The sequence below is a fragment of the Leucoraja erinacea genome, chromosome 22, assembly GCF_028641065.1.
Source record: "Leucoraja erinacea ecotype New England chromosome 22, Leri_hhj_1, whole genome shotgun sequence".
Lineage (NCBI taxonomy): Eukaryota > Metazoa > Chordata > Chondrichthyes > Rajiformes > Rajidae > Leucoraja > Leucoraja erinaceus.
The window spans coordinates 28,936,153-29,218,614 of NC_073398.1; the positions used below are offsets into that span (position 1 = coordinate 28,936,153).

At 41.3% G+C, this 282,462-nt stretch overlaps 8 protein-coding genes across 25 annotated transcripts; 2 read left to right on the forward strand and 6 right to left on the reverse strand.

Moving 5' to 3' along the window:
- Nucleotides 1-868: 868 nt before the first annotated feature.
- Nucleotides 869-72,013, reverse strand: nrf1 (nuclear respiratory factor 1). 13 transcript variants are annotated; one of them, XM_055653360.1, is made up of 14 exons: nt 71,817-72,007; nt 55,085-55,335; nt 51,411-51,525; nt 51,042-51,128; nt 49,549-49,675; nt 48,046-48,186; nt 39,157-39,315; nt 36,339-36,524; nt 33,222-33,359; nt 31,154-31,311; nt 25,729-25,853; nt 15,813-15,935; nt 11,444-11,558; nt 5,018-5,157 (listed from the first exon to the last, which is right to left on the reverse strand). In XM_055653360.1, exons 2-13 carry the CDS (start codon nt 55,308-55,310, stop codon nt 11,485-11,487), a joined length of 1,659 nt encoding a protein of 552 aa, XP_055509335.1. In that variant the 5' UTR covers nt 55,311-55,335; nt 71,817-72,007; the 3' UTR covers nt 5,018-5,157; nt 11,444-11,484. The 13 variants fall into 13 exon arrangements, with proteins under 13 accessions (XP_055509329.1, XP_055509332.1, XP_055509330.1 ...); XM_055653354.1 differs by lacking the exon at nt 11,444-11,558 and having other exon boundaries at nt 869-5,157; nt 71,817-72,013; XM_055653357.1 differs by lacking the exon at nt 11,444-11,558 and having other exon boundaries at nt 869-5,157; nt 31,154-31,302; nt 33,258-33,359; nt 71,817-71,989.
- A 3,913-nt stretch (nt 72,014-75,926) lies between these two features.
- On the reverse strand, nt 75,927-96,063 carry LOC129707909 (carboxypeptidase A1-like). Its single transcript, XM_055653368.1, has 12 exons — nt 95,901-96,063; nt 93,832-93,902; nt 88,931-89,012; nt 86,640-86,774; nt 85,571-85,669; nt 84,766-84,867; nt 83,725-83,823; nt 83,207-83,317; nt 79,668-79,758; nt 78,438-78,637; nt 76,802-76,886; nt 75,927-76,280 (listed from the first exon to the last, which is right to left on the reverse strand). The coding sequence occupies exons 2-12, from the start codon at nt 93,897-93,899 to the stop codon at nt 76,093-76,095; spliced, it is 1,260 nt and encodes a 419-aa protein (XP_055509343.1). The 5' UTR covers nt 93,900-93,902; nt 95,901-96,063; the 3' UTR covers nt 75,927-76,092.
- A 10,776-nt stretch (nt 96,064-106,839) lies between these two features.
- Nucleotides 106,840-108,611, reverse strand: LOC129707910 (galactoside alpha-(1,2)-fucosyltransferase 2-like). Its single transcript, XM_055653369.1, has one exon. It carries the CDS (start codon nt 108,318-108,320, stop codon nt 107,199-107,201), a length of 1,122 nt encoding a protein of 373 aa, XP_055509344.1. The 5' UTR covers nt 108,321-108,611; the 3' UTR covers nt 106,840-107,198.
- An 8,094-nt stretch (nt 108,612-116,705) lies between these two features.
- Nucleotides 116,706-135,363, forward strand: LOC129707911 (carboxypeptidase A1-like). Its single transcript, XM_055653370.1, has 11 exons — nt 116,706-116,859; nt 118,078-118,159; nt 120,976-121,110; nt 121,243-121,341; nt 124,113-124,214; nt 124,891-124,992; nt 125,955-126,065; nt 128,663-128,753; nt 132,533-132,732; nt 133,683-133,767; nt 135,057-135,363. The coding sequence occupies exons 1-11, from the start codon at nt 116,795-116,797 to the stop codon at nt 135,242-135,244; spliced, it is 1,260 nt and encodes a 419-aa protein (XP_055509345.1). The 5' UTR covers nt 116,706-116,794; the 3' UTR covers nt 135,245-135,363.
- Nucleotides 135,364-139,339: 3,976 nt separating this feature from the next.
- On the reverse strand, nt 139,340-161,883 carry cep41 (centrosomal protein 41). Of its 4 annotated transcripts, none has more exons than XM_055653373.1 (11): nt 161,729-161,882; nt 158,149-158,212; nt 155,245-155,292; nt 153,932-153,993; nt 153,241-153,307; nt 151,806-151,941; nt 150,853-151,019; nt 149,969-150,036; nt 147,401-147,515; nt 145,932-146,147; nt 139,340-141,697 (listed from the first exon to the last, which is right to left on the reverse strand). In XM_055653373.1, the coding sequence occupies exons 1-11, from the start codon at nt 161,840-161,842 to the stop codon at nt 141,570-141,572; spliced, it is 1,185 nt and encodes a 394-aa protein (XP_055509348.1). In that variant the 5' UTR covers nt 161,843-161,882; the 3' UTR covers nt 139,340-141,569. The 4 variants fall into 4 exon arrangements, with proteins under 4 accessions (XP_055509348.1, XP_055509347.1, XP_055509346.1 ...); XM_055653372.1 differs by having other exon boundaries at nt 151,806-151,965; XM_055653371.1 differs by having other exon boundaries at nt 151,806-151,980.
- Nucleotides 161,884-166,232: 4,349 nt separating this feature from the next.
- On the forward strand, nt 166,233-188,851 carry mest (mesoderm specific transcript). 3 transcript variants are annotated; one of them, XM_055653375.1, is made up of 12 exons: nt 166,233-166,369; nt 167,076-167,230; nt 169,349-169,428; nt 170,742-170,819; nt 171,042-171,178; nt 173,383-173,441; nt 173,538-173,578; nt 174,549-174,619; nt 175,446-175,547; nt 180,358-180,434; nt 183,821-183,884; nt 186,965-188,851. In XM_055653375.1, exons 2-12 carry the CDS (start codon nt 167,077-167,079, stop codon nt 187,080-187,082), a joined length of 981 nt encoding a protein of 326 aa, XP_055509350.1. In that variant the 5' UTR covers nt 166,233-166,369; nt 167,076; the 3' UTR covers nt 187,083-188,851. The 3 variants fall into 3 exon arrangements, with proteins under 3 accessions (XP_055509350.1, XP_055509353.1, XP_055509351.1); XM_055653378.1 differs by lacking the exon at nt 173,538-173,578; XM_055653376.1 differs by lacking the exon at nt 173,538-173,578 and having other exon boundaries at nt 180,358-180,403.
- A 3,871-nt stretch (nt 188,852-192,722) lies between these two features.
- copg2 (COPI coat complex subunit gamma 2) lies at nt 192,723-232,495 on the reverse strand. The gene is made up of 24 exons (XM_055653379.1): nt 231,890-232,495; nt 230,529-230,581; nt 229,127-229,207; nt 227,349-227,420; nt 225,426-225,505; nt 224,803-224,878; nt 222,762-222,854; nt 221,452-221,538; nt 219,799-219,956; nt 216,314-216,447; nt 214,310-214,377; nt 212,609-212,797; nt 210,470-210,565; nt 209,673-209,916; nt 207,784-207,859; nt 206,887-206,990; nt 206,404-206,529; nt 203,375-203,440; nt 202,086-202,225; nt 200,109-200,280; nt 199,205-199,302; nt 196,835-196,970; nt 195,282-195,380; nt 192,723-193,834 (listed from the first exon to the last, which is right to left on the reverse strand). The coding sequence occupies exons 1-24, from the start codon at nt 231,921-231,923 to the stop codon at nt 193,704-193,706; spliced, it is 2,613 nt and encodes an 870-aa protein (XP_055509354.1). The 5' UTR covers nt 231,924-232,495; the 3' UTR covers nt 192,723-193,703.
- Nucleotides 232,496-241,899: 9,404 nt separating this feature from the next.
- ucn3l (urocortin 3, like) lies at nt 241,900-242,337 on the reverse strand. The gene has a single exon (XM_055653602.1). It carries the CDS (start codon nt 242,335-242,337, stop codon nt 241,900-241,902), a length of 438 nt encoding a protein of 145 aa, XP_055509577.1.
- Between the last annotated feature and the right edge of the window lie 40,125 nt (nt 242,338-282,462).

Below are 282,462 nucleotides of genomic sequence, written 5' to 3' on the forward strand. Positions count from 1 at the left end.
AAACTCAAAAATTCAGCGTCTATTTTATCTGAGAGGTACTATTGAGCAGAGATGAGGATGTTAGCACTCTAGAAGACACAACAGCAGTGTACATTTACCTTTTACCATCAGTTTTGATGCATTGTGGATGAGGTGCAGAGCAAAGCTGTTGTGTTTTTTTTCCAGAGAAGGCGGAATTTCATTAAAATGAACTATCATCCAATTACTATAGAAATGGAAGTCTTCCTTTACTGATCCAAAATGGAAAAGAACACTTGTCTAACATTAATCTCTTGCATGTTTTTTACTTTATATGTACTTATTGATATTTTAAGTTAGACACTCAAGAAGTGCCAAATCAGTAAATCATAAACTATGGGGATTTGTGTTAAGTCTGACCAGTATAAATACATGAAATAACAATCATAACAGTATTATATAGGGAGAATGGGGAGGGAGGAATTGCAGACTAATGAGGCAAAAATTCATACTGATTCAGTACATTTAGTAAATGAATGAGGGGACACAGCAACGTGTAGTCCCGTTAAATAATTAAATGAAAGCTGAGCAAAGTTTAAAATCTATACATCTCACACCCAGATAAAGTTAGGGTTTGAACAATGTTGGAAGAGAAAGAGTTGGAGATGAGAGCAGCATGGGATGAGATAGAGTTGCAAGCATAATCTTGATGAAATTGGGATGATACCATTTAGAGGAGGAAATGTAATTGGAAGGTTTACAAATGGGGGGAACAAACACAGATGATAGAGGAAACAAGGAAGAGAGACGGCACTTGTGGGGGTTGAGTTACCCTGCTGAACATAGGCCATTTTGTCTGATCCCCAATGAAGTTATTTGTCCTGGCTTAATGGATCAGCAGCTCTCGACAAAGACTGGATATCTACTTTATTCACTCTACGTTTCTTGGCCAATGCCGCTACAGCAAAGAGCACTGTGTGACTGCAATAAACGAGGCAAAGGCCATCAACCTCCAACTTACCAGGATTATTAACATCTTTATTACACACTATGAACTTGCTAAGTCCATAAAAAAGCTGTCGGTGTTTAGTTGGCAAATCACATTTCCCAAACAAACAAAAAAAAAAAAACATGGCAAACAAAATCAAATGCAAATTACTTCATTCAAATACATTTTCAAGAGTATCCAAGGGGAATAAATATGGTAGCAAACAAACCATAGTAGTTCTATGACCTGCAGTCACTTTCAGCAATTAAAAGAATGTTTTCTTTATCATATATACAGTATTTGTATCTACATGAAGATCCAATCTTTGCAATGTCACCTTGTAATAATGTGGCCACCTTCTGCAGTATCCATTGGTACACTTTACTATTTGAATAAAATATCAGTGAACAAATAGGAATTTTAAAATTTATAGGAGTCCTTTTCAATCTATTCCAGCTTGTTGAATAGGGTTGCTTTTCACAATTACTGGAACACATTTATGTGGCTACAAACTTATGCCCTAAGCCCCTTCTCCTAATAATCCCACTCACTAACCAGAACCCAAAGTCAACAAGCTTTTGTATGGATTTTAACCAGCGCTGTTATGGTCTCAATACACCTAATGATAGAGCTTTATCGATTCTTCATGAAGGGGAATGGGAAATTAAGTACAATGTTATGCTGAATAATATTTTAATAAAGTGTGATGAAAATTGTGGAAAACCATCACATGTTCTACATCCAAAATCCAGCTATCTCACTGCAGATTTTCTATCCTCCCAAATAATGAACCGGAGAAGGGTTCTCAACACGAAGGTGAAGAAGCTTGGTTGTGGCACATGTCGATCATTTCAATGAGTGACAAAGTAATGTAGTGCACAAAAAGCAAATTGGCACCTTATCTTAAGTGCAATTTATTTTTCCTGACAGAACACTGGGCAAGCATCAAGTAACCCCAGTGACAACATGGCAGTGCAGTTTCCCAGTCTTGTTCCAAGACCAAGAAAAGTTAATGACAAGGAATACCAAAGTAGCTTAAATAACATCCAGCTCCACAGTATTTTGACTTTATTAAGCTCTCTTCACTTACCCATAACTACAGAGGAGAATTAATCACTGTGTCACAATACCTTGCATGCATCACTAGGTATGGACAACAGCATCTACACCATGCAACAAGATCATTGATATCTTTGCTTCTGAAATATCAGGATGAGTGAGAGTAATTCCATCACTTGCCCCAGTCACTAATACAACACATTGTCTTTCATTTGTCCAGGTCTTTTGGACAATGCCAAATAAAGTCCATATTTAACTCTTAGCTTCACTTCTAATTTTACTTATTTGAGTTCGTCGATTCATTTAGAAAATAAATTCCACAACTGAAAGTTTTTTTCTCTCCAGAAAAACACCAGGAACAAGTTGCAGACCACAATACCAGGGCTTTGAATAGCCATCTTACCATTCATGCAGTTTGACAAATGTGCTTCAATGGAAATCTAAAATATGTATCACGTTCATTTATATGAATTTGTGGGTTAACATAAAGGGATGGAACAATTGTGTCCTGCATATTAATTTGCATGGAAACCAACCAGAGTTTCCTAAATGTTACAAGTGAGAGTATTCTGTTAACCCAAGGCTCCATTATTGATCAGCTGCCTACTTTCTCTTCCTTGGTCTATTTACTAATGTTAAAGGCACTATACAAGTGCAAGTTGTAGTTGTATCCTTACTGTTATTCATTGGGTGGTTTTAATTCAATTCACAGCAAATATTCTCAACTTCCTTCTTGACTGCTCATTTTGTGAACATGGCAGGAGAGGGTGGACGAGAATCTGTCCCTCTCTCCTGACCTAGAGTCTTAGTCCTTGGCAGTGTTGAAAACCTGCAAATTGGTACCTTTGTGTCCAATGTTTACTGCAACACATTTCTTTATAGATATTAGCCCTGGTGGAACTTGGGCTTTACATCTGTTACTTGGGGAACTGGCGGGAAATGAATGAAGTTCATGGAAAATTATAATCAATAAAAGTAATCAGTGTCTGAAAAAGGAGCCTGTACATTCCCTCCAGTTGCCTGATCCGCAGAGCTCTCCGAACAGTTTGTGTTGTGCTCAAGAACCCTGCATCAAAATTAAACAATTCCTCCACTTTGATGACCTCGAAAAGATCATCCACACATTTATCTCCTCCCGCCTAGATTACTGCAACTCTCTTTACACTGGCATCAGCCAACCTTCCCTGTCCCGCCTGCAACTGGTCCAAAACGCCGCAGCGAGACTCCTGACAGGCACCCGAAAAAGGGACCACATCACCCCGATCCTGGCCTCTCTCCACTGGCTCCCTGTGCGGTTCAGTATACATTTCAAGTCCCTCCTCTGTCTATAAAGCCCTCAATGGGCTTGCCCCCTCCTACATTAAGAGTCTCCTCACCCACCACTCCACCTCCAGGTCCCTCGGATCGGCCGACTTGGGGCTGCTGAATATCCCGCGGTCTGGGCATCAGCTTAGGGGTGACCGCGCCTTTGCGGTTGCAGCTCCTAGACTGTGGAACAGCATCCCCCTTCCCATCAGAACTGCCCCCTCCATCGACTCCTTTAAGTCAAGGCTAAAATCTAATCTATACTCCCAAGCCTTTCCTGATGTCCACTGAGCGAGGGTTATATGTATATATATATATGTAGTTTGTTTGTTTATACTATTCTTATAACAAATGTAAAGCACTTTGGCCAACGAGAGTTGTTTTTTTAAATGTGCTATATAAATAAATGTGACTTGACTTGCATCTGCAATTCCTTGGTCTAGTTTGCTTTGACCCTTTGCATGGACCCTGTCTGACTTCACATTTCTCAAACTCCTACCAGTTTTTTGGCCCCTCTCCTTTCCCCAAAGGTTCTGGATGGTGTTTTCAACCCTCTGGCCAAAGAAGTGGCCTTCCTGGACTCAAAACCTGAAGACGTTCGTGTGGGAATCCAGAGCAGAGTGTGATCGAAAGATGAACTCAACCTCATACTACTTATGTCTTAGATCCCCTGCAACTTTTAAAGGACATCCATTTTCCCAAGATAGAAATATCAAATACTAGAGGGCACCACTTTAAGGTGAGAAGAGCAAAGTTTAAAGGAGAGTGCAGGGCAAGTTTTTACACAAATGGTGTTTGCCGGGGGTGGTGGTGGAGCCAGATAGGATACCTTCATTTAAAAGACTTTGGGATAGGCACATGGATATGGAGAGAATGGATATGGATTATGTGCAGGCAGATATTGTTGGGCTTGGCATCACATTCGGCTCAGACATTGTGGGCTTAAGGGTTTGTTCCTGTGCTGTACTGCTCTATGTATGTATATATGTATCTAACATACATTAAATATACAGGTTTATACACACAAACAGGGGTCACTGGGGAGTGATAGGAAGGGAGAATGGTGATTAACCCACTCCCATGCTGTGGAGTTGAACACAGCGGAGACAAGGGATGTATAACTTTCTGCTTTAATTGAATATTTAAAACAAGTGAAAGAGCAATAAAGTAAAAATCTGCACACCAACCAGAGATTAGTAGGTAAAAGGATCGTTGTTCTGGTTTCTGCGCCAACTTTTATTAAAATGGAAAATGCTGAGATCCGCCCCTAGTTCCACACACCCATGTCATTCCAAACCTCTGGAACCACAATTATAAAGTTCCCCAATCAAGATCACTAATAAACAAGACAACTTTGCCATCTTCAGTCAAAGACACAAACACTTTGTGCATAAATACAGAGAAACGCATACAAATAGGTCTGATTTTCCATTTTCCTTCCTTTGGCCCACCCACCCCATATAAAACAGTAAATACAAGAGCTTGAAATCTCTTTGAAGATAATATTAGAGATGAGAGGTCCTTCCGTTACCTTTTCTCTCTCAAACACTAAAGCCACATGTCATGGCCTACTTTTACTTTTATGGCCAACTGTTGACACACAAGACACCCGATTGCTGGACTCCAAAGCTGGACGTAAGTACATGAAAAGTTGTTTTGCCACTGGTTAAGTCCTCACTGTTCCAGCGTCACCACCTCCACTGCTTGACCGTCCATTGTTACCCCAGATGACTGAATTTCTGTCATTCGAGTGGTGACAGGGGCCATTGCAACCTGCACAGGCCTGTTGCCCTGGGCCAAGCTGGTCACAACAGTCTGGTACATGCTCACTGGAATTTGCACCAGGCCTGAAAATAAACGAAAGGGAAAGATCAAGTTAACAATGTAGACAAGAGTCCTTACACCAACATCACCACCATTTCCCTCTGAAGAAGCAATTCAATTTGTCGATATCTCCAAACAGGTTGTTAACTCCAATTATGGTCCAATAGGACATTTGAAAGCCACCTGAAATATTACCTTCGCTCATTTTATTCTTCCCTTTCTTTAAAAAAAAAACCCATTTCTTTCTCATTTTAAAGATGTTGATCATGAAATGTTATTTAGAACACTGAAGAGTCAAGGGTGCATCTCGGCAGCTATAGGAGTACAAGAGTGGCACATTGGTGCAATGGGACAGTTGCTGCAATACAGCGCGTGCAGCGCTGGAGACCCGAGTTCGATCCCGACTACGGGTGCTGTCTGTACGGAGTTCGTACGTTCTCCCCGTGACCTGCATGGGTTTTCTCTGAAATTTTCAGTTTCCTCCCACACTCCAAAGACATTCAGGTTTGTACGTTAATTGGTTTGGTAAATGTCAAAATTGCCCTAGTGCGTGTAGGATAGTGTTAATGTGTGGAGATTGCTGGTCAGCATGGACCCGGTGGGCCGAATGGCCTATTTTCACGCAGTATCTCTAAAACTAAAAGCAGACAGAAAAAAACACACACTCATAGTCATGGACATATACATGCTATCCTATATAATTAATGGTTTCATCTGAGAGAAAGTACTTTCCAATTTCCAAGGTAATAAAGTCAGACTAAAGAAAATCCCAAATCTTTTTATACCAACATTAAAAACAAGATAGTAACCATGGAGAAGATAAAAATCACTCAAGGATAAAGGAGGGAATTTGTGCTTAGAGTCAAGGGTTAAAGGTGATAGATTAAATAAGTACTTTGCATCTGTTTTCAAGGAGCAAGACTCAAGGGGGGTAGTGAGATCAGTGTGGAGAATACTACTAGGCAAGGGCAGTTTGAGAGTGAGGAGGAGGTGTTGCGGTTCTTGAATAGCATTAAGGTGGATAAATCCCCAAGACCTGATGGAAACTATCCCAGGTTATTGAGAGAGGCAATAGAGGAGATTGCTGGAGCCATCACGAAGATCTTTGCATCTTCTTGAGCCACAGGCGAGGACCCGGTGGACTGGAGTGTAGCTATTGTTGCTCCTTTAACAGACACAGTGAGAATCCAGGGAATTATAGGCTGGTGAACCTCACATCAATGAAAGGGAAGCTACTGGAGAGGATTCTTCAGTAGCTTCCGTTTTACTTTCGTTTGGAAGAGAATGGGTTAATTAGGGACAGTCAATATGGATTTTGTACACAGTAATGGATATCGTCCACAGGGATTTTAGTATGCCATTTGATAAATTCCCAATGGTAGGCTGATCCAGAAGATTAAGGTGCATGGGATTCAGTGATTTGGTCATGTGGATTCAAAACTGGCTTGCTGATAGGACAGAAGGTTGTGGTGAAAGGACAATATTGAGGATGGAGTCTGTGACCAGCGGAATTCCGCAGTGAACTGTGTTGGGAACTCTGCTGTTAATGATATATATTAATGACTTGGACATAAATGTAGACTGGTTGGTTAGTAAGTCTACAGGTGACACCAATGCTGGGGTCACGGATTGTGAGGAAGGCAATCACAGTATATACAGTGAGAGAGATGGCGGAGAAATAGCAGATTAAGTTTAATCCGAGCAAGTACGAGGTTGCCCACTTTGGGAGGTTGAATGCAATGGGAAAATATACAATTAATGGCCCTTAGCACCATTGATGTACAGAGGGATCTTGAGGTCCATGTCCATAACTCCCTGAAAGTAGCAAAACAAGTAGACAGAGTGGCAAGGAAAGCATATAATATGTTTGCCTTGGCCAGGGCATTGTGTATAAGGAAGTCATGATGCAGCTTTATAGGACTTTGGTTAGGGTGCATTTGGAGTAACACGTCAATTCTGGTTACCCCATTATAAGAAGGACATGAATGTTTTGGAATGGATGCAGAGGAGGTTTACCAGAATGATGCTTTGATTAGTTATTAGCAATAGGAGTTATTAGCAATAGGAAGAGGTTGGACAGATTTGGATTGTTTTCTCTGGAATGCCGAAATTTGTGGAGAGACCCGATAAAAAATTATGAGCAGCAAGGTAGGGTAGACAGTCTGAATCGTTTTCCCAGGATGTAAAAATCAAATATTTAATCAAAGTTCAAGATGAGAAGAGCAAACTTTAAATGGGATGTGTGGAATATGTTTTCTTTACAGAGGGCAGTGAACGGCTGAAATATGGGCGGTAGTTGAGGCAGATACAATAGTGTAATTTAAAAGACTTTGAATAGACATATAGATATGCAGGGAATGGAGAGACACACAGATTATGTGCAGTCAGATGAAAGTTGGTCTTCAAGTCAAGTCAAGTTTATTCGTCACATACACATACGAGATGTGCAGTGAAATGAAAAGTGGCAAAAATGAAAAGTGGCATCATGTTCGGCACAGACAATGTGAACTAAAGGGCCTGTTCTAATATTCTGGATTAGTTCCTCAATTCCGATACAAAAATGATATTTCTCGGACATTCACATTCAAACTCCCTTCAGACAAGAAGTTACGGTGATAGATTAAAATATAGCAATCTACACTTTAATCATCATTCCTAACCATGTAGTTCCTGCATAACCTTGCCGTAACCTCCGCATGGAATGTTCCTCAGCCTTCATTTCCAATTCAAGTCCTCTGCTTTCTAGAGCTAATAACTTGTTCATCCTCTCCTCTAAAATTAGTAGCTGAACACTCAGCCAACTTGGTTCTTTATTCTAGAACATCTCCTCTCTATCTTGTAGGTTTGGTTCCTGCCTTATCTCCAATTACTCTAGTTTTGCTTGATGTCCATTTCCCTTCTGTGAAGCAGCCTTTAAAATGCTCTGAAGTATGTGCTGTTGTTCAATCACTATCTGACAAAACTCAAGGTATCTGAAAGTATGTTTCCTGGGAACATCCCCCCATTATGAATAAGTAGGTAGGAGGAATGTAATGGAATCAGATGCTTGCAAGATAACCCACACATACTTACCTGGGCTGGATGCAGAGGGCCTCTCTCACTGACTCCTGTGGCACAGTGAAGAGGGGCTGTGCCCAAAACACACCCAACATCTTCCAACAACCAGGAGAGCTGGGCCTCACCAGCTATAAAAATTGTCACGCATTTTAACAATTCCTAAATGTCACTAACATTCAGAGACTTTTAAAAACTATCAACGTTGAATTAAATAATTAAAGAAAATAATTTAAATGTTTTAAAATACTAAAGTGACTAAAACACAATATTCAACCAAAGCAAAATCAATTCCCATTCAAGTTGGTCGTGGTTCACATGTAGCTTCTAGTGGACGTAGATGTGATTTGCTGCTCTCAAAGAAGCAAAGATTATCCTCTGTTACCTATTTTCTAATAAGAATTAGCATTTCTGTTGCCAGAGGAACAGAGGAAATTTTCTCCCAGCATAAGAATAGTTGGGTAGCAGTCAAGAAGAGTTTGCTGTACTGATAATTTACTAAGTGGTCAGTTCTAAACAAATCAAATTTGTCATTCTTGATTCAGGAAAGGATGGAGGTAAAAAAATCTGTCTCTGATGACAATCCAATTGGAACCCTGAACATGGATAGTATTCATAGGTTCAACTGAGCTATCGAAGAGGTCAGGCAACCAGCTGTTACTCACTGTGATTGCTCAGTCATGAATAATCGACAATTGATGACACAGGGCTGCATAACTGAATGCCAGTAAACATGTGAAGTCTTCAGGAGTAATGTGTACTGTAATGTATACAGGTGGCACTGTAAACTAATATACTTGTTTGGCACTAGGTAAGTGTTTTAGTTTTAGAGGTACAGTGTGGAAACAGGCCGTTCAGTCCACATCAACCAGCAATCACCCGTAGACTAGTTCTAACCTATACACTAGGGCCAATTTACAGAAGCCAATTAAACTACAAACCTGCATGTCTTTGAAATGAGGACGAATAACTGGAGCACCCGGAGGAAACCAATGCGTTCACAGAGAGAACATAAAAACTCCATACAAACAGCAACCGTAATCAGGATCGTACCTGGGTCTCCAGCACTGTAAGGCAGCAACTCTACTGCTGCGCTCACGGCAAGAATCTTTCTCCTCTCATCCAAATGGCTAATGGGGCGGACCGGTGGCGCAGCGGTAGCGTTGCTTCCTTACAGCACTTGCAGGTTCGATCCCGACTACGGGTGCTGTCTGTAAGGAGTTTGTACGTTCTCTCCGTGAGCCGCGTGGGTTTTCTCCGAGATCTTCAGTTTCCTCCGACATTCCAAGGACGTTCAGGTATGTAGGTTAATTGACTTAATGTGTGTTGGATAGTGTTAGTGTGCAGGGATCACTCGGTGCGGACACGGTGTGCCGAAGGGCCTGTTTCCGTGCCGCATCTCTAAGCTAAACTATTTACTGGACGGTGAGTGGCACCAGCATATCTGGAGATTGGGAAAGGTTCAGCATAGATGTAAATTGCAACATTTTGTATTGTGAATTATCTTGGCCGCGCAATTGGGTGATTTTTCTTTTGGAAATCGTAGTCTGCCAAAATCTCTTCTATTTAAATATCTGTCCTTGTGTAATAAGGTTAGATGTTGAGCTACGTCTGCATGGTTTTACCATGCCAAGTTATTTTTAATTCATTTTGAAAGATTTGGAGGACCTAGCCATGTGAATGATTTAGCAGAGTTAATCCTACGGGTTATATAATTGATGATTAATTTGTAAACAGACGGAGCTTTTATTATGTTTTTCAGTACTTCTGTCTATACGTCTAGAAGCAACCACTAATTAAGCTAATCTTTACAATTTCACCTTGACATGAGATGACAAGCTTTCAAAGTGTATTAAAAAAAAATCTCTTATCCACAATCGCCCTTACCCATCCCGACGCTCATACACAACCAAATCACAACATTCAAAAGAAATGAAGTGGACATAATTAGTAGCTATTAATAGACAAACACTCACTGGGGAATAGGGAGCATGATTACTCCTGGTTCTCCTAATTGTACAGTCTGGCCCTACCTTCGCATGTGGTTACTGGAAAAAGGTAATAATGGATTTACCTGTGTTTTACTGAGGACAAGTCTGGACACCAAATCAAGTAATATGTCGGGGTACATGGTGATTCACGAGGGATAAGAGACAACCACCACGAAAGGCTGGAAAGGGGAGAACTGCTCACCTAGGAGGAGAGGTTTAGAGTTGCCCTGATAGAGGTTTCTCAAGACAATAAGGGATATAATGATAGAGGGCAAGCATTCCCTTTGACAAGTAGATCGCCAATTAGCAATCATGGATACAAGATCACTATCCCAACATCTTATGAGAAGTGAACTAGGAATGTTTTCAAGTCGGAATTATCAGATCTGAAGCATTCTATCTGTATGGGTGCTGGATGCTGATTCTATAAATACTTTTAAGGTTTAAGGTTCCACTATACTTTAAGAACCTTTAAAATGAAAGTAGCGGAGGGTGAATGATTACAAGAGCATTATTTCCAGACATGCCCTGTCTAACTCTAATTTTACTAAAATGCTGGGTGTCAGTAAAAACAAGTTAGATCGTAACCATGAACATTTTTACCACTTAAGAATAAAATTCTAGACATGACAATTTGGCCCAAGCAGTTCTACGCTCCACATCAGCTACCACCCATCCCTCTAGTCTGAAACTATTAGCCTATCCTTTTATTCCCTAAATGATTATTCAACTTCCCCTTGAATGTGTCAACATTAATTACTTCAGCTACCCTTTACATTTCATCATGTGCATTGTAAAGCAAATTCTATGGAATTCCTTTTGGACTTAAAAGTTACTATCATGTAGTTATGCCCCTATGTTTTGGAGTCCCCAGATGTGAAGAGCACAGCACTTAGGCCAACTTTATAAGGAACAAGGAAATATGCCAGACTGTGAATAGGACAGAGCCACTAGCTTGTCATAAGCTCCACACTTAAGCTCATTACTCCACTCCTAGACTGACTTGGATTCAGTACTTTTATTAAACCCAATCACCCAATAACATTGCTCAGCAACAAAGCTTCTACTTGATTCTTATAAAGAAAAGGGTTGAGGCTAATGTGATGGGAGAGGGGATGGCATTGCAGAAATCATATAAAAAACAGAAAGTGGAGAATTTTTCTTCACTCCATGCCGTGAATTTCACCTGGGTGCGGCTCTGAAACAGCACAGAGAACTAAAACAGACTTAATTGCCAGCTGATGATGAATACTGAAAAACATACTTCTGGCAGCCAAAGTGGGCCTTTGATAAGCATGTGCGTTATCAGGTACTTGCTTGTATATCTGATTTGTCAATTTGACTACTGTAGTTGAAATGCTGGAGTACCACATAAATATCTGTGAACATAAAGAAGGGAGTAAAATAAAATACTTAGTAATATAATCCGATCTGTCATAAACTGTAGATTATCTGAAACTGCAGCCGCCTGCTTCCTAATTTGCTCACCCATGCCTGCTGACCTACATGGACTCCCAATCTAGCAATCCCACAATCTTAACATTTGAATCCTTGTATTCAAATCCATCAATATCCACTTACATTGGCCTCTTTGCTCTTCCAATTCTTGAACCTTGCCTATACCCAGTTTTGTAATTACGCCAATCACTGGCTGTATCTTCACCTGCCGAAATCCTAACTCTGGATGTTCCTCCTTAAACTGCTTGCAAACCTTAAGACAATCCTCAAAACCTACCTTTGCACAAGACACCACTCTAACTGGCTTGCTGCTAAATGTTGTCCAATTACATTTTTGTGAAGTGATTTAGGACATTACAATGTGTTGAAAGATTGTACAAATGCAAACTGCTTATTGCAACAGGTAGCAGAAACACCGCTAGCTCTCTTTGTATTTAAGAACTTGGGGATAACGCTTGAGGCAAAATTAGCATTGAGGCACTTGTCTTGACCATTCAGCTAATTAATAATTAAACCACCCATGCTTTCAGAGAAACTTAAGTTGCACAGAAAGGGAATGTCCTGCTATGATAGAGGACATTTAACAGTGAAGGGATGAGTCAGCAAGGTATCAAGAATAGCCTGTTGGGGGTCTATTCTAGTCATAAGCGGCTTAATTATTTCCTCTCAATATCCTTTCTAGAGTTGAACTAGTGTTTAATGTAGATTTAAAATATCTCGCCTTTCGCACTCTATCCCTTTGAAATAAGGCCCATGATCTCGTACACTTTATTAGCTTGTTTTTTGTTTAGTTTAGTGACTGTCTTTCAATTCCAGACCCGAGGTTACCTTTAGATTAGCCTAAATACAATATTTTTGGTGCAAAAACAAAGCTTTCCACAGGTTAGCAAACCACAAAAATGGAAAAATATCACTTGAGGCCAGTCAGAAGATAATGTTTACTGAAACCTAACGTTACACCTACATCTAACTGTCCAGAATATTTCACATTCAGGTTTACATGCAGGTACGTTTCTCACAGAGTTGCAACCAAGAGTTCATCAACTCAAGGTGCGGACTGTGCTGCGGAGTAGACAACTGAAGATAGTTAGAGAACTTCCAACCATAACCCACTAATACTCATTATTTGGTGGAAAAACATCTGAGAAAACACTGCACTAATTGTATTAGTATATAAGCAGACTAAATTTGGGGTGAAAGACAGGTCGAGGAATTCTGTTCTATTAAATGGAAAGAAAGGAGTGGATATAAACGAGCAAAAGAATTATTGAACGAGGTGTACAAAGTGTTGAAATGCAGAAGCTGAACATGACTGGAAATAAATATGAATGGAAGCACAGGAAATCTGGATTTTTTGCCAAACGGATGACAAGTGACTGAAAGAGTAGTGTGGGGAAACAGCAGTTTTCCTTTACAGGGCATCAGTACTTGTCCTGAGGAAACGTGGCTCAAGGAAAATTATTGATAAATTACTTACTTTCCCTTCTAATCCAGTGGTCTGGAATCCCCATTCACATCAACAGGTCTCTGATCCTACCTCAGATTTAAACTGAATTAAGTTTGGAGAGGTGATTCCCCAGTAAGACAGTGGTTCACTGCTGGATACCTCATAGTGGCACCATCTCTAACTCGGCAAGTCTCAGACCTCAGTGTTCAGCAGCACGTGATTGAAATTTCAAGGCTGAAAGTTAGCAGTTCTAGCCAGCAAGTTTTGCCTCATTATAGGGAAATTTGAAGTTATCTACTTTAGTAGGAGTAAAAGGAGAGCAGAATTATTTTAAAATAACGAGAGAACAGGAAATTTGACGTACACAGTAACCTGAATGCCCTGGACACAAATCACAAGCTAACATGCAGATACAATGAGTAAAAATGTAAATGTGATATTAGTCATTATTACAAATGGATTGAGTATAAGAGCAAGGAAATCACAGAAAAATTAATAGCACCTTGGCAAGACCATACATGAAGTATATCTTTACGTTTGTGGGAGTGCAATAAAGATTTGTTAAGACTGATTTATTGGGATGAGGGATTATTCTATGACAAGCGATTGAGTAGACAAGTCCCACATTCCTTTACACCCGAAAGATCGAAGGGCCTAATATGATTATGTCTCATGTTTTTGGAATGTGGTATTTTGGGAACATTCAGAATGTTATTTATCCAGAGTTTCAGATGGGCTGTATTTGTGAATCTCTGAAGAGTCCACTAGAACACTGCAGAGGGCAGTTAAGAGTCAACTGCATTGGGCCGGACCAGGACGAGACTGGTTAGGGTGGAAGGCTTCCTTTCTAATGTACATTAGGTTTGTTCTTTTAAAGCATCTTAATGGTTACATTTAGTTCAAAACTTGCAATATTCAAAATATCTAATTTAAATTGCTATAATGCCATAAAACACTCATTCTTTCTAGATTTTGACGTACGTCTTTAGAAATCCAATACCATGCTTTAAATAAATATAGAGCTACCCAAACTAGCAAAATAAAGCTTATGTTTAATGGAACTGAAAATGCTTTCTGGTTAAATGAAAATCATTAAGTTTGTCAAATTATACCAACATTTCATTCCCCATCAATATACTCTGCTGCAAAGGATAATATTATCAGGATTGGCTCATTCAGAGTTTGTGATGTCCCTGCTATGAGGGAAACAGGCTGCAACTAGCCTATCAGCTGTTGCTGCTCCAAAGCTCATTATCCTATATTTTAAACTATGGCTGACAGTAGCTAGCCTGCAAAAGATTACCAGGCAACACAATCTGGAGATGAGTTGATTATAATAATTACTCCTCTGCTAATCATTTTTTAAAGCAGTTAAATCTGTCTCTCTTGATCACCTGTCTCCATTTGGAATTATTTTCAGATGTGCAGATGGATTTAAAAAAATCTGTCTTAATGCAATTGGCACATTTTTATTTTCAATTACTCTGCTATACAATCAGCCTTCATTCCTGTCATTTTAATTTAACAGTTCCATTACAGACATCACCGGACATGCTGTATTAAATTGATTGCAGTTTCAAAAGTTTAATTGTTGCTGCTCCTGTCCTTGATTTCCCTCACATTTTTCATGACGGTCTGAATATTCATCCTAACACTATCCATAATTAAACAAATGGAATAAATACTGTATCTGGTTGTTAATAAATAGCACAAACCATTATTACTACAGTGAAAAATTCTTTAACCATATATGGGATATTTCTGAAAAGTCCGGGGAGCTCTTGAAGTGACACTAATTTTTTATTGTTAAACATAGAAACATAGAAAACAGGTGCTGGAGGAGGCCATTCGGCCCTTCGAGCCAGCACCACCATTCATTGTGATCATGGCTGATCGTCCCATATCAATAACCCGTGCCTGCCTTCTCCCCATATCCCTTGACTCCACTCCTAGAGCTCTATCTAAGTCTAACTTAAATCCATCCAGTGGTTTGGCCTCCACTGCCCTCTGTGGCAGGGAATTCCATAAATTCACAACTCTCTGGGTGAAAAAGTTGTTCTGGGGAAAATAACTCTCACCTCTAGATTTTTTGCCAACACTTTAAATCTGATTCCTCTGGTTATTGAGTCTACTGACAGTGGAAACGGTTTTTCATTATTAAAAACAATTCATGCTTTTATCTGCCTGCATTAAATCTTCTCTTAACTGTACCCACTTTCTGAGAAACTCCATCTTCTCAATTCTCCTTATGTAAGAAAGTGTTTCCTTAAATTTCCCCAGAATCCTCTTTGCATGCTTCCTGTAATGTTGTGCCCACGAGTGGAAACCAACACTTCCACTAATCAGAAATGTATTAGTTTTAGCACTATTTCCTTGCTTTTGTATTCTTATGCCTCCAGAACATCAAAGTACCCTGGATGCACCTTTTTTTTTTAACATCCTACCGTGTTTAAAAACTTAGAGGCAAGAATGCAACCATTAGGTCAAGCTCATATAATTTGTTTGTATGGTGCTGGTTAATGGATATATTAATCTCAGACATGTTTCTTTCACAGGACAGGTCATACCCTGTTTAGAGAAATCGCACTAACATTCAGTATCTTCCCTTCCCTTTGTGGGCGCTTCACTAGATCATGCACCTCTAACTTTGGTGATACCATCCAAACATGGCACCTCTTATATTCAGCATTTTCAAAATGAACTAAATATCACAAGTTTGAATCTTTACCAATACTGATTTCTCGATCCAGTTTGTTGAACTCAAGGGCTTTCTGTTGCTTGCTGCCCATGGAACTGCGGCAGACAGCGGTCAACTGGGAAGCGGCAACCTTTACAGGAACGTACAAGGCCACTGTGAATTGCAAAATGAGAGGGGAATATGATGGAAACGGCACTGACACATGCAAAATGAGGCCAGCACCACTAGCAGAAGCACCCTGACTTTATCTCTTGCTGCGCCCCTAGCTACCAAAGCCCTAACCTCTGGAGTTTCCTCTCTAAACTTTTCTGCACAAATGATATTACCCTTTAATTTAAGCTATCAGCCATCCTAATTATGTCCTATGTGAATCATACTTTGCTTGATAACACCGTAACAGTATAATGCTTTGCCATGTTTTACTAATTTAAAGAGCCTATATAAATGCAAGTTGTTGATGCCTTCCAGATAGATCATCACTCTAGCTTCCTTGCAAAACCTACGTACCTCAAGGACATTCTACAATGGGTCAGGTATTACCAGTTTATGCTTTGCCACCATGACCAGGTATACTTTCTTCAGAAAGCTTGCTTTTTAAACAACGGGCAATTCTTTGCAGACATACCACCCAAACAGCCATGTGATATGTGCTAGCCCACAGAATGAATACACCAATTACTCAGTGTGGAAGCAGGCCAAATCAAGAATACATTCCAACAGGGAACTTGACAAGTGGGACTGTCAGGTTATCCATCAGGGTCAAGAAGCTTTGTTAAATTGGCTTCTTATATGAGGAAGACCAGGCTTATGGTAACACTGTTACCGTCATACTGGCTTGACACTAGGTAATTCAGCAAAAAATAGGAATCAAACCCCAAACCGTTTTGGCTCGATTCTACACTGGATAAACTCACAGCCACTTGTAAGATTTTTGGAATATGCTTTAAAAAAAAACCTCTCAAGAGTAAAATTTATTTAATTCCACAGCAACTGAGCTCAGGAAAAAAAACAAAAAACGGGAGGCCAGAGTAGGGCCTCTACAGTGTGGGACAAAGAGGTGATCTGTTCTGCAGCTCTGCTGCTGGTGATTACAGGCTGCAGATTAATGTGGTCATGTGAGATACTTAGAACAAGGCAAGCTGTCAGGAGCTGCTGCGGTCAGCGTGAGCTATCGATGCAAAGCTGAATAAAGATCGGAGGTATAGAATGGGCAGATTCATCTATTTTCGATATCTTTAACCTGCCAAAGAGCAGTTCATATGTTCCACAGTCATTTATCTCTTCCTCATTCAATTTTTAAGAATTTTAATTGACATTTGATGTGCCCAGGTTGTTCTACTCATCTCAATGTTCCCTATTCTTTTTCACTTGACCAATGCACTGCACTGTACACTTTAATCTGAACCTTCCCAGTGACAACTCTAGCACAGACACACAAGCACACTGTAAGTGCTTATCTGTGCCTAAGTGACAAATATGGCGTCTAATATTATTTTCCCCATAGTTCTGGCCTAGGAGCAATTTAACCATACACTCTACTTAAACACTTCAACTATCCTTCCACATGAAAAGGCCAGTCAAAGCTTCAACAAAGTCCGTGCTGGAATTGACATTAGATCTATGCTTACTCGTCTGCAAAACAGGGAAATGTAGCAACTGGGGGAAAAAAAAACACCAATATGATCTGGGTCTTAGTCTAAATAACAACAGCGAAAATTGTAAGTATAAACCTGTGTCAAATGGGTCCATTATTGTGTCAAATCAAGAGATGTATAATAGAGGATGTACAATTGCTTAAACATATGGAATAAATGGGATAGGATGTTGATTTGCTGTTCGAAACGCTGTACTAGATTGAAGTTTGTGAATTTCAACCCTAAAGAAAAAATGGTCCTGTATCAGTAGTATATATAAAAAATTACCTGCAGAGATGGGAGTATACAAGAAAGTAATACATGCAATTCATGCATAGCCAAGCTTGGAACATATACACATACTCATGTCATGCAAAGCAAGGTGATTTTTAAGAGAAGTAAAATCAAATACAACTGTGTGAATTCAGAGTAAATTGAATCAAAGAAGGTTTATGACACAGGAAGTGGCCATTTGGCCCATGCATATTAAAAAGGAGCTAAGCCTCACTTTCCTGCGCATGATCCAGAATCCTTGTAGGTCACACCTCTTCCAAGTACATATCAACGTGCCTTTCAAATGCAATCAGGTGCTTCTACCAGATCCTTATCACTTTCCAAGTGACAATGATTAAAGCTTCTATTGATGACTTTCAATCTACATCTCCAGTCAGCCTGACCTCTCTTCTAAGGAAAAGAGGTCCATCTTATTTTACTGTAACCAGGCCATTCATAATATAACTCACTGACCGACAGTTATCTGGACGACACCTCTTCCCACCCTGCCTCTTGCAAAGACGCTATCCCCATCTCTCAATTTCTCCCGTCTCCTCCGCATGTGCTCCCAAGATGAGACTTTCCATTCTAGGACATCCAAGATGTCCTCTTTCTTTAGTAAACATAGCTTCCATCCTGCTGTCATAGATGGATCGTTCACCGATGTCTCTTCCATGTCCCATAGTTCTGCTCCCGCTTCCCCTCCATCCAGAGGGAATGAGGGCAGCATTCCAAAGAAAACAATCCTGCATCCTGATAGCCACAATTTTCCGAGTTCCGACAACATCCTCCCAAAGCTCCACAGTCCACAGCACCCTACCCAGGACTCTTACTTTAAATAGTTCATTAAATCCTCTCTCAACCATCTGTGCTCTGGGGAAAACAGCATCAGCTTAACCAATATTTTGATATAATTAATACTTGGTTCCTTGTGCCTAGACCATCCGTATCTTCTTGCAGTCAATGCTTTCCTCATCATTGCCAATTACTGGACGTTTTTTACAACACCTGCAATTTCTTTATCATACTCCCTACATTCAGATCAAAAATCAATCAGGATTATTATAAAAATGCAAGGGACTAAAGTGCTAAGCCCTCTGGAACTCCTTGGCAGAAACCATCCCGTCATAAAATCACATATCAATCATTATCTTCTGCTATCAGACACAAATACAGAAAGATGGATCCAGTGGATCCAATCCACATTCTCTTGGATTACATTAAAAAATTGAGAAATTATAAATGCCAGTAGATATCAGGCTCAATTCTTGATCTAATTGTGGACAGTTTTACTGGAACAGAGTTGGGTGTGGGATTCAGAGATTATATTATGATTAGTAAATAATAGAAGAAATCTCTTGAACTCTTTACCGATTGCAATTCTCCAAAATTGCTGAATAATAGAGATGAGAACTTTTCCCTCCAACAGCAAGTTATTATAATAATTTTGCTGTCTGATAGGGTGATCCTGGTACATTCAATGGTAACTTCATAAAAGTACTGAATAAAATCTTAACGAGGAGGATTTTGAAAATAGAGAAAGATGAGAGAAGAGTCATTCACCAGACATCACATACGAAGTGCTGGCACAGAGACAATGAGATAAATATCTACCAAATGTGTTGCAAGATTCCATGAATGCACTTTCTTCTAGCCTACACAATTCTGTTCTCTGTAGCTGAAATGAAGCTCATGACTTCCTTTTCTAGCTTAAGTCTTTCTTTCCTGAGGCCTGAAAACAGAGGAAACCCTTTTTGCCTCTCAGTATCCTTGTTTTCAAATAATGAAGTTTATTTTTAAAATCCAAACTCAAAAATCTGATGACATTTAGGTGCAAAAGAGAAACGTCACTCGTGGACTGCCCCGTCTTTCATTCAGTAAAAACATACAGCTGGTGCAACATTGTGAAATGCTGTGGCTTCCTGAATAATGCAGGGTGAATGCAGAGGATCTATATGTGGTTGTCACCAGGACTGGAAGATTTTAGTGCTAAGAAAATATTAGAAAAATTAAGATGTTCTTCTTTAGCTGAGTTATGTAAAAATCTCTTGGGTCCATACTAACAAGGATGCATTTTTGGCAGAGGAGCCAAAAACTAGAGGAGTCAGATTTAAAGGAATGGAGCGGAAGAAGATTGGAGGGAAGATGATGAATGCAGAGTTGGATGATCAGCCATGATCATATCGAATGGCCGAATGGCCTACTCCTGCACCTATTTTCTATGTTTCTATGTCTACGATGACGTTGTTTCTTCAGTCAGAAGACAGTATGTGTAACTTACTTTCTGTAATAGTAGAAGCAGAACACTTATCATATCTATAAAAAGTACTTGGATACGTCCTTGAAGAGCTCTTTCTTGTTTGGTAAGATAAATAACTCCTTGCAGCATGATTCCATAATGTTGGTCTCAAAGTTGCTGTTTACTGTTCTCGACCAAAAATCACCTCCGCTCATTCTTATATCATACGAATGATGCCTCACAAAGTCTTTACTTAACTCCTAAGAAGCCATGCCTTATGCTGAGAAACATTGTCATTCACATGATTTTTTTGTATAGTGGTACACACACTGTTAAACTGCTGAGAGGCTTCCTATCTTAAATAGCTATGCAAAACCATTTCTCCCTCTCATTTGTCATTTGTTTGTGTGTCAATGCTGCACGCTCATTGGCATTTTTTCCTTTCTTCCTAATGTGTTTTCAGTTTTGGTCTCACCGTATTTTAAGAGTCTCAGGCAAATAGTCATCGCACACCCATTTAACGGCGATGACATAATGTAGTCTGTATGCTGGCCCTAGAAAGCCTGTTGGACTGCAATGACCTTGAAAGATTGTTCTGGCAGAAGCAGCTAGTACTGAAATTGGAAGCTGCCCTCACCCCAATAGTATCAAATTCAATTGATTTTAAAACAAATATGAGGAAAATGAAAAAAAGGTGTGAAACTGGGAGCAAGGAATAGGCAATGGAGAAAACAGTTCATTCTGAATGCTTTCCAAGCGTAGAAAAATAATCAACCTTGCACAACATAGTAACATATAGAAATGGGGAGCCACCATTTTAGAACTGTAGAATCATAGCCCAGGCAATGGATTGAAACAAAGGTTTCAATGGATTACAAAGAAAGGTGGGCAGAGAAAAATTGAGAGTTGGATGCAAAGAGCATGGAGCCTTAAAGATGAGTGAAGTGGCAAAAACGTGGCAAGAGGGAATATAATGTGGGAAAATGTGAAAATACATGAACGCAGAATGTTGTTTAAACGGAGAGAGACTTCAGAATGCTGCAGTTTAGAAGGATCCTCATGCCTTATTGACAAAACAAAGGAAGTTTGCATGCAGGTACATCAATTAGTGAACAGAATGTTGACTTTCACTGCAAAGAAGATGGAGTATTACAAGATTTGAAACTTGGGAATGAAGGGCTTGTCTTCTGGGGACAGGTTGAGGACATAGAGATATGAAATATATAGGATTCTAAAGGGCCTTGACAAGATCAAAGCTCAGAGGCAACCAGAACAAGGGGGCACAATTTCAGAAGGCATTTAAGATTCAGATGGGAAGGATTTTTTTCTTCTTCCGAGGCCCAAGAATCTTCACAAAAAGTGACACATATATTTGTACATCTTGAGATATGGGAGGAAAACTAAGCATCCATGAAAAGCCAACATGGTTACAGGGAAACGGTGCAAACTCCACACGGTTAACAGGAGAGGTTAGGATCAAACCTAAGTCACCAGAACTGCCCGGAAGTATCATTACCTGCCGTGCTCTGTGCTATCACGGTGACAAGATCATTCTCGGGTAAATGCTTCGGGATTTATTATTCTCTGGCTTTGATCTACAGAGTGCTGGTGGCTATGGGAAGGGCTCAAAAGTGGAGATGAGACCAGGGTCAGATGACCCTTGATCTTACTCAATAACCAACGGGTTCAAGTACCCACATGGGATACCCTGCTCCTACTGCTCGTTTTAAACAAGACGTTAGCACCTGTGGAATCACACACCACCTGTAGTAACATGCACTGTCATGGAGCTATCATCACTATTGCTGCCTTCCTGCTGTGGTGTGATTCCACAGGCACTGACACCCTGTTGACATGGATTTCCATTGGTGATAGTATGTTTCCATGGTTGCTGGCTCCCTGCTGGTGTCTGCTTATTAGATTTTGACAAAGAATATGTTGTTCAACACAAACCTGTCTTTTCTTACCCCCTCAAATGCCCAATCTATTGTTCCAAGTATATAACTGCTTAGTGTACCACAGGGAGCAACTTGAGATTCATCAGCAGGCATACAAGCCAAAATCTGTTTCAACTTGAGACTACAACCGGTAATGAAAGCACATAATAATATTTTTAAATGTGAGATTCCCTTAATAACAACCATCGCCTCTTAAACCATCGTTGCAAATTCAAGGCAGATCAACAAGCGGAAAAAGAGAGAGAAGAGAGGGAGATGTCAAAATGGCCAGATTATATAGACACACACACACACACAGAAAGGATATTGAATTCACATCTTGAAAGATTCCAGAATTTAGCATTAAAAAGTCAATATATCCTGCATGTCATAGTTAGAAGGTACACAAAAATGCTGGAGAAACTCAGCGAGTGCAGCAGCATCTATGGAGCAAAGGAAATAGGCAACGTTTTGGGCCAAAACCTCATAGTTAGATTTCTTGAGCAGATTTATTTTTCAATAACGTGCACATTCTTCCAGCCATTGCCTGGAATCACAGAGTGCATTTGCTTCTCAGGGCTAGGCAAAACTGCCCGTGACAGCTGTTCTGCTTAGTCTGGTGACCGATAATGGATTGCATCAAAGCTCTTTAAAACCGCTCAGGAGAGACAACTATTTTTGGATGGAACAATTCTGAGGGAGGGGGAGGAAGATGAGGTTAAGAAAAATAACTCATTGTTTCCTCACTGATAGATACTATATTTCTTCAATTACGTTCAAGTAACTAAAAGCACATGACACCACACAATACTATTATCTGGAGGATGGGTAGGTGACTGCCTAATCTCAAAGCAACATAGATGTGAAAAAGGAGATTAAATTGTGTTGTTCATGCAGCTGCATAAAAGGAGAACAAGGGATGTTGTGAGAAGCTTGTAAAACATTTATAAAAGAATCACAGAGCTGAGTCGCACTGAAGTGGAAGTGACAAACCAGCATTTGCCCAGACGTTCTTACATGCCCTTAATAAAACATTAAATACAGTGACTGCTGATGATATGGTGGTGCTGGTACACACTACAGAACAGTTGCTGCGCTCAATTACATAATTTATACTGCATCTCGTAATGCAATTCCAAGTGGAAAAATTGACAAGAACTGTTTCTATATGACAAAATGCTGTATAATGGAAGGCAGCATTGCTTTGGAGGAACACATATACAAAAGTTCCCACTATTCTGTGCCATCTCCCTCTCGCAGGTGTAAAGATAAATATGATTAAGGCAGTCTCTTGGGAAATCTCCACTGCTAATTTGATGAGTTTGCAAGTCATTGCAACCAACTTTTAAGGCAAGTGTTCCAGATCCTAAATCAATGTACTTCCACAAGAGTCAAATAATGTAGCCCAGAATTTCAGCGATGTTGATATCCACAAAGATTAATCAAGCAGATTTATTTTAGATCCACTAATGAGAGAATGAAAGGTTACAGGGGTTTAACAAACTCATTCTTTCATCTCTGGGGTCCTCAAGTGCTGGCTAGATTAATGTATTGTTAAATTGGTTTGAACCAAACCAATTTTAAATGCATGCATGTTTAAGAAGGAACTGCAGATGCTGGAAAACCGAACAAGTCCACTCAGTTTGCAATAACCAACCTGATCTCCCGGTGGCTCAGGACTTCAACTCCCCCTCCCATTCTGAATCCGACCTTTCTGTCCTGGGCCTCCTCCATGGCCTGAGTGAGGACCACCATAAATTGGAGGAGCAGCACCTCATATTTCGCTTGGGCAGTTTGCACCCCAGCAGTATGAACATTGACTTCTCTAATTTCAGGTAGTCCTTACTTTCTCCTCCCTTTCTCAGCTCTCCCTCAGCCCTCTGGCTCCACCTCTTCCTTTCTTCCTCCAGCCCCCCCTCCCCCCCCCTCACATCAGTCTGAAGAAGGGTTTCTACCTGAAACACTGCCTATTTCCTTCGCTCCATAGATGCTGCCTCACCCACTGAGTTTCTTCAGCATTTTTGTCTACCTTTAAATGTATGCAAACTGGCATATCTTGGTACCTCTGCCTAAGCCAGAGGGTGCGGATAAAGTAAAAGACTCACATTGATATATTTCTGATATTTTCATTGAGGTAGATTTCTTGGACAATATTAGACCAGATCATGGAAGATAGTGGAAAATACTCTATTCCATAGTATTAATTCCATTAAGTACCACAATAAATCTTATACTAAAACAAGGTTTTGTACCTATCATAATAATTCCTAGAAGCCAACTCCTAGACTGAATTAGAAGCTTAAATGACTCAATAGTTCCAATCCTTCTTTCCTCTTCCAGCTCAAACTCATGGAGTCAAATTCTAGAAGCACTTATCTTTATTGAACCTAGTGCACTTCATTCATTAATTATGGCTGATTAAAGTGCCAGACACACTTGAACATATGTGTGTGTTGAAATGTTGAGGAGTTTTTATGAATTAAGTTTACATCACATTATGACGATATGGTCATAAAACTTTAATGACAGCTTGTTGTCATTAAATATTTATTCCGGTAATGCTTCAGACATCAGTTCAGGACCAATAGGTCCTGGATTGCCTGGAGAGTGGAAGTAACAGTCTCCAATGTTTGTGCAGTTAAATTTACAGCAGAAATAGATACCGCATTTTGATTTATTTAGACAACTGAAAATCCACTCAATTCAATCCAAATCTTTACGTTTGTTAATCTCCTGTGCCAGATGGATGAGCAATATATAATAAACTAAAATTCTTGATAAAAGAAGTCACTTAACAGGACCTAGAAAGCAAACATTGAACAACCTTTTGTTATGTCTAGGCAGAAGGACTGGAGAAACCAATTTTAGGAGAGATTTCAATACGCAGTTGACTAGCAATTACCATTTGTTTGGAATGGTGGTTAAGGCTTGGCCATAATGTTCATAGAAGAATAGATGTTGTACAGCAAACAGTTTGATATTGCTAATTTGAACGGGGGCACACTTTAGCCATGTAACCATGGAAGAAAATATAAATCCCATAGCGATTAATTTTAATCATTGGACAGGGCACCTCAAAAAGCCAAAAATAGATTTAAGATTTGGATTTAGCGTCTTTCACTCTACAGCCAATGAAGTACATCTGAAGCACAGTTGCAGTTACAATTATGTAGAGGAACATCCATATTGACCCCCAGCTGGAATCCACACTAGGAGCTTTTTGGCTTAAGTAGCTGAACTTCTTTAGTCAATTTTAGTTTCTAAGCTGCTCACAGTTATTCATTGCATTGGAGCATAACAGCAGTCACTATAATCTTAAAACAATTTATTGGATCTGAAGCACTTTCCAGTATCAGCAAGAAGCAATGGATTGAAATATTTTATTTCTACGTTATTCTTAGTCTGCAATCTTGGGTATAATGTCGTGCTCACCAAACTTGGCAGAAATAAAATTCTACAGATGCTGTAAAGAATTTTATTTAGAAATGTAAAAAATCAACTTGCATTTCTTTTGCACTCTGCAAAAGAACAAAGGCAAGAAAGGGAGGGAAAGCAGGCAAAAGCATTGCAAAGGAAATGGTCTTGATGAGGACATAAGACATGGAGATGTTAAGAGTTCAAGAAAATGAAGAATAAAATGCTGAAAGAGCAAATGATACTGTGAAGCAGAAGAGGTAAAGAACAAGACATATACTGGTGTTGGGAGACTGAATGTGGCCTGTGGAAATGTGGCTATATGAGAGAGGGAGGGACAAAATCCTATCTATTGATACTAAACATCAATGGTAGTAAGACTGGTGTAACTTCAAACCTAACCACAGTCTAAATTATACTTTTGCAATTAAAATAAAAGCAGTTCTTACCATTAGCATCTTGAACCCCAGTCAGCGCACCAACAGCTGCAGCGGTCTCTCCCGACAGCACAATCTGACCTCCGCCCTGAAGAGTGGCTTCTGCAAGCGTGGCGACAGCATGAGCAGCAGCCTCACTGCAACAGAGAAAGGAAAAACGTATTGGGCACAAGATGGGCTTCTTGATGCTGACAACCGACAGCACAAGTAAAACATACTTGCATAAATACAAATAAGCACATTTCCACATATAGAAGCACATAGCAAAGGCAGTGGTCAACTGCCCATTCATAAATGCTGTCTTGCTAAAAAAGGAATCGGATAGATACTTGATATGGTGGAGGGAGTAGCATAAAGGTGGTGGCTGTTTTCTAAGTTATTATTATATGCTGCACTCTCCATAGTGCAGTCCAGCTCACAAGTTGCTGCATAAAATTCTCTCATCTTCTTCAGTTAATTCACCAAATATTTTAAATCTGCCTGGCTAATAGTAACAGTTTGATGCCTTTTCATTTACCCAAATCTCTATCATTTGAGCACCTTCACTAAATTGCATCTTAAGCAAGGGAACTCCCCCACCCCCAATCCCAAGGAGGCATATCAAAATCAAGATGACATACATTTAAGTTGAGAATGGGAAAATTTGAAGGAAATTTACATGGTTAGGTTTTTTTTAAAACAGTGAATGGTAGTGCTCAGAACTCAGGGGAGGTGATGAAAGGAGATGTAGCAACATTTAAGAGGCATGTGGACAGGCACATGGACAGGCGATGAGAGATATGGACAATGAGAAGGCAGAGTGCAAGTAGTTTAAATTGGCACCATGTTGTAGGAAGGAACTGCAGATGCTGGTTTAAACCGTAGGTAGACACGAAATGTTAGAGTAACTCAGCGGGACAGCAGCATCTCTGATATAGAAGGAAACCCTTCTTCAGACGGAATGGGTGGTGTTCGGGTCAAGAAACCTCTTCAAACTGAGTCGGGGGAGAGGGAGATAGAGATAAGAAAGTGTAAGGTGTAAAAACAAGACAAAGGAGATGGAGTTCATGGAAAATGTAGAATAGATCATTGTTAGCTAGGAGAAGGTAACAACAAAGCAAACAGAGATAAAATGTTAATGAGGAGTCAGACTAGTCGGAGAACTGGGAAGGGAGGAGGGGTGGGGAATAAGGGAAGGCAAGGGTTGCAAAGTCAGAGAAGTCAATATTCAAAAGTGCATAATGCTTTGTACTTCCAAATGAAACTCCTCATGCTGGCTGGAAAATACCAGTCAGTGTTGCCCTCTACTGGAATTAATGCCTCCATGAAAAAGGATTTCTTAAAAAGAAAAAACAGACTGAAGATGTTATTGAGACCAACATTTCTTTCTAAGTTTTAGATAAGGTAAGAGGTTTTAATATACTTAGTCACTAACATCTGACATCATGTAAAACCTTGTACAAAATTATGTCACGGGAATCTTTTGACTATAGATTTTCCACCCCTAATCAGCTAAATAGAGGTGCATCCAAGATAATATTGTTAAATGTATTAGGTTTGATAGCAAGTGGTGATAGTGGATGTTCAAAAGTTAGTAGCAATGGATATATATTTGTCCCTCAACGAAGACTAACTGCATCTGATGTAGCTTACCTCAGGGGAACAAAAGTATTCAAATACAACTCCATTTAATAACTGTTGCATTCAGGTAACATTAACCTTTGTAGCACTCTTCCTCAATGACAAACCTTCCAGAGCAATAAAGTGATTTTTCTTTCAAACTGTTTAATGACACAATGCAGAAAGATTAACCTGCATGCTAAGTACAAAGATTATTGTGCAAAGCAAAGAAGTGTGGTTAATCGATCTATTCGAAGGCAGAGACATCATAGGATCGCTGTTACTTCATTCTTTTTAATATTGACCACCAAAATGTATCCAACATCCACGTTAAATTGCAAAATCCGTAGTATTTATCTCTGGGTTTTGATGCAGGGAAACTCAAAAAGCAGCCCCATTAAGAGTGCTTATCCAGAAGCAGCAGTTTCAACAAATGCTCTAAGCCACTTCTAATTATAGTCTGTCTGCAAACTAGAAATTACTTCTCTGCATTGTTTTAGGATCTCAGCATGGGGATGAGTCGGCCGTGATTAAAGTTAGGGACCATCAAGGTTGGAACACAAAATCAAGTAACTTTTTATATCCAAGGCTGGATTATCATTGTTTAAAAAAACATTATTAGTCCATCATCATAATTATTCCACTTTCGTTCCTATATCTGCACTTAGTCGACTGGTCACAGCCAACGCAAAATAAAGTACTGCAAATGGATATGGGTCAAACATGGCTAAATGACACTAAGTTAGACGGGAAATCTTGGCTAGCATAGACAAGTTAGACTTAAAAACCCGTTTCCGTGCTGTATGACTATAATTTTAGCGTTTAACCAGTCTCACAACTTTTTTAAACTTCCATGTTTCTGCAATATCAATAGCAAAGGGACTAGTTGTTCTGTCTAGAGTACTTTGTTCTTTTTCAGTGTCATTAAAAACCAAGACATCCCACTTACTATTTGACTTAGCTTCAATGCTCAGTCTAATTAAGTGTGTAGGTAGGAGCTGCAGATGCTGGTTTAAACTGAAGATAAACACAAAAAGCTGTAGTAACTCAGCGAGGCAGGCAGCATCATTGAATAGAAGGCATGGGTGACGTTTTGGGTCGAGACCCTTCTTCAGACTGTTTAAGAAGGAACTGCAGATGCTGGAAAATCGAAGGTACACACAAATGCTGGAGAAACTCAGCGGGTGCAGCAACATCTATGGAGCGAAGGAAATAGGCAACGTTTCGGCCCGAAACGTTGCCTATTTTCTTCGCTCCATAGATGCTGCTGCACCCACTGAGTTTCTCCAGCATTTTTGTGTACCCTTCTTCAGACTGTCTGAAGAAGGGTCTCGACCTGAAATGTCACTCATTCCTTTTCTCCAGAGATGCTGCCTGTCCCACTGATTTACTGCAGATACTCATGTCCATCTTCGAAGTCTTCTTAAGGTTTGCTTTATCTGATCAAAGTAGCATGGTTAAAATCCAGTCTATTTACCCACCCCATCCATTCTGCTTAACACATGCCTCAGTAGCCAGTTTCTGAAAACACATCCAGCTGGTGTTATTTTGGATAATGAGGTTTGAACAACACAACCGAAAAACATGCTATGGGCTCAACCACAAGCGACAATCTTGTCAGCAGTTTACACGTTTGAAAATCTCTATGCTTTATTGCTGAATTCCAAAATAGCATTTTGTTTTGTTCTGCTGGAAGATGACTGACTTTACTTGGATGACCAAGTTTAGTCAGGAGTAGCACAATCACTTTGGCATGGGAGCGCCTGTGATTCAATTCATCATTTGTTCATGGATAAGGAATCTAGTCAAACAACAGCAAGAAGTACAAATTAAGTAAATAATTTTCCCTTTTAAAATGCCCTGCATAGGCTTCAGCCAACAATGTAGGAAGTACAGCAGCCAAATTGCACACAGAAAGATCTCACAAGCAGCAACATGATAGTAACCAGAATTAGTTTCAGCAAGGCTGAATGAGCGATTAATGTTGGCCAGGATATCTCTACTCTTCACATTACACCAGAAAATCTTAATATATAATTAAGAGTAGGTGTCTCAGAGAGTACCTCTTTTGATATTTGTAACCTGCGTCTTGAAGGCCGAAGGTTAGGTTGTTAGCCAAGAAAGATAGACTTGGCTATCCCTCAGTACAGCCACATCAAGAACGACGTTGCTGTACTGAGGGATAGCCAAGTCTATCCCTCATTGCTGGCAGCTAATGGGAAGTGGCCGTAAAGTGGGAAGCGGCTTTAATAGGACAGCTCGGCTGGGGGGGAAGGGTTCCTTTCACAGTGTGTTGGGAGTCTGGCCCGAGTCAGCACGGGCAGGAGCGTTGAGAAGGAGGGGGTCGGGATCATGCCAGCAACTCACTCACTGCAGCCGGGCGTGGAGCCTCTGCATTGTGGCCAGGGAGGGAAGTAGCTCGGGTGGCTGCGAACGGCCGCTGGGAGCGGACAGCGGAACCGGCCACCACCTCAGCGCCTTCTGCTGGCTCGCTCACTTCTGGCAGTGCTCCCCGTCTGAACACATCTCTCCTGCTGATCACCGGCCTCACTCATGTCAGCCTCACTTGCTGCGCTGGGTGACACTGCATGGCATTCACTGCCTGGTCCGTGTCTTTCAAGAGCAAAGATCATAGAGTGGAGCGGGTCAGCGGGCGATGGATAACAGGACACCGGGCGGTGGAGCTTACTCCTGTGTCCGCGCGAGTAACCTCAATTGGTCCCTTGAACTAGTATTGTCATTCAATAAGGTCACAACTGATTCAACTTGTCCCAGTGTGCTCCCGTTTTTCCCACCATCTCTCCACCTGCCATCACCCTCCACCCACCACCCATTCAGTCATTCAGAATGGAGATCTGGAAGCTTTAGGCAAATTGAATTGTTACTTTCTTTATGTTTATTTATTTTATTTGTTTTTGAACGTGAGAAATTCTATGCCCTGCAAGCCCTTTTTCAAAATTTAGCAAAGCAAAATGGGGGTGCGTCTTTGACGCAGGTGCATCTTCATTGCCGGGAAATACGGTATGTTTCAGGCAATTAACTTACTAAGAAGGCACAAGGAAATTTAGATGCAGGAATTTTGAGGAAAGCACAAAGCTTCTCCAGCGCTTTGTATTTTTAATTATCTTATTAATTCTACCGTCATCATTTTAAGGGTAGGAGCCAATGTTTCCTCAGGGCCAAAAACTATCTTCAGGTCCCTACTTGGTTTCCTCCAACTGAGATCAATCAATTCAAGCATCAAACTTACATTTTCCTGACCTGGCTGCTATAAATAAACCTCTCAAGAAAGAGCTTGCGGCCAACAGACATAAGTTTGTTTCTCCGTTTGCTGCCACTCATCCCAAGCTATTATTCTCCCCGCCTGCCTTACCGCAAGCAGACCACTCCAGCCAAATTAAGTAATTACACTCCCAGTAACCTCAAGTGCTGCATCCATGCAATATAGTCAAGATTAGAAGTTCACCATTTGTGCCATAGTGCCAAATCTAGTTGGTTTCGAAGAGGGCTGAAGAGATCTTGAAAAGAATGTTCAGGTTTCAATCTACTCAGACTCTCCCTCCCCGAGTCACCATTCATTCCACACAACCCAAAATCAGCAGAATCCAGTGACTCGGTGGATGAATCTGGAATTGTGCCAAGGAGTTATTTACGTCCAAATTTTAAAAGGCAACGAGGCACATCAATTCAGTTGCAAGAATGAGAAATTATTTAAAAATCTAAAATGTAAAACTAAAGTACATTACTGCAAGAGTCTCAGATATTATCCAGCTTGCGACGGGAACTGAAGAGGAACAATTTGTAATGTCATCTTTGAGCACTACTGGCTGACACTCACCTGTTCAGCGCCATGGTAACAGTGGCCCCTTGCTGCATCTCGTGGGATGCAGCCACCGCAGCCTCTGCCAGAGAGGCCACAGCCTGTGTGGCTTCAGAAGCTTGCGTCGTCTGGATCGCCATTTCCCCACCTTGCAACGTGGTCCAATTCTGCTCAACCTGCACAAAGAAAGTGCAGAATATCGTAGAGGAGAACCAAGCAATAAAGGTACAGAACAGAACGCAAACAAAAAATATACATCTCTTCCTCCACATGGAGTTGTTTTGGATTATTTTGAAAACTATTATTCTGAGGTGGGGAAGGATGATGCATATGTGCAGCTTGTCGCCAAATGAGTACTGGTTAAGAATCAATACAGATTCGGAGAGCTCATCTTTAGAAGTACCTTAATGAGCAGCTTGAAACAGTGACAATATAAAAAATTGTCTCTTTTTAAGATCGGAAAGAAACACTTGAGCAAAAGTAAACGTTGCCCTATAGTCACCAAGCTTCGCCCAATTTCTATCGAACTCACAATGTTTAATATTATCAGAACATTATTCTGGTTGGCTAGACTGGATACGTAAATATGCAGGTTCTCAGAGTTGTTGGGCTGCAGGAAGTTAGAAATAAAGAAGGGCAAGCATCCAGACCAGAAGCTAGCTCAGGTCAGAGAGTAAAGGCAGCATGGATAAACAGGGCATAATTCAGGTAGCAATACAGGCAACATACATCTAATAAGAAAGAACTAGCATTAAAATTATTTTCAATCCTTACATATAATTTGCTATCCTATTTCTTGTAGCTCTGCTTCCCTTGCCCAATCGTTATGTATCATTCACTTTGTATCAGAAACACAAACAGCTATAATTCAAGAGCCAAGTTCGATAACTTCCTCTCCTGAACCAATGATGACTTGGAGCAGGTTTCTTTTCTCTGTTGAATTATTTTATCTTTCTCTGTTTGAATCATTCATAATCCAAACAGAAATGCTGTTGGCAGCCTCCTCAATTTACAGGCTTCACATAATATCTGCAGTCAACATTATTCTTCTTCTTGCATATCAAACTGCCTGACATGGATAAGAACATTCAAGGGATTTGAAGCTAAGGGCACACAGCATTTGTCAGGCTGTACATTAAAAAAAAGCCCTTTTGCGATTTATAGAGCGGACTGGAACAATGAGAGATACTATTGGCTACAAAAATTAAATTCCTTACTAACTTTGCAATAATGGACGAGGTGACTAAATATTTGCAACAAATATCCAAGTGACTCACAAAAAGCTGATTGGTCTCAATGAATTATTCCTGTGCCTTAACTTCAAGAGTTGATTAATCAGTATAGCTACAATAATCATCCAACACATGAAGGGAGAGAGAGGGATTGTGGAATATAGCTGCAAGAAGATATTAATGGCCTAGTCTGGGGTACAGGAAAAGATCAGCCAGAAATCAATTCCAAAATAATTAATCTGAGGTAACTAATTGAGGTATTTAATCTGGGAAAATTAAAACATTGCACGGAAATAGTTGGTTACTCAAAAATGATTGACGAACAGCGGCACCTTACAGTATATGGCCAAAATCTCAGAAGATTACAGCATAGATAGAAAAGGTAATTAAAAGGCAAAAGCAGTACTTAATATTACAGCTAAGACAGAATGCGAGATGAAAAACAGCTACAGTACTGCAAGCAAATTGTCATTACCATATTTTAGATAGGGTACACCCTGATTGCTCTTGTTGTATTTGTGCCTTGCTACATCGCTCATCTTATTCTTCAAAACCTTTTGAATAATTAATTCACCACCCATGTAGGCTGGATTGGCTTGTGTTCCTCAGTTAGTTCTATCATTGCTCCTAATTCGTATGCTCGGGATTATGAATGAAAAGCAAGATAGATTCAGGGGGTTGAGTAGTCTTCACATCTTTTGTTCTATTCTTACCTTTTTTGCCCCATGTCTTCCTATTCTAAAAAACTCTCAGGATATCTAAGTGGAAAGGATTATGGATGCCACCCAGTATGGTGTTGGGATTCTAGGAATGCGTGGTGCTCAATGGGAGGTTGGAAAGAGTATCTCACCCACCTTCCCGAAGAGCGCATGAGCAATTGCTGTCCTCACCTCTCCATCCTGTACAGTGGAATAATTCACCTGAGCAACAGTTACCGTTCCCGGGAGCTCAGATGCATCGGCCAGAGTCGCAACTGTTGCACCCGTGCCAACCTGCAAACAAGAAAGAAGAGCGATTTTATGTGCAGCAGGGCATCTGTATTCCCTATACATTTTTCTTCAAAAATTGGTCCTTCTTTAAAAATAAATTAATCAGTGCCTCACGTCCACTTAGTGAATGTGGTCTGGTGCAAAGCTGCAAAATCTGGGCCATTCTTACTTCCCATCTTTATTCAGAGCCGGGTAGGGGAATGAGACGAGGTCCCTTTTAAATCGACACATTGCTGTTGTTAGGAAGACAGCCAAATAGAGAGTCTGGGGTGTGGGGAAACAAAATTCATCTGTAGTTCCAGGATAAAAACCTACACCACCACCACAGGACAGGAGTGAATGATCAGGGAAAGTAAGGATCAGAACCATGTGTCACCCTCTGTAAAAGACAGACAGAAAGAAATAAGGGTTTCGACCCGAAACGTTGCCCATTTCCTTTGCTCCTCACCCGCTGAATTTCTCCAGTATTTTTGTCTATTTAATTGTCCATCAGACTATTAAACACAACTTCAAACAAACTCTGAACTATAACAGCCTATTGCACTTTATCTGTATATTTATGTGTGTGTATATATATATATATTCTGTGGTATATGGACACACTGATCTGATCTGTATTTATGCCTACAATATTCTGTTGTGCTGCAGCAAGCAAGAATTTCATTGTCCTATCTGGGAGACATGACAATAAACTCTCTTGACTTGACTTGAAACCAACGGCACAGTGAAATAGGTGAGGTATATCAACAAGGGGGCATGGTGTGAGGAGCAATGAGTTCTCAGATAGGTCAAAGGAGGTGGAAACATGGTGGGCGAAGACCTAGAGAGATTTAAATCACAGGCAAAAAATGGAAAAATGTGGCTTTTCTGGACTGGAAGCCAAAGTCAGCAAGCAGAGTTTTTGATGAACTCAAACGGGAAATTTGAGCCCAGGAGAACCATGATTGCATCTGGAGGTAACATACATTGAGGGTTTCAGCAGCAGATGAAATGCTGTAGGATTGAAGGTTGATGATATTAGAGGCATCTTATTAGTCAGTACCTTTGCAATGAAGAGCGAATGGGATCCAGTAGGATGTTGGAAATGTTAATAGTTTGACGAGCGTAGAGTGATAGTGAAAGAATATAAAGGTAGCTAATGAACAACAGGTTGAAGATTATAGGTTTGCTCTTTACTTTTTTTAATTGAGAAAAATTCGCCCCCCACCCCAAATAGGACATTACACTTGTGACAGATCAGAAAATGTTGATAAATTAAGATGAATAGTGATGAGGTACAGATGATTAACAGCAGCAAATCTGCAGATCATTATGTTTGTGGATAATGTCACTGAGGGCCAATATGCAGTTCAAAAACATGAAGGAGCCAAGATAAAGCCACAATCAACTGAAGCAGCTAAAGAACAGGAAAGGAAAAGATGCCCTTGCAGAGATTCTCTGGGAACAATAGTACTGGTAACAATGGGACCAATTGTTCCATATCCCAGACAGATAAAGCAGAACGAGCTTTCATCAACGGTTGGAGTCAAGTCAAGAAGGACAGAGCACCATTGTCACAGTCACAGAAGCAGTAATTTAGGATGGTGATGAGAATTGTTTCTATGTTGCAGCACAGGCCAAAGTATCATTAAAGTTTGAAAAAAAAAAGGAGTTGCAGAATAGATGGGCACAGATCAAGTCAAGTCAAGTCAAGTCAAGTTTATTTGTCACATACACATACGAGTTGTGCAGTGAAATGAAAGTGGCAATGCTCGCGGACTTTTGTGCAAAAGACAAACAACAAAACAACCAAACAAATTATAAACAGAATCATAACACACATATTCTGGTTTGAGGCCTTCAGAGCAACAAGGGAAAATGAAGATAAAAGTTAGCATATCCGGGTCAAGAGGAAGAGGGAAAAGCCAATAGCTTTGAAGGGGGCTGATCCTGAGGAAAGACAACAATTTATAAATACCAGGAAGGGGAGTTAGGGCATGAAGATTTTGTGAGACTTCGTTCCAAGTAGATAGTGAGAGCCGTAGACTTGATGAGTCAGGAGCCCGGGAACCACGCGCGCAGTGGGAGTGCCCCGGGGAGCCGCGCAGGCCCAATCCACCTGCTGACGACCGAAGACTGGAACGCACCCCGGTAGGCCCGACTCGTCCCACAGGCCTCGCAGGGGACTGAGGTGAAGCCAAGGCCGAAGGAGCCTCAGCGGTGGAGGCAACAGCGGGAGCAGGATCTCGGCGGCAACATGGGCCTCAGCAGCGGTGGTGCCTCACGGTCGACGAGGGAGAGCGGAAGATAATGGGGACCGCGTGGGGGGGATCGCTGTGTGGGACGGTGGGAGAACAAAGTCTGCGTTTGTTTGTTTGTTCATTTGTTCTGGTGAAGGCACTGTACACACGGCAGCCAGCCAACAGCCGCTTGTCTTTTTCCTTTTTGTTTTCACTTTTAATTTCAAGTTTTTGTGTACCTTGTGTGTTGTGATTGTCGGCAGACCAATTTCCCTCCGGGAATGAATAAAGTTTTATCGTATCATATTGCAGAAGACTTAATAGATTTAAGGAGTGGGATGTGCTTGACTAATCCACTGGAGATATTTGAGCCAGTAGAATAGATAAGGAGGAATAAGGTGGATGTGGTGTATTTGCATTCTCAGAAAGCTTTCTATAAGGTCCCACACAGGAGGTTGGCCAACAGGTTAGAGCAGTGAAGAATGAAAATGGCAGGGAAAAAAAATAAGAGTAGAAAATACTGGAACCACTCAGTAGATCAGGCACTATCTAGGGACAGAAAAACAAGGTTAACGTTTCAAATAAAATCCTGCAATTAACCCAAAATGTTAACCGTATTTCTCTTTGCACAATAAAATAGAAAATAAAAAAATCAACCATGATCTTGATGAATGGGGAAACAGGATTGAAGGTCAACTCCTGCATTAATTTCTCACATATAAGGTGCGATTCTGTGAGAAGCAACAGCAAACTCAAAACTCACCTGTATAAGGGAGACTGTCCCATCTGGGTTACTGATTGTCTGTACCACAGTCTGAGAAGGGACGAGATGGGCAATGTGTGTCTGTGGGTGAGTCTGCTGATCTTCAAAAGCATACAACAAATCCTCTCTCCCATGCTGTTTGTAACAGTTCTTAACTATCGTCCTCAGCGCCTGTGTCCAGGATACCTATGGTGACAAATTCAACCTTTACATACAATCATATAAAATATCAGATGCTATATTTGTTACATCACTTCCATCCGATCCTAAAAGGTATTTGATATCAGTTGAAAATAATCTTCCAGATGATTTATTTGTAGCATCAGTCACCTGGTAGTCATCAGGAGCAAGCTGATTATTATGAAATGAATTCTGCAATAATAAGGCCATTCTGATAGACTTGTCCATGCTGATAGTTATTTGTCCTTTAAGAGCTTTTAGTATTCTCCTTGTGGAAGCATAACCAAGTAATTGTCAATCCTCCAGTTTAAGACAATGGTGGACAGCATGATGGCGCAGCGGTTGAGTTGCTGCCTTACAGTACCAGAGACCCTTGTTCGATCCTAACAGAGTTCTCTCTGCGTGGGTTTTCTCCAGGAGCTCCGGTTACCTCCCACATTTCAAAGACATACAGGTTTGCAGGTTAACTGGCTTTGGTAAGAGTTGTAAATTGTCCCTAGTGTGTAGGATAGTGCTAGTGTACGGGGATCGCTGGTCGGCACGGACGGTGGGCCAAAGGGCCTGTCTCCACGCTGTATCTCTAAATTAAACTACAATTGCTTTGAATAAGGTGAATATTCCAAGGAAAATGCATAGCAAAATAGGATAGAGGAATTGGGTAGATTTGTGATACGCTTAGATGGAGCACAAATACCCATGCAAGTTACCTCGATATACATAGGATATTTGGTACTGAAACAGATTACCCAGCCCTAACAAGTTCATGACAGTATTTGTACTCCTCTTGTGCCCCCTCACATCTTTCCTTCACTGAACCTATCTACATAACCCTCTATTCCCACTTATATACTTGAACACCCACCCTTTAAATGCATCTTAAGTTCTTTGCCTCAATACTCTCAGCAGAAGAAAGTTCCGCATTCTCACCAGCCCTTGAGTAAAGAAGCTTCTGGCAAATCCTGACTGGATTATTTGATGATCTTTGCGTTGAATTTACTTAATTACAAGCTCCCCACAAGCGGTCTGCTGGTAACCTTTAAAGATCCTTAAAGAGTTTGAAGTTAGCAAAATAGTGACGTTTCCAATTATAAACAGCAGCTAATAAATCAGAGAAATATATTTAACTGAAGAGAGTGATTGGAATGTGAACCCTGTTACCACATGCAGTTGTTAAGGTGGGTAATATGGATAACATGTGAGAGTGTGAACACTAATATTTTGGAACCTTTCTTTGTCTAACAAGAAAACCTTTCTGAGTTTGTTAATAGCTATCTTAAATGTAATGACTTCTCAATGCAGTTTCTGCTCTGTCTGACAGAACTCAATTTTAACATAGACTGACAATTCAACATGGAAGCTTCCACATACTTTTGGCTACTACCACCCCCCAAACCCACCGGAGAAATCATGAGCTGGTTTCCAAGCATTTTCATTCACCCTTCTTCAGACTCTTGGCCGTCTTCAGTCTCATAGAAACATACAAAATAGGTGCAGGAGGGAGGCCATTCGGCCCTTTGAGCCAGCACCGCCATTAATTGTGATCATCCGCAAATCAGTAACCCATGCCTGCCTTCTCCCCGTACCCCTTGATTCCGCCAGTCCCAAGAGCTCTATGTAACTAATTCATCCAGTGATTTGGCCTCCACTGCCTTCTGTGGCAGAGAATTCCACAAATTCACAACTCTCTGGGTGAAAAGGTTTTTTTCTCATCTCAGTTTTAAATGGCCTCCCCTTTATTCTTAGACTGTGGCCCCTGGTTCTATACTCCCCCAACATTGGGAAAATGTTTCCTGCATCAAGCTTGTCCAGTCCTTTTATAATTCTACATGTTTCTCTAAGATCCCCTCTCATCCGTCTAAATTTCAGTGAATACAAACCCAGTCTTTCCAATCTTTCCTCGTATGCCAGTCCTGCCATCCCGGGGATTAACCTCGTGAACCTACACTGCACTCCCTCAATAGCAAATATGCCCTTCCTCAAATTAGAAGACCAAAAATGCACACAATACTCCAGATGTGGTCTCACCAAGGCCCTGTATAATTGCAGAAGGACATCTTTACTCCTATACTCAAATCCTCTCATTATGAAGGTCAACATGCCATTAGCTTTCTTCACTGCCTGCTGTAGCTGCATGTTTTCGTCTCAATCAGGAACATCACCAATCTATGTTCTCCAGAGATGCTGCCTGACCTTCTGAGTTGCCCCAGCACTTTGTGTCCTTTTGTGCAACATCTGCAGTTCCTTGTGCCTACGCAGTAACAGGGTCTACTGCCCACAATGCCTGTGCTGAACATGATGCTAACTGAAACTAATCTCCTATGACTGCACATGATCCACATCTCTCCATTCCATGCATATCCACGTGCCACCTAAAATCCTCTTAAATGCCTCTATTATATCTGCCGCCAGCATCACCCTGAAGAGAGCATTCCAGACACCCACCACTGTGAATAAATATCTTGCCCACACAATAAATCACAATAGAATGTAAAATTAACAGCCGGAAAGCAAATGATTGCAGTTATATATATTTCAGAGGTTTTTGCTATCTTGCAGTTTACTATTCAGCTTCATTTCAGAAACTTCCATTATTTAATATAACACGGTATTTAATATAACCCTCCAACAACCTCCTTACCCGCTGTTTCTGTTCCTCTGAACGAACATCACTGCGAACATTGGCCCATGGTATGTCATCGGGCCACCACAAAGGCCGGCAGCTCTCCTTCCCCCAGCCAGGTTTCCCACGGCCCGTTGAGTACTTCAGCATTTCTGGAATAAAAGCTCGGAGTTGCGCCTGGAAGAAGCAAGATGGGGAGATAGTAATCTGACCTAAAAGACACTCGAAAATAATTAGATTCCCAGGCTTACCGGGGAAATACATCACCCAAGTAGCTAATGCTTTGTTTAAAAAATGGAGATGCACAAGCATTGAATCATTCTACATTTCCTTGGCCGTCGTCTGCTTTGATCTGCCGTTTTCACACCTTGCCCTTCCATATCTCTAGTTTCCCTCTCCCCCACTCTCAGCTTGAAGAAACGTCTCGGCCCAAAACATCACCCATTCCTTCTCTCCAGATGCTGCCTGTCCCGCTGAGTTACTCCAGCATTTTGTGTCCACCTTTGGTGTAAACCAGCTTCTGCAAATCTTTTTGCTTTGCCCCGTACAATTCACACTTATTGCCAACTAAAAACAAATATACTGACTCCAGCTCATTAGATTATTCTCTGTTTCTGACCCCAGTTGGTGAAGGAGATGCAGTGAAGGTGGGGGTTGGGTTGGGTGGGAGGGGGTGGAAGGGCACCTATGCTTTATTTATTGAGCTGAATTATGTCAAAATCTTTAAGACTGGAGGTTGTGCAATATATGTCTGTTATCAAGCTTTATTAGTAACTTTATCGTTGTTTTTGTGAGATTCAATACCGATGCCAGTATGGGGAATTAAAAAGCTTCACGTTAGATATAAATAGCACCTCCTGTACACTATAAATTAGTTCACATTAATATGAATTCCATTTTCTCATCACAAAGTAGGGCTTGAAACGAATTGCATGTCATCTATTGATTGAAGTAGATTAATTACATTCATGGTGGATTAAAGCACCAATTGAATTAGAACTGGATCACCTGTGTCCAATCAGATAGATTAGTTGTTCAACCCGTAGAATGATTATATTTAGCCAGTCGAGTACTGACTAAGTAAAAGCAATTCAACTGGTCCAATTCCTTGCCCTCACTCCATAGCACAGTAAATTCCTCCCTTTCAGATACCTACCTGATCTGTTTTCAATAATGCAATTGAATGTGTATCCAATGTTACTCCACATTCTAACGACTCAATGTGTTAAAAACAAAATTCTCATATTACTTTGGTTCTTTTGCCAATCATCTTCATTCGATGTCTCCTTGATTCCTCTGCCAATAGGAACAGTTTCATTCTATGTCTATATCCTCCTTGGCTTTAAATTGTTCTTTCAAATCCCCTTGTAATCTCTCTGTTACGAACAAAACGAACCTCTCCAGTGTACCCATTCAACTAAAATCCCTCATCTGTGAAATTAGTATGGTTAATCTCCTCTGCACCCTCTCCAAAGCCTTTGCATTGTTTCTAACGTGAACACAATACTCCACAGTAACCACACTGGCATTGGATTGAAGATAGACACAAAAAGCTGGAGTAACTCAGTGGGACAGGCAGCATCTCTGGATAGAAGGAATGGGTGACGTTTTGGGTCAAGACCATTCTTCCTGGCATTGGATTGTCAAGTCCAAGAGGAATTTTTCACTCATACTATCCTTGGCCTATCCCCCCCCCCATTTCAATAACCCGTCAACATCTCATTGGGATCTATTGCTCTCCACATCAGTTAATTTCTCCTCAAATGTTGTGTCATTTGCAAATTTGAAAATATGGCCCCAAAGCATTGGTTCCAGTACTGACTAGCTACAGATGAGGTCCAATGTTGGTCCTTTGTTTAAGAAAGGAGATCGAGAAAACCTACAGGCCAGTGAGCCTCACATCAGTAATAAGAAAACTATTAGGGAGAATTCTTCGAGGTAGGATTTACTCCTATTCAGAGTTTTGACTTTAATGTCCATATAACCATATAACAATAAACAGCACGGAAAAAGGCCATCTCGGCCCTACAAGTCCGTGCCGAACAAAAAAATGTTCCCCTTAGTCCCACCTACCTGCACTCATACCATAACCCTCCATTCCCTTCTCATCCATATGCCCATCCAATTTATTTTTAAATGATACCAATGAACCTGCCTCCACCACTTCCACTGGAAGCTCATTCCACACCGCAACCACTCTCTGAGCAAAGAGATGTCCCTACTCTTTTCCCTACACTATAGCTGAAAAATCCCTATTTCAAAGAATTGATCAATTTTGTTGCTGCTTTGATCCCAATTCACACACACTAGATCTATTTTCATCATACTGAAATTGACCTTTCCCCAAATGATTATTTCTCCCATTGTCCCCAATATGTCAATCAGTTGAAGTGCATTGTTTAGTCAAGTAACACCAAGGCGCCTTTCATGTCACATTTGGTCCCCATCCTTCTCCTTTATTTTACATACATCTATCGAGATTCCCGTTATTTTTCCATTATCTGATGCAAACAGTCCCTGGCCCTCCAACGATAGTCTTATAACCGTCATCCCTTGTCCCAGGAAACATTCTGGGATTTTCTCAGGTGTTTTCACATCCTTCCAATAAGGCAGCCAAAATTGAACACTACTTTAGATGAAACAACACTTTTTTTCAATTATAAAGGTTCAGCAGGACTTATGCATTTATATTAGAAGCCTACATTGATAAAGCTCAGAACTGCCACTTTCAATGACATGTATCGAGTTCCTGTTGCTTCCGCACCACTTTCAGGACTATCATTTATTTTTTATACTGCTTCTCCTCATTCTTCCTACCAAAGAACATTACCTCACATTTCTTAGCATTAAACCCCATTTGTTATAGTTGCCCATTCCACCACTAGTTCACATCCTGCTACAATTTGTCACTCTCAATTTTGCGATTCACAATAACAGTTAAACTCTGATAATGTGGCGCCGTGGAAGTTTTGGTAACACCAAACTAGAATATTTTCCGAGTTGGAGTCACTGTGCATGACATTGTACAAGAATTCAAGGAAAGGACACAGACAAAACATTTCAATGACAACTACAGGCTGTAAATGCTGGCCGGGAACTAAAATTGGTGGCAAAGGAGAGTTTGTCGCTAATTTACAAAGTAGGCAGATCTGAAACATGATGGAGATATGTCATGTTTTAGACAGACGGAAGGGAAGAGGGAAGTTGCTCTATAGATTTCTGGAAAAACAAATCAAGACCTCTGAGAGGCTTATTTGATTTCACTAAATAGCAAAACAATAGTTAAGGCTCTGTCCCCTTTCTCGAGTTACTCACGAACTCTCCCGAGTTTTCTCCTTGATTCGAACTCGGGGAATGTTGGGTAATATCGGTAGCGAGCTCGTAGGAGCCTGTAGGAGCCCGTAGAGGGTCGTAATGCCAGCCGTGGGAACTCGGGGCATCAGATAAGTCGGCACGTTTTTTCAACATGTTGAAAAATGTCCACGAGTTTAAAAAAAAGCCCCGAGTACCTACGAATGGTTATTACTGTAATTCTCCAAGTTCGAATCAAGGTGAAAACTCGGGAGAGTTCATGAGTAACTCGGGAAAGTGGGACAGGGCTTTTATACTTTAACTTGAGTTTCCTGAGTTTTGAGTGTGCATGCACATACGCAGGAGAATAAACAAATTATTCCTCTGGAGTTGACAAAAGGACAATATGAGGCTCTGATTGGTTCCTATGTGGACTGTTGACATTCACTACTCTTCACAGGGACCATACAAAACACAGGAACTGAAGCAGGACATTTAATCTTCATCTTACTCCATTTTTCAATGTAGTCCCAGCCAATCAGTGACCCAATTCCACTTACTCTGACAGTTGTCCCAAATCACTTTTGTTTAAAAAAAAAATCCCACCTTTGAAATTAAGTCAATCTAGTATCAGTTGCCATTTACTGAAGAGATCCAAAATCCTATGTATGTAGAAATATTTTTCAACTTCATTCTTACCATTTAATTGTGATATTTCATACTAGACTCCCTAACCAGATCTACCTTATTAATTCCTCTGAATTTTTTTTATCAAATCACTTCTCAACTCAACGAATGTCAGGGAACATAAACCTGGCTCATCTGATTTTTCTTTGCAATTTAACTTGGTTTTATATAACAACAAAACTTCATCCATTTTGTAATGATGTTGTGTTCAATGTTGTTCGTGAGCAAAATGGATGCCTGATGGTTGCAGCAAAGACATGAGGCCGACAAGTGTGTTTTCATGCAGTATGACTCTATGAGGAGATATTCAGCATTAGTAGAAACTGATGGAAATGCGTGAACCAACCTGATCGCCTGGTTGCTGGACACTTTCATTCTCCTTTCCATTCCTACACAAACCTTTCTGTCCTTTGTCTCCTCCATTGTCAGAGTGAGGCTAAACGCAAATTGGAGGAACAGCATCTCATATTTCGCTTGGGCAGCTTACAGCCCAGTGGTATGAATATTGATTTCTCTAACTTCAGGTAGCCCCGGCATTCCCTCTCTCTTTATCCCTCCCACACCCAAGTCGCACCAGCTTCTCATTTTCATCCTACAAACAGCTTACAATGACCTATTTCCTTTATCAACATAAGTATAAGATTATAGCTTTTTCAACTTGCACCTGGAAATACTACTTTGAATTTTGATGGAGTAGCTTGGAATCAAAGATGTAACATTGGTCAGCTGTGCAGGTGACTTTAAATGAGCAGTGATGAATTAAGGGTACTGGAACGTTGCCAGCAGCATAACCCGCACACCAAGTAAAAAATAGAAGTAATTCAAAAGTCTAGAATGATCTACACAATAGCCCAGTATATAGTGATTATATCACTCCAGTTCTTTTGTTTAGTTACAATAAGACAATCTCAGCTAATGCCTGCAACACCAGACTTGGACATCCATGGGTGAGCAATGTTTGTGTTTTATTTGGCATGTGTTCAACAGTATTCAAAGTAGATGCCATACTTACTAATTGCACATGTCTTGATATTTCAAGACAGCACATTATATGTGAAGTATATGACAGAGGGAAAAAAATATTACATACGGAAAGACAGGTGAGAGTGGGATAAGGACAATTTGCCATGAATTTGAATCTGGTTAAGCAATTACGGGCATAAAATAGTCATTTCATTGGATTAATAAAACTCAATTTTTAACACAAGATTTTAGCTTCAGTTACCTGCTTCATGCATTTATTTTTTCCCCCAAAATTCAAACTTCCTCCCCTTATCTGCTCCTGGGATCGTTTGGCTACTTTCCAGATGGTTTTAATTACAGCATTGGGAGTGTACAGGGGCTACAGCAGCTTGATGCTCTTGTTAAGAGGGTCTTTTTCTAATCCACAGGGGACACAATCAGCCTCATACCTGGCTCAGCCCAAGTTTAATTAGCAGCTCACAGCACGGCAGTCTCACCTGGCTCATTCAGTAACAAGGAAAATAAAACACATATACTTGTGATGCTGGCATTCACTAAACACAAGCAACTCCTGAAATTAGGACCAACACGAGCGCATGTTACACCTGCTCACAAGTGCCACGCAATGGCAACCAGCAACAAGATTATCTCCCATGGGACCCTAGGTGCAATTAGTAAGCAAGACATTCATTTCTTCTGCGCTTATTTGCTCAGCTCAGCATGATTCACTTGAGGCAGCTGTATGTTGCCCAATGAAACTAGCATTGGTGACAACTTTGGATTCTTAAATAAGTCCCCACACAGTTGGCACTTTTTATTTACTTTGTGCAGGAAGAGTAAGAGCGATAATGGCAGCTGGGGAAATATTTTGATCCTTTTTTTTAAAGCACCTGAACAATACATTATTTTTCCTAATAATCTTAAAGGCACCTGGTCACATTAGGATGCAGCCTCGTGTTAATATCTAGCTAGTACCTCTCCACATGTGACCTGTGCTAGCAAGAGTTGGTAAATAATCCAATCAAGCCAGATTGTGCCTTCACTGGACACATGTATCAACACAAGAAAGTCTGAAGATGGGTGCACAGAAGAAGCAGAGTCCCTTGCCCAGAGTAGGGGAATCGAGGACCAGAGGACATAGGTTCAAGGTGAAGGTGAAAAGATTTAATAGGAATTTTTCATACAAAGGATGGTGGGCGTATGGGACACACTTCCAGAGGAGGTAGTTGATTGAGGCTGTTCCAATCGTTTAAGAAACAGTTAGATAAGTACATGGATAGGACAGGTTTGGAGGGATATGGACTAAGCGCAGGCAGGTGGGACTAGTGTAGCTGGGACATGGTTTTCCGGTGTGAGTATCACTATGACTAAGGGTCTCAACCCGAAACATCACCCATTCCTTCCATCCAGAGATGCTGCCTATCATACTGAGTTGCTCCAGCATTTTGTGTCTATCTTTGATGTAAACCAGCATCTGCAATTCCTTCCCACACATGTATTGAGAATGGATAACATCTTCCCTTTCTAATTCCGCACCAAAGAGTTATTCGGTAAATGTGAAAATATGAGATGATTAAAGAATGAAAAGACCAAAGCACCCTGTTTGTGTGATGTGATAGTTTGTGCCTTCACAATTATATAAACAATATGTGATGGCCTTTGAGGAAGAGATATTTCTTGAGATGTACAAATTGGCAGTTTTTGAGGAAGGGATTTTGAAAGAGGATTCTCAGGAGTATGGGTAAGAAAGATTAAACTTCCACAATTAATGAGCAAGAAATTCAAAGGAGCTCCAACATTACTACATACTCATGGAATAAGACCCCAAAGAATATTGAGGCATATACATGTAGGAATTTTGTAAACATATTGAGTGTTATTGAATCTCCAAATCAATTTTATTTGTTAATTATATATTAATTGAGCAACAGTATTGTTCAGGGTGGTCACTTATTTTCAGCATCTTGAAGACTGTGAAGCTAAATTACCTCCACCAACACTTTTCTCCTCACTTAGTGTGATTACTTGGCTTTAATATAAATGAACAATGTCTTCCATTTGACCAGTTTCTTGATTCATCAAAACGTTTCCAGCTGCAATATTTCTTTGAAAAATTTGAATTCCAGTAAAGCACTGCTAACTCTTGTTATGCACTATATTCTAAGTGCGTTATTAATTCCTCCTTCACAACATCATTCCTCACAACTATTACTGGGCTAGCTGATGTATTCCCACATTAATGTTGCACCACTTTGCAATTCATAAATCTAATCATAGAAATTTTAGTTTCTAATAGTCCCTTAAAATATCAGTCTGAAGAAAGGCCTCCTTCGTACACCCATCTCCCATCCCCGAGTCCCCGATTTCCCTATATCACCCCTCACCTTGCACCCACTTCCCTCCCTCTGGATTTACATTTCACTCCTTTCCTTACCCTTCTATCTCCTCTTTAACTTTAGTCTTTGTCACCTACTCCACTCATCCATCAAACTCTGCGCACCTGTACTCACCTATCACTTTCCAGCTTTGTCCTGCACAATCTCTCTTTTTCAGATTTCTAATACCTACACCAATCAGTCTGAAAAGGGGTCCTGATCTGAAACATGCCTGTCCATTCCCTCCCCAATGCTGCCTGACCCACGGAATTCTTCCAGCACTTTGTTTTGCTCAAGATTCCAGCCATCTGTAGTTTCTTGTGACTCTTCAAGTTCCCACAAACAGAAATGAACACAATCAGTTTTGTTTAATGGAATTAGTCCAGAGCAGAAGGTTGGCTAAACTGAGTAGTGTGGCAGATTCTGTAATAGCTACCATACTAATGGGACAAGCAGCATGGCATTGAAATGTAATTGAACTAAAATATTAACTGTTTCTCTTCACCCAAAGATGCTACCTAACCTGCTGAGCATTTCAGTCATTATCTGTTTTTGTTCTTTATATTATAATTCCTCCTTCACAGGAAAAGCCCTTCATTAATGCACTACCTCCTCACAGCCAAGCATCAGTATATATGATATATTTACATTCAGATGAGGCCTGAATCTACAAAACCATTTGACTGCATACGAGCCTAGTCTCCTACCATAAAAAAATATATACCTGGAATATTAAAAACTTGCAATGAAGTCTCATGAGATTGATTCCAGGAATGCAAGGACTGTTCTATAACATGGGGTTAAAAGGACAAGAGGACATAATCCCAAGTTTAGAAGAGTGGGGGATGATCCCATTGAAACATATACAGATTTTAGGGGTTGACAGGCAAGATACAGAGATGATAATTACCCTGGCTAGGATGTCTAGAACCAGGGAGGTCACAGTTGCAAGATATAAGTGCTGAGATTTGAAAACATTTATTCACCTGGAGGTTTTTGAATCTTAAGGAGGACAGTGAAGGTTCATTTGCTGAGTATTTTTTCATATAACGAATATCAAAGGACATAGAGCTGGTACAGAGGAGTGGTAGCGAGGCAAAAGATCAATGGATGGTGAATGGAGCTAAATTGCCTACTCTTTCTGCTGTTCTTTTCACTCCAAGAATTGAAATCGTGATGTAGGATACAGATTATGATCTAAACAATCTGTTACTGGGAAGTGATACAAAAATGGCGTTGAAAGTTCTGGATAAATACAATTGGATCACTATTTCACTGTGATTAGAGTGAACCTTGTATGTGAAACAAACTTAAAACCAAGGTCAAAAAGCCCTCCATCCATACTTGGCAACACTGAGTATAAAGACCAAGTGTTAAGCAGGGCCTGAGGCAGAATAGATGAGAAAACAAGCGATTATGAGTAATCAGGACATTTTGGAGGATGGAATATGCAATTGAGGGCAAGGATGACACAAAACTGTTGGTTTTCTGATGTAATTGGGACAATTGCGCTGAAGCTTTCAGTAGATTGTTCTGTTTCCTTCTTTCCATTATCCATATGCATCATCAGTGCAAAACAGGCTTGGCTCACCTGCGTCATTTTGTCTACAGAGACTGGGATTCCATCGATGGTGAGCGGTGGAAGGTCGGAATTAAGCTCCGAGGGTGGGGGAGCATGCTCTGCTAGTGCTGACTCCAGGTCTTCCAGGATCATACTTTTATACTTGCGTACCTAGGGAAAGGCAGAGGTTTTAGGTAAACAATCTGTAAACTGGCAACCAAAGGGAACTACTGCTAGGCAACAACATGCTCCAGGTGCTCGGTGGCACTGGATTGTGTTACCAAAACATGGGCGCATCTGCTTCTGTACTTCAGAGGGAATGCGGTGAGAGGAGACAGGTTGCGAACTGGAACAGGCAAACAGGAATTAGAAATTACCACCAGAGAACCAAACAGCCACGTCAATGTAGAGGGAAACATGTTCTAAATATCACCAAGGTGGCAGGTAATACGTCTTGCCCAAGAGCCAATATTACATGTTGTGAGTGGATTTTTCACGTGGATGTTCGATCATCACAAGTTATTTGCTGTTTATTGACTTGGCCACTCTCATTGTTTTAAATCATTGCACCCAGATCACAAGGGTCGTACAAAGGGAACAGAGATGATCCTGTGCGGATAGTCTAAGATTATTTCAGTGAACAGTTATCAGCAGATGTCATGGGGAAAGTCCCCAATTGGCCTCATTAGCTGCAATGTCCCCTCAAAAAGAAAAGGAAATAATGTTTTACAATGAAGGTCCCGCGATGGAAAATAAGCTGCAAAGAACAGTGCTGAATTGTACAGAACAGAATTGAGATATTACTGAATTTACATCGAGGGATATAAACTGATTGCACCTACTGTATGAACACCCAGAGTGAAGCCATGATTGCATTCAAATATACAGGGTGGTAAATACAGCTGACATTTACCAATGCAATAAAATTGAAGTGAAGGCTTAAAAAAAACCTTTTAGTAAAATAAGCAATGATTTCATGCTTTGTTATCGCCTGTACATGAACCTTAACCACACCCCAATTAATAGCAAAGCCAAGTCTTTTTTTCAAAAGCAGATGCTTGCCTCAATCCCCAGGGGAAATTTCCAAACAACTAAATTCACATCCACCTGTGCAATTGCCAGCACAGTCCTACCTTTCACCTACACGTCACGTAACCCTTTTCTATAATGCAATCATTCAGCATCAAATAAACCCTCTAATAGTCAGTCCAGCCATGCTTAATCCACCCCTCCCCCAACTCACTGTTACCTTTCACAACAATCCAGTGACCTGCTCGTGTGAATACGGGACGATTTTTCAGCTAAAAGTCGACTTTCTCTATTGGATTTATTTGGAGAAATACGTAAAAAGCTGTTCCTATTGCAGGCTAGAATTGTTTGTCGAGAAATCGGCTCTAAACATACCCATGAAGGTGAGCCTCCCCAATTATAATGGGGCCTTTGCACGTGAATTACAGCTAAACTTCCCACCTGCCAATGAAGTAGAAACAAAAGAAAACTAATATTGAAAACCAACGGTCATTCGTTGCTTACCACATTCTCCAGAGGAGCAGCTCCAAACACTTTAAAGACGGGGTTTGGTTTGGATGGGGAGATACAGAGCACAATCGCCTGCTGACCAACTCTGGTTGTGTATTCGTCCAAAGTAGCTCGTAGTTTTCTGTGAGGCAGAGAGAAAGAGAGAGAGAGAGAAAATAGAAACTCAGATGAGATGATGGAAGTTTGTATTTAAAGTAAAGAACTCAACACCAGCTTCACTTGGGATATTGACCATCTCCATGCTATAATCCTATCATCTAATAAAAATACTCGAGTGAAAGCTACAGATTCTGCCTTTCAATGTCCTAAACCCTAACATTTGGAGACACCCAAGGTCCTTAAATCCCTAATCCTAACATGCCCAGAGCACACAAATAGAAAGAGGGCTATATTTTTACTTGGCTTAATTCTTATGTCATCCAATGATCATAAAAAAAACATTTACTTAATGACTAAAATGTTTACAATGAACTTTCTATAGAAGAATTACAGATACATAATTTTTAGGAAGAGCTCTATCAGGAAAATAAGACTTTATTGGGTATGGATTCAAAGTCAATGTAATACATTTTTTTACTAGACCACTGTAAAGCATTCTCTAGAGAAATAATCCTTCTCAGTTAGTCAACATGTATATTGCAACGGCTTGGAGCTTATACCGCAGCTGTAGGTTTGACTGAAAAGAGTGGCTTTCAAACTGGGAAGTTTTCATTCAAGTCTCAAATACATCTCAAAATATTGAACTTGGGGGCAGGTGAAGTTAGAAGCTGAATTTATTCCCTATAAGCTCTGTACCTCTAAATCGTTCATAGAGCACAAGGTTCTCCAGTAGCAGTTAACAAACGTACTGCCCAGTTTGGTATGTAACCAGAGGTCATAAAAATCCCAGGTCTGATCCATAATCTGTGCTGAATAGACTGATCGCTGCTAGAGGTGTGGTGTGGCAAATATAATTGAGGCCATTGTCCCCAAACCTAGGATATGGGGAATAATCAAGGCTCCCGAATGATGCACCGCAGGTGGAAAACACACAAACAACAAGCTCAGAGAGCTGTGTGGAAAATAAAAGCTGAGCCCTCCAGAGGAAAGTCAAACATGATGGAAAGCTAGCATGTGCTGCGAGGTTTGCCTAGTGCACGTAAATACACAAAAAGAGATCTTGTGGCAAGTTAGAACTTCTCTGTAATGTATAAAATAAACTGAGTAGCACCAGGTCAAATTAATCAACGGACTGATCTACAGGTAAACCAGCTCCACTTCATCTGTCAGCTATGAAAATTGCAGTTTCTCAGATCAAATCTTTGCAAGAGGCCCAACAATCGGCTTAGTTTACTGCTTCATGTTCAGTCCCAAGTCACTCAACCAGAGAAGAACACTTTTCTATGTATGATTTCACTGTCTGATTTCACTCCCTGGCTTGAATATAGACGTAGTGTGAAACTTCCTCCACTCTAACAATGTGACTTAACCTCAGAAGATCAACTCACTCAGTTACAGACGTGGATTTGAAGCAGGGATCTTCCTGATGCACGGCCAGGCTCTGGGCAGTGTATTTACTAACTACACCATTGGGGCTGCTTTGAAAAAAAAGTGAAATTCTACATCAGCTTTATGTTTTGAAATTTAAATCTACATTTTAACCTAACCTATAACATTTATTCAACAGTTTCTATTCTCAGTGAACCCTCTCCCCCATTTTTCCCCACATACTTTCTAAGTCTTTTTCTTTTCAACTCAACCATTTACATGTGGGGCCAGTACTGATGTCCTAATCTGGTATGTCTATGAACAGGTAACTTATACATGGTGGCTGGTGCTCTGAGCTGGGGCTCCTGGGCCACAGAAGGGAGTCTCACCGTAGCAAGCGCGTCTGCTGCCTTTTGCGTATTGATGGGTTGGACTCAAAAGCATGGGGGCGCTTCCGTTTCTTGCCCGTTGCCACAGCAGCAGCTGCTGCCATTCCAACCGGACCTGAGAGCAAAGAGTGGAAAGGTCAGTAAGCCCCACAGCTTTCCCGACAATGAAAATCACCCGTGATGCCACTCATCACTGTGCCCGTCTTTGGGCAAAGGGTCAGTCAAGTATGTACCTGTTAGTTTGCACAGATCATAGAGCAGATCACTAAACCTGAAGTTAAAACACAAATTCATTTACAACTTGGATTCTCACTCTGCACAATTCTACCAAAAGCTTCACAAATTTTTTTTAAAAGGCAGAACGGCACTTAGCTTAATGTTCCAACTTAGTATTTCCCTCTGTGGCTGCTTTGGGTGGATTGATTGAGGTGGTGCCAGAAAATATATGAATTTAGGAAATCTTCAGTGTTTGACATGGTGGCAAAGGCATTTGTGTTGCAGTGATGATAATGGGGGAAATAAACTGAGGGGGTTTATTGAGCGGGAAGACGAGGGGACTGCCAGGGTAATCAGGAGTGGGATCCTTGGGAGCATATTCCTTTTGTTAAATAAGGCCACACCAATCAACTGTACTTCCTTCCATACAAGTGCCTGCGGCCTGCCTGCAACACAGTTTTGGAATGGAGACTAGTATAGAAGACTTCCTTGGTTTGTGTGACCCAACAGCTAAACAAATGCACTGTGTTTGGGATTGCCAAAGATGCAATTATATCAATCACTTAACAAGACACAGGTCGTATGAACATACAAAGAAGTAAGAGAACGTGAAACCATAGTTGTCCTAATATCTCAGTAGTTACTTCATTACAGAATAATAAAGATCGTGAAGTTCCAAGGAACAAGCTGCAGCCCACTGTGTTGTTGGCAGACATCAGTCTGAGTGATGCAGAATCCCACAGTTATCCTTATGCCCCTGTCCCACTTAGGAAACCTGAACGGAAACCTCTGGAGACTTTGCGCCCCACCCAAGGTTTCCATGCAGTTCCCGGAGATTTTTGTCAGTCTCCCTAATGGTGAAAAGTGGTTTCCGCTTCTTCTATGTTCCAGCGATTATTTCAAAAAATTCAAAACCGGCCAAACTAAAAATAGGTTGCCGTTTTTAAAATTGGTAATTTTTTAGTCGAAGCTGGTTGCGATGCTAGTTGAAGGTGATTGCCGGAGGTTGCAGGTGGTTGCCGCAGGTTGTAGGTAGTGAAAGGTAAGGCCTTCCACTACCTGCAACCTCCGGCAACCACCTTCAACTAGCATCACAACCAGCTTCGACTTAAAAATTACCGATTTTTAAAACGGCAAACTATTTTTAGTCGCAGCCGGTTTTGAATTTTTTGTTTCCGTTCAGGTTTCCTAAGTGGGACAGGGGCATAAGAACCTTTTGCATTTGGACAATTGGGGAGCAGATATTCACTGAAAAAGAGAAATTAAGATCGGATTCCTCCCCATTACTCACTCTCTCCCCGTTTTCTTGTATCCAGTAGCTCTGCTGTATGGCGTAGGTGAACATTAAATGGGCACAGGATAGGGCGGTAAAGTCTATCCACATTCACAAGGCAGATTTCTATATGACTGGGTATCCAGTTTGAGTTGGAACTTTTACAATGGGAAAAGGAATGACATTTAGGAGGAAAATTATGGAATACCGAATATATATATATATATCAAAGCATTTAAATAGTAGCAGTGATCACTTCCAGACCGGATTTGCACCTTCTTGTGACCAAGCTGGCTGACGCGAGACAGCGTCGAGGTAGCTGGCTTAATGTTTTGGTGGTTTCTTAGCACCATCTGCTGGCCCTGATATTCAATGCATTATACAAACTTATTTTTATGCCAGCACAATTCTGTTCCCCCGTCTTGAGACATGAACTCTTATCGGTTCCTTTCTAGTGCTTCATTCAAGTGGCCAGCTTGCATTTTGCGAAAACACAAAACATTTTCAGGCCAATGTGCATATTATTTTAGAGAAGCAGGGAATAGTTTGGTGTTGGTGTATTCTTGTTATGTGTACAGAGATATAACAGATAAACTTTGTCACCACTGCTTAAAAAAGCAGCAAGCTGCTTACACAAAGTGAGCTTCCACAAACTGCAACAACATTAATATTCAGATTACCGGTTTCAAGAATAGAATTGGGGTTAAATACCAGCCAGGACACGCCCGAGTCATCATCAGGTTACTTCAAAATAACCCCATGTAATCTTTTGAATTCTCACAGGCTATTCTTGGACTGTGCTATCAAGTGCATAGAGAGGTTAACCTACTGAACCATGCGATGGAAGGTAGCAGATCGTAGTTAAACTACAGTCCATCAAAAAAAAATCAGTGTCCGGAAGAGAAAACTAGTGAGTTGGGAAATGGGACAGGACAACGGGGAAGAATACAAAAAGGTAACAGGAAATTGTTTGTCATCCATATCCATGATTTGGTTGAGAATGTACAGGGCATGTAAGTTTATAGATAAAGGTGATATTGTATGCAGTGAAGGTTATCAAGAATTTCAGCTGGACCTTGATCAGTTGGTTAACTGGGCCAAGGAATGGCAAATGGAGTTTTAGAAAAGCTTTTGCACGGCTGGCCTTCATCAATCAGGGAATTGAGTAGAGAGGTTGGGATGCTATTTTGTAGTTGTGCAAGACTACTCTCAGGATATTGTGATTGGTTTTGTTTACCCTACAACAGGAAATATGCTATTAAACTTGAAGGAGTGTAAAAAGATTTGCAAGGGTGCTGCCAAGACTTGAAGGACTGAGTTATAGGGACAGGCTAGGACTTTAATAATTGCAGCACTGAAGACTGTTGGGTGATTTTATAGAGGTGTATAAAATTATGAAGGGGCAGAATGCTCACTGTCTTTTACCAAGAGTTGGGGAATCAAGAATTGCAAGACATTGGTTTAAGATGAGAGAGGAAGGATTTAATAGGAACCCAAGGGACCACATTTCCACACAGAGGGTGGTTCATAAATCGAATGAACTGCCAGAGGTAGTGGTTGAGGCAGGTACAATAACATGTAATGGGCATTTGGATAGCTACACTGACAGGAAACGTTAAGAGGGCTATGGGCCAAAGGTGAGCAAATGGAATTAGTTTAATGTGGATGAGTTGGCCTATTTCTAAGCTGTATGACTCTGAATGAAGAAAACACAAACATGTAGCACTCTGTGTTGGGCACCATAACCGAGGAAGGATTTAATTGAAAAGCACAGAATAGTGAAAGGCTTGGATAGAGTGGATGTGGAGAGGATGTTTCCACTAGTAGGAGAGTCTAGGACTAGAGGTCATAGCGTCAGAATTAAAGGATGTTCATTTAGGAAGATGAGGAGGATTTTCTTTAGTCAGTAGGTGGTGAATCAATGAAATTCTTTGCCACAGAAGGCTGTGGAGGCCATCAAAGGGTATTTTTATGGCAGAGATAGATAGATTCTTGATTAGTATGGGTGTCAGGGGATAGAGAAGAAGGCAGGAGAATGGGGTTACGAGGGAGAGATAGATCATCCATGATTGAATGGTGAAATAGACGATGGGCTGAATGGCCTAATTCTGCTATCACATATGACCTTATGAGTTTTCCACTCAGCAGTAGTAAACACCTACTCCCATTCACTCCAGAGTCTCACCTGCTGCAGCAAGATGGGCCGTAACCTCATCTGTGATGGTTGAGTTTAGGATGTCAGAATCGTCAAAGGAGGTCTCTTCAGGCGATGAGGGCGAGTCATCCTCCCCGCTAAGAATGATGTGATCTGTGTACGTGGCCACATGTACCTGCTGGACCTGCTGGGCAACCGCATGAGCCTCGATGGTTGTCATGTGTCCGTGATTTTGATTTGCTTCGTGTCCTTCCATCAAACAATGCTGCAAAAGGCTGGAACTGTGATTGATTCAAAGAGATGAATAGTAAGAATAGAAACACCTCATCGAAACGTAAAGATAATGTAACATTTTGTCTGTTATATCTCATATCCATTAGCAAATGCAGAATAGTCTCCTTGCTTGTAACACAGGAATATTTTGTGAGAATCTCAAAATAAATGATACAACTTTGCTAAAAGCAAAATCTCAACTAGAACAATGAGGTTGATCAGGTTTTTCATAGTCTGGACCAGAATAGTTTATTGCAACAAAATGGAGGAACTGCTGGAGGATTGAGTTAGTTGATTGGAGGGCAAATGCGCAGAAAAATTATCTTGTTACTTATCCATTCTCAGCAACTGAAATAGTCAATTAGTAATTAAAATCACCAGCACAAAATAGAAAGTATGAAGTTGCAACTCAGTGAGCCAAAGCAGCGAATAAGTGAGCCAACTGAGTGGTTTGCAAAAGTATTCATACCCCTTGAACTTTTCCACATTTTGTCACGTTACAACCACAAACATAAATGTGTTTTATTGGGATTTTATGTGATAGACCAACACAAAGTGGTGCATAATTGTGAAATGGAAGGAAAATGATACATGGTTTTCAAATTTTTTTACAAATAAAAAACTGAAAAGTGTGGCGTGCAAAAGTATTCAGCCCCCTTTACTCTGATACCCCTAAATAAAATCCAGTGCAACCAATTGCCTTCAGAAGTCACCTAATTAGTAAATAGAGTCCACTTGTGTGTAATCTAATCTCAGTATAAATACAGCTGTTCTGTGAAGGCCTCAGAGGTTTGTTAGTGAACATTAGTGAACAAACAGCATCATGAAGCCCAAGGAACACACCAGACAGGTCAGGGATAAAGTTGTGGAGAAGTTTAAAGAAGGGTTAGGTTATAAAAAAATATCCCAAGCTTTGAACATCTCACGGAGCACTGTTCAATCCATCATCCGAAAATGGAGAATATGGCACAACTGCAAACCTACCAAGACATGGCCGTCCACCTAAACTGACAGGCCGGGCAAGGAGAGCATTGATCAGAGAAGCAGCCAAGAGGCCCATGGTAACTCTTGAGGAGCTGCAGAGATCCACAGCTCAGGTGGGAGAATCTGTCCACAGGACAACTATTAGTCGTGCACTCCACAAATTAGGCCTTTATGGAAGAGTGGCAAGAAGAAAGCCATTGTTGAAAAAAAAAGCCATAAGAAGTCCCGTTTGCAGTTTGCCACAAGCCATGTGGGGGACACAGCAAACATGTGGAGGAAGGTGCTCTGGTCAGATGAGACCAAAATTGAAGTTTTTGGCCTAAATGCAAAACGCTATGTTGTGGCGGAAAACTAACACGGCACATCACCCTGAACACACCATCCCCACTGTGAAACATGGTGGTGGCAGCATCATGCTGTGGGGATGCTTTTCTTCAGCAGGGACATCTCCAGCCTCAACGACTACCGGCCAGTCGCACTCACACCAGTGGTGATGAAGTGTTTTGAAAAACTGGTCCGGGGTCATATCACATCACTTCTGCCCCGAAGCTTTGACCCCCACCAGTTTGCGTACAGAGCAAATAGATCCACAGAGGACGCTGTAGCCACAGCTCTCCATGCTGCTCTGTCTCACCTGGAGCAGCAGGGGAGCTACGTGCGGATGCTCTTTGTGGACTACAGCTCTGCTTTTAATACCATCCTTCCCCACAAACTGGTGGACAAACTGGGGGACTTGGGACTTCCACACTCCACCTGTACGTGGATAAATAGCTTCCTGTCGGGTCGCAGCCAGAGAGTCAGAGTGGGCCATCACACATCCACGGCCCTCAGCCTCAGTACCGGCTCTCCACAGGGCTGCGTACTGAGCCCCCTGCTCTACACCATCTACACACATGACTGCACCCCCGCCCACCACAGCAACACCATTGTCAAATTTGCGGATGACACTACGGTGGTGGGACTCATCTCCGGGGGGGACGAGTACGCCTACGGGGATGAGGTGGAGCAGCTGACAGTGTGGTGTGAAGAAAATAACCTGCTCCTCAACACCTTAAAGACAAAGGAAGTAATAATAGACTTCAGGAAGAACAAAACGGACATGGTACCATTGACTATCAGAGGGGAATGTGTAGAGAGGGTGGTGGATTTCCGCTTCCTGGGAATCCATATTGAGGAGGACCTGACGTGGAGCGTGAACACTACTGCGCTGCTGAAAAAGGTCCAGCAGAGACTGCACTTCCTGAGGGTGCTCAGGAAGAACAACATCACTCAGAGACTGCTGCTGTCCTTTTATCGGTGCTCCATTGAGAGCATACTAACATACTGTGTATGCGTGTGGTACACCAGCTGCACAGCGGCTCAGAGGAAAGCGCCCCAGAGGGCCATTGACAACACCCAGAGGATTGTCGGCTGCCCTCTCCTTACCTTGGAGGACTTACACAGTTCCCGCTGCACCAAAAAAACCCAGAATATCATAAAGGACATTTCCCACCCCGGACACTCCCTGTTTGAACTGTTGCCGTCAGGCAGACGGTACAGATCTACAAGGACAAGGACGAACAGACTAAAAAACAGTTTTTACCCCACTGCTATAAAAGCACTAAATGTAGCCGCCAAGGAACGCAGGGGCGATACAGACTAAGGGACTGTGGTAACTGTGAAATCGACAGAAGGATGGAGGGTTGGGTGTGTATGCGTGCTTTGTTCGTGATATTTATTTAGTTGTTTATCTTTAATATTTTACCTTGTATGTATCGTTAGCTTTTAGAAATGTTTGAATGCTGCACTGACTGGCTGACATTTTAAATTTCGTTGTACATGGTTCATGTTACAATGACAATAAAGAAACTATTCTATTCTATTCTCTATGCTTTTCTTCAGCAGGGACAGGGAAGCTAGTCAGAGTTGATGGGAAGATGGATGGAGCCAAATACAGGGCAATATTGGAAGAAAACCTGTTTGAGTCTGCAAAAGACTTGAGACTGAGGCGGAGGTTCACCTTCCAGCAGGACAACGACCCTAAACATACAGCCAGAGCTACAATGGAATGGTTTAGATCAAAGCACATTCATGTGTTAGAATGGCCCAGTCAAAGTCCAGACCTAAATCCAATTGAGAATCTCTGGCTAGACTTGAAAATTGCTGTTCACAGACGCTCTCCATCCAATCTGACTGAGCTTGTGCTATTTTGCAAAGAAGAATGGGCAAAAGTTTCAGTCTCTAGATGTGCAAAGCTGGTAGAGACATACCCCAAAAGACTTGCAGCTGTAATTGCATCGAAAGGCGGTTCTACAAAGTATTGACTCAGGGGGGCTGAATACATTTGCACGCCACACTTTTCAGTTTTTTATTTGTAAAAAAATTTGAAAACCATGTATCATTTTCCTTCCATTTCACAATTATGCACCACTTTGTGTTGGTCTATCACATAAAATTACGTTTGTGGTTGCAACGTGCCAAAATGTGGGCAATCCAAAATACCTTACAGTCGACTGTGTTTTATAACCTAACAGCAGATTAGGGTGAACAAGAAAATTAGTTGAATAAAATTATATTGTTACAGTGCCCTCCATAATGTTTGGGCCAAAGACCCATCATTTATTTATTTGCCTCTGTACTCCACAATTTGAGATTTGTAATAGAAAAAAAAGCACATGTGGTTAAAGTGCACATTGTCTGTTTTTAATAAAGGCCATTTTTATATATTTTGGTTTCACCATGTAGAAATTACAGCAGTGTTTATACATAGTCCCTCCATTTCAGGGCACCATAATGTTTGGGACACATGGCTTCACAGGCTCCTTCATGCAGGTATAAGAGAGCTCCGAGCACCTAGTCTTTCCATCGCCATTGCAAACTTTTAATGCAGTTTATCAACATGAGGACCAAAGTTTTGCCAACAAAAGTCAAAGAAGCCACTATGAAACTGAGAAACAAGAATACAACTGTTACAGCCAAATGATTCGGATTACCAAAATCAACTGTTTGGAACATCATTAAGAAGAAAGAGAGCACTGGTGAGCTTACTAATCAAACACCTGTCCATCAGATCAGAAACAATCTTCAGGAGTCAGGTGTGGATTTGTCAATGACCATTATCCGCAGAAGACTTCCATGAACAGAAATACAGAGGCTACACTGCAAGATGCAAGCCACTGGTTAGCTGCAAAATAGATGGCCAATTTGAGATTTGTAATAGAAAAAAATCACATGCAGTTAATGTGCACATTATCAGATTTTAATAAATATTTAAGAAGGAACAGCAGATGTTGGAAAATCGAAGGTAGACAAAAATGCTGGAGAAACTCAGCGAGTGAGGCAGCATCTATGGAGTGAAGGAAATAGGCAATGTTTCGGGTTGAGACCATTCAGACTGATGAGGTGGTGATGTGGGGGTGGGGGGGGGGGGGGGGGGGGGGGAAAAGGAAGAGGCAGAGACAGTGGGCTGAGGGAGAGCTGAGCAGGAGAGGAAAAAGCAGGGACTACCTGAAATTAGAGGTCAATGTTTATACCGCTGGGGTGCCAACTGCCCAAGCGAAATATGAGGTGCTGCTCCTCTAATTTACAGTGGTCCTTGCTCTGGCCATGGAGGCGGCCCAGGACAGAAAGGTCGGATTCGGAATGGGAGGGGGAGTTGAAGTGCTGAGCCACTGGGAGATGAGGTAGGTTAATGCGAACCAAGCGGAGGTGCAGGTGAGCCTCTGCCACTCCTGGAAAGACTGTTGGGTCCTTGAATGGAGTCAAGGGGGGAGGTAAAGCGACAAGTGTAGCATTTCCTGCGGTTACAAGGGAAAGTGCCAGGAGAGGGGGTGGTTTGGGTGGGAAGGGACAAATTGACCAGGGAGTTACGGAGGGATTGGTCTCTGCAGAAACAAGACAGGGGAGGAGATGGGAAGATGTGGCCAGTGATGGGATCCCGTTGGAGGTGGCGAAAATGTCGGAGGTTTATTTGTTGTATGTAACAGCTAGTGTGGTGGAAAGTGAGGACAAGGGGGTCTCTGCCATGTTACGAGTGGGGGGGGGGGGGGGGGGGGGATGGGGAGTGAGAGCAGCGTTACGGGGTATAGAAGAGACCCTGGTTAGAGCCTCATCTGTAGTAGAAGAGGCGGACCCCCGTTCCCTGAAGAATGAGGACATCTCCAATGCCCTGGTGTGGAACACCTCATCCTGGGTGCAGAATCAAATACACAGCGTAGACGGAGGAATTGGGAGTAGGGGATGGAGTCCTTACAGGAATCAGGGTGTGCAAAGAAGTGCAGTCCAGATAGCTATGGGAGTCTGTGGGTTTATAGTGGATGTCGGTCAGTAGTCTATCACCTGCGATGGAGATAGTGAGGTCTAGAAATGGTAGGGAAGTGTCGGAAATGGTCCAGGTACATTTGAGTGCCGAATGGAAGTTAGTGGTGAAATGGATGAAGTCAGTGAGTTGTCTGTGGGTGCAGAAGGTAGCACCAATGCAGTCGTCGATGTAGCGGAGGTAGTTTGGGGATAGGGCCCTGATACGCCTCGAACAAAGATTGTTCGACGTACCCTACAAAGAGGCAGGCATAGCTAGGGCCCATGCGCATGCCCATAGCTACACCTTGTATTTGGAGAAAATGGGAGGAGTCAAACGAAAAGTTATTAAGGGTAAGGACCAGCTCCGCTAAACAGAGGGCTTTAAGACCCTCCTGGTGGGGGATTAAGGTGTAGATTGACTGGATATCCATGGTGAAGATGAGGGAATGGGGGCCTGGAGTAGACGAAGAGCATGTGAGGTGTCTTGAACATAGGTAGGGAGGGATTTAACCATGAGGGATAGAATTGAGTCGAGGTATGTGGAAATAAGTTTGGTAGGACATGAACAGGCAGAAACAATCCAATCCAATCCCATGAAAGAACGCTTTGATGCGGAGGCGGCAGAAGAGCTCCGCATCGTGGCGGACGCGGAACTCATTGAGGTGGGAACAGAGGGGAACAAAGGTGAGGCAGAGGTGGCAGAAGTTCACCTGCACCTCCTCACCTATTGCATCCGCTGCTCTAGATGTCAGCTGCTCTGCATCGGTTAGACCAAGCATAGGCTTGGCGATCGCTTCGCCCAACACCTCCACTCGGTTCGCATTAACCTACCTGATCTCCCGTTAGCTCAGCACTTCAACTCCCCCTCCCATTCCGAATCTAACCTTTCTGTCCTGGGCCTCCTCCATGTCCAGAGTGAAGACCACCGGAAATTAGAGGAGCAGCACCTCATATTTCGCTTGGGCAGTTGGCACCACAGCGGTATGAACATTGACTTCTCTAATTTCAGGTAGTCGCTGCTTTCTCCTCCCCATCTTAGCTCTCCCTCAGCCCGCTGTCTCCGCCTCTTCTTTTCTTCTTTCCGCCCCCCCCCCCCCCCCCCCCCCCCACCCTCACATCAGTCTGAAGGGTCTCGACCCGAAACGTTGCCTATTTCCTTCGCTCCATAGATGCTGCCTCACCCGCTGAGTTTCTCCAGCATTTTTGTCTACCTTCGATTTTCCAGCATCTGCAGTTCCTTCTTAGACATTTATTAAAATCTGACAATGTCCACTTTAACTGCATGTGATTTTTTCTATTACAAATCTCAAATTGTGGAGTACCGATAAATAATAAATAAATGATGGGTCTTTGTCCCAAACATTATGGAGGGCACTGTATTGTTCAATCATTGGGGAATATAATAATGGTTCCAATTTTTTGTTTTTGAATGCTAAATTGGTGTAAGTAGTTACAAGGAATTGCAGATGCTGGTTTACCAAAGAAAGACACAAAATGCTGACTCAGTGAGTCAGGCAGCTTCTCTGGAGAACATGGATAGGTGATGTTTCTGGGTGTAGTCCTATATTCCCTTTGCACTCACAACTGTACAGCTAAATTCGGGTCTAATTCCATCTGCAAGTTTGCAGATAACAACACCGATGTGGGCCGAATCATGAAAAATTACAAGATGGAGTACAGGAAGGAGGATAGAGAACTTAGTGACATGGTATCGGGACAATAACCTCTCCTTTAATGTTAGCAAGACGAAGGAGCTAGTTATTGACATCAGGAAACATTGGGGGGTACATGCCCCCATCAGCATCAAAGGTATGGATTTAGAAAATGGTTGTGAATTTCAAGTTCCTCAGCATTAATATTACCAACTATCTGCCATGGACCAACCACATTGATGCAAAATACTGGAATAATTACAATGATGCAACAGCCAAGAAAGCACACCAACGCCTCTACTTCCTGAGGGGACTGAGGATATTTGGCACGTCCCCAGTGATACATACAAATTTCTACAGAAAAAGCAGCCACCACATAATCAAAGGGTTGTCCCACCCCGGTCATTCCTTTTTCCTCCCTGTTCTTGTACGACAGAAGGTACAGAAGCTTGAAAGCACGCACCATCAGACTCAGGAACAGGTTCTTCCCCTCCGCTATTGGGCTTTTGAATGGAATTCATTCCATAAGCTAGAGTAGTGAACAAGTCTCCTTCGCCTTATTCAGGAGACTGGACTTTGACCAAGGAACTGATGGGCTACAATGTTTATAATTATATACTGTGCTGTGTATCTTCCCCATTGCTCGGTCTATTGTACTTGAGTTTGACCTGATTGTATCTACGTATGGTAATATCTGATCCATTTGGATAGCATGCAAAACAAACCTTTTCACTGTACCTAAACTCAAGTTCTTGTCCAAGCCTGTCAGTCATTCAAATGAACAAGACCCCTGGCTAATATCCTTTCCCCTTAAATCAGGGATTTTGCAGCTCGGTGCATTGCCACAGTGAAACACAGTTGAACTCAATTAGCACAGACAAAGCATCAAAGTTGATACTTTTCCAATCTGCCCATTTTTTAAATTCTGATGGAAGTTTATTGACTGACACATCAACTCTGTTTCTCTCTCAAGAGGTTGCCAGAACTGTAGAGTATTTGCAGCATTATATGTTTTTTATTTATCTCCAATGATCTTAAGTGAAGTTGGTTGTTGATCAAGGATTGGACACCATTATTAATGATTATTTCAATCTTTATTGATAAAAGTACATTTGATTATCACTTGGATTCAGCAAGAAATACTTTGTGACAGAACAAATGAGCACAAATATTTATGAAATTGTTTATTATGATTGCGCCATTATAGGGGATGTTTTTTTTGTGTGTAGAAATTGGAATTGTAACCTAGCTAGTAAAATGGGCACAATTTGGCAGGTGTTCCTGCAGTAGAAACATCCAGTGATTTTTCCACTTGAAATTACAATAGAATAATCATCCCACGACACAACAGAAACCAGTGCAAGAGGATCAGACACTGGCCCTTTTCCTTTCAGGGATACCAGATATCTGACCACATCAAACACTGTCACACACCGTGACAGGTCAACCTGGTATTGTTATTCTGCACTTGGCAGAATAACAAAGCTAATGGCAGAAAAGTGGAGCAGAGTGTCACCCTGTACCAGGCTCGAGTGATCGTTCCTTCTGTGTGTGCAAGAAGCTGAATTAAACAAAGTGAGAAGGGAAAATGGACAGTGTACATGTAAATATAAAGTGCAAATATCTCAGTTTAATCCTGGGGATAGGGGTATTGGTTGTAATATAACCCTTGATTGAAGACTGTGGCAGCTCACTTGAAGGTATGCCAGCTTAGGTTGTTCCAGCATTTTCACCCAACACTGTTGATAAACAGTTGATGAATGTGGTTATCAGGACAGATTACGAGTACAGGTGGAACTCAGTAGTGTTAATAAGCACATGCTGCCTGGAATCTGATCATCACCGACAGCAAGTTTAAAGAGATGCTGCAGCGCAGTCTGTAAATGGGAAACTATGCACCATGGTACAACTCAACTGGAATGATTGCCAATCACACCCTGGAAGTGAGTTTCCTTCATGGGGAACAGCCAACCAAATGCAGTTTACTGCCTTGTTAATGCACTCAACTCTTACCACAGCTCTATGAGTGGTAATCTGGTCCTATATGGAACTATCTCCAAACTCAGTCTTGCTCAAACATATTTTAAGTGGGAGATCGTGTCTCACAAATATGAGGTTTTTTTTGTAGATATAACCAAAAAAGTTGATGAGGGCGAGCCGTAGACATTGTATACATGGATTTCAGCAAGGCATTCAACAAGGTTCCACATGGTAGGCTGCTCCAGAAGGTTAGATTACAAGGGATCCAAGGAGAGATAGCTGAATGGAGAAACAATTGGCTTCGTGGAAGGAAGCAGAGTGTAATGATGGAAGGTTGTTTTTTTGAACTGGAGGACTGTATGCCTCAGGGTTTGGTGCTGGGCCCATTGCAGTTTGTCATCCATATCAATGATTTGGATGAGAAGATACAAGGCATGATTATCAAGTTTGCAGATGACACTAAAATGGGAGGTATTGTAATGAAAATGGCTGTGAAAACAGCAGGATGTTGAATGGTTGAGTAGTTGGGCTGAGGAATGGTTAATGAAATTTAATAGAGAATTGTGAAGTGTTGGATTTTGGGAAGTCTAACAAAGGCAGGACCTACACGGTGAATAGCAGGACTCTGGGGGTGTTGAAGAGCAGAGGTATCTAGGAATGCAGGTATACAGTTCCTTGAAAGTGGCATCACAGGTAGATAGGGTGGTCAAAAAGGCTTTTAGCACATTGGCCATCATCAGACAGAGTATTGAGTAGAGAAGTTAGGGGGTCATGTTACAGTTATATAAGACAATGGTAATTACCATTTAAAGTATTGTATTCAGTTTTGGTCACTGAATTATAGGAAAGATGTTGCCAAGCTGGTATAGAAAAGATTTACAAGGATGCTGCCAGACCTCTTCAGGCGTATGATACTGGGGGAGGTTGAGCAGACCAGGACTTCATTTGTTGGAGTGTAGAAGGATGAGGGCTGATCTTATAGAGGTGTACAAAATCATGAGAGGAACAGATCTGGTAAATGTACAGTCTTTTGCCCTGAGAAGTGGATGAGAGAACCAAGGGACAGGTTTGTGGTGAGGGGGAGGGAAGATTTAATAGGAACCCGAGGGATAACTTTCTATTTATTTATTTTTTAGCACAACTGGTGGCGCGTATATGGAACAAGCTGCTGGAGGAGGTAGTGGAAGCAGGCACTATAACATTTAAGAGACATTTGGACAGCATAGGCTTCGAGGGTTATGGACCATGAACAGGCAGATGCGGCGTGTTGATCAGCATGGGCAAGTTGGGCCAGAGGGCCTATTTCTACGCCGAATGAATCTACAACATCCTTAAAGGTATTATGTAGATAAAAGTTGTTCTGCCGTAGCAATAACATTTCACATTAGAGGCACACTCCAAATTGAAGGATGTGTGCAAAATATTAAACGTAGCCCCTCAGATCTATATTTCAAGGTAAATAAACTTCAGTCGGTTGTGATGCAAGAGACATCCTGTCCACATCTATAGCAGATTTCATGTCCCTTGGATAATCCAAATATTTTTTGCCTGCAAATGCTCAAATATTTTTTGCTTTAATTTGAAGCGAACACACCTGCAATATTGAATGCAGTTTGGTTACCTTCCCTAAATGAGGATAGTCACTAAAAGTAAACATGCAGGTACAGCAGGCAGTGAAGAAAGCTAATGGCATGTTGGCCTTCATAACGAGGATTTGAGTATCAGAGTAAAGAGGTTCTTTTGCAATTGTACAGGGCCCCGGTGAGACCACATCTGGAGTATTGTGTGCCGTTTTGGTCTCCTAATTTGAGGAAAGACATTCTTGCTATTGAGGGAGTGCAGCGTAGATTCACGAGGTCAATCCCCGGGATGGCGGGACTGTCATATGAGGAAAGATTGGAAAGACTGGGCTTGTATTCACTGGAATTTAGAAGGATGAGCGGAGATCTTAAATAGAAACTTATAAAATTATAAAAGGACTGGATAAGCTAGACGCAGGAAAAATGTTCCCAATGTTGGGGGAGTCCAGAACCAGGGGCCACAGTCTAAGAATAAAGGGGAGGACATTTAAAACTGAGATGAGAAAAAACTTTTTCCCCAGAGAGTTGTGAATTAGTGAAATTCTCTGCCACAGAAGGCAATAGAGGTCAATTCGCAGGATTAATTTAAAAGAGTTAGATGGAGCTCCAGGGGCCAGCGGAATCAAGGGATATGGGGAGAAGGCAGGCACAGGTTACTGATTGGGGATGATCAGCCATGGTCACAATGAATGGCGGTGCTGGCTCGAAGGGCCAAATGGCCTCATCCTACACGTATTTTCTATGTTTCTATACAACCATTACTTTATTTATGAAAAGGATTGCGCCTTGAAAAGATTATGAAATGGCTGAGTGAAATGTTCTACGGGCACTTCAGTACAGTTTTCCCATACTGAGCTATTCAAATATGATGAAAGATAGTGGTGCAAAAGACATATCCCAAAGAAACAATGGCATTAAGAGTGAGGAATTACTTGGATTAGAAAGAGACAGCAATGGGTTCACTAAACTGATTTGCGAGAAAGGGCTATGAACAATAGTGCTAAAAGGCGTTCTCAATAAAACTTTCAATTAAATAGCCCAACGGACAAGTAAGTGTTTCCTCCAGTTCTCAGTATTAACCTATTATGCCCTCAAAGAAATGTATATATTTCAAACGGTTCACCTTTTAAAATTCTTCTATTTTCCAGATAAAATGGGCCTATTGTACTAACTCAATGAAAATGCAGTTAACCCTCTTTCTAAGAATCAATCAATGCATTCAACGTCTGTTGCATCTCCTCCAAGACGATTTTATCCTACCTTCAGTAAGAACAAAATTGCACAGTACTTCAATCATGGCCATATCTAAATTAATAACAATGGCAACAAAAGTTCCTTACTCCTAAACTGCAGTGCATTTCAATGTGGATGAATATAACACATGCCTTCCTAATTGCATCAGGTAGCTGCATCCAACTTTTGAGATTCATGTAATGAACGCCTAAATCAACTTAGACATAATGAACTGCAGATGCTGGTTTACAAAAAAAGACAGCAAGTGGTGGAGTAACTCAACGGGTCAGGCAGTATCTCTGGAGAACACGGATAGGACAATGTTTTGGGTCAGACCCTTCTGAAGTGCCCCAACCCTAAAATTTGCCTATCCATGTTCTCCAGATATGCTCTCCGACAGTCGAGTTACTCCGTACTTTCACCACATTTGCCATTTTTCTGACGCTGACTAGAACTGTTGTATGATATTGAAATTGTGTATTAGCTAATTTTATTGTCCAAAGAATCCCGGTTTCTTAGTGCTCTTACCCGATTAATTCTGCAATTTCCCTTTTTCTATAAAATATCACCATGAGATTGGTAGATTCTTGACCAGTAATGGTGTCAGGGGTTGTGGAGAGAAGGCAAGTGAATGGGTTTGAGAAGGAAAGATAGATCAACCATGATCGAATGGTACACCTCTGATGGGCCGAATGGCCTAATTCTGCTCCTCGAACCTATGAACTTATTCCTTTTGGAAATTGTAATTCAATGTATTGTAACCCTTTCAATAATGCATAGCAGATATTAACTCATTGAAAAATATTCTAATGGTACTGATGTGTAAATGTCCAATTACCTTAACATTTGTCTTTTCGTTACGGATTGAACTACTGGTAAAATTAATTCCTCCACACCTGCCCTTTTCAGATACCAATTACATCCAAATGATGCGTGTGCAAGGAGAAAAAATGTCATTAGTGTACTAAAATAAATTACACTGAATTAAAGTCAAAGATAGACATGTTAAACTTATCAGCAGCAAGATTCCACAACGTGCAAAATAAATATACAGTACTTTCCTAATGGTTGTTGGGAAAAAAAATGATGGCCAATACATCCATAGAATACTTTTTTTTTAAATTATAAATAGTGGCCATTTAGTAGTCAAATACATTTATTTGAGGCGTCTATGCCATCTAGATACACTTTTCCCAGTGAGCTTTTCATTATTGGCCACTAAGTCACATTTGACCAAATTGTGAAACAACCTTTCTCCACAGAAACCAACCTGACCCTCCTGCAGATTACCACTTTAATTCTCCATGCCACTCTGACCTACTTGTCTATGACATCCTGAACTGCTATAATATGACAGAATGAAAACTTGAGAACAGCATGTCACGTGTATTGCAGCTTTCCTGATCCAAAATTGAATTTTCAAACTTTAGGTAACTCAAATTCTCTGGCTATTTCTGTGAAATTTGATCTGTTTTTCCATCCCTCATTAATACCGTCCGACCTATTGGAATATTCCTCAGTCCAGTTATTAGCAAGTGCACTACGCATCTTTGGCCATATTAGCACTATCTAGTGCTTTCATTAACCAAATTCACCCGAAAGACCCTGAAAATTCAGCCTCATAGCAACTTTATTCTGACACCCTCTGTTGTATCCATCTCTTCTTTCAACTTCCCTGCACTTTGGTTCTGTTATTTAACCTCTGGTTCTGGCAATAACTTGAAATCTTAACTTAGTTTCTCTTTCCACCGATGCTGCTGGAGGTAGTCAGTAGGTCTAGCATCTAGCATAGCAGTAGGTCATAACATTTATGCTTGTAGTTCTGGGGTCACTGGCTTATTCCCTTACATTTCATGCAAGATCTTATAAATGGCTCTAAACCGTTCAAATGGTTGCCATAAAGTGTTGGATGAATTGAAATTGCTTCCAAATAAATATTCAGATGAAAGACTTTGACATTTGCTCCCCAACTTCAAAAGCTTAGTTCTGAGGTCATAAGCATCTTTGATCGTGCTGTATTAAACATATTTAAACTATATTAAACCAAACTAGACTATAACATTGATCTCATATTTACTAGATTTAAATTTTGGAACTCATATCTATACCCTTATCAAAACTATTTATTTCCACTGCCGTAACATCACAGCTGAAGCCTTGCTGCTCAACTCTTTTGATGCTTAAATCCTCATCTATGCCTTTGCTACCTTGAATCAAAAACATTTCCAACTAGCTTTCCGTGTTCTATTCACCATCACTTCAAGACCATCCAAACCATATCCACGTTCACTCATTGTACTATAGTGGTTCACGGTAACTGATTTTAAAGCTCAGATTTTGGTTTTCAAATAATCTCCAAGAACATTGGCCACCCCCGAAATTTCCATGTAATCACACTAGCACAAGTGCCCTGAATTTCAGGTGAAAGGGCAGTAAACTGAAATTTCTGCCTTAAATATCACCAACCTCTTCCTTCTTCAGCAGTCTTATTTCAGTCATGGTTAGAAACATAGAAAATATGTGCAGAAGGCCATTTAATATGATCAGGGCTGATCATCCAAAATCAGTATCCCGCTCCTACTTTCTCCCCATAGCCCTTGATCCCGTTAGCCCCAAGAACTATATCTAACTCTAGTTAATTAGGTATCCTTATATCTCTTTGTAGTTCAATGGCCCAGCAACTGTGTTTTTTTTTCCTCCATATACCGCTTAGGATGCATTTGTAATGTTGAATATACATGGTGCTAATCAAGATATAAGGAGTGTGCACGAAGGAACTGCAGATGCTGGTTTAAACCGTAAACATAAAAAGTTGGAGTAACTAAGTGGGACAGGCAGCATCTCTGGGAAGAAATGGGTGACGTTTCAGCACTAGACCCTTCTTCAAAGAGTGTTTATTTCATATGCACAATAATGTTGCAGCTTTACAGGTTTAAATGCAACACTATACTGCATAATAAATACACTTATTCTTGATAATTATTGAAGACAAGTTTACTCAAATATAATTCCAGTCTTTGGGCAAAATTAGAAATGGTTACTTCCAAAAGTTCTGTATATGTACTTAGTGTTCTATAATCCAGATTTTCTATGCCTGGAAATATATCAACTACTTTTGACTAACATTTTGAATACAATTTTTTAGCAGTGGCTAACTATGGTTGTCTGGTACTATTATAATCATTGTTTATTCAGTACATAGGCAATTGTTAAAATCTATATTTACCATTTTAACACTTTAAAGAATACGCCTTTTCCTTAACTGCACCTACTTTAAACCTCCTTTTCAAATACCCATCAGTTTTTTTACCGCTCTTACTAAATTGCTCCTCTCCTAGTTGTTTTCAGTGCTGCAAATCAAAGTTTTATGTTAAAGAAATTGCTTGCACAAAACAAAAAATTAGATTTTCAAATTCTGATGAAGGACAGCAAAGACCCCAAACACAATGCAAATCTTGTGTTTTAGTTCCCTTACCCCCCCCCCCCCCCCCCCGAAAAGCATTAAAGCTCATTAAAATACATGCGCATTGAGAAACGCGTTTTATTTTAAACACTCAAGGTAGTCAGATATAACATGTGATGATACACATACAAACATTCCAATTGGAGCATTTAGACAAAAGTGACATTACATTCATTCCTACCTTACATGTAAGCATATTTTAGCACAACTTAACAAATAGCGAATCTTGCAAAATCATAGACGCAAAATCGTTGCAAAGTCGAGGCTTTTTATCCCTCTGTTTAATTATGCTAAGCGCGTAAAACCTTGATTGTTTTCATTTTTACTGAATTCCTGCTCAATTTGTACGATTTATGATTTTTTTTTTTTAACGCACAACCGTTTAGTAATCACTCGATAAACCTCGAAATACACGACGTTCAAAAACTCCGCCCTGGGACCCATTTTGAATAGAAATACTTAGTAGTTTGGAAGCTACAGGAATGAGTCCTCAAGCGGCAACCGGTTTATCAAACATCCAAAAGGGAGCATTGACTCGGCACAGGGGCCCGTGGCAGGGACAAGAAACCTGCTCCCACTCCAAAGCCTGCTCAATGCTCGGGAGTTTATTCCACCCCCGAATCCCCTTTTCTTCCTCCTCCCTTAGTCCCGCCAAAATCCAGCCCTGTTAACAGGCGGGCCTAGTGCGGCCTAGGCCCTCTCGCATTGCATTTTAAGCTCTTCCCCTCCGTACAAAATTCGGTTAGGCGGCTCTTTCTCGTCCTTTTATGAAGCAAAACACCCGTTTGCGCGACCGGGCGGCTTTTGGGATCCGATTTGCGACTGCGCCAGGGCCGAAATGTGGAGAATGCGCGGTGCGCACTAACCTCAGAGCGGCTGCGCCGAAGGCCTGGAACTCGGTCTGTCTCTCCGTGTCTGCGCTGCCAGCACCCACCGCGCAGGCGCTACGCTGTCTGCGAGCCCCTCCCCCACCGCGCAGGCGCTGCCGTGCCAGCCAACCCCTCCCCCACCGCGCAGGCGCTGCGGTGTCTGCCAGCCCCTCCCCCACCGCGCAGGCGCTGCGGTGTGTCTGCCAGCCCCTCCCCCACCGCGCAGGCGCTGCCGGCCCGCTCCTTCCCCACCGCGCATGCGCTAACCTGTCAGCCAGCCCCTCCCCCACCGCGCAGGCGCTGCCGGCCCGCTCCTCCCATACCGCGCAGGACTGCCCTTCCCCCACCGCCTACGTAGAACGCTCCACGGCACCGACTAAGTTACTTGAGTTACTCAAGCTTTTAGTATCTATCTTCACCTTGCATCTTACGACTGAGGTAGATTCTTACCCTGAAATTGGTACCAGTTTAAATCAAGAAGTTGAAATATTCTTTCAGATTGAGGTATGCATATAACAGATTCTTGGAGATTGAGATTAACCCCAGTGCTCAGCGATTAGTAAAGTCCTATTTTAGCCTTCTCCAGCAAAATGCTATAGGATCTTTGTTCTCCAGGGCAGCTCCCAGGCTCGGGAACTCCCACCCCCAACTGATCCACAATTCCGTGTCCCTCACCATCTTCCAGTCCCGCCTCAAGACCCATCTCTTCACCTCTGCCTATCCTTAGCCCCACGTCCCCCTCCCTTTTCATCTGTGCTTGAATTGCCTCATATTGTATTTTGAATTGAATTCTGTCTTTAATTTGTGTACTAGTCATGTCTCTACTATTTATTTCATTCCGCTTACATGTTTTTCCTCTACTTGCTAAATTTTTGTAAGGTGTCCTTGAGACTCTTGAAAGGCGCCCATAAATAAAATGTATTATTATTATTATTGCAGTCTTCAGGCTCCTGTACCCTCTACCTGAATGTAGCGGGGAGATAAGTGTGTGGCCAGGATGGTGCTGGCATCATTCGGTCAATCGGTCGATCTCACTTCTATACTCTGACTCATCCCCATCAGTGATTCGCCCCACAACAGTGGTGTCGTCGGTGAACTTGATGGGTGTTCGCACTATGTCCAGCTACGCAGTCATGAGTATAGAGTGAGTAAAGCAGGGGTCTGAGCATGCAGCCTTGAGGTGCTCCTGTACTGATTGTTACCGAGGATGACACATTTCCACCAATATAGACAGATTGGGGTCTGTGGGTGAGGAAGTCGAGGATCCAATTGCAGAGGGATGCGCAGAGACCCAGATCTGAGAACTTGGTAACCAGTTTGTTGGGGATGATTGTATTAAATGTTGAGCTACATTCAGTGAATAACAGCCTGACATATGAGTTTTTGTTCTCCAAGTGGTCCAGAGCGAATTGGAGAGCCAGTGAGATCGCATCCACCATTGATCTGTTATGGCGGTAAGCGAACTGCAGTGGGTCCAGGTTTTGTCGAGCTATTGGTTGATATGCACCATAATCTACCTCTGAAACCACTTAATCACCACAGACATTAGTGCCACTGGTCAATAGTCGTTGAGGCATGTCACCTTGCCCTTCTTGGGCACCGGTATTATTGATGCCCTTTTAAAGCAGGTGGGGACCTCAGAAGTGAGAGGTTGAAAATGTCCGTAAAAACTCCAGAAAGTTGGTCCGCACAGGTTTTTATAACACGACCAGGCATGCCATCAGGTCCAGGCGCTTTCCGAGAGTTCATCCACCTGAAGGATCTTCTGACGTCGGACTCTGTGACTGTGACTGAAATACCGTCACGGCGAATGGGGGCTCAGGAAGGCACATCAGTGTTCTCCCTATCAAAGCGTGTTATCGCATCGAGCACGTCAGGGAGTGATGCTTTGCTGATATTTGAGCTGCCTCCTGATTTTGCCTTGTACGAGGTGATGGCATTTAAGCCCTTCCACAGTTGCCTAACTTCCGTCTCATCCTCCAGCTTGGTGCAGGTCCCTTTTGGGCTTTTTGATGGCCTTACCAAGGTCGTATCTGGACTTCTTGTAGACCTCTGCATCTTCAGACCGGAATGCCCGGTATCTGGACCAAAAGAGTGCGGATCTCATGGTTCATCCACACCTCCCCCACTTTCCCCCTCTCCCTCCCTACCCCTTCCTCTCCCTCAATCCCCCCTCTCCCTCCTCATCGCCCCAGGATCTTTCCCCTCTCCTCCTCCCCTCCCCCAATCCCACCCTCCCTCTCCTTTCCCCTCAGTCACTCCCTCCCTCTCTTCATCCATAAAAAGCAGCATCTGCAGTTCCTTCCTCCACAGGTCATTCATTGTTAGCTGTGGTTTAGATCCAGTTGACTTGATGATTGGACCAGTTTGCATCGTGTGTAAGTTACTCAAACTCCGCACAAACTGCTCGGCCACCCTGCAACCCGACTCTCCCTCCCTCCCTCTGCCCATTCCGGCTCGGCCCCGCCCGCTCGCTGCTGCACGGCCCGTCCCCGCCCTGCCCACCCGCCTACATGCCGGGCTCGCTGACGATGCCAGGCCGGGCCTCGGGGGGGGAATGGAGCCGGTGTTTGCAGAGGGCGGGCGGATGATGGAAAGAGACGGGACCAGGGCCTCCACTGAACCCCCCTCGCAGCCCCCGCCGGTGATGGTGGGGATGATAGACAAGTTACTATGAGGAGGGGAGAGAGGTTTGTGAGTGAGGCAGGACAGGCCGCCGACGGTGGGGCAGGAAGGGGCGTCGCCATCCCGGCCGTGGCATTGACTGATAGAAGAGACCAGTCTTGAGTGGTGCTGACTGAAAGAATCTGCGCATGTGCGGTTTTTAAACCTCGATAACGTTTACAATATACCACCGATCGGAACTAAACTAATTGCACTCGCAGCACAGGAGAAAGGTGAGTTATCTGGCAAACAAATCGTAGCGCTATCTCGTACCGTTTTTGCGTAAATAGAAAAACCCTGCAAATCGGAAGAGCACAAGATCAGAGTTTTAGTTATGTACTAGACCAAGTGCAGACCCGTTGGGTCTGCTCCCCCAATGGTGTGATTCCCCCAACCCAATATTCCACCATGCACCCGTCTCCTCCATTGGAACTGAGCCCGTTCCCAAATGTAAGATTGCAGCCCTCCCCTGCCTGCTGCAGCAGTGAAAAGTTCAGTGTTGCTCTCTTGCAACTTTGTTTCGAAGTGTGTTGGAAGCTGACATGTAAATGGAGAAGCCTGTTTATTTTTGAAATACTTGGGGGTGGGTGGGGGGGGGGAGAAGGATTTGATTAAAAACATGTACTTGAACACGACAAAATGAAATGAGGAGCGGATACTTAGAAAGAAAAGCGAAATCTCTACCGAAATGGAAAATATCTCGGAGATTGAGCGTCTGGATTGGGCGTGGCAATGAATCAAAGGAAGAAATGCAGCCGGCAGCCGTACATGCAAATGAATCCATTCCGATTGGACATCTGCGAGCATCGGCCATTCCGATTGGACATCTGCGAGTATCGGGCACGAATCGAAAGGCAGGAAGGGATCCGTACTGCAGGCGGACGGACGGATTTGAGTTTTATATATATAATATAGAGTTTTATATATATATACTAGACCAAGTGCAGACCCGTTGGGTCTGCTCCCCCAATGGTGTGATCCCCCAACCCAATATTCCACCATGCACCCGTCTCCTCCATTGGAACTGAGCCCGTTGCCAAATGTAAGTTTCCAGCACTCCCCTGCCTCCCTCAATTGCAGCCCTCCCCTGCCTGCTGCAGCAGTGAAAAGTTCAGTGTTCCTCTCTTGCAACTTTGTTTGGAAGTGTGTTGGAAGCTGATGTAAATGGAGAAGCCTGTTTATTTTTGAAATACTTGGGGGGGGGGGGAGAAGGATTTGATTAAAAACATGTACTTCAACACGACGAAATGAAATGAGGAGCGGATACTTAGAAAGAAAAGCGAAATCTCTACCGAAATGGAAAATATCTCGGAGATTGAGCGTCCGGTTTCGGAGTTGCGGAGCGTCAAAGGAAGAAACGCGCGGCGGACGCCGTACGGCGGCAGGCGGACTGATTTGAGTTTTATATATATATACAAGTGCAGACCCGTTGGGTCTGCTCCCCCAATGGTGTGATCCCCCAACCCAATATTCCACCATGCACCCGTCTCCTCCATTGGAACTGAGCCCGTTGGCAAATGTAAGTTTCCAGCCCTCCCCTGCCTCCCTCAATTGCAGCCCTCCCCTGCCTGCTGCAGCAGTGAAAAGTTCAGTGTTCCTCTCTTGCAACTTTGTTTCGAAGTGTGTTGGAAGCTGATGTAAATGGAGAAGCCTGTTTATTTTTGAAATACTTGGGGGGGGGGGGGAAGGATTTGATTAAAAACATGTACTTCAACACGACGAAATGAAATGAGGAGCGGATACTTAGAAAGAAAAGGGAAATCTCTACCGAAATGGAAAATATCTCGGAGATTGAGCGTCCGGTTTCGGAGTTGCGGAGCGTCAAAGGAAGAAACGCGCGGCGGACGCCGTACGGCGGCAGGCGGACTGATTTGAGTTTTATATATAGATAGATAGATAGATAGATAGATAGATAGATAGATAGATCGATAGATACAATGGAAATCTAAGTGATTAACCCATGCAGGAACTGTGACCCCATTCATTGAATGGAGGGGAATATCAGGGAGGGAGAGGGGTATTAAGTAATTTACATTATGTATAGATGGCAACATATCCAAAGTTAAGGCAAGCGATTGCAGGCATGTTCCATTATCTTCTTTACAGCCAACCATGTTTCTTCAGCAGTCGGGACAATCTGACTCCGTGGAAGTATGAAGCCATATTGACCTTCATCGCGCAGCTCAAAGGCATATGAGTACTTAACACCTTGTTTACAGCTCCAGTCAATGCTGTTTCCACTACTCTCATCTGAAGGTGGGAAAAAGAAAAGAACACGTGAAGATCAAGCAGAGTCTAAATATCGAACTATTTTGCAACATTAATTGTATTGAAGACGAACTGGTAACTTATGGCATTATTTATGTAATCATATAATGTTTCATAAGACTAGCAGAATTATAATGTGGCATTGACAGGGTTGGACCAAAGAAGGCCTGGCCCTTTGAACCTGGTAAGTCAAAAACACTTGTCTTTTGATGGCTTTACAGACTGAAATAGGTTTGTAGTTTTTCTGCCATTAGTTAGGGCAAGAAAGAGAGTGAAACAAAAACCTCAGTGTTTTAATGGTCTTTGCTCTCTATTATCCCAAAGGTTTTTTAGAGTACTCTCTTAACAGTCCAGCAAGTTTCAGGGTGCATCTGCAGCTTGCTGTTCTGTTCAGCTACTGTTCAGCTAGTTGTATCTATGCCAGAGAAACCCCACAATTGAGCTGGACTTTACAAGGGTTTGTTTATATCACAATGCACCGTTGTTCCTGGTAGATTACTTACTTATAAGTTGTACTATGCTTCCATACGAATATCGAGTGCCATACAGGGAGGTCAGAGCTTCAGTGGCCTCATGAGCCAACATATCCTGTAGCAGAAAGAGGTCACGGAAATCATCAGAGTATGAAAGCGATTTGCTTTTTCGGAATAAACTCGTGGCTTAGAACAACATCTACACAAGTTGGCTAATTGTCTGCGGCTGCGGCTATGTAGGTAGCATTGGTTTTAAATCAGAGTATTGAGAGGTCAAGTATTACCTCCAAGATTATGCGCAAATGTCTTCCAGAAGGAGTGCTGTACTGCTGGCAACCCTTCATTTGAGATAGATTTTAAAACATGTGTTTAATTGCTTTCTCAGTTGCAGCAGGAAGTGTCTATGGCTGATAAATTACCAATATTGCTAGAAATAAAATCTGATCATTAACTCTTACTGATGTTATGGGAAACTACTGTGAACAAATTGGCTGTTTCCTCCATCGTCATTTCAAAAGTATTTTATTGGTTTTGAGGTGCTTTTGAGATCACAAAAGTCCAGATGTACATGCAAGCCTTTCTTTTTATGTTATTTGTTTTCATTCTAGAAAAGCTACGGAATGTACTATTGTGATGATGAGTAGGACTGGATGTTACAATCCCTTAGGTTCTTCACCACAACTAGCACCCAGTATTCTTGGGAGTGACCACTAGGTGATTTTGCTACCAATCAGGCACATCTTCAGTTGTGTACCTCAACATCACTGGATGTTTCGGCCTTTTATCACAAGACACCCTCAGTCGAGGCAGGCCCACCGCAAGGTGATCAGCCCTGGGTGTGTGTCTTATGGTTAGCTTCTAGATGGTCACGTGGCAGCCCAGACAGCATCTTATTTCTTCAGCCACAGCCAGTGACTGCTCCATTCTGCTTCTTTCCTTCCATCTTCCTCTCTACCGCTGACTGTGGCTGGTTGGGCTCTGGACTCGTGTCCGTTGGTGGGACAGTACTTGGTTGAGCTTCGCCTGGGGTGCTGATACCCTGTGGACTGTGGTGGTTAACCTGCCACTGGGCTTCACTCGACTGATTTGGCCTACCTCTTAGAAGGTAATGGTCAATGCGAGGCCCCCCACCAAGCTCTCCCAGGCACTTTTCCCTGCCCTGGTGGATCTTGAGACCCTTCTCTGATGTTATCTTTTCCCAGCCACAGATGCAGCTTCGTAGCTTATGTCCTGCCGGTGCTGCTGCTCTGTCTATTGCTGTGCTAGTTCTCTTATTCATAGTCGATTCCTACCGTAGCAATATAAGGGTGGATCCAAAACGCTGATTAGCGATGGATCCTGCTGGCATGAGGAGCTAGGTGGAGTCTATTCCCTACGGTCAGCAGTCTCTCCAGGCCGTCACTAGGTTTTTCCCTGGTTGTCAGCTCCCCTTTCGCAGCAGTCACTGGTTTGATCCAGATGTTCATATTGATTAGTAGAACTGGATGTTACAATCCCTAAGGTACTTCACCACAACTGACACCCGATATTCTTGGGGGTGACCATTTTGCTACCAATCAGACACATCTTCAGTTATTGTCAATTATTCAGTACATCAATACTCCTGAATGCTTTCAGAAGTCAATTGGGTTTAAAACTACTGTTTAAAAAAAAGAGAGAATCATACCAGTTCTTCAACGTTTTCTGGAGTTTCCTGCGTATATCCATAAGGATACATCAAGCGCTGGGAATAGTTGTGCAGGGTGAGGAACACTATGAACCTGCCATTCTTCTTGATGAAATTGACAATAGCTTTGATCTCAGGTTCGGAGTGCACATGTGGTCCGCAATAACTTTCTGAGCATGGAACTCTGCTGCTGCCTTTCCCTGCCAATTAAAAACAGCCTTTATTCATTTACCACTGGGTTTATTGAATCTTGTCCCTTTCACATCCAAAGTATCTGATTCCCTAACAATTTCCAAATCGATTGTAAATACACCTGTGCAGAATATTGTAGCGGAGTTGCTAATAAGAGTTCCAAAGACTTGGTTGATATTTAATGTTCCATTCACAGTGTTTCCCAATTTTAGAGGATGGGATAAACTTGAATTTGAATCCAACTTAAACTTCCAGTCAGGAACAAAGAAACTTCCAAATAAAGGATGATGACAAGCTAGCTGAGTCAGGAGCTAGGAGCATGCTGAGTCAAGCAATCAGGTTGGGTGCCAGTGGAAAAGGAAACATAGGCAATGAGAACATGAACAGAAGAGGGTACACTCACCCTTCTGCACATAGCCCGATCCGTCCCCAACCCAGATCCAAATCCTTACCCCAAATCCTCTTTTCATTTTTAACCTGGAGTCAAGGATAATTTGCTTCTGTTCATGGGCTGTCGGTTATGAGACACCAAAGAGATGCCATGGTTAGGTGGAGCAGGAGGTGCCTGATGTATCAGTGGATGGGTAGAATGGGACGAGATGTGCTCCTTTGCTGATGTGTGCTCCTGACAAAGAATTCAAAGATCCCAGTGCCATCCCAAATGTTCTTCTCCATTTTGATGGTAATGGACAGGTATTCTCAGAACTTGCTGGGGATATTTTGTGACTGAGAATATTCTTGAATTGTTTCCTTTGTTCCCTGATAATATATTTCTATAATGTAGCTTGAAATAATGTGTCAATTTGGGAAGTCTGGGGTATGACATGTGAATAGTGTGGTCTATCCAATCAAAGTGTAATTGGAACCTTGATCTTGTGGGATGTTGCCTGGGAAAAGATATTAGTCTGCGTACCCTCATTAGTAAGATATTGTGTGATGTCTCTCCACATCTCTTGTATGATACCTGCTCTAGGTAATCAATATCTCAGAAACTTTCGTGAATATTGTAGAATCAGAATATCAGGAGCAATTTCCCACCTCCAAAGTTCGCATCAAAATTCCTGTTTGGGTCAACTCCAAAACAACGAGATCCAGGCCTCTTGGACATGGTTTTCCGCCACATGCGGTCCTGGGGTTAAAAAAGTTGCACATTCAGTTTTTGAAACTAAATATTATTGGAAAAACACAGTAGATTCCATCAGCATTCGGAAAGAGAAATTATTAATCAGTTTCTAGTTATAGTTCTTTTCTGATTAAAGATCTCTATTCATTACATTAAAGCAATTATTTTACTGAGACCCTACAACACAGAAACAGGACATTGCCCCAATTAACATAGAAAAGCTGCTACAGAAATGTAAGGTATTTTTGATGTTTTTTAGGAAGAGAAACAAAGAGCGATGGGCAAGGTTGTATCAGTATGAAACTGAATTCAAATTCAGTCAAATTCTAGAAGGAAATATAGAGTAAATGGGATGGACCTTAGAAGTAGTATGAGATAGAAAGACCTTGGAGTGAAACTCCATAGCTTCCTGAAAATGTCAGCACAAGTGGGTGAGGTAGTGAAACGTGCATGTAAGTTTGCCTTCATAGGCCAAAGCATTGAGTATAAGAGTTGGTACATCATGTTACAACATTGGTTAGATCACACTTAAGAATATTGTGTACAGTTGTGGTTGCCATATGAAGGAAGGATGAGTCAGCAAAAGAATGAGTGATAAAGACTTTCACAAAGATGTAATAACAAGGAACTGCAAATACAGGCTCATACCAAAGAAAGACAAAAAATGCTGGAGTAACTCAGAGGGTCAGTCAGCATTTCTGGAGCAAAGGATCAGTGACGTTTCAGATCAGGACCTTTCTTCAGATTTCTGGAGTCTGAAGAAGCGCCCGACCCAAAATATCACTTATTCATTTTTTTTCCAGAGATGCTACCTACCTACAGGAACAAGGCGGTCCTACTGCAGTTGGACAGGGCCCTGGTGAGACCGCACCTGGAGTATTGTGTGCAGTTTTGGTCTCCTAATTTGAGGAAGGACATTCTTGCTAATGAGGGAGTGCAGCGTAGGTTCACCAGGTTAATTCCCGCGATGGTGGACTGAAAATATTATGAAAGAATGGACCGGTTGGGTTTATATTCACCGGAATTTAGTAGGATGAGAGGGGATCTTATAGAAACATAAAATTCTTTAAGGGATTGTACAGGCTAGATACAGGAAACATGTTGGGGGAGTCCAGAACCAGGAGGTCACAGTTTAAGAATAAGGGGCAGGTCATTTAGGACTAGGTTGAGGAAAAACTTTTTCACCCAGAGTTGTGAATATGTAGAAATCCCTGCCACAGTAGGCAGTGGAGGCTAATTCACTGGGTGCTTTCAAGAGAGATCATATTGAATGTTGGGAGTGGCTCAAAGGGTCGAATGGCCTACTCCTGCACCTACTTTCTATGTTTACCTGGCCCGCTGAGTTACTCCAGCATTTTGTCTTTATCTTTCACCAAATTGTGTGAAATATAGGACTGTATTGATAAGGAAGGATTGGATAGGCTGGGGGTTGTCTCACTGAACATAGGTGGCTAAGGGATGAGCTTATAGCAGTAATTAAAATTATGAGGGCATACAGTGGCTTGCAAAAGTATTCATACCCCTTGAACTTTTCCACATTTTGTCACGTTACAACCACAAACGAAAACGTATTTTATTGGGATTTTATGTGATAGACCAACACAAATTGGTGCATAATTGTGAAGTGGAAGGAAAATGATGCATGGTTTTCAAATTTTTTTACAAATAAAAAACTGAAAAGTGTGGCGTGCAAAAGTATTCAGCCCCCCTGAGTCAATACTTTGTAGAACCACCTTTCACTGCAATTACAGCTGCAAGTCTTTTGGGGTATGTCTCTACCAGCTTTGCACATCTAGAGACTGAAATCTTTGCCCATTCTTCTTTGCAAAATAGCTCAAGCTCAGTCAGATTGGATGGAGAGCGTCTGTGAACAGCAATTTTCAAGTCTTGCCAGAGATTTTCAATTGGATTTAGGTCTGGACTTTGACTGGGCCATTCTAACAATTTGAATATGCTTTGATCTAAACCATTCCATTCTAGCTCTGGCTGTATGTTTAGGGTTGTTGTCCTGCTGGAAGGTGAACCTCCGCCCCAGTCTCAAGTCTTTTGCAGACTCAAACAGGTTTTCTTCCAAGATTGTCCTGTATTTGGCTCCATCCATCTTCCCATCAACTCTGACCAGCTTCCCTGTCCCTGCTGAAGAAAAGCATCCCCACAGCATGATGCTGCCACCACCATGTTTCACAGTGGGGATGGTGTGTTCAGGGTGATGTGCAGTGTTAGTTTTCCGCCACACATAGCGTTTTGCATTTAGGCCAAAAACTTCAATTTTGGTCTCATCTGACTAGAGCACCTTCCTCCACATGTTTGCTGTGTCCCCAACATGGCTTGTGGCAAACTGCAAACGGGACTTCTTATGGCTTTTTTCCAACAATGGCTTTCTTCTTGCCACTCTTCCATAAAGGCCCGATTTGTGGAGAGCGCGACTAATAGTTGTCCTGTGGACAGATTCTCCCACCTGAGCTGTGGATCTCTGCAGCTCCTCCAGAGTTACCATGAGCCTCTTGGCAGCTTCTCTGATCAATGCTCTCCTTGCCCGGCCTGTCAGTTTAGGTGGACGGCCATGTCTTGGTAGGTTTGCAGTTGTGCAATACTCCATTTTCGGATGATGGATTGAACAGTGCTCCGTGAGATGTTCAAAGCTTGGGATATTTTTTTATAACCTAACCCTGCTTTAAACTTCTCCACAACTTTATCCCTGACCTGTCTGATGTGTTCCTTGGGCTTCATGATGCTGTTTGTTCACTAATGTTCTCTAATAAACCTCTAAGGCCTTCACAGAACAGCTCTATTTATACTGAGATTAGATTACACACAAGTGGACTCTATTTACTAATTAGGTGTTTTCTGAAGGCAATTGGTTGCACTGGATTTTATTTAGGGGTATCAGAGTAAAGTTGGCTGAATACTTTTGCATGCCACACTTTTCAGTTTTTTATTTGTAAAAAATTTTGAAAACAATGTATCATTTTCCTTCCACTTCACAATTATGCGCCACTTTGTGTTGGTCTATCACATAAAATCCCAATAAAATACATTTACATTTGTGGTTGTAACGTGATAAAATGTGGAAAAGTTCAAGGGGTATGATACTTTTGCAAGCCACTGTAGATTGAATAGATAGATAGATATTTTCCTCCAGGCAGTGGAATCTAGTGGGCACAGCTTTATAGCGAGAGTGGAGAAATTTATAGCGGAACTGAGGGATGCATTTTTCCACAGGATGGTGGTTATCTGGAATGAGCTACAAGAGGAAATGGTAAAGGTTATACACAATAACAATGTTTAAAACGTATTTAGACATGAAAAGCACAGAGACATGAGCCATGTGTGAACAAATGTGATTGTGTGGACAGGCATCATGGTTAGCATAGGTGGGTTGAAAAGGAGTGTTTCTGTGCAGTACAACTCTGTTTTTATGAAATGGCAAGGTGCCAAACCTTGGTCCACATACCGTAGTTTTACTGTAAACATATCCATCAGGGTTCGCCATGATCACCATGAAGATGTCCATTTTATTCAGCAGTGATGTGATGGAAGGGTCATTGCCATAGTCAGTGGTAATCTAATGAAATAAAGTAGGAAGTACAGCACTCAGATGTCTGAGGATTCTCATGCATTTATTGAGTTTGATTCACATACAGGTTTAAGTTAATTTGTTGTTTCTGCTGTCGATCCAGTGGGCAAGGAATTTCACTGGTGTATATATCAATAAACTAATCTGAATTTCTTTAAGGTTTACAAGGGACTATTTTAAAAGGAATGAATTTACAAGATTATTGGAAAATGTTGGGCGTGAACTCAACTCGACAACTGTGCCAAAGGGCCAGCAGAAGCAGAATTAAATGAACAGTCCTCCTTTGTGCTTTAAGAAAGTAGGATTCTACTTGTATGTACCAGTATGAATCGGAGTGAGCTGAGCCTTAAGGCATACAGTGGAATGAAATGGTCAGTTCCAGAAATGTCACTTACCTTCTTTGCCATCCATATTGCGACAGCAGGTGCTATCCACTCGCGGCCGTGAATACCAGCATCGATCCATATGGCAGGCCGCCTGTGCCCCGTGCTAAACTGTCCCCATGAGGAAAACAGAACAATACTCGTTAAGTGTTCTCAAATGCCGATTGGGGAAAGGAACGATAGAAAAGTGCAGACAAATCACGTAGAATAACAAGAAAACATCCACACAGACTCATTCAGCAATGGTTCCATCAGATTTTGAATTCTGAGCAGCACATGTGGTGAATATCTGAAATGGCATGAGACTAAAGTCGTGCACAACCAATGGTGTTAACTACGTTAACTTAATTTGCCTTATATCAACAATATATAAAAAATGCAGCAATTTAGAAGCACGGAAGATGCCTAATCTGGTTTCACAGAAGCTATGTAAACAGCCAAGGTGAATTTGGTAACATGCCAAATGAGTCCTTGATTTGTGTCCAAGTTTTGGTATCTTTATTTCATATGCACTGCATGAATGGTTTGCTAGCTTATTGACATGCATTGATTAATGCTATTATACAGATGTTTAATCTTCAATCTTGTATTAGATTAAGAAGACTAATACCATCATATGAAAGATATATAATAATATGCCACATAAATCATTCAGAGCAGAAGTCTGCTTTTATGTCTACTTGTACATTTTTCAAAGTACAGGATAGTACAAATGTGAGGCAGAGTAGAGGAAAAGTCAAGACAAATCGAAAATAATATTTGCTTTATGCCTAGGTAGAGAAGGCTGAAGAAATTGAGAAGCTTCACAGACTTGCAGTTCTGGAAAAGAATGAGGGACAGTGGGAAATGGTTTAAGGACAATTGTCTTGTTTCCACATTCTGAGCAAATAGCCACCATATCCATGGAAATCCAATGGTTAGAAGTCAGGGACTGTTGCCTAAAAAATTAATGGCGACAGTTGGGCATTATAATGGAACACCCTAGGGAAGGGGTTTGGATGATGAACATCCAATTTGTTCAAAAGCATTAAATGTCTCAATTTCTTGACTAACCTTCAGGACATGAATTGCCCGACCTTGGGAACTTCTACCGATCCTCATTCTCCTGATCAACTGTGGGTTTTCATCAGCAAGATTCTTCATCCACTTGTAAATCTGTGAAAGTAGCAAGACAATGTGTCAGTCACATCAGTATGTTCCCTTATAGCATGGTAATGCAGCACCACGTCAATTATAAGGTTGCCAAGGAGAACAGTGAACCCACCGGATTAAGCATTTATCAACACTTTGCAGGGTGCTGTGCACTACTGTGGTAAATGGAGACTCTGAATGGCAACTATCTGCATTCACTGTCATGAGGCTGTAAACTTTCAAAGGGCCTTTTGGTATCTGACTTTACCCCAAGCAGAACTTCTGACCTCCATATTCTTCATATTACCAAATATATACAAACACATATAAGTCCCTTTCATCCATTTCCCTGATGTAGACTGACTCATAGCCCCGTGCTCACATCCCTCTCTGGTCTCTCCTCTCCCTGTTTCTGAACAACAACTCTGTCTTCTGCCTTCTCCAATTCTTCCTCTTGATTAATTCTAATTTACCTGAAATTCTCGTCTTAGACCTCTCCTATCTCCTCCTGTGGTAATTTAAACATTATCTCCTCTAAATCCAAATATTGTACACAATGCTACAGTGCTACAGTGAACATGTGTGATATTTGACTATGTAAAAATAGACTGGTTGAACCTGTGGACTGTGTAATCGTACATGGATCAGAGCAGGCCTAGCAGGATGATGTCACATGCCTCACTGACAGCAGGGCGGCCAACACTGCAAACGAACCAATATATCTCACCTCCTTTAGCGGGTGATAGTACCGATAGTTAAAGCTGTAGGTACCATTTTGTCTCAGCTCAGAAATCAATGTGCTTATGCGCTCTTCATCCACCAATGACTGAAAAATAAAGTTGGACACAAATTCATTTCCAAAAAACATAAACAGGACCAAAGATTAGTTTATTATGAACATCACCTTTGTGAAAGCCCTATTTACTTGACAAATTGCATGCTGAATCTCAGTTGCTCATGTCATCCAGTAAATCATTGCATCATTTTGCATCAGATGCATTCCGGTGATCAGCAGTGAGCTGCTGTGGATGAAATTGTATTCATTGAGGTGGGGGTGTTGGCTACACCACTGAGGACCAGAAGGTTAATCATCCCTCTATCAGTGGAAACAGTTTCTTCCTGTTTTCACTAGTGGGAGAGTCTTGAACAAGGGAACATAACTTGAAGGTAAGGGGTGGTTATTTAGAATTGTGGAACATCAACATTTCTTCTCACAGAAGGTGGCGAATCTCTTGAATTCTCTGTCCCACTGGGTGGTGGAAGCTGGATTATTAAAAGTATTTAAAGTGGAGATGGAAAAATATTTGATAAATCAAAGAATAAAGCCGTGTGGAGAAATGATTCAGAAGAGGTGTTGAGGCCAGCAAAGATCAGCCATTAAATGGTGGGGCAGGCATGAAGGGCCTGCCAATGCACTTCTGTTCTATTTTCGTGTGTGTGCTCTATCACATTCCCATTCAATTTTTAGTACCATTATTAAATATCGCCTTAACCTTCCGTGTTCCATGGAGATTGATCCTAATAGTGGTTCACCAAACCTGCTCTAGACAGGTTTGCATCAGAGGCAAAATACAGTTTTAAATTGAACTAATGAACGAATTTGTTACATCTGATGTTAGGCATCACATTGTTCTGTTTGATGATCAAGTAGCCTAGTCGCGTGTGTTGACATTTACTGATCCGTCTTTGCGTTTAGTTTTTGTCATGAGTCTGTGACCCATGAAACAATTCTCCATCATCAGTTCACTCCTGCGCTCAGTCCATGACAACAGGTACCTGACCCATTTCCAGATTACCTGCAGGTTTTCGATCATGACGGAATGTGCTATGTTGTTAGACTTCAGAATTGTTTTGATTGTGCTGACATGCTTCGCAGGAACTCGTACATCGATGGGGAGGGAGCTCCTCACAGGTTCTTTCCAGAAATCAAGCTGCAAAGTTGATCGAAAGGGAAGTTTAGTATTGTCTGTAACATACAAAGTGCCGCAGAAAGGAGCCTACCAAAGCATTTATGAAGTCGCACAGCATGTATACCAGGGCCACTGTATTCCTGACGACCATCAAACACCTACAGTATTTACTGTCATCCCATTTGCAATTTTCTCCATATCCCTATCAATTGCCCCTGAGGTGACTTGCCTCTGAATCTGGAAGTTATAGATTTGTCCCATTCCAGAGTCTTAACATAAAGGCTAAATCATCTGCAGAAATGCTGTCGGTTTCATGTGAATACTAGACTAAGTGGGACCATTTGGTCCCAGGCACAAGGGAGGCCTGGTCTGCCAACGCAAACCATTCCCCAACGCAATATTCCACCACTCTCCCATTCCCCAACGCCAACCCGTTCCCCCAACACAATATTCCACCACTCACATATAGCCCCTAATTGCGCAGGCGCGGCTCATTTTTCCTCATCCCCAGCACTCCCTCCCCCTCCTCTTCATGCGTGGACGGGGGGAGGGGGGAGGGGTGTGGCAACGGGGAGGGGTGTGTGGGCGGGGGTGGGGGAGGGAGGTAGGAGAAAGGACGGCAAGGAGCCAGGGGGGGGAGGGGGGTATCTCGGGGGACTGGGCTGGAGCTGGCGAGGGGGACCAGAGGGGAACGGTATGGAGCTGGCGGTGCGATGGGGACTCACAACGGTGGTTCTCCGCCGGGATTAGAGTCTCCGATTTCCATTTGGCGACATCAGCGGCATCGCCAACTCTGTGCCGCTTCCGGTCCCTCCGAAAATTGTGTCCGGTTGGAGACCTCCGCCGGCCATCCAAAGCGTCCCTCAGCTCAGTAAAGACGCAATGGCGCAGGAAAGGGCGGACCATCCCGGGGAATGACAGAAGAGACCAATCCGCGCGGCGCTGACTGGCAGGAGAGGAGATCGGTTTGCGCACACGTGGTTTTAAAGATTTTTAAACCTCGCTCACTTTTACAAGATACAGCTGATTGGAACGAAACTTGTTGCACTCGCAGCACAGAAGAATGGTGAGTGAGTTGGCGAAAAATCGTAGCACTATCGCATACTGTTTTTGCGCAAATAGAAAAAACGGAAGAGCACAAGATCAGAGTTTTCGTTCTGTATAGATACAATACAATGGAAATCTATGTGATGAACACGTGCAGGAACTGTGAACCCATTCATTGAATGGAGAGGAATATCAGTGAGGGAGAGGGGTATTAAGTAATTTACATGTTTTTAGTTAATTGAATGAATGTACATGTGTGTTATTACATATTTCCAGTATTTGTTATTCATTTTTTTAACTAAAATATTTTCCAACAGATTCAGGAATTTTTTGAATGTCTGGGACTGGCAGAGGTACTCATAAAAGTTCAAATTCTTGTCCACTGATTCAGCTTTTAGACATGACTCTATCATCCATGCAAGCATTCAGTGGTGATTTCCAGGAGGACATTTACACTGTGAGACCTACTCAAGGTGACAGTGGTTTGAATAGGTGAATAAGGGGAAAACTCAGGAAGTGTGCTGCTCTGCATAGACTTAGGACAATCAGTGGTGTCATCTCAGTGTCCTCCTACACTGCCAGAAGTCTCATTTCCAGAGGAGAGATGAAACCCCTCTCACCTCCCGTTGGATGTGAAATATTCCTAAAGATACTACCATATTCTGAACAAATTGGCTCCTGTATTTTCTACAACAGTTAGAAAACTTCAGAGTGCATTATTATACATGAATTGCCATGGGATGTCCACCGGTTATGAAAGGCATCATTTAAGTACAAGTCTCTTTACCACCGGTTCCTGTTACTGGAAGACTCTTCCTCTTCCATATCAAACCATGACTGCCTAAGTTCTTTATTCCATCCTCACAATGCTCTTGTATCACAGAAGACTCTTAGTACAAGGCATTGATTTTGGTTAAAGAGATCATATAACAAGCAAGACCCATCCAACGCCTGACCCAAATAAAAGTTATTAAAGATTTGGAGCTAGGATAGTTCGGCAAGACAGAGACCTAAAGATGTGGCGATATCTCGTGCATGTGTCGGTACTTACTCATTTCTGGATTGAGGCTACAGATTCTTCAAAAGTCACAATCATTGACACAAAAGCCACAAAATAAAAGGTCTATTACCTTCAGATGCTGTAACTGTTCCAGTGACTTCACCAGATTAAGCTGTTTCTGACTGCTGGCACTGATCCGGAGCACCTGATCACTGAAAAGTAGGGTTTTGGATAATTAAAGGTAATATAAATCAAATTAAACAATATATAGATGTGTAAATGAAAAATAGTGAGGCAGCCATAAGCCATTAAAAGCTACTAAATTTATAAATTAGAGGGCTCAGCTCATAACTTTCACTCAAGGCGTTCCCCAAGGCTCCGTACTCGGCCCCCTCCTCTTCATCATCTACATCCTCCCCCTTGGTCAGATACTCCGCCACTTCAATCTGGACTTCCACTGCTACGCTGATGATACCCAGATCTACCTTGGCACCAAATCCCCCCACAACCCCCCCCTCTCCCATATCAACTCCTGTTTGTCAGCTATAAAAACCTGGATGCAACATAATTTCCTCAAACTCAACAGCGATAAGACAGAATTCCTCCTCATAGGCTCCAAAGCCACACTCAGCAAAATCAATAACCCCACTCTCACCATCGACGGCACCACTGTCTCCCCATCTCCCCAGGCCCGCAACCTTGGCGTGATCTTTGATTCCACCCTCTCCCTTGAGCCTCACATCTGCCATGTCATTAAAACCTCCTTCTTTCATCTCCGCAACATCGCCAAACTCAGACCCTCTCTCACACCGCCCGCTGCTGAAAGACTCATCCATGCCTTCATCTCCTCCCGACGGGACTATTGCAACTCACTTCTCCTTGGCATCAGCTCCACCTACATCAACCGACTCCAACTGGTCCAGAACGCAGCTGCCCGACTCATCACCCACACCAAATCCTGGCATCACATCACTCCAGTCCTCAAACAACTTCACTGGCTTCCCATCTCCCACCGGATCACCTACAAAATCCTGATCCTCACCTACAAAGCCCTCCACCATCTGCCCCCCCCCCCCCCCACCCCCCCCACCCCCCCCCCCCCTCCCCCCCCATATCTCACTGACCTCCTCTCCCCCTACCAACCCTCACGGTCCCTCAGATCCACATCAGCTGGTCTCCTCTCCATCCACAAGTCCAACCTCCGCAGTTTTTGAGACAGAGACTTCTCCAGGGCAGCTCCCAGGCTCTGGAACTCCCTCCCCCAACTGATCCGCAATTCCGTGTCCCTCACCATCTTCCAGTCCCGCCTCAAGACCCATCTCTTCACCTCTGCCTATCCTTAGCCCCACGTGCCGTCCCTTTTCATCTGTGCATTAATTGCCTCATACTGTGTTTTGTATTGAATTCTGTATTTACTTTGTGTACTAGTCATGTCTCTACTATTTATTTCATTCCCCTTACATGTTTTTCCTCTACCTGCTAAATGTTGTAAGGTGTCCTTGAGACTCTTGAAAGTCCATAAATAAAATGTATTATTATTATTATAACTTCACATTTAACATTGACAAGTGGATTATTTGACTTGCAACCTGTGCTGAAAGGTATATACTAAAAACTAATTAACGCAAACAATATTTCAGTGAATGAGGTCAGTCATTAGAACAGGCTCTTCAGGGCAAAGTAGCATTCGTTGAAGTAATTTGTACTTGTTCCATAATGTCTCAGTGAATACTACAATGTTCAAGATTGGCCAGCCGCTCAGGTCAATTAAGAATTGGCCTTCTCTAACATCAGAAGCCAGGAAGGAGGAACTGCAGTTCACAATGTCTTGTAATTGTACCTAATTGGCACCTTGTCCTCTGTATCAGAAAGTATATCTTTGCAACAAAAAGAGTTGGCATTTAACCAAATGCTGCCTCAGCCCATGGGAGCGAATGAATTGCCAGAAAAGGTCAGGTCTTGAAATAATTGGGAGTCTGGTGACAATTATTGTCTTTCTTAGAAAGCAAAGAGAACAATCTAACTAATGCTATGTTCCACATCAAACCCAGGAAAATTGTTCTCCTGGATTGACTCCAAGTATTAGACAACTTTGCTGTAAGAAATTGCAGGATTAAGAAAGAGCACCTTAGCAAAAATCTGTTTGGGATGGAAACGTGTGAGAATGGCATGTTGGACACCCATCAGTGGTAGGATGTTGGCAAGACTGATGGAAACAAGAGAATCACTGAGATTCCTAGTCTTGAAAATAAAATAAGCTGCAGGTGTTAGAACTGTGCAGCCTGAACTGCTGAGTTTTCCCAGCATTTCTGTTTTTAACCCTGTCTTGAATATATTTTGTGCTTGAACTCCACAAATCGTTTGGGAAAAATGATTCAGTGCCCTCCTGTGAAGAATTTTCTCATTGCAGTATCCCTTATTTTGAATCTGTGACATTAAGGGGAAACACTACTTCTGTACCTACCCTCACAAGCCTCATAAGAATTTTGTACGTTTCAATTCAATGCCCATTTTCTTGAAATGATCTAATTATAAGGACTCATTGGTCATTGAAACTCCTGCATTTAAAATTTTTCATTTGAAAGATTCGAGGGTTTCCTATTCCCTCGACAAAATTTCACCTGGAATATAATTGGACAATCTTGTCATTTTTCCCTGTTATATTCCAGTTGTAATTTCCTCAACCAGTCGCTGAGCAATATATTGTTAAAACTTCTCTACATCATTTTCTCAATTCCTGATGTCACTCAGTTTAGTATAATTGTCAAACATGGAGCTGCTCAACACTGTGCTTTTCTCAAGATTCCCAAATCATTGATAGACATCTTGGCCCCTGGATCCCTGCACAGAACCTGGTGACATCTCACAACCTCATAACCAAAACATGATCAGTTTATTGCAACTATTATATTGTCCTTGAATTGATCCATGCATGTAAATTACACCCTATCTCTTGTCTATTTAACAATTTTATCTCATTTTATTTAACAATCTTTGTATGGCATTTTAGCAATGACCACTTTAAAGTCCAAATACATCACATTCATTGGTCTCCCCATTTCTATTCCACTAGTTAGAACTTTAAAAACAAATGCTGCTGTATTTATCAAGTATTTCTCTTTGCTCAATTCAGTTATTATGTTTAAGTGCCTTTCTATCGCTTCCTTAGTAACAGATCCTAATATTTTCCCTGCTATCAAAGTTAGGTAATTAGTTTTTACTCCCCCGTTTTCTCTCTTCCACCTTTCTTACAAAATGGAGTGGTATTTGTGGAAAACTACTCTGTAATGCAGCTGGAAGATAGCCAGTAAAAATAGGAGAGGATTCTTTCAATGAGGTTAAATTTAATAGACAAGTCCAGGCATGCAGATCTTGTTATCTCAAAATCTCAGAAGATGAATAAAATATTTTTATTTGGTGTCCGGGGGGGTGGGGAAGAAGTTTGTTATTTCATCTGTGATCAAGCAGTGCAAAATGTAGTAAATATAAGAGGAAAAATGTGGTTTGTACTGGCAAGAGTTATGATTTTTGAAAATATTGATATTATTTATTGTTTTGGGAATTAACATGGTGTGGGAGTCTCATTGCTAACTATATTCAAACATTTGACAAGAAATGTTAATCAGCCAGTCAAAGCCATGTCTGAACCCACAGGACATAGCTCTATCTCCCTCCACCTTTAGATGAAATGGAATCAAATACTGTCAAATCTTTTAGTATCTTTCCACCTTCTTATGTGATGTCAGCCATGGATTGGTGGCTAACTCCATAGTCTTTAGATGGAAGTTAGAGGGGTGTAGGTTCTAATCCCATGCAACAGATATGAGCATGAAAATCCAGGCTTAAATGTTAAACGGAAGCAGGACTTACTCTCACAGGTTGATTATTTATTTAAGAGAAATGGAATCCTCTCTGGTGCCCGGGCAACATTTATTCTGAAATATCATTCCTTTAAAACAAGTTACTGGGTTATTGCTATCATGCAGGAATTTACTCTGAGCAAATGTCTATTTTTTGATGGTGACTGCAAACTAGGAATACTTTGAGGTCTTTTCTTTAAATTAATTCAATATTTTTCAAAGCGATTAGCTCATCTTAAATGAATCATCTGGCACACTTCCACACTGATTACATTGTGGAGAAATTATTTCTGATCTGTAACTTTTGTTGAAACTTTTATTAGATGTTGTGTCTATGCCCTATATTGTTCACCTTCAACCAGCCATTTGTTTCCATCTCACCGCAGTTGAATTTAATGAGTAAGAGAGTGGTAAAGGTGTTGAAAAACATAACAGTGTCCCATTAAAAATGAGACAGTTTTACCCATTTGGCATTGACCCATTTGGCATGTTGCAGGATAAAGTAGTTTGATTTTCATGACGCAGCTACTGCTCATCCCTTAATGCCTTCTGAACTGGTAAAGGCGTTTAGCCCAGTGGCTCTACTGGATTCAACCTGAAAAATACTTTCTATGCCCCTTGGCCAGATTCTGATCAGATTCTACTTTTTATGGTTGGTTTAGATTTAGCCATCCATTCACTTTTCCAATTATGGGTAGCAAGGTAATTTTTCTTAGCCTGGGTATTTACCTAGGTCACTAGCCTTCTGTTCTTCAATATTCAGCTATTTTTTAAAGGACAGTGGTTACATAAAAGGGTTGAAGACTTTGTGTTCTAAGTTGAAGTATGTACAACAAGGCTTGTGTTCTAGTTCATTTTTTTCTTCTAATTCTAATCTTTCTAAAAGGTTTCATTTATTCAATCCAAAGCCAGGCCATGATGCCTAAGTCATCATACACTCATGCTCTCACAAAACATGGATTATCAAAAAGCACTAACTTCTTGCTTAATGTTCAAATGAATTTTTACATGTAAGCTCTGACTGCCAGCCTACTTCTTAAGAGGATATAGATCTGGGAGGAGGACAGAGGAGGTAAAACCCTATGAGCAAGGTCTAAGGAAGAGGAAGGGTATGATTGTCTATCAACAATCATGGCTCAAGAAAATTCAATGACCAAGGGAAATTACTTACCCAATGTAAGTTACCTGCCTGTGAGCAGCCACAAGAACAATGTTTAGTAAAATCCAGGATGTCTTCATTGTCTGAGAAAATAAAGACCAGGAAAGCAGTGTTACTAAACATTTTCTCATATTTCCTCTTGGTAATTTGGACACTATTATCATTTGTTTAGTTTCCCTTCTCTGGGTTTCTACAATTGTAGTGGAGTCAAGATCTTGATCATCGGATCTTGAATCTTGCCATTTTTCCCTTAAAAAATGTTAGAATTCAGGGATAGTTGTAAGACCAAGCAGTGGAGTTTGGGCAAATCTCTTTCACCTGACCAGGACATGTCCACTACATAAATCAGAAGAAAACCCACTGCTCAATGGTGCTCACCAACAAAAAGGAAGTTTCACCGCAATATACTTATTAACACATAAATACGTTTCTTTTTAATACTTTTCAACCACTTGTTTATTAAAGTCAATTTCCTAGTAACTGAGTTCAGGGTTCATGTTTTGTTTTGAGCTAAGCTTCTGGCTCCATATCCTCCCCTTCACCATTGCATTGAGTTGTACTGCCAAATAGTGTTGCCCTTTGCCACTGCCTGTCATCTGCCGCTGAAGCATTTCAATGCCTTTCATCTTCAGACTCAACAATTCTAGTGTGTAAGAAGGAACTGCAGATGCTGGTTTAAACCATAGACACAAAAAGCTGGAGTAACTCAGCCGGACAGGCAGTATCTCTGTCTCGACCCAAAACATCACCCATTCCTTCTCTTTAGAGATGCTGCCTGTCTCGCTGAGTTACTCCAGCTTTTTGTGTCTAGCTTCGACTATTTTATTCGCCAAATCAGTCTCACACCATCTGCTATCTCAAAATCAATGATTTGAATGAGAATGATTAGTAAGTTTACAGATGACTAAAGTGGGTGGTGTGGTAGATAATGAAGATGGTTATCAAAAATTACAATGGGATCTTGATCAGTTGGACAAATGGGCGGAGGAATGGTTAATGAAGTTTAATGCAGATAAGTGCAAGATGTTGCATTTTGCAATGTCAAACCAGGGCAGGACCTTGCCAGGACTCTGGGGAGTTTCGTAGAGTAGAGGGATCGAGGGGTGCAGGTACATATTTCCCTGAAAATGGCGTCACAAAAGATTAAACACTGCTGGGAGCAACTTAGTGCTTCACTTTAACTCTTTGTCTGCCTGAACTGGTGCAATGACATTCAAGAATCTTGTACATTTTTGTTTGAGTAACCAGACTTCAATTCCATTTTCCACTTCTCAACAAATGAAGCCGTCCATGCATTCATCTGGCATTATCTTGTCAACATTCGGGCATGGGCTTATCCTCCCCATCGCCCTTCTACCCCTCTACCATCTCTCCCCTCTGCCGCACCTGGACTTGCACCTATTTCTCCCCTCCCCCCTACCTTCCCACCTACATTCCTCTCTCTAGCTTTACAGTTCACAACTCTTCAATCCTTTTTGTCTGACACCCTCTGTCTTTTCAGCTGTGGTTTTGCCCACCATCTGCCTATCAGAAAACTCCTTCACCAGTTTCTACCTGTTACCTGCCGAGCTTTGACCTGTCCCTCCGCTCTTCCAACTTTCTCTCCCCCAATACAATCAGTGTGAAGAAGTCCTGACCCAAAACGTCAACTATCCACATTCTCCAGAGATTAACTCAGGCAGACCTGCTGAGATAATCCGTCACTTTTTTTTGTAAAATCAGCATCAGCAGTTCCTTGTTCCCCCAGATCAACGTTACACGAAAAAATGCTGGAGAAACTCAGCGGGTGCAGCAGCATCTATGGAGCGAAGGAAATAGGCAACGTTTCGGGCCGAAACCCTTCTTCAGACTGATGAACAGTCGAACGTGCATGGGCCGTGCGATTCGTCCACCCCAAATGAAAAAGGGACCATCCCCCCCCCCCCCCCCCCCCCCAATGCTAGCAGGTCGCCACATAAGACTAACCAACAACAACAGCCCTCCCACCCAAACTCGCCGCAAGATTCCCGCCCACCTCCCCCTTGAGCCGCCAGTAAAAAGCAGCAAAAGCCATTCATCCCCCAACTTGCTGGTGGGATCACCTTGGTCAAGCGGAGCTTTCGGGCTGAGCAGAGCGAAGTCCAAGCAACGAGTTCGCGCCGTCAGCGGAGGCTTGGAGCACGGTCTGCGCGGGAAGGAGGCTTTGCCTTCGCGCTGTCCCACGGCTGTTTGCCCATCGCCGAGAGGGGGTGGGGGGCGGTCGGAAGCCAAGGCGCTTGACAAATTTGCGGTTTGCATTTCCCCACACAAGTTTACTGAGGTAATGCAATAAATCATCACCGACTGACGGCTGCAGGAGTTCATTCCACTTACTCTATACAGAGTTGTTTTTTTCGTCCAAGGGTGTGGCATCTGATTTATGAAGCCTTCGAAAATTCTGTAATAATTCCCAATAATTACTCTCTTGGCTGACAGTCATACGGTTAAGTAAGCGATTTTCTTCAAAGTTTTGTTCAACACGAGGGAGAAGTATGGAGACACTTAAAACTGGCGTAAACATCTGACCAGGGTGACAATGAAATCGCTCGGACACTCGGAAGAACATACAAAAGGGTTAGAAATAGTTGTAGGGGTATGCCATTCGGCCCCTCGAACCTGTCCCTCCATTGAAAAAGATTACTGCGAATCTTTTACTCTAAGTCCATTTTCCTGCGCTAACGCTACAGGCTAGATGCAGGAAGATTGTCATGAACAAGAGGTCACAGTTTAAGGATAAGGGGGAAATCTTTTAGGACCGAGATGAGAAAAACATTTTGAGAGTGGTGAATCTGTGGAATTCTCTGCCACAGAAGGTAGTTGAGGCCAGTTCATTGGCTATAATTAAGAGTGAGTTAGATGTGGCCCTTGTGGCTAAAGGGATCAGGGGGTATGGAGAGAAGGCAGGTACAGGATACTGAGTTGGATGATCAGCCATGATCATATTGAATGGCGATGTTGGTTCGACGGGCCGAATGGCCTACTCCTGCACCTATTTTCTATGTTCATGGATGCCTTAATATTAAAAAATTTGCTGATCTTCATCTCTGGGTGAAAGAGTTCGTTCCCATCTCAATCCGAAATGACTGAACACTTATGGTTGGAATGATTAAATCCACTGGTGGACTGTAAAGAGTGCAGAGATTTACAAGGATGTTGCCAGGACTAGAGGGGCTGAGCAACCGGGAGAAGTTGGGCAAGTTCGCAGTTAATTATTTGGAGCGCAAGATACGGAGGAGGTGATGTTATAGAGGTGTATAAATTATGAGGGGATAGACAGGGTGAATGTACGTAGTCTTTTACCCAGGGTTGGGGAGTCCATAAGTTCATTTATTGTCACATACACCAATTGGTATAGGGAAATTCACTGGCCAGGTCAGTCATACAATTAAAATAAAAAGAACCAGAGGACATATAGGTTTATGGTGACAGAGGGAAAATTTAATAGGAACCCGAGCAGCAGCTTTTTCACTCAGAGGGTGGTGGGTATAAAGAACGAGCTGCCAGAGGAGGTCGTTGAAACATGTACAAAACATCATTTAAAAAAACACTTGGACAGGTAAGGACAGGACAGGAATGGCTTAGAGGAATGTGGGCCAAATGCAGGCAGGTGGAACTAGTTTAGAGGGGGCATCAAGGTCGCATGGACAAGTTGGGTCGAGAGGCCTATTTCCTTGCTGTATGATCATGACAATTCTCAAGGTTTTATTTAAATCACAATTAGACTCTGGCCTTTCTGAAGTAATGTAATAAAGGGAGCAGGGGTAGACATTCCACAATTGTGCGTGTTTCATGTAAGAGACTTAAAATAATGCCCCTGTCCCACTTAGGAAACCTGACTTTCAGCAGCGGCCTCTGCAGTCCGTCTGCGTTTTTATTATTTTTTGTCTATGTTTTTATGTAGTTTTTGTTATTTTTTGTTGGGGAATGTGTGTGTGGGGGGGGGGGGGGGGTGGGAGGGGGGGGTAACTTTTAAATCTCTCCCTGCACGGGAGACCCGACTTTTCTTTGTCGGGTCTCCGTTGTCGTTGGGGCTGCAACGAGGAGCGGCCTCCAACCTACGAAGACCGGGGGCTCTGGTGCCGACTACTCACCGTCGCGGAGCTGGCTGAGTCCAGAGCGGGTGGAGCGGTGGTGGAGCGCTGCTGCGGCCCGACCTCCGGAGATTCGGAGGCTGCAAATGCGGGTCTGGCGGACGGCGGCACCGGGAGCCCGCGGGTCCCTGGAGGGAGACCGCTTTTCAGGGCTCCCGCAACGGCGACTTCTCCCGCCCGAGTTGTGGGGTTGAAGAGCTCCTGGGCCTTACAGCACCGCCCCGCGCAGCTTGGAATGGCCACGGGACTGCGATCTTGCATCATCCGGCGTGGCTTTAATGGCCGCGGGACAATCGCCATCACCAGCCGGGGGCTTTGACTTTGACTCTGACATCGTGAGGGGGGAGTGCAGTGGAGAGATAATATTTTTTGGCCTTCCATCACAGCAATGTGATGGATGTTTATGTAAATTATGTTGTGTCTTGGGTCTATTTGTAATGTCTGGCTGCAGAAACATCATTTCGTTTGGACCTCAAGGGGTCCAAATGACAAATAAATTGAATCTTGAATCTTGAACGGAAACCTCTGGAGACTTTGCGCCCCACCCAAGGTTTCCGTGCGGTTCCCAGAGATTTTTGTCAGTCTCCCTACCTGCTTCCACTACCTGCAACCTCCGAGAACCGCACGGAAACCTTGGGTGGAGCGCAAAGTCTCCAGAGGTTTCCGCTCAGGATTCCTAAGTGGGCCAGGGGCATTTTTCTTACATGTCTTTTTCTCTTTCCATCCTTTTATGTTGAAGGGGCAACGTGGGCTGAAACTCCGCCCACAGAAAACCAGCACCCAAAATCCTCCACCAACAGGATTCAGACTGAACCACTGGTGGATTTAAGGAGAAGCTTCGACCTGAAACATCACCCATTCCTTCTGTCCAGAGATGCTGCCTGGCCTGCTGAATTACTCCAGCTTTTTGTGTCTATCTTCGAGAGGAATAGAAGGATGTGTTGATGGGATGTGATGAAGTTGAAAGAAAGACGCATTCATACAGCACCCTTCACTGGCACAAATTCCTTATGTTTAAGAAGTTTAGATGCTGGAAAATGGAAGGTAGACAAAAATGCTGGAGAAAATCCAAGGTTTGGCAGCATCATTGGCAGCATCATCACCAAGGAGCTCATTGTAGACTTCAGGAAGTCTAGGGGCAGCACGCACATCCCCATCCACATCAACGGGACGGAGGTGGAACGTGTTTCCAGCTTCAGGTTCCTGGGGGTCAACATCTCCGATGACCTCTCTTGGACCCACAGTACCTCAACTCTGGTCAAGAAGGCTCACCAGCGTCTCTTCTTCCTGAGGAGACTGAAGAAGGTCCATCTGTCTCCTCAGATTCTGGTGAACTTCTGCCGCTGCACCATCGAGAGCATCCTTACCAAATGTATCACAGTATGGTATGGCAACTGCTCTGTCTCCAACCGGAAAGCACTGCAGAGGGTGGTGAAAATTGCCCAACGCATCACCGGTTCCTCGCTCCCCTCCATTGAATCTGTCCAAAGCAAGCGTTGTCTGCGAAGGGCGCTCAGCATCGCCAAGGACAGCTCTCACCCCAACCATGGACTGTTTACCCTCCTACCATCCGGGAGGCGCTACAGGTCTCTCCGTTGCTGGACCAGCAGGTCCAGGAACAGCTTATTCCCTGCGACTGTCACACTACTCAACAAACGTACCTCGGTGACTACCAATCACCCCCCCCCCCCACCCCCAGACACTCCTCCCACAGGAAAAGCACTATGACTGTATGCATTTAAATAGATTTATTTATTGAAATCATATTCTATGTCGCTCTTCCAGGGAGATGCTAACTGCATTTCGTTGTCTCTGCACTGTACACTGACAATGACAATTTAAGCTGAATCTGAATCTGATCTACGGAGTGAAGGAAATAGGCAACGTTTCGGGTCGATACCCTTCTTCAGACTGATGTGAGGATAGGGGGGTGGGGGAGGGGAGGGGGAGAAGAAAGGAAGAGGTGGAGCCAGTAGGCTGAGGGAGAGCTGAGAAGAGGAGGAGAAAGTAGGGTCTACCTGAAATCAGAAAAGTCAATGATCATACCGCTTGGGTACAAACTGCCCAAACGAAAAATGAAGTGCTGCTCCTCCAATTTACGGTGGTCCTCACTCTGGCCATGGAGGAGGCCCAGCCACGGATTCAGAATGGGAGAGGGTTGAAATGCTGAGCCACCGGGAGATAAGGTTGGTTATTGCGAACCGAGCAGTTGACATCTAGAGCAGCGGATGCAATAGATGAGGTTGGAGGAGGAGCAGGTGAACCTCTGCTGCACCTGGAAAGACTGCTTGGGTCCTTGAATGGGGTCAAGGGGGGAGGTAAAGCGACAAGTGTAGCATTTCCTGCGGTTGCAAGGGAAAGTGCCAGGAGAGGAGATGGTTCGGGTGGGAAGGGACGAATTGACCAGGGAGTTACAGAGGGAGCGGTCTCTGCAGAAAGCAGACGGGGAGAAGATGGAAAGATGTGGTGGGATCACGTTAGAGGTGGCGAAAATGCAAGAGTATTGTATGTGACGGCTGGTAGGGTGGAAGGTGAGGACAAGGGGGACTCTGCACTTGTTACGAGTGGGGGGATGGGGAGTGAGAGCAGAGTCACGGTGTATAGAAGAGACCCTGGTGAGAGCCTCATCTATAGTAGAAGTGGGGAACCCCCGTTCCCTGAAGAATGAGGACTTCTCCGATGCCCTGGTGTGGAACACCTCATCCTGGGTCCAGATGCGGCGTAGACGGAGGAATTGGGAGTAGGGGATGGAGTCCTTCACCTCACTATCTCCATCGCAGGTGATAGATTACTGACCGACACCCACTATAAACCCACTGTTTCTCCAGCATTTTGCTCGCCTCTTAACCGGAACTCGAAAGAGGGAGCACATTACGCCAATTTTGGCCTCCCTTCACTGGCTCCCAGTGCACTTTCGAGTTCATTTTAAAATTCTTTTATTTGTTTTTAAATCGTTGAATGGGCTCGCCCCGCCTTACCTCTCTGAGCTGCTCCATCCATACGCTCCTGCCCGGTGCCTCAGGTCAGCTGATCAGCTGCTCCTTGAGGTACCAAGGTCTAAGCGGAAGCTCAGAGGGGATAGAGCCTTTTCTGTTGCTGCTCCGGCACTCTGGAACACCTTGCCGTTGCACATCAGACAGGCCCCCTCACTGTCCATCTTCAAATCCACCCTAAAAACTCATTTTTATTCTCTGGCTTTCGACACTGGCTGAGACATTGCTCCTGTTTTTAGGTGCTTTTAATGTATTTTAATTTTTACTGTTTTATAGTCCTTTGTTTTACGGTTTTTAATGGTTTGTAATAACTTCTTGTCCATGAGTTCTCATGTACAGCACTTTGTGGCAACTGCAGTTGTTTAAAGTGCTTTATAAATAAAGTTATTATTATTATTATTATTATTATTTTTGTCTACCTCCAAATTCCTTATGATCTGGAGTTTGCCACAACTGACAATAATATCACAATATAATGTGACTCAGGTACGTGGATTGGGATCCGTTTGTTGAAATGCATCAAGGAATACGACCCTTCCAGTTTTCAAAAAGAATAGTTGGTTCACACACAAAGCCAGACACAAATTGTCAACATGATTTATTTACAGGTCAGCAAATGAAAATTACAGATCAATCTTGTCCTTAATTTAATTTCACTATATGATTAAAGTTCCTCCATTGGTTCAGGTCCCACCACCATCTTCACACCGTGAGCAATAAATGTTGTAAAACTAAAACAAAAAAATTATTTCTCACGACTAAGAAAGTAATAAAACATTTAGAGCGCAAAGCAACAGCCCTTTGAACAATATTATTGGCCTGGGGTATTTCTGAAGATAAACCATGAGCTTCTCAGCTCACCTTGTACCTTTGCTAAAGATGAACCAGAGAGTTACTTTTAAGCTCCTGTATAGTTGCTTGGCGGTGCTGGCTCGAAGGGCCGAATGGCCTCCTCCTGCACCTATTTTCTATTTTTTATATGCATTTGAGCTGTACATTTGCCTATTAAAGTGACTGACTTGCCTACAACGGATGAGGCTCCTTCTGCTTTTGATTGTAGGGAAGAGCTCTTTCAAGCCAATGAGTGTGAAGCAATTTCTTTTTTATTGCTATTTCCACAGGCACAATTCTGCAGACCTGTTTGGCTGGCCTGGGTTGAATACAGAATAGACAACTCCCTCAATTCTTTTGTAATCACTTTTGTACCTCTTCCCCAGCCCCCAGCCGCATGTCCAAAACTCTGTTTGCAAGGCAATTTTTAATCCTTGAGAAACACTCTTCAACATAAATTGGGAATCATAATTGGTACAAACAGTAATTAGAAACATAGAAAATAGATGCAGGATTAGGCCATTCGGCCCTTTGAGCCTGCACCGCCATTCAATATGATCATGGTTGATCATCCAACTCGGTATCCTGTACCTGCCTTCTCTCCATACCCCCTGATCCCTTTAGCCACAAGGGCCACATCTAACTCTCTCTTAAATGTAGCCAATGAACTGGCCTCAACTACCTTCTGTGGCAGAGAATTCCATGGATTGGTGATCAACAGCTCATAGTCTACCTAATGCAGTCTTTGCCACCCTAAAATCTCATGAAACAATGAAAATTCTTAATTCGTTGAACTGTGGAGTTGTGACCCTACTCGAACAAAAAGTCTTCAACAATTAGTATTCAACCATCTCATACATAGTGTTCTTTGTGTCTTTCAGTTATGGTTTCTTTCACAGTTCTGATTTTCCATTGTTTCAACTCAGATCCTTGACTGTGACATTGTTGCTCGTTCCAACATTACCTATCCGTGTTCTCCAGAGATGTTGCCTGACCCGCTGAGTTACTCCAGCACTCTGTATCCTATTGGCAGGGCCGGCCTTAAGCCGATTGGACCAATTGCTCCCAATTGGGCCCCGCAAGTAAGAGGGCCCCACGCCAGAGCAATCTACTCTCGGCTCGGGTAGATGTACCCCCAGGTGGAGGGGGGAGAGAGAGTAGAGGGGTAGAGGGGGATGAAAGGGGTAGACAGGGAAAGGGGTGTGAAGAGGAATGGAGAAGGGGGAGAGGGGGAGGTGGGTCATTCGTTCATGGCAGCGCTCCCTTCCCTCCAGTCGCCGTGCTTCACGCACACAGCCCCAGCTCCCTCCCTCTATCTCCCCGGGGATACGCGGTGAACAATACATGGAGGGCCGGGCTGGGGGTTGGAGCAACGTTTACAAACTTCGGTCTCAGCTCACACCCGCCCGCCCGGACCCCAGCATCCGCTCCGACCGCCGGCCCTCTCCCTCCCTTCTCTCCTTCCCTTCTTCCCTCCCTTCCTTCTTCCTTCTCCCTCCTTCCTCTCTCCCTCCCTCCTTCCTCTCTCTTTTCCCTTCTCTCCTTCCCTCCCTCCGTTCTCTACTTCCCTCCCTTCTCTCCCTCCCTCCCTCCCTTTTCTCCCTACTCTCCTTCCCTCCCTCCGTTCTCTACCTCCCTCCCTCCCTCCCTTCTCTCCCTCCCTCCCTCCCTCCCTTTTCGCCCTCCCTCCCTCTCCCTCCCTCCCCCCCTCCTTCCCTCCCACACACCTCTCCTTCCCTCCCACACACACACACACACACACACAGACACACACACACAACTAAGTTAGGATGGGATAGAAGCTCAAAGGGTAGGATGGGGCTGAAGCCTAAAATTTAATGCCTGGACTGTTTTTTCACCAATGGTTATTGGTTTTCCAGGATCTATTTAATTAAATTACTTTTTTTTTCATTTCACAGTCACTAAAACAAGTGGTATTGTAACTATGTACTTTTCAGAGGTGATCTACATATTTTGGTTGTTACTTGTAGGCTAACATGTATGCAATTTTATATCAAAATGTAGCTTAGATCTGTTTGGGCCATTAAGTCGCATACACTTTTTAAGCGCACAATTTGATTACTTTCCATTCTACCATATAGATATAAAGTTTATAACTGACTTTCATTATATTTGTATGAATCTACAGACCTTGGCTGGGAACCTGGGGCTCACCAAAATTGTTCCCAATTGGGCCCCGCAACACCTAAGGCCAGCCTTGCCTATTGGTGGTGGGGTAATTGCTAGAATCCTACGATATACCAGTAGATGCATTTGCTAAACATTGCTAAGATCTGTCTAAGTCAGCATTGATTTAGGAAAGGGAAATTATGCTTGACAAATTCCTTGGAATATTTTGAGGATATAAAGCATTAGAGGGCTTGGGTTCCAGAAAACAGTTTGCACTGCAATTTTCTGTAATGTGGCAAGAGTCAAGAGCGGTCAAGATTAGAACCTAAATTGAACAATGACATGGTTACTTGCAGCAGCACACTGGTATGTAAACACAGTACTCATAAGGGGTCATAAGTGATAGGAGCAGAGTAAGTCCATTCGGCCCATCATCTACTCCGCCATTTAATCATGGCTGATATATCTCTCCCTCCTAATCCCATTCTCCTGCCTTCTCCCCATAACCCTTGACATCGATACTCAATATTATAGTATACAATTTGATGCATTATACTGAATAGATAATATAATAACCAAACACAAAAAAAAAGAAGTTCAATATATAAAAATCTCAATATAATGCAAAAAACATAAAGTCCGAAGTCCCCACTACAATCAAGGTAGGTCATAGTTCGGAGTTTATAAGTGATAGGAGTTAAACTAAGTCATTTGGCCCATCAAGTCTACTCCGCCATTTAATCATGGCTGATCTATCTCTCGCTCCTAACCCCATTCTCCTGCTTTCACCCTATAACCCCTAACACCCGTTTAGTTGGAGTTCGTAGTGTTCATTAGCCGATGGTCATGGGGAAGCTGTTCCTGAACCTGGACGTTACAATTATCAAACTCCTTCCTCCCCATGGCAGGAGTGCAATAAGAGTGTGGCCAGGGTGGTGGAGGTCCATGATGATGTTGGCTTTTTGAGACAGTGCCTCCCATAGACCCCTTCGATGGACCCGGCAGTGTTCACCAATTTTTGTGATCTCCTTCGTTCCAAGTCATTCGAGCTGCTGAACCAAGCCATGATGCAATCGGCCAATATGCTTTTTACGATACACTTGTAGAAGTTCAAGAAAATATTCATCAACTGAAGCTGTATCATTGGTGCATATGTCAAAAAAACATGAGTTGAAATAAATGGTGCTTAGAGAGGTCCTCCCAGATTCGAGCACGGCTCCGTTGCTGTGAACTGCAAATCCACCTGCTAGTTGTACACCCAAATGACCTCTACATAAGTCAGGCCTTCCTAAGATGGGGTGAACCTGTGTTTACAATTTTGTCACATCAATTCTGTAAGTGTGAATGTTATTTCTTATCTCAAATTTTAGGTAGTGATTTATGAATTCTGTAAGGGGGAATTTCCATTGTCAGATCCCCTGTCATGTGATGGTCACCTTTATAGGTCATGGTGAAAGTGGGAGGAGTAGTAACCAGTTAATTAGAGGTGATGGAAGTGATGAAAGAAAATCGCCAGTTAGCAACAGAATTGTCTCTAGGTGTCAAGTTTGCATTTTGGGAATGTTGTCAAGACTTTGGAGAGAATGCAGACTGAATTTAGCAGATTAGCACCAGGGATGAGATTGCAGATGCTGAAATATTTCTTAGAGCAGAGGAAGTTAGGGTACATTGAATCGAGAAGCTCAACATTATAACAAGGTGGTGATAATCAGAGAAAAGCTGCAGGAGAGGTACTAATCAACGGGTACAGATCTACAAATGAGTCTAGGGGCCAGAACCTAATGTCTGAAGCTAATACCCAGAACCTTGATGTCTTGATGCATTAATGGGATTTCCTTAATACACCAAAATATTATGTTCTGGATGCATCATTTCAGTAAGTGACTGAAGACACTTCTTGCAGGGAATTGAATAAACATTGATAGAAATATAATGATTTGTAGGCTATTAGGAAAGCACAGGGAATTGAAAAGCCCACCTAAAGAGCTGGCACTGGAAGAAAAGGCTGAATAGTAGACGATTCCGTGATTCTAAATCGGCTTAGCAACAAAGAGGATGCCACTCAAGTATTACGTGACATAGATAGATATTAATGATCTGGATGGGGGAATTGAATGCAACATTTCCAAGTTTGCGGATGACACGAAGCTGGGGGACAATGTTAGCTGTGAGGAGGATGCTAGGAGGTTGCAAGGTGACTTGGATAGGTTGAGTGAGTGGGCAAATATATGGCAGATGCAGTATAATGTGGATAAATGTGAGGTTATCAGCTTTGGTGGCAAAAACAGGAAAGTAGACTATTATCTGAATGGTGGCCGATTCGGAAAAGGAGAGATGCAACGTGACCTGGGTGTCTTGGTACACCAGTCATTGAAAGTAGGCATGCAGGTGCAGCAGGCAGTGAAGAAAGTGAATGGTATGTTAGCATTCATAGCAAAAGGATTTGAGTATAAGAGCAGGGAGGTTCTACTGCAGTTGTACAGGGTCTTGGTGAGACCACACTGGGAGTATTGCGTACAGTTTTGGTCTCCAAATCTGAGGAAAGACATTCTTGCCATAGAGGGAGTACAGAGAATGTTCACCAGACTGATTCCTGGGATGGCAGGACTTTCATATGAATAAAGACTGGATAGACTCGGCTTGTACACAGTAGAATTTAGAAGATTGAGGGGGGATCTTATAGAAACTTACAACATTCTTAAGGGGTTGGACAGGCTAGTGGCAGGAAGATTATTCCCGATGTTGGGGAAGTCCAGAACAAGGGGTCACAGTTTAAGGATAAGAGGGAAGTCTTTTAGGACCGAGATGTGAAAATCATTTTTTACACAGAGAGCGGTGAATCTGGAATTCTCTGCCACAGAAGGTAGTTGAGGCCACAGTTCATTGGCTAGATTTAAGAGGGAGTTAGATGTGGCCCTTGTGGCTAAAGGGATCAGGGGGTATGAAGAGAAGGCAGGTACGGGATATTGATTTGGATGATCAGTCATGATCATATTGAATGGCGGTGCAGGCTCGAAGGGCCGAATGGCCTACTCCTGCACCTATTTTCTATGTTTCTATGTTTCTATTATTACTTCGCAGCTGAATGAGAAATTAGGAGCTAAACAGAGAAGATGTAAACAGTAAATTTAAAAAATAGAAAGATTACATAGTGCAAATTGATATATATTTGATATAACTTAATGGATTGACTGGTGGACTCAAGAATGCTATAATGGGAGAACTGGGGAGGAGAGGCATGAAATTCTTGCTTTATTTTTAATCTTGACTGTTCTCTGGATGAAACTCTAGAGTACATCCAAGATGCCATAAATTGTTATGGTATTTTGACCAGAAGAGGTGAAAGATCAGCAGCAATTCCAATCCATTCCGGCAGAAAGAATGCCTCATACTTAAACACCTTTAAGAAAGGTGAATTTGGCAAAGTAAAGTTTGAAAGGTAGATAACCTCCCCACCAGCAAGGTAAGCAGCCCAGAATCCAAACGTACCAACGGTCATTATGGTGTGGTTGCAGTGAGCAAGAATGGCAAAGTCTCTCTGCGGCTTTGCTTCATTCCCATCTCCTGAGAAATAGACATCCCCTTTAGAGGCATCTATATTCTTCCGACACCATTTGATTCCATTGCTTACCACTATGAATAAAGCATTCTTATGTTTATTCCTGAAGTAGGACATGGCTTGTTCCAAGTAGCTCTTATCTCCAATCACACCTTTCCACACGTGGGGCATTACATGCACGTAATCTCCTCTTCGAACATGAACACCAATGTACGTAACATTTTGGCGTTGTGCTGCTATGTTCCATAAATACAAGTTGGCTTCCTTTGCAATTAACTCATGAAAAGAAAATTCACGCGTGATTTCTTCACGGATGTGGTGGTAGAAAGTCCAAGAAGCTGGGTATCCTGAGAATTTTATATAATCTCCTGAGATTTTTTTATGCTTTTCTTCCATCCAGTCAGAAAGTTGGTAGTTTTTCCAAGGAATCTTGTCCGCAATCTCTTGTGTGAGAGTGGGGAGTGTGATCTTGAAGTTCTGAGACAGATAATTGGCCATTGTTGGGATAATGTAGGCTTGCTTTCTGTTTAATCTGGCTAAAGCAAATAATGTTGCATATTGCCCCATCTGATTGCCAAACCTCCCTATTGGGGAGATTGTCCACATGCCTTTAGAAGATCTGATGGCTTTGAGTACCTCATAGTCTTCATTCTGGACACAGTTTGAATCTTTAATGGTGGTCTTCACGATGGCCATATTTTCCAACTGTTTGGAAAGATTCCTTCCCAATATTATTGACATGTTGTTTTCTCGATAAAAGGCCCTGGGACAAAATATATATACAGTGCACAGTGAAAAGACTGACACGAGAAGCAATTTTAGAAAGCATCGTGGCTTGGAATTGAATGAATTTGTGCAAGTGAGTGCGAAGTTGGCCATCTTTGCAATCTTACTGATATTGATCTGCTTTGGCTCTCAGTTCAAATGAAACTTCCATCAAAGTCCTAAAAGGGAAGAAAGAAAGTACATAAATGTTTTGCAAAATGTTGCTCAATTCTGACTGCACAACTCCCGAAGCAGCAGGTGGGCTTTGCTGGTGCCAGAGTAAAAACCACAATAACTGTCCATCAGAAAACTTGCGTTTCCGGTCTAGCAAGGAATTCAGTTGTTGAACTGTCCACAACAGATGGAGATCACGGTTGGATGATCAGCCATGATGACTGAGTTGGATGATCAACCATGATCACATTGAATGGCGGTGCAGGCTCCTAGGGCCGAATGGCCTACTCCTGCACCTAATTTCTATGTTTCTATGTTTCTATGTTTCAACCACAGGGTTGGAAACAACTTATTTTCACTTCTCATTGATTCAGATTTTTAACAGGAGTCTGTATCCCAGCTAGCCAAGTGATTTTGAATTGGGCACAAAGGCCTTCTCTTGGGGTCCATTCCATTGAACTAATCGAGAAGCAAATGTTTGAACGGTGGAAACCTTCTTTGCAAATGAGTATCTGTTCCCCATTACAAACTCTTCATTTAGCCACGCAGGAATGAGAGGAAGACATTCTGAAGTTCAAGAATGTTCTCTTATTGAATGAGATTAGGTTTTCACACAGAGAGTTGTAAGTCTGTGGAATTTCCTGCCTCAGAGGGCGGTGGAGGCCGGTTCTCTGGGTACTTTCAAGAGAGAGCTAGATAGGGCTCTTAAAGATAGTGGAGTCAGGGGATATGGGGAGAAGGTAGGAATGGGGTACTGATTGGGGATGATCAGCCATGATCACATTGAATGGCAGTGCTGGCTCGAAGGGCCGAATGGCTTACTCCTGCACCTATTGTCTATTGTCTATAACCTGTGCCAAAACCCCAATCCACCTAATTCAGCTCTACATCCTTAGCCTTATATTTGGCCAGCAAAAATATATCATTTTTTAAATCAAAGTATTAAGTGAGCTGGCAGGTTCGGTGATAGAGAGGGTTAATATTCTACCAACCCTTACTTTGGAGAAATGTTTCTTAACTTTTCCCCTGAAATGTCTGGGATTAGTCTTCCCATTTATCCAAGGAATTTCTTCTTATGACTATCTTTCTTAACCCATCACTTTATGATTTAATCTTTACTATTCTTGGAAACTAAAGCCCGGTTTATCATATAACCCTTGGAGTTAATCCCTAGCAGCATTCTAGTTAAACTACAGTACATTCTATTCAAAATCAACGTTCTTTCCGTTGTGTTCACAGGGAATAATATTCCTTCACTTTTGATTCCAGCCCTGGGTTAGAAATACTGACCTCTATAAGATCACCCCTCACCTTCCTGCACTAAATAAAGTGCTAGCCTGACCTACTTCTCCCTATAACTCAGGCCCTCAAGTCCTGGCAACATCCTCATGAATCTTCTCTGCACTCTTTCCCAGGATGCAGAAGGAATGGTAGGTGAGTAATGCCCCTGTCCCACTTAGGAAACCTGAACAGACACCTCTGGAGACTTTGCGCCCCACCCAAGGTTTCCGTGCGGTTCCCGGAGGTTGCAGGTGGTTGCCGGAGGTTGCAGGTAGTGGAAGCAGGTAGGGAGACTGACAAAAACCTCTGGGGACCGCACGGAAACCTTGGGTGGGGCGCAAAGTCTCCAGAGGTTTCTGTTCAGGTTTCCTAAGTGGGGCGGGGGCTTAAGTAGCACGGAGGGGGAAACTCACACAGGCCGGCCAGAGATTAGAACCAACTCACGCCCATGGGAGCCTCTCTGTCAGCAAAGCCCAGACTGGTGCGATGAGTTTGGATTAGACACACCCAATTTTTTTTTCTGTCAGTAACACTCTCACAGGGTGACCAAAACTGAACACAATACTCCAAATGTAGCCCCACCAACGTCTTGTACAATGATAACTTATCATTTCAACTTCTATAGTCAATACTCTGACTGATGAAGGCCAATATGTCGGAAGCCTTCTTCACCACCCCATCTACCTGTGACACTGCTTTCAAGGAACTATGTACCTGTACTCCTAGTTCCCTCTGCTCTACAACACTCCCCAGAACTCTGCCATTATGTTTCACTCTTCCTCTTATCTTTTATCTCCTTTTCTCCTCTAGCCTTTGTCACTCAATCCTTCAATCTTCCAATCAAACCCCCTCACCTGCATTCACCTATCCCTTGCCAGGCTTTGCCCATCCCCATCTCTCTGATACAGCTTTCTCCCCCCTACTACCATCAGTCTGGAAAAGATTCCTGACCCAAAACGTCGCCTGCCCATTCCCTCCACAGATACTGCCTGCTGAGTTACTCCCGCACTTTGCATTTTGCACAAGATTCCAGCATCTGCAGTTCCTTATGTCTCCCAAAAAAACATCCATAGCTAGTTTAAAAGGAAAAAAAAAAAATACCTTGCCTCAGGAAAGATCCTTCTGCTGTCTCCGAAATAAAAGTGCAGCCAAGGCAACACAACACAAGCTGAAGGTCATCCTGCTAGAAGTGTAACAGTGAACACAATGCCTTCTTATATCCTCACCAAGGTGCTTATGGGCAGTGGGTTGCAGTGACCGCACAGGCATTGATGCAGTGACTGTTCAACAAGCATTAATGATTTAGTAAAAAAAACTTTCCAATCTGACGGAATTATATAAGATTATGAGATGGGTACTGACGTTCAAAACCTTTTTTCCCATGGCAACGATTCCCATGTTAATTATCGCCTTCCATCACAGTGAGGAATGTTGACTCCACTGTGGCGGATGTTTATGTTACATTTTATTTTATGTGTGTAGTGTGTTCTTTTCATTTAGTATGGCTATATGGTAACTCAAATGTCACAGTAACTTAGTTGGTTAAGTGACAATAAACGCAAACTTGAACTTGAACTTAATACATAGTTTTAAGGTGTGACGAAGGAGTTTGAAAGGGGATATGAGAGGTGAGTTTTTGTTTGCAGTGAGAGGGGGTAGGTGCCCGGAACGTGCTGCCAGAAGATATGGTGGAGGCAGATACTTTTACGACATCTAAGACACATTTAGATGGAGACTTTTATTAGTTTAGAGATAGTGCGGACTCGGGCCCTTCAACCCACCAAGTCCACACCGACCAGCAATCCCTAACACTATCCTACACACACTAGAGACAAGTTAAAATTTTACCAAGCCAATTAGCCTGCAAACCTGTATGTCTTTGGAGTGTGGGAGGACCCCACACAGGAGAAAATCCACGCAGGCCATGGGGAAAACGTACAAACTCCTTAGAGACAGCACCCTTAGTCAGGATCAAACTCGGGTCACTGGCTCTGTAAGGCAGCGACTCGACTGCTACGCCGCCATGCTGCCTTGAAAAGGCAAGCCATATAAATGTACCATCCTAATGCAGGCAAATGGGACCAGTGTAGATGGGCAAAAAGGTTGGCATGGATGTGGTGTGCTGTACAACTCCGTGGCTCTAAGACTCTGTCAACGTGAGAGATGTTCAGGGTTGAGAAGTCCCTTAAAACCTGCCAATGTTACAGCAGTCAAAGGGATTTGCACATTTGTGTTTCTGGGTATGTTAAATATCATTGGTTGAATCAAATCGAAAGATTTCTGGCTACTTTTGAATGAGTGAACACCTTCACACCTGGCAGTGTTCCCCTCAGCATTCATATACATTGCTGCTCTGTTCCATTGCACAGAGCTTTCCTGAGTTCATGATGCTCCTGAACACAATGTAGGATTAAATCATTCCTCCCAAAACTAGCCACCCAGCTGCAAAAACCCACCTTCTGCCTTTTCATCCCTGGTCTTAGTCTAACCATCTACTTATCGAAAAATGTAGTCAAAATCTTTTGTATTAATCTATTACCTGCCAGACTTTGTCCTGTCTTCCAGCTTTCGTGCCTCCCCCCCCCCCACAAACAGTCTGAATAAGGGTCCAAACCTGAAACATCACCTTTCACGTTCTCCAGATATGCGGCCTGACCCACTGAGTTACTCCAGCACCTTGTGTCTTCTTCTGCAAAATAAAAACCTACTGGATCCTATGCATTTAAACAAGTCAGCATGTGTGGCGGGGACTGGCAGGAGTCCAGACAAAAACTAGCCGGACACAGGTTGTATGCTCTAGATGTGTTTATTCTTCTGCATACAGCTCCATACTCCTCAGCTGTCACGGACGTTGCCCGGCCTTATAAAGTAATAACCTTCTATTTCACTAGCTGGTTCCACTCCATCACCCTGCAAAACAGAAACCGCCTGTTGAATGTGGTCAAGGTCTGCTCAAAAATCATTGAGCAGCCCGTCCGAACTCTCACTGCCCTATGCGACCAACAGTCTGTAAAGTTAACACGCAGGATTCTTCAGGACCCCTCTCACATCCTGTTTCCTGAGTTTGAGTGGCTCCTCTCAGGACGCAGACTCCGCTGTCCGGGTTGCCGGACACAGAGGAGGAAGCAACCTTCATCCCCAGGGCTGTCCAGCTTTTTAATGCTGATCACTGACTCATGAACATATGAAATGAAATAACCTTCTATATGCACTTTTTAATTGAAGCACTTAGGAAGCACTTAAAAACTATTGCTATGTGTTGAATGTTGATGTGCGGTGTGTGTTGTGTGATTGTGCAGTGTGTCTGTGAAATGCGTGTGCTGGTTGATTGTGCAGTATGCGTGCTGCTTATGTTTGTTGATTGACGAATAAAGTGTTTTGAATTGAATTGAATTAAATTATTCAAACAAGAGGACATGACTTCAGAATTAAGGGACAGAAGTTTAGGGGTAATATGAGGGGGAACTTCTTTACGCAGAGAGTGGTGGCGGTGTGGAATGAGCTCCCAGTGGAAGTGGTGGAGGCAGGTTCATTGGTATCATTTAAAAATAAATTGGATAGGCATATGGATGAGAAGGGAATAGAGGGTTATGGTACGAGTGCAGGCAGGTGGGACTAAGGGGAAAAAAATTTGTTCGGCATGGACTTGTAGGGCCGAGATGGTCTGTTTCCGTGCTGTAATTGTTATATGGTTAATAACTCATATAACAACTCCGTGACTCGCGCCTCCCCCACCAAGACGCCGCCCTCTAGAGCCGATGGTTTGTCGTGACCTTGGGTAGCTATCAGGTGCCGCCCCACATGAGCTATTGGACATCAGGACAGAACATCAATGACAAAGATGGGATGCAAGCAGAAGCCTCCACGTGGCGCATACCGGGCAATGCTGACGACAGAAACTGCACCGCAGTGACTGACTGAAGTCACCAATTCTGCAACCACCGCCCGTCAACCGTCACTGACCGACCGGAAAGACGTGATATAGAAGATGGCCAGACACAAGGAAGAAGAATGACAATGATTATAGGCTTCTGTGGAACTTTAAAAAACATTTCATTCATAGTTTTAACATTACTGTCACCCTTCATTTACCACATTTCTTTCCTCTCTGCCCAGTAAAAGCTTTTGGGATGCTGAACTTTCTCACTCCCCTCAATTATCTCGGAAATAGGTGATTTTGTTTAGGTTGAGGTTGGTAAACGTGGTAGACGTTGGTACCTTTGACCTCGTGGGTTTCGTCCGGATGCTCTGGTTTCCACCCACACCTCAAAGACGCGTGTGTGTGTGTGTAGGTCAATTGGCCCTCTAAATTGTCCCTGGTGTACAGGGAGTGGATGGGAAAGTGGGATAACAAAACTAGTGTTTGATGGTCAGCATGGACTCAATGGGCCAAAGGGTTCATTTTCATGCTGTATCGTTAAACTAAATCTAAACTAACTTGCGTGATTTTGGGATGTAGGAGGAAACCCACGTGGTCACAGCGAGAATGTGTAATCTCTACACAGGCAGTACAAGAGGTTGGGATTGAATCCATGCCGCTGCAATATGAGGCTGTGAGCTGCCTCACAGTACTGGGAACCTTATTGCAAAGAATGGCAAAAGGTTCTTCCATTGGCCCTTTGCCTGATTGAGATCCCTAGTTTTTCCTGGATTTCAATAAAACTGGCGGCTGAAAAATGATTGTCTATTTCTGAACCACAGCACTTTGGAGAGCACCTGCTCCAAATTAATAGCCAACATTCAATGAGTTTCTTTTAATCACCTTTTGTTGCCAAGTGCATGTCAGATTTTGTTTTATGAATGTGAATGTTAACCTAGCAAATAGTTCCCAACAGAAACAGCGAATAATAACCAGGAACTTTCTTTATTTAGTCATTGCAATTCTATCAGTACGGTTAGAGTTTGAGAAGTAGAGATAGAAGACATAGAAAATGGGTGCAGGAGGAGGCCATTCGGCCCTTCAAGCCAGCACCGCAGATGAAAGAACGAGGGAGAGAGAATGAAATCAGAAATGAGAGGGAGGGAAATAGACCAGGAAGAGAGAATGAAATCGACTAGTGTGAGAGAGATGGGATGGTGATGGTAATATTAATAAAAGATAATTGCTGGGAAAGGGTTGATAAATTGGATGCATAGATGAACCAAACTGTGCAAGAATACTGAGGTAGAGATGCAAGCAGGTGAAAGAAATCGAGTTTAAGTAGAGAGGAAAGCAAGTGAGAAATAAAGACAGCATTGAAATGAAGGAAGAGGGAGAGATAACCAAGTCAAGTCAAGTTTATTCGTCACATACACATACGAGATGTGCAGTGAAATGAAAAGTGGCAATGCTTGCGGATTGTGTAAAAAAACTACAAACAGAATGGAACAGAATCACATATTCACATATTACATATTTGTGGGAGGAAAAAAAGAAAAAACAGCAATTTTAAAAAGACACCACACAACAGTAAATTGATACAGTAAAGTTAGTCCCTGGTGAGATAGGAGTTTACAGTCCCTATGGCCTCTGGGAAGAAACTCCGTCTGATCCTCTCCGTTTTCACAGCATGGCAACGGAGGCGTTAGCCTGACCGTAGCAGCTGGAACAGTCCGTTGCTGGGGTGGAAGGGGTCTCCCATGATCTTGTTGGCTCTGGAATTGCACCTTCTGATGGTTAGTTCCTGCAGGGGGGCGAGTGTAGTTCCCATAGTGCGTTTGGCCGAACGGACTACTCTCTGCAGAGCCTTCTTGTCCTAGCCAGAGCAGTTCCCAATCCAAATTGTGATGTTTCCGGACAAGATGCTTTCCACAGCCACTCAGTAAACTCTGAATTTCCTCAATTGCCTGAGGTGGTAAAGGCGCTGCCTTGCCTAACTCACCAGTGCTGCGGCGTGTGATGTCCATGTCAGATCCTCTGACATGTGGACTCCCAGGTATTTAAAGCAGCTCACCCTATCCACAGTATCCCCATTTATCTTCAATGGTGGGTGCGTCCTCGGATGTTGTGCCCTCCTAAAGTCCACGATCAGCTCCTTAGTTTTTTTGACATTCAAGAGGAGGCAGTTGTCCTTACATCAGAGTGCCAGATCAGGCACCTCCTCCCGTTGGGCCTTCTCATCGTTATCAGAGATTAGGCCCACCACCACAGTGTCATCAGCAAACTTGATTATACAGTTGGAGCTGAACCTAGCCACACAGTCATGTGTGTACAGGGAGTACAGTAGGGGCTGAGGACGCAAGCAACCCTGGGGCGATCCTGTGGTGAGGGTGAGGGACTTCGATGTATTTCCTCCCATCTTGACTATCTGGGGCCCGGCGGTGAGAAAGTCCAGCTCCCAGGCACACAGGGGAGTGTTGAGCCCCGATTCCAGCAGTTTCTCAGCAAGTTTGGTGGGGACTATCGTGTTGAAGGCTGAACTGAAGTCTATGAACAGCATCCACACATAGCCCCCCCTTCTGGCTGTCAAGGTGAGTGAGAGCAGTGTGCAGAACCTGGGAGACCACATCGTCCGTGCAATGAGAGGAGGACTGAAATGAAGACAATGAGAGGAAGACTGAAATACAGGGATAAATGAAATGGGGGAAATTTGTGAGAGAGAAATAGAGTGAATACTGAGAAAGGAAAACGAGAAAAGGGCGGAGATGAGTGAATTATCAAGTGGGAAAACTTGACTGCATCGCGCAGTGAGCGGGCGAATGCAAGTTGAGGCTAGGATAGAAACATAGTGTCAGGGAGATGTCCCAGGCTGGCCACAGTCATGGGTCGAGGTACCTAACAAGTTAAATGGCGCAGTTTTAAATTCTCAAAACATATTGAAATATACCAACATAACCTTGGACAACATCTTATCAGCCAGAAGCACTGTGAATTCCTGGGAATGAGAATATGCTGGTGGGGAGAAGAAAATACATGTGGGATAATAACATGTTTAACCAGGTGTTGTGTCCTCACCAACTCGTACTGATGAAACCTAGTGGAGCTCAATATATTGTGGGAACTACACAGCAGGGAGATCAAACTCACACAAGGTTCAGAGCAGTCCATTTATCTTCAATAATAATGTCAGCCAGATTAGATTACACCAGGGAAGAGATTGTTTATAAGCAGGCCAGTGAAAGGTGGTCCTTTAGCTCGACATATCCTCTTGAATATGAGAGCCCTGTTGGTCCTCAGTGCCGTTCTCCTAGCTGTTTATAGCAAGAAGACATTCATTGGGTGAGTGCTGTTTTTGTAGAGCATGTGAATCCAGTCAAAGCATGAAGATATCCAGTCTGCCCTCCAACATGCCGTGAAGGAACTGGCACCTCGTTGCATGATTATCCGTGCACTCACTGTGGGTTTAGGCCCTTTACTAATAGCTTTCTGGTAACCTGCAAGGTTCATCCCCACCATGTCTACCAGCCCCATGTTAGGGTGAATTTGATTAATGGCTACAGAGACAAAAGAGAAAGATCCAAATTCTTCTCCAGAGAATTGATTCCATTCTAAAACTTGCCGGTGATTCACGCAAGACCCTCTGACCAAATTCACCTGACCTTTCCCCACAACACCCACCCACCACCACAGTGTGAAGCCATATCCCACCCCAATGGTAGCTGGTTGCACCTACATTAGACTTAGACACAGTGCATTGATTAACTGAGAGAGAGGGAACATGAAGTCTGAGGTGATTTACAAATTTAACTTAAGTCTTTTCCTTTGTAATGTTGATGGTGTTAGACAGTGAGAGATTCCATCTTGTACACTAGAATTGGTATTGTTTTTGTTTGTGGGGGGGTGGGGTAGGAGAGAGGTACTCATTGATGGGGTAAAGTGTGTATGTATTATTTTACACCCAGTATTTAGTAATGATGTCTTGGAAAACTTGGTGATGATGCGTTCTTAGAATAGGAATTACAATGCCTTGTCTGCATACCGTAATGCCCCTGTCCCACTTAGGAAACCTGAACAGAAACCTCTGGAGACTTTGCGCCCCACCCAAGGTTTCCGGGCGGTTCCCGGAGGTTTTTGTCAGTCTCCCTACCTGCTTCCACTACCTGCAACCTCCGGCAACCACCTGCAGCCTCCGGGAACCGCACGGAAACCTTGGGTGGGGCGCAAAGTCTCCAGAGGTTTCCGTTCAGGTTTCCTAAGTGGAACAGGGGCATTACTATGAATATATAAAGAAGAACATGAAATAGAAGAGGTGATTGTTCACCTGCCAAGTTAAAGTTTATCGTTCTAAAATGAGGAATGGGAGCAAGAAGTCAGTTCACTGTGTACTAACTAAGTGCTGAATGTTCTCTTTGCCTCATTGAGGCAGATCAGTCATGTAATTCTGCCAATACTGACTACAAGTAATATTGCATTTTTTCAGCCACTTGACAAAAATGGTCTCTTAAGTGGAGCAATACAGGTTTTCAATTGTTATTTTCCATTTTTAACCTTTCACAGTGACCAGGTTCTTCGGATCACTGTTAGGGATGAGGCACAGCTCAACCTGGTGAGATCCCTTCAGGAAGAAGAGCATCTGAATGTAAGTTAACATGCACGAATAGAAATACATTACATTATTGTTAATTATGTAAATTTAAACTAAAACATTAGAGTTTGCTTTTTCAGCTAAATCGGGAACAAGACATTGATTTGTTTCACTTCTCTAGTTCTGACAAAAATATTTTTTTTTTCTCTCTACAGAATGCTGTTTGAACTGTTGAATAATTCCAGAAGTTTGTGTATTTATTTCAGATTTCCACACCTGCAGGATTTTATTTTTCACTAACTTGTTTCCATTTTCTTTCAACCTCATTTATATGGAGAGAATGTTTGCACTACTGGTAGAGTCTAGGATCAGAGGGCACAGCCTCAGAATAAAAGGACGTACCTTTAGAAAGGAGACAAAGTCGAAATTCTTTACAGAGGGTCGTAAATCTGTGGAATTTATTGGCACAGAAGGATGTGGAGGCCAAGACAATGGATATTTTTAAGGTGGAGATTGATAGGTTTTTGATTAGTAAGGGTGTCAAGGGTTATGGGGAGAAGGCAGGAGACTGGGGCTTGAGAGGGAAATATAGATCAGCTATGATTGAATGGCAGAGTCGACTTGACGGGCCGAATGGCCTTATTCTGTTCAAACAACTTATGACTTGTTCTGTCATCTTTGATGCTTTATTCTCAGCAAAACAAAACCACTTTACAGGTCAGGTCAGGTTAGTAAATAAAGATTACAAATAAGATGGTACAGTCTACCACCTCCTCCCTCCTAACATTAAGTACTGGAATAATGGTGATTCAGTTGAACTGTTGGGATAAAAGATTCCTGAAAACTTCCTTTTGTTTTTTCAAGGTTGAAGTTTCAAGGTCTTTTATTGTCACGTGTACCAATTAAGGTACAGTGATATTCCATTTACCATACTGCCACACTAAAAAAAAGCAACAAGACACAAAACTACACAAACGTTAACATAATCATCCACCACAGCAGTTTCCCAACGTTCCTCACTGTGATGGAATGCAATAAAGTCCAATCTTCTTCCCGTTTTATTCTCCCACGGTCGGGGCAGTCCAACCATCTGCGGTCGGGGATCAAGCCGCCATGTTGGGCCCATCGAAGCTCCCGCGTCGGGGCGATAGAAGCTCCTGCGACTTGGAGCTCCCGAAGTCGGTCTCTAACCGAGCTCCACGATGTTAAAGTCTGAAGACTCCTGTGCTTGGAGCTGCGAGATCGATCTCCGATAGGAACCGCGAGCTCCATGGTGTTAAGTCCTGCAGGTTCCCGCGGTTGGAGCTCCCGTAGTCGGTCCCCAGCAGAGGCCGCCAGCTCCAAGATGTTAGGCCGCAGTGTGGACGGAGATAAGATACGGAGAAAAAAAATTGCATCTCCGCCGAGGTAAGAGATTTTAAAAAGTTCCCCCCCCCCCACACACATAAACAAGCTAAAGAACACTAAAACATACATTTAACACACTCTATAAATAACAAAGAAGGAATGGATGAGACAGACTGTTAGCGAGGCAGCCATTGCTGGCGCCACTCGGCTTTTCCAGAGTATTCTGGACCTTCTACAAATAATACAACACCATTATAATCAGAGATTTAGTCTCATTCATCTCATAATTTTCTGCAAAATTTTGCTCTTATCTATTATATTGACTTCCACTGGAGATAATCTGCCTTCTTTATTTTATCCAATCCCTCATAATCTTGACAAGGTTTACCTATCTCTGCTGTCACATGTTGCCATTCTAGTTATAGGAACCTTGTGTCTCAAAGTCTCCCTCCATAACTTTCCCCTCTCAACTATGATACAAGCATCAACCTACACGATACATTTTCCATCACCTTGACTGCTCCTCCCATAGTGAATATCTCAAAATGCAGCCAAAGGAAGATGAAACTAGGCTTTATAATTCCATTACCAACATCAGGGCTTCCTGAGATGTTTTACAAACAATGGAGTAAGGTCTCGACCCGAAATGTCACCCATTCCTTCTATCCAGAGGTGCTGTCTGTCCCGCTGAGTTATTCCAGCATTTTGTGGCTATCTTCGGTGTAAACCAGCATCTGCAGTTCCTTCCTGCACGATGGAGTATTATTACTGTGTTGTCACTGTAGGAATGTAGAAAGTGTAGCAAGCAACATGCCCACAGCAATTAGATAATCATCACAAGTTCTGTTTAATTATTGTCCATCAAGCCATAAATATTTGCCTGGAGTAATTTTTATCAGAGAGGGAGATGTGGACTTGGTTTAATTTCCTACTCAAAGAACACTTCCAACAACAAAGATAGACACAAAATGCTGAGTAACTCAGTGGGACAGGCAGCATCTGTGGAGAGAAGGAATGGGTGATGTTTCAGGTCGAGTCCCTTCTTCAGTCTGGAGTCAGAGGAAAGGGAAATGAGAGATATAGACGGTGTTGTAAAGAGATATAGAACAAATGAAAGATATGCAAAACAGTAACGACGATAAAGGAAACTGGCCATTGTTAACTATTTGCTAGGTGGGAACAAGAAGCTGGTACGACTTGGGCAGGCAAGGAATGGAGAGCGAGGGAATGCCGGGGTTACTTGAAGTTAGAGAAACCAACCAAGAACTTAGGACTACAAGGGATCTGTCAGCCTGGATTGCACAATGCCTTGTACGAGTTTATACATTTTATGAATTTTTAACTTGGTTTCAATGGACGGGCCAGTGGGAAATCCAGCTGCGATTCAATGTGCTGCATTTATTGATTTGTATATTCAGTGCTCAAGATACAAAAAACAAACATTCCATCATTGACTGACCTTTATTTTTGCTTCTGCTAGGAGTCCACACCCAAGTCAATAACTGCAAGCTTCTCATTATTAGGTCGATTTCTGGAAAGAATCCAACAGCCCTTCACTGCCTATTGACATCCACGTCCCGAGAGAAAATAGCCAATCAGTGAAAGTTTTCCTGGAGCTCCATGGCATTGATTACTCTATCTTGGTTGAAGATCTCCAGGTATTGTCTGTCATTCACCTGTTGCCTATAATGAATTGTGCCTCATATTTATCGTCCTGATCTGCCACAGACTCTGCCATTGCTGGTTAATATTAGTATGAAATTGCTAATGATCTGCTGTTGACTTTTCAGGCACGATTGGATGACGAGCACAAGGAAATGTTGTTGTCTCGGCATAAGGAGCGTAGCAGCCGCATGTTCAACTATGCTGCTTATCATACGTTGGAGGAGGTAAAGTCAAACACCAAATCAAAAAAACAAAATATTCCAGTTAACAAAATAGTGACGATTTTTAAAAATCATCTCACTCCTGGATGACATAGAAGAACGATGCATGTGCGCATAATGCCCCAAAGGAAAGGCGCTGGTTTCAATTTTGCGCGTGTGATAGACTGACTTCATTGACCTCCTCTCCAAAACACTCACATCTGCACTCTTCACATCTGCATTAGTCAATGTCAACCACGGGTGTTCAAGGGACTTGAAGCTTTCATTAATTCTTTATCCTGAGATCACACACTCATATGTTTTTTACTCAGTTACAATGGATGGCCCGATGATGAATTCTGCTGAGAATCAAGGCTCCACATTTAGTTGTATGCAAATTTAGGCTTTAGTCTGAAAATCTTGTTGCGGCCATGTGGTCAATCGTAGAAACTTAGAAAATAGGTGCAGGAGTAGAGGCCATTCGTCCCTTCGAGCCTGCACCGCCATTCAATATGATCATGGTTGATCATCCAACTCAGTATCCTGTACCTGCCTTCTCTCCATACCCCCCGATCCCTTTACCCACAAGGGCCACATCTAACTCCCTCTTAAATATAGCCAATGAACTGGCCTCAACTACCTTCTGTGGCCGAGAATTCCAGAGATTCACCACTCTCTGTGTGAAAAATGTTTTTCTCATCTCGGTCCTAAAAGATTTCCCCCTTATCCTTAAACTGTGACCCCTTGTTCTGGACTTCCCCAACGTCGGGAACAATCTTCCTGCATCTAGCCTGTCCAACCCTTTAAGAATCATTAGTCAGGGGACCAGAACCGACCTCTAAACCAAAATAGTGAACCTCTTCCAGCTACTTTTACGCGTAGAGGGAAGTTCTTATATGGAGTGAGCTGTCAAGGGAAGTAGTCGATGTAGGTACAATGACATAATAATTTTGGACAGATACATGGAGAAGAAAGGTTTAGTGGGATATGTGTCAAATGCAAGTACATGGGACTAGCTCAAACAGGCAACTTGATCAGCATGGATGAGTTCGGCTGAAGAGCCTGTTTCCTTGCTATATAACTTGACTCTACTTTCCAGCTTCTCAGTGGTTGATTTCAGAGATGCACTAATCTCCATTTTCTTGACTGGGCAAATAGTCAAAGCGTCATCGAGTTGTGCATCACGATACAGGACCATGGTCCTGGACCCATGATACAGGACCCAACTTGTCCATGCTGAGCAAGTTGCCTATCTTTGATAATCCCACTTGCTTTCATTTGGCCCATATCCCTCAAAACATTTTTTATTCACATAACTATCTAAATATGTTTTAAATATTGTAATTGTACGTGCCTCTGGCTTGTTGCTTCTAAGGTCCCCTTTAAGTCTTTCCCCTCTCGCCTTAAATGTATGCCCACTAGTTTTAGACTTGCCTACCCTGGGAAAATGACTGTGATCATTCAACTTACAGTATATGTGTCCCTTGTGATTTTATCTACCTCTGTAAGATCACTCCACAGCCTCCTATGCTCCAGGGAAAACATACCAGACTCTCCTAACGACTCATGCACGCCATCGATCCAGCTTAATGACATCCTTCCTGTAGCTAGGCATCCAGAACTACACACAATACCCCAAGTACAGTCTCACCAAGGTCTTATACAGTTGTAATATGACGTCTCAGGTGTTGTTCTCAATGCCTTGACCAATGAAGACCAATGTGCCAAATGCCTTCTTCACCAGTGCCGCTACTTTCAGAGAATCATATCTGTTCTGGGATTTCTCTTTGCTCGTACATTCTCCAGGGCCATGTTGTTTACCATGTAAGTCCTGCCCTGATTCAACTTACAAAAGAGCAACACTTTGTGCTTGCCTAATTTAAATTCCACCGGCCATTCCTTGACCCCCTTTCCCAGGTGATTTCAACTCTCTTCTAATCTTAGGTAACATTTTTCACTGACCATTATACCACCAATCTTGATATCATTTGAAAATTTACCAACCATGTCAAATCCATTCTCATCTAACTAGTTAATAGAGATGGCAAATTACGGTTGACCCAGGGTGAATCGATACAGCACACCACTGGTCACAGACCTCCAATCTGAAAAAGCAAAGTGTTCACTATCACCCTCTGTCTCCTACTATTGCCAATATTGTTTCCAATTGGCTAGCATTCTCTGGATCCCATATGATCTAATGTTACAGACCAGTCTACCATACAGGGTCTTGTCAAAGACCTTGATAATGTCCAGACAGCCATGCCCTCATAATCCTCTTGGTCGCCTCTGCATAAAACTCAATTAAATTTGTGAAATGTGATTCCCTGTGTACAAAGCCATGCTGTCTATCCCTAATCAGTCCTGGTAAATAAATAAAGACACAACATGGGCCACCCCCCAGTCTTACAGTACTTAACCCGTGGGTAAAGATGATGCTAATATCTCTGCCAAGGCCCCCATCTTCCCCCAATGTCTTAGGATACACTTGGTCAGACCACAAGGATTTATTCACCTTCCCACACTTCAAGGCCACTGGCAACTCCCGTTTTGAAATGTGGGTAGGTTTCAAGGCATCACTATTCTCTTCCTTGAATTCCCCAGTTTCCACGACCTTCTCTCTAGTAAACGCAGCTGAAAAAAAATTAACTCAGGCCTCGCCCATCCCCATAGATGACCACATTGATCCTTAAGGACGTATTCTCTACACAGTTACCCCTTTGGATGATCGAGGGAGACAACTCATTGGTTTAAACACAAAGTGAACTTACTAATGCGTATTATCTCTTCCCCAGATCTATGCGTGGATGGACACATTTGTGACTTCAAACCCAGGTCTTGTCAGCAAGATGCAGATTGGAACTACATTTGAAAACCGGCCAATCTACGTCCTCAGGGTTAGTATCAACTGGTGCTGACTCACCCCTGAATCTTGTGACAGTTCAACAGAACCCTCACCTCATCTGACAAACAAATATGATTAAAACTCACATAAAGTTGCCACGGTGATGAAAATAAAGTTTCCATAGCATGCTCTCTGAGCTGCCTGAAGCCAGTAATGAACTGAAGTGTCCGAATCAGGCTTCAAATTAGACTTTGAGGACTTCCAAAGTACTCTGGAAGCACCCAATCTGATTTTGGATTAAGACATCTATCCACCATTCTGAAATGACCATCTTAAACATATGGTCAATTTAACAAAATATTGGAAGCCACAGTAACCGTCCTGCTCATTTTGTACTTTGTTTGATATCAGTATTAAAAGTGACTTTCTGCCTATTAGTTCTCAATCCATATCAGTATTTTCCTCACAACATATGCTCAGACCTTGTTGACTAACTTTCTGCGTCAAAAACCTTTTCAAATGACACAACAACCATTGGTTGGACCTCATTTGTTCAGCTGGTCAGGGCATCAAAGAACTCCAGTAGATTATTCACTTGTTCTTGAATTGTGCATCGCTCCCAGCCAAAGGACGGACACACTGACGTATACTAATACTGCCTGTTTAAAACAAAAGCAGTCATCGTTAGCTATTCTTTGTGACATTGCCACTCCCCTGTCTTCCCACAGTTCAGTACTGGTGGCATCAACCGGCCTGCTATCTGGATGAATTCTGGAATCCATGCTCGCGAATGGATCACTCCAGCGACTTCTCTCTGGTTTGCCAACAAGGTATGGTGTAGACGAATGTGATTGCAAGAATAATTGTATGGCCTCCGTTTGTGCAACAAGACACTCTCCCTTGCCATTGTTTTACTTCTGTACAAAGTAAATACCCATAGTGAGGAAGGGATGGAAGCAAAATGGGACCTAAGATCTATACGCCATCACTCATGTAACTCCAAGAGTACCTAAGAAAGACACAAATTGCTGGAGTAACTCGGCAGGTCAGACAGCATCTCTGGAGTAACATGGATAAGTGACGTTTCAGGTCGCGACCATTCTTCAGAACTCGGCGGGCCACAAGGGGTCCAGAACAAGGGGTCACAGTTTAAGGATAAGAGGAAAGTCTTTTAGGACCGAGATGAGAAGAACATTTTTCACACAGAGAGTGGTGAATCTCTGGAATTCTCTGCCACAGAAGGTAGTTGAGGCCGGTTCGTTGGCTATATTTAAGAGGGAGTTAGATGTGGCCCTTGTGGCTAAAGGGATCAGGGGGTATGGAGAGAAGGCAGGTACAGGATACTGAGTTGGATGATCAGCCATGATCATATTGAATGGCGGTGCAGGCTCGAAGGGCCGAATGGCCCACTCCTGCACCTATTTTCTATGTTTCTAAAAGAGGAGCAGCATAGAGCATGGCCAGTAATAGGTGAACAAGGTGAGGGGGTTATTTGATAGGCTGAGTTTACAGTTTTAAGCGTGGTCTTATAGAGCTAAAACAGGTATGGAAGATAGTGTTGTTCACTCTACTGGAAAATGCCTGTGTAGAAATCAGATGCAGTGATTCAACTTCACAGCTGAATAACCTCCTGACATTCACAACAACAGGTACTGTGATTATGAGTGGCCAAAGAATAATGCCAGCCAGAGGATAGTGCAGTAAGTGAGGGATGGGGTGAATTTAGAAGGAACTCCAGCTAGGGAAAGATCCGAACACTTAACAACAGTATTTGATTGTGTCTTTTATGAAGGTTGCCAGTGAGTATGGCAGTGATGCCACTATAACTTCACTCCTAAATACAATGGACCTCTACCTGGAGATTGTTACAAACCCTGATGGCTTCCATTTCACCCACACTTCTGTAAGTACAATAAACAAGAAAGCAAACTCTGTGATGCAGATTCTGTAAAACAGATAAAATGGCGGAAAAGTGGGAACTTAAGATGTTGGCCCTTCAACAAAGAAAAACCCTATTGACATTCAAACTCTTGAGAGCAATGATGTTGGAGCTTTGTAACAGAATATTGTTTTGTTCTTGTACACTCCTCCCTGTCTGTCTGCTGTCTCAGGCAGAACCAAAGTGTTGTAATGTTGCACTCAATACAGTGTAGAGCTTTCAATCCCATAATCTCTCCATCCTGAAGATCACATACATTCACTTCCTTGACATTGTCTGTTTCAGACTCTCCTTCAGTCACTGAACTCTATTGGGCAACTCCAACCCCCATTTTCAGCCTCTCTAGAGATGCAGAATGTTATAAATCAAATGTGGTCAACCACTAATTCTTGCCTCCATTATCACCTGTTCTCCAACACCTCGGGTTGAAGTTATCTTCCCCCAGTTAAAATCCCCAAATCTCATCTCTCTGCTCTTCTGTGCATTCCATCTCATGCCGATAGCCACCTGGACCTCACAGTCTGCAAATTCATTCCTGAACTCATCTAATTTACCATTTCCACCTCCTTTCTGCAATGTATTCATTCCTTTAGTCACTCCACATAATATCTGTCGCTCTGCTCCGCATAACATGCGCCCCTGTCACACCATTGACTTCAACACTGTTGCACAACTACCAAACTCTTTGTTAAAGGTCATGGTATTTTGTAGTACAAGGACTGTAAGATGAGCCAAATGGAGAAAGGTTTTTCCCTACTTTATTCCAGCAATGCCTTGCTACCTCATCAATGTGTGATCAAGATAGTTTAATTTAGAAATGCAGCATGGAAACGGGCCTGTCAACTCCTCACCAAACATTAATCACCTGTTCACAGTACAGGTGCACAACCTTTTATCCGAAAGCCTTGGGACCAGACACTTTTCGTAATTCGGAATTTTTCGGCTTTAGGAATGGAAGATTTTTAGCGTAGATTTTAACGGCTGGCTCAGTGGTAGAGTGCTCGACTCATATCCGCAAGGTCGCGAGTTTGCGCCTCGATTCCGGCAGTTACTCGATCGCGAGTTTGAGTCTTCAATGTCGGTTTTTCTTGCAGAATAGGAGAGAATAGGGAGGGTTAGGCTGGGATCATTCTCTGCGAGGTGATCTTAGTGCGGGAGACAAGTATAGGAGAGGTGTACTGACTGTGTGGGCAGAACTTTGGAAGTGATTGCCCACCATTCTCAAAAGCCGCTGTGTCTCCCTGTCCCTGGGATAGCAGGGGGCGATTAAACAGCACAATACCCCCCTCCCCCTCCAACTCCAGGTGTACCTTGCACACCATCAGCTTCTGCCCCTACGGGGAGCGTGTTCCTCTGGAGTTGGAGCGGGGCTGGGTTGGAGTTGCTGATCTGGGATCTCCGTGCTTGCAGTGGGCCTGGGGGTCGGTGTCCCGATGAGGGGGCGCAGCTCGGGCTGTGGGCGAACTGCCACTTGTCCCCGTAGCGGCCCATCGGGGAGCGGCTTCTGGTGGTCCTGACGTCTCCGGCCAGTTTGCAGTTTTCCTCTGGAGTTGGAACGGGGCTGGGCTGCTGCTGGCTGTGGGTCTCTGGGATCTCCGTGCTTGCAGTGGGCCTGGGGGCCGGTGTCCCGTTGGTCCTGACATCTCCGGTGACTGGCACTGACCTGCTGGCATCGCCGACGTGAAGACAGTGCAAAGCCCTCGCGCCGGTGCAATGGGCGGGGAGCTGGAGAGGGGAGGGAAGGGGTCACACACATGGCCGGGAAGCAGAGGGGTGTAGGTGGGGTGAAACAGAAGGGAGCGACAATCTGCTGCTGCCTGCACGCTGAGTTAAAAAGTTCCCACTCAAGACTCACGATACACTGCGTATCGTGAGTCTACCGTGGGAACTTTTTAACTCAGCGGGCAGACAGCAGCATATTGTCAATTATTAACCCTCCCGCGCAATATACCCTCACCTTCTCTTTTATGGATGGGGATTTAGTTCCCCTTTCTTCGAGGACCGACCGGAGGTTCTGCTGTCACCTCTGCGGGCCGCCCTCGGTGAACGTCTTCAAGGACCGAAAAAAAATATCCATATTCGGAGCTTTTCGTTATTTGGAATTTCGGATAAAAGGTTGTGCACCTGTAGTTCTAATTTACCCCAATTTATTATCAATTGTCTACACACTTGGGGCAATTTACAAAGACCAATTTCCCTCCACTAACACTCTACTCTACCTAGCGGAGCTGGTCCTCACACTCAACAACTTCTCGTTGACTCCTTCCCACTTCAAGTCCGAGGAGGAAAACATTGTAAGGGGAAAATAGTTTCTGAAATTTTATAGATAATGATGGGAAGATGGAATTCATTTATATTTTAGAAACTGTTCAGGAAGGAACTGCAGCTGCTGGAAAATCAAAGGTAGACAAAATTGCTGGGGAAACTCAGCAGGTATGGCAGCATCTATGGAGCGAAGGAAATAGGCAACGTTTCAGGCCAAAACCCTTCTTCAGACTGCTATTTTAGATTCAGACTATTTTAGAAACTGATCCTCTAAATATAATAATACTTTTTAACAGAACCGTATGTGGCGTAAGACCAGATCAAGGCATTCTGGTGAACAATGTATTGGAGTCGACCCAAATAGGAACTTTGATGCCAATTTTGGAGGTAAGATTACATTGAATAACCCGATGTAGAATTTATATTATGAATCAACAACTCCAGGACAGTCCACATTTGATGTTTCCAGATTTCATAGAAACATAGAAAATAGGTGCAGGAGTAGGCCATTTGGCCCTTCGAGCCTGCACTGCCGTTCAATATGATCCTGGCTGATCATCCAACTCAGTATCCTGTACCTGCCATCTCTCCATAAGATCCCTTTAGCCACAAGGGCCACATCTAACCCCCTCTTAAATATAGCCAATGAACTGGCCTCAACTACATTCTGTGGCAGAGATTTCCAGAGATTCACCACTCTCTGTGTGAATAGTTTTTTCTCATCTCGGTCCTAAAAGATTTCCCCCTTATCCTTAAACTGTAACCCCTTGTTCTGGACTTCCCCAACATCGGGAACAATCTTCCTGTATTTAGCCTGTCCAACCCCTTAAGAATTTTGTAATAAGAATTTTCTATATGATCCCCCCTCAATCTTCTAAATTCTAGCGAGTACAAGCCAAGTCTATACAGTCTTTCTTCATCTGAAAGTCCTGACATCCCAGGAATCAGTCTGGTGAACCTTCTATGTACTCCCTCTATGGCAAAAATGTCTTTCCTCAGATTAGGAGACCAAAACTGTACACAATACTCCAGGTGTGGTCTCATCAAGACCCTGTACAACTGCAGTAGAACCTCCCTGCTCCTATACTCAAATCCTTTTGCATCTTTCATTGCATCTATATTACATTTGCAGCTGTTCAGCTGTATAATGAGTAACAAGCAGACTTTTTGTGGTTATTTCATGGTGCACAGATCAAGGCTAGTGAGTGCAAGGATCCAGTTCCTGTCCAGCCTTGATCCCGTGTACAAAACAAGCAGTTATTCTCCTTAACATAGACAAGCTAAGCCAAAGCTCATTGTTCACAGCCAAGTGATTTACATACTGGAATAATTATTTCCAAAATCTAATCAATAGGTTTCAATGATTTATTTGAAATGTATTAATACCTGGGAGTGCAATTAATTTGTGATCTAACGACAGTGTTCAGATTAAACTTGAATATTATTGAGGTATTTAAATTAACTATGAATGAGCAAAAGATTTAAGAGCAGAACAGATTGAATAACTCATTATCAACTTATGAACCCAACACAACTCTCCATTATACAGCACCATTTGCAGAGGTCAGCACCTGGTCGCTATCATGCTTTGATGAAGGAACCTCTAACTCTCTCCTGCCACAAAACGAGTGAGTTGCCAGGTGGGACAGACATTGTTCCGGCAGCTGATGGATGTTGTGACCTAAGAGAATCGCCCAAGCTGTAAAGTTAATGTCAGCAATGACCTTTGGCAGATAAAGTCAGCACTGGTCCATTTGCGATTGCTGGTCTTCAACATTATTTGCCTAAGGGCCTGTCCCACTTAGGCGACTTTTTAGGTGAGTGCAGGAGACTCTGCGCTCGCCACTTGGTCGTCACATGTTCGCTGGTGATCTCAGGTGAGTCTCCTTCATGGTCGCGAGGAGTTCCCGCATTCTGGGAACCAATTGCGGCTTCAGTATGGTCGCAGCAAATTTTTCAACATGTTGAAACGTTTTCTGCGACCAAAAATTGGTCACCATGGAGAAAATCGATACTTTTGTAGTCGTAGGTGCAGTGGTAGTGGGGTTGCCATGTCGTTGTGGGTAGTCGAGGCAGCCGGAACTAGTATTAGTTCATCTCCTTTGCTGACCGGGCATTTTCATTGGATCAAAAATGTAAGCACGAGTTTTCAGAGCCAAGGAAAACCGACCGGTAATGTTATTTGCCCGCTAAACTTCACAGCTGTGTATCTCTGGCATTAAAAGTGGTTTTTTAAAGGACTTACCGTACACTGTGCTAGCCGTCTTTAACCTTCCTGTTCATCGCGGTGTGTGTCTGTATCACCTTGGCTTTGCACCGTGTGAATTTCAGACAGTGCTCCCCCGTTTTCCCTGGGCCCTGCCTTTGCAGTGTGGTTGTGTTTGTGTCTGTGCCGTGTCTGTGTCCGTGTCCGTGTCAGTGATTCAGTCCATTGAAAAATCACCTATGTGGGACAAGCCCTGAGCCCTTTGCCTAAATATTTCATTGTTCTTGAAAACTGAAATTGCAGCATGTTTATGTCTGGAATTTTCAGTTTCACATTCCTTAACATATCCATTCCCCTTTAAATAAAAAAGGGCAAGAAAATCACAACTAAAACTGGGGATTCATGGAGAGGACTGGCCATTCTTGCCATACAGAGTACAGAGAAGGTTCACCAGACTGATTCCTGGGATGTCACGACTTTCATATGAAGATAGGCTGGATAAACTCAGCTTGTACTCACTAGAATTTAGAAGATTGAGGGGGGATCTTATAGAAACTTACAAAATTCTTAAGGGGTTGGACAGGCTAGATGCAGGAAGATTGTTCCCGATGTTGGGGAAGTCCAGAGCAAGGGGTCACAGTTTAAGGATAAAGGGGAAATCTTTTAGGACTGAGATGAGAAAAAACATTTTTTACACAGATAGTGGTGAATCTCTGGAATTCTCTGCCACAGAATGTAGTTGAAGCCAGTTCATTGGCTATATTTAAGAGGGAGTTAGATGTGGCCCTTGTGGCTAAAGGGATCAGGGGGTATGGAGAGAAGGCAGGTAGAGGATACTGAGTTGGATGATCAGCCATGATCATATTGAATGGCGGTGCAGGCTCGAAGGGCCGAGTGGCCTACTCCTGCACCTATTTTCTATGTTTCAGTCCAAAGGGGTTAGGATTGAGAATGTATCCTTACACCAGTCCAATCAAGCCATGCAGAAGTATTGAACACCTGTCCCTTTACCTCATTCCTTCTCTCCATCCAAAACACAAACACTCCTTCAAGGCAAAGTAATGATTTACATGCACTTCCTCCAACTTCATTTACTGTGTTCAGTATTGTATCGTATTTCTTTTAACTTTGAAGAAAACAAATCCAGAGTGGGTAATGGGTTTGCAGAATACTTCAGTCTACATGGAGGCCCTGAGCTTCAGGTCACCAATCACTTTAATTCTCCACCCTGCTCCCACCATTACTTCTGTCTTTGCCCACTTACACAGTTCCAACAAACAAAAATATAAGATTAAGGAATGGCATTTCAACCACTGACAAAGCACATCATAACTCCAGGATTCAAGAAAGAGTCTGCAGATTCTACCTGAGCTATTGGGTATTTCATTCATTCTCTTTTAGTTCAGATTTCCAGCCATGTTCTGTATCTTATAGTTCCAGTATCGTCTATTTCCCCCCTGCTCATTTATTTCCTTCCATTAACACCACCTTCAGACACATCAGCTGCAATTAACAAGAGTTCACTATCCCTCTCAGCCAGCACTACCATCATTTGCCTTGTTCAGTTTTTTTCTTGGTTTCCCGTCACAGATGCTCACATTTTTTCTTCATCACTTCCAATTTTTTACATTTTAAACAACATTTAAAAGGCATTTGGACAGGTACATGGATAGGAAAGGTTGAGGGACATGGGCCAGGTGGGACTAATGTGGATGGGACATTTTGATCAGCATGGGCAAGTCGGGCGGAATGACCTGTTTCCACACTGATGGCTATCTCTATAACTAACTAAACCTTGTGAAAGAAAATCCATTTGAAATGTGAACTGTATCTCTCTTCACAGACACTATCCAACTTGCTGAGTATTGCCAGTGATTTTCTGCTTTTAATTCAGATTTCATGCATCAGCCATATTTTGTTGCTTTTTTACAAAGGCTTCAATGTTCATTTAAATTAACAGGACCCGGAGCCAGCGGCTTTTCTTGCGCATCCACGTACTATGGACCTTATGCCAATTCTGAGAAAGAGGTCAAAGCCATTGTTGACTTTGTCAAAAGCCATGGAAATTTCAAAGTCTTCATTGATGTTCACAGCTATTCCCAGCTCTTACTTTTCCCTTATGGTTACACCAAAACTGTCCCAAAGGACTATGATGAGCTGGTAAGTCACAGTTTGTTCTACAGCAATCCACCTCTTGGCACAGGTTCCAATATCAGCTTACGATCTATTGGCACTTTTGTTGTTCATTAATATAATTTCTTATGTCTTAGTTCAAGGATGTTGACATTGCTACTGTTCTCATTTTCTATACAGGCAATATGTTGTCTCTTTATAGGAAAATAGATATTAAATTACATCTAAAATAAGGTGCTGATGAAATTTTGGAACACATAACCGATAGAGGAGTATTCTATATCTGATTCCTAAGAAAGTTTGTGATAAACATACAAATTAATGATTAATTATGGCAGGACAGAGTTGTGGAATGAAATGAAATGCTTGATTGGAATTCAATGTAAAATGGAGGAAACATTTTTACGGTTATCATTTGGATCGGAATAATTGACAAGCATCACGGCCAATGTGCAGCAAATACACTTCTGTGTAGTTAAGGGAGAGTAAACAAAACATGGATTAGAGGTTAAGTAAAACAAAGATCCATTAGAAAAAGGGGTCAAGACCTCTAGCGGTTCAATATGTATTGAGCAATACTGTCATTCTAATAATCAAAGGATAGCTTTATTTACAAGGTCACTAAAACCTAGAGATTAGAGAACATTCGGAGAAAAATATTTCCAATCAGCCAACCACAGGAATTCCATAATTTTCATTGACAGGCTATGGATAAAATAAAAATAAAAAACTATATATGATTTCATAATTTAATATGTAGTAAAGGTTGTCTTGCATTCTTTGCAAAAGAGAGTTCATTTATATTATTGTGGGTACAAGGTAGGGGCAAGTTAATTGGAACCTATTTACCCAAAGAGAAGATTTGCAGAGATTATTCTGGGATTATTCTGTATTAACACTTTTTACCTGCTCTTAAAAATGTCTTCATTTGCATGTATATTTGATTAAACAGAAAAAAACCCCATTTGTTTCTGCAGTTAAATCTTAGCAAGAAATCCATAACTTCATTGGCATCATTGTATGGCACCAAGTATAGATATGGACCCATTATTACAACAATCTGTAAGTATATATCCACAGGGATGAACAAATGCAATCAAATTAAAAAGGATTTGTATCTGTTACAACCTTTACCTAAAGTGGCCAAAACAATAGTTTGTAAACTTCCATGTTCCTGCAGAACTGGGCAAGTAACTTGGTACGAAGCTTGATAGACATGTGCAGAAGATATATTAGGATAATAGATTTGGACCAAGTCCTCAACCAGATTGATGATAGAAATTGTTTCTTCTTGGGCACATTATATTAAAATAATTTTTAAAGAATCCAACATTCTCAAATGTATAAAGTCCTAAATATGAAATAGCATTCCCATCTTTTCTTATGTTACATTTCTAATGACATGGAGGAAGGCCATTCGGTCTATCAAGTCCATGCTAGCTGCCAGAGAAATTCCACGTCACCCAATATTCTCTGTAACCTATTCTGTCTACATGGCCATCAATTCTATCCTGATGTTCCAGCCACCTACCTATTTAGGGATCATTTTCACCAATTAACAATATGAATGACAAAAAGATAGCGAATAAGTTATAAATATAATGACAAAGGGCAAATTCAAGATTATGTAAAAACGAAAGATAAGATCAGAATGTGTCTTGATAATAAATCATGTTGGCATGATATTAAGAAATTGGAATAAAAGTATTAGATGTGCAACAATTCTTGGAATAACCAACTAGACACGGGTCAAAGGATAGCTTTATTTACAAAGCCACTAAAACCTAGAGATTAGAGAACATTCAGAGAAAAATCTTCCCAATCAGCCAACCACAAGAATTCCATAATTTCCATTGACAGGCCATTCCATTTCCATTGTCAAAGATGCGTTGCTTCCCTCGCCATAAATCAGGTCAAATCTATTGTCCTAACCACACGCACAGTGAGGTACAGGTACAATAAAACTCTTGCAAGCACACACTCAGATAACACCCAAAACTATAATGTATACAGAAATTACACAGAAATCCTACAAGACAGTGGAAAGAAAAAGACTGCAGTGTAAAAGACATTTGTGCAAAAGGCAATTAGAAAGAGATGGTCCCTCGTGTTCTGTTATTGAGGTAGGATTAGGGTTGTGAAGGGACCTTTTTCTGAAACTGATAGTTGTAGGAAAGTAGCTGTACCCCAAGCTTGCTATAAACTGCAAAGGTTTGATTATTTAAATGTTTAACACAACATCAAGGATAAATCTGGCCATGGCAATTGTAATGCTAACCAACACAGACATGGTACTTCATGGTAAACAGATCATGTGACAGTTAAATGTAAGTACTTTGTTTCCCCATTAGATCAATCCAGCGGTTCCTCTATTGACTGGGCTTATGACTACGGCATCAAGTATTCTTTCTGCTTTGAACTGCGTGACACAGGTCGTCATGGTTTCATTTTACCAGCCGATCAGATTATTCCAACAGCCGAAGAAACCTATCTGGCACTGATTGACATTTTCAATCATGCCAGCCAACACCCCTATTAAAATAAATGTTAAATATTGCACCAGTTCCACTCCTAGGATCTTAAGCATCAGAACTAATTTTGAATTGTTCTTTTGAATAAAACATGCAGAATGTGATTGCTTTTATGGTTATTCTTTGCTCTGAATCTCACACAGTAAACAATTGTGAAACACGGAGCAAAACTTTATTCTGTCGATCTTGCAAGATCAACATTTGTTTCCTTTTAGCCTTGTCCAATTTTTCTACATGCAGTGAAGCCACGGTATACAAGCATGGTAACACGCTAAAGATGTTTGTGATGCCTCTGGAATCTTATGCCCCTGTCCCACTTAGGAAACCTGAATGGAAACCTCTGGAAACCCAAGGTTTCCGTGTGGTTCCCGGAGGTTGCAGGTGGTTGCAGGTTGCAGGTAGTGGAAGCAGGTAGGGAGACTGACAAAAACCTCCAGGAACCGCACGGAAACCTTGGGTGGGGCGCAAAAGGGGAATGCATTTCGTTGTCTCTGTACTGTACACTGACAATGACAATTAAAATTGAATCTGAATCTGAAAGTCTCCAGAGGTTTCCGTTCAGGTTTCCTAAGTGGGACAGGGGCATAACTTTGTGTGCAGCATGGTCTTTTTAGCCTAATTGCCGTGCGTATCAGAGAAAGCATGAAATAACAAAGTGGCAAATTAAACTCTGGAGAGAGACTTTTGTTTTCATGACATAGGTCTAATTTTATGCTGATACAGATAACTGATGGTGTAAATAATGGAAAAAAAGTATCATACTATTGTTGGCTTCTTTGTGGAAGTAACACTTTCACATTCAGTCCCCAAATCTTTTTAATTTTTGGCATGAAAGGAATCAGTAAGTCTCAGCTCAGCACCCACAATAATCCAAGATTAGCAACTTCAGGTAATTACAGGTCCTTTTCAATCTCTTCGACAGACAAGAACAGCTGATTTTATGGTTTCCGATAGGAGGAAATAGCATTTCAGCATCAATCCTATCAATCAGTCTCAGAAACTATCCATTATATTAAATGGGATCATCTCATTTGTCAGAATACTAGTGTGTTTCGCTTAAATACAAACACTGCAGACATTACTCCAAATGTGACCTTATCTGTATAATCTCAGCAAAGCCTCGTGCTCTTGTACTCCAACCTTATGGCAAACCTTTCTTATTGGTTGCTGTATCTGGACAGTTATTTCCCTGCATTTCTTAAACCAGATTCCTTTGATTTTTTTCGACTTCAATATTTACTGTTCTCACATGTTTTGAAAATATATGTTTTACCTATTCATCCTTCCAAAGTGAATAGCCTCTTGGTTTCTCATAATTACATTCCAACTACCACGTTTTAGTCCACTCATTGAACCTGTATCCATTTGCAAAATCTCCAATTTCTCCCTAATCTCATTTTCTCCCTAATCTCATTTTCTCATCAAGCTTGGTATCGTCAGCAATCTACCAATCTGAACATTACATATTTTCCCCATCTTTTAGGCATTATTCTATCCACACTGATACCTTACCTCCAACACCAAGAGTTGGTACTTGTTTTGTAACACTCTAATCAAATGCCATTTAAATAGCCAGATATAGTACCGCCACTGGTTTAAGCTTTTACCCGTTCTGGTTGCATCTTTAAAATAGTTAATAGATTCATTATCCCAATATCCTTTTGAATGTTAACATTGCCTCAATCGGCATGATTTAAATGCTGTTACACTCCTAATAATGGATTGTGCCACTCTGCGGCCTACAAGATTTGTTAATATGGTGTAATATTATTTTCTGCCTCCTTTTATAGAAGCAGTGTTGCATTTGTTCCCTTAAAATCTGTTGGGACAATTCCAGAATCTAAGAAATTTTGCATGATCTGTGGAACGCCGCTAGCCACTGGCGGAGTTCCACGGGGATTGGTGCTGGGGCCGCTACTCTTCACGTTGTACATTAATGATTTGGATGAGGGAATTTGTGGCCAAGTTTGCAGATGATACGAAAATAGGTGATGGGGCAGGTAGTGTAGAGAAAGCACGGACGCTGCAGAAGGGACTTGGACAGGTTGGGAGAGGGGGCAGATGGAATATAGTGTAGCAAAGTATGCAGTCATGCATTTTGGTAATAGGAATAAAAGTGTAGACTATTTTCTAAATGGGGAGAGAATCCAAAAATCGGAGGTGCAAAGGGACTTGGGAGTGCTGATGCAGGATTCCCAAAAAGTTAATCTGCAAGTCGAATGGGTGTTAAAGAAAGCATCATAATACTAGCAATTTCAAGATTGCTAGAATACAAAAACAGGGATGTAATGCTGAGACTCTATGGCGCTGATCAGGTCGCATTTGGAATGTTGTGAGCAATTTTGGGCACCATATTTGAGGAAGGATGTCTAGGAACTGCACATGCTGGTTTAAACCGAAGATAGAAGGTCTGAAGAAGGGGCTCAACCCGAAACGTCACTCGTTCCATCTCTCCAGAGATGTTGCCCGTACCGCTGAGTTACTCCAGCATTCTGTGTCTATCTGAGGAAGATAGACACAAAATGTTGGATTAACTCAGCGGGACAGGCGTCATCTCTGGAGAGAAGGAATGGGTGACGTTTCGGGTCGAGACCCATCTTCAGACTAATGTCAGGGGAGAGGGAGATACATAGATAGTGAAGTGAAGTGTGAAAATAAGGACAAGGGGTTGGAGATCAAGGAAGATGTAGAATAAGTCATTGTTAGCTGGAAGAAGCTAACAACAAAGCAAACGCATAAAATGTAGTCGGAAACAGTAAGACTGGTCAGAGAACTGGGAAGGGATGGAGAGAGAGAGGTAGCAGGGTTACTTGAAGTTAGAGAAGTCAATGTTGATACCGCTAGGGTGTAAGCTACCCAAGCGAAATACGAGGTGATTTTCCTCCAATTTGCACCAATGGAGGCGGCCCAGGACGGAAAGGTCAGATTGGGAGTGGGAGGGGGACTTAAGAGTGCTGAGCGGAGGTGTTGAACGAAACGATCGCCGAGCCTGCGATTGATCTCGCCAATATATAGGAGTCCACACCTGGAACAGCGGATACCGTAGATGAAGTTGGAGAAGGTGCAAGTGAACCTCTGCTTCACCTGAAAAGACTGTCAGGGTCCATAGACAGAGTTGAGGGGGGAGGTATAGGGACAAATGTTGCATCTCCTGTGGTTGCAGGGGAAAGTACCTGAGGAAGGGGGTTCCCACTGTTAGGATGCCAGTGATCTACTCCTTAATCCCATTTTTATTATTTTCTGTTTTTTGAAACAAGATCATTTGCATCTTGAATCGTCCTGTGATTTCAGCAACATGCTTTTATTCTTATCCCAGTCCAAATCCAGGTTGTTACCTAGTCAGAGTGCGATTGCCTCTTGGAGCAAGGGATATTTTGGTTTCTCTGATGCAATACTGAAGTTCAGACTCCAAGCCAACAATACTGAGCTGAAGTTCATCAAGATGCAAACAGTTCTTGTAGTACTGGGACTCCCATTAGACTTCACCATAGTTTGCAGTGATAACACATCAATTTAATTGCTTTCCTTATGAACCCCATTTTATATATTGAATCAGCTGAAGTTTATATTCATTTCATATTTAGCTTGACTTACTTATACCTACCTTTCAGTTAATTTCAGAACAAAAGTAAACCAAGTCAATAAACATGAAACAACATTTTAAATACTCACTACTTTAAACTTACATGAACCACCACAAATATTGAAGGCACAATGTAGCACCTGTATTTAATGCCCACACTGATCAAATTCCCATATTGGCACTGTGTCACATTGAAGTACACACTTGGATAATTTTTAAATGGTCTCCAGCTTGGATTATGCAGGCCAGTAACAGCATCAATACCACAATTCAGGAGAGATTGGCTGTTTCAATATCACACTGTGATTAAAGTTCCTAATAGAGCCAAGTGTTCAAATCACCCTTGGCAAGAGACCATCTGGTTCTCTTAATAGCGTCAAGTCAAGTTTATTCGTCACATACACATACGAGATGTGCAGCGAAATGAAACGCAATAACTCTGAAGTTACTGGGCTATAACAGTTAAAATTAAAACCTGACCTTAAAAACACAAAAAGGTCATTAAATAGCCATGCAAACATTTCATAATTTAAAACATTTTATTTAAAAATATAGATTTTTCACTTTCAAACCTAAACCGACAGCACTTGATGTGTCCACAAGTCACAATCATCCAACTAGCTTTCACCGATCCAAGAAACAAGAGTAAAATATGAGGGATACCATGTCCTTCTGAAAATAAATTGTGCAGCTTTTATGACTCTCCGATCTGCTCCACATTCTGATTATGGTGGAAAAACCTCTTGACATAGCGTAATGAAGGTCGCTGATAAAATTCAGATTGAAAGTCCATCGTGCTGTCACATCCAATTCTGTAGTGCACAATTAACTAAAAAGGGAAGAGATATAATGTACACCCACACTCTCAATGAAGGCAGTGTCCACCTACTGGATGTAAATGGCAAGGCACAAGTAAGAAATGCATTAGTTACTTTCCTTCTTTTCTGGATGAGTGCAGTTGTAACAAGACTAAAGAAACTCACTGTTCCAGGCAAAGCAGCCCATTTGTATGACACATTACTCACCAATGCCAGCATTCACTCCTTCCACCACCAGAATAATATCTCACTTTAGAAAGCTTGACAGTGTTGACACCATTGGGCTCTATAAACATTTCAAAATAGTTTCTTGCTTCTAAATTCTCATCTGATTTTAATACCATGTGCTAGTTTTATAAATCATTGAGGACTTGTATTTCTGACTTTCTTCTGAGTGTAATTGCTGGTAAGGATAACTTTGCAAACATCCACAAAAGATAGAAAACATCAATAGCATTTTGTCATGCCAATGAGTCACCAAAGTCATCACTGAGGTTATGCAAGACCATTCCCAGCTGGACAAAACACAGCCTGATTTATAACCTTTACATCCAAAAGTAGTGTACACATTTACAACTCTTGTGCTCATTTGCCTTTCAACATTTTTAGCCATTACTAAAACGATTGGTTTGCTGAAGACAAGCATGCAGGGTGAAAATCTGTCTTCATAATTTCAGCTAGCCTTTCCAGTCCCAGGCTCATGTAGAACAGAGACAGAAAGTGCAGGCAACTTCAGTGTTAATCATATATTCGAGTATAAACATCAGAAGAATGTGAAGCTGTGTACAGGAAGGAGCACACTGACATCAGCATTTATTTATTATGTCGCCAATGTATGTGCTGCTAATACCAGTCTTCTGTTCTTCAAAATTACATCTTCCATTTAAAAAAATAATGCAACCGGTGCATAAACAAGGAAGATAAATGATAATTGATCACAGACTTGTCTCAACATTCTCCCATTGAAACAACCACAGAGCAATATAGCAAAGAATCACGTAGTTACACAATTACAATAGAATTTTATCCAGATGTTCCTCCACGATTGTTTGTAAAAATTAAAGTTGTACAAAATGTGTCCTTATGTTTAGAATAGCCAACTATTTTAAATGGATTTCAAGAACTCCTTTGGGGACAGTTAAAATAAACTAGCCTATTTGTACTCTGTGTACATGTAAATCGGTTGCCAGATTGACAGGAATCTAGACAAGAAACTTACAAAAAAATCAGTACAGGGTCATGGATAACTCGGAGACATATAATTGATGGATGAGGTTCCCAAAGATTCCTCCCCCCCTCCCCCACATAGCACACAGAACAAAATCCTCCCTTTATTGAAAATATTTTACCAGAAGTACAGTGGGAAACTGTATTCTAATTGCTTAGGCAGTGGGGGGTGGGGTGTAGGAGGAATGGCAAGCTCTTAGAGCCAATGATTCAAAGCAGCACACATATCCATTTTTCTGTAGTCCTCTGAAGCCATAGGGCAAAAAATACAATCATTCTCAATGGTATGAATTACATGCGAAATGCATTGCTTTTGCCAAAATGTAGCAATATTGAGAATTTGTGTGTTTTTAAGGCCTTGGTGCTTTGTAACACATGATTACTATGTTCCTTTTCCATGGTGCTGAACAGTAATTCCCTACTTCTGCTTTAATGTTTTTCTTCTGCTTTTTGTGGAGTTGAATGTTATAAATTAAATACATAGTTTAAATCTTATGATATTGAATATCATAATGTTTTTACTTTCTACAACATATGTGCTATTGTTATCAAGTGTTCACTAATTGATATTGCGCCAGTTTAATTTTTGCAACCGAATGGCAATCATGTATGTTCTTTAGAGACATAGCACGATGGCAGCTGATAGTAAAAACAGTCAAAACAAGAATCAGATTTAAAACAATTGAATAAATTATATTCTGCATCTTATTTCCATGGCTTATTTTGTATACTGCTTGCCCGCGATCGAGCACTAATGGAACCAGCAACAGAAGAGGCATAGCTGCTAGATGTCTTCAGCTGTGTTCTTGAAGATGAAAGGCGGCTGAAGTTGCCTAAAAAAACATTAAATGAATAAGGATTACAATAGCTCCACTCTTTACAAAGCAGTATGAAGCTGTAAAAATCTCACTTAAATCAAATCTTAGTCTGCAATAAGCATATTTAGTGTAACAGTAAACATGGTAAATATGGAATGTTACCATGTTAAATGGGTACATCCAATCATGTAAATACACTTTAATGCAATATTACATTGTAGGAAAAGTTAGAGTGAGTTTAGAGGCCAATTAAGACTGAAATTAATTTGACCTGTGCACAGGTGTCTTAATTCTTCCTCAGACATAGCCACCAACACAATTAACAAAATAAAACTTCAAAAAGAAATGATCAAAGCCACTGCCAGACATGTTACCACTTGAAAACTCACTGACAGTTTTAAAAAGATGCGCAAGTACAGAAAAAAACAGAATAAGTTCAAAACAGATGCAATATATTTTTTAATGATTTGCCATCATTTTTGCAGTCAGCTTTCTCTCCTCTGATGATTTAGAGTTCAAATCCCATCCTAGAAATTGAGGAGCAAAATCTAATTCAGCATTCTAGCAGTGTTTAAGAAGTATTTAATTGTAAGAGGGGTTGTCTATTAGAAAATATTTTAAATCTATGCCTTGTCTGTCTTCAGGTGAACATAAAAAATATCTTGACATTCACAAAGAAGGTATTTCCCCGTTGTTCCAATCAATATAAATCCTTTAAGTACAATTGAATGAAATATCTAGGTGTTCACTTACAACAGTTTATGGGAGCTTACCACATACTAATTGGCTACCTCCTTTCATATTTTAAACTTGTGACTACGTTATTTGTCTGCCTTTACTGTGGAGAAGGACATGGAAGTTAGCAAGTTCAGGGGAGGAAGCAGTGATATCCTGGAGCGTAACAACATTACAAAGTTAGGGAAGTTTTGAACTAGGGCCTGAGCACGTGTATCTAGGAAGTTTTGTGCTGTAAGGGAAGAGATTGCTGGGACCCTGGGAGAGATTTTTGTATCTTTGTTCGCCACAGGCGAGGTAAATACTGTGCCTTTATTTAAGCAAGGATAAGCCAGGGAACTGCAGTCTGGCAGGCCTGAAAGGCATGGACTGATTTAGGATAGTCAGCAGGGCTTTGTACATGGAAATAGGGTTGCATGAATTTTAATGAGTTAATTGAAGGGGTGACCAAGAGGATTGATGAGAGCAGGGATGTAGACAATGTTTATGTGGGCATTAGTACGGCTATCGACAAGGTCCCGTGAGCAAGCCAATAGTCACAAAATTGGCTTGGTGGTAGGACACGGAGGCCTGTAAGGGAGGTAGGCCACGAATCCTCCTGCAAAGACCACCAGCATGCAATTAGTTTAGCTTAGTTCCGTTCAGAGATGCAGAAACAGGCCATTCGGCCCATTGAGAAGTCCACGTCGACCATCGATCACGATTGGTGTACATTATCCCACTGCCTGGAGGAAACCCATGTGGACACAGGGAGAACATGTAAACCCCACACAAAGAGCAACCAAGGTCAGGATTGAACCTAGGTCTCTGGCCACTGTGAGGCAGCAGCTCTACCATCTGCATCACTGTGCTCACTCTTTACTACACAGGTAAGTTTTACTGGTCTACTAACTAGTCTGCTTTCTTAATCAGCTAATGGAGAATGGTAGGGGGAATTATGAGTTTTTTTTCCCTAGTTGCCAATCTGCTTCTGAATCATGCTGGATACACAGAGTTTAGGAGCACAGTAGACAAATTAGAGGGACATGGGAGTGGAGGTCAATATTTTATGAGGAATGGAACTATGAAAAATTAGATAGATAAAGTATTTGATTGAGGGGTTAATGAGCTGTTGTCTAACATATCAATTGGAACTTATTTTTAGCATTGGCAGTTAAATATCCTCTATACTTCTCGAGACCAAGGCAGATATTTCATATTTCTAAATTAACCATTTAAAAATAAGTCGAGTTTGAAATATCTTTTAGATAGACACAAAAAGTAGGAGTAACTCAGCGGGACACGCAATATCTTTGGAGAGAAGGAGTGGCTGACGTTTTGGGTCGAGACCCTTCTTCTGGCCCTGCATCAAATATTTTTGATGCATTCAATCTCGTTCATAAAACAGCCCTTTTATACTCTAACATCCACCTCAAAGGAACGTTGGCTTTAGAATTAACATGGACAAATATCAATGACCCCTTTAGAAATACATAGATATGTCAGCCTGGATTCTATATTCTAAATCAGAAGACAATGTGCTAAATCAGAAGACAATGTATTGAAAGCTGAAAATGCTTTCAAAAGCTCTATGTCATCAGATGATCTTTAGGGATATACAGTGGCTTGCAAAAGTATTCATACCCCTTGAACTTTTCCACATTTTGTCACGTTACAACCACAAACATAAATGGATTTTATTGGGATTTTATGTGATAGACCAACACAAAGTGGCGCATAATTGTGAAGTGGAAGGAAAATGATACATGGTTTTCAAATTTTTTTACAAATAAAAAACTGAAAAGTGTGGCGTGCAAAAGTATTCAGCCCCCTTTACTCTGATACCCCTAAATAAAATCCAGTGCAACCAATTGCCTTCAGAAGTCACCTAATTAGTAAATAGAGTCCACTTGTGTGTAATCTAATCTCAGTATAAATACAGCTGTTCTGTGATGGCCTCAGAGGTTTGTTCGAGAACATTAGTGAACAAACAGCATCATGAAGCCCAAGGAACACACCAGAGGTCAGGGATAAAGTTGTGGAGAAGTTTAAAGAAGGGTTAGGTTATAAAAAAATATCCCAAGCTTTGAACATCTCACGGAGCACTGTTCAATCCATCATCCGAAAATGGAAAGAGTATGCAAACCTACCAAGACATGGCCGTCCACCTAAACTGACAGGCCGGGCAAGGAGAACATTGATCAGAGAAGCAGCCAAGAGGCCCATGGTAAATCTGGAGGAGCTGCAGAGATCCACAGCTCAGGTGGGAGAATCTGTCCACAGGACAACTATTAGTCGCGCTCTCCACAAATCGGGCCTTTATGGAAGAGTGGCAAGAAGAAAGCCATTGTTGAAAAAAAGCCATAAGAAGTCCCGTTTGCAGTTTGCCACAAGCCATGTGGGGGACACAGCAAACATGTGGAGGAAGGTGCTCTGGTCAGATGAGACCAAAATTGAAGTTTTTGGCCTAAATGCAAAACACTATGCGTGGCGGAAAACTAACACTGCACATCACCCTGAACACACCATCCCCACTGTGAAACATGGTGGTGGCAGCATCATGCTGTGGGGATGCTTTTCTTCAGCAGGGACAGGGAAGCTGGTCAGAGTTGATGGGAAGATGGATGGAGCCAAATACAGGGCAATCTTGGAAGAAAACCCGTTAAGAGTCTGCAAAAGACTTGAGACTGGGGCGGAGGTTCACCTTCCAGCAGGACAACGACCCTAAACATACAGCCAGAGCTACAATGGAATGGTTTAGATCAAAGCACATTCATGTGATAGAATGGCCCAGTCAAAGTCTAGACCTAAATCCAATTGAGAATCTCTGGCAAGACTTGAAAATTGCTGTTCACAGACGCTCTCCATCCAATCTGACTGAGCTTGAGCTATTTTGCAAAGAAGAATGGGCAAAAATTTCAGTCTCTAGATGTGCAAAGCTGGTAGAGACATACCGCAAAAGGCTTGCAGCTGTAATTGCAGCGAAAGGTAGTTCTACAATGTATTGACTCAGGGGGGCTGAATTCTTTTGCACACTTTTCAGTTTTTTATTTGTAAATAAATTTGAAAACCATGTATCATTTTCCTTCCATTTCACAATTATGCACCACTTTGTGTTGGTCTATCACATAAAATCCCAATAATAATCCCAATTTACGTTTGTGGTTGTAACGTGACAAAATGTGGAAAAGTTCAAGGGATATGAATACTTTTGCAAGCCACTGTATATGCAGGAAAAGTAATTTATTTATGCATTGAACGAGATCATGGCCATTCTGTGAGCCAACGCTCTCACTCTCTCAATAGCTTTAACTAACAAAAAAGTAATTGAGCTCAGATTTAATATTAACAAATCGTACAGCATCAACATTCCTTCTGCAAATGAAAGTTCCAAACTTCTATCATAATTTGTGCATAAAAGCATTTCTTTACTTCACTTATAAAAGACTTGGAAAGATTAGGGGGAATTATTTAACCAAAATAGGTCTATCAGACATTAATATATCATTATAATAATTTTCTATGGTTTCCTTACTGGACACATTGGATGGTATTAGAATCTCATCCAGGTAATGCCGGATCTTGTTTAAATTAGCTTCAGTGAAGCGGAACTTATCTTCTGCAGGGTATGGTGGTTCTTGAGCAGTTGATCGCCTCTGACGAGGCATTGGGATAACTGGAGGTTGGCACGATGGTGGAATTGAACCAGTGGTTAGTCCTTCTGGGAACATTTGTGCAACTACTTTCAGACCTAGTAAGACATTAACATGATAATGATTGAAGTCTGCAGTTGTAGACTTATTCACAAGTTGTATTTCGACATTATAAAAATGTGAAGAGTACAGAAAACACCCCTAGCAAAAAGTAACATTCTTTTAACTCTCCTGGATTGTACACAAAGTCATAAAGCCAGAATTATACAGCACCGAAACAGACTGGCCAATTTGCCTCCTGAGCTAGTCCCATTTGCTTGCGTTTGGCCCATATCTCTCTTAATTTATTCTACACATTTATGCATATAGTACTATATTGGGCATGCTTTTGACCATGCACCGAACTTGTTTCATCACATGGGAGTCTCTGCACATCCTCCTCATAGCTTGCATTTCCCTCCAGTTATGTGTTGTCTGCTGACTTTAAATGTTACATTTAGTTCTTTCATCCAAAATGTTTTATGTATTGTAAATATTTGAGGCCCAAGCACTGATCCCCGCAGGACCCTACTTATCACTGCGGCCACACGGAGAAACACCCATTCATTCCAAATCCGTTTCCCATTTGCCAAATGATTCTCTACCAGTGCCAACATATTAACTCCAATTCCCTGTTCTTTAATTTTGTACTCATGTTGAACATTCACAAAACCATCAGTTTTTCGTCTCACATATATTTCGCATGTTACATACTGAACAAATCCCTACAGATTTCCCTTTCCTGTATCTGTACTAACTTTGTCTAATTCTCCTAATGCTTTCAAAATGTTTAGATTTACATCTTTTAGCATTTCCCTTGATACTGCTGGAATCTTACCGTTGTGATTAGATCTTTTGTTTCTCCTTCCATGTGAAATTGTTTCTAATTTCAACACTTTCATATTGTGTGAGCAACATACACATCATGTTTTAATGCACATTTTACAAGCTAAAACATATCACCGTGCTCCAAACCAAACCTACTAAGATATATATGACGTTAGGCTTTATTTAATCATTTCGGTATGCAAATCTCTCCCATAAGGATATGCTCCACTAAACCCAGAGAACTTACGGCAAATCCCCTAGAGTTTGCAGTAATTGAGTACTGAGATGCTTAACTGTTGCTTATGCAGCCAATGCCTACAACTTATTTAATAACTTGGATTTTGACAGGAAATTTTAGGCAGGAAATTGTAAGTGAAATTTAATTTTGGTTGCTGGCACATAAAATACATGCATCGCCTTGCTTTGTTAATATTCAAGTGTATTCAACAGTTCTATTACACCATGCTGAAATTGTCATACTCACCTCCTGACAGCATGAAGAGATTCTCAAAACCTCTCTCACACAACGTTGTAGCAGCCAGGCTAGCTATTCGCTCGTCTTCATCATAAAGAAGAATGATTTTTCCAGGTGCATTTTTCTAAGTGCAATCGTTAAGGCACAGAAACTGAATATTATAATTTACTGCAACATAACAACTGACTGATTTACTTTCTGCTGTAATCAAACCAGGTTGGAGAGGAGAGGAGAGGGGTGGGGGGTGAAGAGTGAACATTTAGGGGAGAAAGCAGGTAGGTGTCAAAAGAACAGCTTATATATGATTATTTTGCATTCTGAATCAAATTTCTCTCCTCAGCTACCACAAATTTTCGAAGTTCATTTAACTGAACATTGTAATATGTCTGAAGAAGGGTCTTGACCCAAAACGTCGCCCATTTCCTTTGCTCCATAGATGCTGCCTCACCCGCTGAGTTTCTCCAGCATTTCTGTCTACCATTGTAATATAACAGACGACGTTCAGCCAAATTTAGGCTGCTAGAATATTCCCATTCCCCGGTGGGAACCAATAGCTTCACTAGTGCTATTTGAGTACCAATGTTAACTATCCCACCACCAACAACTCAGGTGGGATGAGATAGACAATAGACAATAGGTGCAGGAGTAGGCCATTCGGCCCTTCGTGCCAGCACCGCCATTCAATGTGATCATGGCTGATCATCCCCAATCAGTATCCCGTTCCTGCCTTCTCCCCATATCCCCTGACTCCACTATCTTTAAGAGCCCTATCTAGCTCTCTCTTGAAAGTATGCAGAGAACCGGCCTCCACCGCCCTCCGAGGCAGAGAATTCCACAGACTCACAACTCTCTGTGTGAAAAAGTGTTTCCTCATCTCTGTTCAAAATGGCTTACCGCTTATTCTTAAACTGTGGTCCCTGGTTCTGGACTCCCCCAACATCGGGAACATGTTTCCTGCCTCTAGCGTGTCCAAACCCTTAACAATCTTATATGTTTCAATAAGATCCTCTCGCATCCTTCTAAACTCCAGAGTGTACAAGCCCAGTTGCTCCATTCTCTCAGCATATGATAGTCCCGCCATCCCGGGAATTCACCTTGTAAACCTCCGCTGCACTCCCTCAATAGCAAGAATGTCCTTCCTCAAATTGGGGATGAGATGCAAATGCATTTTAATAATTTCATAATAATATAACATATATAAGGTGAAGATTGCAATGTTTTACATTTTAAAATGGAATAAAGAAGATGTAATTCCTGTTGGGCTATAGTATGAAATAAAACTGTCCACAACTTACCATTCAGATAGTATTATTGATAGGAAGCACAAAATTACGTAAAATGCCTCCCTATGTTTGTTATGGCTGGATTCAAGATCAGATTTTAATGTCCAAAGAAATAAATTGACAACAATTATAGAAATAAAAAAATAATAATTTTTCAATTGTTAGTGGTGGGAAGGGATTAGATAAAAATGAATGAGAGCATTATACTGCTAATGCTGGAACTAGATGTTCATGGTTCAAATAGATCATTAAAGGTGATTAATTGTCAGATAAAAAAGGGAAAAAGAACAGACAGACAGAACAAAAACCTTTCCATTCCCTTGCAACTGGAACAGTCGGAACAGTCTTGCATTCATCTTGGTGGGTGGCTCAATGCCCTTTAATCTGTGCTACCAGGTTTAAATGTACCTTAAACTTATGAAATGAACATTGGTTGGCTATAACAATTTCAACTGAAAGAATTTTGGCAGTCATAGAAGCTTAGAAAATAGGTGCAGGAGTAGGCTATTCGGCCCTTCGAGCCTGCACCGCCATTCAATATGATCATGGCTGATCATCCAACTCAGTATCCTGTACCTGCCTTCTCTCCATATCCCCTGATCCCTTTAGCCACAAGGGCCACATCTAACTCCCTCTTAAATATAGCCAATGAACTGGCCTCAACTACATTCTGTGGCAGAGAATTCCAGAGATTCACCACTCTCTGTGTGAAAAATGTTTTTCTCATCTCGGTCCTAAATAATAAATTAAAATGCAAAACATATGTTGTTAGACTAATAAGCATAAACGTGGGATCTCATTCAATGATCACAAGAGATGGCAAATGTGCAAATGTTCTTATTGGTGCAGTATTTCCTCTTAAAGTGAGATTCGTGTGGAAGGGCAATTGTGCTGTGAGTAATCCTGCTATTTTGGATCTTAGATTGTTCAGACTTTGGTAAAGACAATCCATATCAAACCATTGGTATTGTGTACCAATCATAAATAATACGGTTTTACGCTGCATTCAAGTAATTCCATCTTTATCCCTACCAGAAAGGAAGAAATTACCAAATTGTTCGAGACCAAGCATGAAAGTCAATAAAACACAGTTCAATTAAGGCTCAGTCGTTCAGAAAAGGTAATGGTAAACTATTATAGTTGTTAATGAAAATCTAACTTCGCAATCTGGCCACTAATTTAACTATACAAGTCAAGTCAAGTCACATTTATTTATATAGCACATTTAAAAAAGAACTCTCGTTGGCCAAAGTGCTTTACATTTGTTATACAAAGCAATTTGGTAAAAGGATACATATTCCAGAATCTCCTTTGAGTGAGGATTCATAGTCCTAGATAACGTCGCTATAGGAAAATTGTAGGCTGCAAGAAAAAACAATACAATACAATCACTATGGGCTGAGAAGTTTTAAGTAACTATGTTACTTTATAACAGTAAAGCCTTTGGATTTTGGCATAATACACACAAAATGGATGTCACAGTTTTGCAACACACTTGCTCAACCTACAAAAATGCAATTCAAGAAAAAAAATTTCAGCGGGCTATTTAACCTCATGATGAAGTCAGTCATGGCTTCATAGGGCATGGGTCCATAGGGCAAAGTCAAGGTAACAAAGAACTGAATCCCAACAACACTGCTATTTCATATATTCCAATTTCTTGAAGGCAAAAGATTTACATGATACTACGTCTCTGTCAGCTACTGCAAGAGGTTGCAGTACAAATGCTATGCATTTGAAGCAGTTTCAGATGCTTGAAGTAAATGAATTGAGGTAAAACACCCACAAGTCCCACAGATTTTAATCTAGTCCGAAATGTATTAGCCTTCAACCGCAGATTCCTGAAATGTACTGCAGGGGGACAAAGAAGTTAGAAGTGCCAATGCATTGGGTATGACCTTGTGCCACATTCTTTATTTCATGCCATGTGCGGAGTCGTGATCTACGTCTAACACTATAAATACACATTGTGTTACCAAAAAAAAAACAAACGGGGAGCAAAATAAAAGACAGATTCCATAAGTGGGACGTAGCTAAATAATACCTGATAAATTAGGATAATTGTTTACATTCTTTACCTATCACAGGAAGCATAGATCACATTGCTCCTAAACTATTAACTGTAAAATAATATGATTAATGAAACTGGACAACTGTACTGATATCTTTATGCATTACCTCCAATAATATGACAATGATCATAAGCATCACGATCTCGTACATCCAATAGTAGGAAAGGGCAGTCAGGATAAGGTCTATCTGTTTTTTCAGGACATTCGGAGGGCTTAGAGCGATTCTCTTTTTGTTTTCTCTCCAGGTCTATTTCCCCAACGCCACTTATAACACTTTTGAGAGAAATAAGAAAATGGTCAAATCACAAATCATCAGACTTCAATGCAAATATTAAATAATAATTCAGAATTGGCCAATTTAAAGAAAATATAATTGTCGAAATATTAAAAAAAGAGAAATTTGCATAAAGTAACAAATTTCTCAGAAATCTACACAAAATCCACAGATGAAGACTGAGCAATTAGATAAAATAAGAGTAGGCACACAGGCCTCTAGCCCAGTAAAGGTCAACACCTATAACAGGAGCTTGGAAATTTTATAGCTAAATCAGCTATAAAATTTTGCTAAATAAATACAAAGTCCAGCTTTCTTTAAATCTGTTCTGAAAAGTCCCATATTCAACTTGAATAACACATGTAGTCAGTTTTATTTTGTACTATCCAACATGAATGTTTAACTGTATCCCAACATAGATCCATCCTGATTTAATTTCAAATTTGAACACTGCACACAATTTTCAAAAATAGTAATAATATATCTAATGTTTACACATGGATTTTCTTGGTAGTCATCAAAAAATTAGAATATTAATTTAATGCATCACGTGGGACTGACCACGATGACGTCTCTTGTTGAAAAGCAAAGGAATCCATCCCTTCCTGCAAATTAAATCCAGTATTAAACAGTTTTTTCTTAAAATAAAGAGTCGTTTATTATTTGCTAAACCAAATTATAAATCCAAATTTAAAGTTTTCATCTCATTTTTAGCCCGGTGCAACTAATGCTGTTACAGAGAAAGAATTATAATCATGATCTTTTGTCAGCAGAGCCATTCTTACCTTTGGAGGGTGGAACGAGCCGTAAATGGTTTTTCACCAGACCCATCATTACTTATTATATCAGCTGGACATTTCTGTAGAATCTCCACTGTACTTTGTTCATTAGAGGACTTTATTGTATTCAGCCCAGGCTCAGCTGCAGAGACCACAGAATTCAAATCTGAAGGGAACAACACTGAATTCAAATGCAGAAAGTATGGGAGATTAAAACATGTAGAATACACGAGGGAGAATCACTCGGTAGTCACAAAATGCTAGAGTAACTCAGCGGGACAGGCGGCATGTCAGGAGAGAAGGATTGGGTGATGTTTTGGGTCGAGACCAGACGAATGCCAAGGGAGTGGGCGGGATAGAGATAGAGACAGAGATTCTATGTCTGGCCCGCCCACTCCCTTGACATGTCTGAAGAATGGTCTCGACCTGAAATGTCATCCATTCCTTCTCTCCAGAGATGCTGCCTGTCCCGCTGAGTTACTCCAGCATTTTGTGTCTACCTTTGATTTAAATCAGCATCTGCAGTTCCTTCCTGCACTGGGAGAATCACTCACTGTGGTGGCATCTGGGCTTCCAGACCCAAAAAGAATTTAGAGTGCAAAATTAAAACACATGCAATTGGGGTAATATATTGGTATAGAAAGACAACTGGTTGACATACTGGAAACAGGGGGTCTTGTTCCTGGTGGCAAATAGTGGTAGGTGGTCCAGCAAGGATTTGTAGTACCATAAAGCTAAGGATTTGCAAACCAGCATCTTGCCCAGTTCCTTCCTTTGACAGCACTGGGAGAAAAAAACTCACGGACCGCATCTGGGCTTGGAAGATTCAAAAAGAATTTTTTTGAGTACAAAAGTTGAAAACAGGGAAGAAGCTTTTGCTGAATTCATCAAATATGCTCATGGAGGTAGGTACGCTTCTTAATTCTATAGTAATCATGGAATATGGGGAGCATGCAGGAAGAGAAGACTTAAATAGATGAGTTACTCCAGCATTTTGTGTCTACCTTTGATTTAAATCAGCATTTGCAGTTCTTTCCTACACTGGGAGAATCACACTGTGGTGCATTTGGGCTTCCAGACCCAAAAAGAAGTTAGAGTACAAAATTAAAACACATGCGATTGGGGTAATATATTGGTACAGAAAGACATACTGGTTGACATACTGGAAACAACTTAAATAGATGATCCGTCTTACTCGTACTGAATGGTGCAGTACGAGTAAAGGTTTAAATGGTCTACTCATGCTTCTATTATGTCTTTCAATATTTGCATTTCACAGCAGATTACTAATTGGTAATGAATAGAAAGCTAAGGTTAACAGATGCGATGTATCAACCATTATTCTGCCCTCCTCTAATAAGAAACATAAAAAGGTCATTGCCAAAATGTTATTAAATTATTTTGTGGATAATTCTGTATTCTACTGATAATCTATACACACCTTCCTCCCGGTGCAGTTCTTCAAACATCCCATTATCCTGTTCATTCACGCAAGCCACCTGTAGCACCTGGATTTATCACAAAAGTAAATTAAGATGCTGTAATAAACTTTCTGAAAAATATATATATTTTAAATGAATTCAAACTCATATTTATAGCTACAAATGATGAAATAAGTTGTGTGTTTTGCATTATATTACACATGTAGACCACAAGTTTCATTTTGAATTCAGACTACATCATAAATCAAAAATGAAATTCGACTGGTTCACAGCTTTCTTTGGAAGAAGATTAGATTTATAATTATAAAAAATAGTCCTAATTTTGTACTGTTTAATTCAATTTGAGATGGAGATCTGAGGGCTATCCCTTCTTAAATTACACCTGACAATTCTAAGGAAACAGAACAATAACTATGTTGTGTCTAAAATAAATAGGTTAGGGTTTTAGTCAGTGTCACATTCAGTTTCAGAACACATTTCCTTACTTATTCGCTCTCAATAAAATTCAGGATGAAAGGTAGATGCCAATAATATCAAATATTACTAATGTAATCTTGTAGAAAAATTGTTGTCCCTCTAGAAAATACAATTATATATTTCAAATACAAATGAAAACTCAATTCGAGACTCGACCCTCCAGTCATAGATTATATAAGTGTCTTGCTCTCCCATGATTAAAAATGCACTTACCAATTGGGCAAATGTTGTAACTTTCAATCTTTTGAATAATTCATCTCTTTTATATCTATAATCTTTTGAAAACAATTGAGATAAAATTGTAAGAGTGTAAGTACGAGAAATTAAGACAACTACATTTGCAAAATTATCTTCTTTTGCACCTAATACAATCTTCGAAGTGTAACAGATAGCATCCACAATCCAGATGTCATGTGTTGCATGGGACTATAGAAATTTAGAACACCCGAGCCAATTGTTAAATATTTAGTAGAGCCAAAATACTTCATCTGTTATATTTCTAGTAGTTAGATAAAATGACGTTTAATCACAATTATACACTAATGTGGTTTTCCAATCCATTTCTGACCATCTGTCAGCTTTGAGATCCATACAACTTCACTGATCCGTTTAACAGTATTTACTGAAAATCCCTCAATCAATCCAGTTCCAAGCATGGGAAAACATCCATGACATCAAACAAACACTGCAATAAAAAAAAGAAACTCTGAAAGCCATTTGAAAATTGTTATGGCCTTTCTTGTCGGGTACTATTACATAATTCTTCCCCTCAAGTTATGTTATGAAAATATAACAATATTTAACAAATATTACACTCATAGAACAGTACAGCACAGGAACAGCCCATCTTTGAACACGTCTGTGCTGACCCTGAAGCCATCTAACCAATCTCATCTGCCTGCGCATGATCCATGTCCCTCTATTTTCCCGTCTCTTCATGTGTCTGTCTAAACATTGCTATGGTATCTGCTTCTATTACGTCCCCTGCCAATGCATTCTCGGTAACTACCATTGTGTGTAAAAAAAAACTGGCAAATCTCCTTTAAAAACGTCCCCTTTGTCAACTTAAACATATTCCCGCGAGTATTTGACATTTCCAAGCTTGGAAAAAAGACTCTTATTTATTTCTCTTATAATTTTCTATAGTTCTATCAAATCGATCCTCAGCTTCTTGCACTCCAGAGAAACCAATCCAAATTTGTCCATTGTTTCCTTGTAGCCAATACGCTCCAATCCAGGCAACATCCTGGTAAACCTCTTCTGCTCTCTCTTCAAAACCTCCTTCTCATTCTTCTAACTAGGGATCAATATGATTTTGTTCATTTTTTGTGTTAATATATTACTAGCCTTCTTTGAATATTCTCATATGCTTGTTCTCAGGTTCCTCCAAAATGCAACTGTACTTTTCACCTCAATTACCCCCCGTGATAACAAGTTTTTTCCCCCCTCGTACAATAGTTTATACCTTAAGCAATTTCACACCTGAGAAGAATTAATTTGGGAAAGGGGTGAAAATCATCACTTACTTTTTCTTAACTCTTCAATTTTTTCCATGTACTTTGAAAGGCTATATCCTGCAAAAAAAATAAAAAATCACGGCACGGTGGCGCAACAGTAGAGTTACTGCCTTACATTGCTTGCAGCACCGGAGATCTGGGTTCGATCCCGACTACGGGTGCTGTCGGTATGGAGTTTGTACGTTCTTCCCATGACCACGGGGGTTTTCTCTGCGATCTTCGGTTTCCTCCCACCCTCCAAAGATGTACAGGTATGTAGGTAAATTGGCTTGATAAATGTAAAAATTGTCCATAGTGTGTGTAGGATAGTGTTAATATGCGCAGATCACTTGTCAGCGCGGACTCGGTGGGCCGAAGGGCCCGTTTCCGCGCTGTATCTCTAAACTAAACACAAGAGAAATCATACATTCAGATGATTATAGCTTAGAGTCAACCATATCAAAATATTCTTCAGAACAGTTACAGAGATAGGTTGAATAAGTTAGGTCTTTATTTTCTGGAGCGCAGAAGGTTAAGGGGGGACTTGATAGAGGTCTTTAAAATGATGAGAGGGATAGACAGAGTTGATGTGGACAAGCTTTTCCCTTTGAGAATAGGGAAGATTCAAACAAGAGGACATGACTTCAGAATTAAGGGACAGAAGTTTAGGGGTAACATGAGGGGGAACTTCTTTACTCAGAGAGTGGTAGTGGTGTGGAATGAGCTTCCAGTGGAAGTGGTGGCGGCAGGTTCGTTGGTATCATTTAAAAATAAATTGGGTAGGCATATGGATGAGAAGGGAATGGAGGGTTATGGTATGAGTGCAGGCAGGTGGGACTAAGGATAAAAAGTTGTTCGGCACGGACTTGTAGGGCCGAGATGGCCTGTTTCCGTGCTGTAATTGTTATATGGTTAACAGACCAAGTATAAGATTGCCTACAAGCATCACACTATTAAACACTACCTCTAATAGACTCTGAAATATATATATGCGGGTGGCACAGTGGTGAAGTGGTAGAGGGGCTGCCCTACAGCGCCAGAGACCCGGGTTCGAACCAGGCGACAGTTGTTGTATGTTTTCCCCGTGAGTTTTCTCAGGTGCTCCAGTTTCTTCCCACACTCCAAAGGCAACCAGGTTAACTGGCCGATAAAAATTGCAAATTGTCCCTAGTGTGTGTGGGATAGTGTTAATATGCGCAGATCGCTAGTCAGCTTGGTGGGCTGAAGGGCCTATTTCCATGCTGTATCTCTCATCTAAACTAAACTTGGGGACATTATTTTTGACTTCGCACAATTATTGTCTATTTGTTTTTTGAATATATATACTAAACTTTTTTTCTTATTCTTTATTATGGGTTTTACAGAGTAGTATGTCTTCATATCTGTTGTGCTGCTGCAAGTAAGAATTTCATTGTTCCGTTTTCTGGACGTATATGACAATAAAACTCTTGATTCTGATTAGTTTAGTATCATACACACCAGAGAATAAGTTGGCCATTAAAAATAATGTCATGGAAATAAACTAGTTTTCCGAACCAGCAAACAAAATGTCAGGGACACAGAGAGGAAGTCAGACAATTAGCAATGACCATCTGCCCTTTATCATACAACCTAACATCAAGGCATCCAAACAAGTTGGAGTAAAAACAAAGCTGGGAATTTTCAAATGGAAATATCCTCATCTTATTGCTGTGCAAATCAAGATACTGAAAGCTTACAGTAGGAAGAGCCTACAAGCCAAGACCTTCCACACCAAGTGCCTGCAGAGGATTGTCAGCATTTTTCAGTTAAGCAAAATATCAATATACACATCGAAGAGAATTATAAATCCCATTGTCCAAATAGTGAAAAGTAGATGGAGTTGACTGATGCATGCCTTACTCTAATGCCTTAATCTAACACCATCAAAGAGATGGGAACATGGTAAAACTAGTAAATGTACGACATTTAAATCCATTATCTTCAGCAATAAAAAAACTGTGGATATCATAAAAGGTAATAAATTTGTAACATTAACTCAATTTATCCATCTACAGAGGCTGCCTCGCCTGCAGAGTATTTCCATCATTTGATTTTATTTGATTCTCTTCATTGTCTGGTTAACTGAACTTCTTCTAACTCTCCCACTTCAACTGACTAAAATTGTTCAGATCTATTTAAAAATCTTCAGATGTCTGATCATTAACCCAAAACGTTAAGCCTCCCTATCCCTCCATATATGCTGTTTGATCTACTGATTATTTCCAGAACGTTCTCTTTTTATTTCGATCTCTGAACTTTATTCATATTTGAGCCAGAAATGTGTTTTGGACCTCAGATCCAACTCATTGCTAATATGACCTAATTCCCTTTCTATAATTTCCCACCCCTACCTCAGCTCATAGGATGATAAAAAGCTCATACATGCCTATGGTACACCAGATTTAATTATTCCAGCACAGTCCTGTTGATCTAAAAATCGTGATATCCAGGCTCAGGAACAGCTTCTTCCCAACAACCATCCACCTGCTGTTGAACACTACAATGGCTTTTCCCCCACACTATGTCTGTAATCTACTATGTTCCATTATGTCCCTGTACATCCCTGGCCCCCAAAATTATGGACCATCAAAAAACTAAAATTTTAATCTTTGCAGGATTGGCAGTTGTTTTCTGATACCAAGACTCCACACTGGAAATCCCTCCCTGAACTTCTTTAGTTTCTCTTCCGTCCTTTAAGATTTTCTTGAAACCTACAGCTGTTGATTTTAGGACCCAAAATCCCCTTAAATTACTTTAATGTCAATATTTATTTGTTTGGTAAAGCTTCTGTGTGACATCTTGGGGATGTTTTTGCCATATTAAATATTGTTATTGCAGCAACTATTTATGTTTATATGTTAGTTGCTAATTGTTTTAAGATTATAAATCATTACATTACTACTGTCAATTTACCGGTATCAATCCGTGCTCGGACATATCTGTATTTCGGATTTGGTACAACTATTTTCTTCAGAAACTAAAGAGAGAGAAAAAGATACAATGTCAAAAATAATTACAATAAAACTACAAACAGACTAGACTACAAGCCTGAACTTTGGGCTACATTATAAAATCACAAGGAATTAAATGTCCAGGTGAAGAGCTGAACAGAAAGAACCTTGATCTGGGGGAGCAATAAAATTGGGAAAAGGGCAAGCAAGTCCAAGGGAAGGAGTGGCTTGTAGTACAGAGGAAAGGGGAGAGAGGGCAGTAGGGTGAAGGGGGCAAGGAAAAGGGTCGCAAGGACAAAGGATGAAAATCTAAAAGAGCTGGGAAGGCCTGGAAAGTTAGATGTGTAGTGACAAGTGTATTGAGGGGCATAAAAAGACAAGAAGTGGAGTAAAGAGATAAATGTAGGCCTACAAGAATTGAGGTGTGAAGAGGAGACAGAAAAGCAGGGATGGTGAAAAAGTAGGAGGGTGAAAGGTTAAGGGTAAGAGCAGTGGCCTATACAGGGAATAAGATGGATTAAGGCGTAATATCTGGAGTTTGAAGAGGTATAGTTGGAGTAGAATGGGCTGAATAAAGAGACAAGGATTAAGCTGGTTAAAGAGTGAAGGTTGAAAAGGAAGGCAAATGTTGCGGTTGAAGACAAAAGTAAAGGCTTGAGCAAAAACAGATTGGGAACAGCTACTTGCAGTAATGTCTATATTCAACTAGTGAGATGTCATTCAAAAGGGAAAAAAAATGAGAGTTTACGACCAATGTGTTCTTAAAGGTTGAAAGATGCACAAATTCCCAGGCTCTTATGACTTATATACCAGGCTGTTCTGGGAGAAGACTGTTGAGGCCTTTAAAGAGAATTTTTAAATCTTTACTGAGCACAGCAGAGATACGAGATGTCACTGAATAAGGGGGAGACGACAGGAGTTAAGGCTAGAGGCTGAAGACTTTGGGGTCGGCGGATTGTAGGTGAATTTTATCTAGGTGGGTAGAAACAAGGAACTGCAGATGCTGGTGTAGCTCAAACGTCACCTATCCATGTTCTCCTGAGATGCTGCCTGACGTGCTGAGCTGCTCCAGCACTGTCTTCTTAGAAGGATTTAAGCAAGAGCATCAGGAGGATGAGATGAAGGGTGTGACAAAAAAGTTAAATGGGCTCTACGGCTGATCACTGAGGCTGTGGTTGACAGTGTTGCAGATGTTGAAGGTGGGATGTTCACTGACAAGGGTGGGTGGGAGAACCATTCAGGAGTAAAGCCTAATGATGGTGATGAGGAACGGGGGCCCGGCTACTGACCACAGGAACTGGGCGTGTTGGATTGCAGCCCTTCACTGACTTGGAGGGTCGGGGGGGGAGTGGGCAATGGTTTAGGAGTGGTGTCTGTTGAGGGTGGAATGTTGCCTCCCTTCCCTGGGGGGGTGACTAATGTTTCACGTGTAGGGGTGGGGAGGAACCTGCAGTGGTCACTGTGGGGTAAAATGTGGGATGTTGGAGTAGAGATGGCATGTAACCTGCAGGGTGGGATGTTCACTGACACTGACCGAGGGGGGCAAAATCAGTGGTGGGTGAGGGTGGGATGTTGCAGCCCTTCTCTGTCTGGGAGGGGAAGGACAACGGTTTGGTAGTGAGTTGAAGGGAGCAGAGGGAGGGGCCCCCAAGACTGATCACCGAGGTTGAAATGCTGCGGGTTGTGGGTGGGATTTTGAAACCCTTCATTGACTAGGGGTTCAGGAAGTAAAGCCAGTCGATGTGGGTAGAGAGAGCAGCCCTGCAGATGTTGACTGGGGCTGGATGTGGTGGGTAGAATGTGGGATGTTGCAGCCCTTCATAAACCGAGGGTTCAGGGGGAGAGACAGTTAATGAGGGTAGAGAGAGGCGCCCAGGCACAGGGACGGAGGTACTGGGGGTAGGGGTGGGATATTGCAGCTCTTCACTGACCAGGGGTTCAGGAGTAGAGCCAGCTGATGAGGGTAATGGGAAGAGCCCTGTTACCAGATACACTGGGGGTGGGATGTGACAGCTCTTCACTGGCCAGGGGTTCAGGAGTAAGGCCAGTTGATGGAGGTTGAGGGAGAGGCCCAGGCACAGGGACTGAGATGCCCGGGGTAGGGGGTGGGAAGTGGCAGTACTTCACGGACTGGAGGTTCAAGAGGAGAGCCTGTTGATAGGGGTAGAAGGGTGGAACTGTAGGAATGAGATGTGTAATAAGGAACTGCAGATGCTGGTTTAAGCCGAAGAAAGACACAAAAAGCTGGAGTAACTCAGCGGGACAGGCAGCATCTCTGGAGAGAAGGAATGGGTGACGTGGTGAGATAAAGAACAATTTTTTTTGTTTTTGTTTTTTTGCATATCTTTCATTCATTGTTCTCTATATCTCCACATCACCGTCTAAATCTCTCGTTTCCCTTATCCCTGACAAGTCTGAAGGGTCTCGACCTGAAACGTCACCCATTCCTTCACTCCAGAGATGCTGCCTTTTCCGCTGAGTTACTCCAGCTTTTTGTTTCTAAACTCGGAATGTGATGCTGGGGGTAGGGGAGGGACGTGGCAGCCCTTCAGTGACTGGGGGTTCAGGGATAGAGACAGTTGATGGGGGTAGAGAGGGGGCCCTGCGGCTTATGACTGGGGCTGGATGTGGTGGGATGTGGCAGCTCTTCACTGACAGGAGATTCAGGGTTAGAGCAGGTTGATGGGGTAGAGAGAGGGTCCCTGTTACCCAGGGACGAGATGGCATGTGGCAGACTCAAGACCGTCCTGTCAACGGGAGGCTCGAGGCCCCTGACCGAGGAAGAACAACAAGGTAAGGACTTGGAACTTTATTTTCGCCTTCCATCACAGTGAGGAATGTGTAGGAGTAACTGTGATGGATGTTTATGTTAAAACGTGTTTATTTGAGTTTGTTGCTTTCTTAAATTGTATGACTGACCTGGCTAGTGAATTTCACTACACCAATTGGTGTATGTGACAATAAATGAACATGAACATGAGATGCAGGGGGGAGGGATGTGGCAGCCCTTCACTGACCAGGGGTTCAAGGGGAGAGCCAGTTGATGGGGGTAGAAGGAGGGGCTGTTACTGGGAATGAGATGCCGGGGGTAGGGGAGGGACGTGGCAGTCCTTCTCGAACCAGGGGTTCAGGGTTAGAAGGCAAGGTAGACAAAGAAATGCTGGAGAAACTCAGCGGGTGAGGCAGCATCTAAAGAGAGAAGGAACCCAGTTGACATAGTTAACTGTTACTTAGAAACATAGGATATAGGTTCAAGAGTAGGCTATTCGGCCCGGGGAAGAGATGCCGGGTGTCGTGAGCTCCTCTAGTATCTTTTGTCGGGAGTTCCGCAGCGATATCAGATGTAGGGCGTCTGCAGGGGAGCGACCAGCACTCGGCTGCCATGTCCACCCCGGACAAAGTGCCATCTTCCCTCCCTCCAGACATGGGGTCACGGGCGGCGCCAGCACCGGGGGGGGGGGGGGAAGCGTCCGCTCGCAGCCACACTGGGGCTGCCGGGACCCCGAGGCGAGGGTCTGAGCATAATTATCACCCATACTAACCTCGGGATTGCCGATAGACTTCCTCAGTGACATGTTTACAACGGTGGACTCCACGACGATGAATCTTGAATCAATCGCCGCGCCGCTGGAGGCAGCAGCAACCGTCGCCGACATTCAAACAGTCCCCCCATTGGCCCGAGTCTTTGAAAGCGACCAATTAGAGGGCGGCTTATTCCGAGGTGAGGCGGGCAGCCGTTGCTGGGGGAGGGAGGGAGGCGGCGGTAGCCTTGGTAACGGCCACCATGCCGCCCAAAGATCTTTGATGCCGCCTGCCACACTCTTGGCAAGTCTTAAAGAGGGAACTGCAGATGCTGGAGAATCGAAGGTTACACAGAAAAGCTGGAGAAACTCAGCGGGTGCAGCAGCATCTATGGAGCGAAGGATCCTTCGCTCCATAGATGCTGCTGCACCCGCTGAGTTTCTCCAGCTTTCTGTGTAACCTCTTGGCAAGTCTGTCCACCAAAGATCTTATAGCGCTATAGGGTGATTTCACTAAAGGTCACTGGAGCGTAGATCCGCACCCACGTGACCAAAATTCTCAAGTGGAGGACACTCGAGGGTTCGGTACATGTTAGTGGATGGGAAAAAACGCATTTTCCCACCCGTTAAAAACATAGAAAACGGCGAGGTTGTGAGCTGAAATTTACTGTGCCAGTCGGGGTGACCGTGAGGCACAGCTACCTAGATTTACAGGGGAAAAAAAGATAGCAAGTAAGGTAAATTCAAGAGGGAACTGAAGGTACCAAAGCGGCGGAAATGAACAGCCCACAATTGCCGTGGATATTTACAGGTCCAAAATATCGGGAATTATCGCGTTTGCTCGCTGAATTTCATCAAAAGTAAGGCATTATTAACTTACTTTTGATAAATTCAGCGAGTAAACGCGATAATTCCCGATATTTTGGACCTGTAAATATCCACGGCAAATGTGGGCTGTTCATTTCCGCCGCTTTGGTACCTTCAGTTCCCTCTTGAATTTACCTTACTTGCTATCTTTTTTTTCCCCCTGTAAATCTAGGTAGCTGTGCCTCACGGTCACCCCGACTGGCACAGTAAATTGCAGCTCACAACCTCGCCGTTTTCTATGTTTTTAACGGGTGGGAAAATGCGTTTTTTCCCATCCACTAACATGTACCGAACCCTCGAGTGTCCTCCACTTGAGAATTTTGGTCACGTGGGTGCGGATCTACGCTCCAGTGACCTTTAGTGAAATCACCCTATAAGATCTTTGCTGTCCACCACATTCGGCCATTCGGACTAAAACTATTATAATTCTTAATTATTGTTCCAAAGAGGGGCTGAGCTATGGGGAGAGGTTGAGCAGGTTAAGACTCAATTCCTCGGAGCGCAGAAGAATCAGGGTTGATCTTATAGAGGTTATGAAATAATTGAGGAATAGGTTTAGTAGATGCAGTTGGGGAATGGAGGACCAGAGGGCACAAGGCCGCATTTGGAGTGTAGGAAGGAACTGCAGATGCTGGTTTGCACTGAAGATATACACAAAATGTTGGAGAAACTCAGCGGGACAGGCAACATTTCTGGAGAGAGGGAATGGGCGACATTTCAGGGTGAGACCCTTCTTCAGAATGATTCCTGGATTTGAGGCTTTCAGCCAAAGATTATAGAGGAGCAGTATCTTTGCTTTCAGCTACAAGAAGAGGCTGGACAGACGTGCATTGTTTTTTTAAATAACGCCAGAGGTTGAGACTTGATGGCATATGTAAAATTATGCCTATTTTCCAGGTTGGAAATGTCAAAGACTATAGAGCATAGCTTTGAGGAGAGAGGAGCAAAGTTTAAGGGAGACTAGACCAAGGGGGACCCATTGGGTCCCGTCCCCTCAACGGTTGCGGGATTTGGGGGGGGGGGGGGCTGCGGCATCATCACACACACACTAAGCCACACAGGGGGGGGGGGGGGGGAGAGGGGGGGGGAGGGGGGGGGGGGGGAGGGGGGGGGGGGAGGGGGGGGGGAGAGAAAGAGAGAGAAAGGGGGGGAGAGAGAGAGAGAGGGGGGGAGGGGAGGGGGGGAGCAGGGGCAGAGAGAGTAGAGGGGGGGGGGGGGAGGAGGTGGGGGGGGAGAGGAGGGGGGTGAGGGATGGGCGGAGAAAGAAAAGGGGGGGAAAGCCAGGCGAGCGAACTGCGAAAAGCAGAGAGAGCCCGCAGAGAGAGAGAGAGTTCTAGTACAAGGCCTGACTCGCAGGATCTTTTGGGAAACCCGAGTCGAAACGGATAGCAAGTGGGGGGGGGAGGAGCAGGATAGCGGCAGGAGGGAGGGGGGTGACTTCACTCGCTGCGCGTGGAACATAGCGCAGCAGGCCGCGAGGAGAAAGTTCTTGAGAAGCAAGCCGTGAAGCTCGTGACCTCGGAAGCGCCTTCGGAAGCCCTTGGGATATGCAGAACGAGCCGACTTGCTCGTTCACACGGGAGGGCTGGTTCCCCAACGCAATATTCCACCTCTCCACTAATTCCAATATTGGTGGCCAGAGGGGGGGCTTTCTGGAGCGCTAGTATAGGTGTTGTGGGCTGAAGGGACTGGTTTCCAGAGGGCTAGAATGGACATTGTGGGCCGAATGGATTCTTGGGCTGGCGGCTCAATCACTCAAGCCTGTGGTGAGCTGGCAGCTTACTCACTCACGGCTGGTGGGCTGGCAATTGACTCACGGCTATTCCTTGAAATTTCATTTCAAGCAGGGTGCAAGGCCACCAAATTCAAATGCAGTTTCTTACCACTTCAAGCAGGGTGCAAGGCCACTGCAGACAGAGAGTCGTGACCTCTCCCTCCTCCATTTTGCAGAGACTGAGCCACGCCCATACTTCTGGGTTTTATAGTCCCTCCCTCCTCCCACCAGAAGGGGCATGGCCTTCATGGCGTCATTGACAGGAGAGAGAATCTCAACCTTTTTTAAACAATAATAACTCTTTTATTTTTAATCGATGGGAAAAATCATCGGCATCTTATGAGTGGAGGGGGACTCTGAGTAAGATGGCCAAAAATCACAGCCCTACGTGGTAGCGCATTTTTTTAAATCAATATAAAGTGCAAACAGGAAGTGGTCAAGATTAAGCTTTTAATTATATAAAGGCAAGGTAACTTTAATTATGCAACACAGCTTTAGCATTTTCAAACCAAAGGCAACACAGCTTTAGCATTTTCAAACCAAAGGCAACACAGCGTTAGCATTTCCAAACCAAAGGCAACACAGCGTTAGCATTTCCAAACCAAAGGCAGGACAGCTTTAGCATTTCCAAACTATATTTTCAAACCACATTAAGGGGACTGACAGGTCAGTAAAACCACTCAGTTTAGTAGACACGTGTTCAGTGTTATTCCCAGCTCAGACTGAGAGACGTGACCCTCTCACTCCCCCATCTTGTAGAGACTGACTGAGGCACTCAACACTTCCGGGTTTTATAGTCCCTCCGGAAGGGGCGTGGCCTTCAGGAGAGAGAATCTCAACTTTTTTTAAACACTACTAACTCTTTTATTTTTCATCGATTTGAAAATCCTCCTATCCTGCGCAGCGGAGGAGGACACTGAGCATCTGAGTAAAATGGCCAAAATTCACAGCCGTAAGTGGCAGCGTTTTTTCTAAGATCAATATACAGAACAACAGGAAGTGGTCAAGATCAGACTTTTAGTAATATAGATAGATGTGTGGGACATGTTCTTTTACACGTAGTGGTGGGTTCCTGGAATGCACTGCCATGGATGATGGTGAGATCAATTATGATAGAAACATGGAAAAAGAAAACATAGAAAAAATAAGTGCAGGAGTAGGCCATTCACCCCTTCGAGCCAGCACTGCCTTTTCAATATGATCATGGCTGATCATCTACAATCAGTACCCCATTCCTGCTTTTTCCCATATCCCTTGATTTATTTAGCCCTGAGAGCTAAATCTAATTCTCTTTTGAAAACATCCAGTGAATTGGCTTCTGCTGCCTTCTAGAAACATAGAAAATAGGGGCAGGAGGAGGCCATTCGGCCCTTCGAGCCAACACCACCATTCACTGTGATCATGGCTGATGATTCCACTAGCCCCTAGAGCTCTATCTAACTTTCTCTTAAATTCTGTGGCAGATAATTCTACAGATTCACAACTCTGGGTGAAAACGTTTTTTTCTCATCTCCTCACCTGATAGTGGCGTTTAAGAGGGTTTTAGATAGGACATGGATATGCAGGGAAAGCAGGAATATGGATCAGTGCAGCGAATATAGATTAGTTTAACTTGGCATCATGTTTAGCGCAGACTTTGTGGGCTTGTTTGTTCTATGTATACTGCTTCTGCAGTACATTTTGGTCCTGGTGCTGTAATTCTTTGTTTTTCAAACCGAGTCCTGGGATTATTTTAGGGGGAAAAAATATAGCAGCTCTAATGCAAGACTCCATGTGCTGGTTCTGTCATACAGTGCGGGGCCAGCAGGTGGTGGGGGGGGGGGGGGGGGGGGGGGGGGGGGGGGGGGGGGGGGGGGGGGGTGATTGAGGTTTGTTTACTCCGGATGGCATGGGGATGGGAAAGGAGGCGGGGTAAGGTTAGCGTCAGCGCCGACGCGACCCGGAGACGACAGTGTCCTCGGGTGTGACGGGAGTTGAATGTGAAAACCAAATACCTTTGGTGAAAACTCACCTGAGCGCAGGTAAGCAGCGTCTTGCACCCTTCACATCTACTGGCGGTCGGAGCAATGTGCATAACCCAGGAACTAAACTACGCAACATTTCCACTTTTGGGGATTATAATCATCGTTCTTTTTACATATTTTTGCAACCATGGTTGATACTTAAAGCAACTCCGTTTTGTGAAAATAAATCTTTTAATTTGTTTACATTTTGTTAAAGCTTTTTAAACCGGAGTTTCACTAAGGAGCAGACTTTTTTCAAGGGAGTAAAGTTAATACCGATTATATCAATACAATACAAATCTGAGTGAAGAAAAACTGTATTAAAGTCTGACAGGGACTCGGGATTTAGTGTAGATTTATGCAAGTGAATGCAATGCAGGCCGTGGATCAAACTAAGTGTGATTCATTCGAGACACGCCAAAGTGTTAAATTATGAAGTGCCATAATTAAGCCTGCACTTTGCGTTCAGCTTTACTTGGTGATTTAACTTCAAGCATTAAAAGTTTTCCCATTTGAACTTTTAAGTTTAGGCCATAATGTCTCTCTAGAATTGGAAAGCTTTGCCTGTAGGGGGCAGGAGATTTACGTAATGTGCTGAAGGCAATATACTTGCAGTTTAATTCCATTGTGCGTTCTTAACCAGTTTGCATGTCAGTCTGCAAATAAATCCCAGACAATTTAGTTTGAAGAATCCCACTGTCGTTATTTCTGTTCTTTTTTTAAGGATGAAAGAGTGGTGGATCCAAATTGCACTTCTTGCTGTACCGCTAATAGCAGTCTACCTTCATCTTCCCCCCCCTATTCTCTCACCATCTCTTTACTCATGGAGAACAGCTGGAGCATTCTTCACCTTCAAAGACTACCGCATATTTTACAGAGGTGAGTCTTGTATGGTATGATTGGGTTGATAAATGGCAGCGCCGCCCTGTAGGTTTGAATGGATCACAACTCTGAACATTCTTGCTTTAGTTAAAATTGAGATAACTGCAGATGCCAGAAATCCAAGACAAAACCGAACAATGCTGGGAATATTCAGCAGGTCAGGCTGCATGGGTGGGAAGAGAAACAATCAAGGTTTTGGGATGGAGACCTTTCATGAAAACAGGGATGTAAAGGAAGGATTTGCGAATGCTGGTTTATACCGAAGATAGACACAAAATGCTGAAGATAGACACAAAGTTCTGACATAAATTGTCACCCAGCCTTTTTCTTCAGAGATGTTGCCTGACCCACTGAGTTATTTCAGCACTTTGCATCTATCGATGAAAACAGGGAAGTTTGTTAAAAGGGAAAAGATAACAACAAACAATATCACGGATGGACAACTGATGCAGACAGAAATCAAATTACCTGAAGTTGCAGAGGAATAATGTGACTTTTGTCATAATAGCATTATTATGAGTGTCCAGAAGAGTAAGAATTCTTGCATTATGATTAACGCTGTAAATGGTTTTCCAGAGTATTTGTAAACAAAATGTACATGCATCATTTTGAAAAGGAGAGCTGTGAAATATATTTTGTTTCAGCGATGAAGGGTTATAAAAAGACAGCATCCCAAACGTATGTGCTCCAGAACCACTTACAAGATCATTGAGGCTAAACGCCAGTAAATTTCTTGTATCCTTGTCTTTCTCACTTGTCTTCAGTTTCTCATCTTCATTTTGTAAGAGTTTCATCACTTGTGTCATTATCTCATGATTGATACTGTCATACCATTACCACTTAGAGTTAGTCAAAGGTAGACACAAAATGCTGGAGTAACTCAGGGTGACAGGTAGCATCTCTGGAGAGAAGGAATGGGTGATGTTTCGGGTCGAGACCCTTCTTCAGACTGATCTTCAGAGTTAGTCATACAGTACGGAAACATACCCTTTGGCCCAACCCGTCCATGCTGACCAATATGCCCCATCTAAGCTAGTCCTTTTTTCCTATGTATGGCTCATATCCCTCTAAATCTTTCCTATCCATGTACCTGTCCAAGTGTCCCATATTTGCTGTTATAGCAACTGCCTGCTCTGGCAGCTTGACCCATGTACTCAACACCATTTGAGTGAAAAGTTGCCTCTCAGATTCCTATTGCACTATTTTATCCTCGACTGAGGAATTCTAACATACCTCTGCCAGTTTATCATAGTACCACTGCACAGCACCTTCAAGGGATTGCAATTGGACAAATTTGACACCTCTTGCTTTTACTATTCTTTCTTGGTATTTTGATCCACTTAGGCCTCTTCGAATCATTGGAGGTATTTTTGTAGCAGACCTTTTAAGATGCAAGTGTTGGAATGTGTCTTTCTGAAGCCAATTTTGCATTGAAAGGACTTTGGTTGCCATTGCGTTCAATAATAGTGATTATCCCTCAACCTCAGTGCTCTGTTCATGTTTCAGTGCATTTGCAGCAACTTTGCTTTCAGATCCAGCCGTGCGAGAACTATCAGAGAGGCAGGAGAGACAAGAATTCTGATGCTAATAGCATCTTGAAAAAAACCTTTAAATCTATCCTGCATTATCTTATATGGATGGCCTAGGTTTATCATTGTCTTGTGTTCTGAGGTATAGTGAGAAGCTTTGTTTTGCATGTTATGTTTTTGACCAACCCTACTTGTCATTTACTCTGTTTTGTACTATCTGGATTACTTCCCTTAATCAAGTTCAATTCTTCATTTATATATTAAGTAAAGTTTCCTGAGCATGGGCAAATTATGGCATTGTTCATAAATCATAAATACTGATCACCCAGTTTTATCTCTGTGGTGATGAAAGTACTAGAATCAATAAATAGGAACAGAATTAGCAGTCACTTTAAAAACTGGATTGATTAATGAAAACATGATTTGGCAAATTGTGTCAGACTAACTTAAGGCGGATATGTAGCCATATACATGGATTCCTGATTTTTGAACAATGCCCTGGAATCGCTTGCATTTATGCCAACTACTGGATAAGCAGATACTCCTCAAAGTTTCTTAATGTGGTCTTTTCTATGCTTTGTTTCAGATTCCAAGGGTGCTTTCGGGAGTTCTGATATGGTGATACTTCTGCATGGCTTCCCAACGTCAAGCTATGATTGGCATAAGGTAAGAGCAGAATAGGAACTTGATAGGATTTGGACAAGAATGTTTTCACCTTGGTTGGGTTTATCGTGGGAAGGACGAATTGAATTTGAAAAATGGATATTTGTGTTGTGAATAAAGTATTGCACTCTCGGATGGAGAGAATTCAATTTAATTCAATAAAGGGTGAAGAGATCCCCTTGCATTTTTAGCATATCTAAACTCAATGTTTTGATCAATGACTCTTGCTACTGCACTTGCTACAATGCCATTTACCCCTGTTGGTCATTGCACAAATATCCAACAGGATGTGTTAAAATTGGCCAGGACCATTTCCCCTAATCTATCTATCTATATTACTAAAAGTCTGATCTTGACCGCTTTTGGCCCACTGTGCTGTGATTTTCGCCGCCACCTACGGTCGTCATTTTTGGCCACCTCGCTCAGAACCACCCCCCTCCGTCTTCCGGGGCCGGAGGATTTTTCCCGTCGATGAAAAATCAGAGAGATATTAATGTTTTTTTTTAAATTGCCACTCTCTCTGCTGCCCCTGCTGGCGGCAGGGGGGGAGGGACTGTAAAACCCAGAAGTGTAATCCCCCACTCAGTCTCTGCCAGACCCAGGAAGCGAGAGTGTCAAGGCTCTCTGAGCTACGACTAACACTGAACGCACGTCTACTCCACGGTGAGTCCCCTCGAAGCGGCTGTAAAGTGGCTGCTGCCCAATTGTTTGCCTCGCCTTTTTTAAAAAGTTTGTGTTGACAAAATGAATTTTGGTTGTCAGGTGGCTGCTGCCCAATTGTTTGCCTCGCCTTTTAAAAAAGTTTGTGTTCACAAAATGAATTTTGGTTGTCTGGTGGCTGCAGCCAGATTGTTTGCCTTGGCTTGGCTTTTAAAATCGTTGCAACAGTTGGCTGCCAGCCCAAGTATCCATTCGGCCCACAATGTCTATACTAGCCCTCTGGAACACCCATACTAGCGCAACAGAAACCTCTCCCCCACTGGCGAGCAATATTGGAATTGGTGGAGAGGTGGAATATTGTGTTGGTGACCAGCCTTCCCGTGTGATGCTGCGACCCAACGGGTCCCACTTAGTATAGTAGCTACTGTAAACCAAATGACCATAATATGTACCATGATATATGTGTGTGTGTGTGTGTATATTATGTATGTGTATAATACTTTTTAACTTTAAGTTTGAACTAGAATGTATTCAACGGGATCTCTTTAATTGAATGATTTTCCCTTTTAATAGCTGAAATGTGCTGCCAGACTGTCAAAATATGTTGTAGAACAATGGAGAACACTAAGGGGATTATAACAACCTTTTTATTTTAGATCTGGGAAGGCTTGATGTTGAGGTTTAATCGTGTTATCGCAGTAGATTTTCTTGGCTTTGGATTCAGCGATAAACCTGTGAGTATGCAGTTTCCGAATTGCAGTGTCAAGCAGCAAACACAGAGTGGTTGCCTACATAGAATAGTTATTTTTAAAAATATATAAAAACAAACTGAATGGAAGATGTCTGACCTAAGTGCATATGTCATTACATGTATTGTTATGTACTTTAACAGAAGTTTGGAGATGCTCAGTTTTTGACAAAGTTAACTGACACCAAATCCATTTCCTCTTCTCTAGAGGCTGCACAGATACTCCATCTTTGAGCAGGCAGATATTGTCCAGGGGCTAATGGCAGAGCTGGGCCTAGCTCAACAGAAGATAAATATCCTGTCTCATGATTATGGAGACACTGTAGCGCTGGAGCTGCTGTACAGGTTATCACATGAAAGTTCAGTCGGGTTGGGACTGGGTGGCAATCGTAACTCAGCTAAAATATTGTGTATTTTCTTAAATTTCCATTAATTGTTCATTTTTCTCGAATAGAAAAGTTGCATTTTTAGGGTTTCTGCTTAAATTGTTTAATTTACATTAGCAGCCTTTCTTGTACACAGTGTAGTGTTTTATGGTGCATTCTGTACATGCTTTCAATTCAGTCTCATTCCATCTTTGTATGATGTCCTGCAAATCTTTTGGATTATGATAAGGAATGAGATCTTGCATGATTTCCACCTTTCCCCTGTGGCAATCTTAAGGTATTACTTGAGAAATTGGAGATGCTGGAATCATGAGCAACTCAGCAGGTCAGGCAGCATCTGTGGGGGGACTGAACAGACAACATTTCAGGTCGGGAGCCTTCTCAACCCATAACACTGTCCATTAATTCGCTCCCCAGATACTGCCTGACCCACTGTGTTCCTACAACACTTGTGCTTTGCTCAAGATTATAAGATCATAAGTGACAGGAGTAGAATTAGGCCATTCAGCCCATCAAGGTATGTGAAGAGGAAAACATTAGTTAAGACCAAAGTTGGACCCTTGAAGACCGAAAAAGGTGAATTTATTATGGGGAACAAGGAAATGGCGGATGAGTTGAACAGGTACTTTGGATCCGTCTTCACTAAGGAGGACACAAAACAATCTTCCTGATATAGTAGTGGCCAGAGGATCTGGGGTGACGGAGGAATTGAAGGAAATCCACATTAGGCATGAAATGGTGTTGGGTACCGCAACGCTCGATGCTGAGACCGCAGCTATTTACAATATATATCAATGATTTGGATGATGGGATTCAAAGAAACATTAAGAAATTTGCAGATGACACAAAACTTGGTGGCAGTGTGAACTGTGAGGAGGATGCTATGAGAAATCAGGGTGACTTGGACAGGTTGGGGGAGTGGGCAGATGCATGGCAGATGAAGTTTAATGTGGACAAATGAGAGATTATCCACTGGTGTCAAAAACAGGAAGGCAGATTACTATCTAAATGGCATCAAGTTGGGAAAAGGGGAAGTACAATGGGATCTGGGGGTCATTGTTCATCAGTCTATGAAAGTAAGCATGCAGGTACAGCAGGCAGTGAAGAAAGCGAATGGCATGTTGGCCTTTTTAACCAGAGTCGTCGAGTATAGGAGCAAAGTGGCCTTTCTGCAGTTGTACAGAGCCCTAGTGAGATCACACCTGAAGTATTGTGTGCAGTTTTGGTCCCCTAATTTGAGGAAGGACATTATTGCTATTGAGGGAGTGCAGCGTAGGTTTACAAGGTTAATTCCCGGGATGGCGGGACTGCCATATGCTGAGAGAATGGAGGGGCTGGGCTTGTACACTCTGGAGTTTAGAAGGATGAGAGGATATCTTATTGAAACGTATAAGATTGTTGAGGGTTTGGACACGCTAGATGCAGGAAACATGTTCCCGATGTTGCGGGAGTCCAGAACCAGGGGCCACAGTTTAAGAGTAAGGGGTAAGCAGAGAGTTGTGAGTGTAGAATTCTCTGCCTCCGAGGGCGGTGGAGGTCGGTTCTCTGGATACTTTCAAGAGAGAGCTAGATAGGGCTCTTAAAGATAGTGGAGTCAGGGGATATGGGGAGAAGGCAGGAACGGGGTACTGATTGGGGATGATCAGCCATGATCACATTGAACGGCGGTGCTGGCTCGAAGGGCCGAATGGCCTACTCCTGCGCCTATTGTCTATGTTTCTAACTCCATTCTCCTGCCTTCTCCCCATAACCTGTGACACCTGTACTAAGATCAGCGAGATAGCCCTGTAATGATGAGCAAAAACACTGATCAAAGACTGAGCAGAACTCGGCACCTGAAGACACAAGGAACTGCAGATGCACGAATCATGAGCAAAAAACAAACTGCTGGAGGAACTCCATAGGTCAGGCAGCCTGAAGAAGGATCTTGACCCAAAATATTGCCTGTCCATTTCCCTCCAAGGATGCTGTGTGACCCACTGTGTTGCTCTAGCATTATTTTTTGCTCAAGAACTCAGCACCTCGTTTACAAATGGATGAAACTTCAGTGCTGTTAGCTTATCCATTTCAGAGACCAGCATTTACAGCTAGTACTTAATATGTCTATGTAATCCCATTATTGCAAATGTCTTGGTTTCAGTGATTATCTCTCCTTTGTTTTAGATCTGAACAAGGTAATCCTGGGCATCTGATAATTAACAGCCTGTGTTTGTCAAATGGAGGTATTCAACTATTTTGTTAGCATTTATAAATCTGTTTTTTTTTTATGTTACGCATTTTATGGACGATAGGTTATATCATTCTTTACATTGTTTCAGGAATTTTTCCAGAGACAAACCACCCACGATTTCTGCAGAAGGTATTATCTATGATTTAAAATAAATAAATAATAGTATCATTAAAAGTGTTTGGATGTATTCAATGGAAAGAAAGCTGAATGAGCCATATCTAAGATTTGGGAGAAGTACGTGAAGGATAGAAGAATATGTTGATGGGGTAAAGTGAATTAAATAGAGTGGGAGGAATTGGAGCATAATTGGAGCATGCATTGACCATTTGTGCTGAATGGCTTGTTTCTGCATTATAAACAATGTATACAATGTAAACAATGGAATTAGGCAGCGAATCTTCAGGCAGTAAAACCACAGCAAGGAATAGATAATCTTGCAGGATGCAAAGTATTTGCGTTCATTTTATAATTTCATTTTGGTCTCTGAATTTTAAAGAGGGGCATGCTTGCATCGCAGGCAGTGGTGAGAAGATTCACCAGGTTGGTTAATGGAGTGAAAGAACTGAAGTATAAAGAAATATCGAGAAGGTGGCTGTTTAGAAGAACAATAGTTGACCTTTATGAAACATGCAAGGTGTTAGAGAGGATTAACGGAGTGGATGCTGAAAGGATGATTTCCCTTAATGGAGTATCTAGAACAAGATAGTATAATTTCAGAATTAAAGATTTCCAATTTCAAACGGAGCAATTTCTTCTCTCTTAGAGTGATGAGTCTGTCGATTCCCTACCCTTGAAAGATGTGAGGGCTGTGTCGTTGAATATAATGAAATATAATGACCTATTCCATCTCAAGATTATGTTGTTGTATCATAGCATTAAAATTGAGAAAGGATAGCAGGAATTGTGAACAATAACTAATTAATGCACAACTATAACAGTGTTATAATTGAAAGTGAATTAATATTCCATATTCCAAACAAGATTTATCAATGGTCACTGATGTACTCCAAGTATACAGAGAAATGTGTATCTTTAAAAAAAAAAACTATAAAAATGGGCAATTATTTCTAAATTAATGTCTTGATTTTCTTTACAACAGTTACTCATAAACAGTGGTTACCTTTCACCAATCTTCACCAGACTTATGAACTACTATTTTTTCTCAAAAGGGTGAGTGAAGCTATGTGGATTTGACATGCCGTGATCCAGCATTTACACTCTGAATAAGAATTGAGCGGGATGTCCATTTAATTTTCCCAACTCAGATACAATGGCATTACAGTTTCAGCTTTTTGCACAAATGAAACAATACTGATTTTAGCTTTCTGAATTACTATTATGTGCAGTAAATACTTTCCACGACCTTTATGTGGTAATTCTTCCTTTATTCACCAGCTTTAAACAGGTAAATATCATTGTGAATTTAAGCCAGGATAACCTGTATTATATTCATGGCTAATGTTTTCATTAAAATCAGTGAAGGGAAAAATACTGCATGTACATTGTCAGCCTGGCTCAATTGGAATCTTGTCTGGTGTTGGAAGCTTCAGCTTTAAAACCCATACCGGCATTTAACATAAAATAGAGGCTAACAATTCAATATGGAAGGAGTGCGGTATCTCAACTGATTCAGTCTTTAGAAATTGATGTCAAATTGATGTGATGGGAAATCAGACCTACATTACCCATCACAATATTCACTCCACGAAAAAACCCTCCGTAGGGACCACCAAGGAAAAGATTATCCGGCACTTAGCACCTATCCCCATTTGATATAATGGGTGATAGATGATCTCTATCAACAAACCTGGTTCCTGAGATTGGTCATTCTGAGAAAGAATGACAGAGGACAGGCTTGATCCTCCAGCGAACATTAATCGTGTTTTTATGACAGTCCATGGCCACTTTATTGGTACTGATTTTTATATTTATCATTCATGAAATTTTGGGCTCTGGTGATACTTCTTCAAGGGATTTTTCTCCTGGACTTTTCTAGAATCAATATGGTGTTTGGACCCCACACACAGCCGACAACTGCAGAATATTGGGACATGTGGACCGCTGTCCGGATCAACGATGGAAACCTGGTCATGGACAGGTGAGTCAAGTGCCAGCCACTATTTAACTAGCTTGTTAAGTTTTCAGCCAAGTTTTCAGTATGTCAGGAACTCAGTGGGCCAGGCATCATCTGTGGAGGGAATGGACAGATGATGGTTCAGGTCAGTACCCTTCTTCCACAGATGCTGTGAGTTCCTCCAGCAATTTGTTTTTTGCTCAAGATTCCAGCACCTGCATTTTCTCGTTTTTCAACTATGTATTAGACCGTGCTGGGTTAGAAGGCTTCATGTATAAGTTTGAACATCCCAGAATGGCACTTTCATCATCTCTCAGCTGATCAAACTGCAGATGGTAAACAAAGTTTGATGGGATGTGTAAAACTGTGTTAGATTCCCCAGTTATAGGGTGTAGGCTGTTTCATCTGATATTGATTTTTTAAATGTTCAGTAACAGCACAGTGGAGCAGCAGTAGAACTGCTGCCTCACAGTACCAGAGACCCTGGCTATAGGTGCTATTTGTTTGGAGTTTGTACGTTCTCGCTGTGACCACATGGGTTTTCGCCGGATGCTCCATCATTGGTTCGCGTGGATTTGATAGGCTGAAGGGCCTATTTCCACACTACATCTCGAATTTAAACAAAAATCTGTGATCTAGGATCACAATCTATTCACGCATAGGAAATAATATGGCCAGGCATTCCTTGGCTGTTAATTGTATACAGCCTCTTTACCCAACTTCAGTTTATTGCTATCTTTCTCTACCTGTCACTGTTCCCACAAGAAATAATAGTAATTGACGTTTTCTGCTCAATAAATTTTGTCTGATAAATTTCCTATCCTCTCCATACTGAGCTGACAGCGTGTTTAAGAAAGGTAGGAAACTAGTAAAAGGTGGAACATTAGTTATGTAAATTAATGATGATGTTAGCACAATAGAGAGAGGTAATGAAGCAGGTTGGAGCAAAATCAAACTACAGGAGGAACTCAGCAAATTGAGCAACACCTGTACGGGGAAAGGAATTGATGATGTTTCAGGTCTGGACCCTCCAACAAGACTGAGAGTAGAGAGGTAAAGTAGCTTGTGTAAAGGAAAGGGGTGAGTGAAACAGGGGCTAGTAGGTGTTAGGATGAGCAAAGAGTGGTGAAGGATGACTGGCGAATGGAGCCAAGTGAGGGAGGAGTGCAGTTCGGAGGCAGGTGAATTATGGGTGGAAGCTGACAAGGAAAGAGAGGCAGATAGTCACGGTTGTCAAAAAGGTATAACAATAATATTGGGAGATGTTCTAAATGGCAATGAACAGGCAAAATAACAGATCTATTAAAATGAATTGGCCTGATACCTTAAGGGTTAGGTCAATGGAAAACTAAAGGTAGACACTTGAGTGGATGTCTCAAAATACACTGAATGGATACATTCAATTGGGGGAAAAAATCCAACCTAGCATCCTATGTTGAGCTGAGAAAAGATGGTAAAAGCAATGAGTGTTTTGGATATTTAAAAAAGTAAAGTTAATGCACTGGACATCAGTCCTGCAGAAAGTGAGTCTTGGGTCTTACTAATGGATAATGGGGAGATGACAGATAAATTGAATAGGTATTTTGCATTGTGTTTTGCAATACACATGTACCAACCCAAAAATAGTTGTAAATCGAAATAGGAAGGGAGAACCTTGAAAGCTACAATCATAAGGAATGGAACTGAGCAATGTTGGAGCTGCAGGTTAACCAGATCTTGGATCCTGGTGGAATTTTATCGTAGGATTTCAAATATAGTCGCCAGTGAGCTACGTTTAAAACTTAAAATTCCCATTTGATTGAAAAATTGCACATGTAATTCCTTGATTTTGAAAGCGAGGAGATAGAAAGCAGGAGACTACAGACCAGTTAGTTTAATTTCTATCATGGGGAAAATGCTAGAAATTTTTATTAAAGATGATTATTGCAGCATCTAGAAAAAATAAAGCTGAATTTAGCATGGTTTTGTGAAAGGGAGCTTAAGTTTGACCAATAGGATCTTGGGTCTTGACAGGGGGAATGTAGAGAGGATGTTTCTTCTCATGGGAGGAGCTAGAACTAAAGGTCAGTGATGAAAATAAGGGGTTGTCCATTTGAGACATAAATAGGGCTGTTTTATTCCATTGTGTCTGAGTGTGTTTGGAACTCCTCCGCAAGGGATGGTTGATGTAGAGCCTTGAATATTTTTGAGGCAAGGGTAAATATATTTTTGATGACAAGGTTCTGCTGAGTGTTGAGCTAAATTTACAATCAGATTAGCCAGGATCTTATTGAATAGCAGTGTAGGCATGAAGGGCTGTGTGACCTACTTCTACCATATGTTTGAAAGTCTCTTAACATTTATCCCAGCATAGGGCTCTGCCATGCCTCAGAGACTAGATACACTAGTACCATGCTTAGCACTCAGTATGCCTTTCCAGGAGTAAAACACTTGTGGAATTTGCACTAAGAGTGCCCCTTATAGCATTAGATGTATACAGTGACGTGTTACTTTCAGTGACACTATAACAAAAACCTGACAGAAACCCCTACTTTCCAGTCATGAATTACTCACATTTGACTTTGGAGAGGCTGAATGCGAGGGATGGAGTTGGGCAGGCTAGGGTTAGCGCTGCATACTCTCCGCGTTGAGATGGGGGAGCACAGGAACCTGCGTCAAGCTCCTGTATGGTGTAAATGGACCATTGCTGAGCAGAGGTAGCACCAGCTGTGTGTGTTGTTAGACAACCTTGGTTTTAGGATATCTCTCCCCCTTCCCCCCCCCCCCCCCATCCCTTCCTTCTCCTTCTTTGTTTAACTGCACAGACCGCCCTAACCCTGAGATTTCTCTGCTGTAAGAAGCTCGGCTGAGAGGGAGAGCCAGCAGCTGCTGTCACATAAGAAGACATGAATTTGGTGGAGCAGGTGCTAGCTGTCCTTGCCCTGGGCCTTGTTCGCTGTGCCTATCTCAATGCTGAACAACTCTACCTCATGCCCACCAGCACCACCTTTTACAGGCTGGCTCTCCACATTGAGCTAATGAGTGGGGAATTCCAAACATTTATCACTCTGTGAAGAAGTGCCTTCTCAATCTTGTCCTGAATGGTCACCTCTTTTTAAAAATAATGTATCCCGTGGTTTTAGACAACTCAGCGTGTCTGCATCGATCCTTTTATGCCCTGCAAGAATGGGTTAAAAAGGAATTGAATAAATGATTAATTTCTAGTTTAATTTAAAGATACAGCACGGAACTAGGCTGTGCTGTATCCACGCCGACCAGCAACCCCGCACATTAACACCATCCTACACATACTAGGGACAATTAATACATACACCAAGCCAATTTACCTACATATCTGTACGTCTTTGGAGTGTGGGAGGAAACCAAAGATCTCGGAGAAAACCCACGCAGGTTACGGGGAGAACGTACAAACTCCGTACAGACAGCATGCGTATTCGGGATTGAACACGGATCTCCGGCATTGCAAGCGCTGTAAAGCAGCAACTCTACTGCTGTGCCACCGTAATACTAAGTAAATTAAATACATGTAAAATATAAATAGTAGTACAGTTTTAAGATTACGGAGCAGGAGTTAGAAAAGGTAATAATGAGTTAAGTTTCTATTTCAACCTGGGGGTTTATCCATTGGTACTTTTACAGTTTGGCAAGAGTTGGAAGGGAGAGTTCAAATGAGCAATAATGAGGTTTGATAAGAGAGAGATGTTGGAGACATTAAGTGAGAAAAAGGTCACCTGTTGAGTAACACGTTTTTCTTTGATCCTGCACAGGAAACTGTGAGGCTCCTAAAATGTTCATTAAATATAGGGCAGGATTTCTTTACACTTTACTGTTGATCATATGGAGAAATATCATAAATGTATCTTTTGTTTTAGATCCTGACTTTCATAAATGTCCTAGCTTCCTTGTGCGCTTATTCCATCCTTCCTGGTCGTTTTGAGCCAGGGAAGGGAAAATATAAATAAATGCCCTGCAAATTGCATCCAGTGGAAATAACACAAATCCATTCAACAGAGCTGAGGTCCAGAAATGCCAGAGCAATTAAAATGGCATGTAGCTGTATATTCTGTAAAGCGCAGCTTACATTCTGCCAACTGGTTTTTACATCTACGTTTGCTTGGCCTGCGGTATAATATAAGGTCGAGCACGGAATCACTGAAATGAGGTCTGATTTACATTCATTATTCAAGAACCTTTTAATTTTCCTCTCAGAATTGTGCAACTGGGAAAAGTACCGGTTACAGTGGGTAATGTAGATTGCGGCCTCTATAAATGCAAAGCTGAATATCTGTATGGAATTGGATTAAGGATTGGTAGGTTAAGTACAGATAATCCAGTGCTGTCAGCAAACATGTTTGTCCTTGCATTGCTGGACCGTGCAAATATGCTAAGGCATGTATCTGGTCAAAAATGTGCAAATACTGACTTAATTCTAATCAAGACTATGTTGTTGCAAAACATATTATTACAAAGTCGAATTGGTAGTCTTTCATGAAGCAGAATCTTCTGCCTTCTATAATTGCATCAAATCTTGAAAATGAAGCTGCATTGATTAGTATTCCATCAGTGCAGGCAGGGCACATGTATGACATGTTGGGTCAAGTGCTTTTTGTTGATGGTGACTGAGTTTTGTAATGGTTTTGCGTAAACTGGGGGAAGGTGAAATATAAGATTGTAGAATGGATGTAGGTCGATGAGGGAAATTAAAATGTGAAGAAGCAAGCCCCCTTAAATACTCATGATGAAGCAATATACTTAACAAAATATTTCCATGTCATTTTGTCCTAGCTCTGTCCTGACTGCAGGTATAACATTCTATAATTTAATGCTCTTTCAGTATTTTACAGTTCATCAATCAAAGGTGGAAGTACAGAGATCGATGGGTAGGAGCCTTGATTTCTACCTCTGTTCCATGTATGTTGAACAATGTCTGCCTTTTTATTAATAGAGAAACTTTTCTAAAACATATGAGTTATTTACAAATAATCATGCACCATTATGGGCCTGTCCCACAGGCGATATTTTGGGCAACTACAGGTGACTGCCACAAAATTTTCAACATGTTGAAGCAATTTCGGCAACAGTGGCGACAATTTTTGCTGTCGTAGGTGCTGTCGTAAGTTGTCGTCAGGTGTCTTAGATGAATTCCATTAAAATTAGTCCCTGGCAGACGCCTAAAGAGTTGCCTAAGTGGGACAGGCCCATTAGTCTCTAACACCATCTGATTCTGTTTGGCATCTGCTGCTCACTCTAGAGAATAAGCGAGTTTGGTATTCCGAAAAACACAGGGATTCATGGGATTTGTCAAAGGTCACTCGCTTTCAAGAAAAAGCGACCAAAGCGCTGGCTGTAACTGAATACATTTTTATCTTTATTCATGGTTTATGTGTAAAAATATATTTAATCTGAGGAACAGGGGTGCCAGGTAGCGGGAGAGCAGGGTGTAACAGCGAGAGAGAGAGAGGGGGCAGATGCGAGTGGGAGACAGGGGGTGAGACTGGACCAGCGGAGGGACATTCTCGGCACCTGTGCACACACAGACCCGCGCCTCATCCGCAGCCAGGATTGAACCCGGGTCCCTGGCGCCGCAAGCGCTGCCGAACCGCCACTGGACCGTCACCGTCCTCCCAGAGCCGAGCCCGAGCCAACGCCCCCCCCCCACCTCCGCGCCGGCTGCAAGACCGGGGCCGCCACTGCTACGGGTCAGCCGCGGACTGCCGGCCAAACCGGCGGGACAGTCCAGGGCTGCCGGCCTACCTGGCGGGACAGGCAGAGCCGAGCTGGAGCCAGCACCTCGCCCCCCCCCCCCCCCCCCCCCCCCCCGCCCGGCTGCAAGTCCGGGGCCACCAAGGCCACCCTGGACACCTCCCGCCACCCCCGGACAGGGACAGGACACCCGGGAGGGGATGGGGACAGACCAGCAGCAACTCTACAGCGCCCGCTGTGCCGGAGACCCGGGCCCGACCCCGACTAGGAACGAAACGCAAGTCTGCACACCACACAGCACCACAGTTGCCGAGAATGTTTATAGCGAGTGACCTATGACCTGGGCATGCGCAGTCGGAAAATCGAACTTGCTTATTAAGCATAAAGACCAGCACTGCATTGATGAAGCAATTGAATTGACAGATCTTTCAGATAAAATATTATAATGCAATTAAGCTCTCGGGTAGACATAAAACTTAATGGTGCTGCATTTCGTTGTCTCTGTACTGTACACTGACAATGGCAATTAAAGTTAAATCTGAAGAGGAAAGTTATTTTCTGTGTCGTGGCCAATATTTATCACTAACATTTATTATTTAGTCATTATCCCAATGCTTTTGTCGAAGAATATTGTGCACAAATTGGCATGTCTGCTCCCAGAAATACAGGTGCACAACCTTTTATCCGAAAGCCTTGGGACCAGACACTTGTCGGATTTCGGACATTTTCGGATTTCAGAATGGAAGATTTTTAGCGTAGATTAGGTAGGTAGCGCGGGCGGCTTGAAAAGTCTGGAGCAGCTGCCTCCTCCCCGGAGACCGGGAGAATCATTGCATAAATGTTAGTCAGTTAGTTTGGAGGGATTTTATGTGGTGGTGGTGGTGTAGGGGTGAAGGGGGAAACTTTAATTCTTAGTCCCCTACCTACCTGCACGGCGACTCCCAACCTCGCGGAGCTGGGGGCTCCGTCCGGCCGCGGGCGGCGCCAGTTGTAGCTCCGACCCCGGCAACTCTACCCCTGGCTGCGAGGCGCTCCAAATCCAGTGCGGCCCGCGGCCGGACGTCCCAGGTCCGAGAATGTCGGGAGTCGGCGGCGTGCAGCGCTGGGATACCAGCGGGGAGCGGGCAATGCCTTACCGGGTCGCCGTGCGGCAAGCTCCGGAGCGCTGTGGCCGCCTTCTTCCAACATTCGCGGAGCGTCGCTGGATTTGGAGCCGCGGAGCTGGGGGCTCCGTCCGGCCGCGGGCGGCGCCGGTTGGAGCTCCGACCCCGGCAATTCTACCCCTGGCTGCGCGGCTCCAAATCCAGCGACGCTCCGCGATGTTGTGTGTCGGCGGCCACAGCGCTCCGGAGCTTGCCGCACGGCGACCCGGTAAGGCATTGCCCGCTCCCCGCTGGTTTCCCAGCGCTGCGACGCTGCCGACTCCCGACATTCGCGGAGCTGGGGCGTCCGGCCGCGGGCCGCGCTGGATTTGGAGCGCCTCGCAGCCAGGGGTAGAGTTGCCGGGGTCGGAGCTACAACCGGCGGCCCCACCGGCCACAGCGCTGCGGAGCTTACTGCACAGCGACCCGGTAAGGCATTGACCGCTCCCCGCCTCTCCGACCAGGTAGGGGACTAAGAATTAAAGTTTACCCCTTCACCCCCCTTCACATAAAAGCCCTCCAAACTAACTGACTAACATTTAAGCAATGATTTACAGATGTTTAAGCGTCTCCCGGTCTCCAGGGAGGAGGCAGCCGCTACAGTAGTACAGACCTGGGTTGACCGTGGGTCGTTTTGGGTCAGGTTTGGCGCCAAACGCGAGCTTTGGTGCGCAGACGACGTCTGGAAAAAATGGTCGGTTTTCGGAGCTTTTCGGTTTCTGGAACACCGGATAAAAGGTTGTGCACCTGTACTATGAAAGCTGATTAAGGCCTGTCCTTGGGTTTACTAGCTGTCAGAAACTGGATGTTTCTTATGTTCTCTTAATATTTGTGAAACACTCAAACCAATAAAATTAATATTCAACTTTTAAACATGATTAACTTTTTATAACCATAATTAAATGTATTTGACTCATTTAAATTAAAAGTTAATGCTTCTGTCCAGATTTGTCTTTAATGTCAGTAGGTTTGTGGGCTTTGTGCCAGGATAACCGGGTTCAAGCCTGCTTGTGGAAGTTTGTGCTACCATACTCGTGCATGCACAAACTCTATCTAGAATTGCCTGCTAAAATGGCAATTCTGAGCTATTTATCTTCTATATTTAGGCCTAAAGAATGATGAAAAAAAAATCCAAGATCCTGCTCTGTCGCTCTTCAATGACCTCTCTCTAGTTTGGTCAAAGTTGCTGAGTACCTCCAGGATGCTTTTTTGTATAATTGTAGAAATTTGATTTTGAAATATTAATGTATATTATTGAGTTCCAATTACAAAAAACTCCAATAGTTTCTGGCTTCACTTAATTGGAATTAGAGGTCAATAAATGGTGGGGTATTTTGTGAATGTAACCAGAGTGTTGCTGGTGTAACACAAAAAGGATGTTGTTCCCTTTATTAATGGACATAGTTCCAAAACACACGAGACAGTGTGACAATGTCCTATTCTTTGTTACAGTACATTTAATCTATGGACCGCTGGATCCTGTGAACCCTCATCCTGAATTTCTGAATCTTTACCAGTAAGTTTTGTTCTGCCTGTATTTCCAATTCACTTAACTAACTGAAACCAGACTGCAATTGTCTACACTCTCTGACTTTGGATGGATAATTGCTAAGCACTATGGTTTTAAAGCAATTATAAAGCTAAGCATGCATGCATCAATTTTAAACAAATATGTAAACTAGCAGGAAGGTCAAACATTTTTTTTTTCTGAATTGGGATGACATGATAGTCTTTACTGTATAATAAATCAGGATGCTGCTGTACAGTAGGAGCACTTTCTTACTGCGAAATATGTTCCAGATGAGTTATTGGATCATATCCCAGTCTAATACACATTCCTTATATCTTGTTACCCAGGTGTAAATAGCTCGTTCTAAGCTTCCCTCAGTCTAGTTTCAGTCAATAAGATACTGAGTCAAGCACTTGTGCATCTAAACTATATTTGGAAAAACACAGTGACAGTTCCCCACTACTATAGCTAACCACCGCGGGTTCGATCCTTGTAGCTGCTTGGCCAAGCCCTCCTAGCCTCGTGCAAGCAGAGACACTCCAAAAGGTCACGTTGTCCCAAGCGTTCTACGGAAGATCGACACAGGACCTCGTGGGAGCTACCTTCTATAGGTCCCCGAAACTTGAGGGGCCGAACCACAGTCTCTTTACAGTCCAATAACAGATATCGATTAACACAGTACATGATAGACATTTCCCTAACCCAATAATACAGTAACCAATACATTGTATTCAAACGGAGCTTCTGGAAGGAAGCAGACATAGCAACATTTTCCCAGGTATTCAAGAAACCCAGACAAGGCTCAACACTTAACCCAATCAACATCTAGTAAAGTAAAGCTTTGCAACAATATTTACAATGTGTATGTCTGGTTTGCATTCGCCCAATCCGTTTCATGCAATTTACACCTAATTGTAAGAATCTGCAGATGTCCCATTCTTTCCCTGCAACTCTTATCTAGGCTCCAGACAAGCTGGCACCATTCTGCAGCTTGTCCCATTTCTGCAGGAGGCACATTTAAATTGACCAAATGGCCTAGCAGTCCAGAAGCCTTTACTCAATTTTAGTGTCCTGGCATCTCCAATTTGACCAGAATTAACACAGGCAGCTTTTGAGTCCTTTAGTCCAAAGATTAAAAGCTTGCAAATAGAAACTAGTAAAAGGTAAACAAAGCATAGATACCAGGGACAAGGAACTTTATTTACTCAGTTTTAACTGATCTCAGGACAGAAACATGGAAAATTACTTGCACAGTTTGATCCACGATAGGATTTTACCTGTAGAGTTGGCGTTGGAGAGAGTCCAGAGGAGGTTTAAGAGAATGATCCTGGGGATGATTCAGTTAACATATGATGAACGTTTGATGGAACTGGGCCTGTACTTGCTGGAGTTTATAAGGATGAGGGGGTACCTCATTGAAACTTGCCGAATAGTGAAAGAGTGGATTTAGTTTTAGTTTAAAGATAAAGCGCGGAAACAGGCCCACTGGGTCCGCGCAGCCCAGCGATCCCCGCACATTAACACTATCCTACACGCACTAGGGACAATTTTACATTTATACTGAGCCAATTAACCTACAAACCTGTATGTCTTTGGATGTGGGAGGATGTGGGAGGGTCTTGAGCCAGAGGGCATAGCCTCAGAATAAAAGGTGTACTTTCAGAAAGGAGAGGAGGAATTTCTTTAGTCAGATAATGGTGAATCTGTGGAATTCATTGGCACAGACGGCTATGCAGGCCAAGCCATTGGGTATTTTTAAGGTGGAGATTGACAGATACTTGATTAATAAGGGTGCCAAGGATTATGGGGAGAATGCAAGAGAATGGGGAAAGAGAGAGGGAAAATAGATCAGCGATTATTGAATGGCAGAATAGACTCGATAGGCTGAATGGCCTACTTCTGCTCCTATGACATTAACATACCAATGAATTTCCATACATCATTTTAAGAGGCAATTAATTACACTGTTCCAGTGTTTCTACTTGCCCCAGTATACACCATCTTTCAATTCACTTTTTCTCACCACTGGAACTGCAATAGCAGTTGTAATGTAGCAGTAAATGTCTGTGGGATTATCCACTGTGCATACCCACCTAACTGGATTAAGCTAAGGTGGTTTACAGTGGGGACCTTTGCTCGGCAGTAAGTCTGATTGGAGTCAAGACTGTAGATTGAAAACTGAGCAGTTACTCTTGGTTAATTCAGTGCAGAATTGGCTGAGATGATAAACTGAGGCTCTGTCTGCTGACATGAACATAAAAGATCCATATTTTTTAGAAAAGTAGGATGTGTAAAATTCTTGTATTTATCTCTCATCCACCATCACTATAATTGACAATCAGGTCAATACCTCAGTGCTGTCAGTGTGATTTTGCTGTTCTCTGTCTTGAGGCAATAATTGCCTATGTTATGCCCCTGTCCCACTTAGGCGATTTTTAAAGTGACTACAGGCGACTAGGCTGTCGCCACATGGTCGCCGGGGTGTCACCTGTATGGTCTCTTCAGTCGCCCAAAGAGCTGTACCTTTTTTCTGGTCGCCGCTGGATTTTAAAATGTTCAAAGCTTTTCGGCGACAGTTGGCTTGTCGTAGGTTGTCACCAGGATGACGTAGGTTGTCGCTGGTGCTGACTGCGGTAAATTCCATTGGCTAGTACCTACATCAACCTAAGTCAGCCGGGAGTTGAATGGAAAAGATGAACAAAGGAGGAGAGAATGTGGGTGGATTTGTGGTTACCCGAAATTTGAAAATTCAATGTTCATACAATTGGGATGTAGACAATCCAGCGGGGCATGAGGTATTGTTCTTCTACAAAAAATACGAAACGCTGGAGCAATTCAGTGGGTCAGGCAGCATTTCTGGAGTATATGAATAGGTGATATTTGGGACCCTTCTTCAGACTTGAAACACAGTTCGTTGTGTGGTTCTTTTAGTTTGCAAGTGGCGATTCTGTGGCAGTGGAGAAGACTTGGGACAGACAGATTGGTGTGGGAATGAAGTTTACTTTGGGGTTGTTAAGTGAAGGAGTAAATCAGAATTGTTGGACGAGCTGATGTCGAAAGATTGTCCACTCTTTATTTTCTTTCAGGACATTGGTACCAAAATCAACAGTGTCAGTCCTTGATGATCACATCGGCCATTATCCTCAGCTTGAAGATCCTGTGGAATTTGAAAAAGCTTACACTAACTTCATCAACTCCTTCTGAAGTTTTAGTGACAGCTCTGGACCTTGACCAATGAAAGTTCACCAGCTTCTTCTGCATTACAGGAATTCTGGGATTTTCCCAAAAACGTTTTTCAAAAAATCGGACTCAGACATTACAAATTTTATATGGGATTATAAATCCCATAGAATACAAAGAGCGCACCTTAATAAACGAAAAGAGTTGGGTGGTCTAGCACTCCCTAACTTTATGTATTATAATTGGGCAGTAAATATTAAAAATATGATTCACCTGCTGGACAATTCTGCCCAGCAGGTGGACTGGATTGTAATGGAAAGAGAGGCCTGCTCTCCGTGTAATATAGGAGCGACTCTCCTCTCACCAATACATCTGTATAACAAAAATTATAACAAAAATCCAATTATACATAGCACAATTAGAACATGGAAACAAATAAAACAGAATCTAAAATTAAGAAACCTATCTCTTTTAATACCAATAGTTAATAATCCATCATTTAAACCATCAATTATAGACAAATCATTTATACAATGGGAAAGAATGGGAATCAAAACGCTCGGAGATCTGTATGAATTGGGAAAATTATTATCATTTCAACAACTACAACTGAAATATAATGTGAAATATAATCAATATTTGAAATATCTTCAAATTTGTGATTATCTGAAAAAATACACAAAAGACTATCATAATATGCCTACAGACTTACTGGATGAAGCAATGAAGACAAAGGCGGAACCAGCAAATCTAATATCATAATTATATAACATCATCGTAAGCATAGAAATACCCACAACTGATGGAATTAGAAGAGACTGGGAACAAGAATTAGCTATAAAAATTCCAAAAGAGAGCTGGGATAATCACTTATTACAGGTGCATAAATGTTCGATCAACGTACGACATACGCTCATCCAATTCAAAACATTACATAGACTATATTATTTAAAAAACTAAAATAAATAAACTCTTCCCTAATGTCTCACCCATCTGTGATAAATGTCTGTGTCAAGAAGCTACCATAGCGCATTCTTTTGTTTTTTGTACAAAAATACAAAAATTCTGGAATGAAATATTTGACATCTTTACAAAATTAATTAAAATAAAACTGGTACCAAAACCAGAATGGATTATTTTTGGAATATCGGAAGGTAACCCTGAACTAAACGTGTTTCAGAAGAATTTACTCAATTACAGACTAATAATGGGAAAAAAGCTCATACTTAAATTCTGGAAAAATGCGCCTACACCAACAATACAAATGTGGATATCAAATATGTTTGAAACACTACATCTGGAAGAGATGAGATTCCTCTTAGTAGGCAAACCAGACCACTTCCAAAAGACGTGGTCTACGTTTTTGGAACTATTACAAGCATAAGGTGCAATAGTAATATAATAAATAAATAAATAGATAAAAGGTACCAGGATCTGGCAACGGGGGGTAAAAAAACCCCCAACAAAACAACAAAAACAGACTTGGTTGGTAATCCCCTTTCTGCGGAGTTTAATGTTATAATAGAGCGATTGTTTCTCCTCTCTTTTTCCTTCTTTTCTAGGGTCTACTTTCTTTCTTTACTTCCTTCTCTAACTTCTTTTCTAAGGGGCTTTCCTTTCTCAACACTCTCCTGCACCTTCACGACTCTTGCGCACTTTCTTTACTTCTATCTTTTTCTTAAAGCTCAAAAAATGAAGCGGTACAAAAAATGTATTAAGACATATGTGTTGTGTATTATTGTAATTTACCGTACTTCTAATAAAAATTAAATAAAAAATAAAAAAAAGGAATTCTGGGATCAAACAGTAGGCCAACAAACACTTTAACCCAACACATTCCACAGATAACGACGGTGTTATTACATTCTGTTTTGCTTAAACAACATTTTGCAGTTGCCATCTGCGAGCAGATGGCAACTCTTTTGAATGAGTCGAAGTGGATAGGCTGCCCATTCCAAATGTGAAATGTTGCAATACACAGCAGATCAGGTCAGTATTTTGGATGGCACTTTCTTACATGAAATGTAAACTTTGTCTTTCAGCATGTATTCTGCTTTAGGGTTTAGCTTACTGTATTACAGGGATAAATATTTCACTGCCCGAAAGTGTACCAATTCAGCATGTCGATTTCTCGAAAGGTCCATCTGTTGGAGGCTTGATCAATTATAAATCACTCATCCTGCAGATAATTAATGGGCAACAGTTTCAAAATTGGCAAATAGAACACATACAAATTAAGAGATTTTTTTGGCCGTCAGATCATAGTGGTTTCTTCTGATTATTCTGAGGAATTTGAGAGAGTATATGCAAAAGATAAAGATAATCAATGATAAAACCAGTAACAAGATTTTGGAAGAAGCTGCTTTATTGAGGTTAGCAGCCAATGGAGTTGTGCATTCACTACACTTGTGAAGGAAAGCTCAGTGCCAGGAGGACGGTCTGTTAATTCCTAAATTTAATTTCTGTCCAATTTCATTTTATCCCTTTCACTCATGATGGTGTAAGTTAAATTCATGTCACCTAATTTTCAATGCAAGACTAAATTTAGTTATAGAGATTAGATTTTTGTTAGTTATAGTTTTCTAAGGAAGGTTGTTGTATTTGTAATACAGGAAGGATCCACTAGATTGATTTCTGTATGGGTGAGGCTAGATTGTCATTTTGAGTAGAGTAAACTAGGCCTTTGCTATATAGTTGAGAAGGATGAGGTGATCTCATCAATACGTGCAGTATTCTCACAGGGCTTGACAGCACATTGCAGGGGTGATATAAAACTAGTGATACAATCTTTCAGGATAGAAGTGAAAATAATTTTCTCTACCCAACATAGGGTTGCCAACTTCTCACTCCCAAATAAGGGACAAATTCCGACGGCAATTTGTTGACCAACTCGGCCGTGGCTGGGTGAATGATGAGTTGGCCTGGGTGCTGGACTGCACACAAAGTCCAGCTGGCGGGCCAGCTGAAGAGTTTTGGCGTAATGTCGGGCTGGGCTGCCGACCGACGGGGCCACGGGCGAGGCGCTGCTGCTGCACTTCATGGGCAGCACTATGTCAGGACAGGTGAGGCGGGGCTGGACGTGGCGCTCCGACCCGACAGTCCCCTGGACATGCGTAGTAGCAGTCAAATACGGGACAAGGGAGGTCCCCTATGGGACAAACTAATTTAGCCCAATATACGGATGTTCCGGCTAATATGGGACAGTTGGCAACCCTATCCCAACATGACAAAGTACAGGGAGTTACTGAAAGAAAATGCAGAAGATAAAAGATTAGTCATGATATTGCTGAATGGCAGAATTGGTGTAAGAGGGTGACTGAGCTGGTCCTGCTTCTAATTACAACAAAATTAAGGGGTAATATAATTTAGGTCTTTAGCAAGAAAGTGTATCCATTGGTTGTGGTGGATTGGGTTAAGCAAGGAGATCTAGTACTAGGGAATGTAACCAGAGAACAAAAGTTACCTCTCCTGCCTTAGTTTAATCATAAGATTGATAAACAAGTCACAGTCTACCTGAATGGTAGAAAAGGGTGTTGGCTGTGTGTTCTTTGTTCTTCTTTGTAATCTTTAATAATTAACACTTCTGCTCATTCACCAGTAAAATCTGATTTGAATTACTTTGCTAAGCAGTTAAAATGAGTGATCTTTTGTTACTGAATTAAAATATCTACAGGTACATAGCTTATAATGCCTATGAGGAAAAAAGACAACGTGCTGGAGTAACACAGGAAGTTAGACAACATCGCTGGAGAACATGGATAAGTGATGTTTTTGGTTGGAACCCTTCTTCAGACTGATCTGGTAGTTAATGAAATTAATGAGTTCTGCACGGGTGCAGGGGGCAGCACCGCTGCAGTCTTTGATGTAGCAGAGAATAAGTTGAGGGATGGTTGGAGTGTACGTTTGCAACAAGGACCTTTCGACACAACCACCAAAAAGGTATGCGTAGCTGGGGCCCATGGCTGCAGCTTTAACTCAAAGAAAGAGAGGAGTCAAAGGAGAAGTTGTTAATGGTGAGGACAAGTTACACCAGTCGGAGGAGGGTGTTAGTAGAGGCAAACGGTTTAGGTTTCTGTTCAAGGAAGAACCAGAGGGCCTCGAGTCTTGTGAGTTCAAAAGAGGTGAGATTGGAGTGGGTAGGGGGAGCGTAGAAACCAAGGCATGATGTTGCGTCAGCAGTTGGAAATAAAGGTCCAGAGAGGGCAGAAGACCAGCGGGGCGAGTCTGTTAGGAGGAGGAATGTTAGACATGAGAAGGGACGATTACTAAGAGGCAGAGAAAAAGGCCTAGAGGAGGTGGTGACAAATACTGTAAATGCTTGACATCACAGTGCATTTGCGGCATTCGGTACACTCTGCGAACCAGTGGTGAATTCTCCAGCCTTCAGGCAGTCATGAGCGTGGCTGAGTCATGGACAGTCATTGGAAGGATTGGTCTGGAGGCAGGCGAGCTTGTGATTCTTGGTGGAGATCAAGTAAGCAAGGAAGTGCTTGTTGAATGTGTAGATTCAGGAGAGGATAAAGTGATGTTTAGGCCCATTGCAGGTCTGGGTGACGAGGCCCAGAGCTGTGGGAGAGACGAAGCAGGGGCCTGCTGGGGCCAGCACATGGCAGAGAGTGTAAAAAGCAAGACACAGAGGAAGAACCGGTGCGAGAAGCGGTGGATTGAGCGTAAGTACCTGAAATCCTGATTGCGCCAAACTGGGAGGCCTATAAATGGAGCTGGAAGCCACGAGGCACAAAATAGTGGTGCAGACAAGTGGTGAAGAAAGATATGTGGCTGAGGTGATGAGTCTGGGTGAGGGGAACCACAAAGGGAGAACAGTGATAGTCTCGTAGAACTTTCTCCAGAGAGAAGAGAACTTCAAAGTCGGCAAATCTTGAGGATATTTTATAGTGGAGCAGTAAAATGGATAGGCCTAGGTTATAATGGTTGTTTTCTCCATGTATATAAAAAACAAGTCCATTCTGGATTTTAACCGAGTTTAAACTCTTTCTTTGGTACACATGTTTTCCTGCTTATTAACTCCATAACTGCACATCAGGTATCAAAACTCGAGCTGACATACATTTTCAAAATGTTACACTGCTTAGTCAGCCTCTGTTCTGGAAAGCAAGGTCAATATTTCGATATGCTTTAAGGTTAATATTCGAGGAGGGATCCTATCTTTTAAAAGTCAAACAAACTCCTTTATGTTTCTACTTAAGATTAACCAGATGTGTTACTTGAAGATGCACAGGATAAAAAAGCAGAATTTAATGCCACAGCTCCTTGGGGTTCTTAACTATTTTTCACAGTATTTTGAGAGGAGCATTTCATTGATTATAATTATGTAAATCCATGTTACTTCGAAATACTTCCCCAATTTTACCTGCTCACTCAAACTCCCAGTAATTGTAAACTGAAACTTCATACCTCCCTCACTCTTGTTAATTTTGTGTGAGATCGTTGCCCTTTGTAGAGGTTAAAGTAAGGCAAATAAAGCATCCATCTGCTCATTTCTGTTTTTTGAAGATCTTTGACATGTGGCAGGGTGGTTTAGATTTTGCTCATTGATGGTCTGTTTACTCAGTCAACATGGTATTGTACAACAGTGAAAATTCACTTTCCATTTATCAAAGGGATGTTGTGTACATAACATTTTTTTCAATACAAAACTTATTTTGATGAACAACTTATTTCAAGGATAGCCAAAATTGAATGGGGAGAAGGCAGGCACGGGTTATTGATAGGGGACGATCAGCCATGATCACGATGATTGGCGGTGCTGGCTCGAAGGGCCGAATGGCCTCCTCCTGCACCTATTTTCTATGTTTCTATCAACAATGGCATACAGTAAACTCCAGTAATCCAGCATGTTTGTGACTTCGGTGCTGGACTATTGAGAACAATGGCCACAGTGAGTTTAAATGGAGCATGGGTACCAGGGTGTGAAAAGGGAACACAGGAATCAGCACCTGGAGAGCTGGAAAATGAACCAATTTTATTGCTGTTTAGTGGATTATTGGAGGTTTACTCTATTTAATTTAAATTATAATGAAACCGAATGTATGACTTTTGTACACAATAAAAATAAACAGGTCAAATCTTTCTGTAAATATTCACATTTATTCTTTAAACTAAATGGATAGTTTTTAATTCCTTAACATTTGACACACTTGTAAACATTTGCAAATATCATAGATTGAAGGAATATTCAGCCATACTCTGTATGTAAAGCAACACCTTGCTGATTGTAATTCAGACATCAAAAAATGTACTTTTTGGATTTTCCCTTGCCTTTATTGCAACAAATATGGAACTGATTTAAAAAAAAAAATAATTCTTAAGGGAAGATTTGGCTCTAGGATCTCCAGACGTTAAAAACTTGACACAAACCACATGCAAAAACTAAAACAGCCCAAAAATAAAATTTCAGCAACATTGCTGTTCATGGGTAGTTCACGCATTTGAATTTTGGTATTGACTGGGCTCCAACAATGCTGCATGACAGTATTTAACTTGGTGCAAACTGAAAATTCTCTCCCAAAATCCCAGTTTAAACGTTAAATATTATGTTTAATTCACTTTAATTTAGTCTCCAGTAAGTAAAATATACAACATTTCCTAATGGGATAAACTGAAATGGATTAAACCAGTGTGAACTTAACCAACAGAATTCAGAATAACATCCACAGCCATCTCTATTTGACTTCGGACAGTCACTTGCATTGTTACTCCTTCTGCCACTACTAATCTGGCACGTACAAGGACATCATAACCACCTCTGAAAACACCTGCAATTAGATGGGCATAAATATATCATTTAAATTTGGTTTCCAAAATAATAGAATCAAAGGGTACATGCTCATGATCTAACCAATTCCAGTATTATTAGAAGGAAACAAGAATGATGTTATAGACAAAAAAACAATTCATTTCTACTCCCACACATAAATGTTTAAACCAATTATTTTGTGACAATTAATCTGTGTTTCACATACATACATAAAAAAAAAGTAGGCCAGACAGTGGATTATTTCCTACAGAATGCTAATGGTGATGTCATTTCTCCATTGATGGAAATTAGGTAGGAAATTTGGCTTCCACGTGTGTGGAATGAAGAAATAGACTCCTTGATCTGTCAATGATGAAAGAGAATTGGCTAATAGAAATAATTTAGTTTTCAAATCTTGATCTTGGTTGCATGGCAAAAAAGTAATGTACAAGCTTGAAGACAAAAAGTAACATTAACCTAAGAGTTTGGGATAATTATTTTATGGAAGTTTAAAATTGGTATTAAAAGACAAAACGATAGGAATTGGAATGTGGATAATGTTTTAGGAAAATGTTGTTTGCATTGTACAGTCCATGGATCAAGGGGAAATTGCAACTTCTATTTAATCATTACACCACTCTACACTTTTAAATTCAAACAAATGAGGCTGGGACATTGAGCAGGCCACACTTATGATTTTTTCACATCTTGTAGGAGGAATGAAGGAATGCTAATTTGATGTTTAAATTTTAGTAATTCCATCCATATTCAGCTTCACTCCAGTAATTGCCAAAAACATTAAGTATGCTTCTATCATCAGTATTCAATGATTCTGATACTTTTCATAGCATTTCTCCAGACTGCAAGTTCACTTCTATCCAATGCTCAAATGAGTATCCTCTCATCTTAAAATTCCTCACCCAACACCTATTCTCCCCGTTTCATGCTTTCCCAACACTTTAAGTTTAAACCCTCATTATTCCTTTTAACTTCTTTCATGTACTTAATCCAATTCAATTCGACGCAAGTTCTTTCTGTTGCACAAATCTCTGAGGATTATGCATTTTCCAACTCTGGTTTCTTCCTTCATTCCACATTCCTAGCTCTCCTTTGCTGTCGGATCCAATTTCTGCAATTTCCACCATAAACCTCTCCAATTATACTCAAGGCATTTCTCATATCTTTAACCAACCTTTCTATCGACTTCATAATCAGCTTCTCTGCCTTGATTTTCATTGCTAACTGATTACTTCTGTAAAGTGTCTTTTTCATATTTGTTAGATTAAAAGGCCAAATAGTCTTTAAATTATTAGCCAAATGAATATAGTTTACAACTGGAATGCCCTTTTGCTTTTAGCTTAGACATTAAGAATACAAGTAAAATGCATTTGAAAAGTTAAGCTCTCATCCTTTGTTTACAATATTATGTATAAGAAGAGTTCCCTGGAGTTATAGAAGAAACATACCTGCCAGGTAGAGAGTGTGGGTGTTTTTATTTGGCAGTACCTTATCTGATCTTTCACATGGCTGCATACCGAGGATACGAATTATATTATTCACAGCCTCTTAACGAAAGAAACAAGTAGGTTAATAATTATTGTTGACATGAGGAACAGCAGATGCTGGTTTACAAAAAATGCTGGGGTAACTCAGTGGGTCAGGCAGCATCTGTGGAGAACATGGATAGGCAATGTTTCAGGTTGTGACCCTTCTTCTGATACATGGTTATTTATCAGCAATATTCTTTGCTGAATCACTGGACAAAAATGAAATCAAACCCAGGGCTATACGAATGCTCCCTTATTCCTTATTCGTATGTTGGCATTTATACTTTGAACTTGGAAATGGTTTAATAATATTTACCATGCATATTTTTTTATTCATTCCATCCCTGAAGTTAAAATGACAAGGTGGTATGTGAACACCACTAGTTTTATCCCAGGATTTAAAAATGTTTCCTGAGTGGTTTGAAACTTTCTGTTAAGAACACTTTACTGATGTGAATTATTGTCCCCCACCTTACTAGCACCACTTTTTTTTTACCATTCATACAATGGGTTGGTCCTTGTAAGCCTTGCTCCTTGTGCTCCATGGATATTCTGGGGAAGAATTTTGCTATAATTTTGACAGATTGATAATTATCCACAAATGCTGCTGTTTGGGTTAGTTTAGAGATACAGCGCGGATACACCTTTGGCCCACCGAGTCTGCACCGACCAGTGATCCCCACACATTAGCACAAGCCTACACATATTAGGGACCAAGTATACAAACCCAAGCCAATTAACCTACAAACCTATACGTCTCTGGAGTGTGGGAGAAAACCGAAGATTTTGGAGAAAACCAACGCGGTCACGGGGAGAGCGCGTGGGTTTCTAGCGCTGCAAACGCCGTAAGGCAGCAACTCTACCGCTGCGCCACCATGCTGCCCACAATTTTTTTCTCATGGCACACATGCATAAATTCTGCACATATGCTATAATAATATCCACATGATTTTACTTGTTTGCCTTCTCAACCACAATGTCTATTTTAATATTTCAAAAACAGTAAGTTCCTTTTTTGAAGTTCCTATACATTAAATGAGCCCCAAATTTGAAACCAGTCCAATTTCCACAAATGTTTTACATTTAGAACTGGTTATTTGATTGATGCACAGACAAGTTCATCCTATTAGACAGAATGATAGACACTTTCTCCCATTTAATTGGCTCATTGTTATATTGCACTATCTTTGTAGGACATTACTCGGTTTAAATCTCAGTCTAAACTACTCTTATCTAGAGTGGCAAATAATTTTCTCAATATTAACATGCAAGTTTGGACAAACATAGGGAAAAAGATAAATCAGGGAGAAATCCTTCCCATATACAAAGTGACCAGTCAGATAACTGCAAAATGTATCGTCTAGGTTCACATAAACATGACATTGGAATACAATTATTATTGGGGGAACAAATCAAAAGATGAGTGGGAATAAAGTACTAGGCTGCAATAAAGGATCAACTTGCTCACTTACCATCCAACGTCTTCACAGAAGACAGTGCAAATGTTTCTTCTTTCTGAAACTCATCTACTTCGTCCCAAGCAATTGTAAAATTGGGCTTCAAGACCTTCAGTATGTGATCAGAAACAGTCACTTCCAAGTCTTCTAACTAAACAGCAAAAGAAATGTAGTAAGCTGGATTCAATCTTGTTTATACAAATGAGCCACTGAACTGATCGCACTAATGGATTCCACTGTCAATTTATTACTTCTATTAAATGCACGAATGAGATGCCAAATAATTAGGATTCTTTTCATTTTTTTTGCCATTATACTAAAATGTATCCCTTCTAGGAGCACGTACACGAGTTTGGCAGAATGATGGGACTAAAAACAGTAATGAGACAGATGAGAATGTTGAAAGATAGAGGAAAACACTACTGAGGATGACACTATTGAATGCATAGACATTGAGAATGTATAAAGAGTTTTTGCGCAGTTTTTGTTTTGTGTATATTTTTTATTTTGAATTAAGTTTATTTTTGGAAAAAGAATCCTGGTAAAACTTGAAGGTGCCTCGTAGCTTCTTGCTCCCATTCCAATCTTTCTCTCCTGTAACACCAACCTCCCCTCCTTATCCCCCCCCACACCCCGCGCCCCACACACACACTCCCTTCCCCTGATCCCTGGCTGACCTTGCATTAACTTCCTACATTCCCAACGCGAAAAATCCTTCAACAAGCTTTACAATTCACAACTACGTATTTCTTTTGGACTCACACGTGTTTCTATCCAACCATCTATCTGTCTATCAGGGATTCCCCTCGTCTGAGGTCATCTGTGATTTGTCCAGCCACCTTTTCTTTCCCAGTTTTCTTTCCTGCTCCTCCCTACAATCAGTCTGAAGAAGGGTTCTGACCCAAAACATCACATCCATTTTCTCCAGATATGCTGACATAGAAACATAGAAAATAGGTGCAGGAGTTGGCCATTTGGCTCTTCGAGCCTGCACCGCCATTCAATATGATCATGGCTGATCATCCAACTCAGTATCCTGTACCTGCCTTCTCTCCATACCCCCTGATCCCTTTAGCCACAAGAGCCACATCTAACTCCCTCTTAAATATAGTCAGTGAACTGGCCACAACTACTTTCTGTGGCAGAGAATTCCACAGATTGGCAGAGAATTCCACAGACTGACTGAACTGCTGAGTTATTCTAGCATTTTGTCTATCTTTATCTCGAGACAAAATGAACACCATCTTTCACTAGGAGAAACTTGGTTGTGTCCGTCAGCCACCAATGATCCTAGCCCCAGGACATCACTGCAGTTACGCAGGGCAGTGCCCTGAGTTTGGTTATCTTTGGCTGTTTAATCAATGACCTTCCTTCCAAAATAATGTAGAAATGTGCGTGTTTGCTGGTGATTGCACAATGATTCAATTCCATTTGCAACTCCTCCACAAATTATGTAACCCAGACCTGCATGGTGCATGATCTAGACAACATTCTAAGTGGTTAATAAATGATTTTGCAGTATAAAAGTGCCAGGCAATAGCCATCTCCAACATGAGGGAGTTGAAATATTTACTCCTGACAATCTCCTCACTGCATCCCCACCATTAATATCCTAGCAAAAATTCAACTCAAATAATTACACAAATATTATGACTACAATAACAGCTCAGAGACTAGGTACATAAGTGACACGCCCCCGACAACAAGGCCTTTCCACTATTGATAAGGCACAAGTGAGGAGCACAATGAGATACTCTCCACTTGCCTGGATTAGTTCAGCACCAATAACGGTTAGAAGCTTGACTCCATCCAGGACATAGCAGCCCCCTTTATTGGCATCTCTTCAACCATCTCAAACTTCTGTTCTGTGCACCTCCAATGGTTAGTGACTGTAGTGTGCACTCACTATAAAATATACCCCAGATACACATCTAGGCTAATCTGACAGCCTGCTACCTCTATCCACAAGAAGGACAAGAACGGTCGGTGCATGGGAACACCACCATCTACAGGTTCGTCTCCAAGTTGCACAACTTGGGAATTTATCAACCATCAGCTAGACCTCACTATTCAACAGGACTGGGAATAATTTCAGAAGGACTGCAGTGGTTCAAAAAGGCAGCTTACCACTACCTTCTCAAGGACATTTGGGGTGAGAAATGTTAGTGATGCCTAGCTATCAAAAATGAATTAAATCAAGAATATTTTTGCTCAATTAAAAGCATTTAAATTTGTATACTCTTCTTTGTGATTCTATGCATTAAAGTTCCTGTTTTATATCCAACCTGGCTATTACTTCCTTCTTGTAGTTTGCAATTATGTTTTTGTAATGAAACACTTCCAGTCCCAAAACAAGGTTGATAACCTTGTAGCACATCTACTTACCACATACTCATCATCATAACCTTCAGCTTCTGGCAGTCCTGTACTGGGGCCATAATCCTTCATGACAAATTTCATTGTACAACTGAATGTACAGGAGACTAAGGAATAGCCAAAAACAAAATTTCAGAAGAGGGCGGATGTTGAAAATTTAAAAATAGCAGTAGTTAACTGAGTTTGCTTTCAATCACCGAGACACTCACTTTGAATCCAACTGAGGAGACTGATAAAATCTCCAGTCTATACTGTCGACACAAGGACCTGCAGATGCAGGTTTACCAAAATAAGATGCAGAGCGCTGGAGTAACTCAGCAGGTCAGTGGCCATCTCTGCGAACATGGATAGATGACATTTCAAGCTGGAACACTTCGGCAGACTGATGCAATCAGTCAAAGTACTTTCAGAAACAGATTGAAACATGGTCCCCACACAAAACATCACCTATCCATGTTCTCCAGATATGCTGCCTAACTCGCTGAGTTACTCCAGTATTTTGTGTCTTTTCCAGTCTATACTGGTTGTTGAGAGTTCCAAGAAGAAAACATCTGAAGCATTTTTAACCAAATTGATTGCAACAACAGTGCCCTCCATAATGTTTGGGACAAAGACCCATCATTTATTTATTTGCCTATGTACTCCACAATTTGAGATTTGTGATAGAAAAAAATCACATGTGGTTAATGTGCACGTCCACTGTCACTATAATGTAGGAACTCTACATCTAACCAATTCGGTACTTGTAAACCTAAGATGCCGTACATTAATTGAGTGCCATCATGAAATCCCTTTTCTTAAGTGAAAAATAACTTTTTTCACCAGCACTCTCTACCACTACCAAACTGCAGGTACACAAGTTATTTTCGGAGTCCCCAAACCACATACCATCATATTCCCAGACAATATTTACCTGCTGTGGGATCATTCTCGGGTAGCATCACCAGTGTGTAGCAGGTGCCAGGTTGGTTAAAGCGAAGAGTTGGCACCGGGACAAAACAGCCCACCTCATATGCATCCGAAGGCTCCACCTCTATGGTGACCTTCTCTAGTAATTGGTCATTCAGGGTATTGGTACAGTCAAACTGAATGAAAGCAATATGGGACACAGAATGAATTAGTTCAGCTGAGTTGCTGGTTGGCCTACGCATATTAAATAAAAAATATCACACAGGTTTCATGGAGTTCATTGCAAGTAATGGCAATTGATGCCTGCCCCTTCGCTGATATAACTCATTCTATATGTAGTTAGTACATTAGAGTGATGATAAGCCACAGGGCTTACATTTATTTGCAAAATGACATTATTTACATGTGTTCCAAGAACTAATCCTTTAAATGAAAAATCTATTTTCTGCTCAAAGTTTATCTGCCAGTGTGTGATAGGCTGTGGAAACAAGAAGCCATTACATTACTGGCTACAGAGACCTCTACTTTTAGAACACCAGTAACATCAATGTAGTGAAAACCTAAGGTACACAAAAATGCTGGAGAAACTCAGCGGGTGCAGCAGCATCTATGGAGCGAAGGAGATAGGTAACGTTTCGGGCCGAAACCCTTCTTCAGTGAAAACCTAAGGCTGTTAAGTAGAAGTCTATACATTGACTCAGATGCACGAGGAACCAAGGGCTTGCTGTTGGGTTTATTTTCCTTTACATTTAGGTAAACTGAGAATCTAAAGATAAAAATGTTTCCTTGTATAATTAAGCCTCCTATGTCTCCACATTTGATTGAACATTAATTAGTAAACATTGGAGTATTATAAGACTGACATATCCATGACTGGTTGAAATCAAGCCAACTGCATTTTAAGGGAAGTTATACTAAAACACCATCAAATGTGCTGTACTTACAATAATTTGAGAAAAAAAAATTGCAAAAAGAAACCATTTTGAGAATGTATTTTAAGAATTAAGTAGAGATTTAAATATAAAATAATTGAAGGGCCACTTTTTAAAGATATTTAGTAGCAAGGAGCTGCAGATGCTTGTTCATACTAAATGCTGGAGTAACTCAACAAGTCAGGCAGCATCACTGGAGAACATGAATGGGTGAATTTTCGGATCAGGACCCTTTTATCTTTTTATACAAAATATATATTTTTAACAATATAATTTTTAAATAAGAATTAAATATTTTTATAAATTATTTAAAAAATATAAATAAAATATCTTTTAAAGATTCCTTTCTACCACATCACTGATAACCTAACATTTTGGCCAATAAATTACTATAATGTATGTCACGTTATGTTTGGTCCATTTTCCCTTCAAAACTAGTTGTGTCTTGCCCTCCCTTGTTGGAGTCCCTATTTGATTTTGGATGAATAATATATTTATTTATTGTTTGGTTTGCATTAATGTGCCTGTGAAGGCAAAGCAAAGTCTTGACCCAAAATATTGCTAATTATTTTCTCCCCTTCGATGCTGCTCGATCTGCTGAGTTCCTCCAGCAATTCGGTTTTTGCTCCAGATTCTAGCATCTGCATTCTCCTATCAATCTCTTCCTTGACTATACTCAGCAACTGAGCCGCCCAGAGCCCTCTCTGGTAGAGAATTTGTAAAATCCTCTACCTTCTGACAAAGAAACTCTGTTGTGAATGGAACTCCTTTTATTTTAAATCTATGAACACTGACTTTTGACACCTCTGCTGAGAGGAACATCAAAAGTCCACTGTTAGGATCTTCAGAATTTTTACATGTTTCAATCGGGTCACCTTTCATACTACTTTAATAACACAAAATAAGCCCAGTGTCACAAGTTTCCAAAGATTCAATACTTCACTTTTTACTTCAGATTCACAAATTATCGTTCCATACCATCAGTCATGAACTGTGAGGCTTAAATTCAAGTTTTAACATAGGGTTCAAAAGCCAAAGACATTGATTACCTGAAAAACCATATGATTTTGGAATGTGTGCTTGATACAATGGACCACATATTCAGTCTCCGGTTCTGTGAGCTGTATGAGTGGTGAGGATTTGAAGAGTGGGCCAAGATGTTTGAATTCTGGAATAGCTGCAAGCTGTTCTGTGTACAAATATTGCCGATTTAGAAAATAAACAAAATATGTCACATGAAGTCTGTAACTAATTATAAAGAATTATAAAGCTTCTCATTACATTTTTGGCAGAAGAGGTCTTGCTGTTAAAACTGTTTATCATCTGGAAGAGCCTCCAATTATTGAAACCTATGCACATGTCTTTGCACGCCTCGTCCTTCATGTGGCTTTCTGTCATTTACTCAAACATTCTGTAACAGTGAGTTCCACATTCTAATCACCTATTAGTTTCTCCCGGAGTGTGATATTGGATTTGTTGGCAACTAGTCCTGGTCTCATCTACAAGTTGAAGCAGATCTGTGTATAATCTATCAATCACTTTCATAATCTTGATGACTTCCAGCAATCAACCCCAAAGTAATTGTTCAGTTATGGTTCTAGCTATGAAGTTATGTTATATTTATTATTGTCACGTGTACTGAGATGGAAGATAAAAGTATACCATTCTCCAGTGTGATTGTATTTTTATAATGTAAAATTCAGAATTATTCGTAGTATTATTCCCAGTTTGGGCCAATTTGACAGGATGCAGTCAACTTGTATTTTACGTATCCTGATAATATAGAAACTACTCAGTTTACATAGGGGTTCCATTCCCAAGAATTGTCTACAAGCTCATTTCTAAGTAAGTTAGAAATGGGTATGTTTTCTGTGGCTACCCTTATCATATTGCTCTACACATACTTGCTATAAATCTTTAATTCCATTGAAAAATCTCTACTCAGTAAACTATTAGATATATTGTATCCCGTCATTAATGAATATCATTAAACATTTTGTTATTGTTATTTTTCGGTCTTAACAATGTTTTCAAAATGTTTGGGAGACTTTCGTAAGTTAGGTCATTTGTAATCGAGCCCCTGTAGCTTTGATGCACTTTTCCTGGCTACAGGCCCATTTTCAAAGTCAGAAAACCTTTCACTATATAAAAATATAAAGACAAATAGGGCTCATGACCACAGAATCCTACACAGTTATGATAAGAAAATATTACACCAGACATCCAGACATCTACTGAATGGATTTATGCCTTAATAATGGCCTGCAACCAAACACATTATAAAATGAACAGAATAACGCAAAATTAAAATCAATTTTTAGTCAGTGTTTATTGATACCTTGGAATATGTCTTGATGCAATGGCATAATCTTCTCGAGCTGTTTATTCGCAAAAAGGGCAAATTCTGCAAAATTACACAGTAAAGGCAGTTTATTGGACACCACTTTCAACAGCAAACTAAGAATGCAAGTACAGGTGCACAACCTTTTATCCGGAGTTCCGGAAACCGAAAAAAACTCCGAAAACCGGCCATTTTATCCAGATGTCGTCTGCGCACCAAAGCTCGCGTTGGGCGCCAAACTTGACCCGAAACGACCCACGGTCAACCCAGGTCTGTACTACTGTAGCGGCTGCCTCCTCCCCGGAGACCGGGAGACGCTTAAACATCTGTAAATCATTGCTTAAATGTTAGTCAGTTAGTTTGGAGGGCTTTTATGTGAAGGGGGGGTGAAGGGGTAAACTTTAATTCTTAGTCCCCTACCTGGTCGGAGAGGCGGGGAGCGGTCAATGCCTTACCAGGTCGCCGTGCAGTAAGCTCCGCAGCGCTGTGGCCGGTGGGGCTGCGGGCGGCGCCGGGTTGTAGCTCTGACCCCGGCAACTCTACCCCTGGCTGCGAGGCGCTCCAAATCCAGCGCGGCCCGCGGCCGGACGCCCCAGCTCCGCGAATGTTGGGAGTCGGCGGCGTCGCAGCGCTGGGAGCGGGCGGGCAATGCCTTACCGGGTCGCCGTGCGGCAAGCTCCGGAGCGCTGTGGCCGCCGACTCCCAACATTCGTGGAGCGTCGCTGGATTTGGAGCCGCGCAGCCAGGGGTAGAGTTGCCGGGGTCGGAGCTCCAACCGGCGCCGCCCGCGGCCGGACGGAGCCCCCAGCTCCGCGAGGTTGGGAGTCGCCGACAAGGTAGGGGACTAAAAATTAAAGTTTCCCCCTTCACCCATACTCCACCACCACCACATAAAATCCCTCCAAACTAACTGACTAACATTTATGCAATGATTCTCCCGGTCTCCGGGGAGGAGGCAGCTGCTCCAGACTTTTCAAGCCGCCCGCGCTACCTACCTAATCTACGCTAAAAATCTTCCATTCGGAAATCCGAAAATGTCCGAAATCCGACAAGTGTCTGGTCCCAAGGCTTTCGGATAAAAGGTTGTGCACCTGTAATATTATAAGCATTATCAAGGTCCCTATTATCTCACTAAATGATTCTGAGGGACATACTACTAAAATTTTAATTTACACAAATGTTATGAAAGGACATATTAATGTAGTAAACTGCCCCTTGTTCTGGATCGGCGAATCTGAATTATAAACTTCAGAGAACATGTTGTCTTGATTCCCTGCATATCTCTGTGCTACCGTGAAGGTCAGAGAGAAGCAGCAGCCAGAAGCAGTGAGAGCGAGTATTGGCTGGAAGTAGGAGAATCAGAGGGGAAAAAGATTTTAAAAGAGCGGCAAAGGCCCTGTTCAAATATGAAACGTGAAGGTCGGAGAGAAACAGCGGCCAGAGCGAGTATTAGCTGGAAGTAGGCGAGTCAGAGGGAAAGAAGATTTAAAAAGAACGCCAAAGGCCCAGGTTCGCGTAATTTACAAATTAGTCCTAAAGTGGTTGATTAGGTTACAGATAAAGAAATGCAGCTGTAGCATAGGGACCTTGTTGAGGTGAGGTGCCTTGGTGAGTAAAGTGTGAGTATTTGGCTTGAGAGCCTTCGGCGAGAAGGCTGAGGCAAGGAGGCTACTACACTTGGCCAAGTGGGCGGAGGAATAGTTGATGGAATTTATTGCAGAGACGTGTGAGGTGTTGTATTTTGAGATGTCGAACAAAGACAGGACCTACACAGTAAATGGTAGGCCTCTGTGTAGTGTTGTAGAGCAGGGGGATCTAGGAGTAAAGGTGCATGTTCCATGAAGGTCGAGTCACAGATAGATAAGGTGGTCAAAAAGGCTTTTGGCACTTTGGCCTTCATCAGTCAGAGTATTGAGTATAGAAGTTGGGAAGTCATGTTGCATAAGACGTTGGTGAGACCGCATTTAGAATATAGTGTTCAGTTCTGGGCACCATGTTATTGGAAAGATATTGTCAAGCTTGAAAGGGTTCCAAAAAGATTTACGAGGATGTTGCCAGGACTAGAGGGTGTGAGCTATAGGGAGAGGTTGAGTAGGCTGAGTCTCTATTCCTCCATGGAGCGCAGGAGGATGTGGGGAGATCTAGAGGTATACAAAATCAAGAGAGGAATAGATCAGGTAGATGCACAGAGTCTTTTGCCCAGAGTAGGATAATCGAGGACCAGAGGACATAGGTCCAAGGTGAAGGGGAATAGATTTAATAGGAATCTGAGGGGTAACTTTTTCACACAAAGTGTGCTGGGTGTATGGAACAAGCTGCCAGAGGAGGTAGTTGAGGCTGGGACTATCCCATCGTTTAATGAACAGACAGGTACATGGATAGGACAGATTTGGATGGAAATGAACCAAGCGCAGGCAATTGGGACTAGTGTTGCTGGGACATTGTTGGCTGGTGTGGGCGAGTTGGGCCAAAGGGCTTGCTTCCACACTATATCACTCTATGACTCTATGACAGGTATTATTGTCAGACTCAGCGCAGCTTCCCTTATTAGTGTCTTGCAAGTTCTCTCATTTGTCAACAAGTGAGCCTAGCAGGTGTGATCATTGCAGTACGTTACATGAGCCTGTTGGAGGTCACAGATCACAATTGAGTGTTGGCCCTTTGAGTGGAACAAAGTACAGGATTGTACTGTGAGTAAAGACAACTGCCGTTTTTCAATCAGTAAGGCTGAAAAGCTTAATGCAAACTGATTTTGAAAGTTACACCTATTAATCTTCTGGAGGATTTCCAAAAACAGAAATAAAACTGCTAAGAATGAAAACCCTGCCAAATGAAGAGTTATATTTTACAAAAGATAAGGGTTATATGCTTAAAATTGTTTTACAATACGGAGTCCAATTTTCAATGAAACAGCTGAATGACATGGGATGGAAGATGATAGAAAGGCTTGCTATTTACCTGTAGTTACATCAACACTTGTACTACAATAGTAATAGTAAACTGCAGGTCACTCTGCAACTTCCTACCAGTTTTCTGCTCAACATAAACAGCATTGGCTAGGGGCACAGACTTCATGTCGAATGGTTTATCTGAAGGTGCCAAGGTATAGTGATGCAAAGCTCGTTCCAGTCCAGGAATAGATACAGACAAACCTACAGAAAATAAGCAAAAACAAAACACTTAGTTTTGGGATTTAAATGTCAATATGTTGGACCGATATAAAATATTTTGAGATATCACATTACTTTTAGTTTGTGTTCAACTAAGAAAAGCTGGCTGCATCAAAAGCAGAATAAATATATAGATGATAACATTGTGCTAACTCCCCACAATAAGGTTTTCTGGAATCGAAACCACAATGACCCTAATGCTATATTTATCAAGCACTATAATACTTAATTCAATGGTCAGAAGTTAACTAATGTTAAAAAGGGAGAGGAAAATCTATTACATTCACCAAGCATGTAGAGTTAAGGTGGTATACATATTTTTTCAATAAGTTTACTAACCGCCAGAAATATAGTTTGCGTTGAGAATTTTCTGCCGTTGTTGTAATACATTCACATAGAATGTTGCACGATCACGAACTTCATCATCACAGTCTATCATGCACCTATGAGGTGGGAAGTACGAGATCCAGATTATACTTTGTCAATCAATGGCTAAAACGATGGGAGACTTAACAAGCAGTTCAATGATCCAAACCAAGCTTCTGGAAAAGAATGACCCAGCTACATCGTTCAGTTACATTTGGTAAAGTACTTAACAAATTACAGTTTAACAATAACATGGATGAACATTTTAGCATTGCTGATTTAGAAAATTATTTATACTAACTGTAATATGCAATATTGTTAAAATGTCTGGAATTACACAAGGGTAGGATTATATAATAACAGCCTTCAACCTACTTCTTCTTTTATTTTAATGGAAATATTACAAAAAGACAATGTTTCATAACATCTGCCACGTTAATTCTGTTTCCCAATGTTTTTACAAAGCAAAAATTAGGATTTGTTTTCTATTATTTCCTTGATTCAATTGTCATTCAGTGCTCAATGAGACAGCTGGATGGCTATCCTGGGACAAATATTTTCCTTATTTCTCCAGCATGGTAGAGTAATAAGCATTAAAATAGGAGACGATCATTTAGGACACAGAACAACCACTCCAGTCCACAATCACTTCCATTGCAATATTACATTTTTCTCTGTTCAGTATAACAGATTTTGTGGGAAAGTAACAAATAAAAGCTTCACTCTTAAATCATAATTCACTGAATTTTTAATAGCTAAGCATTGACATGCTTGGAAGCTATTCAAGGGCAACATTAACGACATCTAAACTCTACAGTTTTTGTATAAAACCACGGAAAAGCCTGACTGGATAGAAGGTGTACTTCTCACCTCTGTAAAAGAACTAGAACACTTGGAAACAGCTCCTCGTTTTGGGCTCCAAGTTTTGCTAATGCCGTGACAGCAGCTGTAGATATAAATGTGATACCAAACTGATTAAAAGATCATATAACAGTAAACAGCATTACATATCATTGAACTACACTTATGTCGATTTAACAATGTCAGGTGTAATCTATCTTCAGTGCTCTGATCAACTGAGCTATGATTTAAAATGATAAGTATTATGAAAACCAAATGGTGCTGAAAATTCAAATCGTTTGCTTTGGTGGTAGAGGAGAATTGGTCAGACCTTTTTTTAATGGTCTCAAGAAATCTTGGTGTGGGACAAAGGTATTGACAAACATGAAAAAGCACCAAACTTACTGCTGGAATGTCATGAATGTAGACAGGGAAATATTGGATAAGAGAAGAATTGAATTTTTTTAATTAGTCTTGTGGCTCAAGAACATTCAGAAACAATAGATCAACCACCACCACCACCCTATTTTTGCCTGACTAAAATTATTTTTCTTTTAATATAACTCAATGCCTGTAACTCAGGGAAATAGCTGCAAGAGACTCTTTAAGGGGTATGTACAATATTCCTTACTTCAGTCCTACTCAGGTTTCCCTTCTCCGCCTGTTCCTCGGGTCCATCAGTGATTGCTTGTGGATCTTAGATGGAAGGAATAACTGGGCAGTACTTAGTTGTTGGCTTTTAAGTTAGGGGAGGAAGGATCTCCAGAGGAAATCTGGGAATCATTGGCTTAATGTGGTGATGGTGTCATGGTCGTGAGGTGATGTGATGTTCAAAACATGGCATTTAGTCTTTGCAAGGAAGAGGTCAGTTTTTCAATATAAAACTCTGCTTTTATCTGCAGGTTTGGCGACAATATTGATCCTCAGTGAGTGCAGAGCTGCAAGATCCGAGACGAGTGAATGGAGTGGAACAATTTAGACAACTAATACCACAGCAACATCTTGCAACATATAGATGGAAAGGGGTCCAGGTGGAATGGGAATAATTCTGAATTTAATTGAAAGGATTTATTATTAGGGGTAAAAAATCCCCGACAAAGAAATAAGTATAAAGGGAAAGACAGTAGAAAAAGAGCTTTGGAATTTGCTCTGGAATTCAATGAGATAAGCATATAGAAGGACTGTGGAGGCCTCAGCTGGTGTCTGATAGTGGAGTCAGAGTGAAGAAAATCAGAAAAGTCACTGAAAATAAGATAAAGTGTGTCTAACTGCATTGTGTTTGCCTAGAGGACTAGATGGACTCAATGAGCCAAAAGGCTGCTACCTTTCTGTGATTAGAGAGCATGATTATCTGATTATCCCTTGCTTAACAGGAGCTTGCATCTGAAGGAGAGATGGGGTCAAAGGAGAAGGAGGCTCTAGAGAAGCGTTTGAATTTGCACTAAACCTGGATGCATTTTGGGAACCAGATATTGGAAGGCTTTTCTGCCAAATAACGACCTGCACTACAAATCAAAAGTATAGGACACTATCTGCCAAAATGCCAAAGTGGGAAATGGAAGAAGATATATATATTTTTTAATCAGCATTGATTCAGCCCTCAGTTCTTTTGGATTTTATGTCTAGCAGTTGGACTTATTCTTGGGTAAGTCGATGGAATGTAGGGAGAATAAATTGGATTTGTGCAGGATTGTGCAGCTTGTTGTTTAATGTGGGCTTGGTGGGCGAAAGGGCTTGTTTCCACACTGTCCGACTCAATGACAATGTTCCCATCTCTGGTTTAATAAAAGGACACAAAATGCTGGAGTAACTCAGCGGGTCAGGCAGCATCACTGGAGAACATGGATAGATGACGTTTCGGGTCAACTTCAGGCTTTATAAACACTAACTAAAGAAAGATAAACAAGCAGCACACTTACCGGCTCTCACTGCTTCATTCTCCAACACTATTCTGTTGAATATAAAGCGAATGTACTTGGAAGGAACAGGAGTCCTATGTGCTTCACTGCCTAACAGGTGAAGTATACGAGTGGCAAGCACTGTGTGCTCACAGTCCTCGATAAACTCACACAAATGGGCTAGGCCGGTTTCTTTACTCTGTGGATTCTCTTCGATGACATTAATTATGCAATCAACAATTGCGCGCTTGTACTCAAACCCACCCTAGGCAAACAAATAACATATATACAAAACATTATTTTATACATTTAACACAAAAGAGAAACAGAAACATCTGTGTACTTATGAATACAGTATATCGCAACTTTCAACATTCAATTATTCTCCGTTATTCTCAGCTTCATTGCAATGCAAAAAGAGGAAGAAGATTGAACTTTATTGCCTTTTATGTGGTTGTGTGGCTTGTTGCATTTCACTTAGTATGGCTCAAACTTCACTGTACCTTAACTGGTACAGGTGACAATAAACTAACATTGAAACTTTGAAAATGTAGGTAACAATAAATTGTGCATATACATAATGTACAATGTCAAGATTACAACTCACTGTTGAGTAAGTCACACATACTCACGGATCTGGTACAACAGTAATTATTGAGTAACATATACAACACTCAGCAGCGTATCAATTCTACCGTGCTGCATCACCAACTAACAGCACATATCGGGTTGCGATAACATGAATGGCGTAGTAGGTGGAACTTATATTAATAAAGCACTACATTGGTTAGTAAGTAACGTAACCAATCTACATTCACCTCTTCCCTCAGCATGTTGGATAGGAAATTCATCATAATACTGTGTTTGCGAGGATATTTCTGGCAAAGTACGCTGATCGCCTCCACCACAACCACCTAAATAGTAATTGCATACACAATTGTGAGTAATGTGATTATTCTCTCCATTTTAAGCATTTAACTATTTATTACCCATTTCTTTACACTTTTCCAATATAGATTCCTGACAAATCAATGTCAAATGAAGAACATGACAGGTTCAATGCTCTAAATAGACATTTTCTTTCTAATTGGCTTGAGACTAACAAAGCATTTATATTTTGAATATGCCAATTACAAATGAATTACAGATTGATTGCTACAGTACCAAATTTATTCCGGAACTAATACTAGCCCTTCAATTTCTTCATCTAAAGTTGGTTGCTCTATTTTAGCCAATATGTTAACGAGCACCTCTGCCGAGAATAACATTCTCTAACAGTATCCCATGGTATGATTTTACAAATACTAGCAACGTTACAAAATTTTGAGATTTTAAAATTCAAATCTGCAATTTATCCCATCAGATAAAGCATAAAAATAAGTTTAATTTGACACCTAATTCACTTTCATGTCTTCAGTATTAAAAAAAGTTATGGCCATTTTGAAACTCGGAAATTAGCATCTTGTTCCCTATTGCTTTTCCATTGACTTAACACAAAAGCTGTGATCAAGGAGTCAAAACCCCATAACTTTCTTAAAAATCAAGAGAACTGAATGAAATGTTCAGTTATTATAGATTGAAGCATTCTGAAACAAATATGAAAGAATCTTACTTGGATGACCTGAAATTAAAGCATATAATTAGTTAGTTACCCAATTGTAGCTAATTACACAATTCAATTACTAGATCTAAACATCTATCCATTCTTCAGAAAAGGTTAACATTTTTAAAAAGCCTAAGTGTCCAAATAACATTCACACAAGAATTCACAATACAACATGATTTTTAAATCTCATTGTCATGAATTTATAGGCCAAATGGAAGGAATTTAGTGTTTAATTCCTGTAAATTAATGGGCATTTAAATCATCTTGCAAGTGGGATTTTGTGGAACGCGCTGGTTTGGAACGCTGCGGTTGTAGTGAATTTAAACCCCATATCGGCAGGAAAAATACTGCCGGTTCGTATATTTACATAATGACATTTTCGCAACTTGAAATTTTGATTAAAGGCATCCTAAGAAGCAAGTTTAGATGAAAAAATAAATGGCATACCTTGCCTTGTCCCCTACCTGAGATCCATCTTGTTGTTGGCGTTGACGGCATTTGAAGATGATTTTAATTTTACTCCAACAATTAAATTATCCAGCGCTAATATTAATAAACTTAATAAAACGGCAATCGAAACGATTTTTCTTTAGCAACTAAACAGCCTGACAGAGATCGATTTGAATAGGCTGCAGAAAAATAGCATTTTAAACCCGCCCCCCTCTCAAAGGTGCCAAAGTCGCGCACACGGGCAGCGACAGAACTGCAGCGCAGCTGAAGGTAAGTTTTGTAACATACCTACACATACTTTCTTCAAAATGTTCATAGAAAATATACAGGCATTCCCTGATTTACGTAATAGGCAACTTACGTAAACTCACACTTTCGCAAGCAATTCTTTAAGCCCAATGCTTTATTTCCGAGTTGTGCTTCTAGGTTGGCTCGGTAGCAGTATGCTACTGCACATGCGGCTGTTTCTGCAAGCCTGTCAGCTGTTCTCCTGGATGCCCACACGTAGTCTCCACATCGGAGCTCCCACGCAGTCTCCACGTCAGAGCTCCCACGTAGTCTCCACATCGGAGCTCCCACGCGGTCTCCACGTCGGAGCTCCCACGTGGTCTCCACGTCGGAGCTCGCACACAGTCTCCACGTCGGAGCTCCCACGCAGTCTCCACATCAGAGCTCCCACGTAATCTCCACGTCGGAGCTCCCACGCGGTCTCCGCGTTGAATAGTAAATTTATGCATGCGCAGTAGCACTTCCATTTATGACTTACAGAACATTTGACTTATGTGTGATTCTGCGGAAAGTAACCCTTACTGAGGGCGAATCTGCTTTAAAATTAAAACTGAGGGTTTTTATTCCCTTATTTGGATATGTTCTGAAGATTCACTGCAGGACTAGGTTTTACCTTAAATTCATCTGATATTTCAGACACAAAAGTGGAGATTTGTTTCATGTGTCGATCCACGCTACTCTCACTGCCAGTTTTCAATAGTGTAGTGATGGCTAGTGTGGCAATGCTGCGGTTTGAGTCCGTGATCATGCTCTCAAGGTCCAGATTACAGGCAGTCACGGCAGATGGGTGCCTCATTGCAACCTTACAAGAAACAAGGACAAAGATCCAGAATTTAACAAGTAGTTTCCACATATTCCTTAAATCTTCATTAAGACCATTTTTTTAAACCAAACAAAATCAAAGAAACATTCAAGGGGTTTTATTACAATTACAATATAACTGTGTATTTTTTTTAATTAAATTCCTATTCTTTGTCCATGCCACAACAGGATGGGGATGGAGAACTTAGTAACACGGTGTCAGGATAACAACCTCTCCCTCAATATCAGAAAGCCAAACAAATGAATTATTGACTTCTGAAAGCCTAGTGGAGTATGTTGCCCATGCCCCAATCAGCACCAATGGTGCGGAAGTAGAAATGGTTGAGAGCTTCAAGTTCCTTGGCGTAAATATTACCAATGATCTGTTGTGGACCAAAACACATTGGAGCCACAGACAAGAACCAATGCCTCTACTTCCTCAGGAGGCTGAAAAAACGTGGCATGTCCCCAATGACTCTTACAAACTTCTACAGATGTTTACTGTTGGGTTGCATCACGGATTGATTTGAGAACAGCTCTACCCAAGACTACAAGAAATTGCAGAGAATTGTGGATGTCGCCCAGTCCATCACACAGATCAGACTGCCCATTATTGCCTCCTTCTACTTCTTTCATCTGTACTTCACAATGTCTCGGGAAAGCAGCCAACATAATCAAAGATGTGTCTCATCCCAGTCAATCCTTCTTCTCCCTGCTCCCATCAGGCAGAAGATTCAGAAACTTGAAAGTGCGCACCACCAGACTCAGGAATAGCTTCTTCTCCTCTGTTAGACATTGGGACGTCCTACTTTAATAAACCTAAACCTAATGTCTCTGTCACCCCAATTCCATTCTATAATGGTGAGAATGTAAGACATTGGGATGGCCTACTTTAATATGCTGTTATTATAAACTCAGGCAACTATCACTGACATTGTCAGTGATTCAATTGCAAGGTATGACTGGAGCACAAGATACTTTACCATTAACTTCAAGTAATCCTGCACACAGATCCACGTTGGAGGAATAGGATCATGAGTGATAAAAAAAAACTGGCACATCAAATAGCCAGGTCAAGTAAATAATAAGGTTAAAAAATGGATCAACAGTCCAATTCAGAATTAAAGTGTACCTTTTTAGAAAGGAGGCGAGGAGGAACTTCTTTAGTCAAAGAGTAGTTAATCTGTGGAACTCATCGCCACAGAGCGCTGTGGAGGCCGTCAGTGGATACGTTTAAGACAGAGATAGACAAATTCTTGATTAGAAAGGGTGTCAAGGGTTATGGGGAGAAGGCAGGAAAATGGGATTAGGAGGCAGAGATCAGCTATGATTGAATGGCGGAGTAAACTTGATGGGTTGAATGGCCTAATTCTACTCCTATAACTTATGAACAGTCTAAAAAATAACAAAAAACCCAAGCGTTTTACACAAATATTGTTTTAAGAGTTTTAAACATTTTCTAACAGTGCCTATATCTATAATTTCAAAAAACACCTAAACACTGCAAACTTACTTTGTTCAGAGTTCTAACAGCAGCAAATCTCAAAACTGGTTTGGAAGAACTACAGAAAAGTTGGAGCACTGTTTGAATATAAAAAAAATTAAAAGTTGACTTTACAAAAAAATAAGAAGTAACAGGGCAAAACTCATAGACATTAAGACAGATAATTTAAAACTCAGTAAAGATACAGGGAAATGGTATTTAGTCCTAACAAATGGTATTTTGCCCTTTTTAAATGGATGATGCTCTGTCAAAGACTGTGGTGTTAATTATTTCCTTTCTCAAAACAGTCAATTTACTGGAAGAAAAAATTCCAAACCAGCAATCCGCTGAATTTCTCAAATTCAAATGTATTAACTGACAGTATACTGGAATCATCAAGATCCGAATGTTCATCCCTTATCACTTTGGGGAAAATAGTGTAAGTGGGATTCTTCAGTCACTGAGTGGGAAAAGTACTGTCACAGTGCAAGCAGGTTTCGATTTCCTGGATTCCAGCAACTCTTTAAGGTTCCTCTTAAACAATCCTTCACAAATCCATGACATTTACCACCAAAGGGAGCAGGCATTTGTGAATGCAAACACCTGTAAGCTCCTCTCTGAATAGCCCTTTACATCCTCTTCTATAATAAATTTCCTTTGGGAAGTGATTTCCAAAGTGACTTCCTCTGGTCCCTTCATTTAAGTTTTGTGTACACACTGTTAACATGCAAGGGCCCGGCTCACTGCATCTCGCCATTCATTTCATCATGTTAACCAGGGAAAAAGTTATATCCATTGTCCCTGGTGAGCCAGCCCAACTTCTAATCACCCTAATGTGTCACCTCCTCTGCCACAAGCTTTTACTTTCTGCAATGACCTTTAATGCAGCACTTTATCAAATGTCTGCAACAAACTCCAATTAATTGGTTAAACATTTTGCTTTTTGATTTCGCCTGATTAACTGGAATTTTTCCAAATGCCTTGCTATAACATCTTTAATGATAATTTTAACATTTTCCCCATGATAGATGTTACGCCTGTGGTTTCCTGCTTCCCTATCTGTTTGAATTACATTAGTATTTTTTTTACAATTTAAAGGGACATTATCTAAATGTAATGAATTTGGGGAAATGAAACCAATGCATCAACCATGTCACGAACCATTTCCTTTTTAGACCATATAGATCCTGAAAACCCCTGCGATGAAGTTCATATTCTCATCAACTCCTCCCAAATTCCACCACTCGCAAGTGCACACAACCTGCAGGTCTTTTTGCGATGTGGGAGGCACTGAAGTACCTGGAGGAAACTCACATGGTCACAAAGAAAGCATGCAAACTCAGCATAGACAGCACCGATTGTCAGCATTTGAACCCAGTTGCTGGAGCTGTGAGGCAGCACAGATCCTCCTAAATGTCTGCCTGTGTATCTTGATCTTACACTGACTGTTGAGTGAATCAAACATACTCACTGATCTGGTACAACAGTATTTATTGAGTAATGCATACAACACACTACAGCATGTTACTTCTACTGTAACTGGTAGCACATGTCGGGTTGCGATAAGTCACTGGATGGATTTAAGAGAGAGTTAGGTAGAGCTCTAGGAGGTTATTGGATTCAAGGGATATGGGGAGAAGGCAGGCACGGATTATTGATTGGGGACGATCAGCAATGATCACAATGAATGGCGGTGCTGGCTCAAAGGGCCGAATGGCCTCCTCCTGCACATATTTTCTATGTTTCTAATATGAATGCTGTGGTAGTAGGCGGAGCTTATAATATTAAAGCACTACATTGATTAGTAAGTAAAGTAACCAATATACACTGACCGAGTATTGACAGTGAATCTCATTAGCCTGAAGATCTGAAGCCCCTGATGTGTATTCATACAATGCATCCATTAAAATAACTGTCTAAGATTTTTAATTTTTGGGAATCATAAATCTAGTGCTATCCTGCAGTAATGGGGTGCTCTGCATACCAGAAACTTCTGTATGTAATCCAGGAGATTAACTCATGGAAAGTACTTACCCGACACTGCAGGTGCTAGTCCCCTGGCAGTGCCGCTGGGAAGCTGGACAATGGCCGATGCTGCTTCATAGACAACCATTTCATGTTTGTTGCGTAAGCAGTTGTCCATGAAATCAAACAAGGAGTTGTTCTGCCTGTTAGGTCATAAAGAATTCCAGGGTCAGTATCAATTAATTCAGAGAAGTGTGCATCTCTGGATGTGATAGAAGTGCTGAAATCTATGGGAGTGGTTGGGACAAAGCATGTAAGCCTTGCTTGTTTTTTCTTAGTTGGTGCTTCCACAAACAGGAGTCAGTCTCAAAATAAGCAATCAACATTGATGAGAGTTGCTTCTTCATCTGGAGTGCAGTAAATCATAGAATTTTCTCCTCAAGAACTCTGCAAGGGTTTAATTACTGAGTATATTCAAGATAATAATTGATAGGCTTTTGAAAATGCTTATATTAAGGGATATTTAGGGTTATTGCAGGAATGTGAAGCCGAGATAAAATTTCAATCATGACAAGATTAAAAGAAGGAATCACTGGTATAATAAAGGTATAAGGGGATAAATGGTCTACTTCTCGTTTTGTTTTCTTGCAATCTTCATCTGAAAAGTGATTCAAAGAGGAGTTCTTTGTTGGTGTACACTCTCAATTTACTCACATAATCTGTAATGAGTAAAGATATTTGCAGATTTAAATTGGTTATCAGTGATGTTGGTAGTGCATGACAGCGCAAACATTATAGCCTACATGATCAAAATGGTTATTTGGTTTCCTACTGCCTTGAAATTTTGCAGATTTATTAATGCAAAAGGGGCTCCTTACAAGATGCTGACACCGTGGCAAAGCAACAAGGTACAAATCCCAAACTTTTCAACAATATTAAAGATAATTTTCCACATGGGTATTTCCTGCAAACTAATCCTCACTAAATCCTCACTAATTAGAAATCCAAAGAATACAGAAAAATAGTGTCCAGTGTGAAGGACACAATGTGCAGCATGTGCCAGAATTTATGACCTGCTGTTCCCATAGAAAGAGCAGCCAAGAGATGACCATGTACAGTGCCTTCCATAATGTTTGGGACGAAGACCCATCATTTATTTATTTGTTTAAGAAAGAACTGCAGATGCTGGAAAAATCGAAGGTAGACAAAACTGCTGGAGAAACTCAGCGGGTGAGGCAGCATCAATGGAGCAAAGGAATAGGTGACATTTCAGGTCGAGACCCTTCTTCAGACTGATGTGGGGGTGGGTGGCAGGAAGAAGAAAGGAAGAGGCGGAGACAGTGGGCTGTGGGAGAGCTGGGAAGGGGAGGGAAAGGAGGGAGAAAGCAAGGACTACATAAAATTGGAGGTGAATGTGCATACCGCTGGGGTGTAATTTTATTTATTTGCCTCTGCATTCCACAATTGAGATTTGTAAAGGGAAAAAAATCACATGTGGCTAAAGTGCACATTGTCAGATTTAATTAAAGGGTATTTTTAAACATTTTGGTTTCACCATGTAGAAATTACAGCTGTGCTTATACATTGTCCCCCCCCCCCCCCCCCCCCCCCCCCCCCCCTTTCAGGGCACCATAATGTTTGGGACACATGTCTTCACAGGTGTTTGTAATTGCTCAGGTGTGTTTAAATGCCTCCTTAATGCAGGTATACATGAGCTCTCAGCATCTAGTCTTTCCTCCAGTCTTTCCATCACCTTTGGAAACTTTTATTGCTGTTTATCAACATGAGGACCAAAGTTGTGCCAATGAAAGTTAAAGAAGCCATTATGAGACTGAGAAACAAGAATAAAACTGTTAGAGATATCAGCCAAGCCTTAGGCTTACAAAAATCAACTGTTTTATTCTCATTAAGAATAAAGAGAGCACTGGTGAGCTTACTAATCGCAAAGGGACTGGCAGGCCAAGGTAAACCTCCACAGCTGATGACAGAAGAATTCTCTCTATAATAATATAATAACCAAAATGTATAAAAATGGTCGTTATTAAAATCTGACAATGTGCACTTTAACCACATGTGATTTTATCTATTACAAATCTCAAATTGTGGAGTACAGAGGCAAATAAATAAATGATGGGTCTTTGTCCCAAACATTATGGAGGGCACTGTAGCTTAAGAAATCAGTTTTAAAATCCCAACACCGTTTTATTTCATCCTCCATCTCCTTCTTGTAAGTTATCCTTCATTTTACGTCACAACTGGTTAGGTCTGGCAAACAGGAAATGCTGGTTTTCTGAAATTTATTGGATTTAATATTGAATCCCGAGAGCTGAGACACAAGATGAGATGCTGCTCCTTGAACTTATTTTGGTTAAACACAATCAAGAGCAAGTCTCACTCTGGTCACTGTCCCATCAGGCAAGAGGTACAGAAGTTTGAAAGCGCACACCTCCAGATTCAGGGACAGTTTCATCCCGGCTGTAATCAGGCAACTGAACAATCCTCTCCTCAGCTAAAGTGTAGTCCTGATCTCTCATCTACCTCAATGAAGACCTTTGAACTATCTGTAACAAGGACTTTATCTTGCACTAAATGTTTTACCCTTTATCTCTACACTGTGGATGGCTTGATTGTAATCATCTACACTATTTTCTTTGATTGGATAGCATGCAACTAAAAGCTTTTCACTGTACTATGTGACAATAATAAACTAAACTGAAATAGCACAGGGGAGTACGAGACACAAATGTCATGATGAAAGTGTACGAGGAATTAGAATAACAAACAACAGAAGTACAGAGTCAACCTGCAGACTGAATGGAAGGTTACAGCTGGAGAAACTCAGCGGGTGCAGCAGCATCTATGCAGCGAAGGAAATAGGCAACGTTTCGGGCCGAAACCCTTCTTCAGACTTCAAATGGAAGTGTCTGCAAATCTCCAATGTTTCGACTCATCAATGTTCAGGGAGAACAGGTTGTGAGTACTGTATGCACTGCACTGAAATGGAAGACGTTCGAATCGATTGCTATTTTATGTGGCTGTGACTTGGGTAGCCAGAAGGATATATGCCGAATAACCTATAGAATGTGGTATATGATGGGATGGAAATTGAGGACAAGAGTAAACCTATTATTGCTTTGGCTGTGGAAAAAGGCAGGTTAGCACAGAGGTGAAAGAAATAGGATAGCTATCACTGAGCCTGGCAATCTTCATTACCATTGATGCTAACGTTTTTGGTCTCTCTGATTTTAATGAGGAAGCAGGCGCAAACAGTAACTTTAAATTCAATTCTACATTCAGCTGGCTATATCACAAAAAATTAGTTATGGCAAAATGTTTGGAGCTAATCCTCCCAGCTAACATCAAAACAGAACTACAACCCACATGATTGCTTAGGTATCAAAAATTAGACCCCAATTTCATTACCAAACCTAGAATTTACATGCTTAACATATTAGATTGTTAGATTCTGATCCCAAAATAGCCAATTTTAACTTGCTGCACAATCAAGTTAAGAATATAAAGTGGAGAGGAATGTAGATAAAGAAGGTACTTACTGACTATTGTTCTCCTCAAGGAGTTTACTTGTAATGCGGATCAGCATGCAAAGGGCAAATGGGGACTTTAGGCAACACTTGGTGAATTTATTTACCATTTTTGTAATGGCTAAGCGGTCCGTCTTTCGGAGATGAAACAATAGACCTACGGCATGGTACTGTAAGCAAAGTAAAGTTGACAGGGAAACATTAGATTGAAGCATTGATAACAAAAATACACACCTCCTCAGTGACATCTCTTTCTCTATGTCTCTTATACCCTTCTCTCCATTCACTTTCCATAGCAATTCCAAATGACTTGCCAAGACACGTAATGAAAAAAACAAATGTGGAAAGACTCTCATGGGTGGTGCTGCTGCAAAAGAGCCAGAGCAGAAATATACATGATGTATCTTAATTTCAAGATGGAACAGGTGTGTAAAATAGTAGGCGAAACAAAGTAATCTGCTGGGTATCTGGCAAGGATCAGGTCTATTGTTCATTCGAAGTGAAGTTTTTCTATTTAGTGAGCAGTCCGAAATATTCTGCAACTCCCACAACTTACCTTACTATTGGCAATTAAAACTAAACTGTTAATGTTTTTCACACCTCCCCCAAAGTGTCTCTTTTTTTAAACCCGCACCTTGTTCTGATTGTGACTTCAAACATCTATGTATAACTAAAACTCTGATCTTGTTATCTTCCGGTTTGCGCGGTCTTTCTATTTGTGCAAATACGCTACGCTGTAGCGCTACGACTTTTCGCCAGCGTACTCACCGTTCTCCTCTGCTACGAGTGCACCGTTTCATTCCGATCGGGGGTCTAATGTAAAAGTTATCGAGGTTTAAAAATCACGAGTGTGCAGATCGATCTCCTCTCCTGCCAGTCAGTGCCGCGTGGATTGGTCTTTTCTCCTGTCACTCTGCGGGACGGTCAGCCCCTTCCCGAGCCATCGCGTCTCTACTGGAGCTGAGGGAGGCTCTGATGGCTGGTGGAGGTCTCCAACCAGACACAAATTTCAGAGGGACTGGAAACGGCCCTGCCCAACCCAGCCTGGCGCGGAGATGTCGCCGATGTCCCCAAACGGAAAACGGAGACTCTACTGGAGCTGAAGGAGGCTCTGGATGGCTGGCTCTGGATGGCCTGGTCTCCAACCAGACACAATTTTCGGAGGGACCGGAAGCGGCCCGGCCCAACCCAGCCTAACCCAGCCCAGCCTAGCTCGGCTCGGCCCAGCCCAGCGTGAGCTGGAGATGTCGCCGATGTCACCAGATGGAAAACAGAGACTCTGATTCCGGCAGAGGAGAACGTCCAGCGACATGCGCATGCTGTGAGTCCTCAGCACACCGTCAACTCCAGCCCCTTCCCCCCGCCCACACACACACCCTCTACCCCCCTCCTACAGTCCCCCGCCCACACACACACCCCTCCCCTCCCATCCCACATATCCCTTGCCAAACACCCCCTTCCCTCTCCTCCTCTCCCCCCACACATGAAAAGGAGGGGGAGGGAGTGCGGGGGGGATAAGGGGAAATGAGCCGCACCTGCAGTTAGGGGCTTTGGGTGAGTGATGGAATATTGCGTTGGGGAATGGGTTGCGTTGGGGGACCAGCCCTCCCTTGTGACTGGGACCCAACGGGTCCCACAGTCTAGTTTTTATATTAAGTACCTTACCTGCACCATAATGTTGTCACTGGAAGCAGCTTCTTGTACCTCATTTACCCAGTGCTTCACAGAATCGTAACTTGTAGATGCAAGGTGCTGAAGATCCATAAGAAACAAATAAATGGCTGTGCATTTCAAATATGGATTTTTCCTCTAATTTTGTTAGAAATATAGTTTGCTAGGGGACATTTAAAAATGGAAAACAATAACTTGTAATCATCACCCATGGCCATTATTCACATCTCTGCATTAGCAAAAAGTAAGATTACTTGCAGTTAATGAGAAAGAATCTCTGATCTAAAAGCTCTTACTGTGTTTTAAGACCCAAATGTGGATGATGAACCTCTGTTCCTATTTCAGATGCGGATCCAATTGCAATTTTCAAACCTTCACCCAAATTCTCAACTAAAAAACATTCACTAAATATCAAAAATTGATACTTTCAGTGGAATGATTTTGTGGCTGAATGCTTCAGAAAACTGAATGCCAAATTCCAGTGAAGCAGTTTTGTTCTAGTCATGATTCTATTGCCCACCAAATCCCATAAACTAAGCTTTATTTTTAAGCAACATAAGGGCACAAAACATGAACACACAATTATGTCGATATGTTAAATAATTAAATATTTTTTTCCCAGGATGGAAAACTCAAATTGCTGGAGGGCATAATGATAAGGTGAGAATGGCAAAGTTTAAAGAAGATGTGCAGGGCAACTTTTTTTACAATAGACAATAGACAATATGGGTCCATTCGCCCCATCGACCCAGCACCACTATTCACTGTGATCATGGTTGATCATCCACAATCAGTGCCCCGTTCCTACCTTTTCCCATATCCCTTGACTCCGCTATTTTTAAGAGTTCTATCTAACTCTCTCTTGAAAGCCTCCAGAGAATTGGCCTCCACTGGCAGAGAATTCCACGGATTCACAACTCTCTTTGCTTTTCCTCATCTCCGTTCTAAATGGCTTACCCCTTATTATAAAACTGTGGCCCCTGGTTCTGGACAACCCCAACATCGGGAATATGTTTCCTGCCTCTAGCATGCCCAAACCATTAATAATCTTATATATTTCATAAAGATCCCCTCTCATGGTGATTTCCTGGAATGCGCTGCCAGGGCTGGTGGTTGATGCAGATACAATAGTGGCATTTAAAAGGCTTTGGATAGACACATAGGTATGCAGGAAATGGATATGGACTATGAGCAGGTGGATAAGAGATGGTTTTGGCATAAGTTCAGCAAAGACATTGTCAGCCAAAAGGCCTGTTTTTGTGCTCTATTGTTCTATGTTCTATGATTATTTTGAACACCCTTACCAGAGAGGAAACTAAGGCAGAGCTGGATACACTGGCCACTTTATCCACAATAGCTTGTTTCATATAACGTTCTATCCCCTGCAACATTGTAATCTATGGACAAAATAAGAGCCAAGCGTTTCAGAAAGCATATTTTCTACTGTCTTCTGTCAACATATGACAGTCCCGCCATACAGGGAATTTACCTCGTGACTCGTCATTTGCCATGCCACAGGCGCCATTCACTCTGTATAAGTACTGAAGCAGTATTAGTATATTATTGAGTAGGAAGGAACTGCAGATGCTGGTTTAAACTGAACAAGTCAATAATATACTAAAGAAAGACACAAAAAGCTGGAGTAGCTCAGAGGGACAGGCAACATCTCTGGAAAGAAGGAATGGGTGACGTTTCGGGTCCAGACCGTTCTTCAGACGAGTCTGACAGGCTGCCTGTCCCGCTGAGTTACACCAGCTTTTTGTGTCTTTCTTTAGTATATTATTGACATGTGTACCAGGATACAATGAAAAAACATTTTTGTGTGTTACCCAGCTAAATCAGAGCACACATGAATACATCATGTAGTGCAAATGAGAAAATAAACAGGGTGCAAAATATAGTGTAACAGCTACATAAATTTCATTCAGCTGGACACTCTAATCTAAGTAAGTAGACGGTGTATTCAACCTCCACACCAGACTTCCACATTCCAGGGAAAGAACATAGAACCATTCTTATCCAGGCCTCAGTGGTACATTTCCCCACATTGCATTAGGGCATAGAAATTGACACAATAAGCACAAAAAAAGGCCAGCTGGTCTATTAATTCTACCCTACGAAAACAAATGCAAGATCCTCACCATCCTCACCAGGTTAAAATTTGAATACCATTTTCAACACAGTAAAATCATTTAAATCATTCTCAAACAAATTTTGACTCCAGCATTTTTGTTGAAACGTCGCCTAGTCCTTCCCTCTGTAGATGTTGTCTCACCCGCTGAGTTTCTCCAGCATTTTTGTCCACCTTCGATTTTTCCAGCATCTGCAGTTCTTTCTTAAAGATATCAGAGCAGATCATCAAAATGAGATAAATAGGAATAGAGTTTTAAAAAAAAAAGGTAGAGAGACCTGGGGATGGAATTCAAGAGTTCTAGTGGCCCAGTGATAGAGTTGCTGCTTTACAGCACCTACCATGCCAGAGACCCAGGTTCAATCCTGGCTCTGGGTGCTTTTCTGTATGGAGTTTGTACATTATCCCCGTGACCTGCGTGAGTTTTCTCTGAGAATTCCCCCCACACTCCCACTTTTCTCCCACACTCCAAAGACGATCAGGTTTGTAGGTTAATTGGCTTGGTATAAATGGAAAAATTGACCACAGTGTAGGATAGTGTTATTGTGCAGGGATTGCTGGTCGGTGTGGGCTTGGTGGGCCGAAAGGCCTGTTTGCGCGCTGTATCTCTAAAACTAAAAACTAAAATTTGCGGCCTTGGCAGATAAAGACATTGCAGCAGAACGATTAAAACTAAAAACACACAGAAGCCAGAATTAGTGGAGGATAACCTATAGAATGATATGGTATCAGGGAAAGTGATGGGTGGATTTGAAAAAAGAGATCAGAATTTAAATTTAGTTTCTAGACAGATAATCTCCAACAAAGGAGAAAAAAATGCAAGTCTATATATAAAACAAACACAATTAAATTTAACAGTGGCTCCCATAGACAATGAAGCAAACAGTATGGTTCAGCAGTAGTTACAAATGACTTACTCAACATATGTATCCATCTCCTGCCTGAACATATTTTGCTTCCTTTTTGAAAGCTAATTTAAATTTTAAACCAACTACTTTAATTTCTTTGTACTTTGAAACTCTCAGAAGCACTAAATTCATTTTTGGACCTTCTGCTCCGGGTCACATCACTAGTCCTAGCTTAAGGTTTTATGCCTGATTTTTGATCCAAATAGCTGTCACTGTTTCTAGGCAAGTTTCAATACAAAATTCATGTTGGCTTCATTCTAATCTTCCAACAGTTTTATATATATTTTGCTTAGAGTCCATACATACATCTGTAATGCGACACAGTGCCCTTACTGCTGGACCTCGGTATACATCATCTTTCCCCGTCATATCCTTGGTCAAGCTGGAATACATCAAAAAAACATAAATCAACATTATTTAAATGGAAAAACTTTTAAAGATGTCCATTTGAAGGCAGTGTTTCTAAATTATATAATGGTTTAACGTCTTAATATGTCCATGCATTGTGATATTGCAAATACACCTTTGGGAAGTAGTACAGTGAGATGACCTCCAACATACACATTTTAATTCCAAATTATGATAATATTGACTTCCAAGATTGTGTAGACTGTACTCACAATCTTTTTTTTTCCTTTACAGGATATGAGAAATAGGAATTTGTCATAATATTAAGCCTTGTTACGTTTAGTTTTGTTTTTTTGTGCACTGTCTTTTTACTGTTTTCTGGAATTTATGCAGCATTTCTGGAGAACATAGATAGGTCGGGACTCTTCTTCAGACTAATGATGTAATGCTCATGGTGTAAACAAACTTTGCTCCCAAGTACAAACTAATAAATTTTAATCAAAGGTCCTAAATTCATTTAAAAAAAAAGCATGGCAGATAATATTTAATTGCAAAAGGTAATTTCACTTTAGTATTCTTACCTGCTTGTGACTATTATCACATCTTCTGAAATGTTAGCCATCTCCTTAATTGTCAAGTAACACACTCTTCTAAGGGTTTGCTGTAAACGGATAACAGCATTTTTTCACAAAGAGTAAAGGGTTTCAAGAAATAAGAAAAAACACAAAAAATCAAAAAAGGTAGGAATATTAAGGACAAGATTCATACAATAACTTGAACCAGCTTCAGCATTCAGTAAAGATAACGGCTAAACTTCCACATTCCTGACCTACAACTATTACCATACTCAAACTAGTATGGATGAGCAGATTTCTTATTTATTTATTTATTTATTTAAACAGGGACAGTGCATATTAATAACCATTTAATTGTAAATATGCAAGATTATAGCCAGTAGCTAATTTCCATCTTTAGTCCCTTTGGCAGGTTGATGTTAAATAAACAAGTTAAACACATCACAACACAATCAATCTATAAGAAAATTTAAAAAAAACAATAAAATAAGAAAAATAACAATAAAGAGTACAATAAACAAACTGACAAACAATGCTGCTTATGACAGACAAGATAGCGGTGAATCATTTTAAGGCAGATTACTGGCGTGCTAGTGCTGCTTGATAATACCATCCACAACACCTCTTATTTCAATGCTGATTGTTGCGATAAGTATGTCATTAGCTGAAATGGATTTGTCCTGTTTTTGTATGAACAGCATATATCTGGGTAATTTTGCGCATGATCAGGTATAGACTAATGTTGTAACTACATTCTAACTCCCTTATAATAAAGGATAACATAACCTTTAACAATTGTACACTGTACTTGAATATTACTTTTGGAAATGTTGTATTTCTAACTCATTCTCAATACCAAATTTATCCGTCTCTTATATTCTGTGGTTCAACTGTGTCACATTTTTTGTACAATTGTAATTTCTCACATTACCACTGCATCTGCTATGATCGTGCTCCATCACTTAACCAACGTCAGTGCAGACTATTTATGTTGTTTACACGCCTGGCTTTCCAAATTAGCTTTCCATCATTATAAAACTAGGATAAATTATTTTCTATGCATTGTGAAAAAACAAGGCTCCAACACTCCAGGAGTTACCCCCTGCCATTCTGAAATGACCAGCCTATTCCTACTGTCTGTTTTTTTGCTTAATAATCAGTTCCCAATACATTCAAATCTATTTCCCACCCACCTCAATTAACATTAGAAATATATTGGGGTAAAAAAAAATTACAAAATGTAATATATCATCCAACCGGTACTCCAGGGCCAGTTACCCTCTGCAGTCTGTCCGCCATTCTGAAATGACCAGCCTATTCCTACTGTCTGTTTTTTTGCTTAATAATCAATTCCCAATACATTCAAATCTATTTCCCACCCACCTCAATTAACATTAGAAATATATTGGGGTACTACAGAAAAAACACCGGGGCTCCAACACCACCCGGTTGCGATCCTAAATGTAATATATCATCGCCATTTTGACTTTGACTTTGACTATTGTTTTGAAAGCAGTAGAGATTGGAACAGCTATGTGATGGATGTCTGGTAAAGCTGGGTCTATTTGTGTGTAATGTATGGCTGCAAAACCAACCTCTAGGGGTCCAAATGACAATTAAATTGCATCTGTCTTGAACCCAAATACTCAGTATAAGCACAAAGAAATGCAAACCAAGGAGAGGTGCAAAAAAATATTAAATAATACATTAATCAAACGGTGCAAAAATATTAAAAAGGGTTTAAAAGAATTGTTCAGTAGAACAGAATTTGAAAGTATTTAAATATACAACTTCAAAACACTGCATGCTTTCTTCACAATAATTAGTTTATCAGTCTGGTAGCCATTGAGCAACATTTTAATTAACAAATCATAACAAAAGCAATTAAAAGATTTCTTCACAGTCCTATTCCAAAGATATTACACTTACGTCGTTGCACTGAAAGAGCTTGGTCATTGCAAAGAAGGCTTCTGTGGCTTCTGTTGTTCCGAAATGTTCTCCCTCAAAAAGATTAAATTAATCTTTAGCAGAAACAGTCAGTTGCTCAAACAATTATCCTGACAAATGTTCCACCTGCCGTTCATTTTGAATATTGCACCTGTAACTTCGTTCCAGCATTTGAAAGTTATCATGTTCTTTTAACCAATTTGATTTTACCACAATGTCCTTGCCAATATTTATCCTTCAATCAAAATATTTACGCCACACTAATTAATGGCTATCTCATTATTTGCATATTGTGTGAAAATTTGACAATTTATATCTAAACAGCTTATTGGCTGCAAAGTGTTTGAGGGTAACCAGAGAGCATGAGCAAATGTTTACCATTAATACTGTCACTGACAATTGTCTACATGTATCCCACTTTCAGGAAATGAGGTATTAGGTCTCTCTGTTCTAAAGCTCTCCCCTGTGCCCGGCCATTCAATTCAACCTTGGTATAACTTCCCAAAATGCATCACTAGACACTTGTCTGAATTAAATTCTACCTGCCATTCCTTTGCTCATTTTCCCAGTTGATTTAGTACCTGTTGTAACCTTAGGCAGCCTTTTTCATTGTCCGCTAAAGGGCCTGTCCCACTTTCACGACTTAATTCAAAACCTCTGCCGAGTTTAAAGGACCTAAAAAAAATCACGATCGTGGTAATCTACAAACTCCTTCGACCTTCCACGACTATGTTCACGAACTCCTACGAGTATGGCTAAGAATTCTCACGACAATTTCGATGCCCTCCTTACGAGTAAAAAGTTGCCATTTCTTTCATCCCGACCATTTTTTTACTCGTGGACATTTTTTACGGGGCTGGAAAAAATGTCCCGACTTACCTGATGCCACGAGTACCTACAGCTAGCATAACGGGCCGCTACGATATATCTACAAACTCCTACGACCTCCTACGGACTCGTTACGAACATTCTGCGAGTTTGAATCAAGGGGAAAACTCGGGAGAATTCGTGAATAACTCGTGAAAGTGGGACAGGCCCTTAAACCAGCAATTTTAGTTCATTTGTAAATTTATTTTACAAACTAAATTCTCATTCAAATTGTTAATTGTTAGATTCCTACTGGTCAAAGGCCTCCAATCGGAAAAATATGCCTCCACTACCATCCTCCGACTCCTTCCGCAAGCCAATTTTGCATCCAATTGGTTAGCTCACCCTGGATCCCGTGTGATCTGACCATCAGGACCAGTCTACCATGCAACACCTTGTCAAAGGCCTTGCTAAAGTTCATGTAGACTAGTTCTATCCCATTGACCTGGTCAAAACTTGTGGTAATGAATTCCTTCCAAGTTAAAACACAGCCAGTGAAAAATTTTCCACTCTCAAATAAACCATAAGAGATATCCTTAATGCTTTTGGACACTTTAATTGTACTGTTGTAGCGAGACAAAGCAGGTAGAGCAAATAGTTTTATTAACAAAGCGGCATTTGAAAGATACGTGCACTTAGTCGAGAGAAACGGTTTTAGGGTGTTGTCGTTGCAAAGAGCACTAGCTAACTGAACACACCTCCTAACTCAAAACCCCGCGAAGAAACCCTGTCATGTGACAGCCCCGACTTATGACGAGGGTTCTGCATAACATAGCTTAACCACTGGGTGCTGCTATACTGTAACTATTAGAAACATTTCTAATGTATTGCTGTATTTCTCCTTAACATTGTGAATGTAAATTTGATTGCTTGTTAGATAGGTGCCTTCTTACCTGGTTGAGCAGATAGAGGATCTTTGTAAGGATATGTAAACATCTTCTTGGATTCAGTGGAGTTTCATTGAATATACGGGCCTGTTAATAATTAAAAGAATAAAGTCAAGAATGTTTAATTGTTATGTTCTGAAACAGAACAATTAAATCTTTACTTGTAGCAGCACAACAGATATGTAAACATAGTACTCTGGAAAATCCATAATAAACAAAAGTTAATTGTATATACATTAAAAAAACAATTTGCAAAATCATGATGTTATCATCATGTTAACATTTTATGACGGTGAAGAATGCTGCTTATCCTTGAAGAATGTGCTAACTGTCAGTGAGTATTTTTCCTCTGTATTTACCGAGGAGACTGTAGGACGGGGGAACTCGGGGCAGTCAATGGACATGTCTTGAGAACAGTCAATGTTACCGTAGAAGTACTGAAGGTACTATCGTGTATGAAGGTAGACAAATCTCCAGGGCCAGATCAGATATATCCAAGGACATTGTGGGAAACTGGAGAGGAAATTGCGGGAGCCCTGGTTGAAATTTATGAGTCGTCCTTAAATAGGTCCCAAGGTTTAAGAAACGATTAGACAGGTACATGGATAGGACAAGTTTGGAGGGATATGGACCAAACGTAGATAGGTGGGACTAGTGTAGCTGGGACATGTTGGCTGGTGTGGGCAAATTGGTCCAAAGGACCTTTTTCCACACCGTATCACTATGACTATTTAATTTTGACTGTTGATGACACAATCCTAAATTTTTAAATACCATAAACTATAAAATGACTAAGAAAAAGAGTGTAATACAGTTAATGTGGCAAGCCAATTAGAGGGAAAGTCTGAGGAATAAAGCAAAGAAATTAAGTAAATGTCATTTTACGTTTTTAAGGTGATGAGAGATATTGAAAAACATTATTCCCTCTGGTGCAGTAATCAGAGGCCACAGATTCAAAGTAATGGAAATAGATTTTGAATGAAGAGAAAAACATTTTTTAATTATAAAGTTTTAAAGATTTAGAAGCCTGAGTTAGTGGAGAGCATGACTCCATGGACAATTTTAAATGAGAGTTGAGTTCATAATTAAGGTTTCAACTAAAATGTGGGGATATATGACCAATCACAATGGCTCTGCCAAAGAACCATTGAACACAACCAGATGAATAGTCTGTATTTCCATTTTGACTATTTATGTTGCTAAATCCATAATGATTATTAGCCTTGAAGGTGTATTTTCATTTTGCTCTTTTTCACAAATTGTACTACACATGTTCTCCCTTCCTTGTATAGCCTGCATTTTGCAAATATCCATCCCTTAGACCTCCTTCAGGCATATTCAATCCTTGGTTGATAATAGCCAAAATATTTTCAGACATATTCTTCGAGTTTTGATGTAATCGACTTGCCTCTTGAAGGACAACACTTTTTTCCAGTTGCTGGTAAGGATTGCATCCACTTCCTAAACAAAATACAAAGAATTATGTATCGACAGCTTCAAGTCAAGTCAAGTTATTCGTCATATACACATACGAGATGTGCAGTGAAATGAAAAGTGACATGAACAGTGGCTTAGTAATGTGCAATGTATTAACTGTTTCAAATACACCTCAACAAATATACAAGCTCACACTTCACTTTGGAATGATTTTAATGATTCACATGTCCTTAGCAGAGTGTCATTATCAGCCTGTAAAGATTTTCAAAGATCAACAATTCTACCATGTGTTTTTTTTTCTTAATCAAAAGTAATTTTTTTTATTGTTTCAGCGAGAGGAGTGAAAAAATATCTGGCAATTTCACTAAAGGTCTTTCCATAAATTGTCCAAATACTTTATAGATTTCCACTAGTTTGAGCAATTTTACATTTTATCAGAAACCACCCCAAATCTATTCATCTGAAAAAATTATGGCCAGGGCCTTTGTAATCTTGTCTCTTTCTTCTCTCAACAAACCGAGGATGCATCCCATCTGGATCAGGTTATTTATCAACCTTAAGGACAGCCTGCCTTTCTAGTAATTACTCTTTACTAAGTTTTAACTCATCTATAAGTTCAGCTACATCTTGGTTTGCTGAGATTTCAGTAGCATCTTCTTCCTTAGAATGTTTCTATGTCATCGAGGACTGTATAGTTTCTACCTGAAATACAATACTACCAAGGTAATCAATCGAGAGAGAGGTGAGGATGTGGTTGAGAAATAAAATCAGTAACCACACTCATTTACCCCCACGTCTCAATCCGCAGATTATACATTATACACAGAAATCTTTATAATTGAGATGAGCATGTTTAATGCTGGCAGTTTTTTTTTGTAGGAAAGAACTGCAGATGCTGGTTTAAATCAAAGGTAGACACAAAAAGCTGGAGTAACTCAGCAGTATCTCTGGAGAGAAGGAGTGGGTGACATTTGGGTCGAGACCCTTCTTCAGACCAAAGATGCTTCAGACTCAGTGGGTCAGTGTCCGGCTCGGATCTGAAACTATCCCCACAGACTCTGCCTGACCCGCTGGGTGTTGCTCAGTCCTCCTACCCTTCTCGTTCACACGTGAAGCTGGTGAACTGCTACCATCACAGCTGGTGGTGAGCAAGCTATAGGATCTTTGGTGGTGAGCAGGCAATCGTCGGCCCCGCCCGCCGCCTAACAGCGAGGGGGAGGGAGGCGGCAGCAAGCGATGGGGCCTACGGTCTGACTGCACCGCCCGGACATCCCCAGGCCGCCTTGAATCAAAACCCGCTGGCAATCGTGACTCAAAAGCGTCGCCACTGACCCGTCTCCTCGTTTTTCTTGTCGAATTTCTTCATAACTTCGCACAGAAACAGACGAAGCTACTGTGAGGCCCGTCGCCAGGGAGACGGCACCCGACCACACCCTCCCTCCCTCGACTCGGCTGTTGCAGCCGCGTCCGCCCCTCACCCAGGGACGATTGACGAGGCTGGGACAAGGCCACTCTGCCCCTTCCACCAACCGGTACCTCACTATCAGATGTAAGGAATAGTGACTGGAGTAGTGAGAGGTTAAAGATGGGACACCTCAGCCAGCTGGTCCACAGAGGTACTGAGTGCAAACTCAGGCAACTTGAGCCCGTTCCTCATTTGAACCAAATCATATCTAATATAAGACCTCAATTCTATTTTTTTCTTTGCTGCTCCCTGATTCTTTAAAAATTTAGAAGTCTATCCATCTTAGTTTTGCACTGAGCCCTTCCAAATTAAGAATTCCAAGGATTCACGTCCTCTGAATGTATATTTTTTATTTCAGTCCACAATGAGCTTTAATTGACTTTAAGCCTGCTCTAGTCATGCGAGCCACCCTCCTTTGTGTCCATCCAGTCAAGCCTTCTCGGAACTTTGCATGTTTCAATTGTAATTATCTTATTGTATTGTATTGTATTGTATATCTTTATTGTCATTTCCTGAGTATTCGCATACCCAGAGGAAACAAAAAAACGTTGCTCAACCAGTGTCCATTCAGTGTGCATGAAAAGTAAATAGAAATAAAAAATACATGTCTTCTTAAAGCAGGTGGGAGACCTCAGAATGGAGTAGTGAGAGGTTAAAGATGGGACACCTCTGCCAGCTGGTCCACAGAGGTACTGAGGATGTGGCCGGAGGCTCCATCTGGGCCAGTTGCTTTCTGTTGATTCATTCTCAGGAAGGCTGATGTTCAGTCGGCTATCGTTTAGTTTAGTTGAGAGATACAGCACGGAAACAGGCCATTTGGCCCACCGACCAGCGATCCCCGCACATTAACACCATCCTACTACTGGGGACAATTTGCACATACGCCTGACCAAGTCACATAACCTACATACCTGTACATCTTTGGAGTGTGGGAGGACACCGAAATAAACCATTGGTCCGGGTTTTAACTCACTATAAATTATTTTCCTTCAACTGATTATTTAAGTCCCCTTTAAAATACATTAACTCTATTTCCCAGATTATAACTACTCTGCACAAAAAAGATTTTCCAAATCTCCCCATTGTATTTTTTTGTGCTCCATGAATATCTGATTCCCAGCAAAACCTAGCTTCAAACGTTTATCTTAATCCCTTTTGAAAGTGTAATTGAACATGCTTCTGCTTTCTTTTCAGTGCATTCACAATCATAACAATTTTCATTAAAAAATCTCTGATTCATTCAAAACCTTTTATGATTTCCAACATATCAATGAAAGCTCTTAATCATCTACTGTGAAGAGTTCTTCAGATCTGTATAGTTGCAATTTAGTAAACCCCCCCTACATCCTCTCTAAGCCTTTGACATTCCTCAACAACAATAACTTGCAATTATATCGCTTATTTACTGGAGTAAATCATCTTAACCTACTTGACAGGAATGTTAGCCGCTGTTATCTCCTCTCAAGCTGACAGCATACATGATTTCACCGCTTACACTGTAAATGCTTTAATGTTGCCTGTCAGCCAGCCAGCTCTGTACAAATTGAAGGTATCTGAGTACGTATCTGCTGAAGGTTGTCCTTCATCTGCTGCTTCTGGCACTGAAAATTTGTAGGTTTCCACTGACCTTGCAGTAGAATCAGAGAACTACATTGGCACAACAGAACCAGCATAGCCACATGGAACATATGTCCTGAGAGTATGTACAGCAGTGAAAGCTGATGGTTCCATTTTTTTTGTGTTGACTGAATGTTAATTTGGTTTGGTCATCTCCATCAAATGAGGTTAAGCAGATACTGAAATGATTAACAACCGGGAATGGCAATGGAATGATAATTTTTTTGATTTATTTTGTTTACTTATGGATGCGAATATGTGACAGCACAGCAATCTGTGACTATCTGTAATTGTCCTTGAATGATACCTTGGTTAAAAACTAGGTCAGCAACAGTAAAGCTCCTTGACCATAAACAATAAATCTATTAGCATCTCCATATTAATACACACCAATGATATTTTCAGTTATCATTCTTGGTATAGCTTTAGACTCTTTCTTAGTTGATATATCACCATCTCCAAAACCCATAACCTCTACCACCCAGAAAGGTGTAAACCTGTAGCTACTGATTACTGTTTAGATTTTTTTCTTAAGAATATATGTTCTCTAATGAACACATGGATGCACTGCAAAAACCAGCAATTTTTGCATGAACTCCATGATAAATTTAATAAATCTTCCCAAAGAAGATATTGCCAATAAAAGGAAATTTTATTCTGAATTGCAAAGGTAAGTGCATCTGCTCTTAATATAAGATTTGTTCATCTCATCATCTCTTCCCATATCTTGAATTTTGAACAGAAAATCAATTTAATAAATCTACTTTCGGGGTGAAAAACTTGCCCATTTGGACACAAATTTCATAAAGGAAAACAAGCTTGAAAATGATATCTGAAAGGTTCCCACTGGAAATGCTGTCTGTCCATTCTCTCTACAGATGCTGCTTAACCTGCTGAGTTCATCCTTTGTTTTTTTGCTTGCAGAAAATTAAATCATTTGCTAAGTCTGAAAATAAAGTCCCAGATCATGTCACTTTAAGCGTATTTCTTCACTCACTTCTGCACACTCAGATAAATTCTAGATTATTGGAAATTAAGTTGGCCTGTGACTTTTTGTTTTTTCTGATCTATCTAAATGGTTGACTACAATCAGTTGAATTATCATGGTGCATTAATTCAAATTGATTTGGAATTACAGTATTATTAGGTCTTGTCAAGGCCACTTCAAGAGCTCTTTGTATTGGAAAATGGACCTTTATGTTTACATTTTTACATAACAGTAATGACAAGCGATTTTTATTTTGTTGGCACAATAACATAACTTCTAGCTAGCTCAACTGTGATATTTACTCCTGCAAGTAGATCAGCCGAAAGTAGAAGCAGTAAACCTGTAGAAAGTAGAAGCTATAGGGTTGAGACCACTATCCTAGTATGCAGATATGCTGAGTTTTTTTGAGGAATGCGTCTATTAGAATGGCAGAGGAATGGGGTGTTAAGAACAGATTCAGAAGGGAGAGAAGCAGAAATGGAAACTAATTTGGAAAATTAGTGAGAGAGTCAGGAAGGCAGGAAAATAGGGGTAGAAAAATATATAAGAAATATGTCTGGCTGTATATTTATATCTAAATGCAAGGCTTACAATGAGTAAAGCAGATGAGCTGAAGGCACAGATAGACATGCCGAAATATGACATTTTTGCTAATACTGAAAAACCCTATAGTGGAGTTCAGGTTTTTTTTCAGTTTAGGCAGAGATCAGATACAAAATAAGAGTGTTTGGTAATATAAGTAAAGGAAGCAGTCATTGCTATAACAAGGACTGATAAGAAACATCAAATGAGTATATGTGGATTGAACTAATCACACTTGGAAGTTAACAATAAACTACTGAAGAACAAGGAAGTGCAAGTTTGTAGGCACATTTCTGACATGTAAAAGCACCGTTATCAGAGGGGATTTTAATTCCCTAACATTAGTTGTGATATAGTCGTGTTAAACAAATAGAGAGCACATAATTCATAAATTGCACTGAGGAATACATTGTTGGTCAATAAGATTGGGGTGGTGGTGTGGTATTGTGCCTCAGTTGCAAATGTACAAATTCACAGAGAGAAGCAAAAAAAAGATTGCAAGATGTAGTTACATAAAGCTTTTGATTCAATTGAATAAAAAATGTAGCGGGCTGGCTGAAGCTGACAAATAAAACTGTTCAGTCTGCATAAGAGTAGTTGTTGAACAATCATCTTTTTGTGTTATTAAACAGACTTTCCTTTTGTAAACTATGATCATATTTTGTTGATATGATCCTTAATACCTCCTTTTTGTACAATTCCAGACAGCTGCTGATAATTAATAGTTATTTCTACCATATTTAAATGGCTGATAGTCGTACTCCTGTGTAATAGTGTGAGGTTGAAATGATCTCACTTTCTATTTCTATACTTTCTATATGATCTCACTGTCATATGTGTTCGGCACGGACTAGAAGGGTCGAGATGGCCTGTTTCCGTGCTGTAATTGTTATATGGTTATATGAATGCAGCAAATGGTGGGCAGAATATTTACTAGGACTGTAATTTTGCTCTTCTAATTCATAAAAAGGGGGTGTTTTACTTTTCTTTCACAAAGTAGTCTCCAGATCATTGATGATTTATACAGTTACTCTTAAGACATATCTTTCCTTTTTTCATGTTGTATTCAATGCAGCCAAAAGTTATCCATGGTGACTTAATGTTGTTTAATTAGACTGTTAGATATCCTTTCAACTTCAGTACATCCACGGGTATTTGTATGGAATATATTGAAGGATCAGTGGTCTGGATATTAAGGTGTCCTGTTTGATGCCCATACTAGGCTGGGATCCCTGGGATGGCGGGACTGTCATATGAGGAACGATTGAAAAGACTAGGCTTGTATTCACTGGAGTTTAGAAGGATGAGGGGGATCTTATAGAAACATATAAAATTATAAAAGGACTGGACAAGCTAGATGCAGGAAAAATGTTCCCAATGTTGGGCGAGTCCAGAACCAGGGGCCACAGTCTTAGAATAAAGGGGAGGTCATTTAAGACTGAGGTGAGAAAAAACTTTTTCACCCAGAGAGCTGTGAATTTATGGAATTCCCTGCCACAGAGGGCAGTAGAGGCCAAGTCACTGGATGGATTTAAGAGAGAGTTAGGTAGAGCTCTAGGGGCTAGTGGAGTTAAGGGATATGGGGAGAAGGCATGCACAGGTTTTTGATAGGGGACGATCAGCCATGATCACAATGAATGGTGGTGCTGGCTTGAAGGGCCGAAGGGCCGAATGGCCTCCTCCTGCACCTATTTTCTATGTTTCTATGTTAGGCAATCCATTTTTTGTTGTGGTCTGACAAAACTAAGTAGATTGGTTGGTCTTTTCAGAGGACAGTGAACAGTACTCTAAATGCATTTTCCAGACTGGGGGAGTATTTTGTGTAATTCATGCTCAAACGGGATATTACAATAATCTGATAATTTCATAGTCCCCATTTCCAAACATTTTAAAAAAATAATCCTTATTTTAATTAACTGAAATTAAATTCCCCAGTGCCCATGGTGTGATTGATGTGTAGATCTCCGATAATTAGCAGGTCTCTGTATCATTGGTCCGATAACGTAATCGTTAGGTTACCGTTCCCCTTTGAGAACTTAGAGTACTGGGTGTCTTATGCATATATTCCTTAAAAAAGGAAAAATATTATCTTGTAAAATTCTACTGCCAAAATACAGCAAATATAATTGCAAATCTGGTTTCGTTTTAGTTTGAATGACCTTTTTTATATGCTGTTTTAAGTTCCTGTATTAGTCCCCCATGGTCTACATGGTGTTCACGCGAGCTGGATAATTGGCTCTATAATTGGCTTGGTGAAAGGAAACCTAGGGTTGTGGTGAAAGGATGTTTTGAAGATTAGAAGTTTGTGTCTAGTGGTGTATCACGGGGACCAGTGGTGGGATCTTTGCTATTTGTGATATACACTGTATCAATGACTTGGATGTGAAATGACGAGGTTTGTAGATGACACAGAACTAGGGGAGTTGTGCAATAGTAAAGAAGGTTGTCTAAGTCTGCAGAGAATCATAGATCAACTAAAAAGCTTGATGGAATGTTGGCGGTTGGAATTTAATCCCAACTAGTGCAAGGCAATGAATTTTGGAAGGTATAGTAGACAATAGGCCCTTCGAGCCAGCACCGCCATTCAGTGTGATCATGGCTGATCATCCCCAATCAGTACCCCGTTCCTGCCTTCTCTCCATATCCCCTGACTCCACTATTTTTAAGAGCCATGTCTAGCTCTCTCTGGAAAGCATCCAGAGAACCTGCCTCCACCGCCCCCTGAGGCAGAGAATTCCACAGATTCACCATTCTCTGTGAGAAAAAGTATTTCCTCGTCTCCATTCTAAATGGCTTACTCCTTATTCTTAAACTGTGGCTCCTGGTTCTGGACTCCCCCAACATGGGAACATGTTTCCTGCCTCTAGCGTGTCCAAACCCTTACCAATCTTATATGTTTCAATGAGATACCCTCTCATCCTAAACCAGAGTGTACAAGCCCAGCTTCTCCATTCTCTCAGCATACGACAGTCCCGCCATCCCGGGAATTAAACTTGTAAACCTATGCTGCACTCCCTCAATAGCAAGGATGTCCTTCATCAAATTAGGAAGTAAGGAAATGTTTTAATGTATTGCCTTTCACAGGCCGATACGTCAAAGTTCTACACAGCCAACAATTCTTTTTTGTTTTATTTCACTGTTGTAACATAGCAAACAGCAAGATCCGATAAATTAAAATGTCCTATTGACCAGATACTAATTTAGCCTATTACCAGGATTTCAAGATGGTTAATGTGAGAGCAGGTGTGGCGAAAGACTTCAGTAACAGTGCAGCCATTAGCAGATACAAGGTATATTCACTTGTGGTACTGTGACTGGAAGAGAGCAAGGCAAGCAAAAGTGGTAAAGCTTGAACGTGCTGGCATGGTCACACTAATCTGCCTTTCTTTCAAATGTGGCACACAACCAGGTGGCTCCGTACGATGGCAGCCTCGCCAGCAGTCTGTCTCATCCTTTTCTTCTTTTGTTGTTTTAAGTTGTTAAATGTATGTTGGAGTGTTGCTTTAATTTTATGTAATTATGTAGGGGGTGGGGAAAACGTTTTAAAATCTCAAAAACAGAGATGCAACTTTTTCTGTATCACATCTCCATCCGCACTGCGGCCTAACATCGTGGAGTTGGCGGTCCCTTTGCTGGGGATCTACTTCGGGAGATCCAACCGCTGGAGCCTGTGGACTTAACATCGTGGAGATTATGATCGCTTTATCAGGGATCGGCTTTCGGTGCTCCACGGGATCCTGCGGACAACATCCGATTGCATGTGCTTTGGTCCCCGGCTGCGGGAGCTTCGATTGCCCCGACTGCGGAAGGTTCGACTGCCCCGACCACGGGAGAAAAGGAGGGAAGAAGATAATACGTTATTGCCTTCCGTCACAGTGCGCTGTGGTGGATGTTTATGTCCATTTTTATATAGTTGTGTTTCTTGCTGCTTTTTTGGTATGACTGTATGGCAAATCAAATTCTTTGTATGTTTTTACATTCTTGGCTTATAAATTAATTACAATCACAATTAATAACCCATCATAAATTACTGAATAGGAATTAAAGACCAGATCCAAAGACTAGATCCTTTGTTATGCTGTACTTCCTTTGGGCAGTAATTGTATCGCTATTCTATTGGAGAATAAAAAAGTGTATATTCTGGTTGTATTAGTGAGAATATTTGTAAGTGAATTCTCTTTAGGTATGAATACAAAATCCCACATATTGTCTGAAATTTCATTAAAAAAAAACTTGATATTAGACCATTTTTGTTTGCAACATAGTTATTGCTATGCCTAATTCCAAATTTATTTGAATTTAAATTTACAGCTATTCATTTATTATCACATCAACAAAGGAGGTTGGAACGTCAAAAGCAAATCACTTTCTACAACTGCAACAGGTTTTACATAGGCAAATTGTGTTGAGTACATACAATAAAATTGCTTATTCACAGCTTAGAAGTAACAGATGAATTGGCAATCAATCATAGATCTCACTTTACAATCAATTAAATAGAAATGTTATCTACCATCAGCAGGTACACATTTCACTTCATTGTTTTATCTTCAACTTCAAACACGTGAAATAATATTTAATAAGCAACAGCAGCAGCATACAATTTACTAGAATCTATTAACAATCCAGAGATAAAAATTCAGAGAGGGATAACCTGCCTCACTGGTGACATGAAGTATTCTTAATCGTAGAGTTCACTGACTCATTATCAAAAATAATAAATTTTCCCAGTTCTTGTTACTGGATTAGCTCAGTTCGACACATGGAGAGGGAAAATATATCAAGGTAAAGCCATTATTCAAGAGATCCACACCAGTTTTTACTACACCATTCCTGTAAAACAACAATCATGGACTGCTGTTGCCTTTTAGCAAAAAATAACCTATATGGTAGGCTAATCAAGAAGGTTAGATGTTGGTGAGACCACATTTGGGATATTGTGTCCAGTTCTGGTCTCTACTTTAGAAAATATGTAATGGAGCTGGAAGCAGTGCAATAAAACATTCACCAAAAAGTTACCAGGACTCGAGGGCTTGAATTATAATGAGAGACTGGATAGACTAGGGCTTTTTTGTTTGGAGTGTAGGAGTTGAGGAGCTGTGGAGACAGGCTCAATGACGATGTTTGTATAGGTTTATGTACAGAATACGTTTAGAGGGAAATGGGCCAAAAGCAGGCAAATGGGACTAACTCAGTTATAAAACATAGTCAGAATGGGCAAGCTGGGCCAAAGTGTCTGTTTTGTACTGCATGACTCCACAATTTGAGTCACGCACTTAATGCAGAGGAAACCATTATCATCATGACAGATGAATAAGAATAATTGAGGTGGTTGTTCTCAACCCAAGAGCACATTTGGAAAATAGTGATTAATTTCAGAACTGAGTAAACTAATTAAATCAAAATAATATGGCACATGTAAACTAAAGGTAAAATGATTAACAATTTAAGTATTTGTCTATGTGATAGAAATATAATCAAATGAGAGGAATTGCATCAAATTCACATTGTTTTTTCTCCTGGCTTTGCAATCAGCACTAGGTATTTCACATCACAAGAAAAACGACATTTCCTGCTTTTAGCTAATAAACAAGACTTGAAGCAGTTGACTAAATGCCCTGTTGACTAGGATATAACAAATGGCACTTGAAGATTGGGAGTGATGAAATAGAGAAGGGAAAGCAGGTGAACAATATTCTTGATAATGTTATACTATTTTCCTTCTTAAAGGCTGTGAATAGTTTCTTATACAAGGAGTATGGAAGAACGACAGCTTCACTAGATGTTTAAAGCATGATTTTACTTCCCATCAAACTGTGAGGAATTGCACAGACTTTACTACAGCTAAATAATGTAATTAACCCTTTTGCAGCTGAGGAAATTCTCGACCCAGGGCTTAACAGCATGTCTTGTGTCGAATGTTGCAAAGAAGCAAATTGAAGGAATAGATGTTTCTCTAATTTATATATATTTTTATCATGCATGCTTATAAATGGGTAGATGTAGTGCATGCTACAAGCACATATAATACACGGATACATTAAAAATAATAATATTTCTCTTACATTTCTTGCTAATTGTTTTATCCAAAAATGTAAAAAAACACCGTTGGAGCTTGCCTCCAGTTACTACAGAGTCTTGTGTAGATTAATTGATTGAAATTGATAATTATGATTAAAAAAACACAATTTTCTTCATAACATTAGACCATGATGGATGTAGCAAATAACTAGGTGGACTTTTCTTTTTTTGCAGGGGAACACATTGCATGGGTCAAAGTTGTACCACACCACCAGAATAATGTTAATGACACCATTTTCCAATTCATTAGGGCCGAGTAAATGTCCTTTAACCATACAACAAATTAATGACTTTTATTAAGTAACAAAATAAAACGTGTTGCATCTATAAAATCAACACTTTCATTTTCTAACACAGTGCATCATAGGATTAACTATGTCGGAATGGTACAAATCCCTTACCAAGGACTTATTGGATCCAAATGTTGTTAATATTCCTCATGTAACAAACCTCTTAACTACCATTCTACATTTTTGAATTATCTGCTGATTTACAAAAGGAATATCTATCAATTAGATTTTTAGTGCTAACAGATTTTAGTTATAAGCATGCAGCTGCAGTTTCATGCTGACAATGAAATATCTTAATACTTGAATAAGTACAAATCTACTATCTTCGACCAATTTTTGCCATCAGACGAGCATTAGCTGCTGCCTTTGCCCTCATGTTTTTAACCTTTGCAATATTTAAAAGAATATTGAGAATGTTTGTTGGTACATCGAGAGACAAGGTGAATTTGGTTCGACGATTGCTCCTTGCTGTATTCTGGTACATTTTTCTTTTTAATTGTGTTCGGGTGAGATATTTATAGCGCGAAAATGGCAATGTCCTCTTCTCTTTTTCTTCAACAAACGAAGATCTGTCATTTGGTAGGTAGGTGGTGTCTTTGTCCTTTGAGGAGTTTTCAGGAGGTTCTTCTTTCACTGCTTCAGAGAGCAGCTCGTTGTCGCAGGAATAGCTTTTGTTCAATTTGTACACTCCATTGCCAAAACCTGTTCTTGCAGTGCAGCATACCATTAACAGCAACACAAGTTTGGTGAAAGACATCATTTCTTTCCTGTTTTAAAAACATAAATCAAATTAATTGGATCAGTTCTGATGAAAAATCAACCAGAAATGTTATTTCTGTTCCTCTCCATAACTACTACATTGCCTGTTGAATATTTCAGGCATTTTCTGTTTTTAACTCAGATCAGTTACAACTCAGGAACAAGTCATATTTCGAATCTTAAAGTAAAAGATTACATCTGCAATTAATATTGATTAGGAATACTAATTTAACTGAAAATTATTCATCCATATAATTGGGAATATTAACTTAATACGTACCACCTCTTTGTGGTATGTGTAGCCCACGTGAACATTTTATTTACATCACAAGTATAAAGTGTGCATTATCATTAAAAATCTTTCGCTGAATAGAAGACAATGAAAGGAATTACACAAGGTTGGGTATTAAAGTGCAGTCCAGTGTTAAAAGCATCTCCATAAACGCTACCAGACCTGGTAAATATTTATTTTAGTAAATGAAAATTAATAAAACTTCAGAGATTGAAACCATGAAATAAAAAAGAAAATGCTACAAACACTCAGCAGGTTAGACAGCATCTGTAGAAAAATAAATATTTTGGTTCAAATTGATGATGTCTGACAAATGAGTATTCCCACCTTTTCCGTTTTTATTAGAATTTACTCAGCATATTATTTACTTTTGATTTGCAGCATTTGCAATGTTTTCCTTTCCAATTAAGCAGCTATAAGTCTGTGGATATATCGTAGCGGCTCGTTATGCCAGCCTTAGCTATTTTTTTACTTGTGGGTATTTTTCATCATGCTGAAAAAACGTCCCGACTTACCTGATGCCCCGAGTACCTACGGCTGGCATAACGAGCCGCTACGATATATCCACGGACTCCAACGGCCTCCTACGGACTTGTTACGAACATTCTGCGAGTTTGAAAACTCGGAAAGAAGTCGTGAATAACTCAAGGGAATTCGTGAATAACTCGGGATAGTGGGACAGGCCCTTAAGCAATTCACATGCTACTCTTAACAAGTTAAAAAGGATACACAGATATCTTACATTATGCAGAGCATCCATGCATGATATCATTTTTTCCCTTCTACTCCCTCCCTCATACGCGTTCTTTTGTATTTTTAAAGATAGACCTGTATTTTCATTGTTTCATTAAATACTTGATTTTTTTTTAAAGGTGGAAATTGTTCATGGTAATGCACAATAAACATGTCCATTACTAATAGCTCCCTTTACAACTAAAACGTCTGATTGCTGTATTGAATATCCCGTATTCAATTAGATAACATGTTTATTCAGATCTCGAGTCAATTACAGGGTAGTTTAAAGGCAATATTAAATAATTTGAAAATGATGTTTACTTTACCGTCTCATTTTCTAAAAGAAAGTGTGCCAGAAAAGTTCGTTCATGACAAGTGTGACTTCTATTGTTTGTGTCAGAATAATCTTGAATAGTTTTCTAAATAATATTCAGAGATCCTTTATCCATTCATACCTCATTTGTAACTTTTAATATGAATTCCTATTTTTATTTTTATAATGGCGACTACCTATGCATAGTGTTTTCCATAATGTTTGGGATAAAGACCCATCATTTATTTATTTGAGATATGTAATAGAAAAAAAATCACATGTGGTTGAAGTGCACATTGTCAGATTTTAATAAAGGGCGTTTTTATACATTTTTGGTTTCACCATGTAGAAATTACAGCAGTGTTTATACATAGTCTCCCCATTTCTTTATTATTATAGAGATAATTATTCTGTCATCAGCTGTGGAGGTTTTCCTTTGCCTGCCAGTCCCTTTGCGATTAGTAAGCTCACCAGTGCTTTCTTTCCTCTTAATGATGTTCCAAACAGTTGATTTTGGCAAATCTAAGGTTTGGCAGATGTTTCTAACAGTTTTATTCTTGTTTCTCAGTCTTATAATGGCTTATTTGACTTTCATTGTCAAAACTTTGACCTCATGTTGATAAACAGCAATAAAAGTTTCCAATGGTGATGGAAAGGCTGGAGGAAATACTAGGTGCTGAGGGCTCTCTTATACCTGCATTAAGGAAGCAATTAAACACACCTGAGCAATTACAAACGCCTGTGAAGCCATGTGTCCCAAACATTGTGGTGCCCTGAAATAGGGGGACTATGTATAAACACAGCTGTAATTTCTATATGGTGAGTCCAAAAAGTATTAAAATGGCCTTTAATTAAATCTGACAATGTGTACTTTAACCACATGTGATTTTTTTCTATTACAAATCTCAAATTGTGGAGTACAGCGGCAATTAAATAAATGATGCGTCTTTGTCCCAAACAATATGGAGGGCACTGCACATGTATTACACATCAATTACAACGTTTTTCCAACAGAGGCACTTTGATGCCACAAATACTGGAAGGCTTTAATTACAATGACAAATGCATATAAGTAGCTTCCATTTCAAGATCTATCTTAATTTATAAAATAATTATAAATAGAAGTATTATAAATAGATATATTATTAATAGAAGTTCTATAAATAGAATAGGAACGGCACCAGTAGGTGTTGATGATGCAGCAATAGAGTTACTGCCTTACAGCATCAGAGACTCAGGTTCGATCCTGACCACGGGTGGTGCCTGTACAGAGTTTATACGTTCTCCCTGTGACCGCGTGGGCTTTCTCCGGGTACCCCAGTTTCCTCCCACCGATTTGTAGGGTTAATTGGCTTTGATAAGGATTGTAAATTGTCCCCAGTGTGTAGGGTTGTGTTAACGTACAGGGTAATCGGCAGACTCGGTAGGTCAAATGCCCTGTTTGCGCGTTGTATCTCGAAATTAAACTAAGTAAAAAGTATAACATTTTGATGAATGTATAATGTCTGCACACTCAGGTCCAATTATTCACCTGCCCTTTAATGACATTTCTTCATCTGAAGACTAAGGTTAGGCTGTTAATCAGTTATCTAACAATTCAGAAATCCCAATAGTTTGGCATCTGACTTCCCACTTATTGGGATCCTGGCTTCCCTCTCCATTCCCACTAACCAGGGCTTTGTTTCCTCACGCTCCATTTGAACTTATCTGATTATACAGTATTTACCATAATACTGTGTAACACATAAAAACAAGTCAATTTAAGTGATTGACTATTAACAGAAATGACATGCAGTGGTCTGGAAACGACCCGAACGTGCTGGGTTATGGAAGTCTAATGTACATTGCCTTGACTTCTTTTGTGTGATGAAGATCAATCTAAGTGAATTTCAATTGGATATACTGTAAATTTATTAAAATCACTGAAATATTTTGAAAAGCTGCATAAATGGTCATAAATCATGAAACGTCTGAGACTCCATATTTCTGTAAATAATTAGAGGGAATAACATTCCACAAATATATATTAAGTTACAAGAACTCGAAAAGCTGTATAGCAGTTATTATGACAACTTCCTGTAGAAAAAAAACGTTATTTACCCTTAAAGACACTGGAAATAATATTTTTTGTGTCTTTTTTTATAATGAAAATCATGGAAACATATCTGTACATCTTTTCTGCATCCTTTCCGCTTAATGACATCTTCTTTATAGCTAGGTGGCAAGTCAGGTTTCTCATTAAATCTGAAATCAAGTTATCATACTGTCTCTGGTCTAATTCACTGCCCAAAGTCAGATCCATCAGTAGCAATACAGGTTAATGTGTACATCTTCAGATTGTCTATCTAATGCTTACAAGTCATACTTCCAAGTCTTTAAAGACCGGCATGTGTACATAACTTCACTTATCCATTCAAACCCAGTAAATCATGAAGCTACTTCTACCATAATTTGACCATTTATGAGAAGACTTGAGCTGGTGGTTACTGTTTGGATGACAATGTTCTCTGGGTTCTTTCGTTCAAAATATCTAACCTATCCTTCCTTTAATTATCAGAATCAAATTCCTTGGCATTAATATCTATGGCCCAGCACATAGCACCAAGAAAGCGTGCTAGCACCTCCACCTGCTCAGAAGTTTAGAGATTCGGTAGGTCTCTGAATATTCCAACAAACTTTTACAGATGTCCTGTAGAAAGTATCTTGACTGGTTGCATCACGGGCTGATATAGCAATTTCAATACATTGGAAAACAATAGGTTGCAGAGAGGTACACAAAAAAGCTGGAGAAACTCAGCGGGTGCAGCAGCATCTATGGAGCGAAGGAAATAGGCAACGTTTCGGGCCGAAACCCTTCTTCAGACTGATCGGGGGCGGGGGTGGGCGGGGACAAGAAAGGAAAAAGGAGGAGGAGCCCGAAGGCTGGGGGATGGGAGGAGACAGCAGGGGGACTGAGGAAGGAGAGGAGACAGCAAGGACTAACAAAATTGGGAGAATTCGATGTTCATGCCCCCAGGATGCAGACTCCCCAAACGGAATATGAGGTGCTGTTCCTCCAATTTCCGGTGCTGCTCGCTGCTCTCAGGTTGCAGAGAGGGATGGATTCAGCATGAGCTCAGACCTCTCCTCAAACAAAAGTATCTTCTTGAGGCGCTGCATCAAGAAGGAAGCATCTATTATCTATACTATCTGGGTCATGCACTCTTCTCACTGCTATCATCAGCATGAAGTCTTTATGAAGAAAGACTGGATAGACTTGGTTTATATTCTCTAGAATTTAGAAGATTGAGGGGATCTTATAGAAACTTACAAAATTCTTAAGGGGTTGGACAGGCTAGATGCAGGAAGATTGTTCCCGATGTTAGGGAAGTCCAGGACAAGGGTTCACAGCTTAAGGGTAAAGGGGAAATCCTTTAAAACCGAGATGAGAAGAACTTTTTTCACACGGAGAGTGGTGAATCTCTGGAACTCTCTGCCACAGAGGGTAGTTGAGGCCAGTTCATTGGCTATATTTAAGAGGGAGTTAGATGTGGCCCTTGTGGCTAAGGGGATCAGGGGGTATGAAGGCAGGTACGGGATACTGAGTTGGATGATCAGCCATGATCATATTGAATGGCGGTGCAGGCTCGAAGGGCCGAATGGCCTACTCCTGCACCTAATTTCTATGTTTCTATGTTAAGTCCCACACCACCAGGTTCAGGAATAGCTACTTCCCTACAACTAGGTTTTTGATCCAACCTGCACAACCCTACACCTTCCTCGACAATGAAACACTACGGTCTGCCTCTTGCACGACGATGGAGATGTTTTTTTTTTCAAAATTATGTTTTTGCAGTCTTTCATTTTAGAAATTTACAGTGTAACTTATGTATAATTTGTTTTTGTGTGTTTGGCTGAGACGATGTGTCTGTCACGCTGCTCGAAGCAAGATTCTTATTGCACCTTTACCTCACCGCACTTGTGCATATGACAATTAACTCAACTGGATATCCCATAAAACCTGAAATTAAAATATCTAAAAATATACAGATGCCTGCCTCTACTGCCTTTTGAGATGTTTCTTAATTTTCTGCACTTTCCTAGCTTTAGGCTGAAACAAAATTGCATTTCTTTTCCTATTAAAAGTAGTAAGCCACTTTTCCTATTAAAAGAAGTAAGCCATTTGAGGGTACAACTGGCGATAGTTTGTTTCCAGTCCAACAAGCACGCTCCAATTTATGTTGGTGACAGCTAGACATTCAGCTTTGTTACCTTTTTAGAAAATAGACAAATGTTCAGAAAGATAGCAGAGTCAGGGGAAATGGGGAGAAGGCAGGAACGGGGTACTGATTGGGGATGATCAGCCATGATCACATTGAATGGCAGTGCTGGCTCGAAGGGCCGAATGGCCTACTCCTGCACCTATTGTCTATTGTTCTCATGGTGTTGTTAATTCTTTTCAATTCTATGGAAAAAAAAATCATTTGCAGCTTTTGCTTTTGAAACAAGTTGAGCTTTGTTTAAGAAAGGGTTTAATGAATATCTCAAAAATATTAACAGAAAACTTTTAAAGTACAAATTTCACATTTCCGTGATGTTTTAATTTTTCTGTTTATTTAATCTTAATTTTAACTTCAGAGAAGTCAGCTGCTGAGAATATGATGAACCCATTTCCAATAATATCCCGAGTGATTCAATTGGTTAACCTTTACTTCATTAGCAAGTTATCTTGACTCATCATTCAAAATTGGTTGCGTCATGAGTTCTCGTTGCTACCCCTTAATAGTTTGACATGCATTCCTTTCCTTTGACAATAGACAATAGGTGCAGGAGTAGGCCATTCGGCCCTTCGAGCCAGCACCGCCATTCAATGTGATCATGGCTGATCATCCCCAATCAGTACCCCGTTCCTGCCTTCTCCCCATATCCTCTAGCATTTTTTAAGAGCCCTATCTAGCTCTCTCTTGAACGCATCCAGAGAACCCGCCTCCACTGCCCTCTGAGGCAGAGAATTCCACTCGCAACACTCTCTGTGAGAAAAAGTGCAGGAGTAGGCCATTCGACCCATTCACTGTGATCATGGCTGATCATCCACAATCAGTACCCCGTTCCTGCCTTCTCCCCTTATCCCTTCACTCCTCCTTTAATAGATCTATCTAACTCTCTCTTGAAAATATCCAGAGAATTGGCCTCCACGGCCTTCTGAGGCAGAGAATTCCACAGATTCACAACTCTGTGTGAAAAAGCTTTTCCTAATCTCTGTTCTAATTGGCTTACTCCTTATTCTTAAACTGTGGCCCCTCGTTCTGGACTCTCCCAACACCAGGCACATGTTTCCTGCCTCTAGCATGTCCAAACCCTTAATAATCTTAGGTACACAAATGCTGGAGAAACTCAGCGGGTGCAGCAGCATCTATGGAGCGAAGGAAATAATCTTATATGTTTCAATAAGATCTCCTCTCATCCTTCTAAATTCCAGAGTGTACAAGCCCAGCCGCTCTATCTACATATGACAGTCCCGCCATCCTGGGAATTAACCTTGTGAACCTACGCTGCACTCCCTCAATAGCAAGAATATCCTTCCTCAAATCTGGAGACCAAAACTCCAACCAATACTTCAGGTGTGGTCTCACTAGGGACCTGTACAACTGCAGAAGGACCTCTTTGCTCGTATATGAGGAGCTAAATGTTCAGCAGACATCTCTTGATTTCAAAAACCACTCTGGTTTCACATCGTTGGCTCAAATCTGGGACTGGGTTTATATTCACTGGAATTTAGGATGAGAGGGGATCTTATAGAAACATAAAATTCTTAAGAGCTCAATACTGCAGCCTTAAATATCTAAAATTATTATATTCTGGTGAGCCCTCTCATTTATAGGTTTTGATATATTTTGTGTAAGATAAAGCCTAGAAATTATTTTAGTGAAGCACACTATGCTTATGTGCTACCTATAAAATTTAACAAAAAGTATACTCTGCAAATTTGATCCAGCCCAACGTATCTATCACATGTGCATATATGCAATAATGTTTAAGTGTATATAATGCCTGTTTAAAGGCAAAATTCACATGCAGCCCACACTCAAAGTCTTAACCGATTTGGGCTTCAGTGTTAGCTACAAGGGTCCAACTTTAGTTAGCCATTGCTAGGTTTGCAAAGCAACCATTTTCTTTTTGTTGGATATCCTCTTTAGCTTTTCACTGAGGTAATCACACAGCTAACTTCCACCACTCATATTCTCAAGTCCCTGTTGAACAGGGAACGCGAGTAGTGGGAGTCATCTGTGTGTTAACATTACACTGATTTTCTCCTCATCCACCTTCCAATGGTCTTTGTCCTTGCCCCATTCCCCACTAAAGCACATGATGATGATCTTTACGTTAACTAATTTGACTTCATTAGTCCAATACCCCATCTCCCACCCAATCACAATCTGCTCCCCAACATGTTTCTTCCACAATCTGCATTCTTCACTATTTGTCTAAAGTTCAACATGCCCAATGATCAAGATTGATAAACTTTTATCCATGAAGTCCAGGTGAAGGAATTTGCCTAGGCCAATACATAAAGACCCATATTTAAAAAAAAATAATACCCAAGATTAATTCATTTATACAATGAGTCAGCAGAAATAATTTTCTGTAATGACAAAGAACACCAACAAAAAGTTGTAATCACTTAGGAACCTATTCTATCTTTCTTTTTACCCCCTTTCACTTTCTCCCTCAAGCCAACTGTCCAGTGTAGTAAATTCAAGGAAATTCCCAGTTTCTATCGACTCTAGACTAGTGCAAATCAAGATCAAGTTTAATGGCCTGGCTGATGTATTAAAGTCACATGTACAGGGTAAACTTTCCAAATCAGTGCATGAGATGAAGTTTGGAAGTGTGGTAAATGGTGGCATTACGAGTAGAAGGATCTATAGAGGCAGAGTATCAAACCAAAGAAATCAGGTTGAACATTTTAAAAATATTGGTTAGATCATAACTTGAATGTTGTGTTCAACTCTGGTCACCACCTTTTGAGAAAGATTTGACGGTTTTGAAAAAAAGGCAGAAATATTTCCTCAAATGGATCAATATTGAGGGATTTCAATTATAAAGTTTCAATGCAGAAGCTAGGGTAATTCTTTTTTGAGAGAAAATTTGAAAAGTGGTAGAGAGGTTCATGACCGGTTTAGAAAGAGCAAGTGGAGAAGATAGTCTAAGAACCAGGAGACACAAATTAAAAATGTTGGGCAAAAGATGTACAGCTGTTGCAAGTAAAGACAATTATTTAGTAGGTAGTTATAATGTTGAACATCAAAGCGAGTTGGAATGGAAGAAACAGAATTAAAGTTTTAAAGGGGTATTTTTATAAGCCCATAAGGGAAATAATTGTCTGGTTGTGGGGAAGGAGCTTGAAACATGAAACTGACTGCTTTGCTCTACAAGGACGCAATGAGCTGAAAGGTTTCCTTCTATGCTACAACAATTCAATTGGTTCTTTTTTGTAGTTAGCAATGAAATGACAGTATTCGTCGCCAACTTTTAATGAAAACTTCCCAGAGAGTTTAAATGATTTCTTCAAGATTCAAGAGAGTTTATTGTCACGCGTCCCAGATAGGACAATGACATTTTTACTTTGCTTCAGCACCCTTTCTTCTTCGTTAGTATCTGTTTAAGGGAATTTCTGGCCCATACAAAACATGAAACTTAAAATGTCATCAATAAAAATGATAAAATACTTTGAAATATTTATCTGAGGAAATTATAATTCACACATAATTTTTTTCAGGCCACAGAGTTTCGCACAATTATGGTCCTGTACACAATAAAAAACATGTACCTCAAGCAATAACATTTTCTAAATATACAAATATTAACATTTTCAATAATTTTACTAGTTCAGGCTGTGGAGGAACGCTGAATCAGTAGGAAAATCTAGTGTTCCTATGTTAAAATATGTACATGTCAACAGATCAGTGTAATGTGCATGTTGCTGGTAGTTTGCTGTCCATGCAACCAGGATTCCTTTATTGATTGCTATACATTTACCATGACAATAGGTGCATGAGTACAAATGCTAGATGGGAGCATAGATGGGAGCATGGGAGCATGGATAGGTTTGACGGCAATGACTATTATACCTGAAAATCATATCTATGCTTCACAGCTTCCTACCACAGGCTGTGAGGCTGCTAAACAGTCACTCTGCACCCACAGTCACTTGACTTGACTCTGCGGCTGGCACGGACACTTTAATACTGGCACTGGCCACTCAAATCAGCGGCCCTGGACATTTTTTATGATTGGTTTATTGTATTTTAACATTGTGTTTTTTTACCTGCTTTTAACTATTTATACTGTTCCATCAGGGACTGGATTGTTTTTTAGTGTTATTATGTGTGAAGTGTTTTAAATTTCATGTGCGATGCTCCGCTATTCACTGGGAAACGTCTTTTAATTTTGCACTGTAACAACTGTTGCTTGCAAGATGACAATAAAGGTTGATTGATTGATTGATTGATTGAGGTGAAACATAGATATGATTTTGGAATAGGAATAGACGACAGCTTCAAAATGAATTCAGAATAAGGAACAGGAGAAAGAATAAAACACCTGGCCCTTTGTGCCAGCTCCATCATTCCATGGGATCATGATTTCAGTTCCACTTTCTTCCACATAATTCTTAAAATGTCCTATACATCAAATTCTATCCATCTCAGTCTTGAATATATTCAATGGGTCTGCCTCTGCAGCTCACTGGGACCTAGAGAATGCCAAATATTCATGACTCTTTATAGAAAATAGCTCTTCTCACTTTTATTTCATCTGGACTATGCTGCCATATTTTAGTTTTCTCCAAAAGGAGAAACGTCCTCCCAGCATCCAATTTGACACAATATGCCACAATTTTTTATTTCATAAGACCACCTACAATTTTTTCGAAACACCAACAAATGTAGACCCTACCTGTTTAATCTTTCATCCTAGGAATTAACCTGGTTGACATTCTCTTAATCAAGCCCAATGTAAACAAATCCTTACTTCAGTAAGAAAATTAAATTGTATTGTGTATATTTGGCTTGGTCTCAACAATGCCCTGAACATTTGTGGCCACCATCCTACTTTTATACAATAAATCCACAATTTTAACAATGAGATTTATTCTTATCACAATAAAGATTAGAAATAAAATAACTGTTATATCAGTTAGTTTTAGTTTTCTTTACAAAAATAAAATAAAATCCGGCATCTTGGTCAACACTACATTTTAAAACAACCACAGCTAATCCAAGTTGATTGTCCAAATTTGAGATTTTGCTGTGGATGAAATGGCTGCTGCTTTTGCCTAGATAACATTCGCTAACTCCCAGTGGTTGCAGAACAGTATTTGCACGAGGTGCAATGATGCATTATGTAATTGTGCCTATTTTTATTTTTCAAAATTACATTAGCCTTGAGAATGTGGGCGTTAGTGCCTGTGGCTTATTTAAACAATTATTATAGCCATGTGGAAGGGGATCAAGGTTAATAAATGTAACAGATGTTAGTTATGTGAAATCTGTTCATCTAAAAATCCAAAAATACAGCAAGAAACTAAGATTATTAAATAAAAAATGGAATATGTAACTCCTTCTCTAAGTGAAAGTTTAAAGTCATCATTCATTTATAGACCACCATAATATTTAATACATAATTAAACTTATGCATTTTGTATCTATAGCCATTAAGATAGTGATTAAACTTGCATAGTAAAATAATTAAATCTCTTTAAACTAAGTAAATAGAGGTACCCGTGTACCATAGCTATGTGATGGGCCTAGGAGAGGTCATTCGACATATTAACACCCAGGAATTTGAAGCTACTAACTCTCTCCAGTGCCCTCTCGCCATTGTAAAATGGCAGTGGCCTCGTGACTTCCCCGTTCTGAAGTCAATCATGCGGTCCTTGCTCTTGTTGATTTCCGTGACGTTGTTGTTGCGGCACCACTCAATCTGGTGTTCTCCATTCCTATGCGCTGCCTCATCATCACCCATGATTTGGCCAACAATAGTGGCGTAATTGGCAAATTTATAGATAGCTTTGGAACTGTACTTAGCCATGCAGTCATGGGTGTAAAGAGAGTAGAGTCGGGGAGCCAAGCACGCGGCCAAGCCAAGCACGCAGCCAAGCCACGCACGCCAAGCCAAGCACGCAGCTTTGAGGTGCACCTGTGCTGATGATCAGTGAGGAGGAAATGATCTCGATTCACACTGATTGAGATCTGAAGTAGTCCAGGATCCTGTTGCTAAGGAAGGTACATAACTCCAAGTCTTGGAGCTTGGTGATGACTTTGGAGAGGTCGATGATGTTGAACACTGAGGTGTAATAATTGAACAGCAGCCTGAGGCATGTGTTCTGTTGTCCAGAGCAGAGTGGAGAGCCAGTGAGATGGCACCTGCTGTTTGACTTGTTGTTGCAATAGGCAAATTCAAGTGGGCCCAGGTCATTTCTGAGGCAGGAGTTGGTTTGCGCCATAACCAACCTCGTGAAGCAGTTCATTACACTGGAGGTAAGTACTACTGGTCAGTTGACATTGAGGCAGGTGTTTTTCTTGGGTACTGCTATGATAGATGACATTTTGAAGGAAACAAAACTATACAATGGGTAGGTGGGGACTTGGCGTGTCCCTTGTGTTCAGAGGTGGCAATGTTGAGGCTTATTTTGTCAGGATGTAGAACTAGTTGTTCTCAGGGTCGGTATACTTGGCAGCATAACCAGGTCTTGAAGTGCATTCCTGCAGCAATTGAGAGGTGGAGAGCACAATTGAATTCAGTAGGCACCATGACTGAGAGTGTAGCGATTCATTTTGTCCGTGAGGGACAGATAAAGGAGGGAAGTTTGCAGACAGGCAGGAGTCAGGCCAGTTACGGGGAGCCAATGATTGGGAGATGCAGGCAGATTTGGGAGGAAAGCTTGTTGTTTCGCAGGATGTAACTAGTCCTAGTTTGAGGCCTGATATAGTGTTATAGTCAGTTGGTCAGCAGATAGTGTATTTTATAATACTGACGGTGCCTTGGGAAAACTTAGTGGATGAGGCATATGAAAGAAAAGGTTTAGATATGTAGAGATGGCAACAGAGGTTTAACAGCCAGGATGGTGAGCAAGAGTACGTCCAGTGGAGGTGGGTTATAGAGGTTTCATAGCAAGATCGACCATGTCACTATTGGGAGAGCTAGGAATTTGTGGCCAGTTTGCGTCAGGCAGTATATGCAAGGGTGATATTTGTGATGTTACAAGCTTGATGATGGGCTAGGATAAGTTGGCAATAAGAGGAATGGGGGGGGGGGGGTTGTTCTGGGATGCCAGAACCAACTGTTGAGTTGTCCTGAGGTGTCGTGGGCCTAACTCAACGAAACACCAGTGAAGGGAGGTGCCCACTTGATAACTCCAATGATATACTTTCATCTAAAGGATTTTTTTTTTTTTTTAAAAAGAGCAATTCATATGTAGCTGGGTTTTTTTTGCATCTGGAGTTATTTATTTTATGTATATTTAGGTAGATAATTAAATAATACCTTGGCTTTGGGCTTGGTTTTCTTAGTTGAATGCTTATCCTAGCAATGTTACAAAATTTTGAGATTTTAAAAATCAAGTCTGCAATTTATCCCATCAGATAAAGCATAACAATAAGTTTAATTTGACACCAAATTCACTTTCATATCTCAAGTATTAAAAAAGTTATGGCCATTTTCATACTCGGAAATTAGCATCTTGTTCCCTATTGATTTTCAATGGACATTACAAAAAAGCTGTGATTTTGGATAGTCAAAAGCCCATTTCTTAAGGAAAGATTAACATTTTTAAATAGCCTAAGTGTCCAAAGATTATTCACAAATAATTCACAATATAACATGATTTTTATATCTAATTTACATTAATTTATAGGCCAAAAGGAAGGAATTTAGTGTTCAATTGCTGTAAATAAATGCCCATTTAAATCGGCTTTCTAGTGGGTTCATGTGGAACGCGCTGGTTTAGAACATTGACATCGCGCTGGATTAGTGCCCTCAAATGCCGAGAAAAATACTGCGGGATATAAAAAGCCCAAAATGAACTACTCGCCAGAGATAACTTGATATACAGGGTTATATATATGCCCCATTTAATGTAAAAATAAGGTACATACCTTTAATAGTTTGCTTTATAAAACCCTGGGGCTGCGAGAGGTTGCGGAGTGAACGAGAGCTGTTAAAACTATTATATCTATTATTCGAGGCCTATAAAACTAATAATAGCTTTTGCGACCGGGTCTTGCAGCGATTCTCCGTTAATGATTTACTAGGCTGAACATCTGCGATTGGAACAGCCTAGTAAAAATCGCGTTTTAAACCCGCCCCCTCCAAACAGCACCAAAATCACACACAAGGGGTGGGGCAGATGCTCAGCCACGATTCAGGTAGGTTTTGTAACATACCTACTTATCCTGGAGTTATAGCACAAGTTTTAATTGTAATACAAAGTACTATAGGTGTGGTCTCACGAAGATTTTAAGATACAGCAAACAATCAGAAAATTAAATTGAATAAAGGCCTTTAATGCAGGAGACGCTCCCCTTACCGAATAAATTATGTAGATATGACAAAGGAAGTGCAATGAAGATTCACCACATTGATCCGTGGGATGGTGTAACTGTTCTAATAAAAGACATTAAGCAGTTTGGACTTTATTTTATGAAAATGCAAAGCATGATAGTTGATCTCATTCAAACATACAAAATACTCATGTGATTTGTTAGGATAGGTGCAGAGAGGGAAGGTGCAGATAGGGGAGGTGCATGTGTCCACGGAATCTCAGGAATCACAGAATCAAAGGGAAGAGCCTTTCAAGACTGCGATGAAAATACGTTTTTTCATCCAGAGGACAGCAAATTTTTGGCATCATCTAAACTATGGAGGCTCATTCACCGAGTATATTCAAGACAGATTAATAGATCGTTGGATTTTAAAATAATCAAGAGATAAGAAATTAAATATCAAGAGGCAAGGGTGTATAATTGTCATATGTACCGACAACGGAACAATTACATTCTTAATGAAGTTAGTACAGGAAATCAACGCTGAGATAAAAGATCAACATGATCTTACTAAAATCTACTCTTGCTTCTGTTAAATATATATTTATTCTGCTAAGACTTATTTTATCATAATTAAAGTGAAATCACATGATGTTCATGTAGGCTAGTGAAATGGGTATTGATAACCAATGTGTAACAAAGAGTGTGGAAAAAATTGAAGATTGCACCTGCAAATATATGCAGTGTAGGGGAAAAGGTAAAGTAACAAAATTAAAGGATGCATGCTAGCAGTATTCACAACCAGATAAATGAATGGAATTAACAACAAAACATAATGGGTATGATCCCAAGATTATGACAAAGAAATGGTTACGTGACCAAGACTGGAAATGAAATATCACCAATGACATTTCTAAATCATAGGCAGAAAGGAAAATAAAGGAAGCTGGGTGGCTCTCTTAATAAAGGATAATACAATACTGTACTGACAAATGGTTTTTAGAGTTTTATCCAGAATAAATAGTAATCAAATTAAAACAAAAACTGCAAATGCTGTAAATCTGATATAAAAACAGAAAATGCTGGAGATGTCAGACTATTAGCATTTTGTGCTTTTATAAAATAGAGACTTACATGATAGCTATTAGAAAAATCAACTATAATTTTAATTTCATAAATGTTTGATGAATTAATTTAGTAAAGGAAATCTTGAAGAAGTAGCGTCTTAAACTTAAATAAGGTAATTAGAAAGAATATGAAGTCAACGATGGCAGTAATAGATTTGGAAAACATTAAGATGACCTTTTTTGCGAAAAATATATATCTGAGAAGGAAACATGAGAAGGATGAGCCAAACGTAGCTAGCTCATGAAGTTATCAAATTCCCATGCTTATTTTAAACTCTCGGTAATGAGGATCACAGAAAGTACTGCTCATCTCTACATAAGAACTGCTCATCTCTATATAAAATACATTTTGATGCGAAAATAACGTCATTGATTTGGAGGAGTACAGCTTTTTCTAACACATTTTACAGAAAAGGCACAATGCTAGGAAAAGTAGTGCCACGTCAAACGAATATTTTAGAAACCATCAAAGGATAACCAAGTAAAATGATGTTGAACAAATTATGAGAATACACCAACAATAAAAAGAGTAAAGAACGTTTATTATATGTATGTTAGAGGTGAAAGTAGGTAAGATAAATATTGTGTCAAATGGAACTGTAGATGCTGGTTTAAACCGAAGATAGACACAAATAAAGCTGGAGTAACTCAGCGGGACAGGCAGCATCTCTGGAGAGAAAGAATGGGTAATGTTTCGGGTCGAGATCCTTCTTCAGACTGGTTTGGGATAAGGGAAACAAGAGATATAGACAGTGATGTAGAGAGATAAAGAACAATGAATGAAAGATATGCAAAAAAGTAACGATGATAAAGGAAACAGGCCACTGTAAGCTGTTTGTAGGGTGAAAAATGTGAAGCTAAGATAAATATTGGCTCATTGATTAGACTGGGGAATTAGCAAAAGTATATGGTAGAGACTTTGGAGAAATATTATTTACAAGCACTAAAAGCACCACAATAACAATAAAAGAAGTCTGGGGAAAGTGGGGAGATAAAATAGAAGGAGAAACTTAAAACAAACCCATGTGTTTGTGGAAAAGGGACTAGGCAAACTAATGGAACCAAAAGGCAGACAAGTCAAGACTGCTGGATCAAAGACCGATAAATTCCCTGGAGCCTGCATCCTAGAGTTTTAAAAGAAGCAGATGAGAAGAGATTGGTTGCATTGGTACTGATAGATATATGGACGGGAAAGGAATGGAGGGTTATGGTCTGAGTGCAGGTAGATGGGACTAGGTGAGAATAAGTGTTCGGCACGGACTAGAAGGGCCGAGATGGCCTGTTTCCGTGCTGTAATTGTAATATGGTTATTGGTTCTAATCCTTAACATTTCCCTGGATTCTGGAATGTTCCATCACATTGCTAAAGTGTCAATATGATATTCTTTATTAGAAAAGGACAGATACTGAAAGTAGGAAACTTTTGATCAGCTAGCCCATCACCTATATTGGAAAAATGCAGAAATTATTTTTTAAATAGTAAGAAGATATTTAGGAAATCATAGTGCAATCAAACAGATTCCACAAAATCTTATGAAAGGGAAAGGGTTTGATTAGCGTTCTTTAATGATTCAATGAGCAGAGTGGGCCGTTATAGTTTGGTAATTCAATAAGATGTCACATTGGAAATTACTGCATTAAAGTGACAGCGCATGGGCAATGGGAGTAAAACATCAGCATGGGTATAGGCTTAGTTAACTAACAAAAAAAAAGAGTTGGGATAAATATCATTTAACTCTGGGCAAATGATAAGTACAGTAGACTTTGACAATCTGCAAAATCATTGTTTGTAAATTTGATAGTTCAGCATCTGGTTTACCTGGTTCAGTTTGCTACACTCTCTTTTAGCATACTATGTTCACTGGAAAATTTAAAGATATTGTTCAAAATTATATAAATCAGCCAGCAAGTTATAGTGAGGAAAAAAGTCCATTTGAATTCTAAACTGCTAAAGATTCTTGGCTAATTTCACCACTGTCAGTGGCTTTGCAAAATTGCATCTCATCGAAGCTTCTTGTGATTTTTATGATAGTGCTATATTTTCACTTTAATTGGTCATTAATTAAGATTGATATTGAAATATCTTTTTAAATAGTTTGGATAGAATGCCATAATATATCTACTGGAAACAAAGCCCAGTAATTAATAGAGGGAGTATTCTTAACATGGTAATAATCAAGATTGCTCATCAATCTCCCTGCCGAGAAAGGAAACAATTTAATGTGTATACTCATTCCTTAAGTTGTTGAATTGTTATAAATGTCAACGATATCAAAAATGATTTTCCTCTTAATTTTTCTTTCCATTTATTTTTCTCTCTCAATCCTGTATTTCTAATGATTTGGCAACTGAATTCACCTAGTTTCTTTAATCCTGATTTCTCTCTCTCAAGGGGCTGTCCCACTTGGGCGACCTAATTGGCGAGTTTAGAAGAGTTTAGGAGAGTTTGAAAAAAATGTCATGTTGAAGACCTCCTTCGACTATGTTGAAGACTAGGTTCGACTAGCTACGACTAACCGGGAATATTGGACACCGAATAGTGGAGAGTGAAGACAACCTCTTTCGATCTCCTTCGACCTCTCTTCGACTATGATGAAGACTATCTACGACTACCTTCGACTACCCTCGATTACCTACGACTAACATGCAACCTACTACGACCTACTACGATTATACCTACGAGTAAAAAATGTATTGTTTTTTTCCCTTGGCCACCTTTTTTTACTTGCGGGCAGTTTTCAACATGCCGCGACCTAACTGAGGCCTCGAGTACAAGGAGACCACTCTCGAGCATGAAGGAGAGTTACAAAGACCTCTTACGACCTCATGTTGACCATGCTGCTAGTATGATTCGAGGGCAAACTCGCCTGAACTCGCGGAATAGGTCGCCCAAGTGGGACAGCCCTTTCAGTTCTTAAATTGGTTAAGAAACTATACCCTTGTTCACCAAGAGCTCAGATGGTCAGTACGTCTCAACCCAGCATAATTAGTGTACAACAATTTAAAAGGACTGAAAACAAGATATGTTAGTTTGTTTGGTTTGTTTTGTTTATTGCCACTTGTATCGTGATATAGTGAAAAGTTTGTCCTGCACACTATCCGGACAAAACATGCTATACACGAGTACAATATATCCTCCTCTGGAACAGCACGCAGAGAGTCACCATGTTCTGGGGCCATCTTGCAACTTCCAAGTCTCTGAAAAGTTTGATCTTGGTCTCAGGAAATATGTAATTTCTTATTTTCTCATTCATTCAATGATGACTTTCAACTCTTTCTCCGCTACAGCGACAACTTAATCAGGGCTGCTTGCTTGCGACACTCACGCAGAACTCATGAATTTAATTAACTTTACTACTAATTTCCACCCTATCATTAAATTCACCTGCACTATCTTTGATATCTCTCTCTTCTTTTCGTGTTCTCTGTGTCTCCATCACAGGGGTCCTGCTATCGACTGACTCCCACAGTTATCTGGACTACACCTCCTCCCACCCTTGCACCCTACTCTCAATTTCTGTCTCTGCTGCATCTGCTCCCAAATTGAGGCTTTCCACTCTTTCTTTAGTAAACATAGATTCCCTTTTGTTGTCGTAGATAGATCCCTCAACCATTACCCCTCTGAGTCCCATCGTTCTGCTCTTGCTTTCTCTCTACCCAGAAGGAACAAAGACAGAGTTTCTTGGTCACTCCCTTTCAGTCCACCAGCCTCTGTGTCCATCACATCTTTCTCCAACATTTCTGCCACCTTCAATGTGACCCCACCACCAGTCACATCTTTTCACCCCCACCCCGTTCTGGTTTCCAGCGAGGCCACTGTCTTCTTGGTTCACTCATCCCTTCCTATCCAAATCACCCCCTCCCCAGGTACTTTCCCCCACAAATGCCAAAGATGTAACATGTCCCTATAACCTCTGCCTCATTTCCATCCCGGCACCACAGCAGGTGAAGCAAAGGTTCACATCCACCTCCTCTAACCTAATATACAGCGTTTGGTGGTCCAAACCTGTAGATGAGTGGGCAAATTTGGTGGGCAAAACCAAGCATAGATTAGGCCTGTTCGCCGAATACTTATACTTGGTCCACCAAGGCCTACTGGATATCCTGATTGCTAATCATTTTAACTTCCCCCCCCCCCCCCCCACTTCCCATACTGACCTTTCTGTACTGGTCCATGTCCTCCATTGTCCTAGTGAGAAACAAACTGGAGGAACTGCACCTCATATTCCGCTTGGCTGGCTTATAACCCAACCTTATGAACACTGAATTCTCCGATTTTAGGTAACTAAACCAATACATCACACCCCCATTCTTCCCTATGTCCCTGGGTCCCACCTGAATGCGCATGCGTTTGTCCCACTATCCCACCTCCCTCCACCCTTTTCACCTTCCTCTGGTGCCACAATCACTGCCTCTTCTCTACTTATCTCATAGCCTTTTATTTTATTTTCATCTCTAGCCTTTATCCACTCTGCCCATCACGCCCCTCTTAACCCGTGTCCACCTGTCACTTGCCTGGCTATGTCCTGACTCCACCTCTCTTCCAGCTTTCGTCCCCCCCCCCCCTTCTACAAACAGTCTTAAGAACGGTCCTGATCCAAAACGTCACCCATCCACGTCCTCCAGAGATGCTGTCTGACCCGCTGTCACTTCAGGACTTTGTGTCTTTTTTCTCCAGCAAGCTTGATGAATACATCAATTCATCATGGGCTGGTATGACAATTTGAACACACTGGAAAGCAAAAGGCTGCAGAAAATGATGGAATTCGGCCTAGCTCATCACATGCATGCTAATTTCTACCATCAAAAGCATTTACATGTGACACTACCCTAAAAAGATGGCAATTATCATTAAGGACCCCCCACCATCCTGGCCATGCTCTCTTTATATTGCTACCATCAAGCATGGTACATCAGGTCCAGAAACAGCTACTGTATTTCACTACAACAATCAAGTTCTTGATCCGTTGTGCACAACCCTAATCCTTCATCAACAAAACACCACAAACCTCCTCTTACATTAAAATTTACTTGTTTGCATAATGTATTTTGCATTTTTGTTCTTTTGCACAGCAGTTTTTCTTTTCGGTGCCCTGTAGAAGTTTAGTTTCTATGCATTATGCCTGTAATGCTGCTACAAGCAAGATTTTTATCACACCATTGTATCACGCCATCCTCATCCATATGACAATAAAGTTGACTTGACTTAAACTAATGAAACGCAGCTACAGATTTGTAGTAGGAAACAAAGCAGCCAATTTGCAAGTAGCAAGCTCACACCTCTATGATCATGATCTGCTAATAATGGCACAGGACGATTTATAGCCATCAAAGAGAGTATAGGTGCCATGCTTAATACTTTTGGTCTAAGTTACTGCTCTCTGATAATACAGAATTCCCTCTGTGTTAGTGGATTGTAGCCCAAGAATTTGTAAGCATCCATCTTCTGGTGTGAGATGCACCATCAAACATCTGACTCAGATGGAGCATGTGCAGAAAAGATGGATTTCAGCATCGTTGGAGCTCTTTTCTGAGTGAAGTGTCTCCAGCGAATACAAGATACCACGATATCAATGATCGCTTTTAACAACCTTTAAAGATTGGAATTCATACACCATATATTTTAGGCTACTTCATTCTAATGGCATAGATAGCCGAAATCGTAAATTATGTGTTATTAAATATTAAGATAACACATCATTTACAATTTGTCTATCTACGCCATTAGAAAGCAGTAGCATAAAATATCTGGTGTGTGCTTCATCTGTCAGACTTGAATTTGGACTTTTAATTGGAGTTAGACAAAATAAGTAATGACGTGTCGCTGAAGAGAGCAAAATTGGGATGCAAGAGCGAAGGCGGGTAGATGTTGCCCAGTGGACAGGAAAATGTTGCCCTGGGCCGGGTTGACATTGCCCTGGGCCGCAAGGCGGTGGCTCCTTGGAGGCGCGAGGAACGACCAGGTTCACGTGCGCGAGCCTGACTGTTGGAAGCGGGGCAGGAAAACTGGCGCGCTATGGAAGCGGTGTGTGGATGAAGATGGATGTAATGAAGCACCCAGGAATATCACTGCAGGGAACTCTGCATTTAGTGGGGGTGGGAAGAACTGTAGAATGGCAGAATAGAAACATAGAAATTAGGTGCAGGAGTAGGCCATTCAGCCCTTCGAGCCTGCACCGCCATTCAATATGTTCATGGCTGATCATCCAACTCAGTATCCTGTACCTGCCTTCTCTCCATACCCCCTGATCCCTTTAGCCACAAGGGCCACATCTAACTCCCTCTTAAATATAGCCAATGAACTGACCTCAACTACCTTCTGTGGCAGAGAATTCCACAGATTCATCATTCTTTGTGTGAAAAATGTTTTTTTCATCCCGGTCCTAAAAGACTTCCCCCTTATACTTAAACTGTGACCCCTTGTTCTGGACTTCCCCAACATCGGGAACAATCTTCCTGCATCTAGCCTGTCCAACCCCTTAAGAATTTTGTAAGTTTCTATAAGATCCCCCCTCAATCTTCTAAATTCTAGCGCGTACAAGCCAAGTCTATCCAGTCTTTCTTCATATGAAAGTCCTGCCATCCCAGGAATCAGTCTGGTGAACCTTCGCTGTGGCAAGAATGTCTTTCCTCAGATTAGGAGACCAAAACTGTACGCAATACTCCAAGTGTGGTCTCACCAAGACCCTGTACAACTGCAGTAGAACCTCCCTGTTCCTATACTCAAATCCTTTTGCTATGAATGCTAACATACCATTCGCTTTCTTCACTGCCTGCTGCACCTGCATGCCTAATGAGAATTCTTCGTGGCTTTTATGCACAAATTCCATCCGAGTCAGATATTTGATGGTGCATCTCACGCCAGAGGGTGGATGAATACAAATATTTAGGTTGCAATCCACACTCATGCATTATAAAGAGTAGGGTAGATCATCACCAGTTACTTGAATGCAGTAATCATCGAGGAAAATGGAAACATATGCAGAATTTGAATCTAGAGAAAAGGGAAATCAACAGAATTACCCCAGAATTGGAAGAGTAATTGGGGAAAATAATCCGGTATGTTCGAGAATTAGGCAAATTTGTCCCCAGACATATCGAAAACGGCAAATGTCGGAATATAGGATGTCTAGGAGAAATTAGCGAATAGTTTAACAATTGAGGAAGGAAGTGCAGAAAGCTTTACACAAGACCCTATCATATGCACATAAAAGCTCAGTGAACAAGAGAATCAACGGAAAACAATATTGTAATCTGTAAAGAGGTATTTTAGACATGTTATCGAAGATTGGTATTGTCGTGTAAGTACCCGAGCGTCTACAATATATTCATGACTCCTAAATGCCATCTGCGAATTTCAGGGGGGAAATGTGACCCGAGATATGTATCGGAAGCTATGCTCTATAATCAGCGAGGAATAGTGTAATTTGGAAGAGACGCCAAGAACACGAGGGATTTGGCAAAAGTTACGGGAGAAAATGAATGAATTTGATCCGCGGGGAAGAGGCACGGAACATGGGAAGTGACTTTTCGGGTTAATGCCACTACGACTGTGAGAATCTCACCGAAAGGTGTTCGCCGGGAGGGTTTGGCAGAAGATTGTCGAGAACTGGTCCGGGCAACTTGGAGGTAAGAGAAGGAATCCAGAGAACTCGAGGTGAGCTCTAGCGGAAGGAAGTAACCAGTTATCAAATCCATAAGGGTGTACGGAGAAGGAGGAGTATCTCCGGATAAAACCTACTTCAAGCCTGCAGTCACCTCGGATGCGGCGCAGGTCAATCCTTCGAGGTGGTGGCAAGGTCTATAGTATATACCGACCCGAACTAAACCGGGGCAACCCAAGTCTAGCTGGTTGTGAGGTCGGACACCATCTCCTGTATACTTCAAGTAGACTAGTCAGTAGCTTTGCGAGCATTTCACTCAATAAACTCATTTTTAAAGTAAAAACTATTTTAATCTTGCTGTATTTGATATTCCTTGATTTTCAACATGCGAATTATTTCATGCAGCTGTTCGCGGATGCAATGCAATGTAACTTCTAAGCAACGTATTAGCTATGTAAATGATCGCAGATCACATTAAATAGCACGTTTTCAGTGCAATAACACTTACCGATTGATGCCACCGAGTGAAAAGTTGTCCAACGTGAATCAAATGTCATTAATTATCTTAAACCAAGAACTCACACCGTTCGCCTGCGTTACTTCTTGCCTCTACCCCCCAACTTTTTTTGATGCAATGATTTTCCCCTCCCACTTTTAAAAGGGGATTGTCTGCCTCTTAAATCATGTTCTTGAGATCACGGGATTGGAATCGTAATATTTACGTCGCGCTTCGTTCAGAAGATGATTCCATTAAAAGGGCGCATCAGAACCGACAGGTGCATTCGAGCATATGCTATATCTGCAGAAATGCACAAGATATGTTGCCACTGCTAAGTCTGTTTGTGACGAATGCTGTAACATAATGTATAATGCTTCATTTCTGTCGCGGAATTGTTTATCTTTCTCATTATCTTTCCCTGTTGCCCATTCGAAATATTTTATTTATTTACATTTCTATTTTCGCGTGATTCAAATGCAGATAGTTTGTGAATTCTAAATTACTTTTCATGATTTAATGCCTCTTGTGCATATAACCAGCGTATTTAGTCATTAGAACCATTATGCTACCAATTTAGTACTGATTCTTAAATTCCCCTTTGTCTTCCTGACTCAGGAGATTCTCACACACGTTTTTATGATTTTATTTAACGATTAACATAAACAAATTTTCTTTTCTTCAAGCATTGAGAATCACTTTAAATTTACAGATGGGAACTGCACAAAGTGTGTTAGATGAGGGAGCGAACTATCCATTCCTAAATGACTCAGGTGTTAAGTTTACACGATCATAAAATATCAGAAGCATGTTTCCAGTTTCTTGCATACCTTTACAAAAATCCTCATATTTTGGGGGTGACCTTGTAACTATTAGTTTTGCTGTTTCATGCCTCATGCAGGGTACGTGCTGGAATATTCTCATGTAATTTATCAATGTTTAGAATATACTGTATACAAAAACTTAGCTCTCAGCCAATTTGTCCATGCAACCTGTGTCTATCTACACTAATTTTCTGCTTAGGCCCCCATCTCTCAACACTTTTCCTATCCAAGTACCTGCCAACATGCCTTTTAAACATTGTTATTGTACCTGCCTCTGCCACCTACTTCTAGTTTTAGCCTCCCCTACTGTGGGACAATGACTCTGACTATCTCCCTTCTCTTTGCCCCTTGGAACCTTATCTATCTTTTTCAGGTAATTCCTCAGGCTCCCATGTTTTAGCAAACCCAGCAAATCTATTCTCACTTTGTAATTAAATTCCTCACTTCTGCACTCTTTGTAATGCTGCCAAATCCATCTTGCAGTATGGGTACCAGAATTGTACACAGTACTCCAAATGATGCCTAATCAGTGTATTGTACAAATGATGACTCAAACTTTGATATCGAATGACTCGGGCAATACAGGCAAACATACCAAATGCTTTATTTGTCACCGTATCTACTTGTGTGCTATTTACAGGAAATAATTAAATTCCATCCCAATGTCTCTATGTGCATTTACCATCAGTCCCTACTAGTATGTGACATCACAACTGTATCACCTCACACTTGTCTGGGTTAAACTCATCTGCCACCTTTCTGCCCAAGCTTCCAGCAGATGTACGCCCCCCTCAGACAGGATTTTTTTCTGCATTAACCGTACTGCTTTCCCCCTAATAATCCCTGGCTTTTCAAGTGACCATAATTCCTGTATGTCATCTGCCCACTTCCCTCCACACACACCGCCTGGCCCACTGAGTTCCTCCAGCAGTATGTTTATTGCTCTCAGATTGCTCCAATGTATTCCAATGAAGGTTTACATTAAAAGTTGATTGGGTTTTTGGATACTACCAATCTCTTCAAAAATTGCCAGAGGATATCTTAACCTGAATAATGATATCAATTTAACCTCTCAACTAAAATGCTATTTGTTAAGCAGCACATTTCTTCCTCACTAATAAACTGAGTGGACGTCATAAATTTGATATTTTAGTGCTTGAAGTGGGACTTGAACTACCTTTTTGCCCAAAACCACCTCTGCAAAAATATAATTTATATTATTAATTTTATAACCATAATGTTTTAATATAGCACTGTGCATTCGTCTTCAAAGTTGATCAAACAAAGTAGCAGTTATGCATCAGAATGGTGCATAACTCCAACACTAGAGGGCATAGCTAAAAGGTAAGAGGGTGAAAATGAAATGGAGATGTGCGGGGCATGTTTTTTATGCATCGGGTGGTAGGGGTTTGAAGCCTGCCAGGGGGTGATGATGGAGGAAGGTATGATAGTGACTTTTAAGAAGCTTTTAGATATGCACATGGATTTGCAGGGAATGGAGGGATATGGATCACTTACAGGCCACCTGGTTTGAAGGGTCTGTTCCTGTGATGAACTGTTCTATGTTCTATAATTAGGCAATTTTCCACATTGTCATGTAAACATCATTGTACCTGTACTGAAACAGCTTGACAAGAGGTGTGACAGGTCTTCAGTTCTTTTGCTACGATGTTGTCTGGTCCTATAATCTGTACTGTATCCAGTGTTTGCCGCCATTTCTTAATATCCTAAGGAGTGAATCAAATTGGCTGATGATTGGCTTCTGTGATAATGGCGATCTCAAGAGGAAACGGAAATGAATCACATAATTGGTACCTCCGGCTGAATATGATTTTGGATATTTCAGCCTGGTCTTTTCAACTTGTGGTGCGCTTGCCATCCTCGAGGGTGGACATTCTTGGAGCGTCCTCTTCCTGTTCACTCTTTAATGTGGTAAACTGTTGGTTATGAGATTGATTGACTCTTTGAGTAAGATATCTGCTTTTGATTTTCCAATGGCCTACTGTATTGCATATTTACTCCTTGGAATGCTTTAACAATTTGCTAATTTCTCTCTAACTATGTGTTTAACTTTAATTGTGCAAGGTATATTTGAAATGGGGCAGTGGTTGGCTTACTTCGTGAAGTCTACTTGTGCTGAGTATAAGAGGCAAAATAGTGAATCTTGAGCCAGGTATGGGTTAGAAAGGCCAGAGTTGAGAAGGGGCAAGCTCATGGATCGGGGGTTGTGGCTTGGTTTGGATGCGGGTAAGCAGCATATTAGGAAGTAAGCAGCTCGCGGTGTAAGACTCTGTCTTGTGCAAAACCAATCCAGCAGCGCGTGAGGCTTTTGACAGTTTAGCACTGATGTGTGGTAGGCACTTGACCAAAATGGTCATTTGTGAAGTGACATTCAAATGCATGTCTCGATAAAAGAGGAGGTAGTCAATGCCTTAGCAGTTTAAAGGCGAATAACTCCCCAGGGCCTTGTGCAATTTATCCCAGGCTGTTGTGGGAGGCAAGGGAAGTGATTGCCAGAGCATTGGATATGATTTTTAAATCTTTGCTTGCCATTAGCCAAATGACTAGAAAGCATCAAATGTAGTCCCACTTTTCAAGAAGGGCAGCTGGAAAAGTCTGGTAATCACAGAACCGTGAGCCCAACATCAATCCTGTGTGTCGGCGAGACCAAGCGCAAGCTCGGCGATCGTTTCGCTGAACGCCTCCGCTCAGTCCGCCTAAACCTGCCCGATCCAGCTCATCACTTTAACTCCCCCTTTCATTCCCAATCTGACCCTTCTGTCCTGGGCCTCCTCCATTGTCAGAGTGAGGCATTGTCAAATTGGAGGAACAGCACCTCATATTTTGCTTGGGTAGCTCACACCCCAGCGGTATGAACATTGGTTTCTCTGACTTCAAATAGCCCTTGCTTTCCCTCTCTCTCTATCCCCTCCCCCGCCCAGTCCTCCCACTAGTCTTACTGTTTCTGACTGCATTTTATCTCTGCCCCGCCCACTCACCTGACATCGGTCTGAAGAAGGGTCTCGACCCGAAACGTCACCCATTCTCTCTCTCCAGAGATGCTGCCTGTCCCGCTGAGTTACTTCAGCATTTTGTGTCTACCTTCAATTTAAACCAGCATCTGCAGTTCTTTCCTACACACCCCAACATCAATACCAGGGACGTTGTTGGAAAATATTCTGAGGGACAGGATTAATGACCACTTGGAGTGAGAGGAACAAATCAGGGATAGTCAACATGGTTTTGATACTGTCTGATTAATCTGATTTAATGTTTTTAGGAGGCAATCAAATGTATTGATGAAGGCAGTGCAATAGATGTGGTTTACATTGACCCGTGTAAAGCATTTGACAAAAGCTTAGGGCCCATTGGATCCTGGGCAGGTTGGTAAATTGGATCCAAAATTTGGAATTTGTATCCAGGACTATTTCTTATCTACCTGCATATAATCCATATCCCTCCATTCCCTGCAAATCCATATACCTATCCAAAAGTCTCTTAAATGTCACTATTGTATCTGCCTCAAAACACAACCCCCAGCTGTGCGTTCCAGACACTTATCTTCCTCTATGTAAAAAAACCTGCTCTACACATCTCCTTTAAACTTTCCCTCTCTTACGTTTTGTTCTGGCCTTTCCTTAAACACCCTTCACTAGGTTTATTTCATTCAGTGACGTACAAATAGTCCTCGTCTCTGTTTACCTCTTAGATCAAGCATTAATGCAAGAGAACAACACAAGTCTCGGAGTATCCGAGACTTGCGTTGTTCTCCTGTGTTAGAGCTTAACTGCAGCTCTTCATTCTTTTCTCATGAATAAGTAGCCGCTCTGTACAAACCTCAATCACAGTATCCCCTATCGGCTCAGCCCCAAAGCCTGATTCTTCTTGAGAACCACCCCTACCTGACCCTGATTCTCTTCGATACCTTCCCAACACATCCTCCCCACCCCCAATTTTCAGTTACTCCTTCCCATCACTCCATCCTTTGATCCAGGCTGTAATTCACGACCACTCTTGATCTTTACGTACCCCACAGTGACATAGCACAAGGAAGTACAATCACCCATTATTCTTGGCCTGAGATATTAAGCTAACAATCAATATGGTAGCATGTGTATTAATATACAAATAGCTCAACCTGAGGAGACAATATAAAGGAACTAGCAAAATTAAATTAAAACTGTTGAATATAGATTGGAATTAGTTGTGTAATTATTTGTTCCTTATTATTTGGTTGTTTTTGTCGCAGACATTCATGCCATTTAGAATTAAAAATAACAAATAATAAAATAGTTTTAGAGCTTTATAATTGGCATATTATCAAAACTATAAAAATAATGAAATGAATTCACACGGATGGTTATTTTTCATTCTGATATTTTTATAGTCCCATGACTCATTCTGCTATATGCATACATTAAGTTTCAATGAGTCAGTTTGGGGGTCTTATGATAAGTTTCTGCTTTGCAAAAATCATGTTTATTTTTCTAAAATTATTCGAGTTTATGGAATGAATAGCATGCAAAAATGTATTAAAATTTGTAAGATGAGCAGATGTATGTGGATGAGTTAATTGTAAAACAGGTCACCAGCACTGTGCCTGTGCTATATCCTCGTGTACTGAAGGTAACAGATGGTATCTTAATTCATTGATTGTGTCTTTGGAAGGTGCCCAGTGATAACAAGTAGGTGGTGAAGATAACTAGGAACATTGGCATACAACAGTTGAGGACTAGCGCATGTGCAGTAGGCCAGTGTAGAATAGTTGGAAAATGGCAATGGATAAATATTCCAGCAGTTTTGCAAATTTGGCTGTGGGTAACTATGGTACAGATCTATTTTTTAGGTGATTACATTTGCAAACAAGAATCCATGCCAGGATTGATTGCACTTGGGATATAGATGGAATAGAATTATTGGAAATGAAAGGGAAGTGGATTGATAGAACCTTTTCTCAATTTCAGGGTGGCCAAAAATAGCTTTACAGTTAATTAGTTCGTTTTTATGTATATTTTATGTAGAGAAATGAAACAGGCAATTCGTATTTTGCCATGCTCTGAACGCCCTCACTAGGTTTATCTCATTCAGTGACGTACAAATAGTCCTCGTCTCTGTTTACCTCCGAGATCAAGCATTAACGCAAGAGAATTATTTTATTGTGCTAACCAATAGAGAGCACAATAAAAGAATCAAAGTTAGTAATTTTGTATCAAGCAGAAATATTGGTTAGTTTGCCAGCAAGGGATTTTTTAAATGGGAGAATTGGACCTGTAATACTTAATCAGGATTGCGGACAGGTCCTCAGTTTAATGCCTTACCAGGGACACAGCCTAAATATTTGTCCTCACGATGATAAAAAATAATTGTTTTATGCAATTAAAATAGCCTCAACCAAGTTTAGAGCAAAATTGCACCCATTAGCATCTGGTTAATTCAACTCCTGACTCTCCTCCAGCATTTCTGGTTGTGCTGGACAAGTAGGTCCAGAATAAAACTTTTACTAATTATATCAACTATAATGCAATGCTCGGACTGTCAACCTCACTAGTCTGAAAAACAGCATTTCTTGGCTGCTGTCGCTTGTGTTTCTGCAGTTTCTTGCTTACTCACAGAGCAACCAACATTAGATAATCCTGTTTCCACTGAAAACATGCTATTAAAAAGGTCATCAGTTCACCCTTACTCCATCAGAACGATCCCAGCTGAAAATGTTGTCTGTCACTTCTCTCCACAGATACTTCCCGATCTGCTGAGTTCCTCGAGCACTTTGTGTTTTGCTCAAGATTCCAGAATCTGCAGTTTCTTGTTTGTCCTGTCATCTCCACATATTGTTCGTATCATAGACACATAGAAACATAGAAAATAGGTGCAGGGGTAGGCCATTTGGCCCTTCGAGCCTGCACTGCCATTCAATATGATCATGGCTGATCATCCAACTCAGTATCCTGTACCTGCCTTCTCTCCATACCCCCTCATCCCTTTAGCCACAAGGGCCACATCTAACTCCCTCTTAAATATAGCCAATGAACTGGCCTCAACTACCTTCTGTGGCACAGAATTCCAGAGATTCACCACTCTCTGTGTGAAAAAAGTTTTCCGCATCTCGGTCCTAAAAGATTTCCCCCTAATCCTTAAACTGTGACCCCTTGTTCTGGACTTCCCCAACATCGGGACCAATCTTCCTGCATCTAGCCTGTCCAACCTAATTAAGAATTTTGTAAGTTTCTATAAGATCCCCCCTCAATCTTCTAAATTCTAGCGAGTACAAACCGAGTCTATCCAGTCTTTCTTCATATGAAAGCCCTGACATCGCAGGAATCAATTTGGTGAACCTTCTCTGTACTCCCTCTATGGCAAGAATGTCTTTTTTCAGATTAGGAGACCAAAACTGTACGCAATACTCCAGGTGTGGTCTCACCAAGACCCTGTACAACTGCAGTAGAACCTCCCTGCTCCTATACTCAAATCCTTTTGCTATGAATGCTAACATACCATTCGTATCCAAGGCTGGGGATTCCTTGCATTATCAACAGCTTTTCGCTAACCAAACTGACTTTGTTGTGTTGTTAGAGTAATGTATCTCTAAAGCTGCAGCAAGTAAGAAATTCATTGTTGCAATGCCGGTGCATGTGACGACCATTCTTGAGTCTTTAAAATGGTCCATGTCCAGAGTTCTCTTGGTGAATGATGTGGATGGACCATCTGACATATCACAGGCAACCAAGGAAATAGTGGGAGGAGATATGGCACATCACCCTGAATTTACAGGGACATGCATGTACATCAGTATATAAATAACAGAGTAATGCAGGCTATTCTTCACCAAGACAGCCTTCACTGAGATCTGTGACCTCAAATACTATCGCACATGTATGCTTGCACTTCTCCCCCAAAGCCATGGACACAATCACTCTCAGCTTCCTAGCCTTTGGGTCATTGCAGACCACTATTGCTTAACTATGCTACATCCTACGGGTTTGTTACTCATTGCTTCATGAAGGAGACTATGAACTTCAGTGTGGTTTAGAAATACAGTGTGGAACCAGGCTGTTTGCCTGATCGGCCCAACAAGTCCGTGCCGACCAGCGATCACCCGTACACTAGTTCAATCGTATCACACAAGGGACAATTGTTTACAAAGAAGCCAATTAACCTACAAACCTGCACGTCTTTGGAATGTGGAAGGAAACCGGAGCACCCGGAGAAAACCCACCTGGTCTTAGGGAGAATGCACAAATTCTGTAGATATCACCCATAGTCAGGTTCAAACCGGGTCTCTGGTGCTGTAAGACAGCAACTCTACCACTGCACTACTGTGCTGCCCTGAGAGAAGTCTTCATGTACTTTTCCTTCACATAGGAGCAAGCTGAACAGGCATTGGCAATATGATATAACTGCAGGTTTCACCAATGCATTGGCATTCATAGACAGCACTCAGTATTATTACTTCTTACTGTTACTTACATGGCAAACGCCTGCCAGGAGTACCTGTTAAGTTCTGGAATACCTCTGTGGCTTTCTCGCACAGAGAACATGTCTCAATAGGCAATAGACAATAGGTGCAGGAGTAGGCCATTCGGCCCTTCGAGCCCGCACCGCCATTCAATGTGATCATGGCTGATCATCCCCAATCAGTACCCCGTTCCTGCCTTCTCCCCATATCCCCTGACTCCGCTATTTTTAAGAGCCCAATCTAGCTCTCTCTTGAAAGCACCCAGAGAACCGGCCTCCACCACCCTCTGAGGCAGAGAATTCCACAGACTCACCACTCTCTGTGAGAAAAAGTGTTTCCTCCTCTCCGTTCTAAATGGCTTACTCCTTATTCTTAAACTATGGCCCCTGATTCTGGACTCCCCCAACATCGGGAACATGTTTCCTGCCTCTAGCGTGTCCAAACCCTTAACAATCTTCAATGAGATTCTCTCTCATCCTTCTAAACTCCAGAGTGTACAAGCCCAGCTCCTCCATTCTCTCAGCATATGACAGTCCCGCCATCCCAGGAATTAACCTTGTAAACCTAGGCTGCACCCCCTCAATAGCAAGAATGTCCTTCCTCAAATTAGGGAACGAAAACTGCACACAATACTCCAGGTGTGATCTCACCAGGGCTCTGTACAACTGCAGAAGGACCTCTTTGCTCCTATATTCAATTCCTCATGTTATAAAGGCCAACAGGCCATTCACTTTCTTCACTGCCTGCTGTACCTGCATGCTTACTTTCATAGACTGATGTACAAGGACCCCCAGATCCCGTTTTACTTCCCCTTTTCTCAACTTGACGCCATTTAGATAGTAATCTACCTTCCTATTTTTGCTACAAAAGTGGATAACCTCACATTTATCCACATTAAACTTCATCTGCCATGCATCTGCCCACTCCTCCTGTGGGTAATGCCACCAGACTATCCAGACCACCCTTATCCCTATATTGGTGACCTGTGGAGAACTGTTTCACCTTTTTCTCACCATTGTGCCAGCCTTTATTGATAAACAACATTGTAGTAGTATTTGTATTGATGTTAGTTTATTATTGTCATATATACTGAGATACAGGGGAAATATACATCATGTGTGGTATGATTTACTGGATAGCACATGAAGCTTTTTTTCATTGTATCTTGAATGTACATCAGCCTTCAGCCTAAATTTTCCATGATTATCAAAATGCCCATCTAAAGTTATCCCATTTGCCCACAACTGACCCATATCTTGCTAAACCACCAATCAATATACCCGTCCAAACGTCTTGTTAAATGTTATTGTGCGTGCTCTTTTAAGGATTGGCTCCAGAGTTTGCTGCTGCCAGCATTTGCATGATCTTGACTGAAGAAATGGTGAAATTGATAGATCATCATTATACAGAGAAATCCAAATAACTATTTTGGGAATTTTGGAATGAAAGATTGTAATCTTATGGGATTTATTAAATAACTTTTTTAAATAGTTTATTGGCCAATACCTCTAATAATGTTACAACCTCTCAATATTCCACCAAAATTTCAGCATGAATTAATAGTACTACCATTGAGCCAAGTATGACTATGAGAATCATGGTATTAGAAGAATACTGGAAATGTTCGCAATATAATGAATTAAAGCTCCCAAAGAAAGAGGGAACAACATTGTGACGGATTGACTGGTCTGGGTTCAACCACACATTGTAGACGAGAAATTTAGAGGTAACATATTAACACCTCGTACTCTTAATTTTATGTCAGAGGAAGGAGAGAAAAGTAAAAATAACTATATAATAGAAGGACAATGACCAAAAGTAAGTTGAATGGATTTTAGGTCTATAGTTTATAGAGAAATCAATGGATAAACCAGCCCAAATCGTAACTCTTGTAACAATAGTTTGTGGTAAGAAAGGCCTTGTAGTTATTAATGTTTTACTTTTCTCAAAAGGTTTGACAGATGATTGATTTAATTTGCTTTGCTTTGTAGAAGTTTGTAAATTATTGAATATAATTCATGTCCATTTTTTTTGAAAATATACGATTGATTAATTCTAAAGACTCCATGGGGTATAGTTTATGTATTTTCAATTTATGGTTTAATTCTGTTAAAATAAACAACTGCTGGAGAAATTAATCTGCAAGATTAAAATTCAATAAATTTTAATTTCAGTTTTCTTCCCATTTCCCTTTGAGATGATGATTCATGCTGTGGGACAAATTCCTACAAATCTCTGCTGCTGCATTCAGATGGTAATTCTTAAATTGCGAACCAGACAATAAATATGTGAAGATAGAGGATATCTCTGCTTATCTTAACACAGATCTATTGCAACTTTCGATTTATACTTTCTATATGTTGAACAATTCTAACCTCAACTTCCTATGTTCCAAAGGAAAAAGTTCCTGCCTCTCGCAATAACTTAAGCTCACACGTTCAGGTAACATTGCGGTGATAGAAACAAAATGCTAGAGTAATTCGGTGGGTCATGCAGCATCTCTGGAAAAAAGGAATAGGTGATGTTTCAACTGACTAACTGAAGAAGGGTCCCAACTCAAAACGTCACCTCTTCCTTTCCTCCAGAGATGCTGCTTGACCTGCTGAGTTACTCCACCATTTGGTGTACATTTTTGGTATACACCAGCATCTGCAGTTCCTTCCTAACATTGCGATGAATCTCTTCTGCATCCTTTTCAACTTAATGACATTCTTCCTATAGCTGTAGCAAAGACATACACAGCTGCATCATGATGTCCCCCAACTTTTGTACTTAATACCCAATAAAGTCAAGCAATTTGTGCTACCTTTTCAAGTTCGGTCTGTTTTTGCACTACCTATTGTATTTATGTATGGTATAATTGCACTAAATGTATGGTACGATCTACCTGGATGGTACACAAAACAAATCTTTTCACAGTATCTAAGTACTCGTGCTAGTAATATACCAACTGTTGTCTGAACTTTAGTCCCATGAAATGCGGAGAAAGTTTTGTGCACACTCACAAAATGCTATGTTGTACCATTAGTATTGGACTGAAAAACCCAAAAAGCATGTAATGGCCAGCACTTCGATTTGGCAATTTGATGATTCCACATCAATAGTTGGACTTCACTGGAAGAATGCGTGTTTTGCTGTACATAACATTTTATTGCAGTGTTAAAGTCACAAAGAAACTAGCACAGTGCAACACACAAAAACTGTTCTTTATTTCAATTCATGATTTTTGCCAGCTTTCATCATGGGTTTATTTCTGCATAAATCATTTATGATTCCAACTTTTAAGAGCAAACATTCCAATGATTATATAACCATATCCAGACATCCTTAGTCATTCACAAAGCTAAAATAAAACCTCCAATGAATTGCTAGTCATAGCTAGAACAAGTTCTACATCCAGATGTCAAATGATTTTGTGATTCATTTTCACAACCTTCATGAGTTCATTTTCTAGAATTTGTTTCATTAATATTCAATGAAAACTAACAAGCTAGTAATCATTAATAAATCCTTTCTCAGATTTCAAGTGATTACAATTATATGGAATGTGTAACATCTATGCATGCATCTTATTGCTGTGACAACTAGCAGTTGGGGGGATTATACAGTTAGACGCTCTACGAAGTATGCAAGTATGTTTTCTGTCCTTTGTAGATTTAGTCATTGATTAACTTCTGGCTGATAGGAGACTTAGACAATAGACAACAGACAATAGGTGCAGCAGTAGGCCATTTGGCCCTTTGAGCCAACACCGCCATTCAATGTGATCATAGCTGATCAGCCACAATCAGTACCTCATTCCTGCCTTCTCCCCATATCCCTTGACTCGGCTATCGTTAAGAGCTCTATCTAACTCCCTCTTGAAAACATCCAGAGAACTGGCCTCCCACCTCTGAGGCAGAGAATTCCACAGGTTCACAACTGTGTGAAAAAGTATTTCCTCATCTCCATTCTAAATGGCTTACCTCTTATTCTTAAACTGTGGCCTCTGGTTCTGGACTCCCCCAACATTGGGAACATGTTTCCTGCCTCCAGCGTGTCCAAACCCTTAATAATCTTATATGTTTCATTAAGATACCCTCTCATCCTTCTAAATTCCAGAGAGTACAAGCCCAGCTGCTTCATTCTATCAACATATGACAGTCCCGCCATCCCGGGAATTACCTTTGACTTGGAGTGACAGCAGTCTTGCCAGGGGCGCCAGGGCGATGGCTGCCCTGGCGACAGTCTGATCGTTTTTTCATTCTTTTTGTTGTCTTTTAGTGTGTTGAAAGTTTGTTTGAATGTTCTTCAGTTTGTTTTATGTGGGGGGAGGGGGGAGAGGATCGGGGGAAACCGTTTTTCAAGTTCTTACCTTGCCGGAGATGTGATTAATTTTCGGATCACATTCTCCGGGCGTTCTGCGGCCTTCCATCGATGGAGCTGGAAGTCTCCTCGGACTGACTTTGAGCCCTATCGTGGGGTGCGGACTTAACATCGGAGCTGATCCCTTGCTTGGGATCGCTCCCACCGCGGACTTTACCATCAAGTGTTCGCAGTCTTCGGGAGAGGCTAGTCGGGAAACTCCAACTTCGCAGAAGGTTCGACCCGCCCCGACGCGAGGTTCGATGGCCCGGCGCGAGGGAGCTGACATCCCCCCGATGCGGGAGCTGATCGCCTCGACGCGGGGGGGGGGCCGAAAGCTGCCGGCTACGGGAGTCGAGATCTTCTCGTCAACGGGGGCTCGAGGCCCATGACCGAGGAAGAACTGAGGGAAGGACTTGAACTTTATTTCACCTTCCATCACAGTGAGGAATGTGCAGGAGTCACTGTGGTGGATGTTCATGTTAAAATGTGTTTTTGGCTGATCTGTTGCTTTTAATTGTATGACTGACCTGGCCAATGAAATTCCTCGTATGTTGCAAAACGTACTTGGCGAATAAAGTGTGAGTATGATTCTGATTCTGATTCATTTCCACCTGTAGCAGCTATGGCTCCAGCAGATGAATACAGGCTGTGTTGGAAGGAACTGCAGATGCTGGTTTAAACCAAAGATAGACACAACATGCTGGAGTAACTCAGCGGAACAGGCAGTATATCTGGAGAGAAGGAATGGACGTTTAGAGTCAAGACTTTTCAGACTGTTTATAAGCCTTTCATCCTCCAGAGGACAGTGAAGGTCACGGACGAGGCAATTTGATTTGTGATGGGAGAAGAATCAAGTATGACAAAGGAGCACCTACTATGGAGATGGTAGGAGTGTAGAGGATGACTCAAGTGTGGATATAATATGGAGAGCCTCAGATTCATTTGTGGAGAAAATGAAAAGGAGGTCAGACAAGTACTGTAGATGACAGGGATCACACAGTGAGATGATTGGTGAAAGGGTTCAAGAAATCTGTTGAGAGGAAAACCCTGTCTGCATTTTAAAGTAACTGATTGAAGAGGGATAATTGCACATTATATAACCATTCTTTAAAAAAAGACGAGATATTAGATGGCAGCTATTTAGCTAGCTCTAAACAGAAAGGAGTGAATGGAGGTAAACAGGAGGAGATAACATGAAAGGCAGAAGATGGGAAAGAGTCTCACAATGATCACTGTTGGGATTCCGATTTCAATTTCAGAATAAATCAAATTAATTTCAGTCCTGAGCATGACAACAAATAATTTTGTGGGTGGGTGGATGTGGCAATATTGGAATACATATGTTTACAAATGAAGTAAATAATAGAATAATGAGTGTAGACAAAAAATGCTGGAGAAACTCAGCAAGTGAGGCCGCATCTATGGAGAGAAGAAATAGGCGACGTTTCAGGTCAAGACCCTTCTTCAGACTGATGTCGGGGGAGGGGGGGGGGGGGGGGAAAAAAGGGAAGGGGGAAAGAAGAGGCAGAGACAGTAAGCTTTGTGGGAGAGCTGGGAAAGGGGAGAGGAATGGGGGAGAAAGTAAGGGCTATCTAAAATTATTCAATGTTCATACCGCTGGGTGTAACTTACCCAAGCGAAATATGAGGTGCTGTTCACCCAATGAGTGTTATCAGTTTTGATAGGAGCTTAGATGAAAACTGGATGTCAAAATATGGTTTAAGTGCAAAGAGTTTGGAGTTTAAGAAAATACCCACCACAATAAATGGTTAATAAGGCTATTAAATATAATAAACCAAGCGCATGATTTATTTGCAGAGGGGATAAAATTAAAAATAGAGATATTATGCTAAATTTGTATTGAACCATGGTACACACTGTTGGTCACCATATCGTAAGAAGGATGTAAAGAAGCAGAAGATAATGACAAAGATGAAATCAGAACTGTGAGCTTAAATCAGTAAAGATAAGAATGAGTAGGCTGGTTCTCCTTTCACTTAAAAACAGAGGGTTGAGTGGTTTCCTAATATAGGTCTTTAACATTATTAAAATATTTGACAGATAAACTTTCTATTTTTGGGAAAGAGGAAACCATCAGTATAAGCAAATCAAGCAAGAGATCTGGACGAACCATTTAAAATTAGAATGGGTACGCTGACCAAATTTCACAATTTTCACAATATAAATTTCACAATATATTGGCAAATCTATAAATGAACAAAAGCATAAATAAATCAGTGGGTGATCTTCGTAAAGACTTGAAAATGACACAGGACAATATTATATCCTTAAACAGAACGGATCTGGAAATTATGCGCAACCTGGAAAGACATTTTACATTTTAAATGAGTGATGTATAGTGAGCCAACAGATGTTTATTGACAGTCCTATGCTGCAAAATCCAAATGTGTGCCGAATGATGTAGCATATGCAGAGTAAGTGGAGAAAAAGTAGTGCTGCTAGTTTAGGTTGCAGGATGGGTGGAGGAGTATGGGGGAGAGAGGCAGTAATGAGGTGAACCAGGATTCTAAAGAGTGGAAAAATCCACACTGAGATTGGGATTGGACATTGATGGGAAGTAAGGAGGTTTCTGAGCTACAATAGGTTACACGAGTGAATGCAGTTTCAATGTACTGATGAGGTTGGAGAAATGAGTGAAATCGGTGGGTATTTAGGGACATTAGGTTGCAAGAAAGAGCTGATACAGATGGTGAGTATTTAAGTTGGAGCAGAAACGCGTGATGCCCATTTCCACTGACCCATCCTTGTTCAGCCAGATCCCCTTTAAATTACTTCGAAGCATGTTATTTTGACCTGTTTGTGGATGAGTAGCCAGCGCCATCTGGAGGCCACACATGTGTAAATGTAAATCACAAAATTGACATCCAGACATGTGCTTGCTGTATGCCATTGTATGTTAATATGCATGTCCATGTCATTCTGTGCTACAGATGGACAGAGGATCTGGAAGGAAAAGTGTAGATTCTGCAAACATGTGTCAAGCTCCAGATTGTACTTTGTAAATCGTTTTCCAATAAAACTATGGCACAGTAGTGCAACTGGTAGAGCTGATAGCTCATGGCACCAGAGACCTGGCTCGATCCTGATGTTGGGTGTTGGCTGTGTGGAGTTTGCAATGTTTTCCTTGTAACAATATGGGTTTCTTCCGGCTGCTCCCACATACCACAGATGTGTGGTTTGTAGGTAATTGGCCTCTAATGTGTCTAAGCAGTAGACATGAAAGTTGGATAACATGGACATTGTGTAGTCAATGTGTTGGTGTGGACTCACTCGGTGGGCCTTATTCCATGCTGTATTTTTCAATCAATTCAAAAATGGTTTCACATAATACATATAAACTGTATGCACCATAAGTCAAGCAATAGAATCCAGCACCTAAGTAAATAAGGATTTTTTTAAAATCTAGCGAAAAAGCTTGCAAATAGAAGGAAAATTACCATTAACCTGGCAACTGGGAATAAATCAAAACAACACAAAAGGGACAGATAGATAGTGTTATTATAGGGGTGTATAATGAGGATTGTTCAAGGAATATCAAGAGACAATAGTCAAGTGTGTTTAATTGTCATATGTACCAAGCAATAATCATAAGCAATGATCCGTTGTCTTAATATGTATTAATCTGCATATGTCAATAATTTCACCTAATCTAACTCCTATTTTTCTGTATCTCTTCACCTGCATTTCAAAAATAACACATGGTTTCATAAAATAGAAATACTATCTGACATTTAGCTGATTACTGCTTCTATAATACTATGAGCTTTGATTTAGAGTTTCTTCGTTAATTTGACTGATCAAAGTGCACCATACACGATTCAAAGCCTGCAGATGCTAATTAGTAAAAGCATCTGACAGATATACTGGTTACTTATGTCAAAAAAGTAGAAAGCAAAAAAAGATGTATGGCACACTGATATACCCTTTACTGCAGTATTTTACACTCAAATTATTTAAAGCTTTTATGTATTAATTTATTAGTGAGCGATCAGCAAATTATCAAAAATAATACCTATTAGGTATACCACAATAGCAGTCTGTATTTTTTGTGGAAGTTAAGGATATTTGTTATATCCCCTTTCTCTTATTCACTGACATTTTATATTCAGTTTATTTCCCTATCATTTTTGCGGAAAAAGCTCCATGGGTTGCAATCTAAAATGGAGCATTGTGGTGGTGGTGAATTGTTAACTGTAACCTATGTTACTGGTTATACATACCTGGAAATGTAATATGTAAAATGTGTAATGTGTGTAATAGTGTCCCTTCCTAATACATTTTAGAAGTGATCTGATTTGCTGAGTATTTATGATCTCCTTTGGTTCGAATAGTGCAGGATATTACTTTGTTTTAGTTTAGTTTAGTTTAGAGATTCAGTGCCCTTCTGC

Excerpts from the sequence above, each read along its gene's own strand:
- mest (XM_055653375.1), top strand. The coding sequence starts at position 167,077 with ATGAAAGAGTGGTGGATCCAAATTGCACTTCTTGCTGTACCGCTAATA. Across the intron at positions 174,620-175,445 it reads TACTATTTTTTCTCAAAAGG|AATCAATATGGTGTTTGGAC; the intron begins GTGAGTGAAGCT and ends GGACTTTTCTAG. Across the intron at positions 175,548-180,357 it reads GGAAACCTGGTCATGGACAG|TATTTTACAGTTCATCAATC; the intron begins GTGAGTCAAGTG and ends ATGCTCTTTCAG.
- copg2 (XM_055653379.1), bottom strand. The coding sequence starts at position 231,923 with ATGAAGAAATTCGACAAGAAAAACGAGGAGACGG. Across the intron at positions 210,566-212,608 it reads AAATATCAGATGAATTTAAG|GTGGTTGTGGTGGAGGCGAT; the intron begins GTAAAACCTAGT and ends ATTACTATTTAG. Across the intron at positions 199,303-200,108 it reads CGAGAATGATCCCACAGCAG|TCTCCTGTACATTCAGTTGT; the intron begins GTAAATATTGTC and ends GCTATTCCTTAG.
- LOC129707910 (XM_055653369.1), bottom strand. The coding sequence starts at position 108,320 with ATGGCCAACTTCGCACTCACTTGCACAAATTCATTCAATTCCAAGCCA.
- cep41 (XM_055653371.1), bottom strand. The coding sequence starts at position 161,842 with ATGTCGGCGACGGTTGCTGCTGCCTCCAGCGGCGCGGCGATTGATTCA. Across the intron at positions 151,020-151,805 it reads GCTCGTTCCACCCTCCAAAG|TGTTATAAGTGGCGTTGGGG; the intron begins GTAAGAATGGCT and ends TTCTCTCAAAAG. Across the intron at positions 141,698-145,931 it reads AATACCATCCAATGTGTCCA|GCAACTTCAGCCGCCTTTCA; the intron begins GTAAGGAAACCA and ends ATGTTTTTTTAG.
- LOC129707909 (XM_055653368.1), bottom strand. The coding sequence starts at position 93,899 with ATGAAGACATCCTGGATTTTACTAAACATTGTTCTTGTGGCTGCTCAC. Across the intron at positions 89,013-93,831 it reads AGGCAGGTAACTTACATTGG|TGATCAGGTGCTCCGGATCA; the intron begins GTAAGTAATTTC and ends CCTACTTTTCAG. Across the intron at positions 78,638-79,667 it reads TTTTGATGCGAACTTTGGAG|GGAAAGGCAGCAGCAGAGTT; the intron begins GTGGGAAATTGC and ends TTTAATTGGCAG.
- LOC129707911 (XM_055653370.1), top strand. The coding sequence starts at position 116,795 with ATGAGAGCCCTGTTGGTCCTCAGTGCCGTTCTCCTAGCTGTTTATAGC. Across the intron at positions 118,160-120,975 it reads AGGAAGAAGAGCATCTGAAT|GTCGATTTCTGGAAAGAATC; the intron begins GTAAGTTAACAT and ends TCTCATTATTAG. Across the intron at positions 132,733-133,682 it reads CAAAGGACTATGATGAGCTG|TTAAATCTTAGCAAGAAATC; the intron begins GTAAGTCACAGT and ends TTGTTTCTGCAG.
- ucn3l (XM_055653602.1), bottom strand. The coding sequence starts at position 242,337 with ATGTCTTTCACCAAACTTGTGTTGCTGTTAATGGTATGCTGCACTGCA.
- nrf1 (XM_055653354.1), bottom strand. The coding sequence starts at position 55,310 with ATGGAAGGACACGAAGCAAATCAAAATCACGGACACATGACAACCATC. Across the intron at positions 51,526-55,084 it reads GGCCCATCTTGCTGCAGCAG|GTCCGGTTGGAATGGCAGCA; the intron begins GTGAGACTCTGG and ends CTTTGCTCTCAG. Across the intron at positions 51,129-51,410 it reads CAGCAGACGCGCTTGCTACG|CCCCAATGGTGTAGTTAGTA; the intron begins GTGAGACTCCCT and ends TTTTCAAAGCAG.